Source organism: Culex quinquefasciatus, chromosome 3 (genome assembly GCF_015732765.1).
Source record: "Culex quinquefasciatus strain JHB chromosome 3, VPISU_Cqui_1.0_pri_paternal, whole genome shotgun sequence".
In the NCBI taxonomy this organism is placed as follows: Eukaryota; Metazoa; Arthropoda; class Insecta; order Diptera; family Culicidae; genus Culex; species Culex quinquefasciatus.
In genome coordinates this window covers 79751362-80039719 of record NC_051863.1, presented here as the reverse complement: position 1 = coordinate 80039719, position 288358 = coordinate 79751362, and the positions used below count along the sequence as shown (strand labels likewise).

Here is a 288358-nt window from a genome sequence, read left to right as displayed (position 1 = left end):
TCCTCGAGCGTATTTCACCACGTAAGAGCAATTGTTGCGATTCAGCACACTTTAAGTAAATACGTTTTAGTTGAAGGAATCTTTTTGCCGTTCGGTTGGTGACAGGAATTCACTCTGTAAAAGATAACAAATAGAAAATACAACTATTGGAAAACTGGCTTCATGGTCAGTTTCAAAGATTTGGCCTAAATGCGACAAGCGCAGATACATACATACCAATATAGTAGATCCCGTAGGCCACAACTACCTTTTATTCTCCTTTCATTCCGTCCTTGATTCCGTCGCTAATCATTTCCGTGGTTCCAAGCTGCATCAACCTCAAAATTACTGTGATGACCTCTATCCATATTCCGTCACTACTGTAATTCCGGTCTGAATCGCCCTGGTAATCTTCTTTCGCTCGAAGCTCGTGAAGGATCGAACTCTTTGGCAGATGTTTGCTCTGCAAAAGACTTTTTTATGGTTATCATTGATAATAGTTCTAATTATTTACCTAGTTACCTGATTTTCACTTTTTCTCGAAAATATGTGCTCACTTCTCAGACGTTTGTTTATAAACAAAATTTGACGTTTTTCAATCAATGACGTAGCCCATTTCTAGACCGGTAAAAGAGAATGGTGTCGGAATTTGTCGGAGTTCGGTTACCCAATTAAGGGTAGTGCAACAAATGTAGCATTAGGGTGTAATATGGTTGTATGGAAAAAATAAAGTTGTCCAATTTTAGTGAGCATTTCTTCAGTTTCTTTTGGGTTCCTTAAAAACTAGCTAAAGTTTGGGAAGGATTGGTTGAGTCCCCACTTTGCGCAAAGTGATTAAATTTTGATATTTAAAAATTCCACGTTTCACGCTATATTAAAACCGGTTTCATATTTGGTTGCTTCGTAAAATGCAAAAAAAAACTCAAAAAAAATATTTTTGTGGTGCATCAAAATTAAGGTTTTGCAGCGCGATTGTGTTTCAAATGTAGGCGCCAAAAGGAGACTACTTGCCTAAAATCGTATGCCTTTCTGCCGGATTGAAGAACAAAATCGATTATATCTCATGATTCCCTGCATCAATTTTAATGAAACTGGTTGCAAAAGACGAGATTTTGTTTTGCTTTTAAATAATGAACATAAATTTTTGGGCGCGAAAAAATTTGTGAACTTAAAAACATGTGAACTTTAAAAACATGTCTCGGAACACGAAAAAATAAGTTTCCTTGTATATATCAATGAAATAAACAGTTATATAGTTGATAACACATGTGTTAACGTATATTCTACAATTTTTATTGATTTTTGAAAGACTTTCTTGCCAAATAGTCCAAATTACTATCTTTTTCTAAATCCTCTATAAAAATAAATAAAATTTAAAATATGTTCAAACGAGCCCAAACATGTCAACTATGATAAACAACGCAGAAAAGCACATTTCAAATTGTTAACAGTTGTTTAGAATTTTACTTCCGTCATCAGGGGTGACATTGGGTCTGGTGCTGAAATTTGTATGACCCAATCTCACCCTCAGACCCAATGTCACCCCTGATGGCGGTTCCATTAAAATTGGCAAGTTTTTGGAAAATAATATTTTATTCGCCCCTTGATTTTTCGATCCGTTTTGAACAAAGGCCAGAAACATGTTTGCAACGGCCTTCTTAACTTTTGATTTTTGATCTTTTAGCTAGGTTCAAAGCATTTTTTTTAATTTTCTGCGAAAACCAAAGAGATTTTTTTTTACAATATATCAGCTTTTTGACCCATTTTCGTCAATTTTGAAATTTTCCGCTATTCAAACAACATTTTCAGATACATCAACAATGAAGAGTTGCTTTTATACTTAAACCTTAAACCTTTTCTGTCAAGAAGTGTTGCGAAGTTAATTTTTCAAAAATGATTTAAAAATTCATTTTAAATCCTTTGTTGTTAATTTACTGAAGGAAAAAAATTACAAAATAACCATCGAAATAAATTCAAATGAAAATAAAAATAAATATAATCTCTCTGTTGGCGTGGAAAGTGTCATTGCGAAGACCACAACCAATTTTTTTCAAAATTTATTTAAAGATCTACTTTTTTGTTCATATTAGAAGTGTAACTGCGCTCAGAAAAAATATTCTGATAATGCTTAGTAAAATAAGCAATCATAGCTCAATTTAAGGACCCAATTTCAATTTCTCGACTTTTTTTATAAGGTCCTATAAACATATGAAAGACAATACCTTATTGGACCTTTTTTTTAAAAAAAAATCTGGATTTCTTATGTATCTCCAAAAAGATCACCCTAATCCAAGAAGATTTTCAACTCCGACAACTAGCTACATGCACCTTGGTATGTCAACACCTTGGGCACTTGTCAATTTTTCGGTTGCGCGACGAACATTTTAGATGGGCACTGCCAGTTGGATTAAACCTTGCATCTTGCTCACTCCTTAAGGCAACCTGCGTTTGACTGAGTGAGATAAACTCTATTAGGAAGAGACCTTTTAAAATGTTTGTTCCAACAAGTGAAATAAACATGTCACCTAAAAAACAAAAAAAAAGCTGTGTGCACGATCAAAAACGTTCCGGACTGTGAGCAAAGTTCCTGGCGGTGTTGTTCTCCTGCAAACCCGTTTTACCGTCGAGCAGCTGCGGAACACTCGATGGAACAGTATTCGGATGGCCAACTTCCCAAATTCATTTCCCCCGGAAGACGACGATGGACGACCAGAACCAGCCAGCAGCAGATTTGAATACATTCCGGCGGAGGGGCCGTGTTTTGATCGAGGATCAGCAACAAAATGATGCAGTAAGTTGTGGACGAGGATCGGGAAGGGAATTTTTATATGCTGAAAATTAAATATTATTTTGTGAATGTTATCACCGTTTAGTCCAAGGAGTTCAATATCAAAATTTACAGTCCGCTGTTGATCTCGTCTTGAAGATTTGCGTCCGATCAGACGGAGGACGTCACCGGACAGGAGAATTTACTTGTGCTGCTGATGATAGCCTTCAAAAAGCCAATAATATTTTGATTAGTATTGAATTTCAAACAAACAAAGAGTGTATCTCTCTCACGCTAGAGAATGTTCACATTTGGCATGAAAGGGATACACTCATTGTTTACAAACCCGCTACGGCCCTTTGGCATTGTTTTGCTAGAATTTACTCCAACACTTCGTTTTGTTTTGAAATTTCTCAGTTTCCTGCACTTAGAATGTTGACTTGAAAACCCATGTTATAATCTTTAACTAATTACTTGAATTTACACCGAGACTTATATTTGTCTGCAAAACACTTCCGCACCTCACCCGCAATCGACAACAATACTGAGCTGTCATTGGTATGAAATAACAACAGTTCAAATTAAATTTGTGTGACTTTAACATTTACGTTAAGCTACTTTTACATGAAGTTATCATTTACATAATATTCATTAATTCAAATTTGTCAGTTGACAGCAAAATCAAACCGGTTTACATGACATACATGCATTACATTCAATCTCATTTTACATTAGGGCTGTTTAAATGCAATACAACTTTTTAAATTGAATTTCAAATTTACATTACGCATGTTTACGTTTAAAACAACAATTCAGTGCCGTGTAAATTCACACTTTTTTTTCTGTGTAGGTCAACGGGAAGTGGGGCAAATCGGGACACAAAGTTTGAAGGTTCAAAAACGTCAAAAATCGTAAAAAGGCTGTAACTTGGGCAAAATTCAATTTAATTTCAAAATTCAAAATGCATCTGAAAGGGCTTTAAAAATGCAATAAAATGCAGGGTAGAGCATCCCAATTGGTTGAATCTAAAGGGAGTTATTGGCATTTTAGTGAAAAAATTGCATATATTTCAAACTCAAATAAAAGTGTTCCATCCAGATATCAACTCAGTTCGACCTGCAACTTGTAGGGGACATCTGGGACTACCATCTGAGACTGAGACCGCTTTGGGTAAGGCAGTTTAACATATTAAATAGACACATTAACTTTTAGTGAATTTTTTGGTTGTAAATTTTTGCTCGGGGGACCCCTTAGATCCCATTTTCTGATGATAATTTTATCATATTCGTGTTTCTGAGACAATTTCACAATAGAAACATGCAAAAATGTTTATTTTCATCCATTTTAACCCTTTAAAAATGAAAGTTAAAAAAATCTTCGATTCACATTTATTGAAATTCAAGTTCGTTTCCAAGGATACTAGATGACACCAGAAAAAAGCTGCATCTCAATTTTTTTAACTTTCATTTTCTAAAGGGTTAAAATGGATGAAAATAAACATTTTTTGCATGTTTCTATTGTGAAATTGTCTCAGAAACACGAATATGATAAAATTATCATCAGAAAATGGGATCTAAGGGTCCCCGAGCAAAAATTTACAACCAAAAATTCACTAAAAGTAAAAGTGTCTATTTAATATGTTAAACTGCCTTACCCAAAGCGTTCTTAGTCTCATATGGTAGTCCCAGATGTCCCCTACAAGCTGCAGGTCGAGTTGATATCTGGATGGAACAATTTTTATTTGAGTTTGAAAATTGTGCTATTTTTCACTAAAATGACAATAACTCCTTTAGATTCAACCAATTGGGATGCTCTACCCTGCATTTTGTTGCATTTTTCAAGCCCTTTCAGATGCATTTTGAATTTTGAAATTAAATTGCCCAAGTTACAGCCTTTACGATTTTGACGTTTTGAACCTTCAAACTTTGTGTCCAGATTTGCCCCACTTCCCGTTGACCTAGAGTGCTCATATTTTGGCCAGATGCTAGTTTTATATGTACAAACAACCCCTGAAAATTTCAGGCAGATTGGTGAGGTCGATGCGAGATGGGTATGCTTTGCTCGAGGACTCGCTCTTAAGTAACATAATGAACCAAAATGAATTTTGGTCAAACTGCAGAAGAATCCCTGCATTGATATGTGGAATGAGTTTAATACGTTCAGTAATCCAACGACTCCAACATTCGCTAACTGGCCATCCATCCGCCGCGCATTGGCAGCATCGTGCCACGTATAACAGGTTCTGAGCGAGAGTTCAATTGCGCCAATCTGCACTCCACCAGTATAAGGCTGCAGAAGCACTTCTTGTGCGAGACACGGTTGACAGTTCTACTCTACACAGAGCGGGTTCGCTAATTTGACTGGAAATGTATTCGAAATAGCGCACCAAGTTTGCTCTTTGAAACAGTTGACAGCTGTAAACGCATGAAACCCAGTGTTCATAAATTGATAAATAACATCTAAAATGTAATAAATTTTCCGTCCAATTTATTCGTTCAGTGCTGTTCGATTTACCGAATCTGCTCTGTACAGTATTGGGAGGGCGCACGGCGGCTGGGCGGTCAATGGGCCCGGGTCTGTGAATGAAAAAGACCTGTTTGAAGCGGCCGCAGCCACATATTAGCGGCCAAACAGCTGATTGGCTCCAATTGACTCGGACTCTCCTCCTGCGATGATTGCTGCAACTTTGAACTACACAGAAAAAAAAGTGTAAAATTACCCGACACGGAAACCTTGTTTTAGACGTAAAATCGCTTCATGTAAATTTGAAATCCGATGTAAATGGTTAAATGCCACTTAAACACCCAAAATGTAAAATTAGATTGCATGTAATCGGTGAATCTCATGTAAATGAAAAAAATGTTGACGAAAACCGACAAATTTGAATGGATGAAAAACATGTAAACTGTGAAAAACATTTAAAAACGTTTCATGTAAATGCTAAAATATTGTAAAATCCCAAATTTTTTGCCTGTTTTCGTGAATGACAGCTAGCAAAATCAAAACAAATTTGTGATGCCGCGGGTTAGTTCGGTTGCTCGGAAATGCAAGTTTCTTTCCGGCGGACCACTGTCATGGTAAAATTGCTAATCTTTATCGATGGTGGGGACATTTTAAACCGGTGTTCTGTAACCCGTTCCCATTCCCGCTCGCATCTGTTGGCAACAAGAAACGGAGAAAATCGGTGAAGGAATATGGTTCCAATGATTTTGTGTGATAATTTTATTTGGATGTTGCAGCCTTTGTTCTGCCTGCAAAAGACTTGATGTACTCAGGAAATAATTCTGGACCTGCTTATTTCAAGAGGGAGGTAAGTTTTAAAATAAAGTCGGAAAAAAATATTTGGAATTCTCACCATGCCATTTCGAAATAGGTTCCGGAAGCTGAAGTACACTTGCTTGTGGCTTAGCGCCGGGATCCAGGGTGTAGCCCGTTAGCTGCTGATCCTGCTCTAGTAGGGATACATCTGTGTCCGCAAGCTGGTCGTCGAAAGCACTTGTCTATTCCAGTCCAGTACGTATCAGTTTTCTGCGTAAGAATCCCAGTTCAATTTCAACAAAACAGGTAATTTTAAAAAATACAAGCCAATAAAAAAATTATTAAATTATAATTATTTTACTTTACTGCCAAGAATCATGGTCACTCTAGATTCAAATAAAATGGAAAACGAAACTTTTTGAACAGTTTGACAACTGAAAACACCAATCAAAGTAAGCAAAACCAAATTCGATTGCACGAAAAACTTAGCATGCTTATAAAATACATAAATATAGAACTCTGACAAACGTACTCAAAATTGAGTAAATGTTTGAGAGCATGTTTGCTTTGATTTTCATTGAAAATTTGCAAAAATGTTTTGAGTTGTAAAAACGTACCCACTTCAATCAATCGTGTTTTTTTGTTGTTTTTCTTTATTTCAAATTTGCATTTAAATTATCAGGTCATCGAATTTTGTTTATTCAAGTTTCTTTTCCAATTTTGTGTATTATCAGAGTCCGATGACTTTTTATTTATCGGCTTGCATAGTTGAATCGAGTCGAGCTTATTATTCAACACAAATTTAAAAAATGCTTGTCGAACAGGTATAATCAAATCACTTAAACTTAAGACCAAATAAAACAACAGATTGTAAACCTGATAAAAACATAATTTCTGCAATTATTACTAGTAGGATTACTGTGTACAGGCGCTATCATTTATGAGATTAGGCTGGTACAAATATTTTTAAAAGTTTTTGTCCCCCCCTTCAAAATTGGCCCGAAAAATCAGGGGGCAAAAAAAATATTTTTACAATAAACTTCAAAATTTCAATGAACATTCAAGTGCAACCAACTGAAATCAAATTAAAATACATTCTCCTGCGTTTAAAATCATTTTTAGCATGTTTGGGTTTATTAAAAAATCTTAATATTTTTTGAAAATTTTCGATGCAAAATCTTTTTTTTTCGATACAATTTTTGTTTTTGTCAGATCTTAAATTTTTTGAAACCTAATGATTGCAAAACAACTGAACTAGTGTAAAATGCATTTTAAAACACTTTTTTAATTTAAATGTGAAGACTATGGCTTGTTATTTAAATTTTTATATTTTTTTATTTTTATGCCCCCCCCTTGACCTCGGCCAGGGCCGAGGGACAAAAACTTTTTTAAATATTTGCATCGGCCTTAGTTGTCAAAATATAAGGCTTACCCTTTTCCCAGGAATTAATGCTCGTTTTGAGATAAAGTTAGTTTAAATTCAAACGGTTTACACCCGTGTTGGTGTTCTTATGCAAACGTGCACACTTTGCATTGAAATGTTCGTCTTAGCACGGACACCCACCATATACACACTAAAGAAATACTAGTAAACTAATTTTCAAGGAATTTTTAATTTAGTTAAATATTGCTGATATTTGCACCTTTCAGCGCGCCAGCGGTAGTCTCGACAGGTCCCACCAAAAGTTCGATTAACCGACGTAATCCGTGTCAGTGAGCCGCGAAGTTCGTTCAATCCGCGTGTGAACCAGTGCTCGATACGTGAACAGTGAAAAACCGGCGTTTTAATTGCCGCGATCGAGGCAAATTAGGAAATTAATTTCGCCAAAATCTCGGTTTCGCGCGGGCAGCAGAATTAAGACAAAAGAAGCGTGAAGGCATCGTCGTCGTCGTCAACGCTGTTTTCGTGTATTTTGTTGTGCTGTGTGCAGGAACGTGTACTGCAAACACGACAAAGCGAGGCCGGTGTCGTCGTCGTCGTCTGTGATGCGGGAACTGTGTGTGGAAGAGAAGGCGCAAAGAAGTGCACAGTGGGTCCAATCGGAACCGGCGGTGGTAAAAAAAGTGAAAAAGTTTAGCTAAAAAAAATAAATAAATAAAATAACAAAAGAAGTAAGCGGAAGAGTCCACCGTACCACGTACGCGCCAAAGCACCCCCCCCCCCTTCTCCACCAAGCGTCTGTTCCCCAGGTTAGGGGCGGCCTGGAATTGTGGGTTGTTGATCCCATTCTCGCCACGTGAGCGTCTGTTCCCCACGTTAGGGGCGGCTCACCAAAGCGGTAAGTGTTGCCAACGACCCCCTTTCGAGCGTCTGTTCCCCAGGTTAGGGGCGGCCCGAAAACCCGGTGTTCAGCCTCCTCCCCCCTCATGAGCGTCTGTTCCCCATGTTAGGGGCGGCTCATTGCAGGTTATAGTTGGCTGAACCCCCGAGCGTCTGTTCCCCAGGTTAGGGGCGGCTCGAAACAGCGTCTGTACCCCAGGTTAGGGGCGGCTGAGTGAAAGTCCTTGTGTCGGCGTGGGACTCTAAACAGTACCGGCACGATGGTCCTCCGGCGAGACAGGGGGTTGGTGCAGGCCACACGAACCCGCCGTAAAACACCAGTGCAGGAAGCACACGATGCGAGCCGGACCAATCGGCACGGAACTGGACATCTTACGAGGTCCCACGATTGGAAGCTCGGGACGTGGAATTGCAGGTCTCTCAGATTTGACGGGAGTATCCGCATACTCTCCGACATATTGAGGGTCCGCAAGTTCAGCATCGTAGCGTTGCAGGAGGTTTGCTGGATAGGCGCGGAAGAGGTACGAGAGTACAAAAGATTGGGTTGCAGAATCTACCAGAGCCGCGGCAAGAAAAAGAGGCTCGGGACAGCCTTTATAGTGTTGGGTGAAATGCTCGATCGTGTGATTGGGTGGACCCCGATCACCGACCGAATGTTGAGGGTTAAGGGCCGTTTCTTCAACATCAGCATCATAAACGTGCACAGCCCGCACTCAGGAAGCGACGATGACGAGAAGGACGCATTTTACGAGCAGCTGAACTGGACGTACAACAGCTGCCCAAAACATGACGTCAAAATCGTCATCGGAGATTTTAACGCTCAGGTTGGCCAGGAGGAGGAATTCAGACCGGTGATAGGAAAGTTCAGCGCCCACGTACGCACGAACGAAAACGGCCTGCGACTGATCGACTTCGCCACCTCCAAAAATATGGCCGTACGAAGTACCTGCTTCCAGCATAACCTCCGAGATAAGTACACCTGGAGATCGCCACAAGGAACGGAATCGCAAATCGACCACGTCGTAATCGACGGTAGACACTTCTCCAACATCATCGACGTCAGGACCTATCGCGGCGCCAACGTCGACTCGGACCACTATCTGGTGATGGTGAAAATGCGCCAACGACTTTCCCTGGCGAAAAGCGTTCGGTACCGCCGCCCTCCGCGGCTGGATCTGGAGCGGCTTAAGTTACCGGAAGTCGCATCCCGGTACGCGCATTCGCTGGAGGCTGCGTTGCCAGGGAGGGTGAGCTGTTGGAAGCTCCTCGAGGACTGCTGGAGGAGCGTCAAGGCAGCCATCACCAACGCAGCGGAAAGCACCATCGGATTTGTGGAACGAGGACGACGGAACGATTGGTTCGACGAGGAGTGTCGAGCGATTTTGGAGGAGAAGAATGCAGCACGGAGGGCAATGCTGCAGTATAATCTCCGTGATTACGAAGAGGCGTATGGACAGAAGCGAAGGCAGCAGCACCAGCTCTTCCGGGAGAAAGTGCGCCACCACGAAGAGTTGGAATTCGAGGACATGGAGCAGCTGCATCGCTCAAACGAGACGCGCAAGTTCTACAAAAAACTCAACGGATCCCGCCAAGGCTTCACGCCGCGAGTCGAAATGTGCCGGGATAAAGATGGAGTGATATTGACGGACGAGCGCGAGGTGATCGACAGGTGGAAGCAACACTTCGATGAACACCTGAATGGCACAGAAGCAGAGGCAGGGGTTCAAGACGGCAGAAGAGAGGACTACATCGGTGCAGCAGGAGAAGGTGTGGAGCCAGTTCCCACGCTGAGGGAAGTTAAGGATGCCATCAAGAAGCTGAAGAACAACAAAGCGGCTGGGAAGGATGGTATCGGTGCAGAACTCATCAAGATGGGCCCGGAGAAGCTGGTGTTCTGTTTGCACAGTCTGATAGTCAGGATCTGGGAGTCAGAACAGCTACCGGAGGAGTGGAAAGAAGGAGTGATATGCCCGATCTACAAAAAGGGGGACAAGTTAGATTGTGAGAACTACCGTGCCATCACAATACTCAACGCGGCCTACAAAGTGTTCTCCCAGATCCTCTTCAGCCGTCTATCGCCGATAGCAGAGGATTTTGTTGGAAGCTATCAAGCCGGATTCGTCGTGGGGAGATCGACGACCGACCAAATCTTCACTGTGCGACAAATCCTCCAAAAGTGTCGCGAGTACCAAGTCCCCACGCACCACCTATTCATCGACTTCAAAGCCGCGTACGACTCAGTCGATCGCGAAGAGCTATGGAAAATAATGGACGAAAACGGCTTTCCCGGGAAGCTGATAAGACTGACCAGAATGACGATGGATGGTGCTAGGTGTTGTGTGAAGATATCGGGTGCGGAATCGGACTCGTTTCCTTCACTCGGGGGGCTTCGGCAAGGCGATGGGATTTCTTGCCTCTGTTTCAATGTGGTACTGGAAGGTGTTATGAGACGAGCGGGCTTCAATATGCGGGGCACGATCTTCAGCAAGTCCAACCAATTCATCTGCTACGCCGACGATATGGACATTGTTGGCAGAACGCTCAAGGCGGTTGCTGATGCGTACACCGGCTTGAAGCGGGAAGCAGAAAAGGTTGGGCTAAGGGTGAATGTGGCGAAGACAAAGTACCTGCTGGCAGGAGGAACCGAGTCCCTTAGGGCTCGCATTGGACCGTGCGTTACGATCGACGGCGACGAATTCGAGGTGGTAGAGGAGTTTGTATACCTCGGATCGTTGGTGACGTCGGACAACAGCTGCAGCAGGGAAATTCGGAGACGCATCATCGCTGGAAGTCGTGCCTATTTCGGTCTCCACAAGAGCCTAAGGTCCCGGAAATTCTCCCTACATACGAAGTGTTCCATCTACAAGTCGCTGATAAGACCGGTCGTCCTCTACGGGCACGAGACGTGGACAATGCTCGAGGAGGATCTACGAGCGCTAAGCGTATTCGAACGTCGAGTGCTCAGGACCATCTTCGGCGGCGTATTTGGGAACGACAGATGGCGGCGGAGAATGAACCACGAGCTTGCGCAGCTCTACAACGAACCAAGCATCCGGAAGGTCGCGAAGGCTGGACGGTTGCAGTGGGCGGGTCATGTTGCTAGGATGCCGGAGCGACCCGAGCAATTGAGCCAGCGGAACCAGAGGATCAACCCTGCGAAGTTGGTGTTTGTGTCGGAGCCGGTAGGAACAAGACGTAGGGGGGTGCAACGCGCGAGGTGGGTGGACCAAGTGGAGAACGATTTGGAGAGAGTGGGTGCCCCGCAAAACTGGAGACAAGCAGCCATGGACCGAGCTTGTTGGCGGAGAATCGTGCAGCAGGCCAAGCTAATGGTGTAGCGCCAACAAAAGTAAAGTAAGTAAATATTGCTCATTGCAATTTAATCGTGCATTATTTATTTTCATTCTTTTTATCCCCCTGCAGTTTTTAAACCACTTGGGGAGAGTGAGTAAGGCGGGAAATGTCAGTTGAAATGTCAGCGATCGTCATCCGGCAGCGGTTATCAGTGCCCGGTGTGTTCCAGGATATTCGCCTCTTTAACCGGCCGCCAACGAACTGACAGCATCACTTGCGGTGGCAAGAGCTGCCACTACCGGCCGGTTTAAAACCGTGGCTCAGCCCACAATGGTTTGTGACAAGCAACGATGATTTGACGCCGTGGATCGGGTGCAACGTGCCGGGTTGCTACAGTAAGCACCACTCGAAAATTTCCGGGTCTGATCCTCTCTTCAGTGGTGCTTCTGCTCGTTGCCGTAGACATCTGCCAGCTTGGCAAACTTGGTGTAGATAATGGTACAGTTCGGTGCGAGACAGCGGGATATCATCGGTGGTGTAATGATTCTTCTCTGAAAGTAAATGTAGGTCCTGGCAGCTCCGCCAGAATCAGTTGGAAGCCGGGTTCGATGGGTAGACCAATAGTAGCGATTACCCGTATATAACGGCCAGCGTCAACACTCCCAGCTGCCACAAAAACTTCCCGGTCCTAGCAGTTTTTCCCCAACAGAATCTTGCTGTCAGTTTGAATCGCCCAGCTGAATCCGAGGGAACCCATTGTGAGTTATTTCGTCCCCTCCGGCACTGCGCACTTTCAGCCATGTCTTAAGATTTTTGCTCTTTACTAGTGTCAAAATCGTTAGCATTACGTCGCTCAGATTCGTGGCCGCGCTGCTTTGAAGAAACCTAACGGTGGTTTCTAGTTAAAGCTGGCGGGAGGAAATTTTTCGTCTAGTTCGATAACGGGTTTCGTGAAAAAAAATTGCCGAACGAAAAAACCCTTCCGAAAACCAGAGAAAAATGGCACAAGCAGAAAACAACTCGACTTTTTTCAAAAGGTCCTTTCAGCTATTGTGTTTCAAATGTTTATAGGACCTTTTCAATAAAAAAAAAATACAACACTACACGTTTCTGAGAAAGCAGGTGTTTCTCGGTATTTACTCGTTGTCAAACAACTATATTCTTATAACAGTGTACAAATCTGCCGGATTCTATCGCAACGTGTGACTGGATTGACGTTTTCCGTTTTGTTTTGGTTTGGGTTTTTGCAAACGCGACTCGCGAGTGCAGCTGCGTTCAGCTGAAAAATACCGCAAAGCCTTCTCCGATTTGTGCTTAGTTCTCCGTCGTTCCGTCGCATTCGGTCGTTTTATTATTTTATAAAAAAAACCTATCAAAATTTGAAAAACCTATTCAATTTTGTTTATCGGTTCGTGACTTGATTGCCTTGTCAGTGCAAAATTTCCTTCGGGACAAATCGTCTAGGAGTGGTTTGATTATATGTCAGGAATGACCAAAGTGTACAGGAGGAATCTACTCCGTGAAAGGTGGCAGTGGCCGATAGCCATGATGGTAGCACGAGAGTTGACGAGAGCGCTGGCGACCTTCCTCGACATTTTCAAGCATAGAGAGCAGCACTAATTTGATAAACAAAACTGTAATTTTATAATAATATATTAAAAAAGTGACTAATTCTAATTTATTCTTTTTTAGCTACTTGTCCAAAGGTAATTACATTATTTGCACCACCAACACCAAATCTACCATCATATCCCCATTGGACCAGCGGTTTGTCTCGGACTGGACAGCAAATCCAGCCATCGGGGAGGGAGTTCCTGTCGAATCGTTGACAAAGCAAGCGGCCGGATTTGACTTTTCTCGGAGGAACCTGATGTCTGTTAAATCTGAAGGAATGATGTGGACGTTGTTCGAGAGAACCGGTTACGTCTAACCTTTGGAAAAACAGCGCGTCTGCGTGCCGGATAACAGTTTATGTGAATACGACAAAAGGGCGGATAAGCATTTTGAGAGTTTGAACTTTTTTGCTAATTCTCAAGCTTCACTTAACTGTTTCGCAAAACTCTATGTACAAAACAAAAGTTGGACTTCCAACACTTTGGGTTTGGTAATTAGTTAGTTCTTGTTTCGCATTTGCATAATATTTGCAATTGTCAAACTGCTTGTGCGTTCTTTCCAAAAGTTTCTCCAGAAGTTAAGGAAAATAAGTGGCATATCATAGTGATTCTAAAACGATATTTTTGCACTCTTTTTTAGGATCAGCACACGCTTACTACCCCGACTGGATGAAATTATCAGTAGCAGACTGAGCTTTCTGTTCAACTTTTGATGTTATCTGAGATCGTCTGATGACAACAGAGATGTTTCAATTGAAAACAATGTAACTTTTTAGATTTTCAAATGTCTGATTCTGACAGTTCGAACTATTTTTAGAATTATCCAGATTTAGGTAATTTAAAAATAAATTTCTAAGATTAAAACAACAGCTGGCCTCTTCGCTACCATTTGACACTGCGGGTTTTGTTAAATAGTTAACTGTAGTATCAGAGTATACAAAATAGTTGGGCCCTTTTCAAATGTAGCTTCAGAATACACTGCCCTCATTCGGTGGCGCTTTTGCAACACTCCGTTGAATCTGAATTAGATGAAACTTTCGAGCGCTTTTGAATCTAAAAAAAAAGCATTTAAAGCGTACGAAAATTACATCGGATTCGAGATTCAACGGAGTAAAAAAATTTCGGCTTGGGTAAATTTACGTTATTTTCATCGGAAATTTACATTTTTTGAAGCGCGATTTGTTCGGCAGGTTTACATCGGATGGCATGTAAATCTCAAATGAATTTGATGTAAATTCACATCATTAATGACGTGCACTTTTGGTACATCGTAAATGATGTAAATTTACCGGATTTTTTTTTCTGTGTACCGCGCACCGGCCAGGTTGGTTTCTCTTTCTTTCCGAGCATCTAGGCCACCAACAGCTGGGACCTTAGGACGCGAACCTGTTGTGACCATAGAAAATGCACCAGAAAAATTATCAACTCACTAAAAAGTGGTTAATTGAATCGACGTTCTTATGCTGTGTGAGAAAAATCTTTGTCAAAACGGTACTGCTGTGCGCAGGTGTGCGTCGACAGGTCAGAACGTGGGGTTGGTTTTATAAATCAAACTTTGAGCTGGAGGTACGTATCGATTGCAAGCCACGATAACGAGAGCATAAATGATTTCAAACGAAACGAAGCGGCGTATGAACGGAATGTTATCCGTTGGGATTGGCATCGAGTCGCCAAACCGCAAGTAACGCATGTTGCAAAATATGGAATGTGAATTCATCATAATTGTGCACTGCGAATAACGCGTGATATTTGAGAACCATATAGTGTAGATATCTTGTACAGAATGTAATGTAACCAACCAAATCAATTTCAAATCCAGGCTACATGGATTTGGTATCGCTTCCAACTTGTATGTGAAAGGTTGTGAGTTCAAGCTCCTGATCGAACCAACACAACTGGTGATCGTGATCGTGAATTCTTATGTTGCAATAAGAAATTGTAGTGCATCATTCCAAGCTGTATCTGGACTGCCTACGAAGTTCAACAACATTCACCATGCTAATAGATTGAGTTTGTATATATGGACCCGAGATCCTGCGATGTTTTAATCAAGATTGAATATTTGTTTTCGAAGATTGTTCACCCCAATCACGGGATTGAAACTCGTCTGAAAAACCTGTATCATTTTCTCATTCGAAACAGTGGCGCCACGTGGTGGTAGCTGCCCTGTTTATTACACTGTGAAATTATCCATGGTTAATCCAAGGAACCAGAAGGTGACAACTTAAATGTCCGTCCAAAATGAGTGCTGCAAAAAAACTTATTTTTTAACAAATTTTCGAACAAATCAGCTACGAATTACAAGTTTGACAGTCGAACTACACTTAAAAGTTGGTTTTGTTATTAGTTTTTGCAAAACCGCATATTTTTAACGAAAGTGTCAAAAATATTCGTAATCACCTTTTGCCTCTAGAGCTTTATGACGTTTCGCGTACGCCCACTAGCGCACCATCTGATTTTGCCGGCCGGACAAAATTAAACCTCAATCTTTTTCGTGTACGTACACGCAACACATGCGTACGCAGAAACCTCTCTTGGTGGCGCTTTGTGTTAGTATGTGTGCGGTCTATGTTTGCGGACGTGCACGCAGAACACATAACAGTGAGAATTAGCGAAAATGCTTTACATTCTTCTGATAAAAGTCACCATATTAAAATTGCTTGAAGATTCATACCCGTGCCCCAATCCTTTTCAAAACATTTCAATGTCACCTCAACTTACAGAACGAATCACGACTTTTGAACACATTATTCGTGGTTGAAAATTTGATTTACGCTTGCTCACTAGGATGACAAGAAATAATGAAAATTTTGGAAAATCGTTAGAGATAACCCCTGGCTCGCCAAATCGGTTAAGGATTAAGGGTCGCTTTTTATCGTTAAAATTTGTATGGGAAAATTCGAAAAAATGTAAGGGGGAAAGTAAAAATTTAAAAATTCCTTCAAAAGGTGACGTTAAATCGACGCCAACATTTCAAAAAGCATCCATTTTCAATTCCCAATTTAATATAAAAGCAAAATAAGATGTTCTAATGATAACAAACGATGAAAAACGTTGCTTTTATTGATACTTGATCATCCAAATTCAATAAAACATTATTTCCGTAATTTTATTTGAGAAAAACAAACATAACTTCTTTTGAAATCACCAACGTCTATATCACCCTGCTGTCATTGAGGGGGACGCTTTATTATGATGCGTTTTTCTTCGCCGAATGTACATGGCGCTTTGTTCATGTTGCTTTTTTCGTCACGAGGTTTATGTAGTCTTTTGTTTGACAGGTTGACAGGGCTATATAAACAGGGACTGCTGATGGCAGAGATTTTGTTTATGTTACTTTATTTAAAATCATGATTAATCAGACTTTACTGAAGTAACTTTTGCTCATTTTTGGTGGAGAAGTAGCTTATTAGAAGTACTTTCAGAATATGCAATAACCCAGAAAGTGTCAAAATGTACATGATGCCTTTTGAAATGTTACCGTCGAAATGTGTCGGTAAAATTAATGTAAAATTTTATGACATACTGCGGTCGAAGACAAGTTATTATCGATAAAGAAGACGTTTTTGGATTAACACTTTTTTTACCAGCTTCAACGATAAAAAGCGACCCTTAACCGTTAACCGATTTCGCTCAAAATTTTCACAGTTTCTTATGTTTGCCTAAGGAGTCGAATCAGGGGGTATCTCTGATGTCGTTTTTTTTTTTGTAACCCTATTGCTCACTGATATTTCTCCGTGTACTCAGATTCCGAATTCTGGCGTGTACTCAGACTCCAGATTTGGCGATATCAACTCCATCTCTAACTTCAGCTCTACAAAACAACCAACTCCACCGATTCCCAACCTAAAAACAACTCATTTAAAGGCTTTTGACAATTAGTCGACTAAGCCTCGGGTTTCGCATCGTCCAAAATGTCCAAAAAACATTTTTAAATTTTCCACCAAAGTTTAGAAGCAATACGCTATAATTAGTTTATTCATTAATAAGGAAACGGTAAGTTTTACTTGAATCTAATCATATCGCACCACGACCAAAGTCAAAGCGTTTACCGACTGCTCTGCGCAAATCTGTTAATAAACCACAACCACACACACTCAACTCTGCAAATGGAAACGACTGGAAGCAAAACGGTCTGATTAAAGCGTGTAGGGTAAGTGCGTATTTTCCACGCGGCAAGGTGCGTTGCGAAATTGCACCAGAATGGGACAACTGCGTGCATGTGGTCAGCAAAGGTCTGGTTTACCTACTGGCGACGACGGCGGTGGCGGCTCAAGGTAAATTGACTAATGATCTTTAACAGACACCGGAATGGCAAATTTCCTTATCGGTGGTTGTTTGTTGCGGGTTAATTATTAGGGAGATTCCTTTTCTTTCATTTGACAACATTGTAGTTGTTTCAAAATCTTGACTTGCTCTTTTGTTTCATTTAGGTAAACATTGATTTATTTAACGACTACAGTGTACAGTTAACATTGGTTGGTTTGAATCAGTCTATCTCGGAAGAGTGAGTAGTAACAAGAAAAAAAAAGCAGTCTAACTAAACCTAACCAAATACTCTAGTAACTGGTGCGACAACGGCAGCTGGGGCTGCGGCCACGGGCACCACAGCCTTGTGTACCAGAGGGCCGCGCTGGACGATTGCGTTGAAACCGTTGATCGGGTCCGCAGTGTAGATCACGGTGCGCACAGTGCCGTCCGGTTCAACCAGCGAGTAGGAGCCTAATCAAATCAGAAGCAAAAAAAATAGGAGTTAAACGTTCGCAAACGGTTCGAAAGCTCGGCAAAAAGCTCCAACCGCTGAAAGCTCACGCCAACACTTACCTTTCACAACATCGCCGTCTCTCGTTTCTTGCTGGCTCTTATGATCGCCGGTAAGGGCATCTTGAACATTGTACGCGTAGGTATACTGTGGCAAAGGATCGTAGCTGGTGTTGATGACGGGAACTGCTGCTGCTGCAAGTGGGGCAGCGGCCAATCGAGCTCCCGGCAAAAGCACTCCGGCCTGGCTGACTCCGAACACGCAAACGGTAACCAAAACGATCTGTAGAGGAAACGAGGAAAACCCAACTTTGCACTTTAGACACGTTCTAATCACTCAAATGTTCTTCATCACTTCATACCTTGAGGGCGGCCATTCTAAACTCGGTATGGTACACTTGCTGCTGCACTAGAGGGATAAAACTACTAATGTACACTGGAGTGTTTGAAACTACTTTGATATCACTGGGAAGGTTTAACCACACTTATAAAGGGACTCAAAATCCCTGCCCCGCTCTTCGTCGTTTTAATTATATTTAAATATATGTCCAAAAATGGCAGTACATGATTGGTGACGCGTCGATGCAACAGAAAAAATATAACTTACATTATAAATTTGTACGTGAGCCACAAGCATAATGCGTCCACCCTCCATCGGAATCGGGTACCTTTATACGTAATAGCGTTGCAGTTTTTTGTTGTTGTTTGTTTTCGATTCGATGAATCAAACGGTTATCATTTTTGGGCACACTTTTCAAAGTTTGCAGCCGACAATTTGAGCGGTTTCATCATCCATTAAACCAAAAAGTGAAAATTATTGACATAGAAACGGTACTGAATGGAATTGTTATGAAGGTCAAATGACATCCAACGGTACTTGTGTTTTGACCACTGGCCTTGACCGCTGCTGATGTCTGTTCCTTTTGAGAGCATTTCCACTCTTATTTGCTACAGTTAAACGAAACAACAAAGATTGATAACTAAACTCGAAAGATTGTTTGATATCATGCTAAATTACGGCATTTATCTTAAAACTGTATTTTAATACTCAAAATGTAATGAGTTCATAATAATCTTCACCTTATACCTTAACATTTTTCCAAAAGTTCGATTAAAAAAAGGGCCAACCAATCATTATTCTAATACAGTCGACACTCGAGGGCTTTTGTTAATTTGATTTGGTTAACCGCGGTGGATTTTCTTCAAATAATTCGAACTGTCAAAAATCCACCAAAGCATCTACCGGTGGATACTTCTCTACCACAGATTTTTGTGCGATCAATGTGGTAGATGCTTTGGTGGATTTTTGACAGTTCGAATTATTTCAAGAAAATCCACCGCGGTTAACCAAATCAAATTAACAAAAGCCCTTCGATATCATCATTGATCCAGGTGTGAATATTTTTTTCAGCCTCTTCAAGTAGATTTTTCGTGCTATAATTTGATACCTCCCGCTCTCGAAAGTCCCTTCAAAATCGAAAACGAGAGAGTCCACTGTACATTAGGGTGTTTCAACCAAACAAAAAAGGTTGTCATTTTTTTGAAGCAATGGTTGCTAAAAAGAACCAAGTTATTGAACGCAAAGCTCACCGACTCCTCGTACTTCCGGTTGAGCTCCTGATTCTTAACGCCAATGGATTTGGACAATTGGGTACTAAAGCCCTATGTCAATTTTTATGTATAACGGTAAAAAACACGATTAAAAACCATTTCTGATCACTTTTTTAAATTTATTAATTTTTTTTTGGCTAGACAACATTTTTTTGATGGATCAACTATGGTCCCCTTGGAACGAGCTGTCAAGTAGGAGATTTTCTGTCAAGAAGGACCGCGAGGTTAATTTTTCAAAATTGATTTAAAAATCCATTTTAAACTCTTTGTGGCCGTACAAAGGGTCATTGTACTCAGAAAAATAAGCTTTATCGCTGTAAACAATAATATCAGCAATCCAAACTTCATTTTAGGACCCAATTGCTTCATTTCTGCCACCTTGCCTATCATGGCGCGGTTCATGTTCTCGATGAGCTTGTTGTTGTGTTCTTGTTTTAATTCCCTTTCATATGATCGGCACTGCCTACTAGTTTTTTAATGAATGTTATAGAATAATTTTCATGAATTTCGCCAAAAATTATTATAACTTTTATGTTTCAATAAAATATTATCATCATAAAAATTATAAGAGTAGCCAGTAATCATCATGTGAAAGAGAATTAAATGAAGAAATTTTGGAGAAAGTCGTTCATTATTCATTTTGGGAAATTGGGCATATCTCTGCTAATATTGAACCAAAACTGAATTTATTCAGAAAACTGTTCTCTGCAATGTGATTGTTTCTTAACTGTTTTAAAATGTAACGGTGTAATGTGGCAGAGGAATGAAAATAGTAGTTTATGCAACAAGTTGCAAAAAGAGGATTTTTTCAGCACGAGTCGTACATTTATCCAACGAGGTTCACCGAGCTGAAAAAATCGAGTTTTGCAACGAGTTCTATACAACATTTTTTGCAATTCCAAAAAACACACACTGAGTGAAATTTTATGTCAAATTTTCATGTATTTTGTCAATAAATCGTTTAAATCAAAAAAATGTTGAAAAGTTTTACTTTCGAAACAAGTGCTGAAAAGTTCAACTTTTCAGCACCCATTTGAGTGCTGAAAAGTAGAACTTTTCAGCATTTATTTTGAAAAGTGTTGCTATTCGATTCTGTTATTTTTGGTACAGAAAAGTAGGCTATTTCTTCGTTCAAGAATGACAGGAAAAGTAAGTAGTTTCACGACGGAATTGCAAAAAGTACTTTTTTGCAATTCCGTGAACCTCGTTGGATAAATGTACGACTCGTGCTGAAAAAACCCTCTTTTTGCAACTTGTTGCATAAACTACTATTTTATTGTAAATTGAAATTTTACTCAGATATTTGTAGAAATCTTAGTAGTAATTTATTCTTTTGTAATTATTTTCTCAAATTTGATACGATACGATTTGATACGTTCAAAACCCTTTTTTCTGAATAGCTGTGCGTGACTGTACTAAAGTGGTAAAGGTTTGTGAGCAACCCCTAAACGTGTAGTATATTGAAAAATAAAGGAAATATTAATAATACAACATCGTTTAAAATGTATATTAAAGTTTTATAAAATTTCAGAAAAATGTCAAGCAACTATATATATTGGGGTTCGTCGTTTTCAAAGCAACAAATTCTTCAACCCTACTCCATTCCGTATCCAGCATTTCAAAGAAATCACAAAACCAGCTCGTGCAACCTCTGCTCGACGGTGCTGACCTACACCAAACCCGCGTTACATAACAGGCAACAAGGCGGCAAACCCAGTCACAGGACAAAGTCAACGATTTATCTACTAGCACTACTTTGAGAGGTTTTTCGCAGTGCCGTTCTTCGAGTTGCACTCAGATCAAAGCCGCTATGCTGCCCTCGCGCGGAGAATTCAATGTTAAGCGACGAAAGTTGCTCAGTGCACTGCACTACTGCATGCTGCTCTCGGGACGTAGTTTTGTCCTACCTAAATCGTTGTATTTGTTGATATTTCATGTTAATTTGGAAAAATGCGAGAAAATTGGACGCTCTCGTCGTTAACATAAATTTAAAAATATCCTGAAATGAGGTCATTTCCACTGGCTACACAAGATGAAAGTGTATGAAGAACCGATGAAAGGACACGCTACCATATATAACAGGGCGGGTGCAGCGTGCATGTGCAGCATGTGATCCAGTTTAACCTCTGGCTGCACAAAGCCGGCGCGTGGCACGTGATGTCTGCAGCTGATAGGGCTGATTGACTGTGAGTGGTCGAGCATAACGTGTCGAAATTCGATAATATGCAGCAACACGTATGCAAACGAGGTGATAATAATGCGTGATATAGGTCGAAATATGCCGAATGAATTTAGTTTATTTAGGTCACAAAAAAAGTTAAAGCTAACGATTTTTTATGGTCTTTGAGAATGAAACACTACGAGGACTGTAGGGGATGTATTTTTTTCAAGCAGCGCTTCTAAAGTTTTAAAAATATGTAATCAGAAATTTATTCAGTGGACCATTGCAATCACAAATAAATCGTAATTTAATGGGGTTTCAACTTGTATAAAGGTCTATTGCCCGCAGGGTAATCTTAGTTCCTCGCTAAAAGTTCTGTTGAGCATTCAGCGCAAATTATGCTGCAGCACAATCACGATAGTCAGTTGGGAGAGTTGCCATCGTTCTCTCAACGCCGACCACTAGAATGGGCGTTCACCATTGATAGAATGTCAAAAGTACACGAGAACATGGATTTCTATAAAGTACGAAAGCCAATGCTGGACCAAATGAATCAATCATGAATGTTTAACTATTGAGTCTGGACTGTAATTTGCACTTGTACCCTGAACTATCCTCCGCACCTCCGCGATGTAATTTGATTTACAAGTCTGAGTATCCATTAAGTTGAGAACATTTAACTCTGAGAGCGAATTGAACTGGTGTTCGTCAAGACACTATGTACGATAGACAAACGCTGGTTTGGCTCAAGCTTTGGGCAGCGCCCCGTTCTTACTCAAGTTATGAATATGTACACGTGCATTACTCATACAGCATGATCCAGTACACGTTTTTCAAAAGTTCACCCAGTGCACTTCGGTTTTCGCTGATCTCAACGACCGTAGTGCGTGAGTGTGACTTCTAAAGAAGAATGATAAACCTTGTTTCTCGCTCTCGCATTTTGGCTACATTCGGAAAATTCTACAACGAAGGGCGAGACTAAATCTCTCAATTGCTGTGGGATTACTATGCATCGTCTAAGAAGAATAAAGCTTAGTATAAATAGGACTGTTCTCGAATGAAAAGGTATCACAATCATTTTAGCATCGTGACCAACACCTCATTCGGATTACAAAATGGCTTTCAAAGTGAGTTCCTCAAACAGTGTTTGCAAAGTGATAACAAAAAATTCAAGTTTCTTTAACCTACAATGTGTCTAATATAGTTCGCAGTCTTCGCCGCCGTCGTGGCCGTTGCCAACGCCGTCGCCATCGGATACCCAGCTGCCCACGTTGGATACCCAGGTGCCTACCCCGGAGCTTACCCAGCTCTTGGAGTGGCCAAGGTTGCCGCCCCAATTGCCCACGTCGGATATGGAGCTGCCTATCCGGCCATTGCCAAGGTTGCCGCCCCGGTTGTGGCCAAGGCCGTCGATGACTACGACCCCAACCCACAGTACAGCTACAGCTACCACATTGCCGTAAGTTCAATGGATGATTAGTGATCTTTATCCAGATCTTAATTGACCATTTTCTCTTAGGATGCCCTGACCGGAGACAACAAGGAACAGCAGGAGTCCCGCTCCGGAGATGTTGTCACTGGATCGTACGCTCTGGTTGAGCCCGATGGCACCCGTCGCGTCGTTGAGTACACCGCTGATCCCGTCAACGGATTCAACGCCGTTGTTCACCGTGAACCAGCTGTCGTTAAGGCCGTTGCCCCAGTTGCCAAGATCGCCGCCCCTCTGGCCTACCCAGCCGTCGCCAAGGTCGGATACCCAGGTGCCTACCCAGCTGCCTACCCCGCTGCCCATCTGGGATACCCAGCCCTCGGTTAAACAACCCAACCTCTAATCGACCCCTGAAAAATTCTCAGTTCTTCTCTAAAAACTTCTCAGCAAAGTCATTAGTCTATACTTTATTTATTTATTCTACTTCTCTACGCTATTCTACAACTTATTTTTTCCTGCATTTTGCAAAAAAAAACTTTCCTATTACTTCTCCAACAGAGCAACGAATGTGAGTCCTCTAGTTATTCCAAGCTCATTTAAAACGTGTGTACAAAAAGTATAACTTTGTAAATACAAGCCATCTTACTATTAACGAAGAAGCGTGCGATGAGATTTAAAAATCTCTTTCCTTGACTGTGTGTGACTTAAACAGAGTGTAAATTATACTAGTGTTAAAGAAATGATGCAACGGCATCGTGTACAAAAATAAATGCAATTTCTATAAAGGATTCATGCGCCTATTATTTAAAAAAAAATCTAATACCTTCGCCAACCAGACCTGAAAACTAAATGTGCATTAAAAATGCGTTTTTCAAAAGGTTTTTGTACAAATCTATTGAAAACCAACGTTTTTACGTACGTAGTTTACTATTTAAATCATGCCGTTAGACACATTTAATGATCAAAGAAAAATTTCAAACGATAAAATTACAGATGGATAACGTTTGCCCGCTTGAAAATCGCATTATATCTTAATTTGGAAAAATTTGGTGAACGGTAATCAAAGCTTTACAGAATATTTTATGGCTTTAGACAATTTGATCCTATTATGAAAAGTACAGAAAGCTAATGTATTAGTCAACAGCATAGTTAAACGAATTTAGCTGTGGCAATCGAGGTGATACTCATTTGGGATGCCAATTCAACATAACAAGAGAGAGAAAAAAAACATTGGCGGGCATGTTAATGCTGCTGCACAAAAAAAAAGATGGAAATTTGGTGTCAAAGGGACTTTTTTGTAAAATTGGACGCTCGATTTGATGGCGTACTCAGAATTGCGAAAAAACGTTTCTTTTTTTTGCATCTGAGCAATTCTCTACGAAATCGGTCTTTTTTCTTCAATTTTAATTTTTGTATTTTTTAATCCGACTGAAACTTTTTTGGTGCCTTCGGTATGCCCAAAGAAGCCATTTTGCTTCATTAGTTTGTCCATATAATTTTCCATACAAATTTGGCAGCTGTCCATACAAAAATGATGTATGAAAATTCAAAAATCTGTATCTTTTGAAGGAATTTTTTGATCGATTTAGTGTCTTCGGCAAAGTTGTAGGCATGGATACGGATTACACTGAAAAAAAATGATACACGGTAAAAAAAAATTTGGTGATTTTTTTATTTAACTTTTTATCACAAAAATTTGATTTGCAAAAAACACTATTTTATTTTTTTATTTTTGATATAGAGGACATAATTTTCAGAAATTTCCAGGTTGTGCAAAATCATTGACCGAGTTATGATTTTTAAATCAATACTGATTTTTCAAAAAATCGAAATTTTGGTCGTAAAAATTTTTCAACTTCATATTTCGATGTAAAATCAAATTTGCAATCAAAAAGTACTTTAGTAAAATTTTGATAAAGTGAACCGTTTTCAAGTTAAATCCATATTTAGGTGACTTTTTTGAAATAGTCGCAGTTTTTTTTTTTTTAAATTAGTGCACATGTTTGCACACTTTTGAAAAAAATATTTTCAAAAAGCTGAGAAAATTCTCTATGTTTTGCTTCTTCGGACTTTGTTGATACGACCTTTAGTTGCTGAGATATTGCCATGCAAAGGTTTAAAAACAGGAAAATTGATGTTTTCTAAGTCTCACCCAAACAGCCCACCATTTTTTAATGTCGTTATCTCAGCAACTAATGGTCCGATTTTCAATGTTAATATATGAAACATTTGTGAAATTTTTCGATCTTTTTGAAAACAATATTTTCAAAATTTTCAAATCAAGACTAACATTTCAAAAGGGCGTAATATTGAATGTTTGGCCCTTTTGAAATGTTAGTCTTGATTTTAAAATTTTGAAAATATTTTTTTCGAAAAGATCGGAAAATTTCACAAATGTTTCATATATTAACAATGAAAATCGGACCATTAGTTGCTGAGATATCGACATTAGAAAACGGTGGGTTGTTTGTGTGAGACTTGGAAAACATCAATTTTCCTGTTTTTTAACCTTTGCACGGCAATATCTCAGCAACTAAGGGTCGTATCAACAAAGTCCGAATAAGCAAAATATAGAGAATTTTCTCAGCTTTTCAAAAATATTTTTTTTAAATTGCACACATGTGCACTAATTTAAAAAAATGAAAAACTGCGACTATTTTCAAAAAAGTCACTCAAATATGGCTATAACTTGAAAACGGTGCACTTTATCGAAATTTCACTAAAGTACTTTTTGATTGCAAATTTGATTTTACATCGAAAAAAAAAGTTGAAAAATTTTTACGACCAAAATTTCGATTTTTTGAAAAAATCAGTATTGATTAAAAAAATCATAACTCGGTCAATGATTTTTTGCACAACCTGGAAATTTCTGAAAAGTTGGCATTTTATGTCCTCTAAAACATATCAAAAATAAAAAAATTAAAAATAGTGTTTTTTTGCAAATCAAGTTTTAGTGATAAAAGTTAAATAATCACCAAATTTTTTTACCGTGTATTATTTTTTCCAGTGTAGTCCATATCCATACCTACAACTTTACCGAAGACACCAAATCGATCAAAAATTCCTTCAAAAGATACAGATTTTTGAATTTTCATACATCATTTTTATATGGACAGCTGCCAAATTTGTATGGAAAATTATATGGACAAACTAATGATGCAAAATGGCTTCTTTGGGCATACCGAAGGCACCAAAAAAGTTTCAGTCGGATTAAAAAATACAAAAAAAATCGAATGACCGAAATCCTAGAGAACTGCTCATCTATGTAATACAAGACAAAAATGTAATTTTTCGTTACTCATGTGTAGAAATGTTTTAAGGGAAATTTAATATAATTTTCAAATCTACATTAACCCAGAAGGATCATTTTTTCACCTAGAACAAAAATTTTAATTTCAAAATTCCTTTCTTTGAACTTTGCAGGAGTATTTTTAAGAGTGCAACAATGTTCAGAAATTTTGAAATGACGCATTTCATCGGACAGGGAAGTAAATGTTAGCCCCGGTCTAACCTAGAGGGTTAGGTCGTTAGCTCAATCCAGGTGTAGGAGTCGTCTTTCTGGGTCCTGTCTCTGTGGAATCGTTGGTAGGCAGTTGGACTTACAATCCTAAGGTCGTCAGTTGGAATTCCGGGGTAACACAATTCAAGTGAAATATAATGTATAACTGGTACCTCCCAGGAGCGCTATGACATAGGTATATGTCATTGGAGTATATAGGGTACATGGGTTAGATTGGATTAGAAATATTTTTAAATATTTCATTTATGCGCAAAGTGATTATCAACCGTGAAAATGCATTTTAAATAAACATAAGGATGACAATAAAAATCGACATCAGAGATACTCTATGGCTCGATACCTTAAAGAAAAATAATTAACTGTGTCAATTTTGAGCCAAATCAGTTAAAGTTAAGAGGCCGCGTTTTATCGTTGAAGTTTATATGAGGAAATAGTGTAAATGTATGCGGAAAAACATCGTTTCAGTATTATTCTGACAGGTAGTGCAGGTCTCACCCAAAATTGTCCAAGTGTGAGATTTTTGTAGGAAATTCAATTCCCTACAACTTTGTCGAAGGGTGCAAAACGATCCGCGTTGGTCTTGGCTTTTGGTGTTTTTTGTAGAAAAAAGTATTTTCTTATATACGTCCTATGTACCCCTATATACTTTCATGAATAAAGCCGACTTATTTTCATCGCATTGTTAATAACCACTAACGTGCCCAGCTCTTTGAGGCAGGTGGGATATAAATATGGACGTTTTGAAAAATACGTCATTTGTAGACACCCCCTGACCAAATTTAGAACAAATTTCTGAGGATGGTGAGGCAGTTGCCCCACCCTGTGCACGCTAGTGCTAATAACTCATCATGTCTCAAACATTGAGACCAGCGCCACCTGCGGCTAAAATTCTGTGCGATGTTTATATATGGGGATAATTTTGACGATTATTCCCATATAAACTTCAACGATAAAAAGCGACTCCTTAACCTTAACCGACTTGGCTCAAAATTGGCACAATTACTTAAAGAATCGAGCCAGGGGGTATCTCTTAAGTTTTTTCAAAAAATTTCTTGTCAGCCTATTGCACATCATGTTTTGCCCAATATTTAGCGGTGGGTTGACATAAACTTATTTACAAAAAAAAAAAAACATTCAAGCCAATAAGTGTTCTTGATAACTTGATAATTCAAGTGAAATATAATGTATAACTGGTACCTCCCAGGAGCGCAATGACATAGGTATAACCACCTAACGCAGCTCGCAGCAACTTTCACTAAGCTCGAACAGCTGTGCTTTGAGTACGTGTAGATGACTTTGAAAAAGATAAACTTTGTTCTCACTCTCGCATCCTAGTAATGGTCGGAAAATTCTTCACTATATACCGTGCGAACAGAATTTGTGGATCAAGTATAAATAAGAGGTTCCCGTTCTGAAAATGTATCACAATCAGTTCAGCATCGTGACCAACTCCACATTCGGATTACAAAATGGCATTCAAAGTGAGTTCTTCAAAAAGTGATTAAGTTTTGGGAAGTCGTATTACAAAAAGTGCCCAACGGACATTAATGCGAAAGCATTTTTATAGAATCTTTAATCTACAATGTGTCAAATATAGTTTGCAGTTTTCGCCGCCATCGTGGCCGTTGCCAACGCCGTCGCCATCGGATACCCAGCTGCTCACGTCGGATACGGAGCTGCCTACCCGGCCATTGCCAAGGTTGCCGCCCCAGTTTTGGCCAAGGCCGTCGATGACTACGACCCCAACCCACAGTACAGCTACAGCTACCACATTGCCGTAAGTGCCAGGAGTTATAAATTGTCCTTGTCCTTATTGACCATTTTTCTCTTAGGATGCCCTGACCGGAGACAACAAGGAACAGCAGGAGTCCCGCTCCGGAGATGTTGTGACCGGATCTTACTCCCTGGTTGAGCCCGATGGCACCCGTCGCGTCGTTGAGTACACCGCTGATCCCGTCAACGGATTCAACGCCGTTGTCCACCGTCAGCCACTCGGCGCCAAGGTTGTTGCCCCAGTTGCGAAGATCGCCGCCCCTCTGGCCTACCCAGCCGTCGCCAAGGTCGGATACCCAGGTGCCTACCCAGCTGCCTACCCCGCTGCCCATCTGGGATACCCAGCCCTCGGTTAAACAACCCAACCTCTAATCGACCCCTGGAAAATTCTCAGTTCTTCTCTAAAAACTTCTCAGCAAAGTCATTAGTCTATACTTTATTTATTTATTCTACTTCTCTAAACTATCCTACAACAACTTATTTTTTCCTGCATATTGCAAAGACTTTCTTATCATTTCTCTACCAGAGCAACGAATGTGAGTCCTCTAGTTATTCCAAGCTCATTTAAAACGTGTGTACAAAAAGTATAATTTTATAAAGACAAGCCATCTTACTATTAACGGGAAGCGTACGATGAGATTTAGAAATCTCTTTCCTTGACTGTGTGACTGTACCGTACAACCATATTGTAATCAGAAATAAATGCAATTTCTACAAAAGAAACCTCATTTGTTGTTTTATTATAACATTGAACAGTAGACTATTTATATTATACAGTATGTAAAAAAAGTATTTTTGCAATTCCGTCGTGAAACTATTTACTTTTCCTGTCATTCTTGAACGACGAAATAGCCTACTTTTCTGTACCAAAAATAACAGAATCGAAAAGTAACACTTTTCAAAATAAATGCTGAAAAGTTCTACTTTTCAGCACTCAAATGGGTGCTGAAAAGTTGAACTTTTCAGCACTTGTTTCGAAAAGCAACACTTTTCATCTTTTTTTTATTTAAACGATTTATTGACAAAATACATGAAAACTTGACATAAAATTTCACTCAGTGTGTGTTTTTTGGAATTGCAAAAAATGTTGTATGGAACTCGTTGCAAAATTTGATTTTTCAGCACTCTCCGTATTTATCCAACTCGGTGAACCTCGTTGGATAAATGTACGACTCGTGCTGAAAAAATCCTCTTTATGCAACTTGTTGCATAAACTACTATTACACCCCTTGGGCACTATGCACATTTTGTGATGAAACATGTAAAACATTTAAAGTTTGACAGGAACCTAGTACTGCGTTTTGTTCAGAAACTCATGCCAAACATTTTGCTACAAAAAGCTCATGAAAAGATGATTTCTATAAAAAGTTATATAACAAATACTATTACGAAAATAAAAAAGGTGCAAAAAAAGTATGTAGTAAAAGTATGTATACCTTTCGAAAAATTAACATAAATAATGTTATTTGTTGACAAATCACCATAAATCCAGTCTCCCAACTCCAAATAGGCATCCTTGACTGATTAAAAAAAGAATTTGGATTGAATATAAAGTTTACTAACTACTTAGTATAAAAGTTTATATAACTTTGGAAATTCTATATGAAACTTATCTAAACTTAATTTTGCAAACTTTTAATTCAACTAAATGTCAATATATTACCATAGAATTGCTAAATAAATATTTTGGAGTGGGTATAACACCGTTTTGGGGGTAATTTGTATCGATAGAATAGATTTTTCGTTGGAATTTCGTACCAACCCAGAATAACGTCGTAGGAAAATCCGCCTGCATCCGAATCGGTCCACGATTCACAAGTCAACCTATGTGGAATCGGAAAGGGCATAAAATTTCCGATCTTTTGATACCCAAACATCTAGGTTTTCTTTAAAACCTACGTTTTTAAATACCTGGGCAAAAAGGAAGTTTGATCCACGAGAACAAAAATTACGAAATTCCATACATTTTTGACAGGTTGCTCAAACGAAACCATAACAACGTTTTTGCTTAGGTATTTAAAAACGTAGGTTTTAAAGAAAACCTAGATGTTAGAGATTTTTTTCAGCTTTTCAAAAATATTTTTTTCATAAGTGGGCAAACATGTGCACAAATTTTAAAAAATGAAAAATTGCGACTATTTTCAAAAAAGTCACCAAAAAATGGCTATGACATAAAAATGGTGAACTTTATCAAAATTTCACTACAGTACTTTTTTATTGCAAATTTGATTTTACATCAAAAAATGAAGTTAAAAAATTTTTGTGACCAATATTTCGATTTTTAGTAAAAATCAGTATTGATTAACAAAATCATATCATCATTTTTTGCACAACCTGGAAATTTCTGAAAAGTCGGCATTTGATGATGATCTAAAACATATCAAAAAATGAAAAAAAATAGTGTGTTTTTGCAAATCAAGTTTTAGAGTTTTAGTTAAATAGAAAATCACCAAAAAATTTTTTACCCTGTATCAGTTTTTTTTTCAGTATAGTCCATATCCATTCCTAAAACTTTGCCGAAGACACCAAATCGATCAAAAAATTCCTACAAAAGATACAGATTTTTGGATTTTCACATATCATTTTTATATGGACAGCTGCCAAATGTGTATGGAAAATTATATGGACAAACTAATGATGCAAAATGGCTTCTTTGGGCATACCAAAGGCACCAAAAAAGTTTCAGTCGGATTAAAAAATACAAAAAAAAAATGACCTGAGCTGAGCGAAGTGCTCTCTAGATATCGTTTCTTTAAGCGCAAAAATATTATTTTCTTATATCAACAAGTAAACTTGAATAAAGTAACTAAACAACCTAAAACAACAACCTTGTCCTTTCCGCAAGATAAGATGTTTTGAGCCATTTTAACTAAACCAACCTTTGCATTATTGTAACAATCATGATAGATAAAACATTGAGCTCATCGTAACAAGCCTGACGTTGTTCAATGTTTGAAAATTGCCCCAAAAAAATAAACCTTTTTTTTCGGTGCATATTTTTAGTAGTCTATTCACAGTTTAAAAAAAACATAAAATTATATTTTTCCTAGGTTCATAGTAAAGTAAAAGTAAATCTTTCCCAGTTCCTGAGGGGAACACCCTTGAAGAGTATCGGGGCCGGCATTTACAAAGCGGATTCAGTGGCAGTTTCATTCTCAACTTAATGTTAACATGTTAAGGTTAATGTTAACATTCCATAGGTCGCCTCCCTAAGGTGTCGTGATAAGGTCCAGTTTGTGACGATAGACTACCTTCCCTTTACTAAGCAATCGATTCCAGAAGGGAAAAGATCACCAGTTGTGTTAGTCCGAGCCGGGATTTGAACCCTGATCTACCGCTTACGAGGCGGAAGCGTTACCACTGGGCTACGTGGCTCGGTAGTTTCATAGTGGATTGTTTGAAAAATGAGGATGCGGGTTTTGCTACCCTTACATTTTTTAAATGGAATCTATAAAAAAAACTACGAAATTTTTTATCTGCATCGTTACAGACGGTTGGATATTATTATCTGAATCGATTCTCAAAATTGAACGGTTACTTTGGATTAAAAATTTAAAGATATATGTCATCAAGGGTTCTGGTTATTCAAACTCTCAATTATCATGTTATTTGATACAATAAAAAATTAAAGCTCACAACTTAACCAGAAATCATCGAAGTTTCGTCTTGTCTTTTAACATCAATCCCGTTCCCTACTAACCTCGAGTAAGCCGCGGGTTATCGGCTCGCCTCTCACTAACATTTACACACAAGAGCCTCTGTAATCTGCTTTAAGAAAAGTCAAGATAGAAAATCCGACTCGGTACTTACCAGGTCCCAGCACCAAAAAGGACATAATAAAAATACTTTCTTAAAAAAAATCGATTTTTTTGTTGAAACAAAAATCAGCAAAAGTCAAAGTGTGATAGGTCTTGTCTTGTTTCAAATAAAGTTTTCCGTTATGGGATAGCACCTATCTAGAAATATGGCTAAACATTATTTCTCTCATAATTCTAACATGTAGTTTTAGTTTTCAAAGTTCAAGGATACTTTAATTTTTAATGCATTTTGCTATCAGTGCGTGTTTCTGAATAAAAACGATTTTAATGAAATAAAGAATATTGTTTAGTTCTTACAAGTTGAATGTCACTTTTTGATGATAACTGTAACTTTTATTATCTATTTAAAAAAAATAAGGTGAGTTTTGAATAAGCCTAAATAAAATAGCAAGTTATTTAGTATTTGTTATAAAGTGCTTTATTAAGCATTCTAATCATGCATTTTATTTATTCAAACTTATTTTTGTACCGTCTGAAAGGTTTTAGAAAACTCAATGATTTTTTGTTTTTGAGTAGTTAAGCTGAAGTTAAAAACAACACTTGCTAATAACCTTTATTTCATTGCCCAAAATGGTGCTGCAAAAGTTTCTGTTGAATTATGGAAGGTGCAAATTTGCTACACAGCATTTAACAAATCAAATTGGGTTGGGCTAAAAGTAGTAACTGTCGGCACAGGACAGCAAAGAGACCTGCGTCGAAAACTATTTGAGTGGTCAATTTAGCCTTTTTCCAGCTAAAAAAAAGTCTAGACATGACACGGACATGCAAGTAGGAGTGACCCGGGCTGCAACGACAGCACAACGCACATGAAAATATTCTCGTCGTATAAGTGCTCAATTGAGAACCGTCGATCGTCTATATAGCGAGCTACCTACAGCCACACACACGTGAAGGTGGCCGTTTGTCCCGACAAAAATATGTACTCGTTTTTAGTTGCGCCCAATTGCTATCATTCGAACCATATTCGACATTAGCATTTAGTGACCAACAGCTTATCAGATTTGTGTGATATTTCATTTATATAGTGTACATTAGGCACTGATCTATTTTATGCTGGAAAAGCTCATGCGACAGTTTCATGATCTATAGCCAACGAATAAATTTTAGCAATATAAAAAGGGGAGGACAATTTGACACAGCATACAATCGTTTACCGCAACTCACAGAGAACAGTCACATCATGGCTCTTAAAGTGAGATATTTTATTTGCAATTACTTGAAATTTTACTTTTAATTATTATCTGTATTTCAACACATTAGATTGCAGTTTTGGCTACCGTCATCGCCGCGGCTCACGCAATTGCCGTGGGATATCCGGCTCCGGCCTATCCTGCCTATCGGCCAGCTTTGGGTGCTTACCCTGCTGTGGCTAAAGTAGCTGCCCCCTATGTTGGTGATTACGACCCAAACCCTCAGTACAGCTACAGTTATGCTGTTGCGGTAAGAATTTAACGTTGTAACATACTCAAGAACAATTTTCAGCCTAAATTCATTTCTAAACAGGATGCCGTTACCGGAGACAACAAGAGCCAACAGGAATCTCGCTCCGGAGATGTCGTGACCGGATCCTACTCCCTGATTGAGCCGGACGGCACCCAGCGCGTCGTTGAGTACACCGCTGATCCCGTCAATGGATTCAACGCTGTCGTCCACCGTCAGCCACTCGGCGCCAAGGTTATTGCCCCAGTAGCCAAGATTGCTGCTCCATTGGCTTACCCAAGACTTGCGGGTCCTCATCCGCTGTACGGTTAAACATTTGCCCAACGAAGAAAAAAGCCACAAAATAGCAGTTTCTCCCTTAGTTCAAATCCTCTGTTTGCAACGCTCAAAATAAATCGAATCGTTACCCCTAACCTAATTGTATTTTAACTCGAATTTATCATCATCCTTTGTAAGATTAGATTAGATTATTGGATTGATTTTTTTCGAATTTCCTCTACCACGTCAAAAATAACATCGATTTGAAAATTTAACACGCAAGTCGCGAAAAATCATACTCAAATTTGCAATTTAGTACAAAAACTAGCTCGAATTGTTGAATGTTCTCATGATAGCGCATTGACGGCAGCATGAATTACATGAAAGCCATATTCTGATCTGTGAGACATAAACTTACAAAATTGCTATTTCACTAGCAAAAGTGGTTCTTTTTGACCGAAACACTGCATTTCGAGAATATTTTATTCAGAGCTGCAAAACACTGCCCCCAAATTGCCTGTTCCATAATTGTGGGATGTTTTAGTGCCTCCCACAATTGAATTTAAATTTAACAAATAATTTCACAAAATAGATATCAGACCATTCGTAGAACATTACTAAGCTTGAGTTTCATTGGTTCAGTGTGTGAAGTCATTATTTTGTAGAAAATATGTACTTCTGGAGAGAATCAAAGTTTGTTTACATCCGTAAGAAAAGAGTGTTCCGAATTTGTGGATTTCAAGGGTCAATGTTTTTCTTTGAAAACTTAAAATAAAACGTAAAAAATTACAGCCGGACAATACATCAATCGAAAGATCGCAAGAAAAGCTTTCACATGCAAGTAAAAGCAAATCATTATGTTCAATAATCGATTTTCTATAATTTTTCGAACATTGGCCGATCTGTAAACTGTTCCGAATATGAGGGATGACTCTATGTTATGTCAACAAATTAAAAAAAAATGAAATAACTTCAATGGGTGTTACAATTTTTTGTAATTTTCAAAAAAACAAAAACAATTAAATGATATCAAGAAACATTTTACGTAAAAATATTCCTAAATAGTTTACCAGAATTTTCCCAAAATTTAGCGATGCTTGATAAAAACCTGCCTTAGATGCCAATCGCTTGATAATTGGTCCATTCTCACCTGACATTGATTGAGTCAAATAGTCAATTTGCATTTAATGTAACTAAAATGATGCCGAAATACAATTTCAGGATAAAAACAAATCATCAACCAGTGTAAGTTGACCGATACAAATGTATTGACTTGCAGCTACAGTGATGGAATTGAAGTTTTCAAACATTCAAGTACTTTTCGATCAATTAGGGGGAGATGGGGTAATATGCACCCCCTAAGGGAAAACTGTGATTTCTCAACCATAACAGCATTTCTGTGAAAGAATTTCGTTAGATGTTCATAAATAACTATTATTCAACGACATCCAAGTAAAACAAGTCTTTAAAAACCTCAAAATTGTTTAAAAATAACAGATTTCTAAAAATATTTTTGATTCATTTCAAACAACAATGCGGGGCAAAATGCACCACAACATGGGGCAAAATGCACTACAACAACGGGGCAAAATGCACCACAACATGGGGCAAAATGCACTGGCTAAAAGCAGTTTTCACTAGTCACCACTAGATGACACCGCTGTTTTTACAAAGGAGCTTCACAGCGGTGCATTTTGCCCAGACCACGCTTTATGCAGAAAATTTAATTAAAAATGCATTTTTTGATGTTTTTGGGCTCATCTATCTACACAATAATAAAGATTATGGCAAAATCGATACACCTCAACTCTTAAAATAACAATAAATGCTTTTTATATTGTCCAAAAATCATAATGAAAGTTCAATGAAAACTAGATGAAAACACAACATTTTAAAGTTTTTATAGTTTTTTGTTTTTATACCACGATGCTCAATTTTTTCCAGCATGGTTTAGGATTGTTAAGCCTCCAATTTCTATGATTTTTTCCCCGGAAAATTCTTCTAAATACAGAGAAAAGCAGGGGGTGCATTTTGCCCCGGGGGTGCCTATTACCCCCTCTCCCCCTACAAACAAATATTATAATGTTTATATTCAAGAGATCATTTCAAGTCGATAACATACCCTAACTTCAAACAATTTCCAAAAGGATCGGATTTGTTCTAGGAACGTGATTTGATTGGTAAGCAAGATACCTTAATAACTATGTCCACAACACAAACCTTTACACAAAATTAAGAATCATTGATATATATCTGAGAAAGTGCAAATTATACAATTATTCGATTCAGATTAAGAGGCAGTATTTGTAAATATTGCTCGGTTTGTTCTAGAGGTCGTATCGAGGTGCTCCGATTTGGATGAAACTTTCAGCGTTTGTTTGTCTATACTTGAGATGAACTCATGCCAAATATGAGCCCTCTACGACAAAAGGAAGTGGGGTAAAACGGGCTTGGAAGTTTGAGGTCGAAAAAACATTAAAAATCTTAAAACAGCTCGCATTTCCGTAAAACTTCATCAATTCCAACTCTCTTAGATGCATTCGAAAGGCCTTTTGAAGCACTTCAAAATGTGCCATAGACATCCAGGATTGGTTTGATTTTTTCTCATAGCTTTTGCAAATTACTGTTAAAAATGGATTTTTTTAAAACCTTATTATCTTTTTCCAACAGCCTCCAACACCCATACTCCCATAGGTCAAAAGATAAGTAACTTTATGGACTATAAGCCTTCAGAAATAACCTTTTGGCCAATCGCAGTTTTTCTCATAGTTTTTCGATTTTTCTATAACAAACATTTTACAACGTTAGTTTTTGCCCTGTAGGCCGCCATAGCGGCATTTTTTGGTCTCAATTTTTTTCATATTCGGAATCCTCGGACAATTTCACGTAAGTTAGAAGTATTGGAGTTGTAAATTTGATTGGAAAAAATGCCATTTAAAATGAATTAAAATATTTTTTAACATTTTGTCGGATTAGGGGTAAAACAGATATTCGCCTACTTAATACGGCATTTGACGTTTTGATCACAAGGTAAATAAGATCTATTTCTTTTTTCGAAAATGTTTTATTTAATTATTTTTTAAATCAAATTTACAACTCCAATACTTCTAACTCACGTGAAATTGTCCGAGGATTCCGAATATGACAAAATTGAGACCAATATGTGCCGCTATGACGGCCTACAGGGCAAAAACTAACGTTGTAAAATGTTTGTTATAGAAAAATCGAAAAACTATGAGAAAAACTGCGATTGGCCAAAAGGTTATTTCTGAAGGCTTATAGTCCATAAAGTTACCTATCTTTTGACCTATGGGAGTATGGGTGTTGGAGGCTGTTGGAAAAAGATAATAAGGTTTTAAAAAAATCCATTTTTAACAAATTAATTTAATAAATTACTGCAAAAGCTATGAGAAAAAATCAAACCAATCCTGGATGTCTATGGCACATTTTGATGTGCTTCAAAAGACCTTTCGAATGCATCTAAGAGAGTTGAAATTGATGAAGTTTTACGGAAATGCGAGCTGTTTTAAGATTTTTAATGTTTTTTCGACCTCAAACTTCCAAGCCCGTTTTACCCCACTTCCTTTTGTCGTAGAGGCTCATATTTGGCATGAGTTCATCTTATGTATAGACAAACAAACGCTGAAAGTTTCACAGTGTCTTGCGAACCTTCGTGGTGAACGGACACTAGAGCTGCGGTATTTTTTACTACCTAAGCTCAGAGTTATTTCAAAACAAAATTCACAGTCTTTTTAAAGACTACCTGAGTTATTTTCCAAAATTCTAAACAGTCTTTTCAAGACTAACCCCACCTGAAATTTTGTTGTATTTTACAAACGAAGCCATCTTTTTAAGAGAACTTTGCTTGCAAAATGCGTCAAAACAAAGGTAAACGCAAATCTTCTGAAGATTTGGTCGTTACGTCGGTGAAGCGTTTGAACGCTAAACTGGCTAACGGAAACAGAAAAAGAAAACAGCCTCTTCTGAGGTCTGATTCTGATTCTGAATGTGAGGTCAATCCTCCAATTCCATTGACAAACAGTTTCGGTGTTTTATCCGAAACTGATGACAAGGAACCTTCTCCTCGTACTGAGCCTTCTGCCGTCGAGAAACGAGTAAAGGCTCCGCCAATTGTAGTGACTTCCGTCTCCGATTTGGCCAGCTTTCGAACGCAACTGAAGAATTGCAAGGAAACTTGCAATTTGAAAGTTTCGTTCCAGCTTGGTCGAAGAGGAGAATGTCGCTTGTTGACGGAATCTTTACAAGATCACCAAACTTTTGTTGGTTATTTGAAAACCACAAACACAATTTCTACACGTATGAGACCAAGAATGCTCGGCCATTCAAGGCGGTCTTGAAAGGTCTCTCCAACGACTTGTCGGTGGATGAGATCAAAAACGAACTTAAGGTGTTGCTTGGCTTTGCCCCATCCCAAGTAATACCAATGAAGAAAAAATCAAACGGGAATATTTCTCGCTTTGGTTTGACTTCACAATTTTATCTGATTCATTTCAACAGAAATGAAATCAACAATTTGAAACTTTTGGACAAAGTTCAGTTTTTGTTCCATGTACGGGTAAAGTGGGAGCATTTTAAAAACATGGCGGTAATGGTCAGAATCTGACCCAGTGCCGGCGTTGCCAGGCATTCGGTCACGGTACTGATCATTGCGCCATGGTTCCAAAATGCATGGTTTGCGGGGATTCTTCTCACGACAAGGACAATTGTCCCGTGAAAGAAGTCACCCAATTTAAATGTGCAAATTGTGGTGGAAATCACAAATCAAATTTCTGGGATTGCCCCATCAGAAAAAGGTTTTGGATTCTCGTGCTAAGCATCAGCCGAAATCCAAACCGAAATTTTCTCAAAGTCAGGTTGTACCTGCATCTTTAAATCAAACGTTCGTGCTGTCTCACTCGAACAATGCTAGAAATACCCCTACCGTGGAAAAGTTAGGTAACAACAATGGCATTTCTTATGCTAACGTCGTTTCGGGTTCGGGTTCATCCACGAATTTTAAATCCTCTACCAATCTTTTGAAATTGGGCAGGTACCTCAAATCTCATTTGAAAATTTTTCTGCTGGCAACGCTTTGGGATCTTCTGATCTCGGCGATGTTACGTTTGAAAAATGACTTTTTGCAAAACTCACTGTTTGGTTTGATTCAAACAATGAGTAATGCTACATCCATGATGGAAGCAATCCAGATTGGATTAAAATTTGCGAATGATGTTGTTCTTACCCTGAAGTTTAATCATGGATCTAAGTAATTCCATCAATATTATGAATTTTAATGCTCGCTCTTTAAAAGCGAAAGAAAATGAATTTTTCAACTTTTACGAGTTCATAACGTGCATGTTGCTGTTATAACCGAAACATTTTTAAAAACTGGCACTTATTTGAAAAGTGATCCAGATTATAAAGTTATAACTAATAACCGAATGAATCGAAATGGCGGTGGAGTTGCAATAGTTATCCACCGTAGTATGACTTATAGCACGTTACGTGACTTTAAGTTAAAAGTTATTGAAAGTTTGGGCATTGAACTTGAAACTTCTTTTGGAAAATTATGATTGCAGCTGCATATTTGCCTTTCCAATGCACTGGGAAAATAAAAATTATTTCAAAGGGGATTTGAATAAACTTACTCGGCATAGATCTCGATTTTTGATCATCGGTGATTTTAATGCCAAACACCAATCTTGGAATAATTCAAAAGTAAATTCCAATGGTAAAATTCTGTTCAGAGATTGCACTTCTGGTCTTTATTCGGTTTTATACCCGAATGGGCCAACTTGCTTTTCTTCTGTTAGAAATCCATCAACAATTGATTTGGTTTTGACAAATCAAAGTCAGTATTGTGGTCCTTTAGTGACTCATGCTGATTTTGATTCTGATCACCTTCCAGTAACTTTTTCACTTTCTCATGAAGCAGTTACCAGACCCAATAGTTCTGTGTTTAATTACCACAAAGCTAATTGGGACAGGTATCAGCATCATATTGAGAATAATTTAAATCATGATTTTGTTTTAGAAACCAAAGCTGATATTGATTCAGCCTTGGAATCTTTAACTAATGCAATTTTGGATGCTAGGAATATTGCTATTCCTAAAGTCCAAGTCAAATTTGATTCTCCCATTATTGATGACGATCTTCAGCTTCTGATTCGTCTGAAAATGTTCGCCGAAGACAGTATCAACGTTCTCGTGATCCTGCACTGAAGCGAATTCAAAAGATTTGCAAAAGGTTATTGACCACAGATTCACTCTCCTGCGAAATGAAAAGTTCGCAAGAGATGTCGAACAAATTAAACCTTATTCCAAACCTTTTGGAAACTTTCAAAGGTTCTTAAGAAACCTCAAAACCCATCCCTTCTTTAAAAGATGGTGATAATATTCTATTAACTAATGGGGAAAAAGCTCAAAAACTTGCTCAGCAGTTTGAGAGTGCTCATAATTTCAACTTGAATGTTTTGAGTCCTATTGAAAATCAAATTTCAATAGAATTTCAGAATATTGTTGAACAAGAATTTTCATCAGATGAAGTTTTTAATACGGATCTGAATGAAATAAAATCTATTATCAAAAAATTTAAAAATATGAAAGCCCCTGGTGAGGATGGCATTTTTACATTTTAATTAAAAATTACCAGAAGCAACTTTAAGTAGCTTGGTCAAAATTTTCAACAAATGTTTTGATTTGGCATATTTTCCCAGTAGTTGGAAAAATGCCAAAGTAATTCCGATTTTGAAACCGGATAAAAATCCTGCTGAAGCCTCAAGCTATCGGCCCATTAGTTTGCTTTCATCTATTAGTAAATTATTCGAAAGAATAATTCTTAATAGAATGATGACGCACATTAATGAAAATTCAATTTTCGCTGATGAGCAGTTTGGATTTCGCCTTGGGCATTCAACTACTCATCAGTTGTTGAGAGTTTCAAATTTAATTCGAAGCAACAAATCTGAGGGCTATTCTACTGGCGCTGCTCTTCTAGACATAGAAAAAGCATTTGACAGTGTTTGGCATAAAGGTTTGATTGCGAAATTGAAAAGGTTTAATTTTCCGATTTATATCGTGAAAATTATTCAAAATTATTTGACGGATCGTACTCTGCAGGTATGTTATCAGAATAGCAAATCTGATCAACTACCTGTACGTGCTGGCGTCCCTCAAGGAAGCATTTTGGGTCCAATTTTATACAATATTTTTACTTCTGACTTGCCTGATTTGCCCCCAGGATGTCAGAAATCACTTTTTGCTGATGACACAAGCATCTCCGCCAAAGGCAGAAGCCTTCGTGTCATCACAAGAAGATTACAAAAGCTTGGATATTTTCAATTCTTATTTGAAAGAATGGAAAATTACTCCAAATGCTGCAAAACTCAACTTATTATTTTCCCTCACAAACCAAGGGCTGATTTTCTTAAACCAAAAGTCATCACATTATAAAGATGAATGAGGTAAATTTAAAGTGGGAGGATCAAGTGAAATATCTTGGACTTGGTTTTGACAAAACCTTACTTACAAGGATCACATTGAAAGTATCCAGGTTAAATGTAACAAATATATTAAATGTTTGTATCCACTTATAAACAGGAATTCTAGACTTTGTCTCAAGAATAAACTGTTAATTTATAAACAAATTTTCAGACCTGCCATGCTTTATGCTGTGCCGATCTGGACAAGCTGTTGCTTAACCAGGAAGAAAAAACTTCAGAGGATTCAGAACAAAATTCTGAAAATGATTCTGAAACTTCCTCCCTGGTTCAGCACCAGTGAACTTCATCAATTAGCCGAAGTTGACACTTTGGATGTTATGTCCAATAAGATAATTGATGCATTTCGACAAAAATCATTGCAGTCTTCAGCTGCATTGATCCGCTCTTTATATAGTTTATAAGTTAGTTTTAAGGTATCCCTTTTCCCTTTTGTACATGTAGGACCTCCTACATTTGAAATCACTGAATAGCGAAAGCTACAATATTTCATGAATAAATGAAAGTTGCTAGTATTTAAAATTGAGGTGAAAAGTCATCGTTTGTGATTGGACACTCAATAATATTTTAACTGAATGAATGTACATGGAAAAGAAATTTGAATAAATATAAATTAAAAAAAAAAAAAAAAAACGCTGAAAGTTTCATCCAAATCGGAGCACCTCGATACGACCTGTTACACATTGGTGAAAAACTCGCTCTTAAATTGTTGAGAGAAACGCAAAAAGTAACATACTAGCAAACCCCTTATGTTTATATATCAAAGCAAGCCTTACCCGACAAACTTCGTTCTGCCTTTTTTCGTTTGTTGACGTTTTTAACTTTTTGCCTATTCAGCCTCCTGTGATCAAAATTTGATTAAACGTAACTTTTCCCATACAATCTGCAAATTTTCCGCTATCGGTTCCAGAGTGGCCAAAGTTGTAACTTTTTGGCGTAAGAACCTTCCCTGGACTGATACAAACCCAACGCAACAAAAAGCACCTCGATCCGACGTTCCTTGTTGAATTAATTCGCGTTCGAACAAAACCGTCGAGATCTTTTATAAATATAGAAGTTAGAAAAAACACAAAAATTTAAAATGAAAATTTTTGCTCTAAATGAAAAATGACCCTTCTGAATTAATGTAGATTCGAAAAGTACACTAAATTTCCCTTAAAATGACATGTTCCAAAAATGTTTACTGTTGAGTAACGGAAAAAGGCAGAGTTTTTAAAAGTTTTGGAATGTTTTTTTTCGATGCAAAGTATTTTTTTGGAATTCTGAGTACGCCATAAAATCGGGCGTACAATTTTACATAAAATTCCCTTTGACACCAAATTTCTGTCTCATCACCGTTTCAGGCTGCAAATCATTGAAAAACACTTCTTTTTTCGCATGTTAAAAATTAAAGGGGTCGTACCACCCCTCCGTCACGAAATATCAAAAAACGGGCCACAGATTCGTAACCACGGACAAAAATTACCACTTAAGACAAAGTTTCACGTAAATCGAAGAGAGGTAGGGCAACTTTTCCCGATGTCGTGTGATTTGGTAGAGAATTACCTAAAAATAAGTTTTCAATTGGGATGTCTGAAAAAATGACGAAAATCACAAAACTTTGGGACGGTGCCAAAAAAGAAAACAAAAAGTGGTCCAGTTTGGTTCAATATCTAGAGAAGGTTGTACTCAATCTATGCGCAGAACATCTTATAGCGACATGACATTGACCTGAGCTGCGCCTGCCATTGTAGGCCGCCACCGCCGATTGTTCCGAAAAATGTCCGATAATTGCATCACCCAATCAGGGCGCCGCCGCATTCGGAACCAGCTCCGGTGCACTCGATTCCCTTGGAGGGCAAAAGATAATCTTAATTTTGCGACTTTTTTTTTTGTTCTGCTTAGGTTCTTCAGAGGCACTGTGCTGTCTCACTTGTTCTCAACTCGGCAAGTAATCGATCGGGTGGCCACACCTCGCGCCGGTACGCTGCGTGTGGGTTCAAAAAAAGAAAAAGCACATGAATTGCACCAAAGTAAGCACGTTTAGGCCGTGGCTGCTGGCAGAGGTTGCGCGAATTCGTTGACGCGTATGGGCGTAGCGCGCGTTTTGATTGCGGTTGGTTGGCAAAATCTGGCACACGCTATACAATGCAGCATGTGCAAGTCGCGAGATTGAACTTGCACCCTCGACGACAACGCACGGGAAAAATGTGTGCAAGTGCAACTCACCGCATGCACACGCACTTTTAATCTGGGCCAGAAAAGAGACAAAAAACTAAAATCGGGCGTAATAAACGGCAATGTGACATTCGAACCATGTGAGAATGTTTTTTAGAAGATAACGACTATAAAAAGGAGTGGACAGCGCTGATCAGAACATAATCAACATACGGTTGTCAAACAGTCCACACACAGAACCCAAAATGGCATTCAAGGTAAGAGACAATTGTCTAGAGATTGCCATCTTAGGGCAAGTGTTTGAGCATAGTTTTAACTTTTTTTTCTATCTTGAATAGTTCGCCGTCTTCGCCGCCATCGTGGCCGTTGCCAACGCCGTCGCCATCGGCTACCCAGCTGCCCATCTGGGATACCCAGCTGTCGGAGTGGCCAAGGTTGGAGTTGCTGCTCCAGTTGTGGCCAAGGCCGTCGTTGCCGATTACGATGCCAACCCTCAGTACAGCTACAGCTACCACATTGCCGTGAGTGCCAGGAGTTAGTAACGTTCCTTGTTCAGATCCTAACAGATCCGTTTCTTCCAGGATGCCCTGACCGGAGACAACAAGGAACAGCAGGAGTCCCGCTCCGGAGATGTTGTGACCGGATCTTACTCCCTGGTTGAGCCCGATGGCACCCGTCGCGTCGTTGAGTACACCGCCGACCCCGTCAACGGATTCAACGCTGTTGTCCACCGTGAGCCACTCGCCGTCAAGGCCGTTGCCCCAGTTGCCAAGATCGCCGCTCCCCTGGCCTACCCAGCTGCCCACCTCGGATACCCTGCCTACGGCAAGGCCATCCTCGGTTAAGGAGCTATCATAGCTATAGAACCCGCTGGAACCAGCCATGATTGCACGGCGTTGAAAACGTAGTGAAAATCATGGCGTATTCCCTCCCCAATCATCAGGACATCGTGCAATGAACCATGCAAAACCCCGTACACAAAAAAAAAACAATTAGAATCATTCATCTGTAAATAGCATAGCATAATCGCTCAAAGAACGTGAACGTACCATATGACTCCATCGACCAAGTGCATTGATAGCGCACTCGATACATCGATATGTTTGACTGTGTGTGACTTAAGTGTTAGTCTAGTGTTAATAGATCAATCAATGACGAACAAATAAAATGCGTGTTCGCAACAATGGAAAGGAACCCTCCAGTGTGATTTGTATTATCATTCCGAAATTCAGACGTTCTGTGGAAGATAGTGCATTGCTGGGAGTTAAGCTTTTTTGATTTCGAAGCTACTTTTTGGATTTGATACTTCTAGCAAAATTTATTTAATTCTATATTTTCCGCTTTTAAATGTTCTGTGTTTTAATTATTATAACTTTGGATCAATTTTATTTATCGATTAACTATTACGGCTATCTGAAAATCATTGTCATTCTACTGCGTGTGAGCACACACATTCGACCATTAGAGTAAATTAAAATAAGATGTCATCATGACTTCTCTGCATCAGAAATTAGCCAAAGTCGAATCAAATTTTCACCAACTTTGTAAATAAGTTGTTGTTGAGGTACGGAGCCAGTTGTTTTTCTAGGACTCGAGTAAACAAATATTCAAAACAATTAAAGTATTTTTTTAAACAGAACAAATAATATGAATAAAAATCCCTGAAGGGAATTTACGTTTGAAAGTCATTTATCATACATTACATTTTGAGACTCAGTGTAATTTTTACATTAAAAGTAGGAAAGCTTCGTTAGAAAGAAGAACTTTCAAAAAACCATTGAAAAATAATGATTGTGGAATGTTGGATGTACTTACAGTTTAGCCCACGCGCCCTTTGAGCCGTACAGAAACCGCTTCAACGTGTGCCACCGTCTACCGACGTGGGCTTCCCTGGCCTTCCGCTGGGTTTGCTGCACGTTGACACGTGCCAGCTCCTCCGATTGCCGTATACGACATGGAATCAGTATTTTTTCCTACAGTAAGCAAAAAAAAAAGAGGCATACATTAAATCCATGTGCAGTTAAGACGAATCAATCATCGTCATCGCGTGTGCATTCGCAAGCAAATTCACAAAAGAAGCCATTTATCGGTGTGTGCTGCAGGGGTGCAGAATAAGCGGTAATTTCTTACCTGGAACTTCCGACGGCTCTCCATCTGCAGCTTGGCTCGGCGCTGGGACGAAAATTTGCACGACTCGTAACACTCAGCCCAAAATGTGTTCAGCGGTTCCCACAGCGAGTTAGAGAGGTCTTTCTGGTAGGAAGTGTACAGCGGTTTGATCTGCGGCGAAATGATTGAAACGAAGCGAACATCGTTAGTATACGAAAGGTATGGGCTCACCCCTGCACGGAAGTCCCAATATAAAGCAGGAAAAATGATGCTCCACCACAGCAGCAGCCCTTTAACATATCACGAACTGCAAATGAACTGTGATACATCACCACATATTACATAAAAATAAACATTCACCAACCATCTTGCTTCTACAAGCAAAGAATGTAAGATCTAATCTCTGATCCACAAAAAACAGTATCTATCCACGTTTTCCCAGAAAAGGAAAAGTACAAAATTCCACGGGCGCCAATTCTTCCGGACTAATGCAGTGAAGAACCGGTTAAGTGGACCTAAACGGCTAATGTCACATGGACATGGGCACTTGGACGTGCCCCAAACCGTCCTGACTTACTGACATAGCTACGCAGAAATAATGAGCCATCCACGACCGGTCTCGTTTAACAAGATTTACGCATTTGAGCCACCATTGTGAGCAGGAAGGAAAATGAACTCGGCGAGGAAGTTTGAGCAATCACAACGCTAATTAAACCTTTTAAAAATGAGGAACTTGAGCCGGTTATCGATCGATTCACTATTTCAATCTTACACACAACATTTAAGGTTGGTGAATAGATGAAAAATGTTTATGTTAAAAGATAGTTTATAGAAAGTATGGTCTTAATTTAATGAATGCCAGATTATAAAAATGAGTTCTCTAAAGATTATATTATAAAAAAGAGTTCTAAAGAATTAGGCATGTTTTAAACTTGTGACAGCAATCATCTGAATGCGATACAAAAATTACTTAACATTATTTAACACTTGTACACATTATAAGACAATGACAACACTTTGTTTTCCAGAGCACAGCTAAGCTGATTTTTTCCCGCTCGAAAACTGTGACTGCACCCGCGCGTGTGCGTGCATTATCCGTAGCCAATGTGCGGTGTGGCTAAGAGCACTTTATGAACAAAATGTAATGCACAATGTTATCACGTGGTTCTTTTTGCTGCCATCGAAGAAAGTTCACCGTAATAATCACTCCCAGACCAGACCAGACTCTACTATGATCGTTCACACCTGACGCCGCACACAGCTCAAAGGCAAATTTAACAATTAGGTATGAGCATAAGCACTGTGTTTATCACAGCTCATGAAGTTGGGGGTGATGACCGTATCAAAAATAATTAAAACCTTTTTTTCTAATTTGTTGTGCAATACCGGATGAACAGCGTAAGACGCTGAAATATTATGCATCTATAGTTTAATTGAAGTGCTCTTTCGATTTGGTCTTTTTTCTATCAAATTTATGTATGTGTTCTACAATTTCAATTCAAACCAATTTTAATCGTGAATAATCAAGTGTTGGGAGGTATTTGTTTGACATCACTTCAAAATTAATTTAAGTTCTTATTTGGGTACAAACTGACGAAAGTTGTTTCTTAACCCTCTATTGCCGAATTTCTTTTAGAATTTTTTCCGATGTTTAGGAGATCGTTTTGAGCTTCTTTTGCTGTTTCATTTTCAGTATTTATATTTGCATTTATCTTGTTTAGTTTATGTTTGTTTCGAAAGTATGTGGCTAATAATGTGGCCTTCTTTTATTACCTTTTGTCTATGGAGTTGTTTTTTTCAGCCACTTTTTCATTTATTTTTTTCGTGTTTTCACATTTTTTACTCTAGAATGAAACCATTTTCATTTAAATTGTTTAAAAATGCTTAGAGGAATAGTCTGGAACAACTGAAAATTTGCAGCAAACTTATTTTTGCATATAATAAAGAAAATATTAGTGAAAAACCAAAATTGACCCCAGAAAAATTATATTTCTTTTAAACAAACCCTAGAATTTTCTTAAAGTTAAATAGTTCTATTTTCCAATGCTTTTTAAAAGTCGAAAATTAGTTGAAAATTGATTTTTGGCGAATTTTGAGATCGAAGCCCGCTTAGAGGGGTTGGGATGTAGAGGGTTGAAATGTTACATATTTTGAACTTCGGTACTTTCGGAATAGTTCTTGCAAATGGGGTAAATGGCACAAATTAAAGAGTGCAGCAAACACATTGGTTAATTGTTTCACTAAATTCCGAAAACATCCCTTCGATTTTTATACATCAAACTGTTGCTGTTTTAGAGCCGTCAATAAAAAAGTAGCATCTACGGGTAGACACTAATGCTATGCTATGCTATGCTATCAAACTGTTTCTGTTTTTGAACCTTTTTAGCTTTTAAGTTTTATAAATGGAGAACTTTCAAAGAGAACAGCATTTGGCATCATAATAACAAAGTTGGAAACTTGCTCAATTATATGTATTAACATGTTATTTGGCCTCCAGTATTCTGCTCTGTCACCGAAATTGAGTTAGTTATTTGGCAAAAACTCAAAAGCCCACATTAAAATAAATGTAATTATTGTTTACAAAATAAAAACCATAAATTTGAACTCTAATGTAAACGTAAACCAACATTCAACTAGATCAAGAATTAAATCAAGGATTATAAAATTATGTGGATCTTTATTTGGAATGATATCTTGTTCGTTTGTCTTGAAAAATATTCAAATCTGGTTTAAATTACATACAAAACATGAAAAAGTACTGATGCCATTTAACAATAGGTCCAAATATCTTCATCCATAAAAACTGTAATAAAACTGATAAAACTGATCCTGGAACTGTACTTTTGAACAATTTTGGGATAACCGAATAGTTTTGTTTTCTTGAATTGGCATCATCGGCTCTATACGGAAAGCACCATAAGCTCTTGGAATCAGTGCTTTTTCCTGAAATTTCGTCAATACAAAACAATTTATTTTGAACGAACAATTTGTGGTACTCAAACGCAAACCATTCCCAAACACATGAAGTCCATACAATGGTGTAACCATCTTTACCCTCAGACCTATTATAGGTATTGGCCGTGTGGTTGACTCAATGGATTCTGCGTGTGCTGCCGATCATTTCCTCCTTTCAACGAAGACGACGAGCTGAATTGCAAGAGTCAATAGGTAACGAGTAAGGAAAATGCTTACAAAAGTCGAATTCAGGCAGCCCATCGAGGGAAAACCCGTCTTCGCCCATGCTGCTTTCCTTGGCCGGAGTAACACCAACCAACCAACCCACCCCACCTTTGCTATGCTGCTCAGAGATGCTAAACATTAGCCATCTTACTCGACGGGTAAGCAGCTCAATACTCTCTCGCATGAACGTGAAATGGCATTTCTCTCGCGGAAAGAAGCGCGAACTCCCTGCCAAGACAGACCTCAACCAACTCACGAACCAGCCCCAGAAGATCAGGTTCGAATATGCTGAAATTTTATAAAAGATGATCTCCGTCGGCGAGGAAGTTTAGTCTGGCGAAGAAAGTGGCATCGGTATCATCGCGTCCCCCTGGAGTATTGAGCTGAAGAAATCCGCCGATCTTGGGGAAGCTGATTGGCCCCTCCGAGGAACCTGCTGGAACCTGATCTACCGGACCGATAGCCGTCGAGGTGCGCGCGAAAACTCGTTTTCGGAATTAGTTTTGTGTTGCGCGCGCGCCAAGTGAAAGAATCGTATAAAGAAAAGTTTGAATAATCAAAGCCTCAATTGAGAGCAGTTTTCTCAACGGGATATAAAAATGATACGCAGTGCTAATAATAAACGAAGTGTAAAAGGCCATAATTTGTGCAATAATTGATATATTACTACCATCATCCAGAGTCCAAACACCAGAGCGACTGCGTGCAGTGAACGAAAAACCACAAAAAGAGAAATGATACGAGGAGTCATTTGAACTTGAACGGGGCGAAGAAAATTGAGTGATCCACCTGAATTCACGCCGAGTTAAAAACCAAAACCGCAACAACCAATAAGCAGCATGGCAGTCTGCCGACAGCTAACATTCGCGGTAAATATCGAAAGAAAAAAATTCAACACCCATCAAAACAAATATGGCACGGGGAAGCAGTGGGTCCAATTTTGGACCCGCACGGAGAGAGGAACAAAAGCTGCGTCTGCGTGCGAGCTAATTAACATTTTATGGGTCTATTCCGGGGGGTCTCGTGGCGCAGGGGTAGCGGCTTCGGCTGCCGATCCCGATGATGCTATGAGACGCGGGTTCGATTCCCGCCTTATCCACTGAGCTTCTATCGGATGGTGAAGTAAAACGTCGGTCCCGGTTTCTCCTGTCTCGTCAGAGGCGCTGGAGCAGAAATCCCACGTTAGAGGAAGGCCATGCCCCGGGGGGGCGTAGTGCCAATAGTTTCGTTTTCGGGTCTATTCCGGATTGAAATCGTTTCACATTGCCCCTGAAGATCCTAGAGTGGGGTAAAATGTGATTGAATATGCACTAGGATGTAACAAAAATGACTTTTTGGGGCATTCAAGGGTTTGTTCCAGTGGGCATACTAAGCCCAAATCCAAAATATGAGCTTGATTGGACGTAACAGGAGCTGGCGCTCCACCCTTCAATTTTAAATGGGATTTAACCCGTAAAAAAAGATTTTTTCAAAAATGTCACTTTTTGAGGCATTTTGGCCACCAATGCGTTTGCCAAAAACATCACTGGCGTGTAGGCCAGATCCTTGCGCATCTTTTGGTATCTATGACATTGTCATTTGGAGCACCCTGGAGCTCGGTACAGGCCTTCAAAGTTTGGCATTTTTTCGAAAAATCGGTCCCGGCAAAAAAGATATGCGTCGCGCCTCGCGACGCCCTAGACGCCATTTGATTTTGCTAGGGCCGATTTTTCGAAAAAATGCCAAACTTTGAAGGCCTGTACCCTCCAGGGTGCTCCAAATGACAATGTTATAGATACCAAAAGATGCGCAAGGATCTGGCCTACACGCCAGTGATGTTTTTGGTAAACGCATTGTAGCCTGAAAAAATCTTTTTATTAAATCCCATTTAAAATTGAAGGGTGGAGCGCCAGCTTTACGTCCAATCAAGCTCATATTTTGCTTAGTATGCCCACCGCAAACCCTTGAATGCCCGCCAAAAAGTCATTTTTGTTACACTCTAATATGCACATTTTTATCGCGACAGAAGTGGAACCATCCATCACCAAACGTTAAAGGTCAATGATAAGCACCAGGCTTATTATATAAAATGTGTTGAATAAATTGGCTTATACACATTTCAAAATAAATATAAACAAACAAGCCTTATCCGACAATCTTCGTTCTGCCTATTACGTGTGTTGACGTTTTTAACTATTTTGCTTATTCAGCCTCCTTTGATCAAAATTTGATTTTACGTAACTTTTCCCATACAATCTGCAAATTTTCCGGTATCGGTTCCAGAGTGGCCAAAGTTGTAACTTTTGGCGTAAGAATATTCCTTGGACTATCTTTTGAAAAATGTAATTTTTTGGACAACCTCGTTTCGGATGGAAGGGATTCATACTCGAAATGCGAGATTCATAAACTAGGTGTCCGAAGGCTTGGTTGTTGGGGACAATTACAAGCCTCTTTTTACCTAAGCTGATTCGAATTTACAACCTTTGGATTGTGAGTCCAACTGTCTACCAGCGACTCTACCGAGACAGCACCCAGAGAGATGACCTGGACTAACGACCTAAACTCTAGGTTAGACCGGGGCCAACATTTTCTTCCCTGTCCGACGGAAGACGTGATCAGACAAATCTCATAGCGAAAAATGCTACCGGGGCCTTCTGGGATCGAACCCAGTCTAATTGGGGTCTTATTATGTTGGCCAAGGAACTCGCATTTTTATTCTTGTACCATGAAATTTCAATTTACAGCTAGAGACTTCAATGTAGCACTATTTGTGTTGAACAAAATGTGCCAGAAAGGTGGTTTCTTTTCTTAAGTATACATAGTACGTCAAATTAACATCCAACAATAAGGTACTTTTGAAGCAGCCATCTGAACTTTGGTTAAACTTTTCAAGCCTATTTTCAAAAACATGTCCAAAGTAGGCGATAGTTAATGCCCACTCGAGAAGGCTTAACTATTTGAGAGGGTTTACCCATCCATGTGCCACTCGTCAATGTGCGTGTTTAAGCTTTATTTCGGCAGACACGCAAAGTTGGGTGTAAACGTTATTGTTACGCAACTTTTGTGTGTGAGAGAGAATGCAGATCAAACACCCAGTTATGCATTGATCTCTTCCGGATGAAAAGGTGCGATTTTTAACTACTGTTTCAAAAACCTCATGATGTAATCATACAGTACCGAGAAAAATAAAACTATAAAACAATGAAGAGCAAACATAACAATTATCTTAAAACTTTAAATTCATATATTCGAATCCATAAATCATTTTACAATGGTTCAACCCATTATACAACTCAGAATCTATTGTTAACAAAATCAACTGAACAGGTCAAAATACTTAGCAAGAATATGGCTTAAACAACCGTCCTAATTCAACCCATATGAGCCGACTCACCTCAAATTAGCAATAAATTTAACTTGTTTGTTCTTCACTATATTTCAATCAAAGTGTAATCTTATTACAATACCGGCATCAAGTTTGTTTAATCATTTGGTCGTGTTGAAATAAACTAAATTGACAAATATTTATTTTCCCAAAAATTTCTCAAGCATGCTCAACTCAACTAGCCAACAAAACAGTTTCTCAATGAATGCTCAACTTGTAGCTATGGAAGTAATCAATTATCCGGTGATAAAACATCACATAATATGATTAACCAGAAAACTCGTTATCCGCAGAGGAAGAACCGCTGCCGATGTCGCTTGAAAGTCACGATTTTCAACGCCAGGGAGGGCATTAAAAATCGAAAGCCCGTCTAGGCATGTTTCCAACCATGTGTCGCCGCTCCAACAAACCAGTTTCCAACGACCATTGCAAATTCAAAACCCGCGATCGAACTACGTGTGCGTGGATCGACCGCGGAGTGATGGAAAAGCTCGCAAAAGAATGAGAAAAAGTAAAAACTAATTCGACCGCTTTTCCGCCCCCCGTTTGATTGCCCTCACACGCGCTTGCGAGACACCTCACGCTGGCGAACCTGGCCTGGTCTTGTCGTTCTTCGAGCCAACATCCGACGTCGGCGTCGCGGCCAGGGCATTGGCTTGTGGCGGCCGACCTGAGCTGCTAGGTCATGTCTAGTGCAGCAACAGCAGTTGGTCACATTTTCTCGGGCGTGTTCGTTCCATACCAGTCTGGGCGCTCTAATGAAAGTGTCCAACCCAGTCAACTCTGCACGTCAAGGCTACGAGCAACAGTCGTCGTCTGTCTGGTGACATTCTACTGTCCCAGAATGGCAAGTTTGATTTTTTTCATTCTAATATAGCTGAGCACGTGACCAAAACGCCGAACGCACCTGTGTTGTGTGTTTTGCGTTTGACATTCATTTGAAAGGTTTTAAATCATCAATATTTCATATGTATATATATTTCAATCTGCATTTTAAATATATTTGAAAAATTGAAAAACTAAAGGTTTAGTGAATCACAATGTTGCCCACCTGAAATTTTTATTTTAATTTTTGTTAAAATCTCTCCATAAAAAACGCAGGTGATATATTGAGAAGCATGTGTACAGACTCCATTAATTAGCCCTCGTAAAAAAAAACACTTCCAACAACATTTCTGAGCAGGCTCAACTCAAGGGGAAGCATGAACTTTGGGGTTCCCAGTAACACGTGCACTTTGAATTTTTCAAAAAATATTTGGTCAGGGCTGAATGGTTTTTCTCAAAAGTTAGTATGGATAGTTAGTGCTGTTCGTTACTCCCACATATAGCGGGCAATTTTTGCTTGTATGCAACAGTGACGAAACGCCCTAATTAGCATAGCATAGCATAGCATTGGTGTCTACCCGTAGCTGCTACTTCGTTATTGACCAGGACCCCCAAACATTGCTCCGTGGACCACAGATGAAAAGTAGGAACCAATCATCACCCCTTCGCAATTTTCAAAGGTCCCTATCGTGTTGATCAATACCGACGCCGGCCACGACCAGTGGTAAGACACGGGGAAGTGGATGGGAATGTTAGCCGATACTTGAGTGATGGGACCGCCAAATCGACTGCGTCTCCGACAAAGTATCACATGAGTTTTGAGGGGTTAGTAAGATGGGTATGAGGTCAGGATTCACTGTGGTAGGTGATGCGACCATGAGCAATTTGTTTATCGGTTAAAATTTTAAAAATCTTAGGCAGCCGGCTGCGGAAAGATACCTATCTAGGGATTTAAATATAGTATTAATTCGACCGCGTTCTCCAGAAATTCTCCGTCGGCGTGCCTTCCGATCAACGGTGATGTAGGAAGGGCTTCATTCATTAAAATTATTTTATATCATAAGCCTTAAAACATATCCGTCGTCGTGCCTTCCGATCCTCGATGATATGGAAAGGACTTAATCCAGCAATACGACTTGCTTGTCTCAAAAACATAAATCGGATCGTTTCTATCGAAAACTATATAAAGAGAACAAAAATTAAATTCATCGGCCAACGAACGCACGACCAAAAAATAAATGAAAAAAGAAGAAGAAGAAATCCAATCACCCCATGCACTCGAACAGCGACACAAAAGAGACGGAAAATAACACGAAAAAACAGGACTGAGCGTCCACACAGGCACCGCACTACTCCAGTGACGAAACGCCCTAATTCTCCATACAAACTTTGGAGAAAACTATTTGGCCCTGACTAAATATTTTTGAAAAAATCAAAGTGCACGTGTTACTGGGAACCCCAAAGTTTATGCTTCCCCTCGAGTTGATCCTGCGCAGAAATTTTTGTCAATTTTTGTAGGTCAGTGTAATCGAAACTCGCATCGCATCACGACTTTTTTCGTTACCTTTTTTTGAGTCGATCATATGAACTCATACATGATCCTAAAAATGTTATACATAGCGGCGATAAATATTTTTATTAGTCTATTAAGAATATTTATCTGATGCCTAGCGAAATAGACTATCATCCGACAAACATAAAAACTTTGATTATCAATTCACTACGGAACGATAACTCAACAATTTATAGATATTAGGGTGGGTACGTTTTTCAAAAAGTTCTCGGATCAAGTTTTAGTATGGTTCCCCTTGTAGGGCATGCCCATAGGGACTTTCATGCCAAATATCAGCTCATTTGGTTGTAAACTGGCTGCGCGCATCAGGGTTAAAGTTTACATGTATGGGAATTACTATGGGAAAAATGGACTTTTTGTTCAAGCGCTCCTACAGGTCTGGGAAAATAACGCGCCAACTTCTGGTATGGTCAGGCCTATGGGGAATGGTCTGGAGAACAATTTCCCGAAGAGAGCATATGGACTCATTGTCCCTAGACCTGGCGCATCGGCAAACAATCCGATGTCTCCGGAATCAACGGTTTTCCCTGAAAAAGCATCAAATTTTCCTTAGCATGCTATGAAAGCTTGATGCACACCACGACGCCATAGTCAGGTAACTAACACGTGGGTGAGAAACGGCTGGAATATTCAATTGCAAACTTTCTTTTAACTAGAAAATGATCATTGCGAGCAATTCTGATATTATTCAGTCGAATTCTGAATTTTTGCATAGCAAATTTGTATTTTTTTTGCAAATTTTTCATCCACGTGGTAGCTGCCTGACGTATGGCGTCGCGGTGTTCATTAAGCTTTCATAGCATGCTAAGGAAAATTTGATGCTTTTTCAGGGAAAACCGTTGATTCCGGAGACATCGGATTGTTTGCCGATGCGCCAGGTCTAGGGACAACGAATCCATATGCTTTCTTCGGGAAATTGTTCTCCAGACCATTCCCCATAGGCCTGACCATACCAGAAGTTGGCGCGTGATTTTCTCAAACTTGTAGGAGCGTTTGAACAAAAAGTTCCATTTCCCATAGTAATTCCCCAAACAATGAGCTGATATTTGGCATGAAAGTCCCTATGGGCATGCCCTACAAGGGGAACCATACTAAAACTTGATCCGAGAATTTTTTGAAAAACGTACCCACCCTAAATAGATATATTTTGTTTTGGGTCAATAATTCAGGTTAGGGTTTTGAGTTTCCTTTATGGAAAATGCAGAAGAAATCAGACATATTTCCAATTTACTATAACAATGATTGATCATAATGCCATAGTAAATGTAGATGATACTTCGCAATACATAGTGGGTAATTTTGACTGAAATTCTAATTTTGAGAACGTCAAAATTTGGTTCGAGGATCCTTCTGATGCTTACTTTTATGTTTAGACATTGCCAGACGATTTGGAAAAAAAGGCTGCTAGGAGATTTACATTCTGAATAGGTTATTGAAAGCAATACGAGGGATAAGACCCTTCCTGATGTCCGGGACTGGTATAATTTGTATCAGCAAAACCATGTCTTATACAAATTATAGTCGCCCAGCGGAAATCGGATTGATTGCAAACAGAAGGTGTTTTAATATTTAAAAAAAAGCTATTTTTTATCAATTTCTTTCAGCTGTTTTTCGTCTGCTCCACACTTGCTGTAGAAGTTTCCCACCACAACGGCTTGGAAGCCGGTTCTGATGGAGAAATCACCAACACAGCAAAGCCACTGCTGGATGATGAAGTACTACCAAAGTTGCACCGCCAGAAACGACACGACATAGAGATACATCGCGTCATCAAACGAAGACCCAAGTTACCTCCGCCACGCCGAAAGCCAAGACCACCACGGAGGCCACCAAAGCCGAAGGTCAAGTATGGACCACCAAACGTCAACTACCCACCGCTGACACATTATAAGCCACATGGCTATGAAGATACGTTCAGCACTAGTTACGAAACATCTTACACTGATCAAAATTCCTTCGGTGAGCCACCGGCCAGCTACGGAAAACCGATTCATCCGTCACCAACATTTGGATCGCCACCATTTGCCTATGGACAGAGTTCAATTTCTTACCAGGGGTCTTCTTTTGGCAAACCAAGTTTCGATGAGGCCAGTTTCGAAGGATTTGGTAAACAAGTTTATGGTGGTTCAAGTGATTTGGATGAGTTTCCCGGAATTATAGAAGGTCCCACGCGAACATACTCATCAAACAGAATTCCTAATTTTGGTGGATCACCCTCGATACCCTCGCATGTTCACAGTAAGTCACCCTCTTATCAGCAACCGTCATCATTCCTGGAAAATAGGCCTAGCTTCACTTCCCATAAAGAACCACCCAGCTACACCCGGCTAACAGAGGTTGATAATCCCCAGCACCAATTTCCTCTCGAAGGTTATAATAAAGACCCATACAGAACACCATTAACCTCCTACGAAGTCCCACTGACCCAACAAAAACCTCAACTATTTGAACCAACTAAAGATTTCGATTCGTCCTACAAAAAGGGGGCAAATTCATATCCCCCTACCAGCGTAGTTTCAACCCACAGTACGTCACACAGTAGCACAGACAGTGACGAGGAGGACTATTACCCAAGTTTACCGAATCGCTATGAGCAAGAGCAGTTCCACAATCCCTCGAAACAAAATCCAAACAAGACCCCGTCCAACTCTATTCAAACTATCAACGACAACGATCCATTTACCAGCTTCAATACGTACTACGATGGAGTTTCAGAATCTCAAAAAGTATCCGTCAAAACAAAAACCAATAAGGATAACTTCTCGCTAGAAGAATTTTACTCGGCCACACCACCGTCGTCAAAGCGTACCAAAACCACTCGTCGCAAGAAGAAACCGAAGCCCGCCAACACGCCAGTGGCTCACAATCTCGACACGGACGACTTACGGGATGCGTTCGGCTCAAGTTCCGACTTCCATCAGGTGGCCATCGACGCCGATGAGTTCCTGGAATTTGAACCGCAAAAACAGATGAAACACTCGAAACCACTGGGAGTGACGATGACTCGCAACGAATCTCCAGCCAACTTCGTGTTGCTTTCTTCACAAAATAGACAAAAAGAAAACAATCAACCAAATTACAGGACACCGTCCAGCAATCCAAACTATCAGAAAAATCTTTCCGCGCTACCAGCATCTGATTACAAAACCTTGGACATTAACTACTTCAAATCGGTGGAAGCAAAGAAGAAACCTGCGCCAACTGGTCCGATTGGTTTGGAAGATGTCAGCATCCTTTCCGTCCAGAAATCCAACTCCCAAAGCTATTACGCAGGAAACAGCAACAACGGATTTCAGCCAACTCGGCGGCGCAACGGAGCGTACTATCGGGCCAACCTCGACTACGAAATGATGGGCGAGAGTGATGAAAACTATGACGAGATTGGCGATGCAGGGACGTTTGGAGGCCGGCTTGGAACCAGCAGGGTCAAGAAAGATTTGACGATCAAAGCGGAGGACAGTGCAATACAGCAAGATACGAAGGTGGATGCTAGCTGAGTGACAAACTTTGTTTTTGTTTGGTAGCGAGTAGCTTTAGAACAATTCATCTGGTACCTATCTCATTCAACCATTTCATGTTATTTATTGTTGTTACTAAATAAAATAAATCAATCGTTTCGTTGTAACGTGGTCAAATGAACAGATTTCTTTGTAGATGTCCGATGTCCATAGTACAGTCCAGACTCGATTATCCGAAGCCTCGATCCTTATCCTCGAATCTAGACTGCAGTAGTAATATTTAGAATTAATTTCAACATTTTCTCTGTAGTTTGAACCGCACCTTATTGGTAATATTTAACCAGGTAAATACAAGAGAGCAAAGCCCAAAAAATAGCTTAAAAACAAGAGTGAGAGCTGAAGCTTACATACCTTTTTCTCGATGAAACTGGTCCATTGCTTAGAGGTGCAGTAGACTTGAAAGTCTTGGAAGAAAATAGGTCCAGATGACGTAGCCGGAAGATCGGGAGTGCTGGTCGCTAGACCTAGCGATGTGCGAGATTTGTCCAGCAGTGCTTTCAGCACTGGAATCAAAAATGAATACTGTTCCGAGTTGCCAACCTCGATTGCACTACTGATGGCGTGATTCATGCTGTACAGCAGAAAGGCTATTTCTGCCGGTTCCTGATTGATACGGTTCTGCAACAGTCCATGAAGCTTTGCAGTGGCCATTGCAACAATGTCCGAGTTGTGGTTGTGCGAACACTTTAGCAGCAGTCCCAAACACAGGTGGGACATTTCCGACCAATCGTCCGAACTGCTCTGCTGGAAAACCATCAGAATATCCAGCAGAGAGAGCACTCCATCAAGCAACTTTGTCGAACACTTTTTCAGAGCATCTTCGTTTGGATCAAGCACTACCAAATCGTACGCCAACCGCAGCAACTGAGCGGCATTCTGCTGATGAGTTACAACTAACTGTGCGTTATCTCCCAAATCAATCAGTGCGGCTTGCACTCCCATTTCCAGAATGCGCAACCTAAGAGTTAAATGTGAGCAGTACAACTCATTGTTCAGTGCTATCAGATTTATGCACGCCATCACTTGTCCCCGCTCTTTCCACGAATCGTTCGTATTTTCAACTCCACGCCACAGAATGGTAAACAGAATATTAGACACTAAATACACTAGATATTCTTCATCGTTCTCATCGACACTCTTCAAATTGGGCCCACCAGCACCCGCTGCCGATGCTGTACTATCTAGATCGTCCGCACTTCTGGTTGACTGTGTGTCATCTTTCACGGAGGACACCGCCAGCGATTCTTCCATCGAAATGTTTTCCTCACTGCTACTTGAAATTGACAGCGAACTCTTCTTCCTTCCCGACACTTCTTCGAAACTCAAAGTCAACGATTCGAACGCGTCTTGCATACCCGAAGTTTTCTGTCTAAGAACCGAATACACCGAAGTTATGGACGAAGTAATATTGTCAACCACCGCTTCCTGAGCTCTGTCGGCTAGCTCTTTAAATTCACTCTCAATCACCGAAGCTGCTTCCGTCATAAACGAGTTGGCTGATTTCGGAGTTTCCTGCGCCTTCAGCTCCATTGTTTCATCGTCAAACACGATCAAATCATTTGGACCCCCACCGATTGACGATTCACTTTCATGCTTGACTATATCCTCAATGTTTGTGAGGATGTTTCCCTTCTCCTTTTCCTTATCCGACAAGGACCTGTTCTCGACAGGCTTTTTGATGAGCAAACGAGCGATCGATTCCTGCCAGCCCACCTGTTTGGCAATCATTTGAGGTGCTTTCGGTTTGGTGAACGTGCTCGTCATAAGTCTCTTGGCGATTTCCAGCTTGAGCGATAAATTCGCCAAGTTTGCATGGTAGATTAAGCACAGCGCCCCAGCGTAACCCATTTCCGTATCCAGGCAGAGATTGAGATCCAACAGACCCAGGATAACATCCGGCTCCAAGTCGAACGGAATCATGAACGAAAACAACCCCGGGTATAGCGTACTACACTCGATGGAACCCTCGTACAGACGTAACGCTGCTTTGTGCTTGCTGGAAATGCGTTTCGTGTTCAACATCCCTCCGATGAACTTAAGCAACCTCGTGTGCACCTCATTTCCAAAGTGACGATCCATAAACAATGTGTACAGCGCTTCAGCCATGTGTGGTTCGTACATCAGGAGAAATATTTGATCTTTCACGTGCTTACTCTCAATAAGGGTTGTAAGCATTTCTAAGATTTCCACCACAACCGGTTCAACCTTGATGGTGGTCAGAAAGGTAAGTAGAGCTGAAATCTCTTTGATGTTGACCTCCTTCTGGATGTAATAGCGCAAGATACGAAGCAGTGAATCACGCACCATTTTTGCATCCTGGGCTGGCAGAGTGCACGTGCCAGCGAAAAACTCTTGAATGGTATCGAGCAAGAATTGAGTTCCGAAATGCTTGCGAAAGTACTTCCGGTCTTCTTTGATTATAGTGCTGATGTACTGAATGTGTCCAATAACAATCTGGAACTGAGCTCGAGCCCAAATGCGAAAGTTAAACACCAAGTCTTTGTAAAGAATGTGCAGAAGTTCCATGTGCGCAGAAGGCATCTCGTTTTGAACGGATTCTATCAACAGCTGAACAGCCATAAGTACGTTGACGTCGAACAACGATTCGCTGCACTGCTGAAGTAGCTGACTAATGATGGGGATTCCATCGTTTTTGAGGATACTTTCCTTGTTCAGTTCGTTGCCGTAAATGAAGTTCCGCACCAAGCAAATGAAACAAGCAATGGGGTTTTGAATTACTTTGGATTCCGTTAGCGAATGCGTTTGCAGCATTTCCCAATCGTCAAAGTGTTCCTCTCTGGTTGGTGAAGCCAACGGCGTAAGCGGGATGAGCTCGTCTGAAGTATGCACGTCCGACGACGGTATTTGGCTAATATTGTCCAAGATTGGCAGCAGCGCACTCATCCCTCCAACCCCGTTGATTGCGTTTTGAATTGAAACTATGCCCGATGAGCTGGCTACGACATGTCCATTGTACTGGTTTCCAGGGGCCAGATCCAAACACAATCCATCGAAACATGCTCTGGGCGAAAAACAGAACACAAACTTCGATGCCATGTCGAAGGATTCAATCATGTCCGTTGCCAAAACGTTGGCAATACTTGGACCAGCTTCGAAAACGCTCTTCAAGTTGATGTTCGTTTCGGCCAGCAGAACACACCCAAGCTGACCCTTGAGGCAGATGGCCTCACCAAACACCAGGTCCTGCATCCCGATTGGGTACGACTTCACGCTGGGATCCAACGAAGTGGTGCTCGATTGTCGCGCGGGTAGCGTAAAGTAACTGGGAACCTGCGAAACTATCCCCGGCAGGAACGTTTTCTCCATCAGGTTGGGAAACAGACCTCCCTTTGGCTTTTCCTCTCGTTCCGCCGGCGGTGAGCTTGTCTCGGGCGTGGTATTCATCCGAGCCGTGTTGGACTGATGGGACGTGTGGGCTGCCTTGCGCACGTTGTTGTACGGAGCTCCGATAGCGCAGTAGTGGAAAACCTAGAACGTGCAGTCGTTAGTAGTTGCTGAACAAAATGTTGTGAATCTTTGTTACCTCGGCAAATGCAGGAAATTTCATCGTCGAACCCAGCTTCTGGACAGAATCGATGTACACGTTGATTTGATGGTATGAAAAGAGCCGCTTCGGTGGCACCACACTCACGGTTATCGAGTGCCAGCGACCATCGAGCAGGTGCGTTGATTGGGCGGTCGCTGTGAAAAACTCCTTCTTCGTGATGACACTGACCACAAAGTTTCCGTTTTTCTGAATGAAAAATTCGTACCCCGTTCCGTAGTTCGTGGTCAAACTGAAGAGATGACGTCGGTAGTTTTGCAAATTTATCTCCTCCTCTGCACTTTCAAAATGCTCGAAATCTTTGTCTAAGCGTATCCATGAATGAAAGACAAACCCGTGTGCCGTGTCCCATTTTCGAATCTCGGGAATGGTGATCCCATTGGTATTGTTCTGAATGTCCAAGTATTCCTTTGGGGTGACTCCAAGCGAAAGGCGGTGTTGAGAAACTTTCAGCATTACTTCGATCAGGTGTTTCCTGTATTCGAAATTGACTTCGAGACGCAAAAGCTTCAGCAAACTCTTCAGTTCTATGGGATGAATACTGTGCTTGGCGAGTTCTTCAATCAGTTTCAGCAGGTTTATTGTACACTTTGCAGACAATTTGTTGTGATCTACCAGACAACTTTCCACAATGCGTTTTATGATGCGTTGTTCGCTAATGGAATGTTTGCTAAAAAAATACAATTTTAATATTAATCCACACAAAGAGGTTTTTGAACACAAACCTTTGCAAATTTGTCGTGCATTTCTTCAGCAGCACATCACTGATGTAGTTTTGCTCCGGCTCGGCCATCGCGGGTATCCACTCGATCAGCTTGCTCACAATTTGAGCGTTCAAGTTGCGATTGCTGCCTCCATCGAACGCAAAGTACAAACAATCACATATCAAATTTTGCGACGGTCGTCCAAACAGTTTCAGCCCATCAAACAGAATGTTGATGTTGTTTGTGTGAATAAAATTGTAGTGAATTTTCTCCGAGCTACTGCACAGTTTGTGGATGCTCCTGACCAACGACGAACCCAGAGGTTGATGATCAATGTTCCACGTCTAGAATTGCACAAAAAAGTGACTATTACAAATTAAACAATCAACCTAAGGTGCTTACCTTAACGCGGTCCGGTATTTGCACCAAAGTTGTCAAAAACTTGGCCTCAAACATGGCATTGCACAGCACTTGTTTGTTCACGTAATCGGGAAGAAAGTGTTCGATCGTGTCGATGATCGCGGTGAGCGAATTTATATCAACGTAATTGTCGTCGCGCTGGGAGAGCTCAAAGTTCTCCGCCGGTGTAGCCTTCTGCAGAAAGTGGTCCGCTTCGAGCAGAGTCTGCACGGCACCCATGAAGAGTTGAAAAATGGTAAGCAAATCGATTTGGCGCTGGAAGTGGAAAGGGTGTTGTTTGTACCGAGTCATCAATTACTTACTCAAAGAAGCATCTAATTACCTGTTCAGGACTAGACTTTTGTAGTATTATTGCCATCAAGGTCAAGCACTGGAGAACCAGCTGACGAAGGCCGCTGTCGCTCTCCCATTTTGAAATGATATCCATCACAATGTTAACGGTAGCAGGGCTTATGGCACGTAATCCATTGTGCTGCGTTTACGAAAAAAATAAGATATTGTTTGTCAACTGTTACACAGAAGAAAAAAATGCTGACAAGCAAAAAGCAATTCTTTCCATTTTTGTATTACCGAGAACCATTTTACAACATATAACAGAGGAAAGAATGACTTACGTTAGTAACATTCAGCAAGCTCTAACTAATTTAAAAGCATTAAAACAAAACATTCAAGTGTGATAAACAACTCACCACAGTCTTTGCTCCGTCACCAGTTGAATTGTTTAAGTGATATGAATTAATATTTTGCTTGGGTACGCGTACTAAAGCAACCTACGATACATGATGATAGGATACATGATGTTAAGCATTAGAAAAGCGTTTTTTTTTTTTGTAAGTTGTTTATTTACTAATACAACCCCATAGTGTTAGAAAAAAGGCAAATATTCAATGCAGAAAGTATTCTGTTACAACGTAGCATCAGGAATAATAAACGAAATAAGTTTTCAAAGCGATGTTAAAGAATCAAACGATCCCTCAAGAGATACACAGATCAATGATCAACATTTCAAAAGTAAATTTGGTAATAAGAATTGAGCTCCAGACAGAATTATAATTAAGTCCTTAAAAGAAATAAAGAGACCAAGCGCATCTATAAATATTAGGGTGTTTCATCCAAACAAAAAAGTTCTCAGAATCAGGCAAACCGAGGTTCCCCTAGAGGATACTCATAGGGATTCTCATGCCAAATACCAGCCCATTTGGTTGAGAATTGGCCTGTCCCCAGCGGTTTAAAGTTTACATGTAAATTACTATGGGATTTTTATGCTTTTCGTTCAATCGTTCCTACAGGTCTGGGGACAACATGGATTCACTCGGAATAAAGACAGGTGTGTAGGGGATGGTCCAAGGAACAAATTCCAGAAGGAATTGGGGTTGTCCATTCTGTCCCCAAGGTGCGCATTGGATCGACGTCCGCTGTCTCCAGAATCAACGATTCACCCTTCAAATGTACGCATTGTCCTTAGTATGCTATGACGGCTAGCTGAAAATTACGACGCCCCATGTCAGACGGTGAACACGTGGGGAAGCATCGATTGCATTATTATTACAAAATCATAATTTTACGTTATTTGGAATAGTTCAAATTGTTACAGGAACATTAAAAATTATAATTTTATTGCTTTAAAGTATGTTTCGGAGCCAAAACTTGAGTGGATGCTCTGCCACGTGTTCACCGTCTGACATGGGGCGTCGTAATTTTCACCTAGCCATCATAGCATACTAAGGACAATACGTACATTTGAAGGGTGAATCGTTGATTCTGGAGACACCGGACGTCGATCCAATGCGCACTTTGGGGACAGAATGGACAACCCCAATTCCTTCTGGAATTTGTTCCTTGGACCATCCCCTACACACCTGTCTTTATTCCGAGTGAATCCATGTTGTCCCCAGACCTGTAGGAACGATTGAACGAAAAGCATAAAAATCCCATAGTAATTTACATGTAAACTTTAAACCGCTGGGGACAGGCCAATTCTCAACCAAATGGGCTGGTATTTGGCATGAGAATCCCTATGAGTATCCTCTACTAGGGGAACCTCGGTTTGCCTGATTCTGAGAACTTTTTTGTTTGGATGAAACACCCTAATAAATATATACTAAGAAAGAATAATTCAATAGAGGTGCGATTCCATAGAAGTTATTTTTTAAAGCAAAAATTAACTAAAAGTTTGTTTTGTCGATTGGAACAGATATAGGGAACCTAATTCTAGAAGACTATAACAAAAAATCCAATTCAAAAACAATTTAGACACATTTCAAATGTCCAAGATCTTGTATATTTGTTAACAATATTAAATAATAACTCGATGCATATCTGCTCTCTTGTACTATGCCTCTGGGATTCTGGGATAGTACAACAGGAATCACAGGAACGAATTAGGAAAATGTATTGAATCAATTAAACTTGATATATTACTATTTTTAAATCCTCAAATCAAAGAAAAGCGAGACCAGAACTACACGATAAATGATGTAAATGTGTCTTCCCACCACCAAAAAAAAGAAACAAGGCCAAAATCCCTACCTGTGAACCAGCAATCACGGCTCCCAGTATGTGAAAGAGCTCTTTGCCAACATCGGGATGTTTGCAAATGCCCTTCGCCTGGAAGCAATCGTAGATGAATGGCACGATCTCGGGATGAAGGGGCGAGATTTTGTAGCCCAGTTTGGCGTAGTTGGCCACATCCCCGGAGGAAGTTCCTCCAGGTTAAGTATGGGTCGTACAGTGCTTGCAGGAAGTAGTTGTAGCATTTTATGAACCGCTGGTGCTCGCAGCTTAGCGATGGTTGATGGTTTAGCTGAAAGGGGGTTAGAGTTAGTGACTTTGAATGTTGTGGAACACCATGCGCCTCCACTGTTTTTTTTGTTAAAGCAGTTCAATGGAGACGCATGATGTTTTATTATGTATAACTTTTTCGGCTCAGTGTTTACCTTATCTATTATAGAATTGATTAGGGCTACGCAATTGGATATGTAGCTAGATTTTATGATCGTTGTAATATTGTCAAAGTGACGACAGATTATTGTCAAGCATTGCACTAGTAGTTGTATTTCCAGTACTGTTTCTTCCTCCTTTTCTTCTTCTCCACTGAAATCCTGTAACAGTAATCTCAAATGTAGTTTAATCATAAACTCAGCTAATGACACATATTGTAAAACGATAGAAAATTCCCTTAGGCATTTCGCAGAGCATCAACACTAATGACTCACGCGAGTATTTTCTCTCGTCTTCTTATCAAGTGTATACGTTCTATGTTTACCCCGAGATTTTTTTTTCTCACTTTTTCTCCTCAGCCCTTCCACTTTCATTACGCAATCGTCGTCCCTCCAGGATGAAAATTCCAGCATAGCTTGTCTACCTCCTAGTTACGTACCTTTTCAAATTTATCTCTTGCGATTATCAAAAATTTCTCTATCGCGGGCAGCAACTCATCCGGAAGTCGGCTCAGGTGGGGCCCCGAATCCGGAGGGATGCGTGCCCAGTGCGGAACATTTTCGTAATCCAACGAGAGCTGTTCGTTCCAGATGCTGACGAAGCCCTGGATGAATTGGCGGAAGAAGATCTCCTCATTCTGTGTGGGAAAAGTCCAAACATAACCAGAATCATTCGATATCCATTAGCAAACATTGCAAAACATAAATCGATTTGCACCATTAGTCTTGGAAAAGTGACACATCAGAAGTAAAAAATTGCAACAACAATTTTTTCACTCCACAAACAGGAGAAAAACTCACCTTTGTAGTGTATTGCACCCATAAATTGTAGATATCCTTCTTGGAATCCATCCTCGACAGCGTTTAGAGGCAAACAGCGACCGAAAAAACACTCATTTTCTATGTTTTACTAATTTTTTCACAAATTTTCACCTCCCCGAAACCTAATCTGCACAGTATCTGGCTATGTTGTTATTATTCCTCACCACTTTCCTGCCTACGTTGTATGTATGAAGTGATGTGATGATACAATCGCTCCTCCGCCGACAAATGAATGAATGAAACTCCACTGGTATTTGTGTGTTGAACCGTCAGTTGTGTTTATGAATCGACCCAGGTGGAATAGCTATCCCGGTTTTTGACCATTGAAGAAATTTATTTGATTTTCAAAAGTTATAACCAACTGAAATATAAAGTTGTATTTTTTCTAAAATTGATTCATTGCTAAAAATGCATACATATTTTAATCCATATTCATCAAATTCAGTGAAATGAAAGAAACCATCATAAAGTAATTATTATTTAATAGGATTTCAAATAGGATGCAAGATGTTTAATTTTTTCAGTCGAGATTCTTATAAGAAATCCATTATGGTGAATTAATTATTCAAAAAAAATCCAATACAATTTATTTGAACAAGTTATTGGTTTGTCGATGAAAACCGTACGGTTTATAATAAAAGTTCTAGCTTAAACAACAAACTAAAACATTGCATATTGCTTACTTTTTAACACCACCTTATATTGCTTGCTTTTAACAGCAATTGTTTTGACACACTGAAGTCCGAAATTAATTTTATTACTTTTAATAAATAAATAAACAGTTCTATTGTCATTCAACAATAAGGTTTTAGCCATTCCGCTGTGAAACGGTTAACTTTTCCTGTCCTTCTGGAGAAAGGACACTTTTCCCTACCAAAAAAAAACAGAATGGAAAATGAATACCTTTCTTGAACTTTTTAACACTAGTATCGAAAAGTAACATTTTTCAATATTTTTTTTGTTTCGAACGGTATAAGGCTTTCTAGTCAGATATTTACCAACACATTCAAAGTATGTTTACATGACAGCTGGACGTTTGTTTGCATCAGGTTTCCTATCTCTTTCTAGCTAATTTTTTTTGTCAAGCGACTTCTAGCTGGTTTATTTGACTGACTGCCCGATATGTCAGCCAACATACTTCGCAGGGCTGTGACAGCTACAGCTCGATCATTGTTTGCATCAGGACACTGTGACGAGGAGTTCGTCATTTTTGAGTTAAATTATATTTTTTTCACTGGGCCTAGAAAGCCTTATAAGTACAAAACACATGGATGATTGACATAAAATTTCATTCATTTCGGAATTGCAAAAAAATGATTTAAGCAAAAAAAAAGTTTGTTTTCAACACTCGTCGTATTTATCCAATTCGGTAAACCTCGTTAGATAAATGTACGACTCGTGCTGAAAAAATCTGCTTTTAGCAACTTGTTGCATAAACTACTATTATAGAAGTTAAGGTTAAAAAACATCAAATATTTACGCACAATTGATTACAAGACGCATGGGATTTTCTGATTGGATTAAACTGAACTAATATTTGAACACCCCTAGTCAAACATCAATCTATCCCTTTTTGGAAGTAGCTAGTCACCACCAGAGCTCACTACGGTATATACTAGGCCAGTAAAATAAAGCAAGAATTATAAATGAACAAATAATAGCCCGGCTACAATTGAAAATGCTTTTACGTAAAAATGCCCAAAATTTTATTGACAAAAAAGGCTGAAAAGTATACCAACATTTATGTATATTTTGTTGGAAATTCAATTGTACAGCAAAATAAGCGTTGTGCAGCCATTCGGAATTGTATACCCGCAGGCAACTTGGCCACAAGTCACACATGTTAAAAAAAAAACAGTGTAATTATCACAAACCCAGCAGCGTTAGGGGGATATTTTGTATCAATGAATACGACATGCTGATTTATAGTAAGTTGGAGGATTTGGAATAGGTGTAAGTTGGAGGGCTTGGAACGGTGTTCGCAAAACAGGAAGTACAGGAAATGTTGTATTATCGAGTAACAATAAGTATACCGTCATCTCGCGCGAACACATGGGGCGAATTGTGACAGCTGTGTTAGACTTAGTACTGCACAATATTTGGAGATTTATGATTGGTTTCGGATAGAACAAATACAGAACAACAAAAATAATGCATCTTTTTTACAAATTTGATGCTTTTAAATGCTTTCAAAACTACTGTCCCTAATCAGACTGTAGTACCGATTCGTCCCAGATGACAGAAATCTTCGCTCTATAAAAAAGTGTAAGCTTGCCCTTGTTTAAGAATTTGAGAGGATTTATCGATAGAAAAAGCCCCCAACAATAAAATTTTCTAAGAACATTGAGTTGACCATTGTGACACGCCCTACAACGTGGTACAGACCCGTAATGCTATACTATGCTATTTTTCGAGCCCCTCTCGAAACAAGAAATTCATTTTAAAAATAGACCAAACAGGAACAACTCTGATTCACTTGAAAATTCAAAATATGGATTACAAATCACACAATATACTTTAACACCTAGTTGCCAAGCTCGAAAAAAATGGAAATAGGGGAATTTCTCCTTTTTCTCGAGCTTCAGAGTTTCAGAAACCTTACAAATCATACAACAAAATAAGTTTTTTTGCTCAATTATGTCCCAGTGATCTGTAAAAGGGGTAAGACATTTCTTTTTAGTTCGGCAATATGATTCCACACCGTTTAAAGCTTTCACATTTTATTAATCGTAATAGATCTTATTGTTTAATCTATACTTTTTCTTAAATTAGTAGCAATGACAAGGCAATACATATTTTGAAAATATACAATTCTGAGAATCTTTCCAATGTTCCATCATATGTTTGTTTTAGCATCTGTGTATCTGTTTAGCATTAACAAGTTATGATTTTGAGTTTCAATCAGGGAATAGCAGTATGATTCCAATAATAGTTTGTTTGTGTTAAAGTCGTTTTACATCTGCATGAATTCAGTTTTGTAGCTTATTTTTGTGACAATAATTGCAATTTTCGTTTTCTTCAAATCGCTATTTACATAATCCTTTTCATTATACTCATTCTTTTGAAATCGGCACAAATTTGATGATAAACTCATTTGATAAAAATATCCCAGCTCGGTTACTAGCTAGCCCTAATCTGTTCCATCTGTACGTTTTCCTATTTATGTTTAGCTAGTTTATCATTTTTGAATAAAAATTGCAACTGTGATAGCCCCTGAGATGACACAAGGTATAAAACCTTGACAGATAAAACCTATGAAACACATCGATATCGCTTTTGCACGATTAAATGACTTTCATAGTTTCAAACTGTCGAAGGTGGTCCAATCAGACTCTTTGTCATCTCAATTGTGCTTGCGGTTTTATTTTATTCGCGATGCTGATTGTGTGAGTCAAACTTCTAATATTTAAAATCATCGCGACTGCTTACTCTTAGTTTTTCTTGTGGAAACTTTTTCCCTTCTTATTTTAACTTTGTTTTAAGCTAAGCCTTTAGTTCCATATTTGTGTGTGCTAGCATTTCAAGAATTATCCCTAATATCATTTTCAAGAATATTTCAAATGCAGCTTCTTATCATTTATGAAAAAAGATTTGCAGACATTAAAATTTTGTATGGTTTCATGCAGACAAACATGCTTAAATTGCATCGATTTGTAGGAAATACCAAAAGTAAGCAACACTTTTTATGTTTTAATTTCTTACAACACGTATCGATAATATCCTAACGCAAACAATGAATAAATGATTTATTATCTAGAGGCATCAGTTCGAGGTTTTGAGTGACAATAGAATGATATCCAAAACAAATAGTGTGAAACTCGTTGTATTGCGGGATTTATTGCTTTGAGCTTCAAAACTCTACTATCTAGCAATTCTACATTTGATTGTAATGCCCAACCATTGTCAGTAAAGAATATAGTTTTTTTTTTTCTTAATTCTACTGAGACAGCTAGAATTTTACCGAATGACACCAACATTAATTCATCAAATTTAAAATTCTCATCACAATTTCGCAGAATTATTTGAGCTCATCAAGTGCCCTCATATTATCCATTTGTTGGTAATCTGTGTTGAGATATTAAGTACTTGACAATCCAGTTTAAAAGTTTAATTTTATCAAAATGATTCCTTCACGAAAAAATAAATGTGGTACTCTTGGGTGATCGAGTTGCAAAAAGTTTCAAGGATTGATCTGAACATTTGGTGGTCGATTTTGCAATGACCAAAATTTGAGCTCATTTCAACCCGTCTAGGGGATTAAAGTTTTTGGCCTTTGTTTGAAATAAGATTTTTTTTCCAGTTTTCAAGTAACAAACACAGTAGGCTTAAAACTCCTAGTCCGATGGGTTCTACTGCATGGATATGGCTCGAACTTCGACCATCGACCTATTTTTACATGCAGAATCGACCACCAAATGCTCAAATATTCCGTGAAACTTTTTGATAAACGGAATGGCACAACAATAAACAAAAAAAAATAGACGGTCTCTGGTAAATTGTTGAGTAAAACATTTCTCATTTACTATCAGAGATATTCCATTCCATTCCATTTTAATCACAAATCTGATATTTCATCCATATCGCAAGTAAATCATAAATGTATTGATAATTGGACTTTTCCAAAACCCTTGATGACAGATAAACATTTCACTGGGAGATCTATAGGAGATGCATTGAGTAATGCCTCTAGACGACAATAAATTATGAAACAAGCGGTTTGAAGAAAGGTAAGATTATGTGCGTAATAAAGAAGCATCAGACGAATGAAAATAACCTATCATACTATCAATGTTAATCAACAGTTCACCAGTGAGTGTTTGTTTTTTTGTTATCATAGCATATGTTGCAGTTATCACTAGAGTTTCAGAAGATAGAAAATAGCACAAATTAAGATTGAAGAAGAAAATTCTCGTGGATATCTCTAGATCCAGGGTGGTTGTTTTCCGAGACTCTTTCGGGTCCTCTATTGTCGAAATATTTGTTTTAATTTGATAACGATTATGAGAAGATAAAAATTGGTGGGCTTATTTATTGCTGTCACTAATGCTGCGCTTGTTGTTTTTCGATAGGTAAACTGCTGAAAACTACGCCACTATGTTAACCTTCACCATTTATATGGAAACAAATATTTTTGGACGGGTTGAAATATGTTTTCGTAGAATTGAACACTAAGCTGTTATTTTTTTATTTTGCCAGTTAAGGATCCAGAATTATCCATTGAGGTTTTTTTCTTGAGACATATCTCTTATATTTATTAACGTTAGAAATAAATTTCAGGTATGTAAATTATGATCAGAAACAAAAACCGATAAAAAAGAGACAGTTAGAAAGAATTCATATAATTAAACCATGCTTCTTCAATCTAGCTCTGCACCGCATGACGAATGATATTACAGTAGGGTGTAACAAAAATGACTTTTTGGCGGGCATTCAAGGGTTTGTTCCGATGTGCATACTAAGCCCAAATCCAAAATATGAGCTTGATTGGACGTAACAGGAGCTGGCGCTCCGCCCTTCAATTTTAAATGGGATTTAACACGTAAAAAAAGGTTTGTTTTTAAAATGACACTTTTTAGGCATTTTGGCCACTGGAGCGTTTATTTTCAACATCATTGGCGTGTAGGCCAGATCCTTGCGCATCTTTTGGTGTATATTACATTGAAATTTGGAGCACCCTGGAGCTCGGCACAGACCTTCAAAGTTTGGCAATTTTTCGAAAAATCGGCTCCGGCAAAAAAGATATGCATCGCGCCTCGCGAAACCCTACACAGAAAAAAAAATCATGGTAATATAACATCTGGGAAGGGGTACATCATTTATGTCAGAAAAAAGGTGTAATTTTATCTCTGGAAATGTGTAATTTTACCACTTTTCTGGTGTAATGTCACTTTTTCAGTCTAAATTGAGGTAAAATTACGTCATAAAAGAGGTAATATTCAACCTTCCAAAATTAAAGCTTCCAAATTTACATTATTTTTTTCTGTGTAGACGCCATTTGATTTTGCTGGGGTCGTTTTTTCGAAAAAATGCCAAACTTTGAAGGTCTGCACCGAGCTTCAGGGTGCTCCAAATTTCAATGTTATATACACCAAAAGATGCGCAAGGATCTGGCCTACACGCCAATGATGTTGAAAATTAAGGTAGTGGCCAAAATGCCTCAAAAAATTACATTTTTGAAAAAATCTTTTTAACGGGTTAAAACCTATTTAAAATTGAATGACGGAGCGCCAGCTCCTGTTAAGTCCAATCAAGCTCATATTTTGGATTTGGGCTTAGTATGCCCACCGGAACAAACCCTTGAATGCCCGCCAAAAAGTCATTTTTGTTACATCCTAATATTACAGTTTTATATGCTAGCCTCAACTGGTTTGTTGTCGTTTGTGCTTATTTTGTTCCTATATAATAATCATACTAGTTTTTATTTATTTTTTTTATTTAAAAAGAGCTTACACTGCCATAATGTTGAAAAAAAGCTTTGCATTTTTTCGCTTTTATTAAGTTTATTTTTCGGTTTATGATTTATTGCGCATACTGGACACTGAAAAATATCTCGTTTGAGTTCAACTTGTGTCTGCTATCGTCCGGTATTCATAAGAAAAGCCTTACTTAGTAAATCTAAACTTAACATCGTCCAAACCATGCACCTGACGCTTCAGACTGCGGCTATCGGACCAGGAGGAGTTGAGATACTGGTTGTCATCGTCTTGCTCAAGTTTCTGAAAAGAAATATAAATTAAGCTATAGTGGGCAGTCATGAGGTTAGAACGATTTGTAAAACACCGTATTGGTCTGTTTCCAATTTTTATGAATCATCATCATCATCAGAAAAAAACGAAGTAGGTTGCTTTAGCCATGATTTCAACATTTTGAATTTGAGGTGCATTTGAAATCCAGCCCATAGTAGGCTTTGATAATCATAACTAAGGCTACCAACTCTTTCTGAGCAAAAATCCGTACACTTTGCCGATATGACACCAGTGTGTGTGGTCCAATCCAATACCCGCTAACCGGTAGCCAAATTATGGGAAAGTATAGTTTGTAGCCGACTTTGTATATGCCGATTGCTGATACAACTTATTTCAGTCCCGGGTATTAGGGTATTATGACACCATGGTGTAACAAAAACTGTCAATTATTTAGATAAATTAAATTTAATAAATTTGAGAATAAAAAATAAAAAAAAACTGTGTCGTTTTCACAACTAACAAATTTCACAAAATGCTATCAGAGTGCTTATAAGTCATAAGCATAAGCATTAGGGTGGGTGATTTTTTTTTCGAAAGTGCTCGGATCCGGCTGAATTAAGGTCCATCTTGTAGAGGGTACCCATAGGGACTCTCATACCAAATTTGAGCTCATTTGGTTGAAAACTGGCTTGTCGCTCGGGGGTTGAAGTTTGCATGGAAATTCTTATGGGAAATGTGTGATTTTACTTCAAACGCTCCTACAAGCTAAGCGACAAACTTTAGTCCACACTTACACTAGGTAGCCGTGTCGGGGGTGGTCCAAGGAACATTTTTTTCTAAGGGTTCATGGTCATCCGTTCAACCCTGAGCTTGCGCAAAGCCGAAACATCCGGCGACGCCGGAATTCTTCGAAATCTCAGTTTTAACGGTCAACGCATGCTACAAACTATGACAGAAGCATCGTTTGAATGAATGGAAAACGCGACGCCAAACGTCAACTCACTGTTTGGAAGCAAATGTAAGGGTTTGCGCTTTTCCAACAAAGTGTGTTTTTTTCTTGAAAAATAAAATGGTTTTCAATAGGCAATTTGAAAATAAACATGGCCTCCGAACCCGAGTTCGTCGTTGAGCGGGTCGTTGCAAAGAGAACTCGGCGCTAAAAGATCCAGTTTCAGATCAAGTGGAAGTGCTGCGAGGATTCTGAAAGCACCTGGGAACCGGAGGAAAATCTCAACTGCCAGGATCTTCTGGAGAAATTGGCAAGCGAGGAGGGCGAATAGCGGGTCAGCCGCGACAAGCGAACATGGATCGGGTCGAAGAAGATGGGGGGGGGGGCCTCCAGCGATTCCAGTCAAAAAAATGAAAGCCAAAAATGGATTCGAAAAGGACACGTGGCGGAGAAGTTGGAAGGAGTGCCCGAAGAGGACAGCGACGAGGTGGAACTGGTCCAGTCCAGAATGGTCCGCCTGCACGTTCCGGAGCATTGATTTCTACGAGAGCCATAAGATAAGCGTTCAAGTGATACAAAGTTGAAGATATTTAGTAAAATAACTTTTATTGGTCTAAAAAATAAAAAAAGATTTACTTTCTTAGTTTGTTTCTTACAAATAAAAATATTATCCTGATTAACCGATGCTAACCGCTTCGATAAGGTCAGTTAAAACATGTCCTGTCCATCCCGATGGCTCTTCCGGAGAACATCTCGCCGACGATGCCGCTAGACTTGCCAGATGACCATGAACCCTTAGAAAAAAATGTTCCTTGGGCCATCCCCGACACGGCTACCTAGTGTAAGTGTGGACTAAAGTTTGTCGCTTAGCTTGTAGGAGCGTTTGAAGTAAAATCACACATTTCCCATAAGAATTTCCATGTAAACTTCAACCCCCGAGCGACAAGCCAGTTTTCAACCAAATGAGCTCAAATTTGGTATGAGAGTCCCTATGGGTACCCTCTACAAGATGGACCTTATTTCAGCCGGATCCGAGCACTTTCGAAAAAATGACCCACCCTAATAAGCATAAGTATTCATAAAATAAACCGTGATTTGAATCAAATCATTATGATCTTCAATTTTTTTTTGTTAAACTTTTAATAGTTTACGAAATGTCAAGTTTGCTTTTACGAATAATATCCTTCTTAGTGTTTTCACGCACACTTTTCCAGATTTTTTTTTATTGAAGAGGTTCTATCCAGGTTTTTAAGAGGCAGTATTTGTAGATTCTGCTCGGTTTGTTCTAGAGGTCGTATCGAGGTGCTCCGATTTGCATGAAACTTTCAGGGTTTGTTTGTCTATACATGAGATGAACTCATGCCAAATATGAGCCCTCTACGACAAAGGGAAGTGGGGCATTGAAGTTTGAGGTCCAAAACACATGTAAAATCTTAAAATTGCTCGCATTTCCGTAAAACTTCATCAATTCCAACTCTCTTAGATGCATTCGAATGGGTTTTTGAAGCGCTTCAAAATGTGCTATTGACATCCAGGGTTGGTTTGACTTTTTCTCATAGCTTTTGCAAATTACCGTTAAAAATGGATTTTTTTAAACCCTTAATAACTTTTTGCAACAGCCTCCAACACCCATACTCTACAAGCTACAAGATGGAGTTCGAATGGTGAACGTCCGATAGTCAAAATCACGCAGTAGCACCAACATTAGAAAAAAAATTGGCGATCATGCCATGGCACAATTTTTTTGCAATGTTGGTACCACTGCGTGATTTTGACATTTCGGGCGTTCACCATTCGAACACCATTTTCGCTCAAAAATCTGGATAACATGTGAAACACAACAGTTTATAGGACCTTTAAAAAACCTCTAGATTTGTTAATTCAAATGTTCGAATGTTTTCACAAGTTTTAGAAAGCCTTTGGCAATTGATAAATCTAGGGATAAATATATTTAGTAACGAATTTCGAAAAGAACAATTCTAGAGTTTTTTTAAAGGTCCTATCAACATATGAAAGACAATAGTTCAAAAACTCTAGAATTATTGATAATCAAGTTTGAATTGAGGAAACCCCAGAAAACTCTCCCTTTTTAAATCAAATTCACAGAAAAATAAAAAAATTAGTTAACAAAAGCTTCAACCAAATCAAAAGCAATTCAATGATTAAAAAGTTGTTGAAATTCCGTACAAATTCGTATTATGCGTAAAATTCCCTACAAAAAATCCGGCCTGTTAAAAATCCGCGAAGAGGTTCAAAAATCCGTATGGTAAGCAAAAAATCCGTACAGTTGGTAGCCTTAATCATAACAAAATGCATACACTGTCCATCATCGTAAAACGGCTATTATCCACTTTTGGCAAAATCGAGATTTTTTCTACAGGTGGTAGAAGATGTTCCAACGCATCTTATGATACTTAAATTTTACTGAAATATTGTTTGGTTTCGGCTGCTGATGCGAAAAACCAAACGGCTAATATCTCAATTCCCGTTAAAATTGCGTGACGAACACAAAAACGCGTTTTCTCGGAATACTTGATTTGGCATAATAGCCGAATCTTCAATTATGGGCAGTACAGTTAAAATGATATTTTGCTATGCTCCATGATAACAGTTTTCAAAATACCGTCAGTGGGGGTGACTATGGGTCATAAAACGATACACCTCTCGTATTTTCTTAATAAAAATCTTTCAACGTAGATTTGTTCTTAGATAGTTTACTAACATTTTCCCAAAATATGGGGGATTTTGATGAACACTACCTTAAATGCCAACTGTTTGAAAATTGACCCAACCTCACCCCTTAGAGGAGGTGACATTGGGTCAAATGAAACTAAAATGATGCTCAAATACAACGATATGGTAAAAACAAGTCATCCAACAGTGTTTCTTGATCGAGGGAATCGTATTGACACGCTACAATGTTTGAAGTGGAGATTTTCAAACATTTGGGTAGTTTTCGAGCAATTCTAACAAAAATATTAGAAAAATGATTTTTCGAGAGGTCATTTTTGGCCAAAAACGTACCCTTACTTTAGACCGCTGCCAAAATAACCGGATTTGTTCTAGGAACGAGATTTTTTCAGCGAAGTCATCTTAAGATGTCCCCTACACAACCCTCTTAACAGAATTCAGTTTCATTGAGAAGAACCTGAGAAATGGTTAAATCCGTAAAAAATCACTTTGACTCAATCTCACCCCCCAGACCCAATGTCACCCCCACTGACGGTTCTATTACTCTTTTACCCATTTTTTTTTTTGTTGTTCCATCAAGGGCCAAAATACAGTGGATAAATAGCTGACAAATATTTGTATGCTTCTTTCCTAAATGCCAAGCAAAACGAGATTGCCAAATATGATCCAGCGCGATGCATTCCAAATGGCTGAAATGAGACTTGTGTTTCGTTGTATCTATTGTCGAGTCTATTGTGTCTCATTGAGTTTGGCCTGAAGCCCTCTTGAGACGCCATCGTCAGCACCCATGCATTATGCACATGACATGTGATCCCAACAGCACTTTCCAATTATGATTGGAAACGGGTTCTGCGTGAAAATGTAGCATCGATGGCAATCAGTTTTTGCCACTCTTCATGGCTTTTATCCAAGCCTCGAAAACTTCAAAAATTTACATAGGGACTCTCTCTCTCTTTAGGACTCTATTGTCCACGACGGGAGGGGAAGAGGGTTCAGATTTCCAACAAAGTTTCCACGTGGTTTGCGGATGTTCCGATGCATGAAATGTGATTATTTCCCTTAAAAATCATATTCAAAGAGTGTTTTTGGAATTGAGAAAACATTTTAAAACATTTGAAACTGCCAAACATAAAAACAAAATATTTTTTTAAACATAACGATTTTCCAAAACAAGGTTTCCAGAATCATTTGCATTTTAAATTTATCACCAAAATTTGGAAAGGCCAAATTGTATTTTAACGCTGATAGGTCGAATCACTATTTCAACTAACCCTTGAATCGATGCCGAGTTCGACAGCAGTCCTCCGTCTATGCTCTCCCGTGACATCTCATCGGCCATTTTCACCTTCAGCTGATGGCCAAATGAATTCAAATCGGATGTGGAGTTGGGCGTTATGGGCTTGGACGATCCGTTCGTGTTGGTGGTCGCAGTCGTGTTCGTATTCGTATTGTTCATGTTGGTAATCGAATTTGCCGTCCCATTCGGCAGCTGCTGTTGAACGGGCGTTGTAGTGGTGGTGGGCGCTGTATTTCCGCCACCATCGACGTTATTCTCATTGATGTGATTTGCGGTGATTTCAGCTTCACTTTCGTTTATCTTGTTATCGTTACCCTCGTCCGTTTCGGCCAGCTCATCTTCGGTACCTTCCTCTTCGCCGTTCTTGTCGAGCAGAGCCGCCTCTTCATCTTCATTGTAAATCACAAAGTATGCAAACGCCAAGTAGATAACAGAAATAATGAACGATGGAATCGGAATTGCCATAGCAAAGACAATGTTCAAAGTGTTTTGCCACATGTCAAGATCGCTGATCACTAATCCAGGATCAACGCGCGAATAGTAGCAGGAAAAGTTATTTCCGATCTTCCAGTACTTTTTGGTCCAGATGGTGCAATTCAGCATCGGAGGATAACCACATCCCTTGACGTTCGGAAACAGTCGTGCTCCAGTAAAGAACCACTCTGATTCGTTTCCGTTCAGTTCAGTCATGTCGTCCGGGTACTCTATGAGGGTGTTATCTTCGCCAATAATTGAACTTATTATGCCGTTTCTGTTGACACCGAACCCGTTGTTTCCTTCATCCACGAGCATGTCGTCACTGTAGTCGGAATAATCCGCTCGAATAGCTCGCCTGAATCGACTGTACGAGTTTTCAAACTTGCTAGAGTCGTGCAGACCAGCGGAGGATTCTCGGTCCGCGGTAGAAATTGGTTTATTGGTTTTACTATTGTCACTATCGCTATTTAAATTATTTGTTAGACTACTTTTGCTACTATCATTACTAACACTACTATCACCAGTGGTTTTGGTAGCTGTTGCTGTAGCCGCTTTAGAAGCAACTGTGGACGTCGTCATGGAGGAGTCATCGAAACCGCCGGATTCCGCTGCAGCAGCTTCTGCTAGCTGGGCGCTCGTTTTATAGCTGACGCGAATCTGCTGGCACTCGTAGATGTCCTTGGTGCAGCCCTCGCGGCACGAAGCCCAGCTGCAGTTTTTCGCGCCATAAAATGCTCTATATCGACGGTGACGCAGAATGCAGGTTCCTCGTCGAACTGCATGAAAATCGTGGTAAAAGCGGGCTCAATTACAAACGGCACCAAAAACAGAAAAGCGAAGAGGCTAAAGGTGCCGAGCAAGACAAAAAGGCAGTTGTGTAAAATAAGAGCTTTTCGCGCGTTGTAGGTGGAATTATTTCCTCATCCATATCCTCGCAGGTAAAGGTCGATGGTGTTTGCTAATTCGGATGGCCCCCTTTCGACAGACTCCGCTCCGGCAACCGACCGCCGTTGTACTTTGGTTCTTTTGCTTTTCTTTTCTTTTCCACCGATGGCCCCGACTTTCAACACCCACCACTAGAACAGTACGTTGCAATATACCGAGCTTTTCAATAATTCCGCAGCGTACTCTCAACGCGAGTTGACATTTGAAACGGATGGCGAGAACCAATTTGGAGAGCCTCCTACTCTTATTGATATGATTTGCCGCCCACCTCTTCTTTCTTCTTCCTTTTTTGAACTAGTGGGATGACGACGATTATTTCAGAAAGCAATCGGTCGAATCGGCGTTCGTGTGTATGTTGTACGTGTGCCAAGAGGAAAAATTCATCAATGTTTCATCAGTTGAATTGTTTAATCACATAGGGGCGCCATGGGCACCCCACCCTTAGCATGCTAGCCATCGCCCGGGGGACGTCATGGAGTCACGTTTTTCCTTGGCGAGATGGCGTGACGATAGATTTTCACCTAGCTGCTGCCGCCGCCACTCAGCTGCTGTTTCCACTACCACCACCACCACCAATGTTGTCATCAGTCAGCAGTCGGAAGGATCCTGTGGCCGGTATTTTCCCGGAGCACCACAACTGAATGTTCATGAACTGCTCGACAACGGGCTTTCCAGTGACACACTGATACGTACTTGGTAGTAGTAGTACTAGTTGTGGTAGTAGGGAAAATGCAAAATTAACGCAAATTCAGTCCCCTTAGTATAGCTTATTCATTCTGCCTCCATTTCTAGTCAGACTATTCTCGCTTCTTAGTATTTTTTTTGCAGTAATTTGCTTCGAGCTACCACTCTAGGTTTGTTGGCACCACATTTATGTACAAAAGTTCACATTCTCACGGGTTGTTGTTCTTTCTCTTGCTCTCAGCGCTCAAACAGTCAGTCGGTGCTCAAATTATTTTTCCTTTTTACATAACTATTGCATGTCTTCCACTGATTTTTTGAATTATTTTATTTTTCCACAATTTCTTCCAAACACACCGACAGTGGCGTGTAATTATATTTATTGATCAAAATAACATCAAAGACACGGACACTGATCGAACCTTATTTTCATTTGGCAATCAGATATCAATTTTTCCACACACATGTATATCTCTCTTTGCTGTTCGCTTGCTTGCAAGTGGTGCTATTTCCAGCATTCATAAATTAATTTGGTTCCGTTGACAGCTATGCCACCGTTTGTTCACACAATCCCTGTTGTTCGTACTCTGCAAAACAGCGAACAATGCACCAATTTTCACTGCATATACTCTATATTAAATAAATCCACTAAACAGTGTGTCGCGAGGTCGCCGTCGTAGCCGACATCGTCTTTGCCTTTCCTTGACGGCGAAGGTTTGAGCTTTTCACTGGAATCGTGCGGAGGTCTCTCCCTTGTTCTTCCTTCCTTCCGTCGACCGTCGACTACGACACATCACTTCACAACCAAGACACGCAACGCAGCCATAACACACGAGGGAGAAAATCGAAGCTCCAGTGTGACTCCTTGATTTTCCTGCTTTTCTTTTTTGTAATACGCTTCTAGCTGTTCGAGCTGATTATTTCATTTGTGCATCGTGCTTTTCACATTTTAACCCGATTCGGTTTCGTGTTGATTGCTGCTTTCCAACCCTGTATCACTGTTGTACGCCAGCACGGGAAAAAAACCTATGTATGCATTTTTTAAACGTCAAAATGGCGCTTTAGCATGAAATGCTACGAAGCACTTGGAGTCCTAGCGGGTGCACGGAATTGATTTTCTACTGAGCCTGGTCGCCGTACTATACGTGCGAGGAGGTATCGGAACCGCAAAGCAGTGACATGAACATCGTTCGTTTTGCCACAAACATGAGCACGTACTTCCTTTTATTGGCTGCTCGCTAGTATCGACAAAACCCTTGCGCTGGATCGTGGTCCACGTAACAGAAGGTTCACCACATTTTAGCCAAAAGTCACCCACATCAGACCTCCTCATTGCTCAGGGAGCCCCACGAAGAAAAAACATCTTTATCCTGTCTTCTTCTTCTTCTTCTTCCGCTTTTCCTTCACCGTCGTGGTGGAAAACCCGAGACGAAAAGTCTGCCGGGGCAAGAGTATTGGAAAATCTATGTTGCGTGTTTCGCTGCACAGCACAAAGAAACGCCTCAAGCAATGAGATCAGCTCAGTTCGAAATGGAAAAAATGTCGTACTACTGTCCGTGGGTACGCAATGCACAAGATGAGCTAAACCGTGTGACACTAGGCGATATCTGTTATCACTTATGTACAGAGAAAAACAGGAAAACTAAATCATCTATACATATAGAATACGGATATTATCACAATAAAATGTTCTCGCGAACTGAACATCGAGCTGTTCTAATGACGACAACGAGCCTGTGAAAATTTCCTGGCTGCGAACGAACGTCCAGTTTTCCCACATTTGCTCTCTCAAAGCCTCTCTTTCTCTCTCTGGCAAGAAAAGCACTCTCTTTTCTAGCACTGTACTCACCCCATCGTTGTTCGTGCAGTTCACAGTTGCGGTGCACCGATATCGAACAAAGTATCGAGCAACTCCATGGCATAAAGATTTTTTTTATTGCTTCATTTTTTTTTTCTACATGGAGTCTAATATCAATCTAAGTTTACAAAAAATACGGTAAACTATAATTTCGTTAATATACGAAATATTTGAAAATTCCCCCAGCAAAAGTCAGCACTGCCGTTTGATTGAATTATCTGTAGCAAAAAAAAAACTAACTTAATCCATCTACGTGGTTGGTGCCTTCCTCACTCTTTTCCAACAATGGGTGATATGTGATATGATGGGTTTGGACACAAATTTCTGATTTCGTTAAGTTCCAGAATACAAAAAAAAAAACACATATCACTCAAGGGCTCATGAGTGGCATCTTAAGTGGTCATAGCTTGAGACAGAGTTGCCAGATCTTCAATGTTTTAGACTCATTGGAAAGGTCTTTCAATTACCTTGCCAACGATGGGTCGGATGATGTATTCGGACGTTGTTTACATACATTTAAGTGAGATCCGGCTACAAAAAAGTAAATAAATGTCACTTAAGTGGTCATAGCTTGAGACAGGGTTGCCAGATCTTCAATGTTTCAGACTCGTTGGAAAGATCTTTCGATTACCTAACCAACGACGGGTCGGATGATGTATTCGGACGTTGTTTACATACATTTAAGTGAGATCCAGCTACGAAAAATTACAAAAATATCACTTAAATGGTCAGAACTCGAGACAGGGTTGCCAGCAGGGTTGATGAATAGACACACACGAATTTTCTAAGTGTACTTTGATTTGGCTCTGCACATGACAAATTGCTGAGCAGTGTGCGTGCTTATGTTTAGCACGCAGTGCTTATGATTTCGCGTGCTTATATTTAAATTACAGTTTTAAATACAGCCACATCCTTTTTAATCAACGAACTCGATGAGAGTTGGTCCATGCTCAAACTGGTGTGATAAAATGGCCTTATTAGTAAACGGTTCTCAAAACCTGAGTACTTCAAAAACATGAAACATGTTTTCGGTTAAATTTGTAGAGCGCAGATTATAAAAAAGCTATCGCTTTGCCATCGTTGGACCCAAGATGCCAGTCACAGTGCATCCACCTTGCCACTGATTTGTCGGACTAAGTAGCATGAATCAGTAAAAGGACTACAACCCGTAGTTTAGTGGTCGACCACCCTCAGGCCTTACCTTCAAAGTAGGGTTACTCGCATAAGCAAGTGCTGGGGCCGCCACTGAGCGATGACAAATAGCCAAGACGCCTACCTGTTGGAACTAGCAAAGTCCGCTGGTCATCCATGAACCCGGAACCGGCATGAAGTTCAAAAACGAAACCATCCGCGGAAATCAGCGATGGAAACTGCATCCGGCAACTTAAGACAGGATTATCGCAACCAACAACAGGCCTCAGAACCGGCAAATAACACTCCCGGCTAGATTGTAAAGTCGATTTGATTTGCCGTCGAATTTTCCATTAATTTATGTGTTTTATTCTCAATCTAAAACATAAAAGAGCTTTTTAATGTTAAAAAATATTATTTTACAAACCTTATTTATTGAAGTTTCAAAAAAGTCCGCTTGAAATAAGCACACGTGCAGTTATGTGCTTGTCAAGTGACGTGCTTACCAGAAAAGTAAGCACGAGAAAAGAAAAAAGTGACGTGCATCACCATAGGCACTGAAAAACATGCGTGCTTGGTGACGACTTGATACCCGTCTCCTATGATTCAAGCACGACACCGTGCATATCAATCAACCCTGGTTGCCAGATTATCAATGTTTTAGATTCGTTGGAAAGGTCTTTCGATTACCTTACCAACGATGGGTCGGATGATTATCCGGACGTTGTTTACATACATTTAAGTGAGATCCGGCTACAAAAAAGTACAAAAATATCACTTAAGTGGTCAGAACTCGAGACAGGGTTGCCAGATCTACAATGTTTTAGACTCATTGGAAAGATCTTTCCATTACCTTACTAACGATGGGTCGGATGATGGATCCGGACATTGTTTACATACATTTAAGTGAGATCCGGCTACAAAAAAGTACATAAATATCACTTAAGTGGTCATAACTCGAGACAGGGTTGCCAGATCTTCAATGTTTCAGACTCGTTGGAAAGGTCTTTCGATTACCTAACCAACAATGGGTCGGATGATGGATCCGGATGTTGTTTACATACATTTAAGTGAGATCCGGCTACAAAAAAGTAAATAAATGTCACTTAAGTGGTCATAGCTTGAGACAGGGTTGCCAGATCTTCAATGTTTCAGACTCGTTGGAAAGATCTTTCGATTACCTAACCAACGACGGGTCGGATGATGTATTCGGACGTTGTTTACATACATTTAAGTGAGATCCAGCTACGAAAAATTACAAAAATATCACTTAAGTGGTCAGAACTCGAGACAGGGTTGCCAGATTATCAATGTTTTAGATTCGTTGGAAAGGTCTTTCGATTACCTTACTAACGATGGGTCGGATGATGGATCCGGACATTGTTTACATACATTTAAGTGAGATCCGGCTACAAAAAAGTACATAAATATCACTTAAGTGGTTATAACTCGAGACAGGGTTGCCAGATTTTCAATGTTTTGGACTCGTTGGAAAGGTCTTTCAATTACCTAACTAACGATGTATAACATGATGATGTTTGGTTCAGTTTACTGCCATTTATTCAACTTCCAAAAATATGCGAAAACACATTTTTATACATAACTTTTGAACTACTTATCGAAACTTCAAACAATTCAATAGCACCGTATGGGACCCTAAACCAAGTCGAATGCAACTGGTTTGGTCAAAATCAGTTCAGCCAGTGCTGAGAAAACTGCGTGACATTATTGGTCACATACACACACACATACACACACACATACACACACACATACACACAGACATTTGTTCAGTTTTCGATTCTGAGTCGATATGTATACATCAAGGTGGGTTTTCGAGCTTTAAATGAAAAGTTCAATTTTAGAGCAGGATTATAGCCTTACCTCAGTGAGGAAGGCAAAAACATACCGTCATCAGGAGTGACATTGGGCCTGGGGTGAAATTTGGTCATACAAATTTCAGCATTATTGTATGACCCAATCTCACCCTCCAGACCCAATGTCACCCTGATGACGGTAGAAAGGGAACGTATCAAAATCGTTGTATAAATCTGGCTTGTAAAATAAAGTATATTACCTATTAGTGGACCCTCTGAAGGCTTTTTATGAAAAAGCTATTATTCAGCTTAAAAGAAATTAATTGATAAAAAAAAATTAGATAGATCGACGCAAAAAAAAATTCAAAAGACTTAAGATTTGATGGTTCTATCCAGGATTTTAAGTGAAGATGGCGTTCGAATGGCGAACATCCGAAATGTCAAAATCGCGCAGTAGCACCAACATTAGAAAACAAATGTGGCTGTCATGCCATTGCACACTTTTTTCGGAATATTGGTACCAATACGTGATTTTGACATTTTGGACGTTCACCATTCAAACGCCATCTTCGCCTAAAAACCTGGATAGTACAGTGTTTCTCAACTGGTGAGGAATTCTCCCATTGAGGGGAAATTTGGCCATTATTGGGGGGGATGACGATGCCATTGAAATCCAATGCGTTTTTATAAAAAATATAAATCTTTATCTGCACTCTGCTCACAATATACTTAAATATATGAGTCATTCCAGGTCAACTGGGTACACTTTTGGACTCTACCTTCACCGATTTGGACCAAACTTGGAGGGAAAGTTCAAAGTTCAACAAAAAGGGTTGAATCCCGCATCGGTTCGGTATTTCGTTGATAAAATACAACTGCAATTTTCATTTCCTTAGATTTCAAACAGATTTTTTTTTAATATATCTGACAGAAACTTAACTTTAAAAAATGTTTATCGAAAACATGGGACATTCCGTGAAATTGCGCTGAATAATTCCACAAAATAAAAAAAGTTTTTCGAATGTGCTTGAGCAGCTACAAATGGGAAGCTTTTGCAAGAAAAATTGTGAGGCTTTGCGTCAATTCGATTTTTTGAGAATATTCACATTTATTTCTGAGAGTTTTTGCATCTTTTTGCCTTCCTCACTGAGGTAAGGCTATAATCCTGCTCTGAAAATGAACTTTTGATTAAAAGCTCCTAGACCCACCTTCATGTATACATATCGACTCAGAATCGAAAACTGAACAAATGTCTGTGTGTGTGTATGTGTGTGTGTATGTGTGTGTATGTATGTATGTGACCAAAATTCTCACTGAGTTTTCTCAGCACTGGCTGAACCGATTTTGACCAAACCAGTTGCATTCGACTTGGTTTAGGGTCCCATACATCGCTATTGAATTGTTTGAAGTTTCGATAAGTAGTTCAAAAGTTATGTATAAAAATGTGTTTTCATAAATATCCGGATCTCAATTATATGCATGTAAACGATGTCCGGATCCATCATCCGACCCATCGTTGGTTAGGTCATTGAAAGGGCTTTCCAATGCGTCCAAAACATTGAAGATCTGGCAACCCTGTCTCGAGTTATTACCACATAAGTGATATTTATGTACTTTTTTGAAGCCGGATCTCACTTAAATGTATGTAAACGATGTCCTGATCCATCATCCGAACCATCGTTGGTTAGATAATTGAAAGGCCTTTCCAATGAGTACAAAACATTGATGATCTGGCAACCCTGTCTCGAGTAATTACCACATAAGTGATATTTATGTACTTTTTTGAAGCCGGATCTCACTTAAATGTATGTAAACTATGTCCGGATCCATCATCCGACCCATCGTTGGTTAGGTAATTGAAAGGGCTTTCCAATGAGTCAAAAACATTGAAGATCTGGCAACCCTGTCTCGTGTTATTACCACTTCAGTGAAATTTATGTACTTTTTGAAGCCGGATCTCTCTTAAATGTATGTAAACTATGTCCGGATCCATCATCCGACCCATCGTTGGTTAGGCAATTTAAAGGGCTTTTCAACGAGTCCAAAACATTGCAGATCTGGCAACCCTGTCTCGAGTTATTACCACTTAAGTGATATTTATGTACTTTTTTGAAGCCGGATCCCACTTAAATGTATGTAAACGATGTCCGGATCCACCATCCGACCCATCGTAGATTAGGTAATTTAAAGGGCTTACCAATGAGTCCAAAACATTGAAGATCTGGCAACCCTGTCTCGAGTTATTACCACATAAGTGATATTTATGTACTTTTTTGAATCCGGATCTCACTTAAATGTATGTAAACGATGTCCTGATCCATCATCCGAACCATCGTTGGTTAGATAATTGAAAGGCCTTTCCAATGAGTACAAAACATTGATGATCTGGCAACCCTGTCTCGAGTAATTACCACATAAGTGATATTTATGTACTTTTTTGAAGCCGGATCTCACTTAAATGTATGTAAACGATGTCCGGATCCATCATCCGACCCATCGTTGGTCAGATAATTGAAAGGGCTTTCCAATGAGTCAAAAACATTGAAGATCTGGCAACCCTGTCTCGTGTTATTACCACTTCAGTGAAATTTATGTACTTTTTGAAGCCGGATCTCACTTAAATGTATGTAAACTATGTCCGGATCCATCATCCGACCCATCGTTGGTTAGGCAATTGAAAGGGCTTTCCAATGAGTCCAAAACATTGAAAATCTGGCAACCCTGTCTCGAGTTATTACCACATAAGTGATATTTATGTACTTTTTTGAAGCCGGATCTAACTTAAATGTATGTAAACGATGTCCGGATCCATCATCCGACCCATCGTTGGTTAGGCAATTGAAAGGGCTTTCCAAAGAGTCCAAATCATTGAAGATCTGGCAACCCTGTCTCGAGTTATTACCACATAAGTGATATTTATGTACTTTTTTGAAGCCGGATCTAACTTAAATGTATGTAAACGATGTCCGGATCCATCATCCGACCCATCGTTGGTTAGGTTATTGAAAAGGCTTTCCAATGAGTCAAAAACATTGAAGATCTGGCAACCCTGTCTCGAGTTATTACCACTTCAGTGAAATTTATGTACTTTTTTGAAGCCGGATCTCACTTAAATGTATGTAAACGATGTCCGGATCCATCATCCGACCCATCGTTGGTTAGGTTATTGAAAAGGCTTTCCAATGAGTCAAAAACATTGAAGATCTGGCAACCCTGTCTCGAGTTATTACCACTTCAGTGAAATTTATGTACTTTTTTGAAGCCGGATCTCACTTAAATGTCCCAAGTAACATTTTTTTCCAGGATTTCTACAAGAGATCTTCAAGGATAAAATTCTCTTCAAAACTTCTTCAGGAGTTTGGAAGAGTACTTGAAGAGAGTTTTATCCTACCGCGGTCCAAACTGCTATGCTGTAGCTATCTTGAAGAGCTCTTGTAGAACTCCTCGAAAAAATGTTACTTGGGCGTATGTAAACGATGTCCGGATCCATCATCCGACCCATCGTTGGTTAGGCAATTGAAAGGGCTTTTCAAAGAGTCCAAAACATTGAAGATCTGGCAACCCTGTCTCGAGTTATTACCACATAAGTTATATCTGTGTTCTTTTTTTCTGGATCTAAAAAAATGCTGAAATGTGTGTCAAAACCACTCATATAACCTATTTTTGGTAAAAAGTGAGAAAGGCATCAACCACATAGGTGGATTAAGTTAGTTTTTAGCTAAGTCCAGCCAGTTGTAGCATTTGCCACATACAGGAACATTCATTAAAAGATTATTAAACAAATATTTTTCGTGAGGTATTGCATTCCATTAAATATGAGCCGGTTATGAAAAATCATTTTAAAAATGCTTCTAGTATTTGTAAATTGTTGCAAGTGAAAAAAAAATAATGTTGTGAAAAAAATAATCTTTCTGCTAACATTTGTGCAAAAATTATGACATTTGTGCAATTATTCCACATAGTTAAATAATGAACTTCTTGAAATTCGCCAAACGGGAATGGATCAAAAAAGGTTGAGAACCACTGTTTATACAAAGGATTATGGTATAGTACTTAAAATACTGAAAGCTTGTTGAAAATTCTCGTCGATAAAACACCCAAAATCTTTTCTTGTCAATGAGGGGAACACCATTGCAGAGTTAAAAACTCAGCTGTCAAAATTACATAAGTTAAAACTTTGTTTACATTTTAAAACCGGCTATGTGGTGAGTTCGGCCTTATGGCCTATCTACAATCACTTAGCTTAGAATAGTTAAGTAAAGTAAAACTTAGAAAATGTACACAACTTACGGCCGTCATCCACAATCAACTTAGAAAATTTGCTGGGCTGATATACGTTGCTATGCAGTTGTTTGTTTACCTTTGATATGGAAACGTCAACTTACCGTAGATTTTGAAATTTTCCAAACCATACATCAAGTTTCTAATTTTATTCCTTTTCATTGTAGAAGATCAGATTCATTTCCATTGTTTCAAACTCCTAAGCTAAGTGAAATTTTCTAAGTTAAGTGATTGTAGATAGGCCATTAACCTTACCTCCTAAAGGAACAAAAAACGGCTATAAGGAGTACGTGCATGCACCGTTTTACAAAAGGTTCCTCAGATCGATTTGAACATTTGGTGGTCGACTCTATATGCAAAATAGGCCGATGGCCCAAATTCGAACATAACCCATGCAGGCTAACCTATACGGGTTTTAGTTTTTGGCCATGTATGAAGTCGATAAAAATAAATTTCTACAGTTTTCAGTTCACTTTTGGGTCAAAATATGGCCCTGGTGAAATTTTAAGCCGAATCGGTGCTGATTTGGCGGTTTTGTATAACATCTCTCACCTCTCTATGAACACCAGTGCATTTTTTTTGTAATGAATTTTGCCCCAATGAAGTTGTTAAACAACGACTATTCCTTGTAAATTCAAATTGTTGCACATGTCTTATGATACCAACCCTGCGAAACAATGTCAAAACCAACACCCATGTCAAACTGACGTTTGACTGAGCGTAAAGCTACATGTTTGGGACGTATCCTTTGTGCATGTCCTTCCAGAGCAAACATTGTGATTACAAGCTCCGAAACGGCAGCATGTTGTTCAGAATCGGAGGAGGCTCGCCGTCTTCGTCGTCCGTGGTGCGCTCGCGCAGACACTCCAAACTTTGAACTCTCTTCGGCTCTCAGCGCATAGAGCAGCTTCGAGCGGGGAAGAAATTTTCATTCATCGAACGGAAAGGACACACGATGTACGTGAATCGCAGCTAGTTGGTGAAACCTTTTTTTTCCTCAAATAGTGCGTTTTTTAAAATCGGTTTTGGAAGCTGAAAACGATGGAAAATCGGCTCGTTTTATGAAACTCGCCGCCGTTGTAATGAAGCAGTGACCGAAAGTTTGTTTTTTGCACGGAAAATCGACGCCTTTACGGGTAGAACCTGCTGATTGTTCTAGAACAAAGGCAAAAGTAAGTTATTGGGGAAAACGGGTGAAAAATTTGGAAAACTGCCTGCAAAGTATTGCAATTTGAAACGAGTTTCAAAAACTATCACATAAATTAGGGAAAATAGGTCAGAACAGTGTTTTCGAGCAATCAAAAATACATTCTGCGGAAGAAAAATTGATTTTTCATTTCGCGTAGAGTGCTACACGATGACGTTATGTGAGCGAGAAGGCTAAATTGCTTTTGGCTGAGAGGAAGCTCCAACGACAGTGAAAATTGTGACTAATCTGGACCTACATTTTTTGTGAGAGGATCATAAAGTTGTTTCTATTTACTTAACTTTATTTTTAGAAAGAAAAAAATCAAGCGACTCATACTCATTCTTCCGATCACCCTTTCTACAGATAAAAAATAGGACAACTAGAAAACAGTAATTAACCGTAAAGCAGTTGGCAGCAATGGGGAAAAAGAAACCCACCCCCGTGGAGGACTTGATAATCCCACCACAGGATGGAAAGATATGTGGCGTGATATGCATTTGTCAACTGACGTTCGTGTTGAGCACCGTTGCGATCGTCTATCTGACCGTGGCCATCTACATGCCCTCGTCACGTGCGTTCAAGAGTGGGATAGACGAAACACCGGTCATGTGTACCACGACCAAGGCCTTAAACAAGGACGCCTGTGAGTGGGGATCGTGTGGCGAGTGGTGTCTCAGCAAGACATCCGGAGCGTGCATCCAGATCTATGTTCACTTGCGTAACAATGGCAGCAGCCTGACGTTCCAGAATTGTACCAATTCAGCGAATAAAACATGCTATGGGATAGATCAGGAGAACGCCAAGAAGGCCCGTTGCATTGCGGATGAGTGCAAAAATCTCACGGGAACCTTCAACTGCACTACCGGAATGTGCATCAACATTACCGACGCGTTCGAGTGCGTATTTCATAATACAGACGTACCGCTAAAATGCTCCGGGAGAAGAGGCAAGATCACCTGCATCGACATCAACGGGTTGTTCTCGTGTAATCGTGGAACATGTCGAAAGATAAAAACTCCATACAATTGTGACCGCCGTTGTGTGGACATTCCAACCCGGAATAAAAATATGATTCTATTGAGTGGAGATAAAGTTTATCTTTCGCAATGTTCAGTTGCGATTGATGCAGCTACGAATCAAGAGGTGTGGAACGAAAGCGATGGGAAGGTCATAATGTCATCATGCTACACCATACAAAATACCACCAACGGTATTCAAGCAACGGATTGCGTCAACGGATCGCTTCTGGAGAAAGACGAACTGACCGATCTGACCAATTTCACCTACTTGAGCTATCTGCACTATGCGGTTTCGACACCGGTCAAAACGATTGCACCACTCGAGCAAGACTTGACAATTTCGAACGAGTCCGGACTGATGATCAATTTAGAAGGTTGCGTCAACACACTGCAGGACGAATGCAAGGACTTCCTCAAGGAATACGGAAAGGACGGTACTGACCACAACGCCAGAGCACGATTCCCATGTTTTCACTCCAAGGGCAACACGGACAAGGTAGTGGCACGTTTCAATTTAGAAACCACCTACAAGCAGTTTGTCGTTGGCTTTGTCGTACCGACGGTTCTGTTTGCTGTGTCCTGTCTCACGTTGATATTCTGCCAGAAAACTATCCACGTCGGCGACGATGCCAAAATGCGCTTCGTGGGATGCGCTAACAAAGAGGGGTCCACGGCTAACGGTGGAGCCAAGAATAAAGCGAACGCCAACTCTGGTGATGGCGGTGGAGGTGGCGACTCGGTTATGGCTCTTTGAGATCCATCACGTAAGGACTACTTCTAGCTTCTACTTTACCTTTTTCCCAAACATTGCGTTGAATGAGACAATTTTCCAAAAGTTGGTCGTCACGCACTGCGCCTCCACCGTCATCGTACTGGAGAACGAAACAACAAGGATTCTACTGTATCAATCCGTCCGAGATGAACCACTGTGAAATGTGTTGCGTGAGTTGAACAGAATCCTTGTTGTTTGCTGACGATGTGGAAGCATTTGGAAAACTGACTCATCTTCTTCCATCACTTTGAGTTTTTTATTAAAATTGAGTTGCAAAGGTTTTGTCACGCATCAACAATTGGATTTGTGAGAATATTTTCAAACCGTCACAGAAAAATTTCAAGCTTTTAAATTACTCAAAAAACTGCTGGCCCTTTTCAGACTATAGATATAGATTTGCCCCAGTTAACGGTAACAAATCCATACTTTTTTAAATATTTTAAATTTGCAAACCAACCAACCAACTTTTTTGCGGAAAGACTGACTTAACTAACAATATAGTAGCTTGGTCATACAACGATTTTTGGTGTTGTTGTTCCCTTGTTTCGTTTGTCATCCACCTCTATCATTTAAAATTCAAATCAGCAAATCAGTATACTGAAAACTAATCAATTTTAATTCCATAAAAGTTCGATCAGCAATTACAAAATCTGATTGAAATCTGCATAAATAAGTCTTTTGATATTTTCTACTTTATTGTAAAAGTTATAATATTTCTCAATTGATTGACGAAACCTTTGAAAAATACACCTTTTTTAAACAAACGAAAAAGACAAAATTCTATTATCATATCTTTCCTCCTTCCAGGCATTCCTCTACTGCAAGAAGACAGTCCAGTGCATCAATCGGGTGTATTTTCACTACATTGATTTGAGTCTACATTACAACTCCTTCTGAATTCTTCTTCTTTCGAACGAACAGATAAATCCAGTTACTTTTAACCTTCGTCATTATATTGAGTGTGCACCAGAGATAGTTCATAATTATGTTAAGGAAAAAGCTAAACCAACCCAGAGATTTTGATCCTCACACTATTTAATTAACTCTGCACGATATGTCCCATTTGAGAGCTCATAAAAAGTTGCATGCAACTTGCATTGCGACAGAGATATAAGAAACATTACAAAACATTCCCTAAACTACATCCAACGACCAATATGATAAGTTTATATCAACCTACGCTGTATCCTGTGCAATTTGAAAACCGTTTACAGTTGTGTTAGCCGAAGAAGATATCCATATTTTGATATTCATATTGTTAATTCCAGTTATTGTTCGCTTATGTGTACCAGCAATAAACCGATGCAAACCAATGACACTAAAGAGAGAAAATAGTGTTTTGCACCTAGTCGTGTGTATTGTCTAGTGTTTGTTGAAGCAGAACCGATTTCGTTACGTTACGTTAGGTTATGTTGAAAGTATTAATTAGTGAATAACATCGGAAGCGTACACCACACACATTGATCGACACCGCAGACGTCATTGCAAGGATTCGAACTAAAACGAAGAAAAGCCAAGCGAGCCAAGGCTTTGTTTGAAAACAGAAACAAGAGGAAGAAACACCAAAGAAGGGGAATGCGTGAAAACCCAAATTAGAAACAACTTAACAATGCTTAAAGCATCTTTAATAGCTGTTAGTAAGAGAAAACCACACAAAAGTAGCCGATTGAGTAGTATACGCAACTCGAACAATAGTAACTCGAAGAAGTAAAGCAAGCAAACCTTTAACGTTTGAGAATAGCTTACTAAATAAAAGTAGCATAACTTATACAACCAGCATCAGCAACACCGTTCATTCTGCGCAAACAATCACAACAACACAACTAACTAATTAGCAAGATGAGATCAAACAACGATATGCGTTCATCCTCGTCGACCTTGTCGGCGGCACCAAGTTTGACCATGAGCAAGCCTAGCTTGAACAACAGCAAGGCAAGCCTCACTCACAGTCGGCAGAGCATAACGGAGTCGAACAAAGAGCCGGGGCCACCTACGCGGGAAGAGAAGATTGCAGAATTCCTGGACAAGGCCAAGTTCTACACTTCACTTTGTTTAGGTAAAAAAGGTAAATGTATTCCAAATTTGAACTCATCAGTATATTCTTGTCTTTTTTCTTAGGGACAACCGCCATCCTGTCTGTATTTGCCTTTCTGTTCCTGATTCCGTTTGTCGTGGATCCGGCCATATCTACCATAGTGGCCGATTACGACCCAGTGCCTGTGACGTGCGTGGTGACGGACCACGTTTACTCCGAGGGCAGGAGAAATTGCACCTGGAGCTCGTGCCGAGAAGGTTGCACCACGGAGGCCATCCGGTGTCACCAGTTGCTTGTCAACTACACCAAAATTGCATATCACGAATGGCAAAAGCAGCCCCGCGACCTCGACAACGTAGAGTGGGACGTAATGGACACCAAGTTCCTCGTCAACACCGAGGGATGTGGCTATCCGCCGCGGGTCAACTGTACCGAGTTTGCAAAGAAATACGGGTAAGATCAACGGTAATAGCAGGACTCTATGCCGATCGCCCATCATTTCTCACTTTCAACAGGTACTCGCACGTGGGAAAACCGTTCCCGTGCTATTTCAGCCGTGCCTATCCGGAAATGGTGGTGGCTCGCTATTCGTGGGATGACAATCTGAAACACCTGATCCTTTCACTGATCATACCGAATGTGCTCTTTGCCGTCTCGATCGGAGTGCTCAGCTATTGGTACTGTCCCTGCTGTGATAAGGCCTGCCACAAATCGCCGCGAGTGTACGCAGAAAAGTATCCTACTAAGGAAAAGTGAGTATGACATGACGTTGATCAACACTACAGTGCTTTCTTTTTTCTTTTGAAGGTAGTTGACTTATTGACTCCAATCAAAAACCACAATCAGTTACCAAAGTTATTTTCAATCTTTTCAAAGTGACCAATGAACAAAACCAAACATATCACGCCACCAGCATTTGCCAATATTCTCTGTGTCATTGTGCGCCCTTCTGTTACAATCCTACCAAAATGCTATCAAATTTGAACACCCTCAGAAGCTCAAAATATTCCTCTCTGATGCGCAAAAGACCAGATCTATCTCTTGATGTGCGTGCGCAAAACAAGTATATCAATCTTTGTAATATAAATTCGCTCACAGTTTATTTTCGTCCATCTTTCTCTTACTGTTTTTCAACTTTACGGTAGTTTGAACATTTTCCATTGTCATAACACTTTTTGCTTATTTTCACTTGAAATATTTTATCAAACAGACTCCGTAACGCTTCTATTAACCGTCATTGATAAGGCATTTTTGCACTCATGTGGTATGGATTTTTTTTTTTTTTTTTTGAAAAACATTTGCAAAATCACTCAAAACAAATGTTTTGCTTAATCCAAAAGTTACAAAAAAATCCATTCATAATCCTCAAATGTCCAAAAAAAAATAGTCCCACGTAGAAATCCTTTCCACAAGAAACGTAGTGCCTTTTTTTAAACCATACATATTTTATCAAAAAGAAGATATCATTGTTTTGCTTTTTTCTCTCATGTTTTTATAGCAAACTTCTGTGCCGTAGTGACGATGAGGAAGATGATCTAGACTACTGAATTTTTTTCGATTTTACATCACGCAGCAGCTGATTTTCCCTCCAGCCCAAATAAACAAATGCGACATAATGCCCCACACATTTTACACACAAAAAAGTACATTTTTTTGTTTCACAAATGAATCGAATGCAAGCCCCCCTCGTCAATCACGCAATTGGTGCAAAATTTTGCCACAGATAACAAGGGAGCAACAGTGACAGTAACGGATTTTTGTACCTAATTTTAAAGTTCCTTTCTTATGAATCTTGAATAGCTGCATGCTAAAATCCTTCAGCTATGTTCAGCAGATTTCGCTAACTACAAAACGCATGTTCCTAAAGGGACTTTTTTGTTTGTTTTTTTTTTCACGTGCATACTGGTCATCGAAACAGACCACCCTAATCATTCATATCCCATCACTCCCATTTAGGAAGAAGGAAAGTGGCCGTCACTAGTTTTAGCATGTATTAAAATAAAATTTGCAGTATCAAACTACCGCTTTTCATCAGAGTATGAACATGCTTTTGTAAAGACTTAGCATCAAGCTTAGTAACTTTATTGACAGAATTTTCCTGTAAATATTGTACAAACCAACCAAAAATACTCGGAGCTCAAATACTTTTGTAAATACATTAAGGAAAATTATTAAGTGATGCCGTGATATGTGGAACCTGTCGAGAAATAAACCAACTTCGTTAAAGTTGGCCAATTAACTTTGTTTTACAGACCAGATGGCAATGAACAATACCTGTAAGGGTGGATTTTCATGGATTTTTCGATGACCGACATCGAAAACGACTTACGATGCTCGTGGTCAAACTTCGCCAAAAACTTCAATTTTTCAATCAGATGAAGTCCGAAAATAAATTATATTAACGTTAGAGAGCAACACAAGCAGTAAAAAACAAACAGCCATTGCTGGTATGTCGTGAAAATACGATTTTCCGACTTTTTATTTTCGATGCACAAGCATCTTGAAATGACCGACATCAAAAGCATACTCACGACCATGCTTTGCTAAAATGTCAGAGCATCGAAACGCGATGCTCGTCCGCAGCGAAGTCATGCCACCACAGCACCAAGGACACAAACCCAAACTAACGCTTTGTAACTGTTGGGAACGAGTGGGAAATGAAACTTGACGATGTTTGACGAAACAAATTTTGAAAGATCTGTCAAAGTAGGCCCTGTCAAATCAGCTGATTTTGCTGCTGTCAGAAAGTTTTCAAGTCCATCTTTTCAATATTTTTTTTTTAAATCAAATAAAAATAGAATTATAAGATGTGCAAATATGTAATTTAAAAACATAGATAATCATCTCCAAACCATTGGTAAGTGCCCAGACGTCGAGAAACAAACCAAGTTTTTGTTTACCATTTTAATGTTTTGTTGCAGAAGTGGTCGCTTTAGCCGAATTTCCATTCAGAACATCGGCACCATCACCTTCGAGAGCAGATTCCGTTTCGTTTGGGTGAGTGATCTCCTTGGTGATCTCAAAATGCCGCAAAAAATGCCAACACCGTCGGAGAAGCACCAGAAACGGAAGCGAAGCGCTCAAGCTGAGTTACTTTTGAGTTTCGGAAGCAGCTTTTGGGTCGAACAAAAGTCGATTCAAGATTGACAGCAACGGTAATAATACATTGGATTACGCTCAGTGACGAAATTCTGAGGCTGAAGGAGGAAGAAGTGTTTGCGAAGATGAAAAGAAAGAGGGACAAGAAAAAGAAGAACCGGAAACGTCACACCGGAAATGTTTCAACGATGACACTCGACGCTGGAGTGAAAGGAAGTAATAAAGAAGGCAAAAGTGTAATATGTTGTAAAAATATACATTAAGAAAGATAAGTATGAGATAAACTTAAAAATAAAACCAATAAAATTGTAATTAGTTTCACTGATTTATTTGTATTGACAAAACAAGAGCTGATCCCACTCTATCTTTTTTATACTCGGAAGAAATCAGTGCTTTTTCGGCTGAATTCTTATTTTGCCATTTCCTTGTGTATTATCTTGTGACACGTCGTATCTTTTTACAGCAGCAGTTAGCACACAAGAGACAAATGGTAACTTTTGGTTTGATTAATCCTAGCCAGAATGCCTCGATTTTTTTTAATTCTAATTCAAAACAATATTTTTTTACAGAAAGACTCACAAATTTATACAAAATGGAAGCTATTTTTGTTCTGATAGTTTTCAATTCAATGTAAAAAAATGCCGGTGAGCGGGATTTGAACAACACCATACACTTGAACGACCCACAGGTCTTTTGTGATCTCTGTTGCGAGTTTCTGCTCGAACCTAGAAATTCAAAGGCATAAATGGGGATGGGAAGAGCACCCAAACCTCATTCTACTCAAAGGAACCTACCCCACGACCAACGTTTTACTTCCCCATCCGATAGAAGGCAGGAGCAGATGGGCATCGAACCCATGATCATCCATAAACCACTTGGACACATTTTTGAAAATCTCAACGACCCCCCCCCCTCCCCCTATCGTGGACAATTTTCATACAAATCAAATCTTTTTTATATGGAGCGTGAATAATCACCAACCCCCTCTAAGGTGTCCACGTAGTTTATGGATGGTCCCTTGACATTTTCTTATTTTTTATTTTTTAATTTCTTTCTTATTTGTCAAATTTCTTAACTTTCTTATTTTATTCTTTTATTTCAAAAATATCTATAAATCTATAATTTTTTAAAATTATGAAATTTGAAAAAAGATCAGAATTTCTGATTTTTTTTTATTTTTTTGATTTGATGTAAATTTGTAAAAATTATATATTTTTTTTCCAAATATATGGCCATTGCAAATATTAGCTTTGAAAACTATTTATAAAGTTTATAAGTTTTATAAATTTTATAAATTTAATTTTTTTTTAATTTTATAAATTTTATAAATTTCTTAAATTTCTTAAATTTTTAAATTTCTTAAATTTCTTAAATTTCTTAAATTTCTTAAATTTCTTAAATTTCTTAAATTTCTTAAATTTCTTAAATTTCTTAAATTTCTTAAATTTCTTAAATTTCTTTAATTTCTTTAATTTCTTAAATTTCTTTAATTTCTTTAATTTCTTTAATTTCTTTAATTTCTTTAATTTCTTTAATTTCTTAATTTCTTTAATTTCTTTAATTTCTTTAATTTCTTTAATTTCTTTAATTTCTTTAATTTCTTTAATTTCTTTAATTTCTTTAATTTCTTTAATTTCTTTAATTTCTTTAATTTCTTTAATTTCTTTAATTTCTTTAATTTCTTTAATTTCTTTAATTTCTTAAATTTCTTAAATTTCTTAAATTTCTTAAATTTCTTAAATTTCTTAAATTTCTTAAATTTCTTAAATTTCTTAAATTTCTTAAATTTCTTAAATTTCTTAAATTTCTTAAATTTTTTAAATTTCTTAAATTTCTTAAATTTCCTTAATTTCTAAAATTTCCTTAATTTCTTTAATTTCTTAATTTTTTTAATTTCTTAAATTTAAAAAAATAAATTTCTTAAATTTCGTAAATCTCTTAAATTTCTTAAATTACGTAAATTTTCTTAAAATTCAGATTTTTTATTATTTTTAAAAAATATTTAGTCCTCTCTTTTATCTTTTGTCTTTTTTGCAAGATTTTTCCCAACGAAAAATTTGAAATAGAATAAATCATATGTTTGAGTCGGAAACCAGCGATCAGCAAATTTTCAACAAAATTTCATGAAATGTTTGGATTTGGAATTGTTTTTTTTTTTTGCAGCACTGATTTCTGAGTCGCTAATTCACAGTTGGAATTATAAAAATGTTGACTGGCTTCGCATCTCGAATTCCACTGAAATTCCTTGAACATGAGGCATAAGTTTTACTAAATTAAATTATGCGATAGTCTACTCATACGACCTTTTGAAAAAGATTTATTGAGCAACATCTGCTTATTTCAAAAGTTATACTAGAATTCCGATCGCCACGCAATGCTGCTTTGTTTATGTTTGAATATGTCATTTTCCATCCTTCGTTAACTTGCATGCAAGTGTTCCTAATTCTGGAAAGTCGATTTTGGGTTTGTGTCCAAGCTAAATGAAGTAACGCAAGCCACGAGCATCGAGTTGGTTCGATGCTCGTGCTCTCGATGTCGTTGCATAATCCATGAAAATCCAGCCTAAAACTAAGGCCCAACTCCACAACACACGCAATCTATTATTCAATATTTACATGAACATTTCTAGTCTTTTGAATCTTCAATTAAAGTTCCTTATATTAATTTATCTTAATACCAATATTTATCTATTTATTTTAGAGTATACTTGACACTTTTCCTAATATATATTTTTTGTATTCCTCTTTGATTATTTTCAATCCTCTGTTTTCGTTGATTAAAACAAACAACTACAACTACTACAACATCTACACATCCTATTATACAATTCTTCCTTTTCAAACGGTTTGGTCCAATAGTAAAGGATCTTGGAACATTGAATACTCCCAAGATTACATAAGTAAAATTTGAGACCAACTGACACAACCCCGAGCATCGTCACCAGCGCACCACCAGCAATCAACGAGATTCGTCGAACAAGACATCGTCATCACGTATTTGTTTATCAACGGCCAACACAGTTGCACCGGTTGAGGAATGCCATCATAGTTGTTCTCATTTCCACGCCGGTCAGTCTTTGTAAGAGGAAAATATATTTCAAATCGCAACTTAGATAGATCAAGACAAACCAAAGTCAAGAGAAATAAATTCAAAATATTTATATTTTTAATGTCAGCTAACATTTTTAAACATCGTGAACACTAAACCAAGTGCAAAATTGTTAAGTGCTTCAAAGTTAAATATTTTCGATTCGCGTTTTAGTATGTGGTGGAGAGAGTAACACTATCTAATCGCATTATCAAATCTTGAGAGGATACAGATCTTTAATGAATAAACAACTAATAGCAAACGCAATACTGTCACGCTTTAACACTTAAAGTTCATTCTCTATCAATAGTGATAATACGATGGTGAAAAATAAAACAAAACTCCGCACATGAAACAAGTTTGTAATTTTTGAAAATAAAACAAAACTTTATGGAATAAAAAGCCGCGCTTTGAATAAAACTGTCCAAAGAACTTTTCATTTCTGAAAGAAAAATCCTTATGGTTCAATTAAGGGGTGATTTGTATACATCTGCAATCTTGGTTCATTATTTCGGCAATTCCTCAGAGGTCATTTACTGCACACGACCAGCGTGAATATATTCAAGGTTGCAAGTCAGACTTACCTTAAGTTCCTCCTGTCTGCGGTAGGCATGCATCATCATCTGCTTCCGGGCCTCTTCCGAAACGACCGGCTCTCTGCCGGGAGCACCCTCGTTAACCTTGGCTAGTTTTACGATAATTTTTGTCTTCTCGTTACCCCCAACTACATCACGAAGCTTTGCATCGTTGGGCAAAAGTTTTCCAGCGAACCAAAGTTGAGCCTTGCACGGCTCGATAACCTCAAGCGATGCCTGCGAAATAATATGAATTATTTGATCCAATTCGATCATTTGGAAATGAGATTCAGTATGCTACCTGCGTGCCCTCTAAATCTTCCGTGTTACTAAACTCCATCCGAATCGGATCGTGGGGTGGAAGTTGCATTGGATAAACTATCATAACGGCTCCTTGTAGTAGATCCAACGCGTCCTGAACCATTTTCAGCTGCAAGATGGTGCCTTGTTCTACCAACTTTTTCGTGATCATCAATTTGGCATCAGCCACCGCCTTCTCCAGGACGTCTTGCATTTTCTTCAACGGCTGCCGACCATTTCTACGTCCAACGGGGTCCGCATTGACACCCAGCCACCGGAAGGAACGCACTTTTCACCCCACTCATCGACCAGCTTTAGCTCCTCGACCTGTTCATCGGTGAGCCCGAGCATATCCGGAGGCAGCATGGTGCCGTGTTTCGAGAGTTCTTCGATTTCTTTCAGAATAAAACAAAAAAAAACAATATCAAAATTTTGCCCCTTTATGGGATTTTTAAAGCAAAATCTCACCAGTGCAAACGCGGCTCACTTTCAGGCGGCCGTTGAAAATGACCACCAGCTCACTTGTTAAGGTTTCAACCGGAATGCTGGAATTAGTTTCAAAAAGAAACTGGCTTTCGTCACCGCGTTTTACATGTAGGAGAACCATTTTTAGTAATTTTATCACCAAAAAGATGGTCACGCTCAAACACGTCAAATTAGAATGATTCGTTGGACGACAATAAACAAGCGCAAGTATCACCTAGGAAACTCCACCCAAAGAAGGGGGTGATCAAAAATCGACGAACGTAAAAGAAGAAACCCTGGGGGAAACAGAACTTGTTAGAGACTTAGAGACACCAACGGAACATAGCAACGAGTAACGAACCTTTTACATTGCAAAGAGTCTAGAGTTTTTTTGTGAATAGTTCCTATAAGCTATGCTGCCCATGTTCGAATAAATGTCCCAGTAAGCTCATCTCAGCCCAGTACAGGATATTAAATTTATTTATTTTTTTGTTATTTTTTCTGATAGAGCACCCGATTTTGATCAAACTGAATCAATGACTCAATAGGGATGAAGATGCACATGAAACATTTATGCGAAGAGGGGCACCCAATCACGGAAATTTCTAGCGGAGTTGGTTTTGCCAGCACCTGCCAACATTAACAAAATCTGTCGAAGGTTACGTATTTTCCGTCTAACCATCCAATATAATTATTAATTAACCTTATGTTTGTTTGTTTGTGATAATGGTTAAACAATAGTGTTCTTAAATAAATGTTTTTGCTGCAATCGTTTTGACATAGGACTATGTCTCTCATTATATTGGGGGCCAGTTCAGAAATTCGATCCAAACCGTCACAAGCGTGCGAAAAAAATGGCATATTTCAAACGCTTACGTATATCTTTTCCCCAATCGATTAATCCAGAAGATTCAATCGCCAGTCGAAAGGGAAGACTTAAGCTATCGTTTTATTACATAATAACTTTGACTAAACATAGTTAATGCGCTTAAAACATGCAATCAAAATGAGACCCCTTTTGTGTCGCTCTCCGGCTCTGCCGCTATTTAAGCAGAAAATTTCGCAAAAGCATGTCACTTTGGAACGAGCACTCGAACCGGGTACATCGGGCCAGCGTGGAGCAGCAGCAGCAGCAGCCAATAGAAGAAGAGGACCAGCAACCAGAAGGAAGAACCGCCAGCAGCAGAAGGAGGAAATTCGTACAAAGCCACACCAAGCGGACCGGTGGAAGTCCCTATGATGCGGCGGTTCTTATGAAAAATGGCCATTTTGACAGTGGTAGCCACAACCTGGAGTGGCCGGTGATCTCAAAGCAGGTTCCCCCGGGGCCCGGAGGGCCTTTTACAGAACCATACGAGTTTTGGCAATATGGGTATCAAAATTCATGGTTTTTGATACTGAACATGAAAATGGCCATTTCGACAGTAGTGGCCACAACCTGGAGTTGCCAGTGCCCTCAGGTTCACCTTGGGGAAACATTTATGACAATGTTGCCGACAAATCTATAAAACAAAATAAAATAATCTTATTCTAAATTTCACTAGCAATCCAAAAACATCAACAATCTCATTACAATTGTTTTCGTATGTCTTTCGGTTATGTCTCTGACATACCATCTTGAAAAATTTTTATGTTGCAAAATCATCCTGCTAGAACGCCGTGACTAAAGAATTTTTTTGAGAATTCTTGCAAAGTACAGGCAGATTCAAGACAACCACGCCAAATTATTACTATAAAGGAGTGGCCCTGGCTGACTGGTTACGTTGTTCGCTTTGTAAGCGAATGGTTCTGGGTTCGATTTCCATCTGCTCCCAACGAGAAAGGTTAGGAACTGAAAATTCTTGAAGCTCTGAACATGAACGAAAAATCAAAGTTGCTCGAGTCGGGGTTCGATCCCCCGTCTTTTGGATTTTTAAGCAAAAATGCAAACCACTGAGCTATGACTGGAATTATGAACATTGCCACAGTGTTCGGAATGGCAAAAAAAAATGGAATTAAGTGGAATAAATTGATAACTCCTTTATTTGACGTCCTAGCCAAATGGTGTCTTCGGAAGAGTTGTTGTACTTGACAAGGGCTATCTTTTGAAGTTATTGACATACAGGGTGACGACCTTCCAGGGTGTCAACCAAAAACTAACTTTGTTGGATGACGTTGTAGGGCTTTGGTGTCTTCGGCAAAGTTGTAGAGGAGAAAATTTTATGAAAGTTTGTCCAAGGCACCAAATATGTAACTCTTAATCTACTCGAGAAATACGCCATTTTGCAAAAATGGTCCAAAAAAGCACTTTTTTGGTGATAACTCAAAATGTTAGCATTTTAGCGGCCTACTATGTTCTGAAGAGTTGTTTATGACAGCAAAATGTTTTGAGCCTTTATTGCAGAGTTATAACCATTTTTATGTGATTTTGAGCCTATTTTCAAGTTGCTATGTTTTCAAAATGGCGCATTTTGGCACAAAACCGAACAATGCACCTGAAAGTACACACTTTCAACTACATTTCCTGAAAATATCTCCGTGTCTATCGGTGTCTATTTTTAGATATCTCAATTTGAATTTGACGGTTTTTAATTAATCTATTTATAAATGTTAATCGAAATCATATTGAATACGAGTTGAAAATCGGTGAATTGAAGGGAAAATTGATCAATTTTTATGGAAAATACTTTGTCTATAAAAAATACGACAACCTTTCTAAACTGACAAAATAAAAAAGGAAATATTTAATTTAAAATACGAACAATTGTTTAAAATTTTAAATTACATTATTTTTGGGCTAAACATGTTTGTATTCATAATTTTAGAATGTGTGTCATAATTTTAAGCATAAACAATGTATTTTCCATAAAAAATCGATCAATTTACCGATTATTACCACGTTTTCAATAAGATTCCGCTTTAAAATATAAATAAATTGATTAAAAACCGTCAAATTCAAATCGAGATATCTAAAAATAGACACGGATAGACACGGAGATATTTTCATCACCAAAAAAGTGCTTTTTTGGACCATTTTTGCAAAAATGGCGTATATCTCGAGTAGATTAAGAGCTACAAATTTGGTGCCTTCGACAAACTTTCATGAAATTTTCTCCTCTACAACTTTGCCCAAGACACCAAAGCCCTACAACGTCATCCAACAAAGTTAGTTTTTGGTTGACACCCTGGAAGGTCGTCACCCTGTATGTCAATAACTTCAAAAGATAGCCCTTATCAAGTACAACAACTTTTACGAAGACACCATTTGGCTAGGACGTCAAATAAAGGAGTTATCAATTTATTCCACTTAATTTTGCCATTCCGAACACTGTGCATTGTTACCAATAAAACGCTGGGCCTTTGTCCATTTGACAAGAGTTCAGAAGTTCTAAATAACGTTTTAATCCGATTGATGCAAACGTTCTTATGGGCGGGGCTTGTCGATTCAAGCTGAGGTACTGCGCGCACGGCTAGCCTGCGTAGAAATGGGTCACCGAGGCTCGGCAGAGCTAACACCATCCAAATGCCTATGCGAGTTATTTGCATGTATAGAATGTAAATCTAAAAAACATGAAAACAACTCAATTTGTAAGAAGCGACCGCGTGGTCCCATTTGTTTGGTTGCACACACACACACACAATTCTTGCAAAGTTCTGGCAGGATGATGGCACAGTTCTAGTAAGAATATTTTCGCTCTACTAGAATTCTGCAAGAATCCTGTGAGACCGCCGTGACTGGGAAGAGGATTCAATTTTAAATGGGATATTCTCCGCCAATTCACACGAAATCTGGAAAGGTTGCCCCAACCTCTCTTCGATCTGTGTGAAACTTAGTTCAAAGGGGTAAGTTTTGTCCCTGATCACGAGCTCCATTTTTCTATTTCACGTGACGTTGGGGCGCTACGACCCCTTTCATTTTTAAACACTCGAAAAAAGATGTGTTTTCAATTATTTGCAGCCTGAAATGGTGTTAAAGGATCTTTTATGTATAATTGGACGCCCGATTTAATGTAGTGGGAGAGGGGGTAATATGCACCTCCGGGGCAAAATGCACCCCCTGCTTTTCTCGGTATTTGAAAGAATTTTCCGGGTGAAAAATCATAGAAATTGGAGGCTTAACACTGCTAAACCATGCTGGAAAAATTTGAGCATCGCGGTATAAAAACAGCTTAAGTTATTTGCAAAACTTTAAAATGTTGTGTTTTCATCTAATTTTCATTGAACTTTCATATTGATTTTAGGACAATATAAAAAGCATTTATTGTTATAGTAAGTGTTGAGGTATATAGTTTTTGCCATAATCTTCATTATTGTGCAGATAGATGAGTCCAAAAACATCAAAAAATGCATTTTAATTAAATTTTCTGGAAAGAGCGAGGTCGGGGCAAAATGCACCGCTGTGAAGCTCCTTTGTAAAAACAGCGGTGTCATCTAGTGGTGACTAGTGAAAACTGAATTTACCCGGTGCATTTTGCCCCGTTGTTGTAGTGCATTTTGTCCCAACGTTGCGGTGCATATTGCTCCGCACTGTTGTTTGAAATGAATTAAAAAATATTTTTAGAAATCTGTTATTTTTAAACAATTTTGAGGTTTTAAAAGATTTTTTTACTTGGATGACGTTGATTAATAGTTATTTATGAACATCTAACGAAATTCTTTCAAAGAAATGCTGTTATGGTTGAGAAATCACAGTTTTCCCTTAGGGGGTGCATATTACCCCCTGCCCCCCTAATATTGATAATTCTGGAAAAACGTGTGTTTCATCGAAAACAAAAACAAAAATGGTTTCCAAAATTCTGTCATTTTTTTGCTTGCTTGGAAATAAGGTTTGAAAAAGTTATTTTTTTGTTGTTTCTCTTTGTTCTGTCGCGGTGACGGGAAAATTGTTACGGGGCGAAGCTGAGGTATCTGAAAATGCCTTGTCTTACGTAATATTTGAACAACCCCTTTCTTTCGACTGTTTACACTAAACCAGTTACGAAGCAATAACATGATAAAAATAAATCATTTATTTACAAAACTATAAATATCATTGTCTTCACATAAATTACACTCAAGATCCCTATTGAAAGTACCAACACATACAATCTACAAGTACTTAGATTTTAATGCTAGGAATTGCACGCTAAACCTTCGGCAGAATGAAAGTCACCGGTTATGTTTAGCCAATTTAGCGTGCCTCACAAGCACCTGTATCACTGATTTCAGTTCACTGCCAGTCTGTTTGAATGAAAATAATTGACTATGGTTGCGGGGCTGGTTTATCGCATCCGCTGGCGGAATTCCTCTAACTCATGAATACTTGTTGATAGTCTGCAAAATGAATGAAAATTTTAAAATATAATGCAATTTAAATATGAGATTGAACTTGCCTTCCAAATGCATTAAAAAGTGCAACAATTTCCGATCGCTTTAACCTGAACATACTGTCCTCCTTCAATTTGGCTGCGTAGCTCGAATCGATCTTATCGTCAAACTTGCCCGAGAACAGAATCTTCAAAGCAGTACCCATTCCTTGGACCTGTTATGTAATATCCAGTTTAATGATTGTATTGCGCTTAAACAAGAGTTAAATATTACCTGTAATTTTCCCCAAAGTCGGCATTTATCGCATCCAACGCAGTCCATGATTTTGGAAATGTTCATAAACTTTTCGCGGAATTCATTCTTCAGCTTTATGGAAGAAGTTCCACCGCTAAACATGACCGACTCGTTAAAGTGTGAAGGGAAGGTTTCTATTACGCTGAGAAGATCTTTAACAGCAAACTTGAGCTCCTTGTCCTCCTTGTCTTGACCCGTGAAGTACTCCTCACTACTAAGGTACGGAGCAACCTTGGCCAGCGCTCTCAGCTCTACCAGATAGGCGAAGTAAAGGTTCCTCAGCCAGTGCGATCCTTCGTTGTCCGTCGTGTGTGGGCTAAATCTTCGCTCAAACTCGTCCAGATTCGTTCCCCACACTCCCGTTGGGGAGACAAAGCCCATGGAAGATTTCTCCGACAGGAGGTAGTTCGCGCAAAGATGGATATTGATACTCGAGTGAAGTCCCGAGACCATCCGGTAGAAGACACGATGTTCCAGGCAGACCTCGTTCTGGATCATATCATTGTACGGGATCATGGCAGAATACGGATTCTTTCGGCGAACCGAGTGGGATCTAGAATTAATTGAAAATTTCAGAATATATAACATCTTTTAGCTAAAAACGTTATCTTACTGGAAGCAATTCTCCAGATAGATGCTACTCCATATCCTTCGTGCAGATTCTCCCCGATATCCGGTGTAACGTTCGGGATTCAGTAGCAAGTCAACGTACTCGGCGCCCGGTTCGTGATCGTCCAGTATACAAAAGTTGTCCTGTGCCTCGTCATAATCCGCCCACTTCTTAAACTCTTTATGTGCCTTATCGCTAATGCTCGTGTTCAGGAAGCCCAGCTCCACATCCAGATCTTCGTTGCAGTTGGTCAACGTTTGCACCTCCTTGATGTACTACAGGTGTGGATGTGTTAAAGGAAGGTATACGTGATAAACTACATGACATGCAATGACACAATTTCACACTCAAGCAACAGCAATAATAACGGAGAGATAAGTTACTTCTGCACGCCACTTGAAGCGCACGACAACGCGAATAACCTTGAGTCGCGTGTGTAATAAGTGAAGCAATTATGCCTAATTATTATTGATTTTTTTGTGTGTGGAAATGTATGATTCTCAAAACACAAAACCCTCAAAAAAACGAACCTTCTGATACGACGAAACGTCCCCTTTCAACCCCGGCGGAATGTCTTTTTCCTCGCAGTGCTCTACGTGACAGAAGCGCATCGCGCACTTGCTGTCGTCGACCCAGAACGGACATTCCTTCGCCAGGTTCACCTTGTAGTAGCGGAAGAAGTCTTTGACGAGAATGCTGCGCAATCGCGGGTAGATTTTCACGTTGTTGTAGTAGTCTACGGTGTCCACGTTGCAGCTGCAATCGTCGATGGTGCCCTGCAACTAGGGAAGGGGCCAGAAAAATGTACGAAAATCATACGTAACATTGATTAGTTGTTTGTTATCGAGTTGCAACGGTTGACGCGATGCCAAGCCCAGGTGTTTGATTGTTCTATGTATTATAAATTTACTGATTACCGATTTGCTTAACCAAATGGCTAAGCTGGCGTGGTTATCCCCGCACAAATACTTAGAAATTTGTGAAATATAATTACATGATGAATATTACTTAGAATGCATGTTCAAAAATTTAAGAAGACAACTCACCAAACAAGAAACTCTTGTTTATTGTAGAGGAAAAGTTGCTCAAATTAAACTACCGTCAACAGGGGTGAAATTGAGTCTGGGGGTGAGATTGGGTCATACAAAAATGCTGAAATGTGTATGACCCAATCTCACCCACACACCCAATGTCACCCGTGATGATGGTACGGAATATGGTAATATAAAATTAACGAAAGAAATTAAACGTCAGAGGATTGAAATAATAGTTTATACAACAAGTTTACATTTATCCAACGAGGTTCACCGATTGGATAAAAACAACGAGTGCTGAAAAAATCAAGTTTTGCAACGAGTTCCATCATACAACATTTTTTGCAATTCCGAAAAACACTCTTTGAGTGAAATTATAAGTCAAATGCTTATGTATTTTGCCAATAAATCGCTTAGATAAAAAAAAAGTTGAAACATATCATCAGTGTTGAAAAGTTGAACTTTCCAGCATTTATTTTAATAAGTGTTGCTATTCGATTTTGTTATTTTTGGTACAGAATGTAGGCTTTTTCGTCGTTCAAGAATGACAGAAAAATTAAGTAGTTTCACGACGGAATTGCAAAAAGTGCACCCAAAGGAAAAATATATCTCAAAATCTGCAACATTGGATTTGCTGCAGAAAATGTCACATTTTATAACATTTTTTGTCGGTAATGTCGATAATTGTCGGTAACGGGCAAAAATGTCATACTCCTATATCGCAAAAAATGCATGAGGAAAGTTTTCATGCAGATTCTGATATACTTTCATGCCGCCATGCATCACAATCATGCGACCGCCGTTTGGGTGTGTATTTGTAAATCAACCTATCAAAAAATTGACAAATTTAAATGAATTCTGCCGCCATGCATCACAATCATGCGACCGCCGTTTGGGTGTGTATTTGTAAATCAACCTATCAAAAAATTGACAAATTTAAATGAATTCTAAATATATATAAATACACGTGGTTTATGCACGAACTCAAAGGGAAAGATTCAAAATGCACGCGATTCTGGGGACCTTCTGGTTAATGCTTTATGTTTGTTTTGATTATTTTTACTTAGCGAAATTTATGAGTTTTGTTTTGTTCAGTTTTTAAATATGAATCGTTTGAAAATGAAAAACTTGTCTGAAAAAATTGTGATCAAATGCAAATTAAATATTTGCAAGAGAAGGACACGTGTTCTAAACGTAAATGTTTAACATCTGAAATCTCGCTCGCAAACAACATACAACCGTCCATAGGAAACCCATGAGAAAGTACAATCCTTTACAAATTAGAAATGAAAGAGCTAATACAAGGTCCTCTACCACCATACATTGTACTGTTACAAATGACACTTTCGAAATTGCAAGTAAATCGTCTTCATAACCTCTCACGAAAGGGTAAAATACACCTTATCTCAAATAGCTCCTACTAGATTGCAACATGAGCCTACCTACATAACTATACCACTAAAAGTGGGCGGTGGCAATCAAAAATTAACCAGAACGCTAAGTGCACACTTACCTGGCAGAAACAAAATCGATCCGAGCCGGGTTCCGGGTTTTCCGAGTAGAAATACCCACACGAAAGATTTACTATGCTCAAAAATGCCACAACTCCCACAGCCAGCCACTGGAGCTTCGATAATTCGCCGGAATGTCGCGTCCGCCGCGATGCCATTGACACTGACACCATTGTCGCTTCATTCATTTGTTGCTGCAGTCTGGTCTAGAATAAACTGTTATTGTTTACGGCACACTAAACTTATACACCGTGCCGAGTTATCCAACACTAGTTCTGAAGCAGACAAAACTGTTGAGTTCATTCACCGAATCTCCAAACCACCTCTGTTAGCTTCTAGCTGTAGAGCTCCAGTGATGATCATCGTTCCGCGCGTTGTACACAAAAAGTGGCAATGCGACCTCCCGCTACAAAATTTTTGTACGGAAAACCACTGACGAATCAACACGTCAACACTTTCCCACAGCAAAGAGTGACGATTGCTGAATCGGCTCAACTCAACTCAACTCAACGTGCGTACGTCACTGACTCTCGCAGCTGGCCACGGACGACGCCGTTTCTTGTTTCCGCACCTGCATACTCAACCTGCTTCTCCGCGATTCAATCCTCGACGGGATCGGAAAACATACTGAAATGTAAACGAGACGTTGTGAAAATTTTACCATTCGCAGCTGACCTACAACAGAGAGAATGAAGAGGCAAGTCCCCATTCACAACCACAACATCGCTTGCTGGACGTCTATTTTGGCACGTAGCCATCAGCAGTGCACGCAAAACAGCGAATTAACAGACGTAAACAAACGGCGCAAATGTCATTTCGATACTGTCACCGGGTTCCTTTGTTTGCCGCCAGGTGATGGAATGGCGCACTATCGGATGAGAGAAAATGCTGCAAAATCATGGCACTGTACAAAGATTAGAGTGGTTGTTGATTTAAATTGGAATTATACCTCATTCGCACTAGTTTCCTTGCATTTTTCGCGGCATTTTCGAGTTTTTTTAGTACGACGACCTTTGGATGTGAGTCTAATTGCCAACCAGTGACTCTACCGAGACAGGTTGTTTTCCAAGGGAGACGACACCTACGCCTGCACTGAGCTAACGACCTTACCTCCAGGTTTGACCGGGGCCAACAGTTACTTCCCAGTCCGAGGGAAGCTGTGATCAGACAAATCTCGTCGACAGGGGTGAGACCAGCCTGATGGCAAGATTGTCAAATTGTATGTATGGGCCGCGATACTCACATTGGTTGGACCGTGGACCCCGCTATTTGGTCGCTTTACCCCTCTGACGCTAAATATAGGGTAAAAGAGCCAGCAAATGTGCAATTGAAAAAAAGTTTTTTTTTGTGAAAAAATATTTCAAATTGTTTTTTTGATGAATAATTTTGAATATGTTTTGTCGAAAAATAAATAACTAGAAAAAATAAAATATTATCCAGCCTTTTGAGGACGAAATCAATCGTTCACATTTTTTAATGTTAACTTTATTAACATATTTTAGTGTTAAATGAGGTTAAATGTCAATATTCCAAGAAGATAATGTACAGCTTGTGACGATAAACTACCTTTCCTTTACTTAGAAATCGTATCCAGAAGGAAAACGATCACCAGCTATGTTGGTCCGCACCGGGTTTTGAACTCCCATTTGCGAGGCGGAAACCTTACTATTATACCTCAAACGGCTCGGTCTTAACAAAAAAATAACTAGACAATAAATTACAATTTCAAATTACAAACCTAAATATTAAATAAACTTATTTTCAAATTTACTTATAAATGGCCTGTATACCCTATTTTGTGCAACCAGTTTATGGAGCATTCACCCTATATGGACTGTCAAAAGTGAGGTTCACTTTTTGACAAGCTTGCCACCAGTCTGGGTGAGACGCTTACCACTCACCGACCACGACAGCCCGACCATGGTAATTTTAAGAACATTTGCTAAACAGCCTGCTTATTAAATTAACCTTGACTTTTCAGTAAAAGTAAACGCAAATATGGGTAATGTACCATGCTTCCAAAAATTTGCATGGTAGCAATTGCGAAATGATGATCATTATCTCCATATTGGAGGGTTGAAATTACCTGCGCATATCAGTCAATCCAAGTACAGAATGTTTTTTGCACAAATACATCGGTGCGTGTTCTCAATTTAACCCTAAAATATGGTAGACACTACCATGGTTGGGTTTTCAGTGTATATACAATTTAATGAGACTGTTGGGACGAGTATGCGTTTTATGGAAACTTTTATTGACAAAAACTTCAAACGCGATTTGAATACAGGTTTGTCAAATACCTATGTGTGTCAAACATGTATGTCAAAAAAGACGGCTTGAAATTTTAATTTTAATTTTTTTTTCAAGAATTGTATTAGTTATACACGAATCCTGCAACAAATGTAGTATGAAAAAATCATTAAACATTTCTTGCTTTCTTCCATCTGCCACTGTCTTTTCTTTCATCTTTCCAACCACTGCACGCTTTTCGCGATCTTCAGTACTGGAAGATAAACCAAGGTGTGTGGACGTGAACGAAACAGATTCCAGTGAGGATCAGTGATTAAATAGCTGATAGTATTTTATGTCAATTTCTACTGAGGTGTACAAAATGCGCAAGTGAAGAATGAAGAAACTGATAATTTATTAAATTGTATAACAATAAAACACGTTTCAACTTAACACACATGAAAACGATACCAGCTGTCCAAGCATCATATGGTGGTAAGTCTAACCTGCAAACGATTATGAATTGTTTTACCTCGACCAACATAAGGTAAAATTCTTGCAGAAACAAAATTGCTACAGATACTTATAACGGTTTTTATTCATGACCGTTTACCGCTGGTGTACTTTTCAAGTGTAAGCAAATATCAAAGCACTGATCAGTTATTGATGTGCGCGAATATGTGAGTGCGGGCAAATTGAAGAAGGCACTTCGGAAAGAGTATCGACGATCGCGGAGGCGAAAAGAAGCAAACGATGAAAGTGGTCCAAAACAATACAAGGGGCCAATAAACGATGTCTGCAGAACCGCAAACTATTTAACGAGTTCGATGTTCGCGCAATCTACTTTTACTTTTACTTTGAGTGGCATTTCCTTATCAATCTACATAAAAAATGGGGTAATACTCACATCTAGCATTCGTGTTGGAATAATGAATAGTATAAATATAACTTTTTTCTGATGAAATTGACTCTGCGATCTTCTTAACCATTGCATTATATTATTCAATTTTCTTTTCAATAAACGAATGGTTTAATCGCGGGTTTAATATAATGAAAAACATTTTGCAAGGCTTCAATAGGAACATTTTTAATAGCTGTAATAACAAAAACCACCTAGCAACCACCTCATGATCAGATTAGTTGTTAAACACTAGTGCCCACAAACAGAAAAACTTACTAAGAATAGTACCAATGCAAGTTATGTTCAAGTCCCTGACAACACCCCGCCTCGGGAGTCCCGAGTCGGGACCATCCATAAGCCACGTGGACAATTGGGTCCTAAAATCAAGCTTAGATTGCTGATATTATTGTTTGCAGCGATAAAGCTTATATTTCTGAGTACAATGACCCTTTGTACGACCACAAAGAGTTTAAAATGGATTTTTAAATCAATTTTCAAAAATTAACCTCGCGGTCCTTCTTGACAGAAAAGCTCCTACTTGACAGCTCGTTCCAAGGGGACCATAGTTGATCCATCGAAAAAATGTTGTCTTGTCATAGAAATTTTTTGCATTAAAATGAAAAAAAGTGATCAGAAATGGTTTTTAATCGTGTTTTTTACCGTTGTACATAAAAATTGACAAAGGGCTTTAGTACCCAATTAGGGGAAGGAGGGTTTGGCGATTGTCCACGCTCCATACAAAAAAAAAAGATTTGATTTGTATAGAAAACGTCCACAGGGATGTGGGGTTTAAATTTTAAAAAAAAAGTCCACGTGGTTTGTAGATGGACCCCTCCTTCAAAATTTCCAAAATATTTATAACAAACAAAACTAAAAACAAACTGAATCCAACTAGGTGGTTGATGACCTCTTCGCTTTTTACCAAATAAGGGTCACACAAAAGATCCGAAAATAATCAATCAACTCAATTACATGCTTTTTGGACAAAAAAAAGCTTAGAAAAATCGGTTTTGTTATGGAACCAAATAAGATCTAGCCTCATGACTACAAACTTCAAAATAGTACATAAATTTCATTTTTTTGAGGCAGGGTTGCCAGATCTCCAATCCTTTAGGCTCTTTCGACTCTTTCTCCAAATGTTACATGTCCATAAATCGATGAGATGTTGAGCCCGAACACAGTTTTCGTACAAATAAGTGAGATTCGGTTTCAAAAAAACGTACATAAATATCACTTAAGTGGTCATATCTTGAAACAGGGTTGGCAGATTTTCATTTCATTTCATTTATTGGGTTGTTTTGGCAAAAACATCATTGCAGATTTTTAATTCTTAAACTCGTTTGAAAGTTTTTTAAATGGTTATCTATGCAACAATAGGTCGAATAATGGATAACAAATGTACATAAATATCACTTAAATGATCATAACTTGAGATAGAGTTGCCACAATTTATTTTTTTTCCAATTTTTGTAAGTTCTTGTGTACATATCCCAAAATAAGCCGCAAGATGTATCCAGGTTTAGTTTCCATAGAGATAAGTGAGATATGGCTTCAAACAAGTGCATAAATATCACTTAATTGGTCAGAATATAAAACGAGGGTTTTGTAGAAAACCTAGATGTTTACATATGCCCTTTCTGATGGTGCATAAAGTAGCTTACGAAACATGGACCGGTTCGAATGCCTAACTTACTCTTTCTTAAATTGAACCAAATCATTCCTTTTGACACATATTGTACCACCCGCGGAGTTGGCCTGAACTTTAAGAGACAATCTTTCTTGTCACTGTAATGTTACAAGGACATCATATTGACTGGACTGATTTACTTACTTATTTATGCACTACTCGTATTACGGTAGAAGTAATGAAATACTTCAGAAACTTCAGGTAATGCGTCTCGCGGCGACTTCGGGCAAGATCGGGTTGGTACCTGGTCGCGTCTGATTGCTCATACTCTCTCAAAACACGGCGGCGGTGGCGGCGGCGCAGATCGTTGTCGAGGAAACTTGAGCCGAAGAAAAGCTTTCAAAAGAAAGAGGCAATAGAATGGATCGCACAAAAGAGAGCCACAGAAAAGAAAGCTTGAGGCGCTCGGGGCAAGGTATTCAAGAGCAATGTTAAGTAACTTTACTATCGAGTTGACTTCAGGCCCGTACAGACGTGAGTGTGGGTTGTGCATGTGGTGCTGGTGGCCAATTGAAGAACCCGCGAACCGTTTTGAGACGTTCGGTGAAGATTACTGCTGCTGTTGCTGGTGTAAAGTGATAGCTGCTTTGCGTTCTCATTCCTGATAATTAGCATACGTGAGATCTGCTCAAGGAGGTATGTTGAAGATACGGTTTATTTTTTGTCCTGTACCTGGTTTGGTGGCACTGTTCTGGACGTGATTTCTCTCTTCACGCAGTGGTCAAATTTCTCGTAATAGCTGTGAATTAAATTTGAAAGTTCGACCTGGCGAGTCAGCGAGTGAGGCGGCTGGACGTATTTGGTGCATAACGTTGGTCTCAATTATACCGCCCGTACACCGTACGGAAATAGAAAACTTTTACTTTAATTTAAATGACTAATCATGAATTGAAATCGGCACTTTTTAATTATTTGGTTGGGCTGGTGCCAAAGAAGAGCAAAAACGGCTACCCCCGAAGAGAAAAGGCACAATTGTCGGTGGTGCGTTTTCCTCATTCATGTGTATGTGTCTGTGTGTGTTTGTGTGTTTTCGTGTGTCGAGGAAACAGTTGCGATGTGCTAAATAAACTTTGTTTCGTGGCGAATCTTCGGCCCAGCAGCGAGAGAGCGCATCGGCATATTTATTGGTGAAGAAGAAAGTTGAAGACAATTGAAGTTGGTCCAACAACGAAAAATGAATGAAAAAAACGCACACGCGAACAAAAATGTGCTGTAAACGTCATCAATCAAGCTGACCCAGAAGAAGAAGTGCGATTGGCGGGGCACTTGCACTTGCTAATTGCAACCGCAAGTTGCATCTGGATGTTGGTTGGTGTAACCGGATATTAAGAGCAAAACTTGTTTTCTAAACCGTAGTCTGCAGCAGCAGCAGCTGCAACGGTGGCTGATGCGAACGGAATATGTGTTAAGTTACAGTTATCATAACACACCCTTCAACCCGTTTATGACTGCCAGAGCTGCAGGTACTGATTATGCTGCCGAGATGATGATGGCGGTGGCGCAAAAGATGATTCATAACGCAGATATTCAGAGTTTAATGTATGCTGTGTTGAGATGAGTTCGTGAATCATTTGCAATTTTTTACCATTCAACAATGTACTTTCAAATGGTTGAAATTATAAACGAAAATTTAAAAGATTTAACTTAGTGTATCAATAAAAATGACCAATCAATAGCAGTATTAAGTCAAATTTGAACCACCCTAGTATACATTGTCTACAATTTATATAAACAACTAAGGGATGGTTTTCCATATTTTTTACTTTGTTTTTAAATAGATTTTTGTTCTCAAATACATGCTTTTTGTGCATACAAAACAACTCTTAACCAAATTCCACTGAGATTTTACTCAAGCTGAACATAACTCATGTATTTATCATGACTTTTTTGAAATTGTTATATATAAAACACGACACATGCTAGAAATCACTATAGCGCTATATTAAAAAACACAATGATTAACTACAAGAAATAAATTTTAATTTGATGCATCCGTCATCAGCGATAGCACTGCGTTCCACAGTCAGTTTATTTTGGTTTCGGGCAGTACAATCCGTCTTTACAAAATCATTGGGTCAAGGTTATAAAAAAGGTACCGTCACGTGTTTCCAGTTCCAGTATATAAACACTCCAGGCAGTTATATCCAGAAGACTCGTTTCGTTTTCTTTATTTCCAATTGGAGACTCAGAGAAGTGAAACCAAACTTAATCCCAAAAATGCACCAACTCATCTCCATTCCGGCGAACAAGCTGACACAATAAACGAACCCAAGAGGTGATTCCGAATTGATATGTTTTGTGATTGAGAGAGGGATAGCAGAGGTGAGCGAGAGAGACATTCCATCATTTCTCTCACTTTCATCTCCAAAACGGACAAGTGTGACGCATCGTCGGTCAAAATTGCGCCCGGTGTTTAAATAAGCCGAGCAAGCAAAATCAACTGCACTTCTAATTTAACAGTTTTGAACACCTTGCCGGTGAGAAGATTCCCGCTTCCTAAAACGCCTCGCTTTCACCGGCAACTGGCGCAAAGTAGCTGGTTTCTTCTTGTTGGCGGCCGCCTGGAATGAAAGCGAAATAGCTGTACGACAAGGCGAGGTGAGATTTGACTAGGGTGACACGAGAATTTCAAATCGCTTATGATTCCCCCAACAAGTCAACTTTGCAACGAACTAAGAGTTTAATTCACTTAAGTAAAAGCTCTTCTGGCAGCACCATCGCCTTGCTTGATTGCATGAGCGTCGCGACGCCTGCCTCAATCTTGTCTGCAGCAGCAGCACTGCCCCTGATCGCATGAATGTCCCATATGCATTTTCATCGATTTTTAGTTATAAATTCTATAACATTTTAAATAGTGGACGAATCTTTTCGCACTCTTCGGCAAAGTTTCCTGGAACACGGACTATGAGCTCATGAGGTTTTTGAAAATGCAAAAATCTTTAAGGGGCTCAAAAGTGGTCATAGACACAGATCCTGTTGCAACCAATCAAGCTCATATTTGGGATTCTGGCTTAGTACACCTAGGGGATCATGCACTGAAATGCTCGCAAAATTGACCCGTTTTGTTACATCCTAGTAAAAATGTCCTATCATCTCTTTCCCCTTCAATCCGAGTACTCTGGGAAGGTTGAAGTTCTTAACTATTTCTATCAAAAATCAAATCAAATTATCCGCTCTACAGCATTTCCTTGGCGAACTAACGCGCTTTGGATTGTGAGTCAAACTGCCTACCAGCGACTCTACCGAGACAGGACCCAGGAAGACTATTCACTCCTGGACTGAGCTAACGACCTAACCTCTAGGTTAGACCGGTGCCAACATTTACTTCCCCGTCCGACGGAAGACGTGATCAGACAAATTTCGTCTCGAAAAATGCCACCGGGGCCGACTGGGTGATATGCAAACCAAATTTTGCCATCTTTATGTAAAATTGAACGTTTTACATTTTTTTCCAACAGTGCAAAGCGATCCGAGTAGATCCGGAGAAGTTATGAGCGATTCAATTCAATTCAATTCAATTCATTTTTATTTGTACTAATCAGAATACAATTTGCTTAACTAATAACAGAATGCAGAGTTTTGGAGATCCTTACAACTACAAATAAATTCAAATATAATCAATTGGATGAAATAAATTCAGTTTCAGTCGGTTAAGCGAGAGCAGAAAAAACTTTCTAAAATAACTGCTACTATTACTATGGAAGAGAAGGAGGATAGGAAAGCTTTTAAGCTTAAAAGCTTTCCTATCCTCCTTCTCTTCCATAGTAATAGTAGCAGTTATTTTAGAAAGTTTTAAAAATATATATCACAGAAAAAAAATCAGTTCTTTACTGAAGGCGAAGACTGTTCCATAGTGTGTGAGCTTGCACCTATGCAGGGCATAGGTACTTCCCCATCAGCTCTTGCAGCGCGAAGAACTGCTCCAGCTTGTTTCGGCAAGTGTTGAGTCGCGTAAACATGTCCCTCGCAAGGGAGAGGAATTCAGTGAGGGTGAATAAATCACCATCACTGTTGCTGTCCGGGGTTGGACCGTTTGCGGTAGCCGCCACGCTGGCGTAAGTATGCCCGAATCCAGGAGGATTCGTTTGACGGGGTTCGGTCGAGGGTTGACCTGTCGAAGTCCTTGAGGAATGTGGTGCTGGCTTTTTCCTCTTCTCCAGCGCCTCGAGGTAGGTCTTCCTAGCGGTGCACCCGCGGTAATTGGCACCGTCACAGTTAGCACACTTCACGTTCCGCTTGTTCTGCTCGGCTTGGTTGTCCTTTCCCAGGGATGCTTTCTTGGGCAGCGTGCATGCAGCCGTGAGGTGGGCTGCGCTGCACTTGACACACTTCGGCGCCAAAGTGCAGTTCCGAGATCCGTGTCCAAAACGTTGGCGTCGGTGACATTGGGCAGCATCGGAAGGCCGCTTGCTGAAGTATCTCCAGCTCACCATGAATCCTTCCAGCGATTTAACTTTGCGCAGGTCCTGGATCTTAACGGAACCGCGTTCGAAGTACAGCAGCCAGAGAATCTGGTCTCCGACCTCGGTTACCTTATGCGAGAGCACTTTAGCTTCTCGCGGATAAATATTTTTTTTCGCGAGAATTACATCCACGAACTCCTTGGGTGGCACTAGGATGGAGAACCCAGTCACCACTACCTTGACCGGAAGGTTTTCCGGCGAATCGTGCGTGTAGTACAGAATGTTTGCATCTTTCAGCGTTTTCTGTACTTTTTCGAAACGCGGACGATCTCGCGTGATGATGTTTACGGACGACTTGTTAATACGCATGAGGTATTGACAGTCGGCATCCGCTAATGCCCCTCGATTTCAACAGCCGGGCGACCAGGCACTGTAATCGGTGGCATTTTTTTGTTCGATTTTTTTCCTACTTGCTCCCCCACGGTGGAGGTGCCCTTAGCCTGCGACGGTGTAGTAGTAACACCATCGCCACGACTGACGTCGTCGTCGTCGTCTATATTGTTGTCATCAGACAACACAGCGAATCCGTTTGAGGTTAGAACCGTCGTCGTCGAGGAAGTTCCCGGCTTGATGGTGGACAATCCACTAGTTCCAGGTTGATCCGGTTTACCGAGTGCCACCGATCCACGCGTTCGTATGGGGCTACGGGCAGGTACGAAGTTGGATGGCAGCTTCAGCAGGTTTGTTGACCGTTTGGAGCCAGACGAGGAGGTCTTTCCGATGCTGCTGCAGGAACTGGCCCGGCCACGTCCTCGAGGTGCACTCGAGCTGCCACGGCCACGGGTGTTCCTGCCCATCGTGCGGGGAAGAACTCGCGATTAATACAACGCACTTTCACCGTAAATCGAAAAAAATTCGCGGAGCATCAACACAGGCGATGTTGCTGCGAACAGGGTAACGACCCCAATGATGAGCGATTCAAAAAGACATTTTTGTGTGAAAAGCTTTTTTTTGTCGACTTTAACGTTCTGCAACGACCATAGTATCCAGTTATCAAATCCCTCCCCACTCTCCCGTAAGGAGCCGACTCAAAGGATAAATAATAGGGTGGGTACGTTTTTCAAAAAGTTCTCCGATCAAGGTCTGACCATACCAGAAGTTGGCGCGTGATTTCCCTAGGCCTATAGGAGCGTTTGAACAAAAAGTTCCAATTTAGTTTACAACCAAATGAGCTGATATTTGGCATGGAAGTCCCTATGGGCACGCCCTACAAGGGGAACCATACTTAAACTTGGTCGGAGAACTTTTTGAAAAACGTACCCACCCTTAATGTTAATGTCATCCGGCACTTTATACTGACGTATTTATTTACTTTATTCCAACCTAGGAGGCCCACGTGGCGCGGTGGTTAGTGGCTTCGGCTGCCGATCCCTAAGTTGCTGTTGCGCGGGTTCGATTCCCGCCTTATACTGGAACTTTTCGTTCAATGTTTGTTTGTATTCAGTATTCGAAGACGGTGTGATTGTCTTTTAGTTTCTGCAAGTTTTATGCTCGACTAATGTGTGTGTGCGTACAACTAAACTAAGATGAACAAAGCTAATAAATGAAAGCAAAGCCAAATCCCAGCAATCACTAGTCAAGGCTAAGATTACACTGACTTACAAAAATTGTCAAAAATGACTGCGCAGGCTCAAGCATGAAGTTTTGGGTCCCCAGAAACACGTGCACTTTGAATTTTCCAAGAATATTTAGACAGGTCAAATGGTTTTTCTCCAAAGTTTGTATGGAGAATTAGGGCGGTTTGTCGCTGTTGCACAAAAGCAAAAATTGCATGCAATATGTGGGAGTAGTGAACAGCACTACTTTTAAACTACTAATTACCATGCACAGTTTATCCTGAGAGTGTTTATCCACTTTTTTTTTGTCACCCTAATGTCCACGTCTCTGTCGGCAAATCCATGGATGAATTCACTTTCATTGCAGTTCATTCCCCCCGAAAAATGCGAAATCTCTAATGACCACGTTTCGACCACACACACACACACACAAGTGGAGGGGCGTTTCGAATGTCCAAATTATCGGTTACATTGATTGCCGTTCCACGTTTTTTTTTCTGTTCCGCCCCCCTTTTTTACATCCCTGGCTGTGAACGTGATGGACTAAAAACACATTCGAGTCTCTTTCGGACTTGGAAAGTTTCCTTCCCCAATGGCCCGGCCACTGCCCGACAACTGGGTCTGCTGGCATGGCTTCACCTGCGAGCGCGCGATTCATTTCTTAAATGGGTCACCACGGCCGTATTTCATCGGGTTTGATGGACCGTTCTGCATGTTTAAAATTTCGGAACGTAAACCGTCCACGGACAAATATTTGGTTACAATTTTAGCATATTTTCCAAAGGTGTCCACGCGCTTTTGTCAACACGCGACGAGCCTCAAGAATGTCACCACATTAGATGGTTTAACAGTTTTGTTCGTGCCGTCCTCTGTCCCACCCAGTGCCGAGTGGCCTCAAAAGAAACGGAAACCTGTTCCACCCTGGCTGGTTAGCAGGCTGACTGGCTGGTGGTAATTGATCGTTCATTCATCCATTCAGGTGTGGCGTGACTTGACGCCAACGCAATTCGCCAACAGTAAGAAATGGGTCATCCCGGAATGCGCGTTGTGTCACCCACACCAAAACCCTACCCCCTCGAGTGCAACGACTTTTGTCACTCACATAAATGCAACTCACCCACTTTGCAGCTCATCCTCATGTGTCTCGTTTTGCTTCTCTTTTCCTTTTCCAGACAAGACATTGAAGGAACGACTGCCGGTGCGTGCCGCACGTCAAGCCGGACTCGATTTACCGCTGCTGCTGCTGCTGCTGGTGAACTAGTTTCCACAGCCGGCCGCCCGCCGGAGAAATGAGCCAGCCTGGAAAAGAAGAGCACCGCCGCATGAAAAGTGGCTCAGTGAAACAGGGATGAACAGTGATAAACAAAACCACCGCTGTTTCTGAGGAAGAAAGTTTAAAAGAAGGGGCCTGATAAAAGTACGGCGCGAAGCAAAGAGAGGAGAATAACTAACAAGTTCGCGTCAGCAGAAGAAGAGGATGATACAAACGTATAATTGCATAATCCATCAATAACAAGCAATTCAGCAGAAAATAGTGCAAGGCATAGAACGAAACGAAAGACGGAGACCTTGAAGATATATAAAGGAAAAAAAGTGAGATTGATTATTGGATAACAACATAATTAATTACTTCTTTGCATTGGTTCTGAGCCAAAGGAGATATGAATTGTAGTGAATAGTGATACCGAACATCAGACAAGCAGAACGTTCTGATTAGTTGCTAGTGAAGTGAAGGAACAGTGCATTTGAGTGAAAATGCTGCTTTTAAAAATTTTACCAGTGTTTGTTTTAGTAGTAGGAAGAACGCGGGCGCAGGATGATTCGTTGGCTGGAAGTTTCTTGTCAGGTATGCAACAATTACTTTGACCAAATATATGTAATGCATTCTCAATTCATGGGGGAGCTTTCAATAAGAATGTATTCAAATCACGTGCCATTTAGTTAGTATCTTCCTATTAGTTGAAACCCAATATTACACAGATCTACGAAATTTCTGCGCATGCTTAATGAGCATTGGATTCCCTAGAAACACGTGCACTCGGAATTCTCAAAAATATTTAAATAATCAGCAATTCCCCACGAACACAGCATGGAAAAAAACAAAAGTGCTCGGATCGGGCTCAAAATTTTTCTGGGAGTTCCCTGGCCGAAATAATTAGACCCGTATTTTTTTGTTTGGCCATTAGGGTGACCTACGCCGTGTTAGGGTGGTCTGAAAAATTGCCATTTTCGTCGATTTTCGCATAAAAAACCACTTTTTTCGAAAAATCATAACTCCTCGCCATTTTATCCGATTTCAATTAACTTATAAGCAAATGAAAGGTTATAAGTTGGCCTTTCATAGAAAAATAGTAAGAAGTTTCAAAAATCTAGGCTAACATATGAAAAGGGCGTATGCAACTTTAAAATGCCGTTTTGACGGTGTCAGGACCAAAGAGCCTATGTCTAGAAATATTTTTATCGGATTCCCCGGACATTTTTTCGTAACATACCAAAAAATGGGAGGAGTTCATTAACAGGTTTCCGAGATATGAATTTTTGAAAATAAAATCCGTGTTTTTTTGACGCGCCGCGCGCAAAAACCGAAGAATGACGAAATTGGCAAAAAAATAAACTTTTTTCACTAAAACTGCGATTATTTCAAATTTTTAGCAATGACCTACACATGTCTGGGTATTTTTCGTAATTAAAAGACGCAACTTTTGGTACCCAGACATGTATAGGTCATTGCTGAAATTTTGAAATAATCGCAGTTTTAGTGAAAAAAGTTTATTTTTTTGCCAATTTCGTCATTCTCCGGTTTTTGCGCGCGGCGCGTCAAAAAACACGGATTTTATTTTCAAAAAATCATATCTCGGAATCCTGTTAATGAACTCTTCCCATTATTTAGAATGTTATGTAAAAATGTCCGGGGAATCCGATAAAAATAATTTCAGACATAGGCTTTTTGGTCCAGACACCGTCAAAACGACATCTTAAAGTTTCATACGCCCTTTTCATATGTTAGACTAGATTTTTGAAACTTCTTACTATTTTTCTTTGAAAGACCAACTTATAACCTTTCATTTGCGTATCAGACAATTGAAATCGGTTAAAATGACGAGGAGTTATGATTTTTCGAAAAAAGTGGTTTTTGCAAAAATCGACGAAAATTACCATTTTTCAGACCACTCTAACACACCGTAGGTCACCCTAGTGGCAAAAAAAACGGGTCTAATTTTTTCGGCCAGGGAACCCCCAGAAAAATTTTGAGCCCGATCCGAGCACTTTTGTTTTTTTCCATGCTGTTTTCGTGGGGAATTGCTGTAAGACGAAATGGGTTTTCTCCAAAGTTTTGTAACTTTTTGTAACGCGTTCATTTTTTTTATTTTTTTTTTTAATATTAGTTAGCAAATTCGAGCGGTCCACTCACTGTACACATTGTAGCATTTTTTTTATTGTATGCAGAGGCGACGAACCACTTTAATTCTCCATACAAACTTTGGAGAAAAATTATTCGGCCCTGCATAAATATTTAAAAAAAATAGTTCTTAGTGCACGTGATTTTGGAAAAATGCAAAAATCCGTTCGTAAAAACATTCAAGAAACTGGGAACCGCGTTTGAAATGGAATGAAGTTGTACAGATTATTGGATGAGGTTTTGAAAAAATATAAACGTCCAGGTATTCTATTACACACACGTTTCTGAACACCTAAGTAAAAAGTAAGTTTGAGCTTTTAAATGATTGTGTGTGTGTGTGTGTGTGGTCCAATCCAATACCCGCTAACCGGTAGCGAAATTATGGGAAAGTATAATTTGTATCAGACTGTGTACATGCCGAATGCTGATACAGCTTATCTCAGTCCCGGGTATTAGGTGGTGATAGCCCTCGCGCTGCTTCCAACGACCCATTTCAGAATGACAGAGCTCCTTGCGGTCCAATTCCGAGGTCGCTGGGCATTGTTTGGCCCCGCCTAAACATAGAAGCAAGCATCTGAAGGAAACTCGATCTTTATTTAGACTTCCAATCCCCTCAGGCAAATCAGGGATCAGCGCGTATTTAATAATATGAGAAGAAGAGATAACATGTTTCAACACTACGGATCAATTCACTGCTAGAGTGTAAACCTTCTGATGGCCGACTGCTTAGCGTCCCAGACCACCCCCAAAGGTGTGAGTTCGAATCCCACCTGATTCATTTTAGTTTTTATTCATATTCAAATTCCTGATTCCAAATTTCAAATTTCAAAGGCACCGACCGGGATTTGATCCCTGAACCTTCTGCTTGGGAGACAGAAGCCGTAACCATTAGGCCACGGAGCCGGTTAGTTTGAGCTTTTAAATGATTTCCACAAAAATCACCATTTTCCATTCAAACAAAAAATGAATATTTTTTTCTTTGGTGTTCAAAACGTGGGTAAGTTTTTTTTTATATCAAAAAAATTGAAATTTTATGCCCTTCCCGAAGGCACATAACAGGACTTTAGAAACATGGACCGATTCGTATGCCGTGGATTTACCGGCGACAAAATTTTGGGAACAAAATTTAAAAAAAACAATCGATACAAATAAATCGAAACGGTTAAAAATCCACTCCAAAATGTTAATGATATTTGGTTGAATAAAAAAATTGTTAAATTAAGTTTTAACACCCAAAACTGGCCAAAACCCAAAAATAAGTTTTAACACCTAAAAGTTTTGGCCGAGTCGAGAGATCAGTGGTACCATTTACGGACACAGAGAACACAGCTAGAAATGGGCGAGAGAAAAAAAGTTCATCCGCCAAAACAAAGAATGTCGACTACGGGAATCGAACCAGAGACCTTCGACAATCTACAAACGATTCTCTCGACTCTGAATTGTGGATAAATAAGTTATAAGAACTTTTAAACTAAGTTATAAGAAAACTTTATATTCAAACCAAATTCTTTTCTGATTTTTTTAAAAATGACTATTTTGGATTTGGACTCGCAAATTATGATGATTTTTTTTTGCATGTTTATAGTGTCAGTGCCAGTGGGGTGTACACACGTTGTTTACATACTGTACATTGTTTTGGTTGTATTAACTTTCCAACGCCTATGGTTACTCCAGAGGACCCCTAATTTTTAACTTGAAAATTAAATATCTCGACTACAAGACAATTTCTAATCTAATCTAATCTAATCTAACCCTAGCGCAGCCAGTCTTTCGAGGGCATCCTGGAAAATGCCTTAGGTTGATTAACGCCTAGCATCCTCTTGTCATTATTAACAATTGCAGTGCCCCAATGCAATAAATTGCTTTGAAACATCACAAAAATTAAAGCGGCCAGGCCAACTGCGTAAAGTTTACCGCATTCGTTGAAGTGGGTTGAGTTTGAGCACGAATGTTCAAACAACAACACAATTCTGAATTTACAGGGGAGGAAGAAACGTGGGGATCCCCCGCTCACGTTCCTGTTTGTTAGAGCAATAAATCGATGGGAGTACCATGCTAAGAAGTTTTGGTGCTCCGGGACCCTCGGGGATGGGACATTGTATTTCCACAAATGCCCTGGACACTACTTGCCGTGGTTATAGCGCCACAACTCGCTAATATCTCGACCACAAGACAATTTTTAAACTAACTTAACCAGCACTGCATTAAACACTGATTAAGCATATTTCCTGTCAGCCATTATAATTTCATCCTTTTGGTTGATTCAGTGTCTAGTAAATCTTGGTTTTGATCTAGGCGGAAAACCCAGAGGGTACATTCGGGTGCCCAGAATATGTCACTTTTTCTCAAAACCTCGCTCCATAGCTGAAGTTTGTTCCTTTGGCTATTTTAGAACTCTGGGCCAAATATTAGCAAAATCGGTCAATATTTACCCATTGATACTCGAAGGTGAAGTTTGTATGGAAAAAATAGATTTTTTTTATCGAGAACTCAATTTTTTTACGGTTTGTTCTGCACGGTGCGCTACTTTCATCCTTTGTCTAATCTAATCTAATCTAATCGAACACAAGAGCCGCCAGTCCACAAGCATCCTGGAAGAACTTGTGGTTTGATTACGCCCCAAGTTCTTTCTTGTCAATATTAATGATTGCATTACATCCGAGTAACCCCAAACATGTATTGCAAAAATTAAAGCGGCCAGGCCTACTGCGTTGCATTAACCGCAGAGACAGATTCTGAGAATGGATCACATTTCACAGAATCAACAGGGGAGGAAGGATGCGTGGACATTCCGTACCAAGCGCTCCGAATGAGTTGAGGTTGGGTGTGTAAGTGTAAATTTGGCAAGTAATTTTCATTTTTAAGGAGGGGGAAGAGGGAGGAGGGAGAAGAGGGAGGAGGGGAAGAGGGAGGAGGGGAAGAGGGAGGAGGGGGAAGATGGAGGAGGGGGAAGAGGGAGGAGGGGGGGATGGAATTCGGATTAAGGACATGGAAGGTGGGGTGGGGTAGGAAGGATATTTCATTTGATAAATAAAATATAATATAAATTATCAAGCGGAAAAAAAAGTATGGAAAAAGCTCGCCAAGGCACGGTGCGCTACTTTCATCCTTTGTATGGACAAAATAGAGAAAAAAAAAATATATCGAAAACCCAATTTTCTTACGGTTTGGTGGCTCGGGTATCAATGGATTAATCTCAACCGATTTCGTTCAAAATTTGCACAGATGCTTAAAATAACCCAAAATACCGTTTCCCGCTTGTGGAGCAGGGGATCATTTTTTTGTGGGCACCCTAGTGTACATAGTAAACAGGTTTTCGAATTTTGATTTATGTCCCCGATTTATGGGCAAATTTGACAGGGGAGACAAAATTGGGATAACACATTTTTAATTTTGGATGATTGAAAATTTTGTTAATAGAGTATTATGTCTTTTTCAAGCAAATTTAACATTAACAATGGGCTTGAAGAAGAAATGTTCTTCTTTCCTCTCTCCTATATGTCTTCCACAAATGTCGGGCGAGGGAGAGGCTTCAGCCAACAAATATAGCACTTCGAATTCAAATCGTGGCATGGCATGGGGTTTTTATTTTGCTCTGAAATCTTTCTTAATAATCATCACCAAATAATTATAACTATTTATGATACTTACTAAAGTAATTATACTTGTGCCAGACAAATAATCTAATTCTACTATCGTTCGACTTTCAGGATTACTCGATTCCATCACAAGTACAGAGGACGCAAAGGATGCCCTGGAGTGTGCGTACACACACTGGCAACGCTCATATGCTACGAAGTCCTGGAGGACATCCCATGTCCTTCACCTAGCATGAGATGTTGTGTAGAAAGCCAGGCGGCTGCAGCCAATATATCTACCACAACAGCTCGACCTAGGCCTACAACCACAACGAGAGCACCAACCACGACAACACCAAAGCCCACAACCGAGGCAAAGATCAAGGAAAAGGAAAAGGACAACAAAAGCAATTGTAGGTGATTAATCTGGTGCTTTCCAGAGGAAAGATGTGTTAATCTTATGTTACGATTTGTTACAGCAACGTGTCCTGGTGTTTGCGTAGCTGACCGGATAGCAGAGTATTGTGAGGCATATCTCACAACTTCGGGACTTTGCAAAAGTGGAACAAAGTGTTGTGTTTCGAGAGACATCTACCCGGATAAAACTCCAGCAGACCTTTACGTACCAACGGCACACTACGAAAGCAAGGTCAACAAAACCACGACACCAAAGCCACACACGAGAACCACGGAAAAGCCAACAACTCCAGAAGAACCCATCAGGTCGAAAACGAATCCACCACCGAAGCCAACAAAACCAACACCCCCGAAGCATAAACAGGGTCAAGCCTCGAATCAACAAGGTGCCGTTCACAAATCATGCGAAGGAGAATGTGTGAATGGGTTGTTTGCACTGTTCTGCGACGACGTCGATAGTGAGGCATTCTGTCCGAATGAAGGTTCTTGCTGCGTCACTGGAACGTCTGAAGATACCAAACAAGAGGTGGTCACCACGACCCGGAGACCGGCTACTCCCGTAAGTGTTTCTTCTTTTTCAGTGCCAGTCAGGTTTAATGCTAATCGCTTATTTTACAGCCTCCATTGCCACGATGTCCCGGATTCTGTATGCTAAACATCATGGCTGCATTCTGTGAACGTCCTTCGGTGTTGATTCAGCACACTTCAAACTGCAAACGAGGTTCGGTTTGCTGTGACAATACTAAGGTTCCTGTAACTAGACCACCGCCAAGACGGCCTCCACCACCACCTCCAACTACGACACATGCTCCGACCACTACTGCTGCTCCAGACCCACGCGAGGAATGTCCAGGATCGTGCATCGTTGGATTGCTGAGCTTCACCTGTTTCCGAAATGCTGAAATGACCGATCTATTCAAGTGTAAGAAATCTGGAACGCAGTGCTGCGCTCCCAAGAGTAGAATTCAGGAAGCCCAAATGGCAGCTGGTAAAATTAAGCTACCAAACGAAACGGCCAACTACCCACCTCCTCCAAACATGGTCGCCCAGCCTTACCCACCACAAGGTCCACCGATGCCACCACCACAACAGCAGCAACCACAAGGCGGATATGGACCACCAGTGCCAAACACTTATCCAGGACCTGTGAGTAACAACATCTACGAGGTTCAACCAACACAACAGCCAATTCATCAGCACTCGCAGCCTATCTACGAACCACTTCCGACCACAACGACGGCCAGGCCTCAAGTGTACTCCAAGTACGTCTGCGGAGTGAAGGGAACCAGCCGTGGTGCTCGATCCTTCCTCAGCCGGATTGCACTGGAACATGCAGTTGCACCCAGCAGAAGTCGAACAGGACGTCACATCGAAATGGAGAATATCTACAAGTCGAAGAGTACGGAACGGCTAGTTCTGGGTCACAGCATTGTACCTATTCCGATCATATACCACGATCACAATGACACGATTCCGGAAGATATACTTAATCACCCGAGTATATCTAGGACAAACACGACCACGACCAAGTACTGGAACAGTCATCGCCAAGCACGCGTTGTAGGCGGAGAAGATGGCGAAAACGGCGAATGGTGTTGGCAGGTCGCTCTGATCAACTCGCTGAATCAGTACCTCTGTGGAGCCGCTCTCATTGGCACGCAGTGGGTCCTGACCGCTGCGCATTGCGTGACAAAGTTTGTTGCAACAGATTTCAGTTGAAGTGCGAATCGCTAACCGGATTTACTTTTCTTTCATTTCTGCAGCATTGTGCGATCTGGTGACGCAATCTATGTGCGAGTTGGTGACTACGACTTGACACGTAAATACGGAAGCCCCGGAGCGCAAACGCTGCGGGTGGCGACGACTTACATTCATCACAACCACAACAGCCAAACGTTGGACAACGATATTGCCCTGTTGAAACTTCATGGTCAGGCTGAGCTTCGAGATGGCGTTTGTTTGGTAAGAACGAACTGTTTAGTTGTATAGTTTGTATAATCTTAACCAAACTCGTGATTCTTTCCCACAGGTTTGCCTGCCGGCACGAGGTGTCAACCATGCCGCCGGAAAACGGTGCACCGTCACCGGATACGGATACATGGGTGAAGCCGGTCCAATTCCGCTGCGAGTGCGTGAAGCCGAGATTCCCATCGTGAGTGATGCCGAGTGCATCCGAAAGGTGAACGCCGTAACGGAAAAGATCTTCATCCTGCCCGCCTCCAGCTTTTGTGCCGGTGGTGAAGAGGGTAATGATGCCTGCCAGGGTGACGGCGGAGGTCCATTGGTTTGCCAGGACGACGGCTTCTACGAGCTGGCAGGACTTGTGTCGTGGGGATTCGGATGCGGCCGAGTGGACGTGCCAGGAGTTTATGTTAAGGTGTCTTCGTTCATTGGTTGGATAAATCAAATTATCAGTGTCAACAATCTTTGATCAACTGAATTCAAAACCTTCACGTTTCCTTCATTAACTGTAAAATAATTTAGTTCAAGATTTACCTAGGATTTAAGAAACCATAGTTTTTAAGTTAATTTATTGTTGCGTATTAAGAAGACTTGAACATTTTTAGCATATTCTAAGATTTCACCAACATTCTACATCCTATTAGGTACTCTATCCTAATTTGCACTACAAAGATATTAAAAACAAATCAAAGTCTGCAAATAATTATTTACAAAGCGATCTTCTATGAAACATATTCAAATTTTATTAAAATTTGATAACTTCACTACCTAAGAACTAGATAATATGCAACTGTTATGAACACCGTATGTCAAACAACATATCATCCTCTAACTGTAAATTGAAAATCAAATTTGTGAATCATCTAGTTCAATAAACTTGTTAGGAATATTGCGATAAAATGTTTTTTTTTTTTGTTTTTTCTTGTGTTCATTTGTGTTTTCCTCCTAATATAAATTATACTGACGAACAAAACAATTATAAAAAAGACTGCGCAGGTTCAACTCGAGGGAAAGCATGAAGTTTGGATTCCCCAGAAGCACGTGCACTTCGAATTTTTCAAAAATATTTAGACCGGGCCGAATAGATTTTTTCCAAAGTTAGTATGGAAAACTAGGGCGGTTTGTCGCAAAATTCATGCAGTATTTGGGAGTAACGAACAGCACTAATTCTCCATAAAAAAAAACTTTGGAGAAAAACCATTCGACCCCGTCTAAATATTTGTGACAACCATACTTCATGCTTCCCCTCGAGTTAAAGCTGCGCAGAAATTTTGTTGGTGGGTGTTATGCGAGTCGTCATCATAGCAATCTTCTTTAAAATATCTGCACTGCCCCTATTCGCATAAGAGCCCATTTTTATCACTTCTGGAGTTTTTTTTTTTTTTTTGAAAAGGTCCAATAAACCAAATTTCCAGTTTTTACTTTTTTGGGTGTTTTTAGAACCGCCTTGAGTCAGGGGTATTGAAAAACACCCAAAAAGCAAAAACTGAAAATTTGGTTTATTGGTCCTTTTTTCAAAAAACTCCAGACTTTTTCTGTTTTTGCATATTGGACGAACATAGGGAGTACACAGAAAAGAAAATTGGGCAGGCTGATTCGTAACTTTGGGCCCAATAATGTGAATTGCATATACTCTACCCTACAAGAAAAAATAAATTCTGTTTGCAAAAAAAGAGATCAACGTTAGGAAAAACAAAAGCAATTCGTACATTTACAAGATCAAAATGTATCATAAAATTGACTCTGACAACGGTTCACCTTATTCTGTTAGCAGAACCTTAAACATGAAATCGATCAGCATTTTATCTATGCATTCTCCATTCATGAGGTAGCCTAAACTAGAAGGAAACTCATCTAGTTACGATAACACTGGCCAGCAAAATTTCTGCGCGTACAATTAATTATTACAATTGGGGGTTAACAATTTCAATAATACCGACAAATTTTTAACGTATAATTGTTCTTAGATAAAAGAGCGAACGAACCAAGGCTCACAAAAAAAGAGCCACGGTTCTTTTTAAAACCCCGGTCTGTTGGAAAGAACCGCTCGAAGATGAATTAATGATTTTTAAACTATGTCTGTATTTATGTTGGTAAATATTATTCATTGAATTTCCTACAAATTAAAGTATTACATTTGTTTTTTGAGAATTTAAAACGCAATTTCAAATATTTCAATGTTTATAAAAAAATATTTCCTAAATTGTCCACGGTGTACTTTTTAAAAATCAATCGGCAGGCTAAGCTGTTTCCCGACATAGGCAGAGAGGTTATTTCCCGACATTTTGAGAGCTAAATCGTCATATTTTGTTGGGGGGTCTGTTGCAACTTTCTTATCAATATATATTGAAAGTCTCTAAATAGCATTGATGCCAATATTTGAACACTCCTTAAAAAATTCAAACTCATATGCTCAGTTTCCTAGTTTTCTTTGAAATTCCAAAAGTGAATGATTTTGATTTTCTAAACAAAATAAAAACATTTTTCCAATGTACAACTCGATCGTACATCAAAGTATTACCCGAATACAAAATCTCCTAATAAAATATCGGCATCTGTTCAATTTTGGCATAAATAAACGCAATTTATTAAATTATTAGCAATTTTCTCCAAAAATTAAAAAAGTTTTGTTTCGAGTAGAAATTTTGCATAAAGATCCCCAAGACCAACGGTTTTCAACCGCATCTCGTTTTTGTTTTTTTTTTTTTAAATATTATATTAATATTTTTTGAAAATCCAGCAAAAAAACTTTGAAAATCACACCATTCTTAAAAATTGCCTTTTCATCAACATTTTTAAAAAGAGCGAAAAAGCCGTTCAAAAGAGCCGCTCTTTTTAATGAGTGAACGAAAATGAGCGGCTCCTTAAAAAGAGCAAGTTTCTGCTCGAACCTAGGAGTCCGAAGGCTTGAATGGTGAGGGCACCTAAACCTCCTGCCATCCCAGGATTCGAACCGACGACCTTTGGATTGCGAGTCCAACCGCCACCAGCGGAGCAAGGACAACAGCCAATCCCCTTGAAGTGTCCACGTGGTTTATGGATGTTCCTTTCCCATGGCAGTCGATTCCGGACCATTTCCCATGGCAGACGACCTGAACGATCTAACCTCTAGGTTAGACCGGGGCCAACATTTTCTTCCCCGTCCGACGGAAGGCGTGATCAGACTAATCTCGTTCCAAAAAATGCCACCTGGGCCGACTGGGACCGAACCCAGGCCAACTGGGGTGAAATACAATCACGCTTACCACTACACCACCGATTCCGTATGTTGTTTGGGACCCCAAATTGAACCAAAAATGATTTAAGGCCTAAATCAGAAGTTTTTTTTTTTGATTAAACGTATAGTGTCACTGAGGATGACAAAAAAATGTACTTTCAAAACTTTTTGTAATTGAATACCAAACTGATACTTAATTGAAAAACACATGATATAAAAATGATTCATATTTTACTCAGCAAAACGGGGAAGCATCTCAAAACTCCTAAAACAATATTTTCGCAAAATTAATTTATAACATTTCTTTGCTCATTCCACAACCCACCGAATTGTTTATCCATCTCAAGTGCTATCAAAAGTTTTTTTCTTCACCCTCCTCGTAACTGGTCCCGAGTATCTTACCAAAATGCCAATTGGAGACGGGGCACAGGGTATCGTTTCCAAGGGAGTAAGATAAATGTAAAGTACGCAATGACCCGAAGAAAAGGGTTCGAGAAGGTGTCTTTGAGAGGAACGGCCAACAATAAACCAAAAAAAAACCTCGAAAGTGCTGTCAAAAGCAACAAGAAAAATTTTAAACATTTTATCTTTGATTCCCCCCAGTAGCAGCCAGTTGCGGGATGCCCTTTTGTGGTTGATGGAAATTCATGCGCAACGCGCCAATATCTTGCTCGCGTTTCAAACACCTCCCACTTTTTGGCAATTCAAAAAAAGAAAAAAAAAAGTATTCAAATTTGAGTTATTTTTGTTTTTGCAGTGGAAACTTCTGCCTAAAACATTGGTGGATGCTTGGCAATCTTATTAAACATAATAGATAACTTGTTCTATTTGAATCCAAACGGTCAAATCTCTCCCAATAGTGCCAAAGGACCTTTCCCATTATGTCAAATAAGCCCTACATGGAATCATGGAACGACAGAACCAGTATCCCACTCTAATAAAAAGCATGCAGTCGCAGAATTTCGTCGAGGCCGTTTTTTCTGACGATTTCTCGCCGGTAGAAATCCGCGCTCGACGTCCGTTCGCTTTGACGGAGCATTTCGATAGCCGCAGTTTGTGCGCGCTGCGATTCTAGTTTTTGCAACATATGATTTTTAATGTTTTCTCCCAAAATAATGTAAACCTGCTGGCAAAGGTGCAGGACAGTAATTTAGTGTGCCAAGGAAGGCAGCCAGAGAAAAAAAAACACCGAAGACGTTCCCGCGTATCGCGAAAAATGATCGAAGAAGTATTGGGATATACGATCGGAAGATGTATTGATTGAAAAAGCGAGTAAATAATTTATTTTGTGTTTTATCATTTTGATCACGTGATCTTCGTAATGTAGAGTCATTTGTTTTTGTTACCAACGTTTTTTTGTGTGTGCACCCTGATCGTTCCTTTGGCACTGATGCGGGGCCGTCTGATAATTCTTGGCGAATTCCATTGTGCAAATCAGAGTTCAACCGGTTGGACATGTTTTTAGTGCGAAGTGTCTGAGTCTGAGAAATGTTTTACAAATATTTTTGGTTCGACCATCGGCAGTTTATGGCTTACATTCACACAAATGATTTCAATTTTTAATGAGATATCGCACTGCTCTTTGACAGTAGCAAGATTTATTAGATGCTTGGTGCAATCATTTTCAGGAGCGTTATTCCCGCAAGTCAACCGAAGTAACCGAATGCTACAAAAGGTGAACAAATTTCCAATGTTTGTTAAACTCTGCAATTTGCAATAAGCCGTAACAGCCATTTAGACCTCCAACACCTTTTTATTGGTTTGTCTTCCTCACTGAGGCAAGGCTATAATCTTGCTCTGAAATGAACTTGTCAAAGAAAGCTCGTAGACCCACCTTTTAAGTATACCTAATGTATGTGTATGGGTGTTTGTATGTGACTAATTGAAATTCCTTTCAAACGGGTTCAACATATTGAAGATCTGGCAACCCATCATCCGACCTATTGTTGGATAGGTATTCGAAGCCCTTCCAAACAAGTTCCAAAATTTCGAATATCTGACAACCCTGCCACTAACACACACACTAACAAAAACCTAATTTACCATCTCAGTAACCATAGCAACTGTCGGAGTCAGGTTGACTTCCACTGGACCGGGTACGAACAATCATCAATGACCGGGGGTCATTTGTTGAGGGTTTAGGTAGACAGAGCGGAGAGAACTTTCTCCTAGAACTTTCTCTCTAGTCAATGATCAAAACATCGCACTAGGTTCAGCGATCGTACAAATTATAACACATCTCAAGTTGTAAAAAGGTTTCCAAAGGGGAAAGGTGGGGTGACCGTAGCGCCCGCGGCGTTGCGCTTGTAATTTTTGTACAGTCCTAAGAAATAAACGTTCATTTTAGAATTCGTGTAGTTTACGATATTTCGCGTGTTTTATTTAATGCGGTGATTACGAAACTGTCGCCTGGAAGCCACGGAAAGTCGTCCCCGTGGACTAATTGGACCTCCTCAACCAGTGCACAGTGGTCCAGATCGCAAAATTAGGGGGAAAATGGATTTTCCGTAAAATGATGAAGTTTTGGAGCTTTGGTGTCTTCAGAAGAGTTGTTGCATATGGAAAGGGGCAACTTTGGGTTTGGTTGGAAATTAGGGTGGTTCACTGTTAGGGTGATATTGAAAATGTAACTTTTCAGGAATATTTTTGGGAATATTTTTGTCTTCTAGAAAGTTGTTGAGCTTGCCAATCCAAGCAACTTTGTCGAAGACACCAAAATTTTATCTCGTAATCTACGCCTTCTACGACCAAATTTATAGAAAGCATCTGAGAAAACCTTCAAAAATCAGTTTGTTGAACGTGGCAATTCAGGGTTAAGTTTTAGGGAAAAGTGTTATTCGGGGAACTTTTAGAGCTCTAAAAAACAAACATTTTTATTTCTTGACAAGTCAATTTGGACTTAAGGGAAAAAAGTTACAGCGATTTTAAGGTAAAAAAGATGCAAATTTAAAACTTAGATATCTCGAAAAGGCGCAAGCCAAATTTAAAGCGCCAGGTTGTATTTGAAAGAGGAGATCCAGCACTACAAACGCTAAAACATCTTAGGGGTGTTTTTCTTTGAACTCGAGATATCGCCATTTGAAGAAGTCTAATTTTCAAGGGAAAACCTTTTGGGATCACCCTAACGAATTTCGAAAATTGTCCAAATATATGTTTTTCCATGTAATTTTGGCCGCTGAATCCAGGGATGCCAGATACACAGATTTGTCTGTGATTCACAGACTTTTGAGCTTGTGTCAGACATATTTTGAGGTGCACAGACTTTTAAAAAACTTGAATAAATTAATATTTTGTAATCTTTTATGTTGAAACTTATTTCGTTAGACTTCAAATGCTTAAAAACGCAATTTTTGATGGATTTCAATGACCGTGAATTGATATATTTGAATTTTAGACAAATGCACAGACATACACAGACTTTTTTACAGACATTTTGAAAAACCAAGTGGCATCCCTGGCTGAATCTGAATGTTCTGCGTGCACGTCCGCAAATATCGACCACACACACACTAACACAAAGCGCCACCAAGAGGCAAAAGGTACTTACGAATATTTTTGGCACTTTTGTTAAAAAATATGCGGTTTTGCAAAACAAAATAACAAAACCAACTTTTAAGTGTAGTTCGACTATCAAACTTTTGATTCGTTGCTGATTTTTTAGGATCTTTTTAAAAAAATTTTTTTTTTGGCAACGCCCCTTTAGGGCGGACATTTCTGTTGTCAACTTTTAGTTCCTTGGATTAGCCATGGATAATCGAGGAACGATCTAATCATTTACAGGTCAGTTTTATTCGCGAAAATCCATTCCGTTGAATTTGAGTTAAAATCTGTATCGCTGTCAGAGTTTGCTGAAATTTCAGCAAGTTTTCATTCACTAAATACTTTAGTAGTGCAAATTTCAGTAAATTTAACTGCATTTAGTAAGGAATGTTTAGAAATTCATAAATGGGTAGTTGACAGCATTAGCAAATGATTTTTAACTACAAGGCTTTCTAGTCAGAAATTGACCAACACATTCAAAGTATGTTTACTTTACAGCTAGAGGTTTGTTTGCATCAGGTTTTCTATCTCTTTCTAGCAAAAGTTTTTTGTCAGGCGACTTCTAGCTGGTTTTTTGACTGGCCGCACGATATGTCAGTCAACATACTTCGCAGGGCTGTGACAGCTCGAGCTTGGTCATTGTTTGCATCAGGACACTGTGACGAGAAGTTCGTCATTTTTGGGTTAAATTATATTTTTTTCACTTGGCCTAGAAAGCGGTGTTCATCAAGCTTTCATAGCATGCTAGAAAAAATTGATGCTTTTAAAGGAAAAACCATTGATTCCGGAGTCATCGGATGTTTTACCAATGTACCAGCTCTAGGTACAACGAATCCTTATGCTCTCTTCGAGAAAAGTGACCATTCCCCTTAGGCCTGACCATACCAGAAGTTGGCGCATGATTTTTCCAGACTTGTTGTAGCGTTTGATCAAAAAGTTCAAATTGCCCATAGTGCCGTCATCAGGGGTGACATTGGGTCTGGGGGGGTGAGATTGGGTCATACAAAAATGTGTAAATTTGTATGACCCTATGTCACCCCTGATGACGGTAATTCCCATGTAAACTTTAACAGTGACTTACAACCAAATGCGCTGATATTTGGCATGAGATTCCCTATGGGCAATACTAAAACTTGATCGGAGAACTTTTTGAAAAACGTACCCACCCTCATGCATAAGAAAATTAATGCACATATGTGGCTCATGAAAGTAATACAATGTGAATTTAACATTCCCATAATGACTCCCAACAATGCTTTCCTTCTGTTTATCAAAAGACTTATTTTATCATTACTTTTTCGAACATTTGTCAAATATACTTTATACCTCCTGGAAGATAATATTAGAAATATTTTCTCACCAAACGAGTACATTCCACGTGGAAGAAGTTCGTTAGAGTTGTTGATCGAACGAAAGAAAAAAAAACTCGTCCTCAGAATGCCTATTATGCAAAAGATTTTTTTTCCTCCTCAAGTCGCACATCAAATCACTACCACACTACGCGCTCTGCTACGACCAAAAGTAGTTTCCTTGCTCGGGTGCTCTTTTTTTTTTGCTGGTCTCTCACAGTTTATCGTCTAATTGCCATCCTGTATGCGCGCCCGATATGTTGTAAACCCTTTGCCCTCAACCTCAAGAAACCCATCTACCAGCCACCAACATCTTCTTATGCTGCAACATATCAGAGCAACTCTCTTGAGCGGGGTGCAACATAAAAAAAAACTCTTTCCCCGATGACGATGACGATGATGATCGCGCGCGCTCCAGCAAAGGGGTTCGAAATGTTGACGACCAACAGCGAATAAAAAAAATGTTGTTAAAAATTATGCTAAGGGTTCGCTCGCTAAGCTCGGATGCTTACAACAATACACAGAATCGAAGGAAGAGTTGATAAAAAAAAAACATTGAGGCGGAGTCTCCGAGTCGCGCTCAACTTTTTCTCGCTCTCCCGGAGTGAGTCGGTTTTGGCGTTTTTAACTCTTTCGACTGACAGCACGGCCGGCGGTGGCTTCAGGGAGTGAGAGTGAGAGAAAAACCGCGCCGAGGACCACGCGGTTTGTTGCACACACACACGTACTCTGCACGACCACAGACGAACCCCTCCTTGGAATGGGTTGACGGAGTTTTCCTTCCTTACGCGAGCCACGTCCGTTCGCTCGATGGTTCAGATATTCTTTTGACTTCGATCTGAAAAGTTGTTGTCATTAGAGCTAATCTTCCTCTTACAATTTTGTCTCGATTTTCAAGAAAATATTTTCAAAAAAAAACACAAGCAAATTTTCAAAATTGTCCTGCAATTTTGCCTTAGATATTAGCTAAAGATAGTGCAATCTGAGTGGTTATTGTGATTTATACGTTCTCAACTTTTGGGAACCCCACCATCGACCACGGAGTTTAAGTACCGGTGCCAAAGGACTATCCTGGAACAACGACAATTACGCGCGCTGTAAGAGAAACAAGTGTGACGCAGTGGAACATTTGAATCACGTGTTGTGGTGTGAACTCGGAACTATTGATTTAGCGTGGACACTTGTTATCCGTTGTTTAGTTTAAACTTTTAGTTTGCATTTTAATTTTATCATAGTTATCTCAGAAGCTTTCGGTTATCAGAGAGGGAATCAGCTGCAATTAGTGTATTAGGGCCGCATTTTTGTAAAATATTTTGTTAAAATTGATTAGCTACGCTTTATTTTTATTGCACGAAATAATTAAACAAAAAAGTCAGGGTTAGGCGATCGATCGCGCAACAGCTTTTCCGGCTTTTCCCAAGCAATGCTTTAGATGTGCCTTGTTGATCTGCAACCGGTAATGGAACATACGCCCGTTTCCTCGCCCACGCCGGTAACAAGTGGTGTGATAGTACAGCAGCAGAGTTGTGCACAGGTAGACGATGGTAGTGTTAGTGGTATTAGCTTACTGGGGGGTGGTCCCGCGAGTAGCGTAGGTGGTAGTCTTTCCGACAGCAATCTTAGCTCAACGACGGCGACGATCGCAGCGGTAGGGATTCCCCCGGGCGCCATTCCGGTGACGCCGATTCACCAGAAGCCGAAAATCACCTCGTCGGCGGCCGGTTCTACGACCGCCACGCCGGTTAAAGGGGCGGCTGTTTGGGAGTCGTGCAGCCGTTGACGACGGCGGCGGCCACCTCGTGCGTGCCCAGCCCGGTGTTGAGCCCCCCGAGAAAGATCTGGGGCAGGAACAAGAACAACACAAGTGAGTACTGAATTTATGTTTATTTTGCTAGCTCGTGATTTGGAAGACCAAATTCATTTTTGTATGATCAATGTTTTCCGAAAATAATTCGAAACTTAGAAAATATTTCGAACCGATTGAGCATCCTCTCATAGGTTCTACTTCATTATTATATAATACAATTTAATTTTGTTTTTGATAATGTTAGATTTATATGATAACAGAGGTCACATATTTTGTTAAACATCTGCATAACACGAAGAGTTATTTGTTGAAATTGGCAATATAATGTAGATTATACTTATTTTCAATAAAGAAAATGTTTTAAGAATTTTTGCATTAAAAGTGTCTGGAAAACAATTACCATTTACGGTTTCAATACTAAAATATTACAAGTTTTGAATATTTATTGTTATATGTATATTAATGTTGGTATAAGGCTGCTAAAATTTTCAATTAAAGTTTTTCCGCTGGTCTGGTAAAGCTCGAGAAAGCGGAAAAAACAGATTTCAAATTTTGAGCCCAACCCAAGTTACACTAAATCCTGACAAAGTCAGACTAAAAAGTGACTAACTGTCACTTCTTACACGGAACTTACAATTACTATCAAACCAACCATCAAAATTTTTAGTGCATGCTACTTCAAAAAAAACCGCAAAATATCAATTAATTTATCTAAAACTTTTTTGTCCTAATATGTTATGTTTTTTCCGATATCTGTCTGAAAATTCAAAAATATCTTTTTGTGGAACTTTTTACCTTTCCTGTCATTCACTTGTTACTTTTCAACATTTGTTGATTTAAACGATTTATTGACTAAATGCATGAACATTTGACCTATAATTCTTTTAAAGGGTGTTTTTCGGAATTGCAAAAAATGTTGTATGGAACTCGTTGCAAAACTTATTTTTTTCATCACTCGTCGTATTTATCCAAAAGTCCTCTTTTTGCAACTTGTTGCATAAACTACTATTTCGATACAAGTGTCGAACTTTTCAGCAATAAAGTGAATGCTGAAAAGTGCTTCACGTTAGTACGTAAGTAGGATATTTGTCCCTATTTTGGGCCTACTAAGCCGAGTGCACTTTTAATTTGATGTATTCTCAAAGGCTGCTATAGGCAGCCTTGCTTGTATTACATGAATAAGTTGTTTTTTTTTATGCTAATGCTCTTACTTAATCACATTTTTGACGAAAATACTTTATATTTCTGTATAAGCCCGAGAAACTAAAACATTTTTTGTCCCTATTTTGAGGATATTGCTTCTAGCATACGACCTTCTTTGTGCATATTTTCGGCCTACCTTCTGATTGGTTGAAATCTCGAAGCACGTGGCGAACTTTTTTGACTTACGGTTCAGCCCCAGCTCGTACAGTACAGCCGCACAAATTCGGTCTACAAACATGCTCAATCATTGTGATGGTTTAAGCCACAAATCAACATTAGAACGATTGTTTTCACTTGCATTACGTGCACAATTAGCTTGGACTGTATCTTGTGAAAAGCGCGCACACACTGTCACAATTTGTTGAAGTGTCAAATGGACTGAATATAGAGCCATTCTCTCCGAAAGGGAAGAAGTAATTTTAATCAGTTATTTTATTGATTTGGTGGCAATTTAGTGATTGTTTTTGCAACGGGATTGAGCAACCCACCAAAAAAAAAACATATTGCCGGTGATGGGAGATTCTGGGGACGGCTCTCATTCGTGTGCTGAGCGATGAAAGCGGTGACAACAAGCGGCATGCAAAAGTGGTGAAAATTTTCGACCTTATGGGCAACTAGCGATTTGCCAAGAAAAAAGTGAAGAGTGCTATTTTTATTGCTTTATTTCTAATTTAGAAGGAAAAAGTAAATTATTTTGCCCACCAAAATGAAGATAATGACTGCACGTATCTTTATCAAGTAGCAGATTCCTGCCAAATTTGGTGAAATGCTCAATTTCGTTGAATTAAGTTTGGTAGACCCAAAATAGGTACTAGGCCCAAAATAGGGACAAATACCCTAGTTTTACAACGGAACTCTAAGAATTCCGAAATAAGTTACGGATGTTATAAGTCCATGCTCGATTGTTCGAAGTCCTCGCAAAAAATCTCACTTCGGATAATCGAAACAGGAAAAAATAAGCTAAACTGGCCAAGTGAGACCATATTTACATATTTCATTATTATTTACCAGTGGTCGGGAAAGGTACACTACTTAAAATATGTCCCGAGTTACTGGGTGTTCCGGATATGTTGGAAAACTGTATCAACGAAAAGTGCAATTTGTCTTCTATTTGATAAGGGAGGGAGGGGACATTGGGTAAAATGAAACTAAAATAATGCTCAAATGCAAAGATAGGGTCAAATAATCTTGGAAGTGGAGATTTTTGAAGCTTTGGGCACAAACATTTCGAGCAATGGTTGATTTGAAGAGGTTATTTACTCGTCAAAACCGTAGTTTGCCAAATAGTTGTGAAAAACAACATATTGAGACCTTTAATAATTCAGTTCGAATGAATAATGAACACTTCAGAAAACATCCATCGAGTTTCAACTGCCAAACCCAGAACCATCAGCGCTGCGCTTTCGCTCTTGGCTCCTCAAATTGGCCATCCATTATCCGTCCTGATCCGGTTCTGAACTATCCATTAAAGCTCGCAGTCTTTGGTCTCGCTATTTTTTCTTCATTTTTTTTTGTTCCTTGTTTGGTTCCTCTAATCGACCAGTTTCCATTTGTGTGACATGAAATATCAAGGAGAAAGCTCGCCTTTTTTCCCTGCACAACACATCAGGCGAGAGTCCTCGGACTCTTTTTTTTTGCTTCTTCTACTTCTTGAACGGTCCTGGTCTTCCTGGCCACCAGAACTCGTGTAGTGGCTGATGTTTGTTTGCTTTCCAGCATTTTGGAAGCTTCGCCACCACATATTTATACAAGCTCGTGGCGCGAGTATGTGCACTCTAACGGCCAAGGCTGCTTGCTTCTGCTGGGCGATTACTCCGGTACCTACCCTTAACTGCACTTCTTCCTACACATCGCCAGGATCCAGCGCAAAATTGAACTCCCTGAAATGTGTGTGTTGTTTTTATTGTGCTCCACAGACGGCTAGGAGCCACACGATACAAATATTCCTTCCCGGTTCTATTTTTTTTCCTAGTCCTGGTCCCGGCTATCCCCTGCCAGTGTGCAACCTCGCGCGAGGACAGCAGCTCCTCTTCGTGACCCCCAAAGACGCCACCGTCTCCGTCCTTCCGATGTGTACTTCAACCTAGTGCACTTTTTTCCACCCCACTCTCTCTCTTTCTCTCTCTCGTTGAAGCGTATTTTATGCTGCGATATTTTATAGATTATACTGGGTTCGCTCGCCCCGTGCAGGATAAAGCTCGAAGCTCCAATATGTCGGTCGGAGTTTGAAGAAAATAGCCAAGACTGGGGAGAAGAAAATTTCCTCACTTTCCACTCGTGGGGTTGCTTGCCGGAGGTTTTTTGTGTGTGTGCTCTCCGGCTTCTGTGACGCGGACAGCATCGGGCGCAAAAAATGACTGCCCTGAATCCGTGGCGCGCTGGCTGACTGGTGCCATGCACGATGGGGATATGTGCTGTTGGTCTCAAGGTGGGGTGGTTCTAGGCTTTACCAGATTCACAAAAAATATTTTAGAAGATATTTGCAATTACAAAGTTCTAAACAGAACTCAAAATTTCGATTCTACAGAAAACAAAATATAACTTGCATGAACTGTAGTGAATACAAAAGGTTCTGATTCGTTAAAATAACCTGCCACTCATAGCCCTAAGCCTTACCCAAAATAGAGTGAGGACAAATCGAAAACGATGCAAAACTGCTCCGATGATTCGTGAATCGCTACTGAAAACTCTCTCTTTTCTGCTCTCTCTCACTCAAATGGGTTAGTACAGAAAGGCATATTTCGCTTCATCTGCGCTCAAAGCTGATTGAAAATAATCTGCGATCGGTTATGTTTTAATCATTGATCAAGTTGCTTAAAATATCAAACACATTTTGCATTTTTTTTTATTACACATAAAAAACACACTTGCCAGCAATTTCCACAATGATCAATTCAAATTGACGGCTATCTGTGGTCATGCAGATTAAACGAATGTCACGCTGGTATCTTGGTAGCTTCGCTCTTCTCTGAGCTTATTCGTTTGTGATTGTCGACGAGCGGAGTAGGCCGAGAAATTCACGAAGCATAGTATCGCTATTTGAATCGATTGACCCAATCGCTGGCAGCTTGCTAATCGTGGTAGCTCACGTTTGATAACGCGCTTTAATCGACATCGATTTCATCGGCAATGAGTGAGCGATTGCTGATCTTTGAATTGAAATCAGTTGTGAGTGAAAAAGATCTTCCATAAAAAACATGTTTTGTTTTTCATATCCGAGTAAGCCACCCCAAGACGTTCTCCAACCGTCTCCGTACGAAACGTCGAGCTTTTCCTCTCGAACGTTTTTTGCCCCACAATGCATGTGACTAGGACTCAGCTTTTTTTTGTACCCTCTTGCTGCATTCGTTTCTCGCTTTTCCTTCGCTCGTTCTGATTGCCAGTGCCATCGACTGGCATAGCCTCACGGTCGTTTTTTCCCTCGCTAAAGCTCGCTCCACATCGTGTTTCCTTAGCTTTGGCGCTTTTCTTTATGTGCCAGTGGCAGTCTCGTTTTCTGGTTTTCCAGCTCGTTTTTTTTTTTCTTTATTTTTGCTTGCCTGCTTTTCACGGAACACATTTTCCTCTCCCATCGGGATAGGTTTTTTTTTTGTTTGTTTCTTCTGAAGATCCGTGGTACATCTTCTTCCTGGCACATATCGGGCACCACCGTTGTGCGCTTCCCGGAGAGCACATGAGATGACGGAGCCCGGACCTCGGACACAGCGCGGCCGGCAGAACTTGGATGTGAACGCGGACCGTGGCTAACAACAGCATCGCTAAGAAATTGCATTGATATTGCAGTTTTCTAGGTTGCAGTTTTTTGCGAAGTCTTTCGCCAGAATTCTATGTACGTTTCCTTAAAAATATTGTTTCTGTTTGCCTTTTTTTCCCCTCTATAAATTGCATCCACTCAGTTCTTTAAAGTTTTTGAGATTTTTGGAACGGACACAACAAATACTAGCTTGAAAACTAATTTATTTGTGCATTTTCTTCAAGGCTGTATTTAAACATTTTTCTAAGTTTTATGATATGAAACGAAACTATTGGCACTACGCCCCCCGGGGCATGGCCTTCCTCTAACGTGGGATTTCTGCTCCAGCGCCTCTGACGAGACAGGAGAAACCGGGACCGACGTTTTACTTCACCATCCGATAGAAGCGCAGTGGATAAGGCGGGAATCGAACCCGCGTCTCATAGCATCATCGGGATCGGCAGCCGAAGCCGCTACCCCTGCGCCACGAGACCCAAGTTTTATGATATATTATAACCAAATTGCATATTCTAGCTCTTATAGCAAGTTATTAAGGGTAAATAGGTAGACAGAATGATTCACGGATGACCCCAAACACTTTCATCTCTCATAATGCATCACTGCCATCCAGTGTTGTACAATTGCAACGCAGATACGCATTCGTTATGGTTGAATATCAAAACAAAGCGCTTTCGACTGACAAAGGTCATGATTCAAATGCACGTGCGCACCCAACAGTGGCCAAAGGTCCCCGAAATTACCATCGCATGTCCTCTCGCACGATAAGGGCGTCAAGTAATCCTCGCATCTGCTTCATTTCAAACTGACACAGCATCCAATTTAACCTATATGACCACGAGAAAGGGTCACATTTCACCTTCCATAGGCCAACAAAACTAAGCCACAAAAAAATCTACAACCAAGCGCATATTAATGAATCTGGCCATCATCATCATTCAGGTTAGTCCAGGCGGCAGATGTACGTGTCCGATGATCCATTGCTAGGGCCTAACATCAACTAGAATTCAGATATACGAGAAAAAAAAACCTGCGTCCAAAGGTCCATACCCTAACGGTCACAGAGCGACGACCTCATGCGCAGAAGGGGACTACAGAGTTCGCTGGCGCATCCGGTTCGACCGGGCACCAGAGAGTGAGGTTAGGAAGCTCGACCCTTCACCCTTCCAAATCTTCTCCCGAAAGTCACCTCTACAGAGGCGATAAACAACAGGGAGTGCTAGTCCCTTGTTGACGGTCCTGTTTGAAGCTTGAACATTTGATGGGCAGAAAATCTGGTTGAACCTGTTAAATTGGACTTTTCTTCTTATGACTAATTTGTATTAAAAATAACCATAATCATTGCACGCATGCATGGAATCCTTATGATTTTAGTTGTGATCAAACTCTATCTACCAGCAACAGAATTTTCAGAATATTTCAATATCATTGAGTAATTTTAATCTCATCGATCAAAGTAAGTGGTGGAGAAACATTATGAAGAGAACTCTCAAAATATCAACGATGAATAGGGGAGTGTGGGGTTATTTGGACACCCTAAGGAAATTGCTCTGCCACTGCCTGTATGGATATTTTAAAGGAATGTGGATGACACCAGATGAATTATCCCCACATTTTTGTGTGGGGGTAATATGAACACCCCTATGGGGTAATTTGGACATGCCTTGTAGGGTTATATGGACATACCTTGTGGGGTAATATGGACACCTATTTTGGGGTAATTTGGACACATGTTGAAGATTAAGTTTAACATTTGATTTTTTGATCATGTTTTATATACTTAAACCTGGTTTTGTAATTGCTTTATATTTTTAAGTGTTTTTTGCTCACAATATTTCATCAAAGGTTTAAATAATGATTCATTCATTCTGAAATGATTCTGGATTAGGCACAAGTATAGTTTTAAGTGATTAAGGTATCGTTTGGATTTCTCCAAACCAATCTTTATATAGAACTTATTAACCTGAAACTATTATTTTTTTTATTTTACATTCCGTATTCCTCCAAATAAATATTATTGTAAACCAGTATATAGAAATTAGAAATGTGAAAGAAATAATTGAAAACAATCAACATTAGAGTCTATGTTTTATGACGTAATTTAACCACAATTTTGACTGAAAAGGGACACCAGGAAAGTTGGAAAATTACACATTTTCAAAGGTAAAAATTACACATTTTTTTCTGACATAAACGATGTACGCCTTCCCAGATGTAATATTACTATGATTTTTTTACTGTGTGTATGTTCTTCCGGACGTTTTATCAGCAAATGCATAAATAAGATAGAAATACCTTCTTTAATTTTCTAAATTCTTTCATTTCACCGATAGTTCATGGAATAGAGTAAAGATATTTGGCATCCAGAAAATCTTTCACTCCATGAGTGCACAGTAAAAAAGAAACATGGTAATATAACATCTGGGAAGTGGCACATCTTTTATGTCAGAAAAAATATGTAATTTAACCTCTGAAAATGTGTAATTTTTTATTTATTTCTTTTTGTAATTTTTCTGGTGTAATGTCACATTTTCAGTCTAAACTGAGATAAAATTACATCATAAAAGAGATATCACACCTTTAATTTTTTTTTTGTTTGCTATGTTTTTTATGATTTTTTTTATATTTTAATTGTAGAACAACTATCCGGTTGGAAAATCTCCCATAAATTTTTCAAAGAAGCATTGAGACATGCTTTCTCGCTCTTCTAATTCAGGATGAGTTTAATTTATCTCAGCCTTATTTAAGTCGTGTTCAAGAAATCGCGAAATTCAGGTTGAGCGACATTTTTACCAGAGATCTCAAATATCCAATAAAAAAAAACTGAAAGCAGTGTACAATGGATACTCACGGATGTTTAACAAATTCAGTAAATTCTCAACAAAACCAGAACGTGGTTGATTTTTTGTCATCTTAAAACTACATCGAGGATGTGACCGTTACAAAAACCCTTGGCGGACAACATCGGACATATGCCGTTCCGGCTGCTTTTGAATGTTTAGCATCAAATCAGGCAAGGGCAAGAAAAAAAAACACAGACCAGAACATCTTGTTCTCAATCTGCGTCCCCAAGCATCTGGACAAGTTTTTTTTATGTCCTGCTCGGTTCCGTCGTGGCGCAAGGAAAAAAACACTAGTCTCGTAAAGCAACAACACAGCACGCTCCTAAAGAAGCATTTATTTAGATTAAATCGTCTTTTTTTTGAACTGGTTGATTCCTTACGTTCATCACAATGTGCGCGCGCGTTTTCCATATCGCATGGGTTTTTTTTTGCTGTTTTATTCCTCAAGAACTGGCCCCGCAGCTTGCCCTCCCAGAGCTTGGTCGTAGGTCGTACTCGGGCCGTAATTGTGTGTAACGCGGAGAGACGAAAGGTACACACCGAACACGGCACAGAAGGACACTGCTGCTGCTGCTGTAGAGTGCCAAGAAAGGGTAATTTCCAGGCTTGCAAGAAGACGGCGACGACATCCCGACGTGGACATGAGTTCAAGAATCTCAGAGGAGTAGGGAAAAAAACGGACGGCTGAGGACGAACGTTAGGTTTGTTTTGTGCGTATTCCTGAGGAGAGGAGAAAAAAAACTTTGTTTAGGATATCTTTCATGCATCTCTAGAGATCTACAAATGAGTTCACCTTAATACAGTAATGCAAGAACGGGATGCACCTTTGCGGCGACGATGGGCTGCAACCGCTTTTTGTGGGGTCACCTGGCGAAAAACCATACGTTCAAACTATTAAAAAATGGTACCGTCGACAACAATACCAGGAAAATTCTGAGCAGCACGTAAAAACCGAGAAATTTATTGATGTTTTATTTATTTTTTGCCCGATCTGGCGTCCATTCGCCGCTCGCGAATCTTAAGACAATTAAAAGACAAATAAAAAATCAAACACCACACCGTGCTGGCTGGGCCGACAAAGTATCCACTGGTCTGAAACATGCTGGAGCTGGACCAAACACGAACTAGACGTGAGACCGTAGCGATTAAGAAAGTGCAAAAACCATTTGGCTGCAGCGGCGACATTTTTTCCCCTGTTGCTTTCTCGACTGCTGCACTACCAGCACACTCGTTCTTGACCCTTTCGAGCCGGGAGTTATTTTTGTACGTTTTAGACGATTTTATAAACTACTAATGGAAAAACTAATGATGAAAACGGCTTCTTGTATCAATCAAACAAATAAGTACAAAGAAAAATAATTTGTAAAAACGTCAAAAATACTCGAAAACATTCCAAAAATCTTAAAATTATCAAATTTAAATCAATAGCTGGAAAATAAAAATCTGAAGCTGTTCAAAGGAAAAAAAATAGTTGAAAAGGTTAACTGAACTGTAAATCGATGTTTATACACCCAAAATTCAGAATCGAGATAATCGTTCTCTCAGAATTTATTGAGGGCTCAGTGCCAAATTCGATAGAATAATGGTAACAACTCACACCATCATAACAAATGAGTTCATTCGTTAGTTGAATCAATAAATCTCCAACAAGTGTCATACATCGACTTCTGACTTCTCCATGGTCACCAAGCTGTGGTGGCCGAGGCAGCTAAGTTATTGGATTGGTTTGTTAAAGGTCTCTGGTTCGATTCCCGTTGTCGACACTTTTGGTTTTTTGTTTGACGGATGAACTTTTTTTGCAAATGAACCTCGAGAGAATAGTTCTATCGCCCATCTCGAGCTGTGTTCTCTGCGTCCGTGAATGGTACAACTATTCTCTCGACTCGAGACCATCATTCTCTCGGACTAGCGCTGCCAGTTTTGGGTGTAAGTTAAATGAATAAAACAAATAATATGATAGTTTCTCAAACCTGTAATTTCAAACCATCCTGCAGCAAAAGGGTTAAAATCGCTTGCCATGAAGGCTGCAATGGAAACGCCGCCTCATATATCTTAACCTGAGGCCCTGTGCGGTGCATGTTTTTCGGTGGAATTTGGCTTTGATAAAAAGTGAAACTGCCCGATATGTGCAACCTTATGCCGCTTGGAATCACCGAAAAAAAAGAATGTTTGTGCGCCGTCGAGTCTAGTTTTTTCGCCCAGATTGTAAAGATTTCTTCGCGTCGCAGACTAAAACTTGATGGTTTTTCCTTCTAAGGCACAACTCCCTTCGATTCAACGTGCGCAACTGTTGCCAAGTTGGACTTGGCTTTGATACTTCCAATTTCCCAATTTCATATTTTTGACATGCTTGACAGGAGGGTTAAAAAAGTTTTATCATAGATCAAATTTCAAGAAAACAGAGCAAAAAACATCACAACTCCATTATACAATTCCACTTGAGTGATTAATGCGGTTGTTTGCTTTCTAAAATGGAAAAATCTCCCCAAATGATTAGCTTCATTTTGTGTCCGTCCGAAGATTTCCATCGCGAACCGTTCTTTCCCTCCCACCCCTCACCCATTTTGAATTTCCACATTGCACGTCTTTTTCCTTTTCCGCCACGAATCATCTTCAATTTTTTTTCCAGCTTTTTTTTTGCCGTCACAAATTGGTTCCCGAAAAAGGGTGCGAGAATTCTCATTCAATTACAGCTTATTTAATTTAAGATCAAAAATCTCCGTCCCGCGGTCAGGCACGATTCCGTCCAATCGGCGGCGCCGGTCCCAGTTAACCCTCTCTCACTCTCTCTCTGACTGCGTTGTTTGCCGCGGGAAAAATCATCTTCGCGCCAAACGCAAACAAGTACCGATACCGCGAGGAAAAGCCTTTCCACCCTCCCCTGCTAGAATGGGTGGTCGGTGAGCAGCAGCCGCACGGGCATAATTAAAAATGATAAAAATTGTAATTAAGGGTGGAACTGCCGTTGCCAGTTTTCGTGTGTTTTTTTTTTTTATTTCTTCTTTTGGCCAGCTATCTTCGCACTTGGACTTCCGGAACCTGGACCCTCCTCCCTTTTTCGGACGTGTCATCATCGTCATTTCGTCTTACAACCATCGAGGCATCTTTTTTTAATTGTTGGAAAATGGTTCCTGGTGGGAGTTCACGCACCCTTATTTCTAGTTCGGTCCCGCGGGGTAGGAAAACCCTCTACATTTTCCTCCGCGGGCCACAATTGAATGGTACCGCCTTCGGGTTGCGATCGGTGGAAGGAAGAGAAAAAAAACTTGAAATTTATTTCATTTTTCGGAATGGAAATGGAATCTGCGATTGAAGTTTTTTTTTTATACTGCAAATGGTAGAATCTGTAATAAATTTTTAAATAAAAGTTAAACTCAAATAATTCAACAAAACTGGACATTTGTCCCTATTTGGACCAAAATCTAAAATGTGAAAGTAAAATGAAAAATAAAAAACCATTGGAAATTATCAATTGTCATTATTTTAAATAAATTTACTAAAATCTGGATGATTGATCTTAAAATATTTTTCAACCACCACCTAACAATCCTTTTAATATGTATGAAATGATCTGAAATACAACACGTACTCATAATGAAAGGGGTTAAATAAAAAGTCAATGTCACACTGTAATAAAGTATTATAGATACAGAAAAAAAATTTTATACACACTAAACTCAACTTTTCAACTGCAATAATTGACGGTTAAAGTTAACATTCATAGCAGTGTTCCTAGTTTAAAAGTAATTGAAAATTTTATTTCAAGTCGACATTTCGAAATCAGGCTTGAAATTTGAAATTCTCTTCAACCTTGACCTGAGCCGAAGATTTGACAAGGTAAATGATTAAACATAAAAAAGCAAAGTAATCCACTTTAACAACCCCCGGGTCTTTAGTGGGCTCTGTTGCAAGTTTCTGCTCATTTCTAGGCGTCCGAAGGTTATGTTTTACGCAAATTGACCGACGTTTTACTTCCCCATCCGATAGAAGGCGTGATTGGGCAAATCTCGTTTCGAAAAACCACCACTACAATGATAGATTAGAATGCCAGGAAAAATGTTTCCATACAAGAGAAAAAGCTTGAATGAAAAAAGTGCTCTTTTGAGACATGCACGTATCAAACATACTAAAGTCATTAACATTTGGTCGTCTGAGTTAATGAATAATAAAATTATGCGTTTTTAAAAAACAATAAAAAGTTTAATTTAAGGCGTTTCAGTAAAACAAATTTCATAAAAATCGTGAAAACTTTTGATTCGTGCTTAAATAAAACAAAACTAGCTTTAACGAATTTCAGCCAAAATTATCACTTCGCCTTTTCGCCTAACATTTATATGTTTTGTTTAAAAGCTCATAGGCATGGTTAACTAAATATAAACAAATTTTTTTTCTTAAAAACTATATTAGCAACCTTAGAAATGGTAAATTTGCCGTAAAAAAAATTTGAACACCTTAAATCTGATTTCAACAAAAAAACTATGACTCAAGGGTTTCCAGCAAGGCCTCGGACTGGCAAGTAATTAATAATTACTTTGATTTTTAGCTGGTAATTAGGTAATTCTTTAATTAATTAGTAATTTATGGTAATTAGAGTAATTTAATGTAGTTGATTGGTAATTTAGGTAATTTTTGAGTAATTTAAGTAATTTTTTTTTAATTGTACTTCTTCTACGAAACTATTTACTTTTTACATATAATCTATTATAACAGTATTTTATTAATTTCAAATAAGATTGAAACATAAAGATTAAAAAAGACTGGCTCTGTATGTAGAAGGCCTAATTTGCCATAGTTCTCTCATAAAACTCTCCTAAAATTTATTTTTACATGTTGTTTATAGAAGCTGATTAACAAAAGGCAACGCCATCATATATTACCCAGTGAAAAATGTTTAGTGAATCCGAAATCTATTCATTTTCATTAAGTAATTATAAAAATATGTTTTTTTTTTGTTTTGCAAGAACTACATTAGAATTGATTAATTTTTTATGCTTTTCCTTCTAAAAGGCAGTCATAATTATCAAAAAAAGTTTATGTGGATCATATAATTAAAAAAAATAGTGAATTATCATTTTTAAAAACAATTTTTCAAGTGATAGCAATTTAAAAATCAATAAAAGTATATTAAAAATAATTTAAAAAATATTGAAAATAATAAAAAAATTATCAAAAATAATACGAAAAATACAATTTTTATATTTTTTCATAATCAGCATAAATTGACAGTCCTTATCTCTCTAAAGAGCTAAACTATTTTCCCGAAAAATTTCCAAATATGTCTGAGACAAATGTTAAAAATCAAAATCAGTGAAATTAAAATCGACTAATATTCAGATGTACAAATTAAATCCAATGTTATTGTCACATTTCACATAATCCGTATTTTCAGTAACGGATTTTTTTAATATGCTTGAGAAAAAAAATGCAAAGTAATGTCAATCCAATGTTGAAAAACATTTTAAAACTTAACGTTATTTTGATGAATTTCACAATTTTCATGATGAGCCGCTTCAAATATTTGTCAAAGTTTATGTTTGGCTCGAAAATCAGGGGCCTTTTTCAAACAACTTCGATAAACTTGCAATAAACTGAATACAATTTTAAATTAATAATTAATTATATTAAAACTCAAACATTGAAGTAAAACAGTACAGTATGGTGTAATCTTCTTTTGCAATTGATTGATAAGGGTACGGTTGATTGAAACGTGAAACATAATGGAATTTCGAATCAGATAATGAACAGGTTAAATTGGCCATAAAACAAATATTATTGTTTATAGCAATTGAGCTACTTATTTTTACTTGAAATGATGTCAATTTTATAATAAAATAAAACAATTCCAAATTTCAAACCAATTAATTCGCTGTAAGATATTATGTAAACATCACCCAAAGTTTCAGCGTCCTCTAGTGGGGGCATTTTTGAAGTTTGATCGCCTATAGCTATTTTCAATTAAAATTATAATTCACAATATCCAGATCGGTACAAAAAAAATAATAAACAGCATAATTTTTAGAAGAGCTATCGAATGAGCTATTTATAAATAATTTAGTTCAGAACCGTAGAAATGAATACTTAAATTAAAATTAAATGTTTTTTATCGTAGTGAAAAGTAATTAAGTAATTTATGTAATTAATCATTTTGGACCAGTAATTTGAGTAATTAATCGGCAGACTGGCAAGTAATAAACGCTTCTGGAAACCCTTGCTATGACTATCAAAGTCACCAGAGCAACTCTCTACGAAATCGGCCGATTTCGACCATTTTTATTTTTTGTATTTTCTGATTTGACTTAAACTTTGTGGGGGCCTTCCCTATGACCAAATAAGCTCCATACAATTTTGGCTGCTGTCCATACAAAAATGGTATGTAAATATTCAAACAGCTGTAACTTTTGAGTGAATTTTCTGATCAATTTGGTGTCTTGGGCAAAGTTGTAGGTATTGTTGAGGACTTTTGAGAAAAAAATAGGTACACGGAAAAAAAAAATTGCAGATTTTTTTATCAACTTTTTTTTCACTAAAACTCAATTTCCCAAAATACGTATTTTTTGATTTTCGAGATTTTTGATATGTTCAAGGAGACAAATATCCGCAACTTTTGAGCCATAGAGAAACATGGTCAAACAATCTGCCGCCGAGTTATGAATTAAAAAAAACAGTGATTTTTGGAAAAAAAATCGAAGTTTCATGCAAAAACAAATTTGACATTATTTTTTAATGCAAAATTGAATTTTCAATCGAAAAGTACTTTACACTCGTGAAATTTCCGATCTTTTTGAAAAAAATAGTTTGAAATTTTTTAAATCAAGGCTAAAATTTTAGAAGGGCCAAACATTGAACATTACGCCCATTTAAAATGCTAGTCTTGATTTAAAAAATTTCAAAATATTTTTTTCGTAAAGATTGGAAAATTTCACGAATTTTTCATGTATTAACATTGAAAATCGGACCATTATTTGCTGAGATATGGTCATTAGAAAATGGTGGGTTGTTTTGGTGAGATTGAGAAAACTTCAATTTTCGTGTTTCTTTTTCTTTAAGCGGCTCTATCTCAGCAACCCGAGGTCCAATCTTCAATGTCTCTTAGACAATTTTATAGCAAATTTTCTGAACCTTTCAAAAAAAAAAACATTTAGAAACGGTCACTCATGGTCACTATTTTTGAAAATTGAAAAACTGCAAATATTTCGCTAAAATCAAACTTCCAGTGGCTATATCATGAAAACGGATCCCTTTATCAAAAAATCTGTAGAGTAGTTTTCGATTGCAAATTCAATTTTGCATTAAAAAGTAATTTCAAACTTGTTTTTGCATGAAACTTCGATTTTTTCCAAAAATCACTATTTTTTCAAAAATTCATAACTCGGCGGCAGATTTTTTGACCATGTTTCCACCATGGCTCAAAAGTTGCAGATTTTTGTCCCCTAAAACATATCAAAAAATCTCGAAAATCAAAAAAATACGTATTTTGGGAAATTGAGTTTTAGTGAAAAAAAAATGATTAAAAATCTGCAAATTTTTTTCCGTATACCTATTTTTTCTCAAAAGTCCTCAACAATACCTTCAACTTTGCCGAAGACACCAAATTGATCAGAAAATTCACACAAAAGTTACAGCTGTTTGAATATTTACATACCATGTTTGTATGGACAGCAGCCAAAATTGTATGGAGACTTGTATGGATGAACCAATCACACAAAATAGTTTATTTGGTCATAGGGAAGGCCCCCACAAAGTTTGAGCCAAATAAAAAAAATACAAATAAAATCCATTTCCGGTTTTGGTAGAGAATTGCTCACCACGGAGTTCAAAATACGAATTTTCAGTGCTATTTTTTAAGCTGCTGTTCCCCTATTAACAATTTTTCAGAAGACAAAGTAACACATTTTAATTAAAATTTATGTCTTTTCTTAAACTTCAAATTGTTAAAAATTGTTCCTTGAATAGACGAATGCACCAAATGTTAAATCTCTATTAATAAAATTTAAAGAAGAAAAACTTTTTCAATTTGATTGAAAATGTAAAAATCAACGTTACAAAATTAATAGCATGCATTTTCTGTCAACTTGAGATTTTTTTCGATAAAATAATATAGCAAATTTTTGGTCGGCTTATTTGCTGAAAAGGGCGAATCAAAAAATGACTTTAGACCACCGATAAAAGCCCCTAAATGCCCGGAAATGTCGTTTTTGATACAACATTGAACGAAGGAAAAAAAATTAAAAGAGCCACTTCATTCATAAAGTCGTAGAAATTTTACACCATTCCAAAGTTTACAACCAACAATTTGGAGGAAGTAAAAAATCGTCAAAAAATACGTTGACATGAAATTTAAATGCAGTTATTCGTCCATTCACAAAACCGTTTTTAGAAAGCTGCAATTTTGAAAGTAACAGCAGCATGTAACTTAATTTCAAACAGATGCAGCCACAATTGCAGCCTTTTAAACCGTGGGAGAAATTTGCGAAAGCTTCTGCTCGCCACATAACACAACACCTAAACTATCCCAATTTTCCGTTAATTTCCCGCTGCGCCCCGCCCAGAACGCAACGACAACTGTAACAGCGATCGGTGAGAAAGTTTTCCGCAAACAGTCAAATGAGCACGCATCATAATTATCAAAACCATCCAACCTGTCCCAAAACATCACCTTTTTACCGTTATGACCACAGCAACATCGGGTGCTTAATTACCAACCTGCAGCGGCACCTATTCTATCCGTTACAAGTTCATGTCCAAATCGGCGAGCACATGCCTCACGCCAGCAGCCGGTACCAGGTCCTGCGATGACCTCGAAAACATAACGGAACCCCCCTTCCCAACCCTTGCTTCGCGAACAATTTCGCGCAATTATGGCTTTTTGAAGAAATTACACACTTGACCTCGACACACAAATTACAACACCATATAGTGCCAATCGGGCGCGTAACTGAGCAGCAGTGCGAGCAACCGGTGTAAAAACCAACAGAAGGAAGGCACGTGTCCCGCGAAAAATGGCAAACCCGGGAGGGGTCGAGGAGTCCCAAATTGGGCGAAAGTAAATTAATTTTCCTCTCTGCAACATTGTTATCTTAATGTGGACGAGCAATTTTAATCAACAAGAATTCCGACTCTTGTGTGCATCGCTGCAATGCTTTGTGCCGAAAGCATCGGGTATCTCACCTGAACAGCCTACATGGAACCCCTCGTCGAGAAGGAAACAGTCCAAGTCGACGAAGACGAATGCAGCAGCAAAAGGAGAAGAACCCTCTCGTGCATGCAGCAGTCGTCACCAGGTTCTTCGGAGGAAGCTGCGCAAGCACGGCCCATCGTGGTCGTCAGGACAGGTAGAAAATTGCCGTTCGATGATCAATTAAGGGTGATTTTCCTTTGTACTATTATTACCTCAAACAGAGGAAACCTGAGATGTGTCGCACGCGCGCTTCAGCTGATGCTGCAGATAAACTAGTTTTGGCAATGTGTCAACGGCCCTTTTCCCTTGAACCTGAAAACGGCAAACTTTTGGGCCGCAGCACCAGCCGGTAGAAAGTGAAAACCTAAGCTGCATGCACCCTTGGCAAGGTAATTGCAGTGCATTGCACCCGGGTGACCTGTTTTTGGCGAGATGTAGCAGCCGCCGGAATTCGGCAATGTCAATGTTAGCGGAAGGGAGGTTATTACCATTCACGAAAGGTCTCAATTGGTGCAGATATCTGCATGCGGAGTGCAGCTTACCAGTAATGATATGCAATCGTAGACATTCGCACCTTTTTACGATCGGCAATATTGGTGGATGACAGTTGGCACACAATACTTGACGACAGGGGGTCTAATCTTTCAAAAAGAAAAGAATGATTATGCAAATCTTAAGGAGTTGTTGTTGCTAGATTATACGTAATCATGCTATCTTCATTTTTATGAGATGAAGGCAGCTTATACAAAGAAACTTAGTTTGAGGGTTCAAGCAATACATCAAAATTTAGATAATACTCACCGATTTGTATTTTATTTTTTTACTTTACCATTGCAATGGCGTTCATATTTTTAAATGTACAGAATTTTTATTCGGTTTCTAAATCTGTTCTTTAAGTTTTGTAAGAGTAAGAAATTTTATAACGTTTTTTTTCATTCTCGCTGAAGTTTGCTAAAATTGTCTTTTTTCTAATATAACCTGTAAAATATGTTTAAAAAATATTGAAATCTATATTTGTATCAAAAATTCTTAAGATATAAAACATTCACAGAAGCTCAACCTTTTATTATTTTTTTTAAATGTTGTTTAGTGTTTTTGTCAGATTGGGAACTAGCTTTTAGAACGAATCAAACCTTATCAAGTTTGAGTTGAGTATAAAGCTTATTAATAATCAGACAAAAATCTTTGATGCTTCTAAATTTATCTTAACACTTAATTTTACTATTGTTAATGAATAAAAAAAAGCATAGGAATCATAGACTTGGTGCTAATTAATCTAATCTCTCGGAACAAAATTGCAGGCCCGATTCTTCTGCAACATTACATAAACATAAATCAACCTTATCGACATTCGAGAAAAACTATATAATGCCCTATTTAAATCATTGATCTCATCGTTTTCAATTGAAATAATTCAATATGCATTCTAAATACTAAAATAAGACGAATAGGAAGAAATAGTAATTTAAGTTTAAAATTAAATATTTTCTTTTGTACAAGGTTTTTCTTATGGATTTCATCCAATTATTAATTTTTTTTTCCAATGGTTTTACGTCTGTTTCAAACATTGATTAAAAATGCAAAAATAAACATTATAAAATCTATTTCTATCTCTATTTTTTAAAATGCCTCCTGATTTGTTGAACAAATTTTGAAAGAACTTGAAGTTTTTACTCTTCAATTTCTCCAGAACCAGGTCGAAGTTCTTTTCGTCAAATGTGTAGACTTGCACTGACAACATACCGATTTTAAGACAATATCCGAGGCCTTCCAGCAACTCGTCAACATCGTCCGCCGACGTGTTCAAAACAAAAAGTGGAGGTGGTCTACGTTCCTTTGTAAAATTGTTCTTTTTGCGTCAAGTGGCTTTGCCAATGTTTTTGAAAATGTTTTTTTTCTGGGGTCAAGTTAAATGTCAGTTCCCAGATCTGTGGTATAAAAACTTATTTGAAAAAATATTGTAGATGAAAAGAATTCTCTGAATGTTTTCCGAATTATTTGTGATACAATTGTAAAACAAATCCTTCAAATAAAAAAACCTTTAATGAGGTCTTATTTTCCCTTTATGTAATATCAATTTTAAATTCATTCATGATCGATATCTCGTCAAAAATTGGTCTACTTTCAATTTCATGTAACAAAAATGTCAAATATCACCAATATTGTTATTTTGATTGACTTTACTTTGGAAAGGTTCATAATAAAATAATTGGAAATTTTTTAAATATCCAAAATTGTTTTTACTCCGGGGTCGGATCGCACACAAGGTTTTTCAGATTTGCTCTTCCTTTTAACCTCGATTTCTAGAGTTTCATTTTAAGAGATCCTAAAGTTTATTGGACCTTTTAAGAAAACTCTACATTTGTAAAATTGTAGAGAACAATGCTCAGTTTGCTTGAAATAAATATAAAAAAATAAAGACGTTTTAGAAATACAAAAGAGACCAACAACCAACAAGTTAAAAACAAACTTAAAAATTGAACACATCGATATAAAAAGAAATCCAAACTTTATTCAAATTATAACGGGATGCCAGACGATACAGGCCTCCCGCAAACCCATTGATAAAAAGAAAGTAAAACACAGTTACTTTCCCATCTGTGAAAGCCCACCGATTATTAGGAAGCGATTTTAAAGTAGCGTGATAGAATGTCTGCAACATATCATTACGCCGTCATCCACAGTCCGTTATCCTGATTTCCAATCCTGGGAATGCATCCCAAGTGATAAACGGCATGAAAACGCTCCGTTCGAACCGATGATGATCGTCATCGGGAGCCACCGAAAGCGCCAGAAGGAACACTCGGCTCTCAGATCAAGGAGAGCCAAAAAAAAGTGTTTAGATATTCACAGAAGAATCTCCAAGACTTTTTTTTCTCCAACTTCAGCTGCTACTGCCAGAGAAAAGGCTGCTAAGAGCAACGATTTATGATTTACAAAATTACAGCCGAAAAAAAACCTCCGAAGCAATCCTTCTCCGCCAGGTTCCCGTGAAAGGTAGAGCTGATTACGGGAGTTGTGTTCGTCTTGAAAAACAAAAAAAAACTCATCCTGCATGCATAAATTATCTGCAATGACCTCGGTCGCTGCATCGCCCCGAGAAAGTTCTCACTCATCCCGAACTCGTTCAGTGTCTTAAAGACAAAAAAAAAGTGATCATGAAAAAAAACCACCACGATTGATTATTCAAATTTCGTTTGTTCCAACGCCCAGGACCCGGGATGATTTGACTGTCTTGACGGCAGCGCAGAGGGGTGAAAAAAACCAGTTGACCCCTTACGGCGGGAACAATACCAACCCCGGGATGAGACCTCGGAAGAACCCGGGCAAGACCTCGCGCGCGGAGGGCGAAAGAGGGTTCAGGGTGCTCGGTCTGCTCCTGTTTGTTTTGTCTCCTTCCGTGATTCATCACATCGCCGTGGAGTGGAAGGCAGAGAAGGAGATTAGAGCATGATCCTTGACGTGTATAATTTCCACACACACACAGCATATGCACAGGCCCGGCAAGGTACGCACCTTGGAAGGACAGTTTTTTTTTGTTTCAACTTTTTTTTTGGTGGTTAGTTTTTTTTCGGATGTTTCTTCAGAACTTGTGTGATGATTCCTGTATGTAAATGAGATTCTGTGGGAATCTCAATTTTTTTTCGGAACTTCCGAAGTGATCAAGCGAGGCTTAGGTGCCGTTGCTCAAACATTTGGGAAATGTTGTAAGATTTAGGTGTAGCGAGTTATAAAAAAAAAGTTGAAACGGAAATCGCCTTCGAACAGATAGTCATAAAAACGTGGGATAGTTTTATCATTCCGTTGGTAGATGAAATAAAAAAAAGTTATGACTTTCTATGAAACAGTTAGGTTGCATTTCTTTATGTAACGAGCAAGTATATTCAGCTTGTTTTCAAACAATGTATTGTCGCTTATTTTGGTCAAGCTCTCGGCGAATCATGATGCAATAATAGTGACAGTGCTAGTTTAGTTTAAATAGAAGTAATTTGCAAATATTTCGCAAAAGACTTTATTTTCAAAAAATAAGCATTTTATTTAAAAAATACGAACAGCAATTCCCCACTCAAAAATGTGTGGGGGTCGTATGAAAATTTAAAATGCTGTTTTGAAGGTTGTAATTTTTTTTATTTCCACTCCTTTACTTTAGTCTGAGTCAAGAGACATAAACCTCACTTTCTTACAAGTGCCTTTAAAAAGTGTGTACACGTATGCGATTCCCGGTGGGTTAAAACAATTCTAACATGAAAATACAGTATTACACATTTTTCTTAAGTTATTTTCAAACCTATAATTTGTTGAGAAAACCTAGCTTGGCATTACTGGAAGAATGTATTTTCAGAATTTTAACTTCAATTTATGTCGAATCATTTCTCAGTGCCGTGAAATTTGGTAGTTTGACATTATGTTTGCCATGAGAGTTGACTTTTTGCGAAAAAATCACTTATGGGTCATCCATAAACTACGTGAACACTTTAAGTGGAGAGGTTAGCGATTGTTTACGCTTCATACCCATTTTTTTTGTTTAGACAACTGGTCTGGAATTTCACCAAAAATAAATCCTTAGCCACGTATCTTTTCCTTAAAAAATCATAAGTAATATTCTTAACCCTCTCCTGCCCAATTTGTTTTCGAAGATTTTTATTTTTCCCGTGTTTATTTTGAGCAACTTTTGTTCTACGAAAAACTTCTCTTGTTTTATGTTTTTCTTGTATCATTTTTAGTATTTTAATTTGCATTTATCTTGTTCAGTTTATGTTTGTTTTTGGTAGTATTTGGCCTATTTTACCACCCCCTATCTTTACATTTTGCCTATGGGACCATCCATAAACCACGTGGACACTTTTTTGGAAATCTCATGAAAAATGGATTTTTGGCGATTTTTTAAATCGAAGCCCGTCTAAAGGCGAGGTTGGACCGTAGAGGGTTAATATTAATAAGGCCATTGCAAATTTCATTTCAGGTTGTTGTTTAGTGATTTTTTTAAGATGTAAAATCTACACAATAGAAAAATAATATTAAATTTGAACATAATATTCAAAGTATTAAAACTTAAACAAAGTTGTTGACCTCATTAAACAAAATGTTGCATAACACCTTCGCCCTGATTATCATAATAGAGTGCTAACAGATCGCTGAAATAACTACAAGTAAAACTGTCACTGTTCATTTATCCAAAACAGCATTTTATTCAATCTAAAATTCTGATAATTTATCATTCATTTCTCTGAAGAAAAAAAACTTGACAGCAAAAAAAGTTTCCATCTAATCCCAAGACCTTCCCAGTTCTCACGGTGGTGCCCCAGCATCGTCTTTCCGGCACAGCCACCAGGTCGTTTCCCGGTCACCCGTCAGCAACGGCTACGCGGATGATCACCACACACCACCATCCAGTACACTGACGATTCTCACCAAACGATCCTAAGACAAAAAAAAACTCCACACAAGAAATTAGATATTCACCAAAAAAAACTTCATTATACAAAGGATCTTCGCCGGGAACGAAACCGAAAGTGAAGGAATCCTTAGCCGCAACAGCAGCAGCAAAAAAAAACTATTCTGTCTCCTTAAACTACTGCTGGTACGGAGACGACGACTTTCGTCTGAAGCAGAATATGCAAATCAGATGGGCAAGAAAAAAACGATCATAAAAAGTTGTGATTCCTGTAAGAAAAAAACTCAACTACGCATAACCCTTTCCCTGGGAAATCAGCAATCCTGCTGACTACCCTCTCTCTTTTGTCACGGGTTGTTTGCCTCGTTCTGTAAGAGAATAAAACTTTAGATTACGAACAAATACCAAATTTATTCGGAACCATTGATTGTTCCAACTAAAAATTTATGATTTTACCAGAAAAAAACTCTATGGCTGCAATACGTATCCTCCCGAAAGGGTTAATTGGTTGGTTGACAGATTAGTCAATTATTTCAACAGTTTTTGAATCCAAAAAAACTCTAAACCAGTTTCCCAGCGCAAAAAAACAGCCTCAACCCACTTAACCAACAATGGTAAAAGTCATCATAATTTTTCCAAACAAATTTACATCCCCCGAGCTCGATTACGCGCCGCGGTTTAACTGTGGCGACGGCGCGATCAAACAGCCAATTTGAAATCCGTTTTTTCTCCACTGCTTATGCAAATGCATGATTCGGCAAAAAAAGCGACTCAAAGTTGTTAAAACATCGTCAAACAATTTATCGCGCGCGTTTTTTTTGGCTGCCTCGAGTGTCAAAAAAAATTCTGCATTATCTGATCTAGGAGTCACTGCAAAGGTGAGTTCAAGCATTACGTAACGAATTAGTGGAATGTTGGTTAAAGAATGACATTTTTAAATGGAGTATTGACGTGTCGATTTGCACTGAAATTCGTGCGTCGCGGAATATTTGAAAAAGCCCTGTATTGCAGTTGCTCAGAAGTGGGTAACTTTTCCAACCCCTTCTCGGCCGAGGGTGATGCCTACGCACTTTCAACACCCCAATCAAAAGTGAACCAGAAAGCTGCAAACACGGCACGGGAGTACATAATTGAGTCGTGAAAGAGTTAACACACGGAACGATGCTTGACACTGTGTGACGATTTAGATTTTTTTTTATTTTCAATATGTAGACTATTAGTCGAATATACACCGTAGAATCCACTAATAAATATGAAGGACAAAAACATCCACTTCTTAAATTGTTTGCTACATAGAGCCTGAAGCAACAAATGATCAGGGCATAATATTAATTTGACAACCAACATTGCTTTAAAGTTTGAAATTGGTTTAAAAGTTTTAGTAATCAATATAATAAACAAACAAAAGTAACTTAATGACTAATTTTAGGCTATATTGCTCCATCTGTCAATATTAATTTTTAGGTACCTTCCCTTTGATACCTCCCGCTCTTGACGGTCACTTCAATATCGACACAGAGAGAGTCCACTGTATTTAACTTTGAGTTATTGCTTCTAAACAGCGTATTTAACTACATAATTGTTCTAAATAGCTTGTACGGAAATAAGCAAACAAGTACTGTTTTTTTTATTTATCGTTTTTTAATGGTGAAAAAAAATTGTGTATAAAAGGTCAGCCAAATAGGCTCAAAATGAGTAATAATAATATTTTATGGAGTCCACACTTCTAATTATCAAGATCACGGATGAACTGCCATCCCGTTTTTGACAACACGACTTTTCGACATATTTCCGCTCGTCAAAAATGACTAATGAATCTGACCAACTCCATTTTTCTTGTTGATTGAAAACCAATCTAAAACTTCATACAATAATAAACAATTTAAAAATTTACTTTTGTTTTTTGGCAAGCAGAAATGTTTGAAAAAACCGTGCTGTAAACAACTACTGGAAAATACTAAATTAAAATGTTTCAGTTTGATTCAACCAAATCGTACACAATAAAAATTGTGTTTGGGATGTAAAATTAAAGGCTTATTTAATGTTTTTTGATACCTCATTTACAGAACTTGTTCGGTAACTGGGTGTTATTTAACTGGGCGCTCGATAACTGTGCTGTAGCCTAGCATCAATGCAGACAAACGTCAAAAACAATAACAAAGCAAAATGATCGAGGGGTCAGTGGATGCAAAAATAATTCCATCAAAGAAAAATAAATACTTTTATGATTTTCATGTTATATTAAACGGAAATTTAAAAGCAAATAATAATCTGGAAATACCTTTGACTATTTTTTTTGTGAACAAAATGTTCCCCTCATCATTTTTCCAGCCCGGCCATTGAATAAGTACTGTACATTATTTCTCTATATATAACAAATTATGGAATAATTATTTCAATTACACTCAACCCCCGATGGTTGGTCACTTTTTCGTTTGACACTTTTTTAGTTTGTACCCCGTTGGTTGGTAAAGTCAAACTAAAAAGTGACGAACTGTCGTTTTTACACGGTACTCACGCACACTATCAAAACAAACTTTTGATAGTGTGTGTGAACTCCGTGTAAAAGTGGTGTCAAACTAAAAAGTGACCCCGTTAGTTTGACAACAGTTGGTGTCAACCCATCGGGGTTTGAGTTTTAGTAAACAGCTCAGTTTTTTTGTCACGAAATTCCTTCAAATTTATGATAAAATTTGAGGCAAATTACACTTTAAAAAAAATCATTGAATTAGTCCAAAACTAGAGCACGCAATGTAAACAACAACAAACACGTTTTGTTTGGCTGGCCGTTCGCGTGTGGCAAAACAGCCACGACTATAATTCACCGTGTTGTCGCACTTGCAGGATTTGTTAAGATAGCACAACCTTTTCGGAACTGCTATCGTATGAAGAGTGACAACATTACAAAGGTTTTGATGAATTAATTGAAATCGAATTTTAGAAATATGTGAAGGTCAAAATGTGAGGCATTAAAAGCTGTACAAAATTGCGTTCTTAACTCAATTTGTCCCAGAATCGACGTGCGACAAGATAGTACGATCGCGACGTTTTAGGGTTAAATACTTTGTGTGAAATGTAAAATTCTGTGAGTCTCGTAAATTTTACAGTTTAATGATAACTTTCGAAAGAACTTGCCAATCCTCCCCTAACCAAAATCTTATAACGGTTTACGCAGCGCAACACGTGCTACCTTCTATACTGCCAGCATGCTGTCAGGCGACCCCTTACAACGACGACGACCTACAGCATCTCGTCCGTGATTCGATCGTCGGACGGCAGAAGGAGGGTGTGGTTTCAGTCCCATACGCATTTTTTTTTATTTGCTGCTTCTTGAACACTTCTCCTCTCATGAATAAATCCCCGTCCCCGACTGATGTATTTGTATTTGTTGGGAATTTGGTGTGATTTGCTAAACCCTACACGAACGCGGTGGCTGTGGGCCCACAGACCCTTCCCACTCTCCTGTTGGTTCCCTCAGCAGTTTTTTTTTCTGGTGCGACAATCGGAGGGAGGGATGCCGACGAAGACGTTGGGATGAAGCAAAAAAAAAGTTTAAAGGGTTCAATTGTGATCACTGTACGCACAATTCTTGCAGAAATCGGGAAGGGTTGTAACGGTTTTGGCAGCATCCTTTAATATCTCGCCAAACTGGCTGGCGGTATAAATGGCTATTGCCGAAAACGGAAAGATGATGGAGAAATTAACGATTTGGAAGAAGCAGAAAAACGTACAATAAGAAGTTTTATGAATGATAAAGGCATAAATTAGAAAAGTTGGTGGAGAGGGTAATTGTTGGATGTTCGAGAAAGGGGATGTTTTTTTTGCGTGTTCTGAATTTGGCCGTTACTCCTTTAAATTTGAGCATTGTAGTATTTGGAATGTTGGCTAATCTTTTTCATCTTTCTATTCTTTTTCAGTGGTAGAAACAGCTACCCCGTCCAACGAGGCTGAACTCCAGCTTTATCGCGTGCTGCAAAGGGCAAGTCTGTTGAGTTACTTTGACACGTTGCTCGCCATGGGTAAGAAATCTGCAAAACTTGTTGTAAACCTGAAATAACGTCTTTTTTTTCGCGATTCTTTCCAGGTGGAGATGATCTCGAACAATTTACAAGTTCTTCGCAGGAATTTATGGAAATTGTAGACCTGGTTGGTATGCAGTCGAAGCCCCTCCACGTGCGGCGTCTGCAGAAGGCGCTCCAGGAATGGATTGCGAATCCGTCCGCTTTCCAGACACCGCTCGCGAGTATGGACACGCCGTGCCGGTACTCCTACAGTCCCGGACCGGTTCCGTTGGTGAGCAACGTAACCGCCAGCTACCCACCAGCAGCAGCCGCAGCAGCAACTCCTTATGCACCCACTTCTAGCTTCGTGGGGAATCCATCTTCTAGTACAAACCTCCAACCGTCCCCGATAGGACACCAGGCATCCGGTATGAGCAGTGTCATCAACAGTAACGTGGTCAGTCCAATTGGATCGACTACGACCAACTCGTTGCAGCTGACTCCCAGCCTGACCGAGGAACAAATCGCTAAAATCACCGCCAAGTCCTTCCAGCTAGCCCAAACCATTCCCCAACAGCTGGAACCTCGGCAACAGAACGTCAAGAAGCGCACAACCCGAGACCTGGAGCAGGTGATGGCTATGAACGAGAGCGACCCCCGGCGGATGGACGAGATCCGGAAGTATTCCGCTATTTACGGCCGCTTCGACTGCAAACGCCGTCCGGAGAAGCCACTGACTCTGCACGAAGTTTGCGTGAACGAAGCTGCCGCTCAAATATGCAAGTACGTTCCGGCTCTACTGACCCGCCGGGACGAGCTGTTCCCACTGGCACGCCTGGTCGTCAAGGAGTGCGGCTTCGGACATTCGGCCAGCATCCGTCTGACCGGACTGTGGTAAGTTCAACCTCAAACATTTACACCCACATCCAAAAAGAAGACTAACATGATCTCTTCCACAGTCCATCGCAGCCCAGTCGGCACGACGAGATGGACCCGGCCCAGCAGATGAAGCGGGCCCGCCTCTCCAGTGAAACCAGCTCCGACCTCGGAAAGGTAGATAAACCCTACACCCGGCGCTGAGCCATCCCGATGACCCCCTCGTAGAGCCATGCTCAGCTTAGAATCAGAGAAAGAGAGTGCTTCCTAGGCTTCTGTTGATCCCACAACTTCCAATTACCACCACCTCTTTGGTTTTTCTTTGGTTGATCCCCCACCCCTGGCGCAGACAAAATTATGCTTTCGTTTCTTCCGTTACAGCTTACTCCCACCACCACAACCATTACCAACACGCACCAGTACATGTGCTTATGAGCATCCCGCTTTTGGCTAGACTGTGTGTGTGTGACGATTCCGGGCGGGCGTAGGAACTCACCCGCATCCGGAGCAAACTCCCACGCGACGAGACGCCCCCCGCACAGAATCGTTTTAGGCCCGCTTTTAGAACGCACAAACCCCTACAAGCTTTGGTTTTAGTTTGCAGCGCGCTGATACGCACACTAATGGCTTCCGTTGTTTTCGCTTTGTTGCTTTTTGTTGGCTTATTGTGTTGAACATTTAAGTATCCTTTTATTTACTTACATTTATTTATTTTAAGTTGTTTATTTTTGAGTTATTTTTATTGTATTATTCTTTTAGTTTGTACTAAACTGCATGCTTTCGTTTGTTCAATAAGCTCCGGTTTCAAATTAATCGTCTTGGATTAATACACTCAAAGCAGACGGTCGAGAGTAAAAATACCTCGGTTTTGTCTGAGAGGATATTGATATTCGCAATCGTATAATGTCCTCGGATGCACACCAACACATTTTAATCAGTTAATATCATCCATATGACATGGATCGACTAAAGGCTTAGGTAATTCCAATTATCAATGGTCTCGTGTTCCATTCCCGTTACAAACACTTTTCTGGTGGATGATTTATTTTCTCAGTCCGATTTGCTCCCAATCTTTCCTCTCGGATGAATGCTGCGCTGCTTTGGGTGTATTCATATCAAAGAGTTGTAGCTCGATGCTTGTGTGATCTCTTGTACTAAAAAGACAGAGTCCTAGCAAATATAGTAAAAGAGAGCACGCAACCATCGAGCTGATAGTCATTAAACAGTTAAAACTTTTGAATGCATGATCTTATACAGCTTTTATTTTAGAATTGTCGGTACGCTTACCACATTCAGCATCTATGCTCTAAATACATCCCTCAGCTCCAATTGACGGAATTAAATTTTAGAGGATTCCCTGCCAATAAATAAAATTACAAATTTGGGAACAAATTCTATGGAATTATCTTAAGCAACCATGCGCACCCACGTTTATCTATAGGGATAGCAAAAATAAGGGAACGCATGGTTGGTTAACATGATTCCATAGCATTGTAAACAAATTTAAAATTTTATTTATTTGCAGAGAATTTACTAAAATTCAATTCTGTTTTTTGGAGCGTGTCCAGGGATCTTAAATCTATCATACCTTGACGAAACTGAGGCGTTTACTGACATCAACTTCAAAAATGTCGAGTTGTGCAATCAACTTTACTAAAATAGAAACTTTTACAGTCTGGACTCGATTATTCAAAGCCTCGATTATCCGCAGTTTCGATTACCGTAAACTGGGGTGACTTTGATAGCCCGGGGTGATATTGATAGAAATTTGATTTGGCCACTAATTTTGATACATCCAATGTAACAGTCACATTTTTGCATATATTTTCGATAATAAGCTATCCCTTGATACTACCATACTCAAAATTCTCAAAAATGTTTAGATATTCATTTGACGGCCATTTGAAAATCCTATCAAAGTCACCCCGTGCTATCAAAGTCACCCCAGTTTACGGTATCCGAAGGTTTCATAGAACTTCGGACAATCGAACCACGAAAAAAACATTTTTTTTTATTTTAACATCAAATACGAGTTTAGCGACCCCATATTAGTCAAATTTGAGTGGTTGATTGTCTGTTTCATTAGCATATGAATATTTTCAATAAGATTATGTAGTTTATCGACGCCATTCATATCAGTTTCATTGCGAACGTTGCCACATTTGATATGAAGTCTTCGACTTAAAAAACGAAATCTTACGTATTTACTTACTCATCCGTTGAAGAAGATTTTATTCATTAAAACCTACGAAATGTAGAGTTTTATTGAGTTCATAATAAATTCCACTTCTAAAACCCAGATCAAACAACAAGCTAGTCGAACAGTCAAATTTCAAGACTGCTTTCCTTAAATTTTACCTAGGAAACTAGAACTAGTACTAGTATGTTGCAATCATGTATAGATTTTTAAATATTTTGAATTCAGGAAAAGGTTGAAAAAATATGATTGAATTTTACCCTAGGAGAATGTTTGTCACACATTTATTTTTATACAATTCGTGACATCCACATTTCTTTTCTACATCACCATGATGAATAAAGATATTAATGTTTAAAGACAAGTGATTTAATAAGACTGTAGCCATAAATAAGAGAAAATCATCCATTTTGACAGGATACTCTTCTAGCTTCCGTACAATTAGGTTTTAAATTCAATAAAACGCAATACAAGGAGGAAAGTACTGAAATATCCTCAAATAGAGGATTCGATCAAGTACTACAAAACACATCTAAGGGTGAGGGTAAATTTGCATTGAAAATTTGTTACGTAAGGGAAGTGAAGAGAGCCTTAAAAACTTTGGGTTCCGCAATATTTAGTCATCCCTGTTGGAAATAGATGATTTTCCCTTCAATTGTTGATGTAGATGCATGGCTTATCACACGCAACGCAACGCAATTTGGTAAAAGAAAAGTGTTGTGAGAATTATCAATATATCAACTGTAGATCACTAACATGTTATAAAAGTTATTGTTGTTATTGTTGATTAGTTTGTTCTTGAATTTTTTATAGAAAGTAAAACAAAGTTGTTGTTAATCATGATTTAAATATTATTATTATATGTTATTAAATGCATAAAAAGTCATATTATCAATTGATATATATTAAGTAACTAACAAATTGGATGAATCAATCAACGCAATTAACAGTCAATTAGTGCGCAGAAAAGGATACGCAGAAGCTGAGCAAAATTCTCACATCATTTCACTTTTTCTCGTGCACCAAGTGCTGCACCCTGTTTTGGCCAAACTATTCTAAAACATCCCAGCACAATATCCGGTGCTAGAAAAACAAACGCTTACCGCTTCCTGCTTCTGCTAGAATGTAGTTTAGAAAACAAAACGCGCGTGATGTAGTTTAGAAAATTATTATTTAGTCATTAAAGTTAAGTTATTGCTTTCTGCTTCAAAGCTTTTAAAACTCCTTTAGATTGAAAACCCTTTCACGCTGTGATTGAACCATCGTAATAATTCTCTGTGATATGTTCGTCCCCCACCTCCCTTCCCAGGAAAACTCCGATGACAACCGGGACCTGTCCTCAACATCGCTGTACCAGCACATGACCGGCGAGAAGCCTTTCGACCTGACCGACTCAAGTAAATTTTCGTGAGTATGTTAGTAGTAAAGTTGGCTCTTTCGAGAAACCAAAATTTTGAGCAATCGCAAGCCCACTCAAAATTTGGTCTAGATCTGGATTGTTCTTGGAAGAGCTGGAGTTTGTTGCTTTTTGTTGTGTAGAATGATTGGCAATATTCGCAGGACTAATAATTTCTTGCATTTCTCTTCATTCCACAGATTCACTCGATCCGAATTTGATGACGCAGATTCTCGATTTAGTTTTAGCAATTCAAGTTCGTCACCAGTTCAAGTGAGTCTTTCTCCTCAAATATCCTCAAACGCCAAAGTAACCAATTTCCCCCTCCTCCAATTTCAGGCTGGAAATGGAATCGACCGAGATCTGAACGAGCACGACTTCGCGGAGAACCTGCGCCACTCGGTCCGCGGCCCGTTGATTCCCCACGAGAGCGCGCTCGGCGTGCAGGTCATTTCGTCGTCCGGTGGGCACATCATTGCCGTCGCGAACCCCGCGCTGGCCCTCAGTCCGGCTCTCAGCGAGGCCATCACCATCAAGCGGGAGGCCATGTCGCCGGATTTATAACGTGGCCACCGGAAGAGGACTGCTGCCGCGGAAGCTGCTGGGGGGCGATTTTTATAAGTACGAATTTTGAAAGTCTCACAGATTCATTCAGATAGGAAAATTTTGGTCAGAGTAAAATTTTTGCTAAGAGTATAAAATTTGCACACCTAGTCTACAAACTTTCACAAAGTTTGGAATATTTTTGGAAATTCAAAATTACCGACAATGACGACATTTCGCAATTGTGAGATTCACATTAAAATTTGTTTAACGTAAAGACTGTTTCTTAGGTTCATTTATCTTTGTTTTTGTTAGATGCACTCGACTTAGACTCAATTCGTTCATTTTACAAGAACACTTAATTTTGAGTAAAAATGATTGCAAAACAGTAATCCTGAGACTGTGTAAATCTTTTTTTCAGACTGTTTATTTCTCTGTTTAGTTTTCTTTTTTTATTATTATTGTAAACGTTATCAAAGGGGTCTGTAAATAAAACATTACACATTTATAGCTGTGTATAATTTCGTAGCTGTAATACAGTTTTATTATTGTGTAATCGAAATAAACTTTCATGTGTATAAAAACATTACACAACTGAGAATGAACATTTTGTACAAAAATCAGCCGGTACGTTCAAAAATAAAACAAACGATCAGATATTAAACAAATTGGAACACTCATTTTATCAAAACTCCATCACTGAATAAAACTTCTAGATTAAGAAAGTTGTACAAAACAGTGTTTTATTAACAAAAAACGCATGAGTAAATTTCGAAATCCCCACTCCTTACACCGGTTCGCTGACTTTCTCCTTGACCCACTCGACAAACTGCGACACCCTAGTATAAACACCGGGCACCTCGGCGCGAGCACATCCAATTCCGTACGACACCACTCCGACCTGGTAGTAGTAGAACTCGGTTCCATCGCGCTGCGGCAGCATCAACGGACCTCCGCTATCGCCCTGGCAAGAGTCCTTGCCGCCCTCCAGTACGCCTGCGCACATAACGGCATCATCAAACTGTTTCGCCGAAAAGGACTTTCCGATCTTGGCGTAGAGTCCGCGACAATCGTCGTTTGAGATGATTGGGATCTGGAGCTCCTGCAGCACGTTGGCCGATTTGCCACCCTCCTGGGTGCGGCCCCAGCCCGCAACGAACGGCGTGTAACCGATGAAGTTTCGCGTCCGGATGGGGTCGCTTAGTGGAAGGCAAATTGGACGAACGGCATCTAGAAGAAATAAGGACGTGATCGGTACTGCAGCTTGAAACAAAAGGCGAATCAGAACATACCATTGAAAGCAACGTCTTCCCCGAGATAAAGAATGGCCATGTCGGAGTGTCCATCCTTCTTGTCATACTGAGGGTGAGTTTCAATCTGCGAAAAAAGCAAAATTAGCATCGATCATCGATCAGGTCACGAGTTCAACGAGCGACTTACCTTCACCACGGGGATATCGATGTGCTGAGTCTCCGTATCAGTCGAGGTGTCGTGTTCGCCCAATCGCACCGAGGAGCTATAAAACGAAATCATACAAGTTCAAGATTAATCGTGCACGATAGTGAGGCTCCTCCAATAACTTACAGATCTTTGCGAATGCAGTGGGCTGCCGTCAAAATGTGTCGCTTGGTAATGAGCGATCCTCCGCACTTGAACGAAACTTCGCCCAGCGTGTTCTTGTACCCAATCAGGGCCATCCAAGGCCATCCGTGCAGCGCGGCAGGAACACCCCCGACGACGCGATTGTGCTCGACCTTGCTGAAGCCACACCCCTCGGCCGGCGTCGGCAGCGAGACGATATCGGCGTTTTTCGACAGAGACGGTCCCTCGGTGGCTGGTGCCGGTGGTGGCGCAACCGTCGGCGGAGGGGTAGCCGGAGGTGCCTGCACATCCAGCGGACAGCACACATTCGGCTGAATGTAGTTACAGATGGCGTTCGACTGCTGGATGAACCGAACGTACTGGGGATCTTTCTGGCGCTGGAGGAACTCACCCAGCAGGGACGGACAGCTTCGCAAACCTACAATAAACGTGTCAACCCGTTAAGATCAAGCCAACAAATCGTGCAATAAAGTTACTTACTAATGCAGTACCCTTCCCTGCTGTCCGGACCGATACAATCTGCCTGGCGTGGACCTGCCGTGACCGGTGCCACTGTCGTCACCGGCCGAGGAGTTGTCGTGGTGGTGGTTGTCGTCGTTGTTGACGTTGTGGTTGGCACCTCAATAAACGGCGAACTCGAGCTCGGAAGCGGATCATACTGGACTCCGTCGGTGCAGCAGAGTACCGGATATCCAGCGAACACGCGGTTTCCGCAGCTTCGCTGGGACGCAACTAGAAAGTTGACCGTCTGGCGGGAACGATCATTCTGGTACAGTCGGACCAGCGAGGGGCAGTTTTGCAGGGATTGACACACCCCGATGGTGCCGTTGGGCGTGTAGCAGGACTGGGCTGAAGATTTAAGTTGTATTTCGTTAATCATCCTTGGAGATATTCGGTGATTTTGGCGTCTTTGGCAATCTCACGTTTGATGATATCATCAATTCAACTTCCTGCACTAGAACAAGTCATTAACTAGAGGTATCTCATGGCTGATTGTAAATAACGCTAGAGAATTTAGTGTATAGATGTTAATTTTAACTGCAAATAGACAATCAACGCTGCACAGGTTTTGAATCACTTATTTTTAATCGTAAACTGAAAACCTTTCTATTACACAGACCGTTAAATTTTGTGGTCAGAGAGCAAAATGTCAACTTTCAAGGGGATTTGTTTTGTTTTTCCCAATTGATTACAAATCGGTATCCATATGTAAAGGGTTTAAATTATGGGTTTTCGTATGGATATTTTTATACAATTTGACAGAATAACTATAACATAATCTTGCAGAATACACATATCACCTTCCAATAATATTTGTTTATATTTCATGAAAGCATGCAACTTAATTTTCATGGGATCCCAAACAAATACAAACATAATGAATTTTAGGAAGGCTAGACAATTTCTTACAACAATAAGATATCTCGTGACGAAGGGGCGGTACGACCCCTTCCATTTTTGAACATGCGAAAAAAGAGGTGTTTTTCAATAATTTGCAGCCTGAAACGGTGATGAGATAGAAATTTGGTGCCAAAGAATTCCGGAAAAACGTATTTTTCATCGAAAAAAACACTAAAAAAGTTTAAAAAATTCTCCCATTTTCCGTTACTCGACTGTAAAAATTTTTGGAACATGTCATTTTATGGGAATGCGTTTGAAATCATTTTTAGCATGTTTGGGTTGATTTAAACATCTTTTGAAAAGATTTTGATTTAAACATCTTACAAGTTGTTGAAGTTTGAGTATTTTGGGTTAAAATGTACAAAAAATCTTATTTTTGCTATTTCTAAAATCACTCATACAGTCATCCCACATATTCGGAACGGTTCCCAGATCGGCCAGTGTTCAAAAAATCACAGCAAATCGATAATTGAACTTAATGATTCGCTTTTACCTTCATTTGAAAGCTTTTCTTGTGATCTTTCGAATGCTGTATCGAACATGTGCAACTTTTAACTTTTTTATGAAGTTTTTGATGAATTACTTTGACCCTTGAAATCCACAAATTCGGAACACTTTTTTCTTACGAATGTGAACAAACTTTGGATCTCTCCAGGAGTACATATTTATTACCAAATAATGATTTCACACACTGAAACCAATGAAACTCAAGCTTTGTGATGTTTTATACATGGTTTGATAACTTTTTTTGTGAAAATATCAGTTAAATTCAGGTGTTCCACAATTGTGGGAGGCACAATAACATCCCACAATTATGAAACAGGCTATTTGGAGGCAGTGTTTTGCTGCTCTGGACAAAATAGTCTTGGAATGAAGTTTTTTGTTCAAAAAGTACTACTTTTACTAGTGAAATAGCAAGATAATGTCCAAATGAAGGTTCTAAAAATAGTAAGGTCGACAGAAAAGCTACTTTTGGCATGCTATTGACAAATTATCATAAAAGTGTTCCGAATTTGTGGGTGTTCCGAATATGTGGGATGACTGTAAAATCCTTATTTTATTATGGATTTCGGTCATCTTGACTTCATTCGACGCGTATTAGCAAAAACTATAAGTTCTGATACTTTTTAGCATGATTGAAACATGACTTCTCTTGTCTTTATACGTTTGAACCGTTTGTGCAATAGGCTTACCATAGAAACTTGAAGAGTTTGAAAACGGATCCTACCCAGACTGCTTCAGTTAGTATAGAAGGCAACAGTGCATTGTTGTAACAACTTATTGAGATGGTTCATCCAAGAACTCCTTGGAGTTAAGACCGGTGGGTCTACCGCCGTAACAAGCAAGAGGTCAGTGATTTTTACCACTGATTATAACTGATTATAACTTGATTATAATGATTATAATGTTTGCAACATACTTAGTCCAGCAACCCAAAACAGGAAAGAATGATTGCCAAAATCACTTGAATTTATTTGCGTTAGTTTTCCATGATATTTATTCAAAAAATTAATGTTATCAAATAAATGTCTAGTACACAAGTTTTCTTGAAAGTAAACAAAATTGAACTGAAATCTCAGCAAAATTACAAAACAAAACTACAGTCAATAAATGAATGAAAAACTACTTTAGACGAACATTAATATGCACAGCAATATTTCCTTTCTGTTGATCTTCATCGTCATAAGTTCAAAATTTCTTCCTAACTAACTGTTCTTTTTAGGTATGTTTGCACAAATCTATCGCGTACAACCGGATCACGTTCGCAAGCCGCTTCAAGTTAAATGCCCCTCGGCGAGTCACTGGCTTTGGCACACAACACAAACACTCTTCCGCAAAAATCAGTCCAAAATACGCACGTAGCATAAAAGCAGCCCAATCAACACATAAAAGACATCAACTCGAATGATAAAGAAGCAACGAACCGGCTCCGGCGCCGCGAGTACGTCATCGAACACCACTACACACCAACACCAACAATTTAGTGAGCGATCGATCGCCGAAGCGCGGTCCACTGCACGCAGAACGAAAGCCGAAAATCTCCGATGTGCTTGACCTTCGGCGATTCAAGGATTTTGGTGTGATCTTGAATGGGACAGGTGAACTTGTTTTTGAGTCACCTTACGAACGAGTTGCCAAAGACACCACCAATCACTTTTTGTAGAGTTTCAGCGCTTCCTACCTTGGGGATGCACACTGTGCACGATCAGTGCAGCAAATATCACAAATTTAAGGATCCACATGACTGATTAGAGCAGTAGCCGATGCTTGGCTTAATACACTTCCTTAAAAAAATCACTGCACACAACTATCAATACGACCGTTAAGATCTTCGTTCTAACCCGATCGAGTGTCGCGACGAGACTAAGCTGAACCCGTTCTTCCTATAACAATTTTAAGCAAAAACTATACAAGCACGTATGCAAAGTCGCGCGAATCGGAAACAAACAACTTTTCGCGCACCAATACAAACGATCATCGACCGGGGATGGGTTTGGCGAGGTTCGTGCTATCACGCGTCTTCGGGTGAAGTTCCTTCGAGCATCAGCTGGAAGTACATGTGCTAAGGGAAACGGCATCGCGGGAAGGTGTGAGTGATGACGAGCCGGTCGGAGGGACGACCGGCCAAGTTTATGACAGTGACACATCCTTTTACGTATAAGTGAGCAATCAACGAGAGTGATCAACGGGCGATCGTATAGCCGTGCGATCAAAGCCGTGAGATGCAAATCAAATTAGACTTAATTTTATGGGAGTTTAGATTGTTGCTGCGGAATTTTACCCGCCGTTGTTGATATTTAAAGTCTTCAAAAAACACGTAAACAGTGAAATTTTAGCGAATAGCATTCATGAATTTGGAAATTGAGAAGGAAGATTTTTTAAATCTTCCACTGAGATCTATCAAAGTATTTCCAGGAAAATTTAATTTAACTTAGAATTGATTGAAGAGACTTAAGGTGAAGCCGTTGATCATTTTCGAAGAAAATCGGTCATCACTATAAAATATTCTGTATTAAATTCAATTTAATGAATTTCAGCACCAATAGGAATCAGCATGTGTCCATTGTTGCCTTCTTGAAGCAACTGAAAGAATTTTTGATCTAATTCAATTGTGCTTCAAAATTTATATAATTTTGTGACACAGTCATTGACGTCCTAGTTGGCAATCATTGATTAATGACGATTTCCATAACTTTACAAGTAATGGGATAATCGATACCAAAAGGCATCAGCATGTGTAGGGCACTATTCCAAACATCTTGTTGAAGGAATTTTGTCAAAATATTGAAAGCGACGCAAAATTTATATCTTTGAACGAAAAATCATGACAATGATGGAAGTCTTCACGTTAAGGGAAAACATAGCTAGAGAAAAAAAATCTCTTAGGACATTTTGGAATTTCGGATAATTTCTAGATTGGATTTTTTTTCCAGATTTCAGACATTCAGCAAACTTATGACCGTAATGTATGATTTCGTTATTGGTAACATGATTTTCCTTAAGTTACCAGAAAATGATTGGCACTCCGAAATTAAAACCCAAATATTTTTCCAGGGCTGTGGAGTCGGAGTCGTTTGAGTCGGGTCTTTTTGGGGACCTGGAGTTGGAGTCGGAGTCGGAGTCGTCAAAACTCTAATAGCTGGAGTCGAAGTCGGAGTCGGAGTCGGCTAAATTATATAAGCTGGAGTCGGAGTCGGAGCCGGAGTCGTAAATTTCTGATAGACCCGGAGTCGGAGCTGGAGTCGGAGTTGTCAAAAAATTTAATATAATTTACGAACTTATTTATTGTTCAATATTTGTTATAATTCAGGTTAATTCCCATTTTTTTATATTTTAAATTTATTTATTGAATTGCACTGCGTTGAGATTTTTTTGTTTAATTTATTTTTTGGTTCAAGATATTTATCAGATACAGTCATCCCTCATATTCGGAACAGTTTCCAGATCTGCCAACGTTCAAGAAATTATAGAAAATCGATAATAAAACATAATGATTTGCTTTTTTCTTCATGTGAAAGCTTTTCTTGCGATCTTTCGATTGATGTATAGACTTGCTGTATATTTTTACGTTTTATATCAAGTTTTTAAAGAAAAACATTGACCCTTGAAATCCACAAATTCGGAACACTTTTTTCTTACGATGTAAACAAAGTTTTTTTTCTCTCCAGGAGTACATATTTTTTACAAAACAATGACTTCACACTCTGAAACCAATAAAACTCAAGCTTAGTGATGTTTTAAACATGGTCTCATAACTTTTTTTGTGAAAATATCAATTAAATTCAGGTGTTCCACAATTGTGGGAGGCACAATAACATCCCGCAATTATGGAACAGGCAACTTGGAGGCAGAGTTTTGCTGCCCTGAATAAAATAGTCTTGAAATGAGGTTTTTTGTTCAAAAAGTGTTCTTTTTACTAGTGAAATAGCAAGAGAATGTCCAAATAAAGGTCCTAAAAATAGGAGGGACGACAGAAAAGTTGCATTTTGCTTCCTATTGACAAATTACCACAAAAGTGTTCCGAATTTGTGGGTGTTCCGAATATGTGGGATGACTGTACCATGATGTTTTCGAAGCATTTTTATTGTGATTGGAAAGCTCACTATCAGTATTTAACAAAAAATAATTATGTTTTTAAAACATTATCAACAATTATTTCAATCTTCAACTTGTAACGCAACTTGCTCATTTTGTATGTAAATAAAAATAAATCAAAGTGTCGTGCTGAAAACATTTCAAGCTGACAAAAAATATCGAAAATAAGTTGCTACTAATTTTGAAATACAGTCAAACCGGCGGAGTCGGAGAATTTTGGAAAGCTGGAGTCGGAGTCGGTTAGGGTTGGTAGGCCGGAGTCGGAGTCGGAGCCGGAGTCAACAATTTGTGGAAAGCCGAAGCCGGAGTCGGAGTCGGCTTGAGCATGAGCATGGTTGACTGCCAATGAGCTGCTACTCCGTTATTGAAAGATCAGCTGAAGTTAAACAATGAATCAAAAATGATCAGTGGGAGCCAACCATCCGTTCACTGTTTAACCTCTGAAGACTACTTTATTAGTCAATACCGGCGCCCTCTTAAGAAGCCTGCAGTTCAACGAAAGGGAGGAATGTTAGTCCGATAGTTGAAGTTGCAGACTCATCAAGCACATAGTTTTTCGCTATATACTTGTTGATACCGCTTGAGACCGTTGAATCCACAGCATCTCCTTCAAGCATCACGTGATTCATATTTTTTTTGGGTTAGTAGGATAAGGTATTGACTTTTCGATGCCTCCCGAGGAGAAGAATTTCATAACAGACCCGTCGGCGAGCCTTCCGAGCAACGATACTATGGGAAGGTCTTTCTGGTTAACACACAAAATCACTCATACACAGTTATTTTGCTCCACTATTAACTCAAGGATCCAAATTGTCAGTGCGTCTTTCGATCATTATACAAAAATGGGTTTTTCACCGCAAAAAAATAAAACCTTATTCGAAAAATTTAAACACAATCCACCCGACGCCGTGCCTTCCGATCAACGATTATATAGGAAGGGCTTTGAAAATCACAAAAAATCACTTTTCACTCCGAATATTGTTAACGACCACGCGCTCCCTTTGCCAATTATGCACTGATGACGCTGCATTTTCAGAGGGTAATCTTCTCCACGCAGCACACAATTCACGATTCAACCTAAAAATGTGAAAAAATCAAAAGCGTTCAAATATGAAATTGACAACTATGCGTAGAATGGCAGTACAGTTCTTAGAACTCTTGTTTCAAAATAACCAATCTACACGTATTTTCCCATCACTCGAAACAGATAAGTATTTACAAAATCAGGTTACTACGCTGAAGGGCCAACTGATAAAGACTCATCAAGGAGACTCACTTAAGTATAGGGGGATTCGACGGAAAAAAGGAATCCTGAGCAATGATTAAGTGATTAAGCCTCATTCATCTCTACGGGCAATCAGAACTACGTCAGTCGCAGATTCCCTCTTTAATAAACTTCACGCGAGTCAGCTCAGTACAACAGAACTGCAAAAGCCGCCCGCCAACAAACGTAAATTATTAAAGTGGCGATTAGAACATACATCGATTAGCTCGCGGGGGGTATAAATATTTACAATCTGTTATTTATTAAACACGAACCCAACCCATTGGTCGGGACCCACCCCCCGGCTTACTGGCAGTCGAGATCACGATCCCGATTGAGAGGGCTGGGTGCTAAAATCGATTCCATAAGAGTAGTAATTAACTCTGGTTGAATGTCTTCATTACCTTACCAGTTCTGGATTGTCTTGGTGATTTGAATGTGGATCAACAAAGTAAGAGTGCAAATTTTTGAACAACAACAAATTTCGAAATAAAAGAGCTATCACATACATCACACGATATTGTGAAACGCGTAATGTACTCAATGTTTGACAAATACGTCGCGACGTCATGATCAGATACTTACTGTAGATTTTATTGCTCTTTAATTGCGCACGAAACAAAAACAAATTAAAACCGTGAATATAAACCAACTAAAAGCTGAATTGTTGTGAATTACAACTACCTGGAGCAAAAACAACATCACGAAAGATTAAAAAAACAGTATTCTTTATTTTAGATCCGTGAAAAAAAGTGAAGTCATTCAGAATTAAAAGTACACAAGTAGCTCGCTGACAGTTCACTTGAAGTCTTTGATTTGTTCTAGACTGCTACAGAATTACTCATCCGCTCGGACATCACGACGTCGAGTTGACATCTTCCTCATTATACATTCAATTTCGATTGAATCCACGGTATGAACGCACCGACCTTGACGTACACACCTGGAAAGCCCGGTTTGGCACATTCGTAGCCGTACGAAACTATCCCGATTAAGTTGTAGTAGTAGTACTGACCGTTGGCCGCGAGCTGTGAAAACAAACGTATGAATCGGAAAAAAGAATCCTAGTTATTGAGTACCTCCAATAAATTTCAATGCTAGCTAGAACATTTCTACAAAATGCTTGTCCCTTGACCATTTTTAATGAAGTTTTAGTTCGCTTTGCAAAAAGGTGTGAACTTCCACAACAATATTTCGTGCAATGCCTCCCTATTAGATGACATCAGCGCCCTCGGAAACTTCTTTCTCGCATTCATTAATTTATCAATCTCGCACGGTATTCATGATTCACGTGGAAAACTGCTTTGCATCTTTCCGAAGTAACTCTAGGCTGTCTGGTGTCGTCGGAACAGGGGCAGGGGGATTCCCCCGATTAATTTGCACCGTTCTCGCGATCGCTCCGGTTGACCTGTGCGGTGGCTTCCGGTATGTTGCTACTATTTTCCGCCTATTTAGGCACTGATTCACGCCAGATATGTTTCATTAAGGAAGACGGAATTCCCACTGAGGTTCGTTGATCTGTTATTAATTGTATGATTTGTGTATGATTCCACATAACGGCAAAGGAAATAAATCGTTATTGTACTCTCAACCAAAACGTGAAAAAAAGGTTTCGGACGGCTTTTTCACAATTATCGAAGTTTTAAATAATATTGACTATTTAAACATTTTAAACTATATGTTTTGTGAAACCTTTCGTAGATTATTGGATTTATCAGAGCGGTTCTCAAATATCAATCTAACAAAGCTCTTTAAATGCCTATAAAATCGTCGTGATCACGCTATCTTGCCGCATCTAAATTTTAGACAAAATGGAGTTAAGAACTTAATTATGTGCAACTTTCAATGTCTCGCTTTTTGGTCTTCATAGATCCACAAAATTCGCAAGTGCAAGTGTGACAACTTACCCAAAGGATTTATAGCAGAGGGCGATTTGCCACACGTGCATGCCCACTACCATGTATTTTTAACTATAACTTGGGATTATTCACAGAACGGTATGTCAAACAAAACGTGTTTGTTTTTCGTTCACATCGAATGCATTAGTTTTTGTTCATTTAAGGTCAAACATTAAAAAAGCGACTTGCGACAAGAAAGCACGATCACATCTAAATTTTTGAACAAAAGGTTACCTCAAGTCAAGTCAAGTCAAATTAACAATTTCCGGACCTTGGACCTACTTACTCACCTGTGGCAACATCAACGGACCACCGCTGTCACCCTGGCAGGAATCCTTTCCGCCTTGGGAAACCCGGCGCACAGCACCTTATCGTCAAACACCTGATCCGGGAAGTAGAGCTTATAGTTGAACGCACACTGATCCGTGGGCAGCACTATCACCTGCACCTCCTGCAGACGGTTGGCCGTGGGTCCCCGGTACGAGGTCGTTCCCCAACCGGCCACAAACGGTGAGTAATAGGTTAGGTCACGCGAACGGATTGCCTCCTCGACCGGCAAACAGATCGGCTTGATCATGTCCGAGAGTGGTGCAGTCTGCTGCAGCCAGATCATAGCTATGTCGTTCTGTATGGTTTTCTCGTTATACTGCTCGTGGATGATTGTTTTTTCTACGTAGATATCAACGGGGTTGGCGCCGTCGTTCGTTGATGCGATATCGTACTCGCCCAGTCGTACAAAGTAGAGCAGATTCTGTATGCAATGGGCGGCTGTGACCACGTGTTTGGCGGTGATCAGGGTGCCACCGCACAGAAATTTTGGACCCGTAGTAAGGTCGAAGTTACTAGATCGATAGCCTAAAGCGGCCATCCACGGCCAAGCGCCAAGTTGGGCGTCCATTCCGCCAACGACGCGGGCATGGGATGCGTTGGACATTCCGCAGCGGTCCAGCGAGTTGGTCGGAAGACGGTACTGCCCCGCCAGCGGAGCAAATGTTGTAGTTGGAATAGTGTTGATGGAACCGGCGGTAGTACCGGATGGTGCACTCGAAAAGTAGAAAAATGATCCTGAGGTAGTTGGGGCAGTGGTAGTTGGGGCCGGTATTTGCGCTGAGAATCGTAGTGCAGGACAACAAACCTACAATCATTGCCATGTCGTGATGAATATTACTCAAAACTATTTAAAACCATCTCACCATTTGTAGGTCGCGATTTCCACAAAGACTTTGCTGGACGTAACTCTCGATATTGGGGTCACGCACCTGCGAGTTTTGAACCAGCAAGCGGACAATGACATCACAGTTTACATACGAGATACAAATTCCGGTCTGTCCGTCTGGAGTAAGACAGGCATCGTCTGCATGATAAATATGTGAAAAATCATGAATAAACATTAGTTCGGAATCCCCGGATCATGAAGCGTAATGTAATATGAGCAAGCAGACAAGCACCTAGACTATCGAAACGTTTTCAAATTCACCAGTTGTCCGCGAGGATCGAGACAGGGACAACCGTTGGCCAACTGCCGGGGGTCAATGCTGGGAGTTGGCGACGGAACGGAAGTGCCAGTTGTGGTAGACGTCACCGTTGGTGGGCACGTGGGAGGAACCGGAGGGCAGCTTGTCGTCGTGGCAAACGTACTGGTTATCGTCGGAGGAGTTAGGGTGGACAGGAAGGATGGGAATGTGGGCAAGGGTGAAATGCTGGACGCTGGTGTTACTGTAGGCAGTGAGGTTAGTGTAACTCCAGGAATTGTGCTTGTGGCTATCGGGGGTGTGAACGTGACTGTTGGGAACAACGAGGACAACAGGGTTGACGTTATTGTAGGGACGGAAATGGTTTGAGTTGTTTGGGATATGGTACTTGTAGTACTACTTATTGGAGATGGAGTTGTACTAGTGAGTATTGGCTGAGTTATTGTCTGAGTATTTGGAGCTGTGGTCACGGTGATGGGAGTACCAGTTGGCAACGTAGTTTGGAATGTTGTCGAAGTCAAACTTGGAAAGGTCGTTGGAATGGTGCTGAACGTAACACTCTGCGTAGTACTAAACGTGGTACTTGTACTCGTCGGGGTGGGACTTCCAGTACTGAACGTTAGAGGTGGCGCCGTGCCCATTGACTGCGTCGTCAATGGAGTGAACGTGAACGGAGACGTTGTCGTCCCAGTCGGGAAGGTATAACCGTTGGGAAGCGTTATAAACGGGAACGGGGTAGTTGTCTTTAACTGTAATGCACAATAATGTTTCCAATGTCCCAACTTAGCAATCCACGGAAACAGCAACAACTTCCAACAAATTTCATCCAAAGCCATCACAAAAATACACTTCTCTTCACGTTTTACGAATGGCACGACCGACAATCCCTAACTAACCACTAATCCAGCATAACACCTAATAAATACATCATTCACTAACAGTCTATTCTCATTTGTCATCACCGAACAATAAATGCTACAAAAACGGTCCAACACCCACGGCGAGAGTAAAAAGCCAATGTCAACTGCACCTATTTAATGCTGCCAACACGGATTGAGCGTGATAATTTGCACGCACCATTCAAACACATTCGGTCAAGTTTTAGTGAATGAATCTGCCCAAAAAGTTCAATGCCAAGCTCTAAGCGTTTAACCAAAATTATTTGACCGTCAATCACTTTGATACACTTATTGACACCTTGAGTCTCACCGACGGACTAAATCAATTTGTAACTGAACAAAACACACATGATGGGTGATTACTAGAGCATAACACTGCGGTGATGTTGCAGCGAGATGTAAATAATATTACTAGGTGACAGTTTTTCCTCGTTGCAACTATTGTACTGAGCGCAGAAGTTCATGGTCACTGGATTTTTTATAATTAAACATAACTCAATAGGTTACACTTACTTTGCCCTATGACAGATCCTATTCGTAACAGGATCACACCAATCAGTAATGATACCATTCTGTTAAAAACTCCGAAATCTTTGCGCACAGTTTTGGATGTCAGCACACTATCCAGAGATCCTAATACCTACTTTCCTCGAATCTAACTGAGGCCACTTTTGGAGGTGAAACTTCCGACTAGTGCGGATTTTTGCGAATACAATAACTCTATAGGGGCAAATTGTGCGCTTTTTATCGTGGAAAAACATTATCAAATTATCGCGCGAAAACGAGGGGTAAACGAATGGTTTACATGCATACTTGTCTCTTTGATTAAGAATAAACTTATTATATGTTGAATTTCAATTTTTGTTCTAGAACAAACTTTAAACCATTGATCGTAACGCTTGTTTAGTGCGTATTCTAGATATTTTACCTACAAAAAACCGTACATTTCCAAGCGAAACACACTTGGGAATACCGTGGAGAATTTCCCTTATCCCCTTAAAAAGTGTACATTTCATTTCATTACGCCTTTTTCTACGAGACTATCTGCCGTAAGTTTGTTACAATTTAATTTAAAAATTATAAGCAGCCTTTGTATTTATCAAGGAGGTTTGTGATTCAATAAACGGGTCCACAAAATTTTCAATAGTTTGTATGAGCACACAGATAAACCTTTCTTAACTGTTTTAAGGGCATCAATGTGTTTTAATGTGTTTTTTTGTGGGTTCGTTAAAAAAAATTGAGTGCCTACCTTCAAAAATGATGAAATTACTCTTTGACGCAAATCGACCGACGTTTTACTTCCCCATCCGATAGAATGCCAGGAGGATAAGGCGCGAATCGAACCCGCGCTCCATAGCAATCGGCTATTAGGGATCGGCAGCCGAAGCCGCTAACCACCGCGCAACGAGGCCCTCCCCCACGAAAACAGCATGATTCGAAAAAAAAGTTCTCCGATCGGGCTCCAAATGTTTGTGGGGACTCCTAATTAGACCCGTATTTTTCATTTTATCTTTTTGCCTTTCTTACAAAAGAAAGGTTCAAGGTTTGCTTTTGGAAAAGGTGCAGGTGGTTATGTTACACATGACCAGTATGACAAAGAACTTTGCAAGATGGTTGTTGAAATTTTCGATTACATTGTCTGGTCCAAATTTCCCAAGATTCACTAGATTCATAATTACCATAAAAATTGATACCCATTTTGCCCCTACTCTTATGGTTCGGCAAATGTCCCCCCATCGGAACATCACCGTGGCCTCCGGCCACTTTGGATTGTGGCCACTTCTGCTGAAATGTCAAATTTCATATCTAGTATCAAAAATCATAAAGTTTGATACCCATATTGCCTCAACTCTTATGGTTCGGCAAATGTCCTCCCATCGGAGCCTCCGGCCACTTCGGTTTGTGGCCACTGCTGCTGAAATGTCAAATTTCATATCCAGTATCAAAAATCATAATGTTTGATACCCATATTGCCCCTACTTTTATGGTTCGGCAAATGTCCCCCCGCCCCTCGGAACATCCCCGGGCCTCCGGCCACTCCTGATTGTGGCCACTACTGCCGAAATGTCAAATTTCATATCCAGTATCAAAAACCATAAAGTTTGATACCCATATTGCCTCTACTCTTATGGTTCGGCAAATGTCCCCCCATCGGAACATCCTCGGGGCCTCCGGCCACTCCGGATTGTGGCCACTACTGCCGAAATGTCAAATTTCATATCCAGTATCAAAAACCATAAAGTTTGATACCCATATTGCCCCTACTCTTATGGTTCGGCATATGTCCTCCCATCGGAACATCCGCGGGGCCTCCGGCCACTCCGGATTGTGGCCACTACTGCCGAAATGTCAAATTTCATGTCCAATATCAAAAACCATAAAGTTTGATACCCATATTGTCCCAACTCTTACGGTCCGGCAAATGTCCCCCCATCGGAACATCCCCGGGGCCTCCGGCCACTACTGCCGAAATGTCAAATTTCATGTCCAGTATCAAAAACCATAAAGTTTGATACCCATATTGCCCCAACTCTTACGGTCCGGAAAATGTCCCCCCATCGGAACATCCCCGGGCCTCCGGCACTCGGATTGTGGCCACTACTGCCGAAATGTCAAATTTCATGTCCAGTATCAAAAACCATAATGTTTGATACCCATATTACCCCAACTCTTATAGTCCGCCAAATGTCCCCCCATCGGAACATCCCCGGGGCCTCCGGCCACTCCGGATTGTGACCACTACTGCCGAAATGTCAAATTTCACATTCAGTATCAAAAACCATATAGTTTGATACCCATATTGCCCCAACTCTTACGGTCTGGAAAATGTCCCCCAATCGGAACATCCGCGGGGCCTCCGGCCACTCCGGATTGTGAGCACTACTGCCGAAATGTCAAATTTCATATCCAGTATAAAAAACCATAATGTTTGATACCCATATTGCCCCTACTCTGATGGTTCGGCAAATGTCCCCCCATCGGAACATCCCCGGGGCCTCCGGCCACTCCGGTTTATGGCCACTACTGCCGAAATGGCAAATTACATATTCAGTATCAAAAACCATAAAGTTTGATACCCATATTGCCCCTACTCTTATGGTTCGGCATATGTCCTCCCATCAGAACATCCTCGGGGCCTCCGGCCACTCCGGATTGTGGCCACTACTGCCGAAATTCCAAATTTCATGTCCAGTATCAAAAACCATAAGGTTTGATGCTCATATTACCCCAACTCTTATAGTCCGGCAAATGTCCCCCCATCGGAACATCCGCGGGGCCTCCGGCCACTCCGGATTGTGGCCACTACTGCCGAAATGTCAAATTTCATATCCAGTATCAAAAACCATAAAGTTTGACACCCATATTGCTCCTACTCTTATGGTTCGGCAAATGTCCCCCCATCGGAACATCCCCGGGGCCTCCGGCCACTCCAGATTGTGACCACTACTGCCGAAATGTCAAATTTCATATCCAGTATCAAAAACCATAAAGTTTGACACCCATATTGCCCCAACTCTTACGGTCCGGAAAATGTCCCCCCATCGGAACATCCGAGGGGCCTCCGGCCACTCCGGATTGTGGCCACTACTGCCGAAATGTCAAATTTCATATCCAGTATCAAAAACCATAAAGTTTGACACCCATATTGCCCCAACTCTTACGGTCCGACAAATGTCCCCCCATCGGAACATCCGCGGGGCTTCCGGCCACTCCGGATTGTGGCCACTACTGCCGAAATGTCAAATTTCATGTCCAGTAGCAAAAACCATAAAGTTTGATACCCATATTGCCCCAACTCTTACGGTCTGGAAAATGTCCCCCCATCGGAACATCCCTGGGGCCTCCGGCCACTCCAGTCCAGGTGGTGGCCAGTTCCAATGATCGACTCCCGCGACTACCATGTCTTAGCTGGTCCTTGCCTCCAAGCCATCTGCTCCCAGACCTCCAGGCCGTCTGCTACCGGGCCACCAGGCCATCTGCTTCTGATGTGTTCTCGTCGACGTCCAGCAATAGAATGACTTTTCAGGACCGACCGAGCCGAGTTTTGTTGGCTCGTCGACGATCCGAAAATTATGTATGTGTGAGCATTTAAACAACCAACGCGAGGTCCGCTTCGGATGAAACCTCGGTAGGCACTGAATTTGTCTGAGGCTAAGTGCTAACTTAAATAGTATCGCACGGCATGTTGCAACCATGGTGCTACATTCTCGCGTGACAGTTCCACGGAAGGAGGAGGCAAGGCAAAATTTGCTAAGTGCTAGATACTTGAATCTGATTAATGTGTTCGGGAAAGGTTGCGCTTGACCAATCAGCGTTCGCTATTCTTTAGTAGTTTTATGTTAACTTTTAAGTACTTAAATAAATAAGTACTGTAATAAACATGTTTTAAGATCATTAAGTAAGTCTTCCCCTTTCGTTTGGTGGGTAAAACGTTCAAATTGGTCGAGAGGGAAAAAAGATACAATCGTTTGAAATCTTGCACTTTTTTCGAAAATTTGCTTCTACGCGTTACATTTCGCTTCGCGAAAAATCTGGATTGCTACCCTTGTATAGAGCCCTAAGACAAAGTTCTTTGTCAAAACGCTTTTTTCAGAAATCTAAAAAAATTTGTGCACGGCGAGGATTCGTCCAAGGAAAAAATCCTATTACTAAATTGAAGGTTTAGATGCGCTCTTTCAATTGAATTTTGGCCCGAAACCCGGAACTCAAAGTCTGAATTTTGAGAGCTCTTTTTCTGAAATACATGGCCGATGTCTGTATCCGCTCTTAAAAATTTGTGTCTTCCATCACTGGAAAACCGCTCGTGAAACCCACAATTTTTAAAAGCCAGATCTGTAGCCGTGGGGTCGGAGACGAACATTTTATTTTTCGATTCACAATTTTCGACCAGTAAATGTGGTCAAAGCCATTTTTAGAGGTATTTTTTGGACTATTTTACAGATAACACTATCAAATTTAAAGAATTCAGTTTCAAACAAAAGCCATTCGAAAACATGCGCCATAAACTGTTTGGGCCCAAAATTTGAAGCTTTTCCAAAATGTATTTCCAGAGATATAGCGATTTTAGTGTTTTTCGTCTTATTTTTACCCTATTTTTTCCTATTAAATTTTTGGATTTATACAAAATCATATACTGAACATCAAATTCGAAGTCCCGGCTCGTTCTCGCTCGAAAAGTCGTCAAGTCGAAGCTTCAACGCCAGCGCTTTTACGCTTGCGCGTTTTACGCTGCGCGTGAAAGTGTTCTTTCTGGCTTCTCATAATTGATCGACAAAGTGCAATTGCGATACATATTCTTTTTAAATTAATCATAGACTTACATTATAGACTGAGTACCCTTTATTTTTTTTCTAATAATGTCAATCCAATATGTTTTTCTTAATTAAATTTAAATGTCTTGCGACAAATAATGTACTTCTGAAATTAAAAAAATGGCATTTGAGGTTAACCCTTAAAAGATTCGAAGCTTTAGGTAAAATTCTCACTGGATGGTATCATTATGTTTTTGAAAAAATAATTGCACCAAAATACATCTCGGAGTTTCATCATTTTGTAAGAAAGGCTCTATTTCACCTCTGGTGATATTAAATCGGGTTTTTTTTTGTTTGGTCGATTTTAGCAAAAACCACATTTTCCAAAAATTCATAACTCCGCACCATGTCAACCGATTTTAGCTGTCTTGAGCGCAAACGAAAAAGTATTAGACAGGCTTTTTAGGAAAAATAGTAAAAAGTTTCAAATATCTAGCCTAACATTCGGAAAGTTCAAATGAAAACAAAAAAATGCTCTTTTGAAAGTCTCGGGATTCCTTGGAAAACTTTACATCACAGATAAAAAGGTGAAGTTTTGTTTTCAATATTCCGAGATACGATTTTTTGATAAGAAAAACGCAAAAAAGGAAAAATATCAAAAACGGAAAAAATCGACTTTTTACACTAAAACTGTGATAACTTTAAAATTTCAGCGATGACCTATACATGTTAGGTTACCAAAAATTTCGTAATTGAAAATACGCAATTTTTGGTATCCAAACATGTGTAGGTCATCGCTGAAATTTGAAAGTTATCACAGTTTTAGTGAAAAAAGTCGATTTTTTGCCGAGTTTTTCATTCTACCTTTTTTGCGCGCGGCGCGTTTAAAAACCCAGTTTTTATTTTGAATTTTTTTTTTTAATATTTATTTATCATCTTTGCAGACTTTAGGGTTTCTTACTAACTAAGCAACAAAATTCTACTTCTAAACATAGATTTACACACATTAAAGTCAAAATTTTCCAAAATAGTCGAGTGATTGAACTTTCTACAGCAGGCGTCAAGAGGGTTTTGGTGTCCGTAGTTCGTCGTGTGTCTTGGTATGTCGAGAAGCTGATGGTTCCGAAGTTCTCTTGAGGGAACTCGGATGTGGACTTCTTCGAGTAGGTCACTGCAGTCGATGTTGTTCCGCAAGACGTCAAACACAAACAGTCGTTGAAGGAGAACTCTTCTGTGTTGGAGTGTTGGCAGGCCGACCAGAGCGCACAGGTTCGTGTAGGGTGCCAGCGTCACAGGGTCGTTGTCCCCCCATCGGAACATCCCTGGGGCCTCCGGCCACTCCAGTCCAGGTGGTGGCCAGTTCCAATGATCGACTCCCGCGACTACCATGTCTTAGCTGGTCCTTGCCTCCAAGCCATCTGCTCCCAGACCTCCAGGCCGTCTGCTACCGGGCCACCAGGCCATCTGCTTCTGATGTGTTCTCGTCGACGTCCAGCAATAGAATGACTTTTCAGGACCGACCGAGCCGAGTTTTGTTGGCTCGTCGACGATCCGAAAATTATGTATGTGTGAGCATTTAAACAACCAACGCGAGGTCCGCTTCGGATGAAACCTCGGTAGGCACTGAATTTGTCTGAGGCTAAGTGCTAACTTAAATAGTATCGCACGGCATGTTGCAACCATGGTGCTACATTCTCGCGTGACAGTTCCACGGAAGGAGGAGGCAAGGCAAAATTTGCTAAGTGCTAGATACTTGAATCTGATTAATGTGTTCGGGAAAGGTTGCGCTTGACCAATCAGCGTTCGCTATTCTTTAGTAGTTTTATGTTAACTTTTAAGTACTTAAATAAATAAGTACTGTAATAAACATGTTTTAAGATCATTAAGTAAGTCTTCCCCTTTCGTTTGGTGGGTAAAACGTTCAAATTGGTCGAGAGGAAAAAGATACAATCGTTTGAAATCTTGCACTTTTTCGAAAATTTGCTTCTACGCGTTACATTTCGCTTCGCGAAAAATCTGGATTGCTACCCTTGTATAGAGCCCTAAGACAAAGTTCTTTGTCAAAACGCTTTTTCAGAAATCTAAAAATTTGTGCACGGCGAGGATTCGTCCAAGGAAAAAATCCTATTACTAAATTGAAGGTTTAGATGCGCTCTTTCAATTGAATTTTGGCCCGAAACCCGGAACTCAAAGTCTGAATTTTGAGAGCTCTTTTTCTGAAATACATGGCCGATGTCTGTATCCGCTCTTAAAAATTTGTGTCTTCCATCACTGGAAAACCGCTCGTGAAACCCACAATTTTTAAAAGCCAGATCTGTAGCCGTGGGGTCGGAGACGAACATTTTATTTTTCGATTCACAGAGAACTCTTCTGTGTTGGAGTGTTGGCAGGCCGACCAGAGCGCACAGGTTCGTGTAGGGTGCCAGCGTCACAGGGTCGTTCCAGGGCAACACTCGAGCTGCAAACCTTACGAACCGACGCTGGATACTCTCGATCTTCTGCTGATGGACGGCGTAATACGGCGCCCACACCGGTACGGCGTACTCCAACACACTGCGAACTAGCGAGAAGTACAGCGTTTTGAGGACCCTCACGTCGGTGAAACCAGCAGCATTTCTTCGAAGGAAACCGAGCATAGCGTACGATTTGGCCACGGAGATGGAGACGTGCTGGTTGGATTCCATCTTGCAGTCAATCGTGACGCCCAAGTCCACGATGGAGTGAACGCGTTCGAGTGTGGATCGGCCCATGTTGTACTCCGCAAGATTTGGGCTCCGAATCCTGTAGAACGAGATCAGCTTGCACTTTTTCTCGTTCACTTCCATTCCGTTCTGAACGCACCAGCGTTTATGTGAAATTTTCCAAGGAATCTGAAAAAAAATATTTTCAAGCATAGGTTCTTTGGTCCCAAGACCTTCAAAAGAGCTTTTTAAGTTTTCATTTGACCTTTTCAAATGTTAGGCTAGATATTTGAAACCTTTAACTATTTTTTTCTTAAAACCCAGTCTAATACCCTTTCGTTTGTGCTCAAGACAGTTAACATCGGTTGAAATGATGCGGAGTTATGATTTTTTGAAAAATGAGGTTTTTACCAAAGTCGACGAAAATTGCCATTTTTCGGACCACCCAAACACGGCGTAGGTCACCCTAATGGCCAAACAAAAAATACAGATCTAATTATTTCGGCCAAAGAATCCCAGGAAAAATTTGGAGCTTGATCGGAGAACTTTTTTTTGGATCAAGCTGTTTTCGTGGGGAATCGCTGTATATACTTATTAGGGTGTTTCATCCAAACAAAAAAGTTCTCAGAATCTGGCAAACCGAGGTTTCCCTAGTAGAGGATACCCATAGGGACTCTCATGCCAAATATCAGCCCATTTGGTTGAGAATTGGCCTGTCCCCAGCGGTTCAAAGTTTACATGTAAATTACTATGGGATTTTTATGCTTTTCGTACAATCGTTCCTACAGGTCCGGGGACAACATGGATTCACTCGGAATAAAGACAGGTGTGTAGGGATGGTCCAATGAACGAATTCCAGAAGGAATTAGGGTTGTCCATTCTGTCCCCAAGGTGCGCATTGGATCGACGTCCGGTGTCTCCAGAATCAACGATTCACCCTTCAAATGTACGCATTGCCCTTAGTATGCTATGACGGCTAGCTGAAAATTACGACGCTCCATGTCAGACGGTGAACACGTGGGAAAGCATCGATTGCAGTTTTATTACAAAATCATCATGTTACGTTATTTAGAATAGTTCACATTGTTACAGGAACATCAATTTTATAACTTTATTACTTTAAAGAATGTTTCTGAGCCAAAACTTGAGTTAATACTCTGCCACGTGTTCACCGTCTGACATGGGGCGTCGTAATTTTCAACTAGCCGTCACAGCATACTAGGGACAATACGTACATTTGAAGGGTGAATCGTTGAATCTGGAGACACCGGACGTCGATCCAATGCGCACCTTGGGGACAGAATGGACAACCCTAATTCCTTCTGGAATTTGTTCATTGGACCATCCCCTACACACCTGTCTTTATTCCGAGTGAATCCATGTTGTCCCCGGACCTGTAGGAACGATTGTACGAAAAGCATAAAAATCCCATAGTAATTTACATGTAAACTTTGAACCGCTGGGGACAGGCCAATTCTCAACCAAATGGGCTGATATTTGGCATGAGAGTCCCTATGGGTATCCTCTACTAGGGGAACCTCGATTTGCCAGATTCTGAAAACTTTTTTGTTTGGATGAAACACCCTATTACTTATATTATTATCTTAACAGTTACGTAATTCGTATAGTTATCGAGTCCAGGAAAAAAACACTGATGAACTTTGCGAGTAGTAAACGAAATACGTATCTATCAAAATATTTAAAAAAAAAACATCATCATCTCATCTCTTTGTATTCACAATGCATTCTGCTGAAACGCTCAACTAAACCATAATGTTTATTTGATTAGATTTATCATCTGTTTTAATTTATTCTATTTTTAACAAATTTCTAAAATACGGATTCGTCATTCCCACGGGATAGATATATCTTTATAGTTCTCCTCCAAATTTTATGCAATTTGGTCCACCCAGTCTCAAGATAATGTGACACCCGTTTTTTCAAACTGTCTACAATAAATACTGAACTCGTATTAAAATTAGATTTTATAATTTACATTTTATTAGATTGGACAACAACTAAATGTTAATTCTAATGAATGTATTACTCGGATTAACGGTCCATTCAAACTTGTTTTTTCCTCTCTCTCTCCATTCATGAACCAGTGGGTTATTCCCCCTGTCCCGCACGCAGCCATTCTGCCACACTGAACCGCTATTGTACCCACTTGCACTCTTCCCTTAGACATATGCTAGATGGTGTCACTAACTATCTCGGCTGGTCAGTTCTAAAAGATGTACACAACATTCTGCTGAGGGATTTTGCTCCTATTATTTGTTTAGTTTTATTGATATTATCTGCCCAGTAAACCCAGCACAGTTTGTCGTTCGCGGTCGAGGAGCCCCACCTTCGAGTGTTGCACCTGTTTCGTTGAGCCCCAAGTGTCCCCGTGTCCCCGCAATGTCCCGTTATAACCAGTCGAACCCTGGCAGCTATGCCCAAACGTACAAGCTCGTCGTAGTAGGAGGAGGAGGTGTCGGAAAGTCCGCAATCACCATACAGTTCATACAGGTATTTTTAGCTGAAATTTTGTTTGTTTAATTGTTACACTGCCGCCCTGATCGGATCCCGAGGGGGAGAACGGGGCAAACGGGAACATTCCAGCCCAAACAGCTGACATCTGGCAATCGCTGTTTGGCAGGGGAGCGTACGGATCTCGTAAAACACCCATCACCGACCTCGTCATCGTACTCGTCATCGTCATCGTCGTCGCCTTCACCGACTCACTTTGAGTGGATCTCGCTCAAGAAGCAGGTCTAGATCGATCTTGGCCTCACCCTCCTCGTATCGCGCGCGCTCTCACGATGATCGAGTATAATGCAAATTCATTCATTTCATTAACGTTTTCTCGATTCGATATTGAACGCGCAAGAAAAGCGGCGACGATCGCCCACATAATTCTTGGTCGTGGACACGGTTTCGTCACCCGCGACTTTTGTAGGGTGGATGGAGCAAGCTTCAAGCGGAATGGACAACCATACGAAATAGTACCCAAAATCGATGCAGTTACCCTTCTTGGTGTGAATACCTGCTGTATGGTGGCGTTCGGTGCCAATTTTGTGTGGAAAAGAAAACAATTTTGTATTTCTTTTCGTTTGTTCTAGCTCCCAACAAAATCAACAGCACACACACTTGCCAAAGCGATTGCGATGATATGCTTGGTGGCAAACTTTTTGGCGCTACTGTTGCTTCTGTAGTGGTCAGTTTAGTCATAGCGATTTATTTAGAAGGACGTTAACCAAGCATATGCATTTTATTTATACCACCGCGGTTGTTGGTTCTAATAAGAAACTCAAGTGGGGTGGGAAGCCATCTGCATTTTTTTTGGCATCTCTGTAGTGGTTTCTGCTGCTCGAGATCTTCCATCTGTCTTGTTTTGCTTAATGTTGCTCTTATCACTTGGATAGAATAAACAATCTTGATCCGTTAATATCAACTGTAAACATACATGATTTGTATCGCGATGTTGTTGCAATGGAAAATTTCAATGTTTTGCGTTCGATTCAGCTAGCATATTATATAAGAAGAAGCTCTCTCCTACGGGATTTTGCTGTAAACAACTATGGAATGTATTTCATTTAATTGGACATTTGTTTCAGAGCTACTTCGTCACCGACTATGACCCCACTATCGAAGATTCCTACACCAAGCAATGTGTCATTGACGATGTGCCAGCAAAACTGGACAGTAAGTCCCCTAAAACGATGTTTTTCAAGTACCTAATTGATTTAACTCTATCGCTCCTCCGTATTCCTCCAGTTTTGGACACTGCCGGCCAGGAAGAATTCAGCGCCATGCGGGAGCAGTACATGCGGTCCGGCGAGGGATTCCTGCTGGTGTTTGCCGTAACGGATCATGCCAGCTTCGACGAGATGTACAAGTTTCACAAGCAAATTCTGCGCGTCAAGGACCGCGACGAGTTCCCGATGCTGATGGTGGGCAACAAATCCGACTTGGACCACCAACGGGTCGTTTCGCTGGAGGAAGCCCAACAGCTCAGCCGACAGTTAAAGATTCCGTACATCGAATGCAGTGCCAAGCTGAGAATCAACGTAGATCAGGCGTTCCACGAGTTGGTTCGCGTCGTCAGAAAGTTCCAGCTGTCCGAGAGGCCTCTGATAGACGAGAAGGGCAAACGAAAGGGCGGAAAGAAGAAATGCTGCATTTTATAATGCACCAAAAACCGATCCCATCCAAACGCACAACTCGTTTCGTATTTGAATGCACACAGCCAATAAGAGCAAGTCTTACTTTTGGTGGCTTCGGAAGAAACTTTCGAAGAATTTTATCGTACTATATATATTTATGGTTTTATTCAGAAATGGTTTTGAAAAGGAAAGACCAAAGGCACAATCACAAAAGAAAAGAAATTAATTCACCAAACATCATATCGCCTGCACTGTCAGACCCACGAGAAAATGTAAAATTGGATCCCAACGTGCCATATAAGTTTGCAAGTATCAGTTTTGACAACGGGAATATTGAACAAGTATGTGCCTAATTGATATTAAATATCATCCGTCATATTCGACGTTGCAGCCAGTGACCAACCCAGGGACGAAATCGAACGAAGATGGCGGCCGCAAACAAGCATTTCAGTTTAACCTGTGTTCCAAACGTAGTTAAAGGGAGGAATCTGTAATGCTCCTCAATACAATTATTTGACTCTCGAGATTTCAGAGCAGTTATATTTTTAACAACACGTATCATTAAATAAAATTTAATATATTAAAAAAAATATTTTGAAACAGAAAAAACATATTATATTTACCACTACTTATGTGTAAAATAAGACTCGTACTAAAGGTAGCTGAATGTTACATTATATGCTTTATCAAAGCGGAATATGCCGAACAAAAAAAAAACAATATTTATACATGTTTACACGAGCGATTACAATAATAACGAACAATACGAATCCGTTGCTAATAACAAAACTAATTTTAACTGCAACCATTTGCAATTGGTGTATCAGCGTAAAAATATAAGGCCGTAAATGTTAATCAAAGATAATAAACTGTTTGCAATTGAGTGCGATGCATCGTCATTAACCAAAATAACTAGCTTTAAATGTGCTTGAACTGTTCAAAAAAGATAACAACAATGTTTATCCAAAATTTAAGCAAAACAAAAACAATAAACAAAATAAACCAAAAGAAAAAAGTTTGGAACCGGTGCTAAATTTGATCATAATACAAATTGGTTTTCTGAAGAAAAAAGTTTGATTTGAATGAAGATTCTACATGCAAAAACCACCTGTTTTGTCTGAACATAAAACAACAATTTTAGAAATAAATGTTTAAAACTATTGACCGACTAAATACTGTTTTGTTCGCCCCAAACGTATCCTCAACAGCAGAATCTTCAGTCCTTTCAAAAAGATTCCAAATTTGTTTTTATTGAGCAGAGCCGAAATTTTCACAAAAGTTTCACTTTTTAACATTAAGAATCCGTAGAGGTCACCTATAAATCACGTAGATATTTTGTGTTTTTTTAGGGGAAGGTGTGGTGGCGATTGTCTACGCTCCATACAAAAAAGTTTCTTTTGTATGGACAATTGTCCACGAGGCTTTGAGAATTCCAAAAAAGAAATTACAGATTTGTTCAAATCAAGTTCTGCAAAATTTTAGAATCATCTAGACATTCTTACAAATCCTTGGAAACAAGATTCGTCCCGATTGGTTGAGTTATGCCCAAGAACCAGCGAGTTGAAGTTACCGTTCCAATTATTTTGGGAAGCTTGGGCGTCCGTGTAAGATGGGCATGCGTTGAGCGTTCCAGTGATAATGGAGTATGCTCGTAAACATTGCGAGTTATCGCGATTTAAGGAAATATAAATGTAATTAGAAACAACAACTAAAGTGCTTCGAAAATGATTTAATTTGCAGTGCAGTTTTGCTGATTTTATAATCTTATAATGTTTATTAATATTATGTTGTAACATATCTAAGAGTGTATCTGTGTTCTACAAAATTTTAGAAATTGCTTTCTAGATATGGAAAAAAAATCAATGTTTAATAGAAATTATATGAAATTTGTGTATTTTTATTTATTGGTACACATTTTTATATATGATTGGAAATTTATAGCATAAAGGATAAACATTTAAAGGTGTTTTGTATAACCCCCACTTATTTCTCCGTCCAAGATAGAGTATTCCTCTCTTCAAGAGAAATCGGAACTATATTCACTCTCTCGTGCACACGTTTCTGCAGCAGTTTTGCAAAACTTGACCAACGAACAGCCGTTTGTTTATGTGTTTTTCTGCCATGGCAGCTTCTCCGAAGGCTGGTTTGTTTTGGTACACAAAATCGCTCAGAGCGCGTCTGATCTGGCGAGCCCGCGCTCTCCAAAAACGCACGAGACCTTTGGCTATGCTCGCACAGTCGTAGTAGAGCACTTTCCCATGCTGTCTGCGGCTGTCTGTCTATACCTTTAACCACTATAGTTTCTCTTTCACTTTTCATTATTCGGTTTAGTATGTCAGCAGCAGCAGCAGTATAGTGTCGTTGTCGTCGTTGTCGTAATGGGTGCAAGAACAAGTTTAATAACAATTTAATCGACGCCATTGCCAGGCTCCAAAACACACCCGCAATGTGAATCTGGTGAATGCCAACGGGGCAACAAAACCAGTCTGTATTGTGCAACATGTGGAATTGATTACGGAATCTCGCGTGAACCACGAAACGACGCGTCAACATATGGCAAATTAAGAGGGGGGTTTCCCAGTAGACTCGTGAATCCGACTAAACAAACGCCATATCAAAAGTGACCCCCGAAAAAAATGGGTCTGATCGTTAAACTGTTACGTAACGCGAAAATACCGCGCTGGTCAACGTTGGTGCCGGTGCTGTTCTATCTAGCGTTCATCAGCTGCGTCCTGATGCTGGCATTTCCGGCATCCAGTCCGACGATCCCGGCGGAGGCAGCTGCTAGGAAAACAAACCAAGGCACAGGCGACGACATTGGTCTGCTAGACACCGACGGGATATACAATGTAGACGAGAGTGCGACCCAGGAGCTGACTGATGCGTTCAATAAGTAAGCTTTATTCGTAACAATAACCAGGGCATTCTTGAAATTGCCATCAATTTCACCCTGTTTGCTTATTGTAAAAATAGTAAATGGTTAAATTTTGGTACAAAAATGCAGGAAATACTTTACTTTGACCCACGATCATCGAAAACGGTGCTAAAATGATAGATTCATAAAATGTTGTGTTTGGAAATTTTTACGGGTTATCGAAAATTGGTTTTATTTATTTCCCAAAAAATGGCCCACTTTTGTTTACATTTCGCACTTTAACTTTGCTTGTGCTTAACCAAATTTGAAGAAATTTGGGGCGATGTTTGTATACATTCTACATGAATACATAAAGCACCATGAAAAGTTGTGCCAGTTCCGAGATATTAGAGTTCAAAGTATTAGTGATCTAGAGTAACCAAGGGCAGGAGAGGGTTAACGGTTTTTTTAACTGTCAGAATATTCTTCGGCACCTTTTAAAAATCGTTATTTTTTTCTGCGTTTTGACTTAAACGGTAATGTTCAAACATAATCGCAAATATTATTGATTTTCCTACAAAGAAACATAATGGGACGTTAAAATTTACTAGCTGTCATTGGAACTGTTAAAGTTTATACAATTTATTTTTTCTAACTAATTCTCTTCTATATATTGTTACAAATCGTCTTTTGTGTGCTTTCTTTTGACAACGAACATTCAGTACTTTGTGAGAAAATCGATTTTTAAAGTTTGATAGTGAATACTTTTAGAACTATGAATAATTAAGCCAAACATTTTAAAGCAACTGATTCGTATACTATCTCCACGGTATTGCAGAAGAAAAATATAATAAAACGAGATCAGATGATTCATAGAAGATTTCAACGTAATAAGTTGTGTGTCACCTTCCTAACAAAGAATATGTTCGATTCAAAATATTCTATAAGTGAAAATTTAGTTTTTCAGAAAAAAATGTGTTTTGAACTGCTTTTGAAAACTCGAGTCGTGGAATCAATATGGCGGAAATTACGAAAGTTCAATGTAATACATTCAAATCATGAAAATCACAAAAAAATGTTTGTAGTTACAATTACCTCGAAATCTTTTATTTTAGACCAATAACACAGCGTAACAAATTTTTTTATTATTATTAGCAGGACGATCAAAAAAACTTCCCGAGGGATCGGCTTCCTGAACACAATGCAACCTGGCCCATGTCTTAATTGTTACCCTAGCTCGAGATATTCAATGCAGAAGTTTTGCATATGAATCACCCCCCGTCGAAAAAATATTTTTTATTTTGTTTTCACTGTAATTTAAGTTCTATTAGGTCTTTTTGGATGCTTCCGTCATTAGACAGTAAATTGTTAGAAAAACCCAAAATATGGTCCCTTTGGTCGGGTCCCGTAACCGGTTCCGGTGGAAATCCGGATTATTGAAAAAAAATTCTGCGAAACCTTTAAAATTTTGAAATTTGTTGCTCTTTATGCGAAAAAAACATACCTGGAGTTTTTTTTATGAAAAGGTCCTATAAACCAAATTTTCAATTTTTGCTTTTTGGGTGTTTTTAGAACCGCCTTGAGTCAGGGGTAATCTCCAAATACTATTGCTTCAAACAATCAATACAAACTCAAAAAATGGTTTGTCCAAGCATATCCGATATGCCATCTTGTGACATAGACCATTTTAGTCGAAAATGAGTTAATGATGATGTTTTGCTATGCTTAATAAACACTACAAGATTCTTTAACCCGATTTTGGGAACTCGCTTCCGTTTCCCGGATATCGCAGTGCACACTTGTGACATAGACCATTTTATCATCAAAATGATCGTGCACACTTGTGACACGTCATACATGTTGTTGGAAAATGTGGAAAATTGTTCCTGTTTTTCACAAATTTATGTTGATACACACTTTCTAAAGGCAATGCAATCTTATGTTTTTGAAAATAACGTAATCTCGGGGATGGGACACTGTATTTCCACAAATGCCCTGGACACTATTTGCCGTGGTTATAGCGCCACAACTCGCTCAATATTAGCTCATTTGGTTAAAAACTGACTTGTTTCAAGCGAGTTCAAGTTTACACGAGAATAGCTATGTAAAATTTAAATTTTTGAGCAATCGCACAGGTCTGAAGTGTGTTTTTATCTTCTAGTATGGCCGGGAGTGAGCGGAATCGTCTGGGGATCAACTTTTCTAAAGAGATCAGGTCGATTCGTTCAACCCTGATCAAACTCAACAGCAATACATCCGGGGTGTTCGGAATCAACGGGTTTTCCCCTGTAAAGCATCAAATTTCGGGGACGCCATGTGTCAAACAGCTGCCACGTGGGCTAGCGTCGCCTATAAAAATGCCTTTTTATTATATTTTGTGCTGTAGAATTATAATTAAGTAGTAAAAAAAAGTAAACCTCCAAATAGAAAAAAAAAACTGTTATGGTGAAATTTTGCAATCACATGACAATACCAAATAAATATGGGGAAGGGCCTTCCACATGAAGGTTTATTAAATAAGTTTAAAAAAGGCTTGATATTTTTTTAAGTTTCATGAAATGTTTTTTTTTATTTTGAAATGTTTTTGTGTCCTTAAACATGTTTTAGAAGTAAGAAATGCATAAATTTTGCAATTTGTGTACCTTAAATTCTATAATCTTTTTCCTGATCTTTCAGGGCAGACACCAACGGCGACAAGCGCCTCAACGTGCAGGAACTTGCCAAATATATCAACTTCAAGATACGGGACCACATCGATACCGCCATTCGGTCCAATCCGACGACGTTCGTGGAAATTGACCTCAAACCACGGGATGGTTTAATCAGCTGGGACGAGTATCAAACATATTCCTTGCGCGAGCGAGGCCTCGACGATTCGTACAAGAAGAAAAAGGCCTTCGACACGTTGGACCGAAAGGTAAAGGAATCCATTGCCAGGGACAAAGCACTGTGGATGGAAGCGGCCAGAACAGATCCGATGAGCTTGACGTTGGACGAGTTTCTCGCGTTCCGACATCCGGAATCGAGCACGGCTAATATGCTAAACTTGGTGAGCGAGATTCTGATGCAGTTTGACTCCGACGGAGACGATAAACTTACGATGGCTGAGTTTTCCGACGTGTTGCCCAACGGAGTGGCGGACATTAGCAGCAAGAAGATCATTCTGTCGCAAAGTGAACGCGAACGGAAGGCCGAGTTTAAGAAGATTATTGACAAGAACAAGGACGGCAAAGCCGATCGGGGAGAACTCTTGGCGTACGTGGATCCCCGTCATCCCCGGTATGCCATCCAGGAAGCCTCGACACTGTTCAGTTTGGCGGACAAGAACACCGATCGATTGCTTACCCTGCCAGAGGTGAGTCAGGTTTTACGCAAAAAAAAAAGTGGAAAGTTGTTTAAATTGTATCCTTTTTCATTGCAGATAATCGCAAAATCGTCCATTTTTATCTCATCAAAGATGGTCAACACAGCGGAAAGCTTTCACGATGAGTTCTGAACAGCACCAGCAAGAAATTGGAATGTGATATTCTGTTTATGTTTAGGATTGTGAATAGCACTAAAGTGTGCTGCAAAAAAACTGTGAATTGCATATTAATAAGTAGATATTAGCACGGCGTGTATTCTAGTAGACAATATGATAAATAAAACACATGACATAGATTACGCTTTAATTTGGCGTTTATTTTCAGCCGGTAGAAGTTTTACCATAAACATAAACTTTTAGTACGCATTTATTTAAAATTGCTGATATCGAAGCATCCGGAAATGTTCTGAAATTTAACTGACCGGCACTGGTAAAGATTTTTTTGCAATTCCGTCGTGAAACTACTTACTTTTCCTGTCATTCTTGAACGACGAAATAGCCTACTTTTCTGTACCAAAAATAACAGAATCGAATAGCAACACTTTTCAAAATAAATGCTGAAAAGTTCTACTTTTCAGCACTCAAATTGGTGCTGAAAAGTTGAACTTTTCAGCACTTGTTTTGAAAAGTAACACTTTTCAACATTTTTGATTTAAACGATTTATTGACAAAATACATAAAAATTTGACTTAAAATTTCACTCATGTGTGTTTTTCGGAATTGCAAAAATTTTTGAAAATGTTTCAAAACCCAGCATTTTTTTTAAAGTTAACTTATTTATAATTTAACGTCAAATTTCGTAGTAACAGTTCAATAGGGCGAATCTGCGATTGCAAACAAGCAGTCTATCCCTTTTGCGCAAGTGACAGTTCACGTAAAGTAGGAGGGGGATAGACTGCTTGTTTACAAACGTAGATTCACGTCGTCGGATTCACCCTACTGAACTATTACTACGGAATTATTTATTCGACGTCAAAACAAACGCCCTTCTTGCCTCACGCAGAAAAATAAGGCATATTTGAATCAAAAAAACGTTTTGTTGATTTGAAAATCATAATTTTTGTTGAATCAACGCTAAACGTCAAAGCAGCTTTTTCAAAACAACAAAAGACTTTTGTTGAATCGAGAAAATCAAGGTTTGTTTCAAACCAAAATCAGCGTTGATTATATTCAACAAAAATTTTGTTGATTCAAACCTCGTACAGGCTGATTCTACAAAACTTTTTTCTGCGTGCTCTCTTTTCAAAATACGATTTCTTAAAACTTCAAAATAAGGAGGTTTCACGCCAACCCGATTTAGAGGATAGGATTTTGACAGCTTGCGTGCACTACGTGTGCGCTTTGGTGCACACGAGCTGTCAAATGACGTCACGACTAAAAAACCTAATAAGGTTTTCTAGTCAGAAATTTACCAACACATTCAAAGTATGTTTACATTACAGCTGGACGATTGTTTGCATCAGGTTTCCTATCTCAAAAGTTTTTTGTCAGGTGACTTCTAGCTGGTTTTTTTGACTGATCGCCCGATATGTCAGCCAACATACTTCGCAGGGCTGTGACAGCTCGAGCTCGATCATAGAGATATCCACACGCGAGAGTGTGTTAGTTTGTAACAAAATTTACACGCAGACATAGGCAAATCGAGTAGAATGATTCGTCTGTCAAAATCAGCTGTGTCCTTTGTTCTACCACGAGCACGTGGTAAACAGCTGGTTTTTACAGACGATTGATCTACTCGATTTGCCTATGTCTGCGTAAAAAAAAGTGTAAACAAAATCAGCTGCTTGGAATTCAGCCAATCACAATCGTTCAAAACCAAAACAATACTTCAAATACAAATACTAACACAGAATGATGGTGTGCGTGAGAGAAACCGTGGAGATCTCTATTGTTTGCATCAGGACACTGTGACGAGAAGTTCGTCATTTTTGGGTTAAAATATATTTTTTTCACGGGGCCTAGAAAGCCTTATAGAGAAATTAAAAGTGAGAGCGTGTGCGTGCAACATGGAGTTAAACTTTTCGAAGTGCCATGGGAACCTTCACAGCAACTGCACAGAAAGTTTAACTCCATGTTGCACACACTCTCACTTTTAATTTTTCGATAGAGTTATCTAAGGCCGAGCTCACGCACACTAGCACACCATTTGTTTTGCTGGGTGGTACAAAATTTAACCTCAATCTTTTTCGTGTACGTACACGCAATACATGCGCACGTAGATAACTCTATTCGATTTAATCTCAAGCCTTTGCATTCCCTTCTCACTTGTGTGAGCTTTTTTTTAAACATCTTTCTTTCACGCACGGTAGTAATAATGTTGGCAAAATAAACAAACCTCAATTAGAGTGTATCATTTACCTGACATTAAATGTTTACTGAAAACGTAAACAAAATTCCTAATTTAATACAAAAATATCAATATTTAAAGCTGATGGACGAACTTTAGAGATGGAAATGCGTAAAAACCAACTGAATTTGGTTTCAGATTTTATAGCCGATGCCGATTCTCAAGTTAACAAATTATTAGCTAATTTTGGTTGGAAAAGGACTGAAACCGTAAGTTGATGTTCCAGATTGATGCAAGCGTACACTAGATTTTGATTCAAAATTTCAGAATCTTAATAGACGACAACAAAATGAAAAGAAAGCAACCGCCCCAGATCCAGATGCATTACCTGAATCATTCTACGACGAGCATCATCCGTTTTCGGTGAAAGTTGGTGAGATTTTTCTGATAGTGGTATTTTCTTCTATTGAGTGATTTCATTTGTTACACATTTCTTCCAGACACAAATGTACAAGCATATCTTTTACGCGCACCTACTCTAGATTTTCCCGTTCAACGCGAAACACCCACAAACCATGAAGATCTTCTGGTGAATTATTCCTCCGCCGAAAGACTTACATTGGACCAGTACGTGCTACAAAACACGCCCGCGATCGAGCCCCTCCAAGAGATACAAATAAGGTAATACTTTGGTAGCATTAAAATTAAAATTGATTAACAATATCCTCCCAAATCGCTCACAGCTTCAAGAAGCAAAACAAGGACGCCAAGATGACTTCCCTGGCGGACATCGCAACCTACCGGCGGAACGTGTTTCGCCGCAACCAAAAGTATCGCGTGGCAAAGAACCCATTGACCTACCAGGAGGAGGTGCGAAATCTCATCCAAATGCAAACGGAAGCTATGGTGGAATATCTTGGGCAGGTTAAGCGAGAAAAGTCGTCTCGTCGAGGGGGCGGTGATCGAGACAAGCGAAAGCGAGAAGATAAGCACGATGGAGAGAGATCAAGAGGGAAGAGTTTCGAAGGAAGTCATCGTAAAAGGAGCAAGTATGAGTGAATTACTTACCTGGAAAAGGTCGACGAAACAGTTTGATAAGGGCCGTGATAAGCACTACGCAGCACAAGATTTAGTTTTGGATTTTTAAACTTTAATAAAACAATAACAACACACTAGCTACACATTCTTCATCACTCTTTGTATTCAGCTATGCAGAGGCACGCGTTCGTTCCTCCAAAGCCGAACGAATTCTTCAATGCAATTCTTCTGCCACTGCTCGGATTCCAGTCTTGGGCCTCGTTCGGAACCAGGTTCATATCTTGCATCTCTTCGGGGATGGTTTCCAGATTAATCGTTGGTGGTAGCTTTCCCTTCAAACACGCCAGCACGGTGAACAATGCCTCGAGATTTCCGGCAGCTCCAAGCAGATGACCGTGAGCTCCCTTTGTGGAAGAAACGGCCACCCGTTCGGATGTTCCGTTGAACAATGTTCGTATCGATCGGGCCTCGATAGCGTCTCCGATTGGGGTTGAGGTGGCGTGAGCATTCACGTAGCCAATGTCCTTCGGCGAAAGATGCGCATCCTTCAGGGCACGACTCATGGCAAGCATTGCTCCCGTTCCGTCCTCCCGAGGTGCGGTTAGATGAGAAGCATCCCCCGACAAGCCGTATCCCAGAATCTCCCCAGCAATGTCAGCTCCTCTCGCTTTGGCATGTTCCAGCTCCTCCAAAACCAAAATCGCCGAACCTTCTCCCATGACGAACCCCTCTCTGGCGGCGTCAAACGGCCGCGAAGACTTTTGTGGCTCCTCATTAAACGAAGTACTCAGCGCTCGTAACCGACAAAATCCAGCGATTCCCAACGGACTTATGCTGGCCTCGGCCCCGCCGCAAACCATCACGTCTGCATCGCCATACCGGATAAACCGGAACGCATCCCCGATCGAATGAGCCCCGGTGGCACACGCCGTCGAAACCGAATGATTCGGACCTCGGAACCCGTACTTGATGCTCAGCTGGCCAGCGGGCATGTTGGGCAGAATTCTCGGAACAAAAAACGGACTCACCCGGTTGTAGCCCTTCTTCAAGGCTTCGTTCGTTTCGCAAACGTCCATCAGATCAATCATTCCCATCCCAATCGCAACTCCCGTCCTCTGGCACGACTCTACATCCTCCGGAGTCCACTTGGCCCCATCCAGCGCCTCTTTTGCCGCAATCAACGCCAGTGCCGTTGCTCTGGCCATCGTTTTCAGCTCACTCTTCCCAAAATAATCCCCCACATCCAACTCATCCCCACGAATTTGGCCCGCCACTCGGCACGGCAACTTCTCATACACAGAGCCCTCCAACCGACCGATAGCGGACGTTCCCGAGAGGATGGTGGTCCACGCCTTTGCTACCGAACAACCGACCGGCGATACGACTCCGAGACCGGTTATGACGACACGACGCGCAGAGTACGAAACGGCCGACAACGAGAGCCTGCGGCACTGGGTGCGGCCAACAGCGAAACAACGGCAGCGGAGGAGAACCATGTTCCGCGCTTATGACCGGTTCTCTTGTTATCACGAATCGCGGCACGAAACCGATTTTGAATGTTTACGTTATGACCGAGGCGCATCAGGGTGTGACGAAAGGGGAAAGATGTTGTAAAAAATAAATTAAATTCGAACAAAGCACGAAAAAAATTGTGATACCTTTGAAAATGTTGGCAACAAAGCAAATTACCAAATTATTACATACAAAATGAGAGAAAACGTGAAAAATTTAAATGAAACCAAAATTTGGCTGGATTTAATCATGAAGTAGAAAAACGTAGCCCTACGCCAACAAATGTAAACTGTTCGAACCCCTTTTTCGAACACATTTGCAGCTGTCAAAACGCGTTTTCAAAACATGTGCGTTTGTTAATAAGTTTGAATCGGCGTTGGAGCTGCACGCGAGTGATTTTAAAAAAATTGTTAAATTTATTGTTATCCGCGAGTCAAGTATGGGCAAAAAGAGAAAAGCAGGAGGCGCGCAGGACGAAGATGCCGAGGAGTATGACCTTCCGGCGAAGCACATGAATTCCAGCCACATTCGTTCCAACGAACGAAGGCTCATCGTCATCCTGGAAGGAGCCCAGCTCGAGTCTGTGAAGGTATTTCGTACAGCGGGACTTGTGTAGGAGATGTTTAAGGTTACAATTTAATTACAGGTTGGACCAGTGTTCGAACTTCTCAACTGTGATGATCATCTTAACTTGCTGAAAAAGTTTAACCGCGATCCGGGCAGTTGCCGGCCAGACATCACCCACCAGTCCTTGCTTATGTTGATGGACTCGCCCCTAAATCGAGCTGGACTGCTGCAGGTGTACCTGAAAACGGAAAAGAACGTTCTGATCGAGATCAACCCACAGACGAGAATACCCCGGACGTTCAGGCGGTTCGCAGGGCTGATGGTTCAGCTGCTGCACAAGTTTAGCATAAAAGCTAGCGATTCGCCGCAGAAATTGATGCGCGTCATCAAGAACCCGATTTCGAACCACTTGCCGGTAGGATGTCGCAAGTTTGCCATGTCCTTCAGCGCCAGTAAGGTTGAGCATCCGCGCGAGCTGGTGCCCAAGCAGGACGAACCGGTGGCCCTGGTGGTGGGGGCGTTTGCGCACGGAAGTTTGAACGTGGACTACACCGAGGGAACCTTTTCGATCAGCAACTACCCGCTGTCGGCGGCTTTGGCCTGCAGCAAACTTTGCTCAGCGTTTGAGGAAGCGTGGGGAATCATCTAAGGTAAATGAAAGCTGTATTTAAATTTAAAGCATAAAAATAAATTTATAAAAATAGTTAATGGTGTACTGATTTGTTCCTTTGAGAGCAATATACCGTCTTTTTTTGACAAAGAACTTTGGCCTTAACTACAGTTTCAATGCGAAATTTCGCAAATCCTAAGTGTAACAAAACTTTGTAAGCGCTTAAAACTTCCACCCCATTCAAGCAAGTCATTGAATAAAAATTGACTACCTCATCAGTTAATAAAATGTTGTTAAAGTACAGTCATCACTCTTATTCGAATAATTTACAAATCGCCTAATGTTTGAACATAATGAATTGCTTATAACTTCATTTGATTGATGGGCTGAATGGAACGGGACACATAAGACGAATTGGGACAGCGGTTTTAGCCATGATTTTGATATGTGTGGTTGGTTTCGGTTAGAACAGATAAAGAACCCAAAAATAATACATCGGCTTTCAAATTTTAAGCTTGTAACATTGCTTTTATTATACGTACTCTAAATACTGCTCTCCCCTCGGCTCTCCCTATTTAGACTGTAGTCCTGATTCGTCCCAGATTTCCTAAGTTTCCGTCGATTTCCAGGTAGCGAACGCATCTCAAAGATGAGATCTAGTAGCTCATCTTAACTTTTAGTGGATTCTTTTCACACAGGCTGATACCCCTTACACAGACACTTGAAAAGGTCCCATAAACATATAAAACACAATAGCTTATAGGACCTTTAAAAAAAGCCCTAGACTTGTATGTCGGACTCAAGACTTCTAGAACAAAAAAGAACTATATTAATGCGACGAGGTCATCAACCATCTAACGTTAAGTAACGTTTTTTTATCTGATAACTTTTATGCAACTATACAGATTCGCAAACATGGACTCGGAACAGAAAGCGGCATTGCCAATGCCATACTGGGACTCGATTCCGAACTCTTCGCCTCTGGTTTCTCCATAGATGAACTGGGACTCGGAACAGGAAGCAGCAAGGGAAGCAGCACTGTCAATGCCAGACTGGGACTCGATCCCAAGCACCTCGCCACCAGTTTCTCCATCGATGGAATCAAGCCCAACCCCAGCACCTCCAGAGCAAGGCAGGCAATTGTTCCCGAACACTTTGCCACCAGCATTTGCGACGATGTACTGGGCCTCGATTCCGAACCTTCTGCCATGTTGGTGGATTGGGCCTCAATACCCAACTCGGACCAGGAAGCAGCACTGCCACTGCCAGACTGGGACTCCATTCCGAACCTATCGCCTCCGGTTTCTCTATCGCGGAAATTGGACTCGACCCAAAACGCGCCACCATCGGTAATTGTGCCGGTGGACTGAGCCTCTGTTCCCAACCACTCGACTCCAGTTTTTTCACTATAAGGAATTTAACTTCCATCAATTGGGATTTAGTCAACCACAACACAGGGTGCGTATCATGCCTTGACGGATGGGCCACGATGGCTTGACGCGAAACATCTGCTTCGTGATGCCGAACTGTGATCCACCGCCAAATGCTTATCCGACGGATTACTTGGTGTCTCTGTCGGACATGCGGAAGGCCAGCGGGATGACAGTATTCACCAATGCCGTCTCAGAAGCAGAAGGAGAACTCCATCATGTCTACTGTAAGCCTCGTTAATGTGAATATATTATGACAAAGGACTTTGTTTAAGAGCAATATCAATCCACATGCCCCTCGGCGTAGGTACTTGAATCGTACGTCCCTAACAGAGATGATGTCTGCAACGCAACAGTTGTCTGTTTCGTGGAAGCAGCAACAAGCCGTATGATTAGCCAGCTTGATTCGGAGCGGGTTGTAGGTGATTGAAGAGAATTTGCGATCGCCCAGAATACACGGCGTATTCAATGAATATTGCATCACTTTATTCGGGACTCACACTGAACATTAGCGCGAAGGATCCGAGTACACGCACGCTGACGGAATCACCTGGTCCCACACAGTTCAGCGTCCGGATTGGCCGTCTTATGCAGTGTGTGTCCCGTGCGGTGGCTAAGATAGCACATCATATTTTCGAATCGGTTTGGCAAAAATCGTTTATGCTGTTCCACAAATTCAAGTCGTCCATCGCGGCTTCCACGCCGAGTGGAGCTTGCAAACACAGTTTGACGTATACAAATATACCAAACCTCACGAACCTTCCGAGTTGTTTCGCCTCCTCACGCGTCATTCCGCCTTTTCCCGCAGCAGATATATTTTGATGGCGTACAGCATTTTTACCATCCACCTGGCCTGATGGATCGGGCCCGGGACTTTTGAAGGTATTTTAATTTTTCAGATGTTTCCCCCAACACAACCAATGTCAGCTCAAGCAGCTCCTTGTAGTCATCTCTAGGAAAGGTATTTAAAATCGCTGAAATTGATATAAATAATCTAGGTACGCGCAATACATAATTGCTTCATAAAATAAACATTATAAATCAATTTAACAAAGTCTAAAAGAAATAAAAAACAAAAAAAAATTGTTACTCAAAAAATCTGGCAATGCCCTAAATAGAAAACATATCTCTTTCAGGATCCCAGGAGTGTCTTGTGATAGTGCCATTGAGCTAAAATCCTCATAATCCGGTTTATCGAAAAATCAAAAAGAGAGATGTGTAAAAATTCTAAGTGTAAATATAAGTATCCGGCGCCGTCGCTCCGTGCCGTACTCAAACACTTAGGAGCCCAGGGCGGTGAAGTCCTTGTAGTTAAAAGGAAGACACCAGTGGTTAGTACTAGCAAAGGTGGCCGACAGCTATAAAGTCAACTTCGTTTCGTTTTTCGATGTGAGCCGGTATCATGGAGTGAACATTTATTTAAAAAAAAGTTTGGACAGTAGCCGCATTGTGTTTAAAAAAATCCGAAATGAATTATAAACAAAAAAACATTATTGTTCAGGCGGTGTCGAAATCATCAAAACTGAAATTTGGTAATCAGCCGTTTCGCAGCATATCAAATTTTGTAATTTTCTTAAATTTAAATGTTAAAATGTTTTATACATTCCAGAAATTTTTCACCTACTTCACCAAACTTGTTTAATTTATAATTTTTAACTCGATACACTCAACCCCCGGTGGTTGGTCACTTTTTCGTTTGACACTTTTTTAGTTTGTACCCCGTTGGTTGGTCAAAGTCAAACTAAAAAGTGACGAACTGTCACTTTTTACACGGCGCTCACGCACACTATCAAAACAAAAGTTTGGTAGTGTGTGTGAAGTCCGTGTAAAAGGGGTGTCAAACTAAAACGTGACCCCGTTCGTTTGACAACAGTTGGTGTCAAACCATCGGGGTTTTAGTGTAATCAATATCTCTGCATGGAATATTGTCCGTTTCTCTCGAAGGTACACGCCGCGCGGCATTTCAGAATGTGCCGCAAACACTGTTGCCAGCGATTTTCTGCACTTTTGGTGCAATAAAAAACATACCCGGCAACAATGCCATGCAATTCGAAAAAGAAGATCAACAAAAACAAAACGCGCAGTATGGGATTTGACAGCGAGCATTTGCCGAAAGTGCGGCGCGTCGTTTCGAGGCTGATATGCCGCGTGTCTTTTTTGGGAATACGCGCAATAAAACAAACATAAATTGGGGTGTTTTGAGTTACGGCTATTTATAATTTTCAATGGCGCACTCCAGGTAGAAACAATACTTTGATCTAAATTTTGATCACGGAAATGGCAGGCCAAGTGCGAATGATGCTGATGATACCTCTTCAGTTGACGCTCAGGCGAGGAACATCCTGGAAGGAGCGTCTGACTACGTCCGTAGTCCTGTTAGATCATTCTTGATCAAGACAGTATAGCTCTGGTTCCTTGCGAGTGTCCTATTTTCTTACCTCCACGTTGGCTTGGTTTTCATGATGACCTAGCTGGTGGCCTGTGGAAGCGGCTCGTAAACGTTTGACCACCGCGGGTCAGACTCGAGACGGCTAAAAGAAAGGGGCGCGACAATGTGGGAAAGGGAAGTAATTTGTGATTGTAGACGGTATTGGTCTTTTGAAGGTATTGCGATTACAGAGAAAGATGTCTCAAGCCAACCTTTGGTTTCTTAGCAGAGTGCGGACATTTTTCTCTGAATCGGCTATCGAGAAATTAAAAGTGCAACATGGAGTTAAACTTTCTGTCAAGCTGTTGTGAAGGTTTCCATGAAAGCTGCGAAAGTTTAACTCCATGTTACCGGCTCACATCTCTCTTTTTAATTTCTCGATAAATTTTTCAGATGTTTCCCCCAACACAACCAATGTCAGCTCAAGCAGCTCCTTGTAGTCATCTCTAGGAAAGGTATTTAAAATCGCTGAAATTGATATAAATAATCTAGGTACGCGCAATACATAATTGCTTCATAAAATAAACATTATAAATCAATTTAACAAATTCTAAAAGAAATAAAAAACAAAAAAAAAATTGTTACTCAAAAAATCTGGCAATGCCAGATTTATTTGGCAAACAGACATTTGAACCACACTATTCGCAATGGAACAATTTTGACTTATTAAATTTTGACTTTTCAAAACTATCGAAAAATGGTCAATTTTGACACTTTCTGGGTTACTAAAGCCCTACCTGTCAATCATTTTTAAATGTAACATAAACGCCATCAGCAGTATGTTTATAAAACCTGTCAAACATGATTACAAAAAAAACCATTTCTGATATCACGTTTTTTCATTTTAATGCAAGTATCATTTTTTTTTGACAAGAACAACATTTTTCGATGGACAACGTTAACTATGGTCCCCTTGGAACGAGCTGTCAAGTAGGAGCTTTTCTGTCAAGAAGGACCGCGAGATTAATTTTTCAAAATTGATTTAAAAATCCATTTTAAACTCTTTGTGGTCGTACAAAGGGTCATTGTACTCAGAAAAATAAGTTTTATCGCTGTAAACAATAATATCAGCAATCTAAGCCGAGATCTAAGCTTCATTTTAGGACCCAATTGAAAATGGATGCTCAACATTCAAATCGACGGTAACATTTCAAAAGGCATCATGTACATTTTTACACTTTCTGGATTATTGCATATTCTGAAAGTACTCTTAATAAGCTACCTCTCCACCAAAAATGAGCAAAAGTTACTTCAGTAAAGTCTGTTTAATAATGATTTGAAATAAAGTAACATAAACAAAATTTCTGCCATCAGCAGTGCCTGTTTATATAGCCCTGTAAACCTGTCAAATAAAAGACTACATGAACCTCGTGACGAAAAAAAAAAGCATCATGAAAAAAGCGCCATGTACATTCGGCGAAGAAAAACGAATCATAACAAAGCGCCCCCCTCAATGACAGCAGGGTGATATAGACGTTGGTGATTTCAAAAGAAGTTATGTTTATTTTTCTCAAATATAATGACGAAAATAATGTTTCATTGAATATGGATGATCAAGTATCAATCAAAGCAACGTTTTTCATCGTTTGTTATCATTAGAACATCATATTTTGCTGTTATATTAAAATGGGAATTGAAAAATGATGCTCAACATTCAAATGCGTTTTTCTCAAAAAGGATGGTTTGTACATAATGCTTTTTGAAATGTTGGCATCGAAATGCGTTTTTCTCAAAACGCATGCTTTGTACATGATGCTTTTTGAAATGTTGGCATCGAATTAAAAGTGAGAGTGTGTGCGTGCAACATGGAGTTAAACTGTTTGAAAAGCCTTGGTTAGCTTCACAGCAACTGCACAGAAAATTAAACTCCATGCCATGTTGCGATCGTTGCGATGTGACAGTTCGATAGATTTCGTCTATCGTGTAACAAAAAGGCTGATTGCTGGCAACCCTTCCCACTGACTCTCGGATTGGTCGTCAAGGTGGCGCTGTTGAGGAAGCCGGAAGTATTTTACCCCCCTCCCACCCCTCGCTATGCACCGCTGAATTTGATTCCAGCGAAAAAAAGAATCCTCGTAATTCAGCAGTTGTTTTGATTCGCGACTTTCTGCCTGCGAGCGCGGTTGAAATCGAATTTTTCTTGCGGATCGTCAAAGAGCAATGCGTGTGTGACTGATCCCAACGCCACTTCTGCTGGCTGGATGACGGATTTAGTCGGAAATTTCGCAGGTAAAAACTACGCGGACGGATTTCTGACGCAAGCTTTCACCGGTGCGTGAAATTTTCCGCTGAAGATGGATTTTTGTTGTGGGGAGGGGGGAGAGGGCGTAGAAAAGTGGCGTTCGAACCATGACGACTGAATGATTATAAATGGGGTTTCACGAGGTGATAACCAATTTGCAGGATTTGACAACATAAAAACTGTTTAATGACAAGTAAAGTAGCGAGTAAAGGTGGTCATTTCCGCCCTGTGTGTCATTCACGGCAGTTCGAGAAAGAAAATTGAAACTGAAAGCCGTGCGCCGCCATTTTATTTCTTGCTTCTCGCACGCACACTCGCGCCGGTCGTGTACCGACGAAAGGCCGAAGAAGATTCGACCAGAAAAAGCAAAAGAAGGAAAAATTTCGACAAGCGGAGCAGATTCTCGCTGGCGACTTTTGCGGAAAATAAGCCCTGTAAAAGTGGCCACTTCCGGGCGGAACCTATCGCGGCCGACGGTGGACGATGTGAGGCGTGCCAGTGATATCGAGTTTACCGTGGCCACACCGGATTAGTGGTGAAAATCTGCGTTTGAAAATCTTGTGTAGGAAATTTTTCTCGGTTCGTCGCGAGGACCGTGCGCTGTGGGACTTGCACAAACCACACACACGCTGAAAAAGGCGAGAGAACTCGAGAGAAAGAGAATTGAGTTGCAAACTGCTGCGCTGCGCCGACGATCGTGTCCGTGATTGTGTCTGTTCGCGAGTGTGTTTTTGTGCGTTTGTGCCCCAAGGGTCAAGTGAAGCGACCGCCGCCACGGCCGTCAAAAAAAGAGCAACTTCAAAAGTGGCTTTTTCGAGTGCTGTGCGTTTTTCGTGCGACGATTTTATGCGGATTATCTCGCTCAAGGCACAGGTAATTAGCCACCAATTACGTTGTTTGGGGTCCACTTCCCGTCGCCGAGATAGTCAGACGTGTTCATCGCAGTAGGCGGCTGGCACCGACGTCGCACCCGCCATGTTTGGGGAGGAACGGAAAATCAACGAATATAGTAACTTTAAAGTCAAAACAAAACAGAATGCATTCATACTGCGACGATTTCGGATTCCGCACAAATATCACCCTCTAAAAGTGGTTCCGTCGCTCAAAGGCCCAGTGCAAAAACAATATCATCCTGAAAATGTCACGTCGTTCCGTCCGGGAGGAAGTGCCTTCTTGGATTTGCCAAACGTCCAAGAATGAAAAGTGAACCGAACGTTTCTTTTTTCTCTTTCTATCAGCGGCACTCAAACATTCGTGTTCGCCAGGGTTGCCAGAAAACAGAAACCTACGAAAGATGGCAAACAAATTACATTCATTGTTTTTTTTTTTTCTAGCGAATCAAAACAAAACACATTTTGCGATGGTGCTGGTTTGTTTAGGAAAGCGTTGAACATTGTTATCATAAAACAAAACAATGTATATGGGCCAGTGTGAGTTTGTAAACAATAACACTCAAACCCCGGTGGTTAATCACTTTTTCGTTTGACACTTTTTAGTTTGTACCCCGTTGGTAAAAAGTGACGAACTGTCACTTTTACACGGCACTCACGCATACAATCAAAGCAAACGTTTTGTAGTGTGTGTGAACTCCTTGTAAAAAGGGTGTCAAGAAAAAAGTGACCCCGTTCGTTTGACAACAGTTGGTGTCAAACCATCGGGGTTTGAGTGTAGTGTATGAAATCTCGTCCCTGACTTCCTTTCATCCTATTATACGGCAGTAATATGAAAATTAACTGCTTTTAATCTGAACCACTGTTCTACACTGAAAGAAAGTCACATAGCAATATCACATGTTTCACACGTGAATCTGCCCCATACGACTTTACATGTAAATGTCATGTGCAAATCACTTAGAAATTTGTCATCGCGGGACGTTATAAATTCAAATGCAAAACACGTTAACCTCACGTGTCATCCCACATGATTATCGCATGAAATATTTATGAGAAAGAAATGGATTGCACATTAAAATCAAATGATTTTCTTTTCATTTTCAAGTGAAGATTTTATGTAGCATATTTTTTTGTCTATTCTATATTTGTGATTGTAAAATAAAATTACGTTTAATATCTTTTTGATTTTTTGCCTTTATTTACATATGTAACATAAACAACACTTAACAAACACTTTTGCATGATTAACACCTTAACTCCCAAGCTCGAGAAAAGGGGGGAATTTGTATGGAAATTCCCCTCTTTTCTCGAGCTCGGGAGTTTTTTTATTTATTTGCGTATAAGGACCACTTAATCGAGCTCGGGAGTTTAGGTGCTATTCAAAAACTTCACTTTTTCGAGAGCGATTCTCACTTAAAAAAAATGCACATTCTGGACGATCAGCGAAAGTTGACTTCTATGCCACATACCGGATCTCTCACACTTTCACACACTGGAGCAAGCCTGGACGGGAGTCTTGGAAAGTTTCTCCGGAAGTTTCCTATCCGTGATTACCTGTAGAAATATTAGAAGTTTTCTAGTATTAAACATTGTAAAGAATTCATTAAAAATTACTTACCATATTATTAAAAATAATCCAGCAATATGTTATACATTAAAAACCACTTTTTTCGGAAAAAAATGAAATTAGGAGCTAGAGCTCTAGCTCTGACTTTATGAAAGTTGCCATCTTGCTTTAGGACTTATTTTCGTCATCGATAGCATTTGAAACTAACGTGAATTTCACTTGGACATCAAAGGACAAGTCGATTGGAGCAAATCAAAATGAAATTCATTTAAATCTCACGTGACTTACACTTCAAAACCAAAGGACAAGCCGATTGGGGCAAATCAAGGTGAAATTCATTTGAATCTCACGTGAACACCATGCCAAAAATGATTGAATGTTTGTGTGCCAATGATCAGCTGGAGTTAAATGAATAACACATTCATTTAAAATGAAAAGCATGTGAGAGTCAAAAGGAAAGCATGTGAAGTTATCGTGTTGGTTTTTGGAGTAGCCCACGTGAAAAAACATTTGATTTTGCTATGTTGGATTTTTTCAGTGTACGAGCTACCGCCCGAATTGGGTACTAAAGCCCTATGTCAATTTTTATGTACAACGGTAAAAAACACGATTTAAAAGCATTTCTGCTCACTTTTTTTCATGTTAATGCAAAATAATTTTTTTGACAAGACAACATTTTTTTGATGGATCAACTATGGTCCCCTTGGAACGAGCTGTCAAGTAGGAGCTTTTCTATCAAGAAGGACCGCGAGGTTAATTTTTCAAAATTGATTTAAAAATCCACTTTAAACTCTTTGTGGTCGTACAAAGGGTCATTGTGCTCAGAAAAATAAGCTTTATCGCTGTAAACAATAATATCAGAAATCTAAGCTTCATTTTAGGACCCAATTACGCACACTAGCACGCCACTTGTTTTGCTGGAGGTTACAAAATTTAACCTCAATTTTCATTTACGTACATGCAATACATGCGCACGTAGATAACTCTTTTTCAGGACTTAACTGGCCTTTAAATCAGAGCATTGATTTTTTACATTTACCTAATGATAAAATATTTTTCAAAGAGACTCGACATCTGGTGGTGAGTGTCTGGAAATACTTGTCAAAATTGAGTACCCTGATTGCAGAGACATCTACTGCCCATGATTGCATAAATGTCCCATATGCATTTTCATCGTTTTTGAGTTAATGATGCAGTTTGGTTCAAAACCGTGTGCTCTTTCAGAAAAGCCTATAACATCCAGTACTTTTTTCTAGAAATCAAGAGGAAATCCTGTTTTTTTACGAAAACTTAACACGTAGCCTTATGTGTGGGACAAACTTCAAATGCGTTTTTCTCAGCTTGCTCTTTTTGCATATGGGACATTTATGCGAACATGGGCAGTCTTGATCGTTGAAATTCTGATCCCTGATTGATTGAGATAGTGGCATCTACCGATGAGAATTTACCCGATATAGAATACTGGATTGGTTGACTCTCAACTAATCAAATGGTCTTATTTTAAATGAGTGTATCGACATATCTCCTTCAGGATCCATACTTAATGAGTGTTTTGTGATAGTGCCATTTAGCAAAAACCTCCAAAATGTGCTTTATCGAGAAATTAAAAAGAGAGATGTGTAAAAATTCTAAGTGTAAATATGGGTATTCGGCGCCGTCGCTCCGTGCCGTATTCAAACACTTAGGAGCCCAGGGCGGCGAAGTCCTTGTAGTTAAAAGGAAGACACCAGAGGTTGGTACTAGCAAAGGTGGCCGACAGCTATAAAGTCAACTTTGTTTCGTTTTTCGATGTGAGCCGGTATCATGGAGTGAACATTTAATTAAAAAAAAAAGTTTGGATAGTAGCCGCATTGTGTTTAAAAAAATCCGAAATGAATTATAAACAAAAAAACATTATTGTTCAGGCGGAGTCGAAATCATCAAAACTGAAATTTGGTTATCAGCCGTTTCGCAGCATATCAAATTTTGTAATTTTCTTAAATTTAAATGTTAAAATGTTTTATACATTCCAGAAATTTTTCACCTACTTCACCAAACTTGTTTAATTTATAATTTTTAACTCGATAATCAATATCTCTGGAATAAAACAAACATAAACTGGGGTGTTTTGAGTTACGGCTATTTATAATTTTCAATCTAAATTTTGATCACGGAAATGGATTCTACGTAGAATATCCTTCTAAATTGAGTCCAAGACCGACCTTCGAAGATTTGTGGTTTCTAAGCTATCGCCGGGGTTGGAAGTTTAAATATAGATGGAAGATCCATCTGGTGCTTGCTTTTTTTGTTCAGGCAGGGCCAGACAATCGAGAAATTAAGAGTGCAACATGGAGTTAAACTTTCCGTCCAGCTTCTGTGAAGTTTTCCATGACAGCTGGAAAAGTTTCACTAAAACTAGATCACTTGCGAATAGGTAACTGTCATTGGTCACCAACGGCGTCCGCAATGTCATTTTTTAGATCTCGATTTTTTTAAGGGTTAGCGCAGGTTGCTATTAGAGCAGCTGGTTTACCCTGTGCTTACACCCCACAAGCGCCAGGAACCTGGAAATTTGTTAGTATGATAGGGTGTTTGGTCAGGATTCATCATAGAAGATGATAATGCGACCCAAAGCAAGCAATCAATGCTGCGGATGAGACATTTCTGGTTTATTTTGAAAGTAATAGTTTAATCTTAGACAGCTGGCTGTGACAACATAGAACCAATTAAAGAATGAAGGATTAAACAGTGTAACTTTTAAATTGAAATGTTTTTACGAGTTTTAAATGATTAATGTTTAGTGGGGTACTGATTAACGAAGCGAACGACGGTTACGATGTTTATCGAGCTGAAATGGTATGATAAGATTTTGTTGTTGTTGCACACGACCCCGAACGCGAAAAATCTTGCGACCCGACAGAAAGACATCGCAAATCGGACTGGCTTAGCTGTCATCCAGCTCGATTTTGTCAGCACTCTACGTATTTATTCAACTAACTAGATAGTAAAACCAGCAAGCTTAGAACAAGAGAGCACATAGGCATCGAAACCGGGTTGGATAAATTTACTATTGTGCTGAAAAAATCGTCTTTTTGCAACTTTTTGCATAAACTATTTATAGGATTTAGGATCCTACAGTCCAGACTCGATTATCCGAAAGTTTAATATGGGACTTCGTATGAACAAATCGTAAACCAATAATTCTTCTTTAATTTTTTTTATATCAAATTTGAGTACTTCAAGTAAGACGTTATTCAACGTCACAACCCAAAACCCCACCCCATTGCAAAGTTATTGCGAAAATGTTCCGATCGATCTGCCAAATGAATCACGCCGAATGGACGACACCTTACAAAACTCTTGAACTGGTTGGCCCTTCAATTAGTGACTCATTCGGCACCACCCATAGCATATTGTTGTCCTATGTTTCCAGTACAATTGTCGGCAGCACTGCCAACCGCAACACACAACATAATCCCCTATCCTAACAGGCGCGTTCGTCTCTGTTTGTGTGTTTCATTCATGTTTACGCTGGAAAACGGGGCGCAGGCAGCATCAGCATAACCACAACATAGCATCGAACATTCTGGATCGACAACGCGCAGTACGTTCGCACTTGATGCAGTTGCGATGCGCTAAGGCAAATGCTGGAGGACGACAAGTGTTCCAATTTCGCACTCTGGCCACGGTCAAAATATCTGTGATTATGTAATGCTGGAAATGCGAACAAAAATTTTGCGTGCCGTTTTATTTGTAACTCCTCACTCTTTGGTGAAGTTCGTCCATCGTCATCGTCATCACCGTCTGGTCTGGTCTGCGGGGAGGAATCCATCATATGGCGCGTTAGCGTTTAGTCTGCGGAACATGACGTTATACCGTTGGACGGTATGTGCGGTTTGAGTGTGTACGTGACGCCGGGGACTGGCCTTGGTTCAAGCCTTGGTTCCAATGCCGAATGGTGCTGTTCACCGAACCGAGTGACGAATTTACTAATCTCGCTAAGTACACTTCCTACCACAACTATACCGCAGCCTGAGTGGTACAGCACATGTGTGCGTCCTTCGACTTGAACCTATACTCACTAATCCCTCTCGCGTGTACTACATTGACCAGTCGGTTGAGTGTTTTGCTCTGGGTGGCTTTCGATGTGTTTTGCTGCGAGTACAATTTGGTGTGTTGTGCGGAAGTTTAGCCACCGATTTGTTGTTGTTGTTGTGTTTTGTTGTGTTCAAGGAAATGGTAGGAATTGGGCTAGAGGACTGAGAGAACTACTCGCTCGTGCCTAGTCGATGATGCCGGTCGCATTCCAGCTACTTTCGCAAATGGGTCATGCTGCCTGGAGCAGCTCTGCTGCTGATGGATCATGCCGGCAGTCGCGCGATTCCATTCCATTCATGAGAACTCGAGTGAAAGTTTCCTGGGCGCAAACAATATCAACCAGTCAACAAACCACCTGCGCGCCTTCACTTTCAGCGTTGTTGTGCGGTTTTGAAAGTATAAAAGTTTCAACTTTGTTTTTTATTTATGCATATTTCCCACCCGTCCGGAAAGCCATTCACTTTTTTTTACTACCAAATCTTTACATAGTCCTTAATTTTACAGTAAAAGCCACTTGCATCTTGGAGAAATGTTTCTTATAAGAAAACAAGCTAAACCCAACCTACTTCGTCTTGTTTTTTTTTCATTTCTTGACGCTTTAGCTTGTTTACATATTCAGGATGATTTGATCAGAATTTGATGTTACGTAACTTTTCCCATACAATCTGCAGATTTTCCGGAATCGGTCCCAGAGTGGCCAAAGCTTTCTACTTCTCTATGGCTCAAAAGTTGCGGGCTTTGGCCACCTAAGGGAGCGTTCTTTTATAACGTAACGCAAATATTGAGATTTATCACCCCTCCCCCTCCTCGTAACAAAATTTCCATGCATTTTTTTCAAAATTAAAAAAAAAGTATGGTGCGTAACACGGCCTTTTACCCCTCCCCTTCAACAGCGTTACGTCTTAATAGAATGATCCCCAAAACATAAAAAAAAAATCTCGATAGTTTCAAAATACCTGTTTTGGGAAACAGTCTACATCAATATAAACAACTTTGCCGAAGACACCAAATTGTCAGGAAATTTCTTCAAAAGTTTCAGATTTTCGAATATTTACATACCATTTTTGTAAGAACACCTGCCAAAATTGTATGTAGACTTGTATGGGTGAACCAATGACCCAAAATGGCTTCTTTGGTCATAGGGAAGGACCCTGCAATGTTTGATATAAACAATTAAAAATACAGTCAAATTTCCCGAGCAGGGGTAAATAACACAGGAATACCAAATTTTGGTGTTCAAAATCAAATCAAATTATTCGCTCTACAGCATTGCCTTGGCGTTCTCGATTGCGAGATTCCTAATCGAAACTAGGTGTCCGAAGGCTTGATTGTAAAGACAATTGCAAAGCTCTTTTACACCTAAGCTTCCATCCACCCCGGAATTCGAACTGATGCGCTTTGGCTTGTGAGTCCAACTGCCTACCAGCGACTCCACCGAGACAGGACCCAGGGAAACGACTCCTACACCTGGACTGAGCTAACGACCTAACCCTCTTGGTTAGACCGAGGCCAATATTTACTTCCCCGTCCAACGGAAGGCGTGATAAGACAAATCGAGCCAAACATTTCATTAGGGCACAAAACCAAAACGTAAACATTCGGGATTATTCCACTATTCCATTAATTAATACACTCCCTACATGCCTTCCAAGAATCAGATTGATAACAAACAATTTCCTATTAAAAAAATCAAAACACAAAAGGGCACATAACCATGTTCACTGCAAACCAAAAAAAAAAGTTCTAATGTGCCCTTTTATTTTTCGTTAGGTTCTCGTACTTGAGGAACTTTTTGTGTTATAAAGTGAACTTTTCATACATTCTTAACACTAATTCACTTCAAAAAAAAGTTTGGTTTACTTTTCCCCAAGGATTTCTGCAAAGAAAAACTTCGTCAAAAAACAATATTTAAAACGGTCCTGCGGCTGCTGTTCAGTACACTTTTGAAGAATTTTTATGTTTCACATACCTTATCTACACTATTCAATCACAAAACTTCACCAATAATCAAAATTTCTACTGAATTCCTCATTATTTCTAACTAAACAAAAGGGCCCGTAAACATTATTTAAAACAACAATCCGGTGACAGCGCTTTAGTGCCCTATCAGCTCTCATCGAAATTGCATTTAGAAAGGGCCCATTATGAACAACAGTTGGAAAGATAAAAGGGCCAAATAACTTTTTTTTTTTTAAGTATGAGTTTAATAGAAAATCAACAAAAATTAAGAAGCATTTAAGCGGAGTTGAGGGTAATGATGTGTTTTATCGTATCATCAGTAAAAATACCATCAGTCAAGCTTCTTTTTTAAATAGGAATTGAAACAAGTTGTCCACTTTTTGCAAGCGATTTTCTCGAATCGCTTTTTTTTGTGATAACTCAAATGTTTAGCATTTTAGCGGCCTACTATATGTTCTGAATTGATGTTTATAACATTAAATTACAGTCTTCCCGAAACGCGCGCACGCCGTACACGCCGTACAAGTTTTCAGTGCAGATGAACCTCAAACACACCAGGCTGTCATGTTCGAGTTCTCCCCGCACGGCGCACTCAAGTTTACACGCGGTGTAAACACGGGGTGCACACCTCGGATACAACGCCGTACGAGCGAAGAGCGTGTAAAGAGACGAAAAAATGACTGCTTCTCACTCTCTCTGTGGCAAACACTGTAGTGTGACTGCAGCGGAGAATGAAACACCACTTTACAGCAGAGGGAGCGTGAGGGAACAATTTTTGTCTCTTTTCTGCGTCGTCGGCATGCACGGGGTTTGTACCCGGGGTGCAAGGTTCGGTTTAAACTTGAGGTTCGTGTACGGGTACAGTCTGTACACGGCAGAGTTTAGGTTTGCTTGTACGCGTGCACACGCGGTGCTGGTGTTTGATCGAGTACAGAAAACAGAGAACGCGGTTGAACGCGGTGCACGGGGATGACTGTTAAATTACAAGAAACGCTTGACTCAACGCCGAGCAATCGCCCGTAAAGCCGTTTGCGAAATTGAGTCACAGTGACCCTAATCGTATCGTGCAGTCTAGAACGCGTTTGAACTAGGGCTTCCGTTTGTTCAGCTTGTTGTTTTGTTTTGCTCACAAACAGGTGAATGCCCGAACAACCGATGGCGGCTGCAGCAATGTAAACAAATGCCCCAAGCCAGCAGCTTGTCAAGATATTAATAAACCTATTGCGGAATTAAAAGGAATTGCTGTTTTCTGTAGAGCTAGGTCGCTAGGGAAATCCCAGCAAAATTTATATTCTAAAATGTAAGGATATATTACACATGATGAAGCTAAATGAAAGGAAGGAAGATGCAAATGCATTGGCCGTGCTTCTTCGCTTCAACTCTTCTGAATGGAATGAATGGGTGATGGTTGATGGTAAATTTTCGAAAAAGTTAAAAAAAAAGTTGCAGAATTTATTGATATACAGTATGGCCCATAAAAAATGCGAAATGTGCATATTTTCACAGAAAGTTGGTTCCATTCTAAAATGTATTTAACAAACTTTTTTTTTATGTATCATGGTGTTGGTTTAGTATGTTATGAAGATATTTTGATGACAGTTTTTTTGCAGTTCGCCAAAACTGGGTATTGGCGGACTACAATAATGGATGTATTTTTGGTACAAATTTTACCTTTATTTCATACCTTTTATCTTAAAAACGTAACATTTAAAAATATCCAACCCTGTGTCAAAAGCATCGTTAGAAATCCCACTTAAACACGCCCAATCAAAAAAGTTTATAAATTTTGATAAAATTGGTCATTTTGGAGAAATATGCCATTTGAATAATCATCTTGAATGATTCGGTCAAAATAATTTAATAACTTAAAACCTATGTCGATGGCTCTAAAGGGTGCCCAACGGCTCTATACTGTTGAAAGTCATATCAGGGCATCTGCTAGAGTCACGCCCGTGTGGATCAATCGGACCGCGCACTGGACTCACAACCCAGAGGTCGCCGGTTCGAATCCCGCGGCGGGCGCTCTAAAATTCTTTGTGTAAATATGGGTATTCGGCGCCGTCGCTCCGTGCCATACTTTCATACACTTAGAAGCCCAGGGCGGCGAAGTCCTTGTAGATAAAAAGGAAGACACTAGTGGTTGGTACTAGCCAATGGTGGCCGACAGCTATAAAGTCAACTTCGTTTTTCGCTAGAGTCAATTACCATCGTTTGTGGCATTATTTTTTTTCCTTAAACCATTGCAGGCTCCAAAAACTCCTAAAAATTGAAACATTTTCTGTGTCGGTATACTTCCACAAAGTTCACTGTTTTAGTACAACTGGTTAATAGAATGCGTAAAATTCAGTGTAATTAAGTTTTACAACTCTCAGAAAAAGTAGCCGTGAAGGCAGTTTACTTTTTAATCCATACAAAAATTCAGAGGTGGCTCTTCAGAACAACCAACATAGAAAAAATATTTTTCCTTTATATGGCATGGGCTAGAAGCAAATTGGAGAATTTTAAGATTAAATGTGCTGTGACATTTTTTATAGCTAAAGAAAAGGTTTTCAATGCATTATTTGTTTGTTTGGAACCTACTTAACATGTACACTAGGGTGTTTCATCCAAACAAAAAAGTTCTCAGAATCAGACAAACCGATGATCCCCTTGTAGAGGATACCCAGAGGAAATCTCATGCCAAACATCAGCCCATTTGGATGAGAATTGGCCAGTCCCCAGCGGTTTAAAGTTTACATGTAAATTACTATGGGATTTTTATGTTATGTTATGTGTGTCAGACGGTGAACACGTGGCAAAGTATTCATCCAAGTTTTGGCTCAGAAACATTCTTTAACAATTTGAACTATTCTAAATAAATTAACATGATGATTTTGTAATAATAATGCAATCGATGCTTCTCCACGTGGTCGCCGTCTGACATGGGGCGTCGTAATTTTCACCGAGCCGTCATAGCATACTAAGGACAACGCGTACATTTGAAGGGTGAATCGTTGATTCTGGAGACACCGGACGTCGATCCAATGCGCACCTTGTTGAATCGTCCAAATCGGTTAAGCCTGTCTGGAGATAATCGTGTGCATATTTTTCGGTGCACGGACTCACATCCAGACACACGCACAGACATTTGTCCAGAATTTGATTCTGAATCGATAGGTATACGTGAAGGTGGGTCTACGAGGTCCAATAAAGAAGTTCATTTTTCGAGTGATTTTATAGCCTTTCCTCATTGGGGTGAGGAAGGCAAAAAGAAACAAATTATGATATACTCATAACCTAGTTCGTTTTATAGAGCAATTCCAGCTCAAATCAGGATTTTTCTGGTTCTGGTAGCGATTTTAAAAATAAAAATGTTGAAAAAATAGGTTTTTTTGGTGGTTTTTGGCAATTTCTACATGACACTCTTAGTTTTTCAGTGTCGTAAATATTTTTACCGGATAGCTCGTCCAATTTCCCATAAGTTTGTCTTTGACAGCATTTCAATTAAATGTATGGGCTTACAGATATAAGTTTAATAACATTGCTCATAACTGTAAATAGAATATTTTTTTCATTGTGGTAGAAACCTGGATAGTAAATAAGCTTACGTAAATAATAAGACAAGTCAAATGAAAAACTGTCAAAGGTAAACTTATGGGAAATTGGACGAGCTATCCGGTAAAAATATTTACGACACTGAAAAACTAAGAGTGTCATGTAGAAATTGCCAAAAACCACCAAAAAACCTATTTTTTCAACATTTTTATTTTTAAAACCGCTTTATCTTCCCAAGTATTGGACTTAGGATGATGGACAATATGGAGACTTTTATGTAAAATTGTCTGGGGAATCGATTCCCACTATCGATTCTGAAAAAAAATTGACGTTTAGACCGCTTTAAAAAAACAATTCTGGAGTTTTTTTTTGAAAAGGACCAATAAACCAAATTTCCAGTTTTTGCTTTTTGGGTGTTTTTGAAACCGCCTTGAGTCAGGGGTATTAAAAAAACACCTAAAATGCAAAAACTGGAAATTTGGTTTATTGGACGTTTTCAAAAAATAAAAAACCCCAAGGGTTGTAGTAAATGATTTTTGTATTTTTTAGGAGTGACATACCATCCTGCATTTTTCGTAAGCCTTTTTGTAACATTTTAGGCTATTTCCTCAAAAATTTTGAGCGAAAAAAATCGTGACATTACAATCAAATTTACCTTTTGAACTTAAAAACTGAAAAATCTCATAGAAGTGGCGTGTATTTTTGTTTCAGTGTATTTTTTTTTTCAAAAAGCCCGTCCAATTTCCTACAAGTTTGTCTTTGACCACTTTTTGATACGATGCAACGGCTTCGAGATACCTACAGTAATTTTTAAATTGCAAAATACAAAAATATTTAAATACCTTACGCCCTTCTCAAATGTTATTTTCGAGTATTATTGGCTCCATATACACTAAAATGGCTTATATAGGCCTAGGATAACATGTCTACAAACTTTCATTGAAATCGGAGAGGGTCGGGTACAAAAGTACCAGAAAAATTCCTGATTTGTGCTGTAGAGCAAAGTGGCCAAAATTTATGCAAGAAGTTCGTTCGGTATTGCAAATGACAAGTTTAAAAACATATATTAGAAAACTTTTAAACTAACTTGAAAAATGTATCAAGATTGAAACTTTTGCACATTTACGAGAACATAGAAGAAATAAAGAAATTATTGGAATTCAGACCCAGACTGATCTTCAAGTGGGTGGGTACTGACGTTGCAAGATCCTTGACTTGAACTTCTCAGGTTGGGATACACAACTCCGAACAATCACACGAGACCAAGTTACGGTGACCTAATCGTATCGTTCTGCCTAGAACGCCTCTCAGCGTGAAGGGCTTCCGTTTGTTTAGCTGGTTGTTTTGTTTTGCTCACAAGCAGGTGAACACCCGAGCCGATGCCGGTTGCAGCAATGTAAACAAACGCTCTTTTTTTTCGTTCCCCCTTTAAGTCTAAGTTCAACGCATTGCTGCTGCGGGTCCGGACCGCATGGCGGCGAGGGAAATCCTAGCAGAAAGAACTGACGTCATCTCCGACTCACGCCGAATTGTTTCAAGCGCGCTGTAATTATCTCTCGGTGCCTATCCAAATAGTAATGTGCTACGTCATCTGCTTCGTCTGGTTGTTACGAAGGCCGTTCGTCCATCTATCGCTGGTTCCGTTATCTGGAACTCGGGTTGAATTTATCTGTTCAATTGATGTTATCTGTGCATACGAAAGCTAATTGTAATCTTTTTTTTCTGTTTCTTTTGCAGCCTTCTGTGAAATTCCAATAACTTGTGATGATTCTCAGCTGACTGCGGATGCCCTCGTGAGACCTGTATCGGTATGTAGCTCAGTTCCTGCCCCCAGATCCTGATTCCACATCTTTACTGTCTAGGTTCGGATTGGCAGGCAGACGGACACGGGAGGGTCAGGTGCTCTAAGTTTCGGGCAAAGAATTTCGTTTCATTCCTCCGAGCTGGCTTGAATGAACCAATTGATGGTGTGGAAAGGCACAGCAGATGTAGTCGAGTCGAGCCTCCCTCCCCGAGAAGAAAGTAGGTCATACGCACTCACGGATACAATGGCAGCTACGGCTTCAGTGCGTTTGCCGCATAGCGCCACGATGGAAGAATCGTCGAGACTTTTCGGTGACATCCAACGTCGCCACGCACTGCTGAATGCACGTTGCCTACCTGCTGCTGACGATGATGATGCCCCCCGAGTTCGAATCAACCGCGCGCGCTTTCGGTGGCGTTTCTGGCTCCGGTGAACGCAGAAAAACGCGGGTGTTTCAGGTGGAATTCGCTGCTTCCCCACACTGAAACAGACACTTGACGCTGGTGTGAGTGGAAGGCGCGCAGTACCCATACCCTGACAGAATCCGAGACCGCCGACGACGACGACGACGGCGATGAGTACGGTCGAATTTTTAAAACCTTCTACCCATACGAGGAACGCTGTGCCTGAGCTTTTGCTTTCCTTCGTCTCGCTACAGATACGATGTGCCGCATCATGTACCTACACCACCGGGTGGAAGGTGATTGGCGAAGCGAAGAAAGAGTTGCCCCTTTCTTGAGGTGTGTCCGTGCAGCAAATGCAGTGTTGCCAAGCTAATGGCGCTCGAACCAGAAGAATTGGATATGACTACAACCGCCGACACCTTTGTACAGTTACTAGAACAAATCTCTCATGTATGCTGGAAAAGAGTCTACTTTCCGCAATATCGTGATTCCATTAACCCAACAACACCTCTCTCGATGTGTTTGTGTGGCCCCGGTCATTTTTCTTCCACCATTCTCGCGTTTTTAAAATACACCGCGACGCGCTTCTTCTCCCCTCCGAGCTGCTGGTCAATTTGCGGTCGTCGCCGCGCTACACCGGCTGCGGCGACTGATCCGCGGACTGTGGCGTGTGACTCGTCGTCGCCGTCTCGGACGTGTGTCTGTTCACGGTTCCCTACGCCCATTGACGAGTCTCGACCCGTTAGACCCGGTGGACGGAATGAAACAGACATATGCGGGGCGGTGATGTCACTCACACGAACAAACTCCGACCAGTCGATTCCCGTTCGAAGTTCGACTCGGTGTTTCCCCTTTTGCAAGATGACGTAAATGATGTGTGTTCGTGTGTCGGTTGCTGCTTGGGTACACACATCCGCCAGGGCACCACGATGGCACCAATACCGGCGCGCAATCCGCCTGGTTAGACTCTTGTTATTATGCCATTTTGCTTTGCGCTGTTTTACAGCATCGGGAGTACCCGTATTGTAGTGTGAATGAAATCTCCTGTACGATGTGTACGGGTGAGCGTTACGACTATGTTAGTTTTGTATTTTTTCGAATACTTTCGGTAGTTGAATGTGAGAGGAAAAGACGCTACATCGAACAAAGTTTAGACATTGCGGGCATTATGGTCAGTTTAGCCAGGAAATATTCGCCAATTCCGATCCAAATTGGTCAAAGCAAGTAGATTAAACCTTGCGGAAGTGCAATCAAGTGAAGTTGACCGCTGGCCGGGCCCGGAAGTGGTGCAATCGCGAAGAATATTTCAAGATTTTGACCTTGAGTGTACATTGATCTCGTAGGAAGCACAGCAAGACACGGGAGCGTAGATTCGGTTCCTCGTTTTCTCCCGTGTCGGTTGTGTGATATCGCGACTGGTGGTGGCAGTGCAGCCGTTCTTTCTGTCTGTGTCCTCTACACCTTGTGCGTGTGCGGTTGTTCTCGTTGTTGGTGGAAATGTGTGTGGGATGTTTGCTGGGCTGAGAAACGGCCGGAGAAGAGTGCCACTGGTGTGTAGAAAACTCGAAAGCAAAATGGATAATCATCGACACAGGAGTAGCTGAACTGCCGCCGCTGCGCTCTGTGACAAAAGCTTGTTGGGCTCTTTTTCGCCGATACTACCTTGTTCCACCTCTGCCTGCGGTCGTCGTCGTCGTCAACAGCAAAAATAAAGGATGCAGTGGTAACCTAATAATGTGCCCTGCTACCACCACTTCTTGCCTGCTGCATGCTCGCTGCTGCCGTCGTTCGAGAAACGGAATGAAAAATCAATACTCTGCATCCTCCGATTCGGACCAACTTTTGTGACACAGACGGGAAAGGGGACCCATTTCGCGTGTTCCGTCGCGCGCGTTCCGTGTATGTCGTCTGCCGTTCCGCTGAGGCCAGTGGCGGCCCACCTGCGCACCCACTGCATGTGGTGGTCGCGGCAGCACAGTAAAGATGTGGAATGAAAACTATTATGATTTGTGTGCCAATGAAGAATTTGGTTTCAGGCTTAGTCCAGTCGCTATGCAACAAGGATCAGGATCATCCACACCGAGCGCCGCACCTGTGAGTATTAAACACCGTTCTGTAAGCATTGCTGTGCTGAATCGATTGAACAGGGCGGACTATTGATGCAGGGTTGTTACGGACGGCGCGGATCGCGCGGATGGCGCGTTTCGCGCGGATAGCGCGGATCTGGCGCGGATTGGCTGGCTAATTTTGCTCAGGCGCGGATTTCGCGCGGATGGCAATTTTGAAAATGTTTGTTTGTATTTTCTTAGTACGAAACGTCGAAAAATGAAGATAAAGATTATGTAGAAAATATTTTTTTGTATGTTATCATGTAATGATGATGAGTAATGATTTTTAACCTTATTTATTTTTAATTTTATACTGGATTTATTAAATTTTTAATGTTGTAAATCAAATATTACAAACTTTTCCCTCAGATATAGACATTAGAATGTGTAACAAAAACTATTATTGGGGCTTGTTCTGGTGGGCGCCAAATATGAACTTGATTGGACGTAACAGAAGCTGGCCTCCACTTCCGAATATTGGAATGGAATTTAATCGGTAGAAATATTTTTTTTTTCTAAATTTTAACATTCTTGGCGAAAATAAAAAGATCAGAATATTCCAAATTCAAAGCTTCAGAAATTCAAAAATACGAAAAAAATGTTTTCATTGTTTTTACAATAGAGCAATTCTCTACCAAAACCGGAAATGGATTTTATTTGTATTTTTTGATTTGGCTCAAACTTTGTGGGGGCCTTCCCTATGACCAAATATGCTATTTTGTGTCATTGGTTCACCCATACAAGTCTCCATACAATTTTGGCAGCTGTCCATACAAAAATGGTATGTAAATATTCAAACAGCTGTAAGTTTTGAGTGAATTTTTTGATTAATTTGGTGTCTTCGGCAAAGTTGTAGGTATTGTTGAGGACTTTTGAGAAAAAAAATAGGTACACGGAAAAAAAATTGAGGATATGTGATTTTAGCGAAATATTTGCAGTTTTTCAATTTTTAAAAATAGTGACCATGAGTGACCATTTCTAAAAATATTTTTTTTTGAAAAGTTCAGAAAATTTGCTATAAAATTGTCTAAGTGACATTGAAGATTGGACCTCGGGTTGCTGAGATAGAGCCGCTTTAAGAAAAAGAAACACGAAAATTGAAGTTTTCTAAGTCTCACCCAAACAGCCCACCATTTTCTAATGACGATATCTCAGCAACTAATGGTCCGATTTTCAATGTTAATACATGAAACAATCGTAAAATTTTCCGATCTTTTCGAAAAAAATATTTTGAAAATTTTTAAATCAAGACTAACATTTTGAAAGGGCCAAACATTGAATATTACGCCCATTTAAAATGCTAGTCTTGATTTAAAAATTATCATAATATTTTTTTCGAAAAGATCGGAAAATTTCACAAATGTTTCATGTATTAACATTGAAAATCGGACCATTAATTGCTCAGATATCGTCATTAGAATATGGTGGGCTAATTGGGTGAGACTTAGAAAACTTCAATTTTCGTGTTTCTTTTTCTTTAAGCCGCTGTATTTCAACAACCAGAGGTCCAATCTTCAATGTCTCTTAGACAATTTTATAGCAAATTTTCTGAACTTTAAAAAAAAATATTTTTAGAAATGGTCACTCTTGGTCACTATTTTTAAAAATTGAAAAACTTTCGCTAAAATCAAACTTTCGGTGGCTATATCTTGAAAACGGAGCCCTTTATCAAAAAATATATAAAGTACTTTTCGATTGCAAATTCAATTTTGCATTATAAAATAATGTCAAACTTGTTTTTGCATGAAACTTCGATTTTTTCCAAAAATCACTATTTTTTCAAAAATTCATAACTCAGCGGCAGATTTTTTGACCATGTTTCTCTATGGCTCAAAAGTTGCGGATTTTTGTCCCCTAAAACATATCAAAAAATCTCGAAAATCAAAAAATACGTATTTTGGGAAATTGAGTTTTAGTGAAAAAAAAGTTGATAAAAAAATCCTCAACTTTTTTTTCCGTGTACCTATTTTTTTCTCAAAAGTCCTCAACAATACCTACAACTTTGCCGAAGACACCAAATTGATCTGAAAATTCACTCAAAAGTTACAGGTGTTTGAATATTTGCATACCATTTTTTATGGACAGCTGCCAAAATTGTATGTATGGGTGAACCAAGGACGCAAAATAGCTTATTTGGTTATAGGGAAGGCCCCCTCAAAGTTTGAGTCAAATCAAATGGTACAAAAAATAAAAATGGTCGAAATCGGCCGATTTTGTAGAGAGTTGCTCAATAACAAAAAAAAATCAAAATAAATATTTTTTGTTCGAAATTTCTAAAATCTTAATTAAAAAAATCTGAAATTTCGAAATTCAAAATTTTAGCAATCTGAAATTCTAAATACCAAAAATTTGGGTAATCGAAAATTTGAAGATTTAAAAAAAATCAAAATAAAATAGTCAAAATTTAAAAACAAAATAATATAAAATTCAAAACAATATAGAAAAAAAATCTCAAATCTTAAATGATTTTAGTATCCTTATGCTTATAAATTCTAAAGTTCTTAAATTCCTAAGTTCTAAAATCCTAAATTCTTGAATTCTTAAATTGTTAAATTCTAAAATTCTGAAATTCTAAAATTCTGAGATTCTAGCATTCTAAAATTCTAAAATTCTAAAATTTTTAAAATTCTAAAATTCTAAGACTCTAAATTTCTAAAATTCTAAAATTTTAATATTTTAAAATTCTAAAATTCTAAAATTTGGAAATTCTTAAATGTTTTTATTTTTAAATTCTTAGTTCTTAAATTCTTGAATTCCACAATTTTTGAAGTCCTATTTTATGTAAGAGATTTTGAAATTATGAGAAGACATTATTTTTTTTTATCAGAAATTAAATTTCTTTCTTAGTGAAATTTTAGCGAGGATTTTAGATTACAAACTCTATAAAAATTCTTAGATTTTGAATATTGAAACTTTCGAAATTTAAAATTTTATCATATTATTATTTTAGATTTTGATTTAATTTTGAGGTTATATTTTTGAAGTTAATTTTTTTTTAAATATTGTATTTTCTATTTTGAAGATTTTTTTTCATGACCCTTGCCTTGACCGTCTCTTAAGGATTTTTTTAAATGGATTTTTTGCTTTCATTCTTTTGGAGCCTTTAACCATAAAACGATTTTTTTTATCAAATTCTTTCTGAATTAGTTTTTCTTCATTAAAAATAAAATTTCTTAAATGTTGGTCGCGATTTTTTTTTGTATGGCGTGGATTTTGAGCGGTTTCGGATTTTAGGTCGGCGCGGATTTGGCGCGGATTTTTTTTCGCCTCTCCCGTAACAACCCTGTTGATGCTTTCTCAACCTTCTACAATCCATCTTTAATCAAGAAATTCTATTTTTTTAAATTATTGTTTTATGTCGTGTCAATTAACGATGCCAAAAGTATATTCCATTCTAAATAGTAAGTTAATCTAATAATTCGAGAAAAACATTTCATTAGGGGACAAAACCAAAAACCGCGATTCGAGAAAATCGCTTGCAAAAAGTGGACAACTTGTTTCAATTCCTATTTAAAAAAGAAGCTTGACTGACGGTATTTTTACTGATGATACGATAAAACACATCATTATCCTCAACTCTGCTTAAATGCTTCTTAATTTTTGTTGATTTTCTATTAAACTCATAATTAAAAAAAAAATCGTTATTTGGCCCTTTTATCTTTCCAACTGTTGTTCATAATGGGCCCTTTCTAAATGCAATTTCGATGAGAGCTGATAGGGCACTAAAGCGCTGTCACCGGATTGTTGTTTTGAATGATGTTTACGGGCCCTTTTGTTTAGTAAGAAAACAAATGAGGAATTCAGTAGAAATTTTGATTATTGGTGAAGTTTTGTGATTGAATAGTGTAGATAAGGTATGTGAAACATAAAAATGCTTCAAAAGTGTACTGAATACCAGCCGCGGGACCATTTTAAATATTGTTTTTTGACGAAGTTTTTCTTTGCAGAAATCCTTGGGGAAAAGTAAACCAAACTTTTTTTGAAGTGAATTAGTGTTAAAATGTATGAAAAGTTCACTTTACAACACAAAAAGTTCCTCAAGTGCGAGAACCTAACGAAAAATATATTTTTTGTGTAATTAAGGACGAGGGTTTTTTAGTAACTACACCCAAACGGCGGTCGCATGATTGTGATACATGGCGGCATGAAAGTATATCAGAATCTGCATTTTTTGCGATTGAAGGGTATGACATTTTTGCCCCTTACCGACAATTATCGACATTACCGACTGCTGTTTGCTGGTATTGAGAAAAAAAAATCCTGACAGAACGAGGATTGAATCATTAACTTCTTGGTTGTTGATCCGACACGCTATCACCGCGCCATGAACGCTTGATGAAATGAGAGGGACAGATCACCAACATATTCTTCTCCCTAAAGGGTTTCTCGGGGACGCGTCAGCATTATATGTGTTGGTGTGAACTGTAGATCGCTGACATGTTTACACACGGGCAAAAATGATCTACGGGCTTGCTGCAAAAAAATGTTATAAATTGTAACATTTTCTGCAGCAAAACCACTGTTGCAGATTTTGAGATATATTTTTCCTCTGGGTGTACTTACAGTATGTAAAAAAAGTATTTACACCCCTTGGGCACTATGCACATTTTGTGATGAAACATGTAAAAAATTTAAAGTTTGACAGGAACCTAGTACTACGTTTTGTTCAGAAACTCGTGCCAAACATTTTGCTTCAAAAAGCTCATGAAAAGATGATTTCTATAAAAAGTTATTTAACAAATACTATTACCAAAATAAAAAAGGTGCAAAAAAAGTTTGTACACCTTTCGAAAAATTTACATAAATAATGTTATTTGTTGACAAATCACCATAAATCCAGTCTCCCAACTCCAAATAGGCATCCTTGACTGATTAACAAAATAATTTGGATTGAATATAAAGTTTACTAACTACTTAGTATAAAAGTTTATATAACTCTGGAAATTCTATAGAAAACTTATCTTAACTTAATTTTGAAATCTTCTAATTCAACTAAATGTCAATATATTACCATAGAATTGCAAAATAAACATTTGGGAGTGGGTATAACACCGTTTTGGGGTCTTTGTATCGCTAGAATAGATTTTTCGTTGGAATTTCGTAACAACCCGGAATTACGTCGTCGGAAAATCCGCCGGCATCGAACCGGTCCACAATTCACAAGTCAACCTATGTGGAATCGGAAAGGGCATAAAATTTCCGATCTTTGATACCCAAACATCTAGGTTTTCTTTAAAACCTACGTTTTTAAATACCTGGGCAAAAAGTAAGTTTGATCCACGAGAACAAAAATTACGAAATTCCATACATTTTTGACAGGTTGCTCAAACGAAACCATAACAACGTTTTTGCTTAGGTATTTAAAAACGTGGGTTTTATAGAAAACCTGGATGTATGGGTATCAAAAGATCGGAAATTTTATGCCCTTTCTGATGCCACATAGGTTGACTTGTGAATTGTGGACCGGTTCAGATGCCGGCGGATTTTCCGACGACGTAATTCCGGGTTGGTACGAAATTCCAACGAAAAATCTATTCTATCGATACAAATACCCCCAAAACGGTGTTATACTTACTCCAAAATGTTTATTTAGCAATTCTATGGTAATATATTGACATTTAGTTGAATTAGAAGATTTCAAAATTAAGTTAAGATAAGTTTTATATAGAATTTCCAGAGTTATATAAACTTTTATACTAAGTAGTTAGTAAACTTTATATTCAATCCAAATTATTTTTTAATCAGTCAAGGATGCCTATTTGGAGTTGGGAGACTGGATTTATGGTGATTTGTCAACAAATAACATTATTTATGTAAATTTTTCGAAAGGTGTACAAACTTTTTGCACCTTTTTATTTTGGTAATAGTATTTGTTATATAACTTTTATAGAAATCATCTCTTCATGAGCTTTTTGTAGCAAAATGTCTGGCATGAGTTTCTGAACAAAACGTAGTACTAGGTTTCTGTCAACATTAAATTGTTTAGATGTTTCATCACAATATGTACATAGTGCCCAAGGGGTGTAAATACTTTTTTTACATACTGTATATAGCCCAAAGAAAAAAAACGCATATAGTGATTTCATGGGAGCAAGGGCGTCTATACGGTCTTCATCCGCCAAATTCAGGGATACTTTTTATTTTTAGTACAGATTGCGGACTAAATGATGATAGAATTGTTTAACTAGCGCAATCGAACCTCATAATTTTTATTTTCCAGTCATTTATGTTATTTCATTGTTTACAAATTGTGAAGTTACTATCCTAAGCTGAGATGTGGACTACCTTTCAACCAGACATGCATCGGCACTATGAGCTCTTTTTAACGGCACTCAGCTTGTTCTAGGTGCCATTTTCGTTTAAAGCAATGTTATGCTTGTTGCTAGGTAAAAATCTCTTGTTTTTGGCTTGAATAATGTGTAGAAAACATTGGTTCATTGGAAAAACCGATTTCAGCTATATTTTCATGTAAATGTTCTCTTAAGCTCTCAAGAAGAACTTCTTAAAAGCTCTTTGAGTGTAATTAAGAGTTCTTAACCTATATCTCGGTTGGGCTCCAAAATAATCTCTCAGGGTCTTCGGGAGCCTAAAAGACAAGCGTAATTAGCGTATTCTAATCACTGGCACAACATGCTGGGTATCTTCTACGTGAAATGCCAAACAAGTTCTTCTAAAAGAGGAGTTAGAGCGGATGCATGTCTGCTTTCAACAGCTGATTAATTCAAAGTTGGGAACTGAGTTTGCGGATGCTAAATGAATCGAGTAAATCTACTGAAGGAAAATACTTACAAAATAATCTTCGAAATAGCTACCTCAAAATTTTAATTTTAATTTTTTGGCTAAAATCCACGCTCCATATACAACATTTTAAATTTATTATTGTTGTGTTGTTTACATTACCGTAAGGTGTAAGGGGACCATCCATAAATCACGTGGTCACTTTTTTGGGAATCTGTTGTTGAAAGTGTTACGACGTGCCCCGCGGAGTTGATCGTGGCCACCGGCCACGAATAAAACACACGACGTAAACGATTAAAACCATTTATTTACACAGGTCGAGAGAAGACATTCTCCACGACCACACAGAACAAGATATGGACGAACAAGAACGAATCACAATATGAATGACGATAACAACAGATTAAAAACAGTTGAGACTGTTGTTGACATCTCCGGATGACAACTGAGTTGTCACCGGAGAGCCCAGTGTAAATACTCTGGCTGGCATGGCAGTGTTGCCAGAGTACTGTTCCAGTTATCCCAACAGAAAGTAAAAGGAGAAAAAGATTTTATAGCCCTTCCTCAGTCTATTTCGTTTCAAATTATAGCACCGTTTAATTGAACATTGAACATTTTAACAAAGATTAGAAAAACAAACATTAAGCTGAACATGAAATCAACATGAACATCCATGTGGATAAAAAATATCATATATATTCATGCAACAATGTGGCAAACATTATTTTAAGTGTACTGAAAATTTCTTACACTGAAACTCCGATGGTTTGAAACCAATTGATCTCAAACGAATGGAGTCACTATTTAATTTGACGCCTTAAAACTTACAATATTATTTGTTTTGATAGTTTTTTGATAGGGGCTCACGTAAAAAGTGTAGGAGGTATTAGACTACGGCAAAAAAACAAACTTCAACAACTTCTCTTTTGTCAGTTTGCCGTTTGTTTATATTTGTTTGCAAAAACGACAGCTTGCATACGCTTTGTCTTGTTTGCGAGTTTTGCAAACTGTCAAAACGCGAAAAAGTGCGAGTTTGTTTGTTTGCCAGTTCGTTACTTTTTATTTTGACTCTTTGAAACCAATATGGCACGAACTAAAAAGTGTCAAACGAAAAAGTGATCAACCAAAGTTAAGTGTACAAAGATAGAAGAATATTCCAAAATATTTTGATCATTTTTTATAACAACAATTTTTACAAATAAGACCTCCTTCTCTTTGCAGACAACCGTACCACCAGTAACGTCGGAAAAGATGGACGAACCACCGCCACGCAACGAACCGGTCGTGGAGCCGGTGAATGGCATCGTTCAGCCACCGGTGGTGCCGCCGCCGGAACGTCCCGGTCGGCTCACAAACCAGTTGCATTTTTTGCTAAAAACGGTAATGAAGGCTGTCTGGAAGCACCAGTTCTCGTGGCCCTTCCAGCAGCCAGTTGACGCGAAAAAGCTAAACCTTCCCGACTACCATAAGATTATCAAGCAGCCAATGGATTTGGGCACGGTCAAGAAGCGTCTGGAGAATAACTACTACTGGACGAGCAAGGAAGCAATACAAGACTTTAATATCATGTTCTCAAATTGCTACGTGTATAACAAACCGGGCGAAGATGTCGTCGTGATGGCTCAAACGCTGGAGAAACTGTTTCTCACCAAAGTGTCGTTGATGCCGAAGGACGAGGTCGAGATGGACGTACCGAACCCGAAGGGTGCCAAGAAGAAGCCCCGACGGTGCGTTCGCTTGCCCCGCCCGGAACACTAGTCGGAAGTGTGCCAGCTGCCCCGGCAACGGTCACAACCCCGGTCACGGCCACAGCAACGGCCGCAACCGTCGCCGCCCGGGCTCGGCCAAGTTCTGCGCTAGGTTCGGCCGTTACGTCAAGTGTCGCACCGGCGAACAACACCGCCCCCTCGGTTACGGCCACACCCACGGTGACCACTCCGGTGGTGCCGAACGTTCCCCCAATCGGAACGCTTCCTCCCCAAACGGTGCCTGGCAGCACAAACACCACCACGACGGCCACACCGACCGCAGTGAGTGCAGCGCACAACGCCCTCTCGACGCCGGTGACGCCCACGCTGGCCAAACCGGTCCCTCCAACCGCCGCATCCCCGTACATCGTCAACAGTTCGCAGTCCGGAATTGAAACGGTCTTACCTCCCCAACAACCTGCGAAAGTTAAAAAGGGTGTTAAAAGAAAGGCCGATACCACCACCCCCACGGCAACAGCTTACGATCCGCACTACGGCACTAATCTCGACCCGAGCAACGCCAAAATCGCCACCCGACGGGAATCCGGACGACAGGTAAATAATGCTGCTTTGTGTTTCATTTGGGGGAACGTCGGACTTATAACTATTTTTGTTTCGTTTTGTCTTTGGCAGGAAATCGCACCATTCCAGTCAGCGTCGTACCCTATTTCGCCATATCAGGGCTCGGCGGCGGCTCAGAATCCACCGAAGAACAAGGAGAAACTGTCCGACGCACTCAAGTCATGCAACGAGATCCTGAAGGAACTGTTCTCCAAGAAACACTCCGGCTACGCATGGCCGTTCTACAAACCGGTGGACGCGGAATTGCTCGGCCTGCACGACTATCACGATATCATCAAGAAGCCGATGGATCTGGGCACGGTGAAGCGGAAAATGGACAACCGGGAGTACAAGTCGGCCAACGAGTTTGCGGCCGATGTTAGGCTTATATTTACAAATTGTTACAAGTACAACCCCCCAGATCATGACGTCGTTGCGATGGGTCGTAAGCTGCAGGACGTGTTTGAGATGCGTCTGGCCAACATCCCGGACGAGCCGGCCAACAACATTACGCCTAATCAGAGCAAAGAAAGTGATTCGTCCTCGTCGAGCGATTCGGACGTGACCGAAGAAAATTCCGACTCGGACGAGGAGTGCAATCAAAAGCTGAAGATCCTGGAGAAGCAACTTTTCGAGATGCAGGAGCGTATGCGAAAGTTGGCCGAGGAGGCGTCCCTGAAGAAGAAGGCCAAGAAGAAAATGAAGGACAAGAAGAAGTCGACGACGCCGGGATCGAGCGACGCCAAGCCGGGCATGGAAGTGCACGCCAATCCGCCCCATCCGGTGGCCGCGAAGGTGCTTCATCCGGTGACGGCACTCGCCCAGCCTCAGATCAGCAGTGTTGCGCCGACGATTCCACCGGCGGCCGCGACCAAAACCAAGACGAAAGGCCAACGCGCGCCAAAGGCCGGAGCCACCCCGAATGCGCCCGCCAAGCGAGCAAAGGGAGCCGGAGCGGCCGGGGCCGGTGGAGCTGGCCGGGGTCCGAACAAGAAGAAGGGCTCGCAAGCCGTCACCAACTTTGACTCCGAGGAGGAAGATACGGCGAAACCCATGTCGTACGATGAGAAAAGACAGCTATCGCTCGATATTAACAAATTGCCAGGTAGGATTCGGGTGCAACTCTACCGGAGAGAGCAGGTCAATCAATCTCGTTTCTTTTCCCCTTTTCCCTTCTTCCGCCAGGTGATAAACTCGGTCGCGTTGTACATATTATCCAGAGCCGGGAGCCATCGCTGCGTGATTCCAACCCGGACGAGATCGAGATCGACTTTGAAACCCTCAAGCCATCGACGTTACGAGAGCTGGAAAGCTACGTGGCCTCCTGTTTACGCAAGAAAACCCGTAAGCCTTACTGTAAGTTTTCCAACTTAACAAACACTGCTACTACTGAACCAAACTGAACTCTCTGTCCCATTTACCGACTCCGTACGTACGTATACAGAAAAAAAATACATCATTGCGCAAACTGAACTCATCTCCGCAACACTCCCGTTAATGTCACTAAAAGTCGCTCCACAACTGCCCCGTCCCGGCTGGCATTGATATTATTGGAGTTCGATAATTGCGACCACCAACTTTGGGTCCAAACTCTCAATATCTCTCTGTCTCTCTCTCCCTCTCGGTCAATCAATTTTGTTAAACCATTCAGTAGTGTCTGTTAATTGGAAGCAATTGTATCGAAATAATATCAGTTCCATCTGTTTTGTTGCCAACTTTTAGTTGAATTTACATATTTTTTGAACAGTCGATTTAATTTCAGTTTTCATTTCATTCGAGCTAAACACAAGCGGTACGATACTCTTTGCTAACGGTTTTGTAACTGCTTTCTTGTTTCTTCCACCCATCGCACGCCCCTCACAGATAAGAAAGTCTCCGGCAAGTCCAAGGACGAACAAATGGCGGAGAAGAAGCAGGAGCTCGAGAAGCGGCTTCAGGACGTGACCGGTCAGCTGGGAACGGCCAAGAAGAACGCTAAGAAGGGTATGTATCGGTTCGATGGCTCATTCATAAGGGGTTTTGTTTCAGGGTTTAGTACGAAATACAGAATCTGGGAATTGGTGGGATCAACGAAGAAGCTTTTGAAACATCCTGGAATGACAAGGTGGAGACCTGTTGCGGATACAAGCTGTTGGAAGTGGACCAAGAAGAGAATGGACCACCACGTGGACCAAGAAGAGAATTTCGACACAGCAATTTAATACCATGCTCTACCAACTTGTCCGACCATATCTCTTTATGAATGACTCCATAACCAGTGTGATTGTAAACGGAAAACAAAGCTCTTCCGATATCTCTTAATTTATGTGGAAAGGATTTATGTGTTCATGATTACAATTACCGACAATGCCCAAGACTATCAAATTGGCCGATCTGAAAATAAATCAGCAGGTACTATAGAGCAAATAATTAAGAAGCTTAGCTGAAGCTCTTCAAATATGGAGAAGAAATTACCAGAAGAATGGATGGATGGTGTCGTGTGTCCCATCTACAAAAAGGACGATAAGTTGGACTGCGGCATCACGCGTATCAACGTGGCCTATAAAATCTTATCCCAGATCCTCTGCCGTCTGCTGACACCGTACGAACGGAGGTTCGTGGGCCCCTATCAAGCGGGGTTTACTGGCGCTCGGGCCACCACGGACACAATTTTCTCGATCCTCGAGAAATGCCGTGAGTACAACGTGCCCACAGATCACATCTTCAGCGATTTCAATGCAGCGTACGGTACAGTCGACCGCGAACAGCTATGGCAAATCATGCACGAAAGCGGTTTCCCGGACAAAATAACTCGGCTGATTAAGGCTAACTCGGACATGCGAGTCGCAGGAGAACTAGCGGATTCCTTCCAATCGCACCAAGGGTATTGTTGGAAGAGCGGGTATAGACACGAGTGGCACTATATGCAACAGGACAGTCCAACTTCTTGCTTGTGCGGATGACATTGATATGATAGCGAGAGACCTAGAGACGGTGGAAAGGGTTTACACCGCCTTGAAGACGCAAGCAAGACGAATTGGATTGGCCATGAATACGACAAAAACAAAGTACATGAGAGGGAGGGGCTCCAAATACGTTGACCCCGCCCACTCCCCCCAGGACTCACCCTTTTTAGCTATGGATGACGATGTGCTGGAGGAGGTGAGCGAATTCGTGTACTTGGGATCGCTGGTGACGGCCGACAACGACACCAACTTAGAGATCCGGACTCGTATCTACTCTGCAAATCGCGCCTACTTTGGATTACGGAAAACCTTGTCATCTGATCGAGTGCAACGCGTCATGAAGCTGACCCTGTACAAGACACTGATTAGACCGGTTGCCCTCTATGGCCAGGAGACCTGAACGCTGCGGCAAGAGAACGAACGAGCCCTTGGAGTTTTCGAACTGAAGGCGCGGCGAACGATCTACGGTGGAGTACGTATAGCTCAGAACGAGGCGCGTGAACCACGAACTGCGCGCGCTGCTGGGAGATCCGACGATCGTCACCCTGGCGAGAATCGGGAGGCTCAGGCGGGCCGGCCACGCCACGACAAGCTGAAGAGCAGGTGCACAATGGAGTAATCAGATGGAAGCGGACCTAAGAAAGATGTGCAATCTAGGAGACTGGTGAGCTGTAGCCCAGAATCGAGCAACATGGAACAACCTTCTTGATACAGCACGAGCACCGCGTATGGTGTTCCATACAAACTCCGGCCTACGTCGACGTTTGGATCCACGATCTACCGCTAGACCTAACGAACGCCCTAATCGCCGAGGTCATGCGTGGTTACGGTGAAGTACTCACAATCAGGGACGAGGTTTGGAAAAGCTTCTTCGCCGGTGTGCTGAATGGTGCGCGGGTGCTGAAGATGAATCTGTCCAAGCCAGTGCCATCCTACATCACTGTGTGCGAACTCGTTATATTTGCAACGCACTCACTCAGGGCAATGGCAATGACGGACTTACTACTGTTGGGAAGAAGGGAATAGCAAAACGACAGTTATCGGGAGAAAAAGTCAACCAATCTGTGGAAAACCCGGAGCTGTGTGAATGACGACGCAGACACATCATCAACACCGAATTTTGGAAAAGAACCAAGTGATGATCACGGAAAACGAAAACTAACAATTCCAGCCGTTTGTCGGAGTACTACGCCAGTCAAATTAGTGGATTTTGTTTGTGAATTTGTGAATTGGAAATAAGTAACGCTTGGCCAAATTATGTCCACAAAGGCACAAAACAAAAACAAAAAAAGAACGGAAATATCATCGCACTCGATCCATGAAAGGCACTAGCTCTACGTAAACGGCCTGCGTAAGAATATTTGGAACAATGAACACAACCTTGCAGAGTCAGTAAAGAGACACAAGAAAGAAAGGGATGCTAGACGACGAGACAGGATGTTTCAAAAGCTTCTCCAACAACACCCCCGACAATAAAAAGTTTCCGACCATGATCAACACGTGTGGTGCTTTCTCTTCTCTCTTCCCCAGCGGACGAGGCGGCGAAGCAGGACATTGCGCCCTCGGGCGGCAACATCTCGTCGAGCAGTAGTTCCAGCGATTCCTCGTCGTCCAGCTCTAGCGATTCCAGTTCGAGTGATTCCAGCGACAGTGAAGCAGGTTAGGATTATCTTTCTGTTTTCACACAAAACACTACTAGTAGAACCAACTAGCCGCCCCCCTTTTTATAGTGTAATGTGACTGTGTTTGGTGATAGCGAAGAGGGAGAAGGAGGTAGAAGAAAGAGAGAGGAAGAAAAAGAAGTAAGCGGAAAACAATATGATGGTGGGGAGGGGAGGTGGGTTACGCGATAAGGTAAAACGGACACGGTAGGGAAGAGCTAGAGAGAGGAGAGAGACAGCTATAACGCGGAACTTAGCTGCACGTTGTAGGGCAAACCCGGAAGAAGGTTTTATTTGTTCATTTTTAATCAGCATCAGTTTGTACGATTTCGACCGTAAAAATATAACCAATTGGGACACAAACACAAAACCCAGACGACGAGTGTTCGGGTTCCTCCTTTCTTCCCTGTTTCATGTTGCTTTGGCGCAGCAAACTGTTGGGAAGGTTGCTCGTCCAAAAGAGAGCAAAGTCAAACCAGTTTCACATGTCGGCTTAAAATCGGCACCCTTCAAACCCAAGATATGATGCGATCATCAAGCGCGGCAGCGTTTTCACTTTCTTGCAACCAGACCGGATTCTGCTGCCGGAAGTCGTCTCTCGCGTGTGCAATAAACCCGCGTAGTCCAGAATCTCAACCAAGATTGTAGAGCCGCGCACTTTTTTTCCCCTCCCGCAAGTCTCGTACTATGTTCATTCAGCAACAGGACGCGCACAACGATTGTTGCTGCCGCTGTTGCAAACTGACGAATGGTTTTATATAGTGTTTACTGTACAAGCACCATTAACTGTATTATTAGTGTACGGTATAAATAGATCGAGAGATAACTAAAGTTAGTATCATTGTTCGGATTTCCTTTTTTTTTCGTTTTCACTTGCCGCGCCAATTGAAGGATTTTACTTTTTTTCAATCAGTTTTTGTTCCGCAGTGACAATAGAGGAGGTATTGCAAATAGTGAAATCAAAATAAATGGCGTAACACGTAATATGAATGCAGCGAAATCATTCTCAGTTTTTGTTTGTTACACATGTTTTTTCTTCGGTATTGTAGAAATTGCAGTACGATTTACACAAAACTGTACAGATTAAGTGTATATTTCTATTTATATATTTGTAGTGAATGATCAAATCGAGTAAGGTTAGGGCAAACGTAGCATAAAAGAAATCCGTTGATTGTTGTGTGCAGTTTGGGAGAAAGTGAAAACGGCAACACAATTTACCACAATTGACCTGAAGTAGTCAAAAGAAAACAAAAGGAAAGAAACAAAAAAAACAAACTTCTGCTAAACCAGTAAGATAGTAGTAGTACGAAAAAACACACACACTCACAGACAGCTACAAAAAAAACAAGTATAAAATGCCATCAGGACTCTCATTTCTCGTAGAAGAGCAGCAGCAAATGCACCCTTCCCGGCATAGGTTTTCCCTCTTCTCCGGAGCACACAACAGCACTCTCGTGTCGTCCACCTTCCTACCTCTTTGGTTCCATTTGGTCACCTTTTGTGTTTTCTTTTTCTGTCAATCATCATATGTTGTGTTTTTGATTCCTCTTTATTTGCCTCATAATTTTCCCACTATGTTTCCGCATACGACTTTTTTCTTTTTCTCTCGGGAGGAGCAATAAAGTTTTTATCTAAAATTTAATGATGTAACTCCTTCGACAAATTTTCTCGTGTGTAGCAAATGTGTAATTGGGGACAGCCAACAAGACCGAAATGCACGCGCGTGTTTTCTCGTGAAACAAAAAAAAAACGGCGACAGAGTAATAATTCAACAATACAAAAATCAAAACAGAAAAGAAAATAAATGAAAAAAAAAACAAGCGATTGTTTACACAAGAAACATTAACAGCTCACAAAAGAAGAAGGTATGTTTTTAAACTATCATCACGTTTTTTTTTCTCTCGGCAGTGAAGTCCGTAATTTTTTTCACAACAGGGAATAAACTAAAACAAACACAAAGAAGTACTTCTTAGCCATTAAAGTGAAAGGTAACAGGAAAAGCAACACACTCGAAAACTGATTAAACCAGAAAGAGCTCTGAAACAACAACAACAAAAAACGCAGCTGCAAACTATATTCTGTTGAGTTTTCTTCTCTTATCCTTGTATTAAGTTTTGAACGTTTCATGAAAAATCTGAGGAAAATCTTTTTGTTGAAATCGCAGACAATGTGTAAAGCAAATGCAACAACAACGCTTCGGCGCCAACTTTTCAAATAGCGCTGCGTCAAAGAGCACAGCGCTATTCGAAATGTTGACGTAGAATTCTGTAGTCCTGTAGTAGGAAAACAAGCAACTGATTTGGGTTTGTTTGCACTTTGAGAAAACCATGTAAAACAAAAGCAGTTTGTATTGTTCTGAAAGCTTAAGCATCCAATCCAAGTAGCCGGTTTTCCACGGAAGCCAAGCAAACAGCAAGCAAATCGTGACTCGTTGACAGTTAGAAGTAGCATTGAAAAAAAAATCGAAATAAGAAACAAACACACACAAAGAGTGCAATTCGAGATGAACTTATTCGGCTGTCGGCGGCGCCAAACCCCTTACACATTGTTTGCACGTGAAAATGATGAAGTTTTTGCAACGTTTTTTTTTTAAATTTTCTAATTTTTCCTTGTTTTGGTTTGTTCTTACCACCTGGAGACCGTAAGCAAAAACACAAACACACACACGCGCGCAGAGAAAGAGAGCAAGCGAGAGAGAAAGAGAGCGATGTAAATAAGAGAGTGAGATTTCGTGGGCTTGACCTTAAAAAGGCAAGTGCAATGAGGTAGCGAAATATGATTGACAGCAATATATTGTTTAATTTTTAGTTTTTTGTTTAACTTTTTTTTTGCTTCCGGACGTATTTTTAACACTACACCTTGATTATTCCGTTACACGGGAATCTTTTCCTGTTTTTGTTTTCTTAGTACTGGGAAGGGTTTTTCTTAAGCAGAGATGAGAAAGATATAAGAAGTTTATAAAGCAGTCAACAATCGCATAAGATTTGATTTATTCGTCTATTTTGCTTTTTCATATAAGGCATCAGCACTAGATAGAAAAAAACCCTTCGAATGCGTATATTTATCGATTATTTCTTCCTGATGTACTAATAATCAACATTAGTTTAGCAGAGTTTAACGTAAAAACACGTATTTGTTAAGATTTTTTATTGATTGAAATCTACAGTAATAAGAGCTCTAAACAAATTCAAATACAAACAAACATGCAGAAAGAAAAGTGGTATCAGCAATGCTCTAACCCCTTATCAAGACAAACAATATTTTATTATTCCCAAAGCTGTGCTGGCATAGGAATAGATTGATTTTGAATGGCAGCGTAAAGTACGTAATCTTGAAATCCCGAAAAGACCACTTTTTCGACAACTCTGGTGGTCTTGAGCATTTCAATTGAAGTTTTTACAACACAAAATGATGTTAGACCGTAAAAATAGACACAAAAAAAAAACATAATTCACGATTGACGAGATATGAGAAACGAAAAAAAAAACTATTAATTTAAGTATGTGTACTCTTCTGTTTGTTTTCTTTTCTACTAGTGGCTAAGAAGTTCTTATTTAAATAGAGATGACTAAACTTTAGTGTGTAGTAAAAAGAATGAGCGCAATGTTTCACCGGGAACAGGTGCGAAACAACAAACAAGTATCGTCTTAAACTCGATGTGTTGGTTAAACAAAATCTACAAATCACAAACCATAAACAAAACGAAACAAAAAAGTTATTAAAATGAGCATATTGAAACGCATACCGCAGATTAGTGGAACAGAAATGAACACGAGCAAACAAATCCCCAACACACACACATACATACATACATAATACATTTATTACGGACGCTAAGAAAAGATTAATTACATACCCATTACAAATATAAAGAAAAAGAAGAAGATGAAAAAACAGCAAATAATCGTAAGCATTAATAAAGTTTATGACAAAAAGTAAAACAAAAATCTACTATAACAAAACTTCACGGAGAAAAAAAAAAAAAAGGGAAAAAACAGAAAAATATATAAAGCTAATAAAATCGAGTAATATGTTTTAATCTTAAACCAGGCTGTGCATGTTTTTAATTTCGGTGAAAAACGCAAAGAAAACTCTGTTGCTGTCGTTGTTGGTCGCTCTTTTCCGTCGCGCGTTTTTTTCGACTTTCTGCTCGATTCTTGCTGGCTGTCCCCCCAAAAAAAAAAAATTACGACGAAATAAACAAAAAAAAAGTTTGTCAAACCGGTTCCCCGGTGCAAGTGCTACACGATCCGCGCGAGACACGAGAAAATTTGTTGATCGAGGCAATGTGGTGTTTTTGAGGACTTGGTTGTAGAATGTAAGAGGTATTTATATTGTACAATTTACTGTGTGCGCCGTGATTTGCCGGATTGCGGACAAAGCTCGAACTAACTAACGCCGTTGCCGTTGCACGTGCACTTTTGTTTTTTCTCTCTCTCTCTCCCTCGCAGAACCTGGACGGCCACCAAAGAAAAAGAAGAAGGAATCGTCCTCGCCAGTGCAATTCCCAGCGGGTGCGGCGGCGAACTTGTCGATTGCGGTAAGTATTCGCGGAGACCGCGATTGCGTGTAAAAAGTGTGTGTTTGTGCGTGTGAGGGTGAGTGTAGAACTGCATGTTTGAAGTAGAATGGGTCGTTCCTTAACGTTGCTGCAACTACTTATTCTCATCTTAGAATAATTTTGGATTGCAAAAAATAAGAAAATAAACGTTGCTAAATTCACCTTAAGCTGGTTGGTGCCTGATATTCATTGGGCAGAGTTTACAAAAAAAAGTTCACCTTTTAAAAGTGCATATATCGAGTATCAAACCCAAGACCATGCCGTATCCGCACCCTTGCCATCTCGGGGTTGATCTCAGGCAGCGCCGTACCTAGGGGTTGGCGCAGTTGGCGACCGCCAAGGGCGCCAGCCCTTGGGGGGCGCCGAAAACGATGATTGTACAAATTTGTCATGTTATTATAAAATCCTAGAAAGGTATTCAGAACAAAAGGGGCGCCAAATTTTAAAGTAGGACTACAAAATAACTCGGTAATCTTGGTCGGAATATTACAAGTATTACTTATAACACTTGGGGCGCCAAAATCAACTATTTCAATAATTGTACCAGAATTAAATTTAAAATTCAATTCAATTCATTTATCAAAGGGGCGCTCAAGTGGCAAAAATTTCAGGGTTTTATATCAATTCTTTGAAATAGCTAGAGATTTTATATTCCAACTACAGTATATAAAATTCAATTTAAATTTCACCATTTTTTCCAGCATCAGGAACCATCAAGCTTTTTTATGTTTTGAAGTATTTTTTTATATAATCAGCTATTTAATTGAAATTTACACATTTCTATTGAAAATCTGAAATAAAAAGAATAAGATATTTCAAGTTTAAAGAAAATGGAATTTGAGATATTTTTATCGTTTTAAATGCAAACTTGTGCGTTGGGATTGGCCTACGTTTTCGAAATACTGAAGTGTTTAAATTGAATATTTCTAACACAAAAAATGCTTTGACTTTTGTTAAATTTCTAGCAATTTTTTTTTTTTCAACATAAAAATGTTGGTTTTTTAAGAGCACATAAATTGCTCTAAATATATTATATTCTGCTGCTTGTATTCAATTGCTTGTAGCAAGAGTGAAAAAGTAAAATTTGGGTGTCTTCGACAAAGTTGCATAGATTGGCATGCCCACCAACTTTTTAGTCGTAAAAGTAAAATATTATACAATTTCTTGTATAATTTTGATTTGCAGAAACACCCATTAGATTTTAAACCAAAGCAAAATTCCAACTCCAAAAACAGCAATATTTTTTGGGAAAACACAAAGTTCCACTTAATTTTGCTTCTAGGGTCAATAATTTGAAGAATGTTAGTAACATTTTCCTTGAAAATTTTTGTTTTGTTATGTTTTAATGGAATGGATAAAGTTGCTTATCTTTCACATACATTTTTTTTTATTTCATGGATTCCATGTGTTGGGCTATCCAGTGTAATTTCGCCTAAATTTTCACATTTACACAAACGGTTCTAAAAGCTTTGTGTGTAGAGGGTGACTATTCTCGAGATTTTCAATTTCCGGGAATCGAGAGTTGAATTTGGAAATTTCCCGGGAATTCCCGGGACCTGGTAGTGTTTATAACTATGCTAATAGTGCCAGTAATGTATAAAGAAAAGTTATAAATGTGTTTCTTTTCAATGAATTAAGTTACGATTTATTCATGCTTATTTAATGAAACGTTAATTAGTAGCCTCATTATTTTTGGGAACTATTATCTACTTCTTGATTTTTTTCTGAATCTGCAATACAACTTATTGTATGAACTTGTTTTTAGATTTTTGTGAAATAACAAAATAGCTAATATATAATTTCACAGTATCGGGATTTTTATAATATAATAAATAGCGACTCAAAACAACAATTTTAATACTTTTTTTTCTTTTTTAAAACTGTAAATATGCATTGAAGAAATAGTGATCCGGAAAACCCGAATGTTCACATTTGGCGGTCTTTACAAAGATTTCCAGTTTTCCAGGCTAACTGATAAGTATGCTTTAAAGTTAATTTTGGAGTCCATATGATTTTAAGTTTTCCCAATTATAGTTATTGGAATTTTAATAAGTTAAAATTTACACTTTCTGAATTAGAAGATAAGAGAAGCATTGGTTCATTCGAACTTGAACATCTTACATTGAACACCCAATGTTCTGAACAATTTCGAATTTTCAATTTTTTTATTTGTTTATATAATTTTGCTTCGACCAAATTTCCGGGAATCGAGAGGTCCAAAATGGTCGATTTCCGGGAATTCCGCTCGTCACCCTCTATTTGAGTGTAATGGTTTTTATACAAAATTTTAAGAAACTTTAGATGTCGAATTTGCCTTTGTTTGAAGCTATGAATTTTCAAAAAACAAATTTTAGGAATTTTATATCAATCAAAAAACACAGTCACAGAGAAAAGAAATATTTTTTCAAAAATAAATTGAAAAAAATAGTTTCAAAAGGAATCCATCCAAAAACAAATTTGAAAAGGAGTCCATTTTCTAATCAGTTAAACTATTTTTCAGGAATGCAGGAAAATGCTGATACAATGAAATTTTAGCTAGGTCAGATCAAATTCTGTTTAAAACGATAAAACAACACTGCTATTTTCAGTCAACATTAATCCTAAAGCACCTTTTCGTTACAACCTATCTGTATTGGAAAGATTTAAATCGATTGTAATGGTTTAAAAATAATAAAACATTAATTTGAACATTCTTCAAAGAATTAAATTGTGGTTGGATTATTTAGCTGTTATATTTATTCAATCAATTACCATTATATTATTAAAACTCTTTGAAGCAATCGCTGAAAATTTAAGTAAACATATCAAAATGATGAAAAATTTGGAGGGCGCCAAATTGATGCTTCGCCAAGGGCGCCATGGACCCTAGGTAGGCTCTGATCTCAGGTTTGATGAATATGAGATGGCCATTATTCGATATAGGGGAAAGTGGGGCAAATGTAACAAACTAAGGAAATGCTCATTATAACCCATTAAAAACGTTAAAAAATCAGTCGTATTTTTTATAATCATCTTATTCCAGGTCTTGACTGAGACCTTTATAGAACAAGTTTTTGAAAAATCCTGTTTTTCAATGTAAAAAATTGATTTTAATATTTTTGATTTTCCGTACGTTCTACTCAACTAGTGGGGCAAGACGAACAACCCGTTGGGGCAAGAGGAACAATGCATGAAACAATATGTTAATTTCTGGAGTTTTTTTAAAGAACCTTTTCAAAAAAACTCCAGATTTGCTAACAATTGAACTGGTATCACTTAGATGCTAACAATTGATCTGGTATCACTTAGATACATCAGATTAGAATATAATTGAAACGTTTCTTTCATTTTTAGATTAAAAAATAATATCTTACTAAAAAATTTATCGTTTTTACGAAAAAAATATTACTTAGATGCAGGGTGGCCACTCAAGTCGGGAAATCGGGAATGTCGGGAAAAAGTCGGGAATTCGCCAAAATCCGCCAAAAATCGGGAAAAAGTCGGGAATTTATGATTTTTTGTCAAAAAGTCGGGAAAAGTCGGGAATTCTGAGCATACTTGATTGAAAATTATTTTTCAACTCTTGAATAATTTTGTAATATTTTTTAAAATTTTAAAATTGAATTCACTCATTTCTGCTTTAGTAACTTACTTTAAATTTAAGGTTCTTTTCACTATTTCAATATATTTGAGTATAGAAAAGCTGTTAAAGGCATTCAAAATCTTAAGTCTTTGACACAGATTTTCATAATATTTTTTATGAATCAAATGATCGCTTTAATTTTTGTTCATCAAACAAGAGGTAAAGTTAATGAAAAACTAATATAAAAATAGAGCATAATGGCCAGCTTACAATTATGATTCTAATTCATTTTGTCACATAATTGGATATTTGGTAACAGTTTCCAACTTGAGTTTGGCAATGGTTTTTTTTGGTGAATATTTTTAATTGTTTAACTAAATTCATTTAGTAATTTAAAATATTTTTTTTTTTCAAATGTTGCCCTTGAACTTTTTTTGTGAGTATGGCTAAATTACCTACCATAGATAAAGCTTGATTTTCAGTTTTCGGAAAACCTAAATATCGAATAAAATCCAAAATTGAAAAACTTTTTACGTTTTGGAAACATAAAGAAAATATTGAAATTGCAAAAAAATAGTCCAAGAAATTTTTACAGTTATTGCAAAATTGTTTAAAAAAATTGTTTCTTCAATTATTTTGCTTAAAATAAGTGGAAAAACATAAAATCATATCAAACTTAATTTTCATTGAAAAAAAAACTGTTAAATACTGACCACTAGATAAATTAAAATTGATTAGAAAATTTAATATCAAAAATAACAAAATTAATATTAAATTTTATGAAAACCTTGACATTTTTCTAAATACTTTGAATGAATAATAACAGCAATTATGTTTCAATCATTCTTTGATTTAAAATTATGATGAAGTTTTGAAAAAATAGAAACGCTATTTCAAGTTAAGTTATCTTTAACTTTTTGTCATTTTCAGTTGAAACGAAGTATCAAAAACTATACGTTTGCCAATTTAAAAATAACATGGAAGTATTGTTGAACTTTCGATTATTTTTTCAAAGACTAATTGTTTGTGTTTCTACTCTGAATCATAATAAAGAAATTCCATTTTGAAGTGTTTTTTTTATTTATTGTTTAGTTTTTGTATTTACAAAAAATGCCTATATTTGGATTTTTTTAAAAAATCATTGTGATTTTTTTTTCGCTGGTTAATATTGACTGTTCTTATAGAAAGTTTTTTGTTTGAAATCATTCTTTAGATAAGAAATGCCTATTATTTGAGCATTCTGGAAAAGTCTGGAAAAGTCGGAAAAAGTCGGGAATTTGAAAATGGAATTTGATTGGTCACCCTGAACTTAGATGATAAATAGTAAATTTTCATGATATCACTATATTTTGTATGGACAATTTTTTTAACAATTGTTTATCAGTTTTTAAGAACTTTTATGTATTTATTTCACAATACAATATGTTGTTGCAGAAATTAGTAATTTTTTCCATACTAAAAAACTATATGGTACACTTGCCCCACCTGAACATGATTTTTTAAAAGCTCTCAACAAAAATAACCAAAATTTATAAATCACTTTATAATATGTGCAAGTCATTGGTAGGGACACTACTGATCTAGGAAAAATAACATTTTGATAAAGTGAGCCTTAAAACGAACCCTAAGCCTTATTTTGTACTTTCTAAATATTATAAGAAAACAAAGGTTTTGGAAAAAACTTCATTCAATCGTATGCCCAGTGGCGTGGAATCAGCTAATTGCATTGTTAGCAACAATTCCTCATACTGGAAATAATCAAAATTGTAAAAAATACGACCGTACGAGTGATTGTTCTTCTTGCCCCATAAATATGAAATCAAACCAGAACAATGTTTGTTGGTGCGTTTTGGGCCTCAAAACGACCCCCTAAAATTTGGGAGCGATTGGTTGCGTCCACACTTTGCGCATTGCGTTTCATTTTTGTATGAGAATTAGTATGGAAAACCCTTCTTTTTATATTTTGATTTCTATCATTTTTATTTTCCACTAAATTTTTCAAACCAGCACAAAATAAAAACGGTCCAACAATATTAAAAAATGTTACTTTTCGATACAGTCCAGACTCGATTATCCGACCTCGATTTTCCAATGTTTCGATTATCCGAAGGTTTGTATATGACTTCGGATGAAGTTTTCGGATATCTTTATTTTCAAACTTTCTACGTCAAATCATAATTCTGCGACCCCATTTCAGTCAAAATTGAACGGTAAATTTTGTTTTAAAATGACAATTTTTTTTGTATATTTCATCTCCGCCATTTTGGCCGCCATCTGGGATTTCAAAATTCTTAATCACTAGTAGTTTAGGTATCATACTTAAGCTCGACAACCACAATGAGAAAAATATTTTTCTCGTGACTCGATTATCCGAAGATTCGATTATTCGAAGTAGAAATTTCTCAAGTCCTTCGGATAATCGAGTCTGGACTGTACTAGTTCAACACTCATTTTAGTGCGGCCAATATGGGGACCATCCATAAACCACGTGGACACTTAAGGGGTGTAAGCGATTGTCCACGCTCCATACAAAAAGATTTTTTTGTATGGACTATTGTCCACAAAGGGGGGGGTTGACAAAGTGTCCACGTGGTTTATGGATGGTCCCATGGCGGTGACAAAATATTGAAAACCCCGATTTGGTGTCATCAGACGTGAAATAGAGCCTTTCTTACAAAATGATGAAACTCCGAAAAATACATCGGTGCAATTAACACTTCAGAAACATAATGCTACCCAGTGAGAATTTGACCTAAAGCTTCGAATCTTTTAAGACTTAACCTCGAATGCATTTTTTTTTAAATTTCAGAAGTACATTATGGGTCGCAAGATAATAATATATATTTTAGAAAAATTCATTGGATTGACATTAGTAGAAAAAAAAATAAAGGGTACTCAGTCTTTAATGTTAGTCTATGATTAACTTTAAAAAATATGTATCGATATTGCACTTTGTCGATCTATTATGAGAAGCCAGAAAGAACACTTTCACGCGCAGCGTAAAACGCGCAAGCGTAAATGTGCTGGCGTTTATGCTTCGACTTGACGACTTGTCGATCTTTCGAGCGAGAATGGGCTGGGACTTTGAATTTGATGTTCAGTATATGATTGTGTATAATACCAAAAATTTGAATGAGAAAAATAGAGTAAAAATAAGACGCAAAACAGTAATATGGCTAAACTCTGGAAATACATTTAGGAAAAGCTTAAAATGTTGGGCCCAATCAGTTTATGGCGCATGTTTTCGAATGGCTTTTTGGTTGGAAACTGAATTCTTTTGATATGATAGTGTTATCTGTAAAACTGCCCAAAAAATACATCTAAAAATGGCTCTGACCACATTTACTGGTCGAAAATTGTGAATCGAAAAATAAAATGTTCGTCTCCAACCCCACGGCTACAAATTTGAAATATAAAAATTGTGGGTTTTTTCCAATGATGAAAGACACACATTTTTAAGTGCGGATACAGACATCGCCCAAGTATTTCAGAAAAAAAGCACAAACAAATCAGGCTTTGAGTCCCGAGTTTCGGGCCAAAATTCAATCGAAAGAGCACATCAAAACCTTCAAATTAGAAATAGGATTTTTTTCTGGGACGATTCCCCGCCGTGCATGATTTTTTAAAGATTTCTAAAAAAAGCGTTTTTCCTAAAGCAAACCTCAAACCTTTCTTTTGTAAGAAAGGCAAAAATACCTTTTATTGTTTAATAGGCTTAAACTATTCAAATTTGACTAAAATGAGGTCGCAGAACTCGAATTCGATGTTTAAAACAAGAAAAAAAAAACATTTTTTTTTGTTCGTGTTTCGATTATCCGAAGTTCCATACAAACCTTCAGATAATTGAGTCTGGACTGTATTTTTTATATTTTTTTTATTTTTATTTATTTTCCAATAAGTTTATCAATGGGCGGGGATAGGAATTTATGCGTTTTCAGCCCATATCAAGCAACATAGCTTAATGGGAAGTGAGCTGGCGCATCAGGATTGCTTGAAATGTTCATTTTCTAGTTAAAAGAAGGTTTATAATTGAGTATTCCAGCCATTTCTAACCCACGTGGTAGCTACCTGACATATGGCGTCGCGGTGTGCATCAAGCTTTCATAGCATGCTAAGGAAAATTTGATGCTTTTTCTGGGAAAACCGTTGATTCCGGAGACATACGCCAGCTCTAGGTACAATGAATCCGTATGGTCTCTTCGGGAAAAGTGTTCTCCAGACCATTCCCCTTAGGCCTGACCATACCAGAAGTTTGCGCGTGATTTTCCCAGACCTGTAGGAGCGTTTGAACAAAAAGTTCCAATTTTCCATAGTAATTTCCATGTAAACATTAACCCTGATGAGCGTAGCCAGTTTACAACCAAATGAACTGATATTTGGCATGAAAGTCCCTATGTGCATGCCCTACAAGGGGAACTATACTGAAACTTTATCGGAGAACTTTTTGAAAAACGTACCCACCCTAATCCATACATTTGCTGAAAATCGAAATTGAAAAGAGGGATGTAAGTCGGTAAAATGGAGTGAAAACTTCCAGTTGTCACTTTAGAAGTTTAACTCCACGTTGTACTTCTCGATTCAAAAGCAATGTTAAGGAACACCCTTTTTGAGTAGTCGCACGCAATCGTTACCCTTTTAGTGTATAGAACCTGTAGAAGAGTGAAGACTAATTTGCTTGTTCTGATTTCCATCGTTAACAGCCAACATCCGTCACATCTTCAGCAAACTCAAACACCGCGACAGTCACAGCACAGAACACTTCCACCCCGTTGACGGTTCCGCCGATCGTCCTCAGCAACACCAACAACAGTTTGACCCTTTCTAACCCGGCGCAAATTTCATCTGCATCCATCACAACACCACTACTGACGAATCCCCAGAACAACAACGTCCCATCCAACAACAACAACAACACCAACAATGCATCTAGTGCTGCTGCTCCTGCTGCATCTGCCGTTCCTCCGGCGTCGAATGCGGCCACCACCGCGGCGGCGATACCATCCGGTCCCAGTACACCAAACCTGCCCGTTTCCCAGCCCAATCTGCCATCACAGATCGTCAATCCTGCGGTGACGTCACAGAACAACACCTCCATTTCCACCACCCTTTCGCTACCCACTTCATTACCACCCACTGCAGTTGCACCGTCACAACAGACACCTCAACTTCCGCCCCAGCAAGGCCTGTCCACGTCGGTAGTGACCGGTAGCAATAGTAGTAACAGCAACAGCAACAACAACAACAGTAACCAAGTTCCATTGCCAACGCCGTCACCAAATACGACAACAATGTTACCTTCCAATTTGTTGTCCACTAGCAGTAATAGTATGAATAACATCAACAATGTTACGCAGCACCAACATCAGCAGCAACAGTCAAACCAGCAGCAATCTCAAGTTCCCCAGCTGGGTCTGTCCGGCAATGGTCTGCCGACGTCCTCTTCGTCGTCGTTGGTGGCGTCCGATAATACCAACGGTATTGGCAGCAATCCGTTGTCGCTGGCCGGACTGCAACTACCCACCGGGCTGGCGTCGATCAACAGTTTGGCCAGCTTGGTTGGTACTGGAATGGCGCAGCAGCAGCAACAGCCAACAATGCAATTACCTCAGGTTCCAAGTCAAAGCCAACAGCAGCAGCAGCAGCACCAAATGGGTGGAAAGCAGTCGCATAACCAGCACTCCGCCAGTCACATGTCTCTTCACCTGCCAACGAGTCGAGCCTCGGTCGGGGGAAATCCGCAAGCGCACCCGTTGGCCGGGTTCATTGATCCGCTGGAGCACTCGTTGGCCTCGTTCGAGAAGGGCGACGCAACGGCGTTGGGGCTGAACATGCTGAACGATCTGAACACGCTCAAGCAGGAACTGTCCGCTGGGGCGATGGCTCAGGCTCAATCCAACTTACTGCCACCGCTAGAACTGGTCCACCAGCACCTGCAGAACCAAATGCACCAGCACTCAAACAACGGGTTCAACAATGACTTTAACGGCAACGGGCCACTGAACGGCATGGGCAACCTGGCATCCAGCGTTGGCATGAGTCAGATGTTGATGAACTCGATGGTTACTAGCAATCCCCTGTTGGGCAACGTTCCACTCTTTGACCCGCTGCAAAACTTCATGCGACCGTCCAGTTACCAAAACAACCCCGGCACGATCGACCTAACCGGTGGCAGCATGTCCAGCGGCGTCGGCGTGGGAGGAATGTCCAAAAAGGAGGAGGGCAAATTCATGCTGACGCCGAAACCGATCGAGGACCTGCTGATGAACCCGAACGAGAAGAAGATAAGCAGCACGCCACCGGACGGCAAGGGCGGCGGCTTCGGGCACGCCTTCAAATCGTCCGCGCATGACCAAAATCTGAAGAACGCGTGGTCCTCGCTGGCGTCGGCCGGTTCGCCCCAGAGCACGCCCACGTCGGCTGCCACCAAGCCAAAACCCTCGATGGACACGTTCCAGGCATTTAGAAACAAGGCGAAGGAAAAGCTCGACCGCCAGAAGATGCTCCAGCAGCAGGAGATGAAGCGCAGCCAGAAGGAGCAGGCCGAGAAGGAGCTGAAGCGCCAGCAGGAGCAACAGCAGAAGGTCAAACAGGACGAGATCAACAATGGACGGTGAGTAGATAATGAAAAAGTGGTAGCCTTTATATTTAACCTTTTTTTGGAATTTAATGCGAAAACATAATTTAGTTGGGCAAATTAGGCATTCTGTGCAATGCTCACACACACACATATTCGTAGCCTTTGCCATGCTATTCTTGCAAAATAAGACATTTCTTTGTAAGGGACCATCCATAAATCACGTGGACACTTTTTTGGGAATCTCAACCCCCCACCCCTCCTCCCCCCCTTCGTGGACAATTGTCCATACAAAAAAAAAACTTTTTTGTATGAAGCGTGGACAATCGCTAACCCCTCCATCCCCCCTAAAGTGTCCACGTGTTTTAGGGATGGTCCCTAAGTCCCGTCACTGTTTTATTTTCAATCTGAAAAAATAATCATTTGTGAAATTTTCTGATCTCTGCGAAAAACAAGATTTTCAAAAAATGTCTACGTGGTTTATGGATGGTCCCTGATCTGTATCTGTTCTATTCAAAAATAATTCAAAAAAACGATACTTAATCCACCTTAAGGTGGTTGGTGCCTTCCTCACATTCATAAAGTGAATACACTACACAGGGGTGCCCAACCTTTAAGTTCTGCGGGCCAGATCTGATTGGTCTGAAGCAGTGGCGGGCCGGAACTAATATTTTATAAAATTTGAAAGGTAAACACATTTATTTTTTATTTTAAAGTAAGTAAATAAAAGAACTTGTGTTGCAAATAAGATTCATATATCTTGATTTTAAGAATAAAACTCAAGGATAACTTTCAAAATGTCTTTATTTGACTTATTTCAATTTTTGTTTGTTTAAAATTGTATAGTACAATCAAATACTTTGATATAATATTTTATTTAAAAAAACACCTTCAAATTTCAATGGTCGTTGAAAATTTTGAAGTTTCATTTCCTCAACACTACCTACAATATAAAAAAATCAATGAGACATGATAAAATTATTCAAACGCAATTTGGATTCGAATATCCTTTACAAAAAAACTTTTTGCGTTTTTGTGCACCTTTATTGAAAAATTAAATAAAAATATTTTAAACTGATTTTAAAAACACACAAATTTTAAAATTAATAAAATATATTTAAAATCATTTTCAATTTGTTTAACTTCGAAATTTAAAGCTTATTAAAAATACATTTTTTGCACCCTAATTTCTTGACTGAGACATTTTTTAAATACTTTTAAAATATTTGCAGCGATCTATTTTCAGTATGAATAACTTGCTTTTTAAAGCTTTTTTTTAAAAAAAAAAACAAAAACTGAATCACTGAAAAGTTCTTCTAGAAAAATATATTGGTTTTTGCTTACTTATTTATAAAAAAAATAGAAAATAGAAAACGACTTCAAAAACAAAAACTGATTTTTTTTTAAATTTAGTCTCTTTTTGTACATTTTTAGACAACAATCAAAGTTTTTTCATAAATGTCACAATTTTACGCAATGTTTTCTTGTACCATTTTTCATTTTAAAAATATCAATCAAGAAAATATTAGAATTAAATTCAAACTTGAAGAATTTTGTATAAATATGTATACATTTGATCTGAACCTTATTTTGTTTTTTTTTTTTCAGACAATTAATTAATTTATTTAATAAGGGCCGGTCATAGGACATTTTTGAAAAACCGTCGCGGGCTGGATGAAATGGCTTCACGGGCCGGATCCGGCCCGCGGGCCGGACTTTGGGCAGGCCTGCACTACACAGTCTCAAATCAAATCAAATTATTCGCTCATACAGCATTACCTTGGCGTTCTCGAATGCGAGATTCTTACTCGAAACTAGGTGTCCGAAGGCTTGATTGTTGAGGCAAGTGCAAACCTCTTTTCACACCTAAGCTTCCATCCACCCCGGGATTCGAACTGACGACCTTTGGATTGTTAGTCCAACTGCCTACCAGCGACTCCACCGAGACAGGACCCAGGGAGACGACTCCTGCACCTGGACTGAGCTAACGACCTAACCACTAAGTAAGACCGGGACCAACATTTAACTTCCCTGTCCGACGGAAGGCGTGATCAGACAAATCTCGTCTCAAAATTTTCCACTGGGACCTTCTGGGATCAAACCCAGGCCGACTGGGTGAGAGGCAACCACGCTTACCACTACACCACGGTCCCGGATGTACTAAACAGTCTCAAGTGTGTATAAATAACACTTACTGTATCAAAATATCTAAGGTCCGGCCTGGTAAAAGTGTGATAAAACACTAAAGTACAGTCGACTCTCTGGTTGTCAATATCAAAGGGACCGTCGAGAAAGAGGAGCATCAGTTTACAGAACGATGCAAAATGATGACTCGATCGAAATTTATTTTTTCTTGATAACCAGCTATGGGAGAGAATCATGGCAACGTCCAGCAAACAAAAACAAAGAAATGTCAAACACCCTTCAAAGCTTCGTTTATCAAAGAAAAATGTCTATGCAAGCCACGAGAAAGTGAAATTATTGACAACCGGAATAGATGTTTAAAGCAAATAGAATCCAAGGGACCGTAGAGGAAGAGATCTTTCAAGCAAGAGAAAATATCGAGGAATAAAGACAATCGAAGTATGCAGTTTGAAGGAACTGAAGAATTCATCGGAGCAATATTGATATCGAGAAGATCGACAGCCAGAGAGTCGACTGTACTTATAACTTTTGATGGGGTTGTCAGATTTTCAATGTTTTGGACTCTTCGGAAAGATCTCTTGATTATACACCCAAAGATAGGTCGCATGGTAGATCCGGACAACGTGTTCATCAAAATATGTGAGATCCGGTCTCTAAAAAGTGTATAAATAACACTTAAGTGGTTATAACTTTTGATAGGGTAGTTAGATTTTCAAAGTTTTGGGCTCGTTGGAAAGGTCTTTCAAATACCTTTCTAAAAATGTATATCGTTCTTAAAAAACCCCTTTTACAATCTTCCGAAGTTAAGCTAAAATCGTTTTTAGCATAACTCTCGAAGATCTTTTCTAAACTTTATAATATTAACTAGGGTATTGTGGGACCAAAACGGATCGAATGAGACCAAAACGGTCCAAATTGGTTTAGCCATTCCGGAGATAATCGTGTGCATATTTTTTGGTGCACAGATTTACAGATGTGGCAGTGCGTGGCCGAATGGTTAAGCTGTCCGCTTTGTAAGCGGATGATTCTGGGTTCGATTCCCATCTGCTGCAACCTTCCATCGGGTGAGGAAGTAAAATATCGGTCCCGGCCTTGGTTGTTAGGCCGTTAAGTCATTCCAGGTGTAAGAGTCGTCTCCTGCCATAAGTACAAACAACACACCAAACCAAGCCTACTCCGGTGGAATCGCTGGCGGCGGTTGGACTCGCAATCCGAAGGTCGTCAGTTCAAACACTGGGGTGGAAGGTTCCTTGGAGTAGAAAGAGGTTTGGGTGCTCTCCCCATTCAAGCCTTCGGACTCCTAGGTTCGAGCAGAAACTTGCAAAGACCCAGGGGTCGTTAATGTGGATGGTTTGATTTTTTTTTAGATTTACAGACATACACATACACACGCACAGACAGAATTTGATTCTGAGTCGATAGGTATACGTGCAGGTGGGTCTACGAGGTCGAATAAAAAAGTTCATTTTTCGAGTGATTTTATAGCCTTTCCTCATTGAGGTGAGGAAGGCAAAATCCAGATATTTGCAGTAACAAGGCTAACACAGCTGTTCCAATTCTCCCCATGTGTCCCGATTCACCCCGGTACGACGGTACATATTTTATTTTGTTTTTCATTAAATAAACAAAACAAAATGTGTACAACCACCGACAGAAATTTTCGTCTATCAAAACAAGATTAGGCTGGTACAAATATTTTTAAAAGTTTTTGTCACCCCCCCCCCCCTTCAAAATTGGCCCGAAAAATCAGGGGGCAAAAAAAATATTTTTACAATAAACTTCAAAATTTCAATGAAAATTCAAGTGCAACCAACTGAAATCAAATTAAAATACATTCTCCTGCGTTTAAAATCATTTTTAGCATGTTTGGGTTTATTAAAAAATCTTAAGATTTTTTGAAAATTTTCGATGCAAAATCTTTTTTTTCGATACAGTTTTTGTCAGATCTTAGATTTTTTGAAAACTAATGATTGGAAAACAACTGAACTAGTGTAAAATGCATTTTAAAAAACTTTTTTCATTTAATTGTGAAGACAATGGCTTGTTATTTAAATTTTTATATTTTTTTATTTTTTTGCCCCCCCTTGACCTCAGCCAGGGCCGAGGGACAAAAACTTTTTTAAATATTTGCATCGGCCTTAAGGAATCAAAACAAAATTGGCTTACACACTGATTGAGTAATACCAAATCTAGTTTGACCAAAAAAGGCGGAGAGAAAAAGTGCGGCGAGAGTGGAAATCGCTCAGTGTGATTTAGTGCCAGAGCGACAATATTGCCCAGGCCCTCTAAAAGCTACATTCACGTGCCGCGGAAGATGAGTGGGAGCTATTTTTCCTCGTTTCACAACATTTCAAAGGCCCCTATCATGCTGATCAATACCGGCGCCTGCTACGACCAGTAGTAGGTTCAATGAGTTTTGAGGGGTTTTTTAGTAAGACGGGTAAGAGGTCAGGATACACGGGTGGCAGTAGGGTAGAGTAGTCATCAATGAGACACGGGGAACAATGATAAAATGGCTCTCACAAGTCGTAGTTTCAACCAATCAGGCTCATATTTTAGGGAAAGGTGTATCTACTGGATACACGTCTGCCATAATAGTGGCTTTGGTTATGGACGCTCCCTTGCAAAGTTATTCATAAATGTTTGATTTTGGGGTGTAAATGTAAACTATGACTGAAAATTACATTTTCGCTTATATTCTGCCAATAATACAAAAACTAAAATTTCTCCAAACTTCTTTCGTCATTTCATAGGGCATGAGTTGGACTACAATGGCCTTTCATTAGAATTGACCAAAATTAAGAATATACCCAGAATCCAGGGCTGTCTCATTGTTCCCCACTCTTTTCAGCCTATGGGTAACAATGAGACACTTTGATTTTTCTTCATTAAATTTTTCAAAATCTAGGGAAATCCTTCAAAACATGAATCGAAAGTGATTTTTGGCATATTTATTGAGTTTTGACTTCATTTAGCCAAACATATAAAGTTAAATGGTATAAATAAATGAATTTTATTAAATTTAAATAATTTTTAGTATAACTTTTGTTAATGAAAGCTTCAAGTTGGCAAAATTGCTCTAAAATATTCAAGGTAAATCATCTGCAATGGAACAAAAAAAAAACATGATGTTTTATTAGAAAAGTATTGATTTTCGTAAAGTGTCTCATTGTTCCCACCTGTCTCATTGTTCCTGCCAAGTGCGTCTACAATGAGACAGTTGGATAGCTCTGGCTGTAGTGGTCGGATCGATCTCATATTTTGGTCAATGTTAGAACACATTAAAAGAAAGAAAATGCAACAAAAAGCTTATTAAAACATGCTGATTAAAAAAATACAAAAATCGTTGAAAGTTAAAAACCAAAAGCGTCTCATTGATGACTACCCTACCCTACGTAACCATGAGCAATTTGTTTATCGGTTGAAAATTTTGAATCTCCCTCCCACTAACATTCACACAAGATCCTCTGCAATTATGTTTAGCTTTAAGAAAAATGTAATTACAAAAGCTGACTCGGGCGTAACCAGGTCCAGTACCTAAAAGGACCTGATAAAAATAATTTTACGAAAATAATAATAATAATAATAATTTTGAATCTTAGGCAGCTGGCTGTGATTTAAATATATAATTGATTTGATCACGATTCCTCAGAAATTCTTCGTCGGCGTGCCTTCCGATTATCGATGATGTATGAAGGACTTAATCAAGCAATACGATTTGCGATGGTATGGCGATTGTCCACGATCCATACAAAAAAGTTTTTTTGCATAGATCATAAAATTTTACGAATGATACTTTTTTAACATTGAAAAAAATCAGATTAACAGTTTCACTATTTTATTTCAAATTAATTTTAACCAACACCTTCAACTTTACCGAAGACATCAATTCGGTCAGTTTTTTTTTGTCATTTGCCCTTTATTTGTAATGTAATGTAGTAATGTAATGAAAGAAATATGAAAACAGAACAAAAATTCAAAACTAACATTGTGAAACCGATTGAATTACAACATCATTTTTCAACAAACCCCCTTTTCCTCCCCCACAACAGAAGCAGCAGCAAAATGGTGATCGAGCCCATGCCGGCCCGCGTCGTCGAGGACATCAAAGCGTCCCCGCAGGGCAGCCCCTCGCCCGGTACGCCCACCACACCCCACGCGCTCGACCGGTCCGCGGCGAAGCGAGCCGAGCTGCGCAAGCTGGAGCAGGAACGTCGACGGCGGGAAGCTGTAAGTGTGGAGCGGGTTTTCTTTCTCAAGAAGGATACATTTTAAAATATTTAATTTTTTGTTTCGCAGATGGCCGGCCAGATCGACATGAACATGCAAAGCGACTTGATGGCGGCGTTCGAAGAGTCGCTGTAAATATGCGCTGCGCTGTGTGTCACACCACCCTCCCCGTTCCCGGAAGACGGAATGTAACTTTTTTTTTGTGTGTATGTGGGGAGGAACCACGGACGCAAGATAGTAACCATTATGTAGTAAATAAGGTGACATTATAATTTGTGATATGTAACGTAAATATATTAAAAATATATATTTAAACGAAAAGAGGATGAAAACATAACGTAAATTTTGACATGCGGAGGAGGGAGTCATTATGTGTTCTAATTTGCGGCGAAACGGGCCGAGAACTGTAACAATATGCAAGTAGAGCAAGAGAAAGCAGAAGAAGGAGAAGATTCCGTTGTTAGAGAAAGTAATGAAATGAAGTTTCCACGAATCAATGTTACTCTAAATTTCGAGTGTTAGCAGTAAACGGCAGATGAACCGTAAGAACAGCCAAAAAAACAACAAAACGAATGAAACGAAAATTTGCTTTCGATTTTCGGTCCTATGGGTATGACCATTATCATTATTTGTTACTAATAAGAGTGCTCTTCAGCAGTTTGAAAAGTGCATAGCTTCTTTTTTATTTAATACTATCAAGTTGTACATTACGTGACAGTCCAGAGTTGATTAAATCAAGAGATAGTGTAATTTACCAAGCTGTATCTATTTAAGAAATATATTATAATTTTGGTTCTTTTATTTTTACAACACAAAACTTATTATTTCCTAGTTTTATTTGTCCAATATTAGGTATATCAAATTAGGTAGGCATTTTGAAAATATACGAAAATAATAAGCACCTACGAAACACACCACCAACGACTTGATTATTCTTTTCGAAGGTCTTTTCTGTTCCACACCTCCGAACTCAGCTTTATTTGTTTTCCCGGTCCCATTTTGTTGTTCCTTTGTCTGCCTCCTTTAAAACGTTGTTGGAATTCGAAGCAACAAATCTTAGTCAGTTCAGCTAGTTTTGCGAAAGAAAAGTCCTTCAAGCAAACAACAAACTAAAACTATGAGATTAGAACCGAAAGCGACGCGCGCGGTTTCGGAGTTTCGGGGTTCATCGTGTCACACACACACATTTGTACATAAACCAAACTTCATCAACCCTCCACACACAAAAAAAACCAAGTCAATGTGCTACATAATTTATATGCGATCAAACAACACTACTATGTGGCGTAAGGAAAACTGATGTAAATGATGTTAATAACACTAATTGCTGTAAACCGCATTGTAAAATACTACACACAATATTCATAGCGCGTAAAAAAGTAAGAAAAAACTGTAAAATGTAGTGAAAATCTATGCATGGTGTAATGTTCATAAACAAAACAATTCAAGTATCGGAAGCAAGAAAATTGGTTGAAAAAATCGTGTAAAACACACTTTCTAATAAATGACTAAATTAAACAAAATTTAAAGAAAAACAAAAACAAAACTCTGCACATTAAATCCATCTCAGTCCCAAAAAAACAGGAACGGAGCCCACGTGCAAGAAGGAAAATAAAAAAAAAACCATCAAGAAGATTCGTTTGGCTTTTCTCTGTTTCTTTCGAATGGTCCAATTTTCTACTAGTTTTTATGAGAGTATTACTAGAAATATTACGAGTGATGGTTGCCGAGCGAAGCGCCACCGGCTTCGGAGGATGTCGATTATTGATGTGTCCTCGTCGTCGTCGTCGTTTCCTGTGTGTCGCGACAGCTAAGCTAAACCAGAGAAGGCACCACAGTGTCGCGGTGAGTTGAGGGGTTCGTTCACGTGCGCGGGCTGAGATATAGTAATAAAGAAGCGCGAAACGATAAAGGAAGCGAATGTTTTTGAACAGAGCAATAGATGTAGTAGTTTAGTTAAGAATCCAAAAAATGGTAGACGAGAAAAGGAGAAAAGAGGAAAAAAACATAAATAAAATACAATTTTTATTGACTTAAATACAATCAAACACTGATATAAAAAAAAGCATGGAAGTAAAGATTGCTGAACGTTGACAGAAATTTGAATTATTACACCGTGTTTTCTTTGGCTAGCAGATATATCACAACAATTCGGATTCTTTTTTATCACAGCCATCAAGATTATTTAAAACATTTCTTGTTTCCTCCCTAAGGCATTTAATTTTCAAAAATGGCATTTGGGGTGCCCCGGGGTCCCCTGAGGGCGCAGCACAAATCGGCAACTTGGCGAATTTGCAAAATGCTAAGTTTATCTAGGGCCGGCGGTCGGCGGTAATCTCGACTAATTTTAAAATATGTGTTTTTGTGTGAAATGGATGTTTGGTTTTTTTCATCTCGGTGAAATTTTTGGTGAGACGAAATTTTTGTTGCAAAATTGATTTATGATGCAGCACCTTTTTTTTTATTTGATGGTTTTATAAATACAAATTATGATTTTTATGAAGTTTCAATAAATGCATTACGGTACGATAAATTCTTTATCTTAAGACTTTTTTACTTAACATTAACGGGGAAATTCACATAAGTTTGGCAGGTTAAGAATTCGATTGTAATTCCGTCCAATTTGATGGTTTTCACTTATTGCTTATTTTGCAAAACTTGCTTGCTCACTTCCTTAGGGCTCGTGCATACACCACGTGGCCTACAAATATAAGATCATCTCTTCGATTTCAATTGCTCGAACCTTTCCCAATTACGTCCCTTCTTGAATTGCTGAAGAATTTGGTTCTTCGATCGCAATCGTAAGGTTTTACGCCACCTTTTGGCGGAATTTTGTCATTTTTGCCTCTCCCCATACACTTTTTCGAATTTTATTTCACAACGATAAAACAAGTGGACGATGGAATTGGATGCCGTGCCCCTATCTATTCGTATAACGTAATACAGCTATTCTATGTTAAGTGATTGTAGACAGTCGATTACGATTGTACTTTAATGGGTGCTCTCTCGCGCTTTCTTTCTCTGAGATTGTGTCTCACAAACCTTGATTGTACCTAAAGCCAAGAAATACCCAGTCTTTTAAATCTACTATCCACAGAGTTAAGACGTAATTTTATTCAAAACTAATCCAACCGTTTCTACGTACAACTCCATCACGTAAGTTAATTTACCCTTTTCGATGAAAAAAAAAATAAAAATAAAAAATATTAATTACGGCCTGTAGGGCATTACATAGCCTTGATCGGCAACGCCTCACGGAAACGATCAACAGATCAAAGTGACCTAGTGCGAGGTCCGAATTGGAAATTTGTATTCTCTGTCAAAATCTAGTTCAATCAGACCTATGTCTGAAGTAGCTTCTTTGTGTGGCCTTTACAGGTTATGGGTCCAGACCACGGAGTTCGAAGAAGTTGCTTGAATTTTTCCTTGTAAGACCGAAGAAAAAGTCTGATGGGAACTGATGTTCCACATGTAGGTGCTGCTAGCACACACGGGTCTTCTGGGTTGTATCGAAAAATGTGGCACATGTTGAAGCTGCTGGTGGTATGAATGCCTTCACGTACAGATTTTCCCAAGATCATAATCGACTGCAACGACAATAAGCTTATAAACAGATCAATGATCCAGATTCGGGAAATTGCACGAATGTCGAGAACACAACATCTCTGAGTGTTGAGCAGACCATCCACAGAGTTAAAACCGATTCTGTTCCGATTAAGTTCGTAAGATTGCCTCACTTCCATCGCGCAGGAAAAAGAAAGGATAACTCAGAGGCATAAGGTTTCTGAGATTATTGATGTTGAGTTTTGCATCGGCGTTTAGGCACTTGAATCTTACATCCCAAGTTGGGAAGCTGAATTCATAAAACAAAATTGGGGGTGCTGATGGAGAGAATCGATTTGTTTTATTCTTCTGGTGTGGTGAAGCGCATTTCACAGAGCATCAAAACAAGAAATCACGTTTTTTTGCACTTTAAAATCGAATCGATATGTTGAACTTTTATCATAAGTTAAAATAAAACAAATGGATTTCAATAAATACGAAAAAAGAAACAACTTTTTTATTAAACGAAACAACGTTAAAAATTCCTCTTTCCAAAGCCCCGCTTAAACTTGGACGCCGACGGCTTCTCGGCCGCTTCTCCCTGCACCGGTTTGTGCGCCACGTGCAAAATTTCCCACAGCATTTTCGCGTGCAGTTCCGTGCCCAGCAGCTCGCGCAGTTCTTCCTGCGATTTCTGGAGCAATTCCTTCAGATTTTTACACTTTCGCATAACTTTTCCGATGTTCTTGGAGTTAATCCCCGGCAGCTTGATGAGAAAGTCGTGAATGTTCGGGTTCGAACTCTCGGCAATGTTCTCCATCTCGCTCGGCCCACCAGCTTCATCGGAGCCCACGAGCGCCGCCACATCCGGATCGGGCTCCAGCTTGCCCTGCTTCAACTCTTCAAACAGCTGCGCCGTCGCGTACGGACTCGGCGACCAGACGAGCTTCAGCTTCGGAAAGTGCATCGTCAGCAGCTGCAGCTTTTGCATAATGTCCGCGTTCGAGGAGCCGGCGTCGCCCGACACGACAAAGTTGCGCTGCAGGTGGAACGGTTTGTTCTGGTCGAACTCGATCAGCAGCATGGGCTTGGCGTAGAAGCGCGTCATCTGGACGCACTGGTTGTAGAGGCGGCCCGAGTTGAGCGAACCGATCAGGTCGGAAATTGATTTGCGCTCGACGCAAATTTCTGGGGAAAGGATGTAGTCACCGATCTGGAAGATTTGAGTTTGATTTTGATTACATTTCTTGTTAGTAATTCAGACGTGCGTGGTGATTATTGCATTCGATCGTAATAAAAAGTCCTTTGTCAATATTACGATCTTAAGGTGAAATTCCAGAACAACCTATTCGGGCTTCTTCTTCCTCTTCTTCTTCTTGGTATCATCATCGAAATCATCAATCATTTTCAGAATGCATGTGTTGGTAAAACTGTCACACATACCAATACAATCCTGATCTTGTTTACAAACACTTACTTATTGTTTGCTAACAAAAGTAAACATTTACAAAAAGGTTAATTCATCTAGCAGTGGGAATTGGCTGATGCACAAAGTGATTTGTGATTTTTTTTTTTTATAAGCTCTGTCTCCTTTTTGCACACAGGTGGTGGTTGAGTGTATTGCGATTTGTAATTTGTCGAATTGTTTTTAATTCAATACTCTGATTCTTTATAGAAACTGATAAATAGAACTAAACATTTTGTTATCAGTATGAAAAATTTCGTTGATTTCGGCAACGAAACATTTTTGTAAATTTAACGAACCCAATTTCGTAAGACTTGAGCATATTTGATCACTAATACAACCAAACGTAACTAAATTTTAGTGTTTTGTACAAAAAGATTTGTACTTTTTAATCTTCGTAGCTTTACTAAAAAGATGTGTTCATTGTACAAAATTTTTCGTACCGTTTTATTTGTTGCGGTGGAATTTATTCACGAAAATTGTCGTGTTAGTTACGAAACTATTTCGATAACTTTTATTTTTGTAGCTTTTACTAATAAATGGATAAATGTTATGAATTATTCTTTATATATGGATTGAATATGGCGGGCAGATTTGGAATATAATACCTTTATGTCATTTTATATTTCTTTTGCAATACATATAAATATAACTTAATTTTGTAACACTTTTTTGAATAAAAAAATCGTTTTCCTGCATTCTCATTATGCACCATTTCCTGCTCTACGGTGCGCATCTGTTCTTCGTTTTCCAACGGGAACTTGGTTTACGCTGGCATGGTGGCCACCGTCTTCCAGGGCACGTCCAGCAGGATTCTTTTTTTAGGTCAGCCAGAAGATGATCCGACGGCTCATCCAGCAACACGTCACACCGATTCGCAAATCCTCGGCGAGAATGATGCGCGAGTGCATCTGCTTTGTTCAGTCCTCGCCGGCGAGAAACTACGAGCGCGACCTGGCCACGGCCGTCGTCCAGGATCTAGAGCACCTGACCACCATGATAAGTGCGGCCGAGGGTCAGCTACTGGAGGAGAACTACCCGTCGTTGGTTTCGCTGGCCGGTGCGCTGCAAGAGTTGTCCCACTTTTTGGTAAATTTGGCTCCAACCAGCGGCAGATACGAGGACGACGAGGCGAGCAGGAGTGATGTTTACCGCCGGATCTACGTACTCGTCAAAATGCTATCCGATAAAGACGAGGGGGTCAAAGAGCGGCAGGCGTTGTTCTGGCATGTTGGCCACCAGCTACAAAGGCACGTCCAGCAGGCTCGTCATCGTTCAGGTCACCCGGATGAGTTTGAAGAAGGTTCTCCTGGACGAGACGCGACCTATTTTGAGAAAAATATGCGCCGAAAAGAACAAAACCAAATCAAAATTGGAATCGAAGGCAATTTTTTCAAAATTGGAAGATCGAACAGGATGAGTGCGGAAAAGGGCATTTTTTTTAGAGAAATCAGTTGTTATAGCACTGCAAAAACTTACCTTTTGAAGCTCCACAATCAAGCAGTGCAGTGGAGTTGATTCCGACAAGTCCTAATTATTTTTTCTCGATCGCGAACGGTCATCAAGAACTTTTTTCACCGTCGATTCCGCCGCTATTTTTTTTTCGCTCTTAGCTGCTTGACAGTTCAGGTTCAGTGTTTTTGTTCGCTCTCTGTTTTCGCTGTTTTCCCCTCTAACTGACAGTTGGGCTGTCTGCAATAGCAGTGAGGCCAGGTCGATGGTGACTAAAAATCCTTGTTGTTTCTTTTTACTTTGATTGCCTTTTTTGGCCAATTGAATGCTGCCTAAATATTTTTTTATATCATAAAAAATATATTCTCTTTTTTCCAAACTCAAATGTTTGTGTTTGGTTGAAATTAGAATAAAAAAAAACTTCTTGGGTAAATTTTGCTGATTTATTTGACTGGCAACACTTAGCACACTGATTCATACACTTTTGGATAGGGCTTGTGCCAAATTAAACTGAGGCACGAGGCTTTGTTTTAGCACGCCTTTTTCAAATGTGCAGTGAGAAATGATGATTTACCAAATAATTCACACACACTTTGAAAGAGTAGTGTGTACGATGCGTACAGATAAAGACAAATACAAAGATAATATTTTCGGTCGGTTGTTCGGGTTCTGGTAAAGTCGGCAAATTGTGATAAAATTGTACTTTTTTGGCTCGTCAAAACCAGTGTTTCGGAAAGTTTTTACCATAAAAAGATGTGCTTAGTGATACCAGACCGATCCGCCCAGAGAGATAGGCAGAAAAATATAAAATAAAGTGGGGCTCAGATTTGAGAAGAAGAAGTATATTTTTCGGGAAAAAGAAGAAACCGTGGTGCAATTGTTTAGTGACTCTAATTTAGACTGAGTTTTTGGAAGTTTTTGGACAAAATTTGGAGCCAAACTTAGTGAGGAAGGTAAATCATGGTCATACTTGGTTGGTGATAACGTTTGGAAAAGGTAGGTGGCAAAATAGTGAGTCTAGAGTCGAATGTCTAGCAGTGGAAATTTTTCGTTGCTGGGGTCTAAGGTAAAACAACCAATCATTAATGAGAATTAAGGGGCAGTGACGGCAGCCTTTTCCGCCATTTTTCTGTTGTTTTGGAATTTCACCTTAATTTCTCGACTCACGATCGAGATTTCTCGATATTAAGATTACGACTTACCATCGACAAATCTCAATCTACCATCGAGAAATTACGATCGTTATTTGTAATACAATTTTTTAAGTTATTTTTTTAATGTAAAAAAATAACAAAAATTTCAAAAATTTCAAAAATTTTAAAAATTTCACAAATTTCAAAAATTTCAAGAATTTCAAAAATTTTAAAAATTTCAAAAATTTCAAAAATTTCAAAAATTTCAAAAATTTCAAAAATTTCAAAAATTTCAAAAATTTTAAAAATTTCAAAAATTTTAAAATTTCAAAATTTTAAAATTTCAAAAATTTCAAAAATTTTAAAAATTTCAAAAATTTTAAAAATTTAAAAAATTTCAAAAATTTCAAAAATTTCAAAAATTTCAAAAATTTCAAAAATTTCAAAAATTTCAAAAATTACAAAAATTTCAAAAATTTTAAAAATTTCAAAAGTTTTAAAAGTTTCAAAAGTTTTAAATATTTTAAATATTTTAAAAAATTAAAATTTTTAAAAATGTCAAGTATTTAAAATATTTCAAAAATTTAAAAATATTTAAAAATTTCAAAAATTTCGAAATTTTTAAATATTTCAAATATTTCATTTTTTTTAATTTAAAAAAAAACAAAAGTTTAGAAATTTAAAAAAAAATAATTAAAAAAATATAAAAAAATTCAAAAGATTAAAAAAAATTAAAAAATTAAAAATTGAGAATTTTAAAATTTCAAAAAATAAAAATTTCAAAAACTTTAAAAGATAAGATGCTATTATTTTTTGATTTAATTTCTGATATAATCTAAATTAAGCTTTTCTTGAAACTTTCAAAACATTTTTTTTTAATTTTTTTTGGAATTTGTGATTTTTTTTAAAAAATTTTGATTTTTTGTGAAAATTTTGATTTTTTAAATTTTTGTTTTTTTTTTAATTTATTAAATTTATCTGAAATTTCTGCAGATCATGAATTTTTGAAAGTTTTGAAAACGATCGTATATATGTCATATCGAGATTTTCTCGATGTCGGTCGTAATTTGTCGATGGTAGATCGGGAAATTACGATCGAATGATCTCAATCTGCTATCGACAAATTACGATCGAATGATCTCAATCTACTTTCGACAAATTACGATCGAGAAATCTCGATCGGAGTCGAGAAATTACGATCGAATGCAATAATCACCACGGTGAACTTACCGTGATGGTGAGCGGGACGACCTCGATTCCACGCCGATGGATGAGGCACGGCAAATCGGACCGGAACTCACGCATGTCCACGATGATTCGTGGCGTTACGGGGACCTGTTCGTCGGCGGCTTGGCCTCCGGCTTGCCGGGAGGAAACTTCCTGTGCCTTCTGCAGCATCGTGATGGCGTCCTCGGACTTGCCGTCCTGGTACTCCGGAACGACCATTGTTCGCTTGGTGTCGATCAACAGTTCGAAGGCCTGCTTCTCTCGTCGGAGCGAAGTTAGATAGGACTGTTCTTCAACGGTTTTCGAGTGAATTATCACAAACACGCGAACTCTGGTCAGTTCCGTTCGCTGCTGGCGAGCTTCGAACACTTCAATCTGTCGGATCGCCGTTACGTTGCTGTGGTACATGACGATGTAACGGGGCTTGATCTCCTCCAGCGTTCGGTCCAGTGATGCGATCCCGTTGATTTCGCTCTTGAACGTTTGAATGAATACGATTGGTCGGCTGCTTTCCTTTTCAATTCTGGTCATGTCCAACTGTTCCATCTCGGCAAACGACTCAAATTCGCCGTTCTCCAACTGGGTGATGTCGCACAGATCGTCCAATTCTCCGTCGTCCGACATGGTGCGATTCGCGTCTCCTTTCTGAGACATCGTTAGGATGTACGAATCCCGGAAGCAATGGTACTCTTCACTCTCCTCTTTCGCAAGCAATTCCGCCTCCATTTCGGAAACCTTTTTCCGATCTTCTTCCTCTTCCCGTTTGCGAGCTTCCTCCTCTTCGGCCTCCTTCTTGGCCGCCTCTGCTCGTCGTTTGGCGATCCGTTCCTTCAGGAAACCAGTCTTGCTCGTCGACCCCTCCACTGACGTCGATTCCTTCAGCACAGCTTCCTTCGGTTTGACCTGAACCTGCTGAATCCGGAACGGGTTCGGCTCATCCTCCCGGTTGATGTGCCGGTAGCTTTCGGCCAGCTTCGCCACCGTCACGTCGTTCTTCATCGCCATGTGAAAGAGATATTTTTCGGGGCCTTGCGTGAGATACTGGTTCAGCTGGTAGCAGGTTCGCGCGTCCTGGCACAGCACCAGCACCTTCACCTGCTGGCGCAGATACTTTTGGCGCTCTTCCTTTTTGCGGATCTTGCCGGCCGTTTCCTTCACGTCGGTTGGAATTTCCTTGCGCAGTACTTCCGACAAGGACTTCCACTTGGGGCATTGCTCCGGGTCGAATTCTGTAAAGCGGTAAAGGTTTAACACTAATAATCAAGAATGGAATCTATTTGTACCGTCATTCCGGTTGAAGACCCTCTCCTTGCAAATGTTGAAAATCTTTTCCGCAGAATCTAGAATGGTCCAGCCGGAATTGCTGAGCGCGTACTCAGTCGAGCGATATTTCTTCATTACAGCGTACAACGTGACGGCATCGTGGTACAGAGTTGTTCTGAAAGTTGTAAAATATTCATAAAGTGTTCAAACAAAGAAACCAGCTCCAACTTACATCATCAAACTTCGCAACACCTTCAAATCTGCCACGATCAGCTTGGTCTGCGAGCTGAGCTGGTGCCAAATGCTGTCCAGCTGGGACTGCAGAATTTTGTGAAACTGTTTGGTGACGCAATTCTCCACTGTAATCTCCTGCAGTTCCACGAGACGATTCAAACTTTTGATGTTCTTCACCAGGTAATTCATAATGTCCAGAATGTTGGCTTGCAGAAGAATCATGTTCTGGCTCATCGGTATCTGCAGCTCCACGACGACCGGCTCGTACGGTTTCAGGGACTTTTGTATCGTTGCGTGAAACCGTGGCCAAATGAATAACTCCCTCACAAACAGGTTGCGCATGACCTTCTCCACGTGGCCGTATCCGTAAGTAAACGCTTCAACGTTTCTCGAAAACGCCTTGATGAACCCTGTTTTATTCTTCTGCCTATACAATCGAAGCGCGAAAGCTTCCTGGCACGACTCTATAATCTCATGAGCCTTCACCACAATTATCCCAGTGATTAGCTCAATCGGAATCCTACCCTTTAGCAAATCAACCACCAAAATCCGCGTACTCATAAACTGAATCCCCCCCAAGCAGATAAACCCGTTCGCGTTCCGTGGCATTCGTCGAGGACTCGTGAACGTGCTGGCTGTCCAACTGCGACGTGAGCAACTTCTCCTCGTAATCGGAGCAATTTACGACCAACACCAGCGTCGTCGAATCGCAGAAAATCTTCAACAGATTCTGCAATACCTTTTCATACGTGATTCCCCTAAAATTTAAATTTGATTAAATTGAATTAACCAAACTCAAAACCCAAAACAAACTCACTTGGCGCACACGGTCAGCCCGTCCGAGTGCAGCACGTCGAAAAACATCTGCCGCTCGTACTCCAGCATGGACACCCCGTGCGAGGCCAGGAATTCCTCCGCGTCAACCAATTCGCCCAGCGCCTGGTCGTCGCTTTCCTCCCGCGTGCGCTGCAGGTCCGCCTCGGCTTGTTCGGCCGAGCAGGCCAGGGCCGCGTCCAGCTGGTCGTCTTCTTCGTCCATGGTGCCGTGCTGGGCGGTCACAATCCGGAATATAACGTGAATGTTCTTGGTGAAAATAACTGCCGCGGAATCAAAACAAAACAAATAAACGTCAAAGAGGGTTGTTGCACGCTTGTGGAATGTGGTGTTAAAATGGGTGAAATGCTTTCGAGAATAGTTGATGTGGGACTACGTTTTGTGGATTTTTTTCAGAGAGATTTTGTAATTCGGTCCTAAAATTAAGCTTAGGAGCGAGTCCATGAGCAAAGCATAACCATTTCGCATCGACCTCACGAATCTGCCTGAAATTTTCAGGGGTTGTTTGTACATATAAAACTAGCATCTGGCCAAAATATGAGCACTCTAGGGAAGTGGGGCGAATCGGGACACAAAGTTTGAAGGTTCAAAAACGTCATAAATCTCAAAAAGGCTATAACTTGGGCAAAATTCAACTAAATTTCAAAATTCAAAATGCATCCGAAAGGACTTAAAAAATGCAACAAAATGCAGGGTAGAGCATCCCAATTGTTTAAATTTAAAGGGAGTTATTGGCATTTTAGTGAAAAAATAGCATAATTTTCAAACTCAAATAAAAAAGTGTTCCATCCAGATATCAACTCGGTTCGACCTGCAGCTTGTAGGGGACATATGGGACTACCATCTGAGACTGAAAACGACCTTGTTCTTGCATGAGAGTGACCCCAGTCAAATCAATCCGAATTCTGAAACGGAATTTGTATACGATTCTAATTAGATTCCGTTTCAGAATTCGGACATTTTGAATTGATTCATGAATAGAGTTATCTACGCGCGCATGTATTGCATGTACGTACACGAAAAAGATTGAGGTTAAATTTTGTACCAGCCAGCAAACCAAATGGCGTGCTAGTGTGCGTGAGCGCGGGCTTAGATAACTTTATGGACCATTAGTGTGTAATATGGTTGTATCAGCCCTCTGTCTCAAACTTTGGGGAGTTGTTGAGGACCCCAAAAGGAATTGAAAAAGTGCTGTGCTGGAAAATCGATTTAGATATTACACCCTAATGGACCATTCTTTATTTTGCGGATCTGAACGTGTTGACGTTGCCGAGCATGCCAGACTCGCCGAGGTCGCAGTATCCGACGCTACCTCCGACGATGCATCAGCATTATTTGGAGAGTTTGTAGCAGTACCATAGGCGGGGAGCAAAGTAAGGAGGGGTTTGTCAACGATGGGAGATTGCTGATTAACTTTGTGTTTTTTTAGGTGGTTTCTTTGTCGGTTTTCCGTTAAACTTCCCGTTGTCTAATCCGGCTTGGATGCGCATCTGTTCGATGGTGGAAAAAGAGGTGGCGATGTTTTAATCGTAAACAAACGTTATTTGTTGTTAATTTATTAATTTCGGCAGTTAATCAATTAAATGATTTTTTTTTACTATTGTCGCGCCCCTCGCACGTATCAGCTTTGCACTACTTCAGGGTTGCAAAAGCGCAGAAAATACTTATTGAACGAACCACTTCGTGCATAAACCACGTGGACACTTTTTTGGAAATCTCAATCCCCCCCCCCCTCCCCCTTCGTGGACAATTGTCCATACAAAAAAAAACTTTTTTGTATGGAGCGTAGACAACCGAACCCCCCCTCCCCCCCCTAAAGTTTATGGATGGTCCCATTCCAGTTCACCTTATTTTTCGCACATGACTTTTGACTTCCGAAAATGGCTCACTAGGGTGTAATATCAAAGTCGATTTTCCAGCTCAGCACTTGGGACCGATTGGTTTAGTCCTCACTTTGCGCAAAGCGATTCAATTTTCCATATAAATTTGTATGGGGAAAACCATTTTTTAGGATTTTGATATTCAACAATTCGACGTTTCAGGCCATATCAAAACTGGACTCATATTCGGATGCTCTGGAAGGTGCTCTACAACTTTGCCGAAGAGAGTATGGTGCTAACTTGCTCCTGAAAAAAGATATAGAGCCGTCAAAACTCGTCTAAATCGTGATTTTCGAGCAAAAAACGCGTTTTAGCACCATACTCTCTTCTGGAAAGTTGTAGAGCAGATTCCAGAGCATCCGAATATGAGTCCGGTTTTGATATAGCATGAAACGTGGATTTAATAAATATCAAAATCCAAAAAAATGGTTTTCTCCATACAAATTTATATGGAAAATTGAATCGCTTTGCGCAAAGTGAGGACTAAACCAATTGGTCCCAAACTTTGGGGAGTTGTTGAGGACCCCAATAGGAACTGAAAAAGTGCTCACTAAATTTGGACAACTTTAATTTTTTTCCATATAACCATATTACACCCTAATGGCTCACTTGATCGTTTATTGTCGTAAATCAGTGCTGTTAACGAGCAACACGTTCGTGCGCTATTTTTTCTGCTCTTTGTGGAAAAAATGGCCGGAAAGTCGTGTGTAAATGTAAATCTTTTAACTTTTCTGTATTTATATTTGTACATATCGTTCTGTTTGAATATAATACAATAAAACAAATTTAGAATAGATTTAAAAAGTTAAAGATAAAGAATGCAAATGATTATATGAGCTTAACTGATAAGTAATGACTCATGAACCTATTGTTTTTGCACGACGGTAACTGACTCCAACCGGGCTATAATTTATGAGTTTCTATGAATCTCTGCAGCACAACACTACTCAACCAAACTCCTTCCTGGTCTACACCTGTGGCTGTGGCCAGAATCTCATCACTTCCAGCTCTCCAGCTCTGGTGCGAGTATCGGTTGGTTTGGAACCATCGGAGCATAAACACGCAGCCCTTCAAGAGGGGAGTCCTAATGAATAATGACGTTGGTTGGATCCAAACCTTGTGGGAGCGAGGAGTGTGTTGAACGCCCCATCGGAATGTGTCTACCGATAGGAACTCCACGGGGGACTACATCTGTGGCAATAAAGGGAAGTGATTTCTCTCCGTTCGTACGAACCGGAAGCTTGCAGTGAAAAACAGCATACAATTTATTAAAAGCCAATTTGACACAGAAGATTTCGAACTATGATGTTTAATTAATTGATGGTATCATTCATGCAAATTTGTAGCACCCTCGCAAGGTATTTGTTAGATATTGCAATGTTCAGAAGGCTTTGCTTTGATGAAAATTTAATTTAATTAAAATGTTATCCCAGGATTGCTGTAGTATTTCCACCAATTAAAGTGTATTCTATTGTACAACTTTGACTTAAGTGGTTGTTTTTATATTAACAATTGAATTGTTAACCCAATTGTGTCAAATTTCTTTTCTTGTCTAAAGTTCGATAAAAATTTTACAAAATAACTCTTAGTCAAATCATTCGTCAATTTAAACTTTCTAATACACTCAAAACCCAATGGTTGGACACAGTGTCAGTTCGTCACTATTTAGTTTGACTTTGACCAACCAACGGAGTACAAACTAAAAAAGTGTCAAACGAAAAAGTGACCAACCACAGGGGGTTGAGTGTACTCATCTGAGCGCCTTAACCATAAAATAGTACAACAAGGTGTACTGTCTGAAGTTATTCGCCTTCAAAGTCGGAGGGCTAAAACATTCGCAACAAGCACTGCTGTACATCGTCCGAGAAACTTTTGGCACTCAGAGGGAGTGTGGATTTCGTAGTCCCTTCCGGGACAGACACACAAATAATAGTGTTAGACCCTTTGCTCTAAATAGAACCGGTGTGCCACAGTCAACATCCGGTTTTTCTTTCTAACATGGCCAGGTTTTGACCCAGCTGTGTTTTGGAATAAACTCCATCCCACTCGCAGTCCACTGACTTAAGCCACAGCTCTGAAGACAACTCCGTATTCCGAATGCCGATTGTTACTTGCTTGAGGATACATCGCAGGTCCTTAAATAATGCAACTGAGTAATCTCTAAATTTTCATGATTTCTAAAGCAGAATGTGTTGAATGTTTCTATCAAATCCCTAAAATATTTTCATTCGATTCATTAACAGCAATTTCCCAAGAAAACAGCATGATCCGAAAAAAAAAATTCACCGATCTGGCTCAATTTTTTTCTGGGGGTTCCTTGGCCGAAATAATTAGACCCGTATTTTTTTTGTTAGGCCATTAGGGTGACATACGCCGTGTTAGGGTGGTCCAAAAAATTGCAATTTTCGTCGATTTTCGCAAAAATCACTTTTTTCAAAAAATCATATCTCCGCGCCATTTCATCCGATTTTAGCTGTCCTAGATGCAAAAGAAAGGTGATTAGTTTGGTTATTTGGGAAAATTGTAAGAAGTTTCAAACATCTAGCTAAATATAGCTGTTTTGAAGTTCTCGGGAACAAAGAGCCTATGTCTAAATTTTTTTTTATCGGATTTCTCGGAAAATTTCAAATAATTTATCAAAAAATGGTGAAGTTATGTTTTCAATACTCTGAGATACGATTTTTTGAAAATAAAAACTGGGGTTTTCGACGTGCCACGCGCAAAAATGGGAAAATGACGAAAACGGGGAAAATCGACTTTTTTCACTAAAACTGCGATAACTTGAAAATTTCAGCGATGACTTACACATGTTAGGGTACCAAAAGTTGCGTATTTCAATTACGAATTTCATTCGTCATTTTCCCATTTTTGCGCGTGACGTGTCGAAAAACCCAGTTTTTATTTTCAAAAAAAATCTTATCTCAGAGTATTGAAAACATACTTCACCATTTTTTGATAATGTGAAATTTTTCGAGAAATCCGATAAAAAACATTTTCAGACATAGGCTCTTTGGTCCCGAGAACTTCGAAACGGCATTTTAAGTTTTCATACGACATTTGCAAATGTTTAGCTATATTTTTGAAACTTCTTACTATTTTTCCCAAATAGCCAAACTAATCACCTTTCTTTTGCATCTAGGACAGCTAAAATCGGATGAAATGGCTCGGAGATATGATTTTTTGAAAAAGTGGTTTTTGCGAAAATCGACGAAAATTGCCATTTTTTGGACCACCCTAACACGGCGTAGGTCACCCTAATGGCCAAACAAAAAAATACGGGTCCAATTATTTCGGCCAAGGAACCCCCAGAAAAATTTTGAGCCCGATCGGAGGACTTTTTTTTTCGAATCATGCTGTTTTCGTGGGGAATTGCTGTATGAATATGTTTGCTCTTCTCTCTCCGTTATTAGTAAACGAAGAAATTGAAAAAAAAAAAACAAAACTTTATCAAGTCATGTTGTCTGATCATAAAAAGCTTTAATAAAAATGCTAATAATTTACAGATAGTAGAATTAAACAAGGAAAAGCTCTCGTATCTTATGCAAATCCGCAAAAAGAGAAATCAGTGTGAATAATTCAACAAATATGTTTCCGTGGCAGGTCTGCGGCTTGAGGCAGCGCCAAACAACTGAAAGTTCCAACATTGTTGGATCCGTTGTGAGGTGGCTGGCTGACTAAGCCAAAATCTTCGTCATGGCCTAGGGGTTGAGCTCAGGGAAGAACAAGGTCCCTGCGGGCTCTCTACAAGCATTTTTCAAATTGCAGCTATAGCTAACCAAATCCTTGCTGCACCCGCACGGGCCACCTGAAGTCCGCTGAGCTATCTGCAATGTATGTTTATAAGTGTGTTGGTGCTTGTGTACCGCGTAGCTGCAGGTGGAAATATTTATTATGCTCTTGATAGCGGAAGGAGGTCTATGCTAATATTACGGTTGCGCTTTCACCTGCTCTGTACACCTTACTCAGTGCAGTGTGGTCGGTCGTACTGCTGCAAAACTCTTTCGGCAGGTTTACGTACACTAAAGCCAACCTAAACGTATTTTGAGAGGATCCTCCACATATAGTGATTGTAACAAAGGTATGAGCTTGTTGTTGCTAGATCAATGTCAAGTTTGTTAGCAAAAATGTTAACAAAGTGGTTACAAGGAGTGTTTACAAGGGTCGTGCATAAACCACGTGGTCTCCTTAGGGGGTCCGAAATCCGACCGAAAAAAAACCATGAAAAGTCGACGGCTGACCACGTGGCCTTTAAAAAAAATCTTTTCTTTAAAAAAAAAAACAAAAAAATACGCGCTTTGAATTTACTTATATGCATAAATTTTTTGTTACACTTCAAAACCATACAATTATTGTGTTTAACATGTCATAATATTTTCCAATTCAATATTGAATTATATTTTTCGGCAGATTCATATCAATACTTCGAGCCTGTAATTGAATGTACACTTTTTAATACTCATGTAACTACGTTTTGCAAAAGTTTAAAAGCTGTTAAAAAATAAAGTGACAGTATCCAAAGTTAATATACCCTAAAAAATGCGTACCAAAATGCAAACACAATTTCATTTTTTTGTTGATGGTATCAAGTAGCTAAAAATGTCCTTGCAAATTTGCATTGAAAGTAGATGTAGTCTTCGATAGTTCTATTTTGGAACAACTTAAAAAATAAATATTGCTGACAATTTTATAAGATTTTCGTAACAAGGCAAAAAACTAAATATGTATTATAAATGAAGTGTCTAAAAATGATTCTCTGCGAAAAAAAAAATCAAAATCTCAGATCTTAGCTAATTACCGTAGCTGGTCCTATAAGTGATCGAAGAATCTTAATCGAAAGATTTCCTTTTGACACTTAAAACAAACTCAAGATATCTGGTATCTCCTCTCTCATGCAATATTTTTTTAAGTTCAAAGAAACTAAAAACCCCAATTTCAGGATTATCGCGCAAAATTTCAGATTCACTACCTCATTTGCAAGTGAAACGTCTCCGCGGTGAAAATCCGCGGAGACAAGCCCGAAAACCTGTGAGTTGAAGTTATCGTTCCAACGTTTTAGGGAGGCTTTGGCTTCCGTGTATATTGGACATGCGTTGGGCGTCCCAGTGTTAATAATTTCAAAGATATTGAAAAGATTGGAAAATTAACTTATTTAATATTTTTTTGTATTTATTTTGAGGTAATATCTCCAACCAAAAGTTGGTTCAAAAATCTTAAATCGTAGATAATTGCCTATTGAAACAACTGAAAAAAATGTAAAATAAATTCCAAATTTTAGCTCAATCTTTTTTAAATTTATCAAAACACGTAGTCGATAGCAAAATCAATTTAAAGTAAGAGTAAGACTTAAACAATTTGGTTGTCCATGACTTAAGGAATGATTTTTAGCGCGTTGTCTACAACTTTTCCAAAGACACGAAATCGATTTTCGAGCAATTCTATACAAAATCGGTCTTTATTCTTAAATTTTAATTTTTTGCTTTTTTTAATCCGTCTGAAACCTTTTTTGGTGCCCAAGCCATTTTGCATAATTAGTTTGTCCATAGAGCAATTCCAGCCCAAAACAGGAATTTTTCAGGTACTTTTTTCTCGACCCTCTCCGATTTCAATGAAACTTTGTAGACATGTTATCCTACGCTTATATAAGCCATTTTTGTGTATATGGAGCCAGTTCCACACGATGATGACATTTGAGAAGGGCGTAAGTGTTTTAAATATTTTTGTAATTCGGAATTTAAATATTTCTGTATTTCGAAGCCGTTGCATCGTATCAAAATGTGGTCAAAGACAAACGTGTAGGAAATTTGACGGGCTTTTCGATAAAAATACACTGAAAGAAAAAACTTTTATGAGATTTTTGATTTTTAAGTTTAAAAGTCAAATTTGAGGGAGCCCATTTTTTTCGTTCAAAATTTTGTGAAGATAGCCTAAGATGTTACAAAAGACTCACGAAAAATGCAAGATGGAGCAACTCACCTAAAAAAATACAAAAATCATTTACTGAAACTGTTTTTTTGAAAAGTGCTCTAAACGTCAACATTTTCAAAAACCGAATACGGGAATCGATTTTCCAGACAATTTTACATAAAAGTCTCCATATTAACCATTGTCCTAAGTCCAATCCTTGTAAAATTACAGCGGTTTTAAAAATAAAAATGTTGAAAAAATAGGTTTTTTGATGGTTTTTGGCGATTTCTATATGACAGACTTGATTTTTCAGTCTCGTAAATATTTTTACCGGAAAGCTCGTCCAATTTCCCATTAGTTTGTCTTTGACTACATTTCAATTGGTTGTATGAGCTTGCAGATATAAGCTAATTACATGGCTCATAATTGAAAACATCATATTTTTTCAGTGTAGTTTAGTAACCTGGATAGTAAATTAGCTTATATCTGTAAGCCCATACAACCAATTGAAATGTAGTCAAAGACAAACTAATGGGAAATTGGACGAGCTTTCCGGTAAAAATATTTACGAGACTGAAAAATCAAGTCTGTCATATAGCAATTGCCAAAAACCATCAAAAAACCTATTTTTTCAACATTTTTATTTTAAAACCGCTGTAACTTCACAAGGATTGGACTTAGGACAATGGTCAATATGAAGACTTATGTAAAATTGTCTGGAGAATCGATTCCCGTATTCGGTTTTTGAAAATTTTGACGTTTAGAGCACTTTTCAAAAACAGTTTCAGTAAATGATTTTTGTATTTTTTAGGTGAGTTGCTCCATCCTGCATTTTTCGTGAGTCTTTGTAACATCTTAGGCTATCTTCACAAAAATTTTGAACGAAAAAAATCGTGGGCTCCCCCTCAAATTTGACTTTTAAACTTAAAAATCAAAAAATCTCATAAAAGTTGGGTGTTTTTTTCTTTCAGTGTATTTTGATCGAAAAGCCCGTCAAATTTCCTACACGTTTGTCTTTGACCACATTTTGATACGATGCAACGGCTTCGAAATACAGAAATATTTAAATTCCGAATTACAAAAATATTTAAAACACTTACGCCCTTCTCAAATGTCATTATCGAGTGGAACTGGCTCCATATACACAAAAATGGCTTATACAAGCGAAGGATAACATGTCTACAAAGTTTCATTGAAATCGGAGAGGGTCGGGTACAACCGATTCCCTATTTGGCATGGAATTGCTCCATATAGTTTTCCATACAAATTTGGCAGCAATGAAAATTAAAAAATCTGTATCTTTTGATGAAATTTTTGGTCGATTTGGTGTCTTCGGCAAAGTTGTAGGTATGAAATCGTTGTTTGAGTTATGAATTTTTTAATCAATTCTTTGTTGCTTTGTTGCTAAGATATTGCCATGCAAAGATTTTAAAACAGAAAAATGGATGTTTACTACTCAAACAACCCATAATTTTCTCATGTCGATATCTCAGCAACTAATGGTGCGATTTTCAATGTTTATAAATAAAACTTTCGTGAAATTTTCCGACCTTTTCGAAATCAATATTTTCAAAAAAAATTAAGACTAACATTTCCAAAGGTCGTACTATGGAATGTTTGTTCCTGTCTCTGATTTTTGTTCGGAGAAAAAAATTAAACAGCTCGACTTTTTTGGACACACTGAATCATTGGAATCAATCATGCTTAATTAAAATGAAAAGTTGCTTTAGTTTGGATTTTTATGAATGTTTGGAATAAAATAAATATTAACTAGGAGCTTTCGTAACTAGATATTTTCCTTAAAATTAAATGATTTTTTTTCCTGAAACAAAACTTTTCTATTGAATTAATTTAGATTTTAAGAAAATATTTTAAAGCGCATTTAAACATGAATGCTGTTTATATATCAAAATAGCTTTAATTCTTAAAGCATATTTATTCTGGATACAATTAATTGCAGTGGGTCTCGTGGCGCAGGGGTAGCGGCTTCGGCTGCCGATCCCGATGATGCTATGAGACGCGGGTTCGATTCCCGCCTTATCCACTGAGCTTCTATCGGATGGTGAAGTAAAACGTCGGTCCCGGTTTCTCCTGTCTCGTCAGAGGCGCTGGAGCAGAAATCCCACGTTAGAGGAAGGCCATGCCCCGGGGGGCGTAGTGCCAATAGTTTCGTTTTTTCGTTTTAATTGCACTGCAATTCCATAATTTTGAATTACTAAGTTGCTTGTTTTGTTGAGAGCATTTTTTACTTTCTGTACCATTTCAATAAATTGTTATACTGTTATTATTTACCTTATACTTTGTAATATCATACTTTTTTCACACTTTTAAGTGAATTTGTGTGTTTTTTTTATATATTATTAAATTGGTTTTAACAGCACCTACACAAATTAAAATGTTTTCTGTTTGACCCAATGTCACCCCCTCTAAAGGGTGAGTTTGAGTTAATTTTAAATCGATTGGCATTTATGAACGGTGTGATTATACTAGCCATATTCTGGGAAAATGTTGGTAAATTCAGGAGCATTCCCCAACAATATTTATTTCGATATAATTTGAAATGTTTTTATTGTATTAAAATAACAACAGTA

The 288358-nt window shown here is 39.4% G+C and overlaps 23 protein-coding genes and 3 long non-coding RNA genes across 35 annotated transcripts in view; 15 read left to right on the top strand and 11 right to left on the bottom strand.

Annotated features, from left to right (window-relative positions):
- Positions 1 to 1148, bottom strand: part of LOC119769732 — a 1558-nt gene extending 410 nt beyond the window's left edge. Inside the window, exons 1-3 of one of the 2 annotated variants that reach the window (XR_005278504.1) lie at positions 502 to 1148; positions 217 to 452; positions 1 to 114 (exon numbers count right to left, since the gene is read on the bottom strand). The exon at positions 1 to 114 is cut by the window's left edge and continues 24 nt beyond it. This is a non-coding gene — a long non-coding RNA (uncharacterized LOC119769732). The remainder of the gene's footprint in view (positions 115 to 216; positions 453 to 501) is intronic. The other variant, XR_005278505.1, reaches the window with a different exon arrangement.
- The window catches only part of LOC6035816 (neurobeachin-like protein 1), an 83084-nt gene extending 16244 nt beyond the window's left edge, over positions 1 to 66840 (bottom strand). Inside the window, 13 exon segments of the mRNA XM_038263214.1 lie at positions 45435 to 45592; positions 45750 to 45899; positions 58540 to 61677; positions 61733 to 62423; positions 62479 to 62801; positions 62860 to 63132; positions 63200 to 63349; positions 63567 to 63647; positions 65407 to 65572; positions 65574 to 65680; positions 65814 to 65978; positions 66257 to 66454; positions 66618 to 66840. Of these exon segments, the coding sequence (XP_038119142.1) occupies positions 45435 to 45592; positions 45750 to 45899; positions 58540 to 61677; positions 61733 to 62423; positions 62479 to 62801; positions 62860 to 63132; positions 63200 to 63349; positions 63567 to 63647; positions 65407 to 65572; positions 65574 to 65680; positions 65814 to 65978; positions 66257 to 66454; positions 66618 to 66668 (5651 nt within the window). The 5' untranslated portion in view covers positions 66669 to 66840.
- Positions 5662 to 6446, bottom strand: LOC119769733. Its single transcript, XR_005278506.1, has 3 exons — positions 6366 to 6446; positions 6102 to 6274; positions 5662 to 6036 (listed from the first exon to the last, which is right to left on the bottom strand). It is a non-coding gene; the product is annotated as an uncharacterized LOC119769733 (long non-coding RNA).
- LOC6035809 (larval cuticle protein A2B) lies at positions 17611 to 18559 on the bottom strand. The gene is made up of 3 exons (XM_001845879.2): positions 18316 to 18559; positions 18017 to 18236; positions 17611 to 17914 (listed from the first exon to the last, which is right to left on the bottom strand). Exons 1-3 carry the CDS (start codon positions 18328 to 18330, stop codon positions 17739 to 17741), a joined length of 411 nt encoding a protein of 136 aa, XP_001845931.2. The 5' UTR covers positions 18331 to 18559; the 3' UTR covers positions 17611 to 17738.
- On the top strand, positions 22783 to 23942 carry LOC6035810 (larval cuticle protein A2B). The gene is made up of 3 exons (XM_038263216.1): positions 22783 to 22852; positions 22930 to 23184; positions 23245 to 23942. Exons 1-3 carry the CDS (start codon positions 22841 to 22843, stop codon positions 23539 to 23541), a joined length of 564 nt encoding a protein of 187 aa, XP_038119144.1. The 5' UTR covers positions 22783 to 22840; the 3' UTR covers positions 23542 to 23942.
- LOC6035811 (larval cuticle protein A2B) lies at positions 28106 to 29166 on the top strand. The gene is made up of 3 exons (XM_038263218.1): positions 28106 to 28155; positions 28272 to 28451; positions 28507 to 29166. Exons 1-3 carry the CDS (start codon positions 28144 to 28146, stop codon positions 28801 to 28803), a joined length of 489 nt encoding a protein of 162 aa, XP_038119146.1. The 5' UTR covers positions 28106 to 28143; the 3' UTR covers positions 28804 to 29166.
- LOC6035812 (larval cuticle protein A2B) lies at positions 33412 to 34118 on the top strand. The gene is made up of 3 exons (XM_001845882.2): positions 33412 to 33457; positions 33526 to 33705; positions 33769 to 34118. Exons 1-3 carry the CDS (start codon positions 33446 to 33448, stop codon positions 34015 to 34017), a joined length of 441 nt encoding a protein of 146 aa, XP_001845934.1. The 5' UTR covers positions 33412 to 33445; the 3' UTR covers positions 34018 to 34118.
- On the top strand, positions 43752 to 44813 carry LOC6035813 (larval cuticle protein A2B). The gene is made up of 3 exons (XM_038263219.1): positions 43752 to 43876; positions 43958 to 44140; positions 44201 to 44813. Exons 1-3 carry the CDS (start codon positions 43865 to 43867, stop codon positions 44462 to 44464), a joined length of 459 nt encoding a protein of 152 aa, XP_038119147.1. The 5' UTR covers positions 43752 to 43864; the 3' UTR covers positions 44465 to 44813.
- Positions 49511 to 58309, top strand: LOC6035815 (adhesive plaque matrix protein). The gene is made up of 2 exons (XM_038263215.1): positions 49511 to 49777; positions 56275 to 58309. The coding sequence occupies exons 1-2, from the start codon at positions 49748 to 49750 to the stop codon at positions 58165 to 58167; spliced, it is 1923 nt and encodes a 640-aa protein (XP_038119143.1). The 5' UTR covers positions 49511 to 49747; the 3' UTR covers positions 58168 to 58309.
- Positions 66841 to 73126: 6286 nt separating the features above from the next.
- On the bottom strand, positions 73127 to 102188 carry LOC6035820 (cilia- and flagella-associated protein 298). Its single transcript, XM_038259242.1, is given in 5 exon segments — positions 73127 to 73354; positions 101237 to 101464; positions 101529 to 101794; positions 101797 to 101922; positions 101996 to 102188. Coding segments are annotated over 5 exon segments (873 nt in total). The 5' UTR covers positions 102135 to 102188; the 3' UTR covers positions 73127 to 73240.
- On the top strand, positions 90485 to 93929 carry LOC6035818. The gene is made up of 3 exons (XM_001845888.2): positions 90485 to 90623; positions 91004 to 92423; positions 93239 to 93929. Exon 2 carries the CDS (start codon positions 91058 to 91060, stop codon positions 92411 to 92413), a length of 1356 nt encoding a protein of 451 aa, XP_001845940.1. The 5' UTR covers positions 90485 to 90623; positions 91004 to 91057; the 3' UTR covers positions 92414 to 92423; positions 93239 to 93929.
- LOC6035819 (protein tipE) lies at positions 94177 to 101007 on the top strand. Of its 4 annotated transcripts, none has more exons than XR_005278146.1 (5): positions 94177 to 94487; positions 94550 to 94919; positions 94982 to 95218; positions 95343 to 95512; positions 100424 to 101007. XR_005278146.1 is itself a non-coding variant. In XM_038259238.1 (4 exons), the coding sequence occupies exons 1-4, from the start codon at positions 94271 to 94273 to the stop codon at positions 100473 to 100475; spliced, it is 876 nt and encodes a 291-aa protein (XP_038115166.1). In that variant the 5' UTR covers positions 94177 to 94270; the 3' UTR covers positions 100476 to 101007. The 4 variants fall into 4 exon arrangements, 2 of the variants coding, with proteins under 2 accessions (XP_038115166.1, XP_038115167.1); XR_005278145.1 differs by having other exon boundaries at positions 95343 to 95529; XM_038259238.1 differs by lacking the exon at positions 95343 to 95512.
- Positions 96219 to 97877, top strand: LOC119768686. The gene is made up of 2 exons (XR_005278147.1): positions 96219 to 97323; positions 97388 to 97877. It is a non-coding gene; the product is annotated as an uncharacterized LOC119768686 (long non-coding RNA).
- Positions 102189 to 106957: 4769 nt separating the features above from the next.
- LOC6035821 (ero1-like protein) lies at positions 106958 to 111500 on the bottom strand. Of its 5 annotated transcripts, XM_038259234.1 has the most exons (8): positions 111407 to 111500; positions 111299 to 111354; positions 110730 to 110933; positions 108713 to 108964; positions 108186 to 108457; positions 107552 to 108125; positions 107344 to 107492; positions 106958 to 107284 (listed from the first exon to the last, which is right to left on the bottom strand). In XM_038259234.1, exons 1-8 carry the CDS (start codon positions 111483 to 111485, stop codon positions 107233 to 107235), a joined length of 1638 nt encoding a protein of 545 aa, XP_038115162.1. In that variant the 5' UTR covers positions 111486 to 111500; the 3' UTR covers positions 106958 to 107232. The 5 variants fall into 5 exon arrangements, with proteins under 5 accessions (XP_038115162.1, XP_038115161.1, XP_038115163.1 ...); XM_038259233.1 differs by having other exon boundaries at positions 111299 to 111496; XM_038259235.1 differs by lacking the exon at positions 111299 to 111354 and having other exon boundaries at positions 111389 to 111496.
- A 4477-nt stretch (positions 111501 to 115977) lies between these two features.
- LOC6035822 (protein masquerade) lies at positions 115978 to 131820 on the top strand. Its single transcript, XM_038259231.1, is given in 8 exon segments — positions 115978 to 116180; positions 122736 to 123409; positions 128674 to 128703; positions 128706 to 128954; positions 129021 to 129517; positions 129577 to 130652; positions 130722 to 130920; positions 130988 to 131820. Coding segments are annotated over 7 exon segments (2544 nt in total). The 5' UTR covers positions 115978 to 116180; positions 122736 to 123318; the 3' UTR covers positions 131390 to 131820.
- Positions 131821 to 140432: 8612 nt separating this feature from the next.
- On the top strand, positions 140433 to 172937 carry LOC6035825 (NGFI-A-binding protein homolog). The gene is given in 8 exon segments (XM_038259232.1): positions 140433 to 140785; positions 140788 to 140890; positions 167121 to 167222; positions 167288 to 168098; positions 168164 to 168257; positions 171587 to 171684; positions 171874 to 171946; positions 172013 to 172937. Coding segments are annotated over 8 exon segments (1833 nt in total). The 5' UTR covers positions 140433 to 140458; the 3' UTR covers positions 172238 to 172937.
- On the bottom strand, positions 172934 to 177588 carry LOC6035826 (venom serine protease Bi-VSP). The gene is made up of 6 exons (XM_001845894.2): positions 177402 to 177588; positions 174299 to 174667; positions 173801 to 174236; positions 173657 to 173732; positions 173509 to 173593; positions 172934 to 173446 (listed from the first exon to the last, which is right to left on the bottom strand). The coding sequence occupies exons 1-6, from the start codon at positions 177460 to 177462 to the stop codon at positions 173004 to 173006; spliced, it is 1470 nt and encodes a 489-aa protein (XP_001845946.2). The 5' UTR covers positions 177463 to 177588; the 3' UTR covers positions 172934 to 173003.
- A 4197-nt stretch (positions 177589 to 181785) lies between these two features.
- LOC6035827 (venom protease) lies at positions 181786 to 207059 on the bottom strand. Its single transcript, XM_038259241.1, is given in 5 exon segments — positions 181786 to 182107; positions 183268 to 183326; positions 183329 to 184112; positions 184171 to 184331; positions 207003 to 207059. Coding segments are annotated over 4 exon segments (990 nt in total). The 5' UTR covers positions 184174 to 184331; positions 207003 to 207059; the 3' UTR covers positions 181786 to 181963.
- Positions 184431 to 193425, bottom strand: LOC119769008 (mucin-2). Its single transcript, XM_038260880.1, has 2 exons — positions 193089 to 193425; positions 184431 to 185302 (listed from the first exon to the last, which is right to left on the bottom strand). Exons 1-2 carry the CDS (start codon positions 193423 to 193425, stop codon positions 184431 to 184433), a joined length of 1209 nt encoding a protein of 402 aa, XP_038116808.1.
- On the top strand, positions 195479 to 198602 carry LOC6035828 (ras-like protein 2). Its single transcript, XM_001845896.2, has 3 exons — positions 195479 to 195792; positions 196881 to 196968; positions 197041 to 198602. Exons 1-3 carry the CDS (start codon positions 195682 to 195684, stop codon positions 197451 to 197453), a joined length of 612 nt encoding a protein of 203 aa, XP_001845948.1. The 5' UTR covers positions 195479 to 195681; the 3' UTR covers positions 197454 to 198602.
- On the top strand, positions 199687 to 203954 carry LOC119768685 (45 kDa calcium-binding protein). The gene is made up of 3 exons (XM_038259237.1): positions 199687 to 200322; positions 202960 to 203638; positions 203705 to 203954. The coding sequence occupies exons 1-3, from the start codon at positions 200066 to 200068 to the stop codon at positions 203777 to 203779; spliced, it is 1011 nt and encodes a 336-aa protein (XP_038115165.1). The 5' UTR covers positions 199687 to 200065; the 3' UTR covers positions 203780 to 203954.
- LOC6035829 lies at positions 206001 to 207109 on the top strand. Its single transcript, XM_038259240.1, has 4 exons — positions 206001 to 206203; positions 206262 to 206367; positions 206435 to 206615; positions 206678 to 207109. The coding sequence occupies exons 1-4, from the start codon at positions 206096 to 206098 to the stop codon at positions 206991 to 206993; spliced, it is 711 nt and encodes a 236-aa protein (XP_038115168.1). The 5' UTR covers positions 206001 to 206095; the 3' UTR covers positions 206994 to 207109.
- Positions 207068 to 208579, bottom strand: LOC6035830 (3-oxoacyl-[acyl-carrier-protein] synthase, mitochondrial). Its single transcript, XM_001845898.2, has one exon. The coding sequence runs from the start codon at positions 208466 to 208468 to the stop codon at positions 207125 to 207127; it is 1344 nt and encodes a 447-aa protein (XP_001845950.2). The 5' UTR covers positions 208469 to 208579; the 3' UTR covers positions 207068 to 207124.
- Positions 208580 to 208841: 262 nt separating this feature from the next.
- Positions 208842 to 212262, top strand: LOC6035831 (ribosomal RNA small subunit methyltransferase NEP1). 2 transcript variants are annotated; one of them, XM_001845899.2, is made up of 3 exons: positions 208842 to 209073; positions 209131 to 209701; positions 212228 to 212262. In XM_001845899.2, exons 1-2 carry the CDS (start codon positions 208924 to 208926, stop codon positions 209698 to 209700), a joined length of 720 nt encoding a protein of 239 aa, XP_001845951.1. In that variant the 5' UTR covers positions 208842 to 208923; the 3' UTR covers position 209701; positions 212228 to 212262. The 2 variants fall into 2 exon arrangements, with proteins under 2 accessions (XP_001845951.1, XP_038121455.1); XM_038265527.1 differs by lacking the exon at positions 212228 to 212262 and adding an exon at positions 210567 to 210584.
- Positions 212263 to 231100: 18838 nt separating this feature from the next.
- LOC6035833 (homeotic protein female sterile) lies at positions 231101 to 268939 on the top strand. The gene is given in 11 exon segments (XM_038261898.1): positions 231101 to 232093; positions 240067 to 240564; positions 240567 to 241148; positions 241227 to 242259; positions 242340 to 242510; positions 243018 to 243137; positions 245630 to 245758; positions 250212 to 250300; positions 258584 to 260493; positions 266655 to 266832; positions 266902 to 268939. Coding segments are annotated over 11 exon segments (4887 nt in total). The 5' UTR covers positions 231101 to 231982; the 3' UTR covers positions 266968 to 268939.
- Positions 268940 to 270860: 1921 nt separating this feature from the next.
- LOC6035836 (DNA repair endonuclease XPF) lies at positions 270861 to 278270 on the bottom strand. The gene is given in 6 exon segments (XM_038261899.1): positions 270861 to 271588; positions 275656 to 276881; positions 276936 to 277090; positions 277148 to 277728; positions 277730 to 277907; positions 277967 to 278270. Coding segments are annotated over 6 exon segments (3039 nt in total). The 5' UTR covers positions 278188 to 278270; the 3' UTR covers positions 270861 to 270910.
- Positions 278271 to 288358: the final 10088 nt, after the last annotated feature.

Excerpts from the sequence above, each read along its gene's own strand:
- LOC6035826 (XM_001845894.2), bottom strand. The coding sequence starts at position 177,462 with ATGTGGATCCTTAAATTTGTGATATTTGCTGCACTGATCGTGCACAGT. Across the intron at positions 174,668-177,401 it reads GCACAGTGTGCATCCCCAAG|CCCAGTCCTGCTACACGCCC; the intron begins GTAGGAAGCGCT and ends TTAAATCTTCAG. Across the intron at positions 174,237-174,298 it reads CAGGGAAGGGTACTGCATTA|GTTTGCGAAGCTGTCCGTCC; the intron begins GTAAGTAACTTT and ends CGTTTATTGTAG.
- LOC6035831 (XM_001845899.2), top strand. The coding sequence starts at position 208,924 with ATGGGCAAAAAGAGAAAAGCAGGAGGCGCGCAGGACGAAGATGCCGAG. Across the intron at positions 209,074-209,130 it reads CCCAGCTCGAGTCTGTGAAG|GTTGGACCAGTGTTCGAACT; the intron begins GTATTTCGTACA and ends ATTTAATTACAG.
- LOC6035829 (XM_038259240.1), top strand. The coding sequence starts at position 206,096 with ATGGAAATGCGTAAAAACCAACTGAATTTGGTTTCAGATTTTATAGCC. Across the intron at positions 206,204-206,261 it reads GTTGGAAAAGGACTGAAACC|AATCTTAATAGACGACAACA; the intron begins GTAAGTTGATGT and ends TCAAAATTTCAG. Across the intron at positions 206,616-206,677 it reads CTCCAAGAGATACAAATAAG|CTTCAAGAAGCAAAACAAGG; the intron begins GTAATACTTTGG and ends AATCGCTCACAG.
- LOC119769008 (XM_038260880.1), bottom strand. The coding sequence starts at position 193,425 with ATGGAAGTGAACGAGAAAAAGTGCAAGCTGATCTCGTTCTACAGGATT. Across the intron at positions 185,303-193,088 it reads CCATCAGCAGAAGATCGAGA|AGAAGTGTATTTTTGTGATG; the intron begins GTATCCAGCGTC and ends TAAAACGTGAAG.
- LOC6035828 (XM_001845896.2), top strand. The coding sequence starts at position 195,682 with ATGTCCCGTTATAACCAGTCGAACCCTGGCAGCTATGCCCAAACGTAC. Across the intron at positions 195,793-196,880 it reads TCACCATACAGTTCATACAG|AGCTACTTCGTCACCGACTA; the intron begins GTATTTTTAGCT and ends CATTTGTTTCAG. Across the intron at positions 196,969-197,040 it reads TGTGCCAGCAAAACTGGACA|TTTTGGACACTGCCGGCCAG; the intron begins GTAAGTCCCCTA and ends GTATTCCTCCAG.
- LOC6035811 (XM_038263218.1), top strand. Across the intron at positions 28,452-28,506 it reads GCTACAGCTACCACATTGCC|GATGCCCTGACCGGAGACAA; the intron begins GTAAGTGCCAGG and ends TTTTTCTCTTAG.
- LOC6035815 (XM_038263215.1), top strand. The coding sequence starts at position 49,748 with ATGGCAGTCTGCCGACAGCTAACATTCGCG. Across the intron at positions 49,778-56,274 it reads GCCGACAGCTAACATTCGCG|CTGTTTTTCGTCTGCTCCAC; the intron begins GTAAATATCGAA and ends AATTTCTTTCAG.
- LOC6035818 (XM_001845888.2), top strand. The coding sequence starts at position 91,058 with ATGGGGAAAAAGAAACCCACCCCCGTGGAGGACTTGATAATCCCACCA.
- LOC119768685 (XM_038259237.1), top strand. The coding sequence starts at position 200,066 with ATGGGTCTGATCGTTAAACTGTTACGTAACGCGAAAATACCGCGCTGG. Across the intron at positions 200,323-202,959 it reads CTGACTGATGCGTTCAATAA|GGCAGACACCAACGGCGACA; the intron begins GTAAGCTTTATT and ends CTGATCTTTCAG. Across the intron at positions 203,639-203,704 it reads GATTGCTTACCCTGCCAGAG|ATAATCGCAAAATCGTCCAT; the intron begins GTGAGTCAGGTT and ends TTTTCATTGCAG.
- LOC6035810 (XM_038263216.1), top strand. Across the intron at positions 23,185-23,244 it reads GCTACAGCTACCACATTGCC|GATGCCCTGACCGGAGACAA; the intron begins GTAAGTTCAATG and ends ATTTTCTCTTAG.
- LOC6035830 (XM_001845898.2), bottom strand. The coding sequence starts at position 208,468 with ATGGTTCTCCTCCGCTGCCGTTGTTTCGCTGTTGGCCGCACCCAGTGC.
- LOC6035813 (XM_038263219.1), top strand. Across the intron at positions 44,141-44,200 it reads GCTACAGCTACCACATTGCC|GATGCCCTGACCGGAGACAA; the intron begins GTGAGTGCCAGG and ends CGTTTCTTCCAG.
- LOC6035821 (XM_038259233.1), bottom strand. The coding sequence starts at position 111,436 with ATGGGGACTTGCCTCTTCATTCTCTCTGTTGTAGGTCAGCTGCGAATG. Across the intron at positions 108,458-108,712 it reads ACGTTTCGTCGTATCAGAAG|TACATCAAGGAGGTGCAAAC; the intron begins GTTCGTTTTTTT and ends CCACACCTGTAG. Across the intron at positions 108,126-108,185 it reads TATCTGGAGAATTGCTTCCA|ATCCCACTCGGTTCGCCGAA; the intron begins GTAAGATAACGT and ends AATTAATTCTAG.
- LOC6035819 (XM_038259238.1), top strand. The coding sequence starts at position 94,271 with ATGAGATCAAACAACGATATGCGTTCATCCTCGTCGACCTTGTCGGCG. Across the intron at positions 94,920-94,981 it reads GAGTTTGCAAAGAAATACGG|GTACTCGCACGTGGGAAAAC; the intron begins GTAAGATCAACG and ends CACTTTCAACAG. Across the intron at positions 95,219-100,423 it reads AAGTATCCTACTAAGGAAAA|TAAAGGATCTTGGAACATTG; the intron begins GTGAGTATGACA and ends TTGGTCCAATAG.
- LOC6035812 (XM_001845882.2), top strand. Across the intron at positions 33,706-33,768 it reads GCTACAGTTATGCTGTTGCG|GATGCCGTTACCGGAGACAA; the intron begins GTAAGAATTTAA and ends ATTTCTAAACAG.
- LOC6035809 (XM_001845879.2), bottom strand. Across the intron at positions 17,915-18,016 it reads AGACGGCGATGTTGTGAAAG|GCTCCTACTCGCTGGTTGAA; the intron begins GTAAGTGTTGGC and ends TGATTTGATTAG.